We start from the raw sequence: 288,358 nt of genomic DNA, 5'->3' as shown, positions 1-288,358 counted from the left end.
GCCAGAAATTGTTGAATTTCAAACATGTGAAGGGCATATATAAAGCATACACACTCTGTTTCTCCCATCCTTTGCCTAAAGCAGACATTGCTAATTGAACAGCATTTTCTCCACTGATCCAGGATGCAGCCTTAACTGAGCTTCAGGCAGCTGCTACCAATTGGCTGGTGTTGGCATCTACATTGCAAATCTTTCATGTGTAAGTGATAGAAACACCACTTACACTGACTTAAGTATAGAGGGGACTTTACTGGCTCATATAACTAGGAACTCAAATGACATGATTAGTACCTCAAAGAGCACCATCTATGACTCTTCTCTCTGATGGCAAAGATGATTAACAGCTGCTGCAGGCTTTACCAGCTAAGCAACATCACTGGAAACGGTGGGATACATTTTCAGAATTTTCTGACAGCCTCCCTGGCTTTCTGGTTGGCTTGGCTCAGGTCTCATGGGCCTTCTTGGGTCATGTGCCTACAGCTGAACCAATTAAGAGGCCAGGGGTATGTAGCACTCCCATTGGCCACACTTGGGCCACATGGCCAACTAGGATTAGTCCCACTTGAGTCAATGATGAAGCAAGGATGCAGGACGAGTTCCAAAAGAAACTGTGGAGTAAAGATTCCAGAGGAAGGGCAAGGGAGTCTTGGCCACCTAAACAAATTCAAGCTCTAGTGGCTAGCAAAGGGCCACCCCAGTGCTGGAGCCCTCTGATAAGCATGGGTCCCAACACAATGGGGAGCCATAGCAGGGACCCCAGACCTGTTGCATATCAAACGGAATCTGGAAAGCTCTGGTTTTCCTCTGCCATTCCTACTACTTGTACCTCTCCCATTAGAGCATTGGCAGGGCACCTGCCCAGCCTCTATCTCAGAAGCATTCCATGGCCCCGTGTGCTCTTTCCCTGCTCTCACATTTTGAAGGTGAAACCCAGTATTCACCCCAAATTTCTTATTGCTCATCTCTGTCCACTTCACTATTGTATACCAAACCTCATAAATAATAATAATATAAAAAAAATGACTAGTCCTTATAACCAGGGTTCCAATCAGCGGAAGTTCCTGTGTTCTGGAAAAGGGGACATGAGGGTTCAAATGCTGGCTCTGTCATCTACCAAAATTGTAGCCTTGATCAAGTTTTTCTATGCACTGTCTTCTTATTCATAAAATGGGGATGTTAATTAGAGATCATTGTGAAGATGAAGTGAGTATTCATGTATGGAAGTCGCTTGGTAGAGTTGAGAAGACACAGTAAATTATTAATCGGTTATAATTAGAATCATGATAATCCCTATCTCCATTTCCTTGAAGCTCAGAAAAAAAACAATGGGAGAATAAGACTGGGGGTTATGAGAGGTTTTGGGGGAGAAGGTGAAAAACTAAGGCAGGATTATATCAGATTCAGGGCTTACAATACTGAATTAGACATCAAAGCAAAATGTCTTTCTTTAGGTGGAATGAAGAATTCATGAATTTCCGTGATTGTTCCAAGTAGACATATATTGCTTTGTTTGCCCAGAATAGCATTTTCTTCTTTCTCCTGAGAAATGCCCTAAGTCCTACTCTAACCAGGTGCTTTGATTAGGAGCTGCCATATTGGAATATGACTCAGCTTCCCTAACCAGATTGATCTGAATTGGGTATTAGAACCAATCTAGGCCAATAAAATAAGGATTTTGGCAATGAAGAAGAGAGAGAGAGAGAGAGAGAGAGAGAGAGAGAGAGAGAGAGAGAATCTGTTTGCAGAGGTGCATTTGGAGGATAATCCAATGGCCCAGTTCTGTACACAAGGAGAAACAGGAAATGAAGAAAGAGATAGAGACCAAAGGTGGAGAGAAATCTGACAACACTCAAATCATATTTCTCTAGCCTGACTGCTAACACAGCAGGATATGTATGGAATTGATAATGGGGCTGGAGAGAAATAGAGAGACACAGAGAGAGCATTTGCACACATCCAGGATTGTAGCTGACCCACATTAAATAATGTCAATTTAATCCTGAGTGTACAAACAAAATCTTTAAAAATTAAAAGAGAGAAGTTTCCCATGTGAACTCTGCCATTCTTTTCATTTCTTTTTCTGTTCCCTCAATCCTTCTTCCCCTTCACCCTGCGAGTGCTTTTTTAAAGTCTCCAGGCTAGAGTTCCAATATTCCCTTAAGCCATCTCTCTCCTCGCATTGAGCTCAACTTCTGTATAGGAGGAGTTTACAAGGTCATCTTCATGAAAGGTGGGGGCACGGGAGTGAGGGCTGCAAGCGTGTTCCACAGCATGATTAGGAGCTTTATTTGGGGTGTTCTATGTTGGTGTGATTTTCTCCAACTGTGGCCTCTCTCCCTTGGTGTTCCCACTAATGCAAGCTAAGGGGGGAAAGGCTTTACCTCCTTCAGTCTTTTGTGTTTTGCAAATGTGGGCATCTCAGGCTTTGGCTAGATATTAATTGATGTTCCCTGGCCCTTTTAGTAAGGGCGATGGTGAATGCTCATTCCACTCCAGTGTCCCCACCATGAGAGCTACGGTTGGTTGGTTGCCTCAATAGTTATCCTTGAAGCAGGCAAACTTACCAAGGCAAACACTGGCCTGGTTTTCCTAGAGACAAATCCAGTCTCAATATTGGAAAAGTCTGGGGCTGAGGCTGGGGCTCAGTGGTAGTGCACTTGCCTAGCATGTGTTCAAATGGGTTCAATTCTCAGCATCAAATATAATTTTAAAAAATGAAGGTCTATCAACAACTAAAAAAAAATTGGAAGTCTCTTCTTCCATGAGCACAACTGGCATGGGCCCTGGTATATGGAGCTTTAATATTTTCTTCCCTAAAGAGTTGCCAAAATGGCTTTGCTATCAGCCACCCACATGGGTGATATCAGCTTGGATTAGAGTCTTCTTTTTTGGGGGGGGGTTAATGGGGTTTTAACCCAGTGGTGTTTAATCACTGAGCCACATCCCCAGCCCTTTTTAAAATATTTTGTTTACAGACAGGGTCTTGCTAAGTTGCTTTGGGCCTCACTAATTTGCTGGGGCTGGCTTTGAACTCCCGATCCTCCTGCCTCAGCCTCCTGAGCCACTGGGATTACAAGCATGTGCCACTGAGCCCAGCTTAGAATCTTCTTGATTCTAGTTCATTCTGATACAGTAGCTGATTCAAAAGATCTATCTCTCTCTATATATGCATATGTATGTATATGTATACATGTATATTTATTTATTTATCCTTTATGACTCTTCTTATTTATGATGATGTTGGTTAAAAAATCATTAAATAACCATCGTCTCTTTCTCCTATCATCTTCTGCCTTGCCTCTGCTTTTGTTTCCAAACTCATCTTTGTTGTTTGACCTTTCTTTTGTCATTATTTCGTATCTATTATAATTATGAAGTGGAAAATTGGTGTTCGATTCTTGGGAAATTCCCACCAGAGAAGATTAAGAAATTTAAGGTCTGCCCTCGGCATCTCACCATGGAACTTTGGTGCTGTTTGCATCAGTAGAGTTGTAGTCATAAAGGACTAAACAGCCCAGATTAATGCTTCAAACGGCTTCTATGTGGGTGGGCAAGGCAATTAAAAACTAGACATGCTCAAGTCTTTTAGCAGATGTCTAGGTGATAAAAGCGCTGTCAACACATCGAAGCAGAATTCTGCTAGCTTTTGTGGGAACCACACAATTCTGATGTCCGCCAAGGAAATTCTCATCTTCTCATCAAGTCTAATGTCAGACTGGAAAGGGGTATTAGTAGGAGTGGGAGAATAACAAGAGAACAAAGACAGCAGGTGGCTTTGTATTTAAAAGACAGCCAAAGAGATACCCACTTAAATTGGGATTATGCCAACAGAACTTTTTAAACCAAAATTTCTAGATGGAAAATAGAAATGGGTTACTGTAGGATGTCTCCAAAGGCCTTCTTCAAACACTTTGAGGATCCTTCAGAACTCTGTCTGCAGCTTGGACTCATTCATTGTCATTGCCCTTTATGCAATTGAGCCTCTTTTCTGAACAGAGATGCTGCCGTGAGTTTCATGGATACCCTTTTACCTTGCCCAACAGTAGGCATCACGGTCTCCATTAGGCAGATGTTGAGAGTGGGTCTCACCAAAGTTCAGAAGTATGACCAAAATTACCCAGCTTCCAGAGTCAAGATTCCAAAAATCTAGGACTGAGAACCAATTCCAATGCCCTGGAGGTATTTGACATTTCCATTTCCTTTCCATAACTTTGTGTTTGGAGCCTCCAAGCTCTTTTCCTCTAGGTGTTTGTAACATACTTAATAAGTCATCGCGAACAATAGTCACTCCACTGTACCCTAATGTGACCAGTACATATTATGTACATGTATTGAAATATCATGCAGTACTTCACAAATATGTGTGATTTTTACATTAGTAACTTTACAAAAAATATTTAAAGAAATGGAAATGTTAACTGCCCTGACTTGGTCATTATACATTGTGTACATGTTTTTAAATAGCATACTTACTCCTCCAAAAATACATATATACAATTAAAATAATGATTTTTAAAAAACCCTTCGTGCTCCCATCTTACCCACTTGTGGAGGGCCATTGTGCAGACACCAACGTCCTTCCTCAGGGGACTGACTTTTAGTGCTCCTGAATCTTTTAGGCTCTGGGAGCTAGAGAGGAGTTGGAATTCTCATACCCAGATGTGCCACCCTCACCACCAGGCCATGAAGCAGCTCTGCTGGTCCCTAGAGCCACCCTAAAGCATTGCTTTCTGAGGAAGTTTCAATTTCTGATTCTGTCACCTCACCCAGGACCAAGACTGGCCCAAGAGCTGAGCAGAGAACAAACCCTATTCCATGTACTTCCTTTAACTCATCTCTCTACTCCTCTCACCCAACCCCCAGATCCTTCCTTCAATAGGCATCCAAGAAGGACTTCACACATGTCAGCTAATTTAAATGGATAACTTAGGCACCTTGAAATGTCAGTTTATTCTTAACTAAGATACCTCTTAACCCCTTCCATGCACACACAAAGATAAACATTTGTTTCTGTATTTTACCAAATTGTATGTATAGTTTTAGATTCCTTTTCCACTAAACATTGTATTGTGAACATTTCCCATATAATTAAATATTCTGTAAGAACATTTTTTACTAGTTGTATAACTTTTTAATCTCATGGTTAAATTATTATAATTTATTTAGTAATTCCCCATGACAGTATATTTAGTCTTTTCTAATATCTAGTTATTACTCCAATGAACATTCTCTGGATATTTTCCATAGGATGAAATTCTTAGCAAGAACCACTACATGTAAGGATATGACAATTTTAGAGCATTTTAACAAATGTTGTCAAATAGATTTCCAGAATGATTGCACCGATTTGTAACCCAAAAAGAAATAAAGGAGTCCAAGGATTGGAAGTAGAGCTTAGTGTAAAGTAGTTTCCTAGCATTCTTGAGGCCCTGGGTTAATCCCCAGCACTGCAAAGCAAGCAAGCAGAGTCCAGCCTTGACATTGACTTTGAAAAAAATCTTTATCAATTTTATATGCAAAAGTGGTATCTTGATGTTGTTTTCATTTGTGTTGATGAATGAAAATATAATAAGCCCTTTTGTGTTCCCACATGAAAAAGCTATTCTGCAGCTGATGAACATCAACATCACTTTTTCATGTCTCTGTTTTGTGGAAAACCTATATAAATTGAATGGTGCCATTTGTGTATTGTTCTTTACCTCACCCTGTTTTGTAGGGAAGATCTGGGTGGAGCAGCTGGTGACACTACATAGCTGTGTTTCAGGAGATCTGCTCCAGTGGACTCAACAGCCAAATGACAACTCTAACATACCTCCAATTCCTAGGCCAAGGAATCTTCTGTGTAGATTCAGTAGCCAATGAACATTAGCTGATCCTATCCTCTATGACTCTTAATTTCAGAAGATTCATACTGAATGGTGACAGCAACTTGCATTACTCCTGTCTTTATCTCCACTTTTTTCCTGTATCACAGGGAGGACCAGGGTTGAGATATATGGTGAAGAATGAGTTCTCCAATTCCTACCCCCTCACCCAACTCCTTAGAGCAGAGATTCTTCCCAGTAGAGAGTTGAAACAAGTCTCAAACCTAGCAACATTCTGCCCCAGCCTAAAGGCTTGACTTTGACTGAATCAAACAGTAATGGTGCATGTCCTCAGGCATCCTTGAAAATAGTAGACCAATTTGCTAGCAATCTGTGGAGACTAACAACTGGGTGTGATACCATAGGTATAGACCCAGTATAAATTTAATGGGGTGTTCAGGGAAAGAGATAGTCAAATAGAGCCCAGCTAAAACCATAATCACCTCTAGTGATCAAGAAGAAAATGTGCATGCCCAAGGCTATGCTTTTTGAAGAGCAATACCAGGGTCCACACACTAGGGGATGTAGACTTCACTGAACCAATCTAGTTAAGTCACTATACAAATAAGCAATTAATAATCAGCTCTGGGGGAGGGAAGATCAGCATTTGGAGTTGACATGTTTTCTAAAATGTTCAGTTCTAAACAAGTAATTATCAGACATGCAAAGAAACAGAAAACTGTGACCCATATATACACAAGGTGGGAAAATGCAGGCACTAGACATGTCTTTGAGGGGACCCAGATGTTGGACTTAGCAGATAATGATTTCAAGGCAACTATTGAACATATACTCAAAGATCTAAAGAAAATAATGCTTAAAGAATTAAGAAAAGTTATTATTACAATATCTCCTCAAATAGAAAATATCAGCAAGGCTATAGAAATGAATTTTTTAAAAAGGAACCAAATGAAAACTTTAGAGTTAAAAAGTGCAGTGACTTAAATGAAAAATTCAGTAGCAGAGATCAATAATAGATTCAAGATGGCATAAAAATTAATCGGTCAACTTGAATATACATTCAAGTTGAATATGCAACTTGAATATGCAACCTCAAATATTGAAAGAGAAAGACAAAGGGAAAATCTTGAATGCAACAAGAGAGAACAACTCATCACTCCAATAAGACTAACATTAATTTGTAATCAGAAACAACAGAGATCAAAGACAGTAAAATGACATACTCAAAATTCTGAAAGAGAAATCTGTGAATCAAGTACCTTTGAAAAACAAAGGGGAAAAAGCTAAAATAAAAGCATTCCAAGATAAACAAAAGCTGAGAGAAATTGTTGCTTGCAGCCCCTCTTTACAAGAAATACTAAAGGTTCTTCAGGCTGAAAGCAAGTGATATAAGACAATAATTGAAATCCACACAAGGAAAACAAGGAGTCTGGTAAATGTAATTATGTATGTAAATACCTCATTAAAAAAAAACAGTATAATTTATCGTTTCCTCTACTATCCCATAAAGCAATGTTTTACATAATTGCATTGCTGGATCTTTGCATAAAGAAATATAAGCTGGGCATATGCATATAGAGCCATCTACTTGGGAAGTTGAGGCAGGAGGATCAATTGAGTCCATGAATACAAGACCAGCTTGGGTAACATAGCAAGACTCTGTCTCTAAATATATACATATATTGTATATATTATTATGTATGTACTATGCATTTTAAAACATATGCATATTATCTATACATGTGTAGTATGTCATAATACATTAATATATTACACAAGATATATTGTATACTATATATTACACATCATATATATTGTATGATATAGATGTAAATATGCTCATACTCACAATAGCAGTGCACATGAATGGCTTAAACAATCCAGTCGGAAGTCAGAGATAGTCAGAGATATTGCATTTTTAAAAGGATCCACCTATCTGTTCCCTATAGGAGACACACTTTGGATTCAGAGACATCAGTAAAAGAAAGAGATAGAACATGCAAACAGCAATTAAAGCCGACATGGCTAGATAAGTATCAGACAAAATATTTCCTAGGATTAGATAAGGACTATAATGGTAATAGGGAAGATACAACAAATTATGAACACATAGGTACATAATAGCAGAACCCTAAATCCTTGAAGCAACAATTAACAGAACTGAAGAAACAGGACATTCAACAATAATATTTGGAAACCTCAATACCCCATTTGCAATAATGAACAGAACAACTAGGCAGAAGAGCATCGAGGATATAAGACTTGAACAGCACTACAAACATGGGGTCCAACAGACATCTGTAGAACATTCCACCCAGAATATGCATTGTTCTAGGTGGAATGTTCTACAGATGTCTGTTGAAACATTTCCCACGTTAAAGCACATGCTCCCCAATAAGGCAAATTTCATTAGATTTAAAAGAATGAAATCATACAAAGTATGTTCTCAGCCACATTGTCAATCTCATATTCTACCTATTCTCACATTACGCCTTGACCCTCCCAAACATAGACCCTGTCCTCCCCTGGGCATCCTGGGTGGCTTTTCCTACCTTAGTGAATTTGCATATATACTGCTCTGTCTGCTGTGGTGGATCTCCCCTCCTGCTCGGTTTTCCCCCTACCTTTAGCACTTAGGAGGCCACTCAGCCTTCATCTCTTCCCCGAAACCCTAGTTAATTCACAACTCTTTTGTGTTATATCCACACAGTTTACACATTTCTCATTGTATGAATTATGTTGTAACCATCTGTATACCAGTTCTTCCTGGTGGACTGCAGGCTCTTCTAAGACAGGGACCCTTTCTTATTTACTACAGTACTCTAGACATTAAGTATTCATTGAACTGAACCATATGAACAGTATAGCTCTGTTCCTCTTGAACCAGAAAAAGCATCAAAGACAAGGTAAATTAATGCTTTGGTATATACTGGAAAGAGTTAAAGTTGGCATACTATAAAGATACCTTGCACACCCATGTTTATCACAGCCCAGTTCCCAATAGCTAAGTCACAGAATCAGCCAATTTTAGGACAAACAAATGAGGTATATAAACACACAGAGTATTATTCAGTCATTAAGAAAAATGAAATAATGTCATTTGCAGGAAAATGGATGGCACTGGAGATTATCATGTTAAGTGAAATAAGCGAGACTTTAAGATAGCTATTACAGTTTTTCCCTCATATGTGGAATCTAGAGGGGCAGAAGGTGAGGGAAGATGACACCAAAGTAGAAAAGAGACCATTAGAGAAGAGGAAGAGGATGGAGGGGGAGGGCAAAGGAGGGGAGGGGATGAACAACGTGTTATATGCATGTACAGATGTGCCACAGTGTAACCCATTATTCTATATAACTAAAATGCTCCAACAAAAAAGGAGAGAACAGTAGGTTAGCACATTGCAACTATGAGGTTACAAATTGGACACTAACTGGCCATGATTGTCCGCAACTCAATATCCCTGAACATCAGCTTCCTAACCTGGAAATGGGGATGATAATAGCAATCCCCAAAGAGCTGTTGTGAGGACTACACTGTGCATCAGTGTCTTTGACTCAGTAGCATTTGGGGAAAGGAATGAGATGCTTAAATGAGAGGCAAAGTCGACCCACAGAGTCTGCATGCCCACATGGTGTTGTAAAGACCTCCATTAAATGCAGTTGCTCTTTGGAGCCACGAAGGCCAAGGACAATAGAAGCCTGGTAGTAACCAATGCTACATTATGTAGACTGAGATCATATCTATGGCCAGGCATTTCTTGAAGCACCTCCCATATTACTCATCTACCTTCACTGCAAGCCTATAAAGTATATAACCTATTATAATTATCCTATTTTCTGATGAATAAGTAGAAATGAGCCTAACTGTGTGATGCATAAACTGAAACGCAGAGATGGGAAATGGGTTGCTAGGGTAACACTGGAGATGGTGGTAGAGCAGAGCCCAGGCATCATGACTCCAAAGTCTAGGGCCTTAACAATTAAGCCAGTTAAGCAAGTTGAGCAGCTTCTCTGTGTCACAGACTGCACTGGGTGTTTTCCATAGACATATTGGCTCATTCAACACCATTTCTAACATCTTGCTTCAGTACCTTCCTATATGGCAAAGTCTGGAAAGCTATCGCAGTATAAGTTCTATGTGCCAGATGCTCTTGCGTGAGACTTTTATTTAGAATTGAGTTACCAGAATAGAAGAGCAGGGTGCAAGACATCCATTCTGCTGGCACACCTTGGGCAAGAGGTGACGTGGTTCTGGGAGTCAGCAAGTGGCAGCCTCTTGACCCTGTAATTCCCCCATTAGGAGCAGCTCTTTAGTGGTCCAGTTCAGCAATATGGTTTTAGTAGCTGTTCATGGAAGCCCAGCCCAGATTTAATTGGTCAGTTTTCTATTGTTCTTAATAAATTCCTCAGCTAGAACAGACTCTACTGTCTGCCATCAAATATTCATTAATACACATAGGTTCCCTTCTCATGGGTCCAGAGCAATGGAGTTGGCCCACCATAGACTTAATCTCCGAAACTGAGCCCAAATAAGCTCTCTCTCCTCTTAAGTTGTTCTCTTTTGAATATTTTGGTCACAGTAACAAAAAGCTAATACTATCTGTCAACAGTGGAACAGAGGAAGGTGTATGGCACTGGAGTCATACTGCTGGTTTGTCACTGGCTTTATGGTTTCTGAATGAGATGTGCCACTCAGCCTCAATTTCCCCCTCAGTAGAATGAATGGATTGGATGGGCCACATCCACCATTGTTCTAACTTTGAATGAGACTTTGACTATGCTACTTGCCTTGATTATACTTTTGTCTAGAGCAGGAATTTTTAAAAAATTATCCTTTTTTCAAAAGACAGATTACCTGGAACACCAATATATTATACAGAGAGAAAGAGAGCTTCTCTGGTTGGAGGCAGGAGAGGAGATGGGAGCCCAGTCTCCTTGGCTTGCTTGTGTGCTATCCCAATTTCCTGGGGTGGCCCCTAGAGGCTGTCCTGGGACCTTAGGTCCCTGTAAAGCATACTTGGAAAGCAAATGCTTAACCCACAATGGATGCCCCCAAATGTGAGTGCTTGCGTCTCCCCAGGTAACCTCTGGTTTCATTATTTTACTCCTTCTTCCATTGAATCTTACAAAGTACCTATTTAGGAGTAGGAAAGTGTAACAGGCAGGTGGTGCCAGAACCTGGGTGTAAGTCTTGAATCTGCTATTCAATCACCAACAGATTGGATTTTGTGTACGTTCTTTATGTCTATTTCAGTTTTATCCTAGAATACGGGAAAATGATGACACTTCTCACCAGCTTGCTCTACCTGCTTCCTCGTGTTATCTTTCTCCTTAGCTCAGAACACCTCATACTATAGCATCTAATTTATTCACTCATCCTGCTTAGAGTCCGTCTCCTCCATCAGAATGTCAACTGTACCAGAGGAGCTTCTTCTTTGTTCATGGAAATGGTAGCATGAAGGACTCCTTTTTCTTTTTTCCAGTGGGTAGCGGGCACTCAAAGATGTCCTCTCTGAGGCAAAACTGTTTCAGCTGAGCCAGGCACAGAGGTGTGATGCTCCAGGCAGGGGGAGCAGTGTGTGGGCCCTCAAGGAAAGAAAGAAGGTGAAGGGATCTGAAGGAAGACCAATGGGGCTGGCAACCATTCAGGGAAGGAAACAGAGACAGGAAACAGTTGGAGAGCTACAGAACCCCATAATCACCAGAGGGCTGAGTCTGCTCAACAAGGGGTCCAGCGATTTGATTTAAGCAGAGGAGGACATGGTCATGTTCACAAGACCCTCTGGCTGCTGTATGGAGAGCAAGCTGGAAGGGAAGAGGGAAGCAGCTTAGAGGCGGCAGTTCCCAAGCTGTGCCATGCTCCTTCTGTCACCCTTCTCTCTGCCATTTGTTTTTCCACAAGTTTTGAATTGCTTAGGCATAACTTTTTTTCTTAATGTTTACTATTGGAGTTCTAGGGCTTGATCTTGAAACTTCGGGCTTTTCTAACTGCTGAATGCTCATCATGAAGAAAGAAAAATGTTGCCTCCTTCCCTGCAGCAGCAGAAAAGCAGACACTATTCCACATCCTAAAACTGACTTTGAAAATGCTATTGCTAATAAAGTATTTTCTAAGATGCCTAGATTTGGAAGATGGATGCCCTGCCCTATAAGTAAGTTTGACTTTTAGCTTCTAAAATGTTTATATTTCTAATCAACTGTCCTAGTAGATAAGATTTAAAAATGACTGCTTTATTTCTAAAAGCAATAGGGACCTGGGTATGGTGGCACACACCTGTACTCTCAGCAACTTGGGAAGCTGAGGCAGGAGGATGGCAAGTTCAAGGCAATCCTCAGTCATTTAGCAAGATCCTGTCTAAAAAAATCAAAAGGGATGGGGATGTAGCTGAGTGGTAGAGTGCCTCTGAGTTCAGTCTCTAATACCACACACACACACACACACACACACACACACACACACACACACACACGGAGATTTTAAAATAAAAATAAAAAAGAAAAGCAATCGGCACTGAGTTTTTTTTCCTTAAACCTAGAGAAGCATATTAACTCTCCCCTCATTTTTCTTTATAAGAAAAATATATCACTTCTAGTTCTTATTTAAATGGAGTTTGGTACTTTCTATTGTTGAACCAAGGAGATTCCCAGGGCGCTTTTGCAAAAGCAGATGAGGGGTGCTACAGGTTTGGGGGTGGAGAGGATGAGAGAACTGGGAATTGGCTGGAATCAGGACAGATTTTAGAAGCAGAACTGATAGGACTTGGGAAAAAACTGAACTGAGCGTGGGAGGTGAGTGGGCAGTGAGGGATGATTCCCAGGTTCTTTGCATGAACAACATGTAACAATGCCCAGAATGACCCTTTGGAAATTTGTGTATCCCACAATCAGTGATATCAAGACACTCTTTATGCAAAATTTCACTCCTCAGAGGCCTCTGGGTGAAACTTAAAGGTCATTGGCTGAGTCTGCATGGCACTAAAGGAGATGGGGGTGGGTGAGGGTGACACAGCATCTTGGTGACTCAGGAGGTGGATTTTCCTCCACAGATGTCTCTGATGATGGATTGGGACATGAATGGAGGCAGAACTCCCTTCCAGAGGCTCCAAAAATGCTGGAGCTCCAATCAGTTGTCTCCTCTGAATGCTGGGAACTGGAGGTGGCATGAGGGTGGGGGAATATTTCACATGACATGGAAACTGTGACATCAGATTATTTGGGGGAAAAGTAAGAACAGGGCTGAACAGCCTAAGAGAAATGAATTCTCCTTGAAAGACTAAATATACAAACAGATAATGGCCAGACCATATGTAAAAATAGAACTTGGGCTCACAATCTGCAACCACCAGTTCAGGAAGTTATACCACAGCCCCTGTGACAATCAGCCCCGAATAGCTGGGACTTAATAACTGTCAGCTCCTCTAATTTGTGTCTTCCTTCCAAATTAGAACCAACCATGAAAAGCCAAATATGTGCCCCTAATCAAAAGGATGCGCCACTTCTAGTTAGATTGCCCCAAGAGACCTCCATGCCAACCCCATTCAGTCAGGACACACCCAAAGCCTTCCCTTTGGTCCACTAACAAGCTTCCCGACCCCTCTGTCTGCCTTTGAGTCTCTACCAAATGCAGGTAGTGGTAACTGATTCCTTTGCTATTGCAAGCTCTGAGTAAATAGCCTTTATTTGCTTTCATTGTGTGTTCTTCATTTATTCCACACCTGGCCCCATCTGGACCCTCATCAAAACTACCTTGCTGGGTACTTGTGGAAGGCAGATGTTGGCCTTGAGCTCTATTTATCAAGCTGACTCTCCATCAGAGGCTATGTGGCAACATCTGGCAATCAGTAAAAACCTGCTCAGCATAGTACAGAAGGATGACAAATAGCAGGAGGGCTGTCTGCTGGGTCAGGCTCCAAGAAACAGCTGTTTAAAGGTGTGTGTGCACACAAGTGCTTTCCTGAAATCATTTGCTTTCTTTGTGGAAAGCAACCCCATATGGCTATGGGTATACTCCTAGGGTTTGGAGCTATATGCATGGCTGCTTGGTTATGTTCTTCTCAGAGAACATGCAGAGTATGTGCATGGCCATTGGAAAATGAGTCTCAATCTGGCATTATCACTCTGTGGGACTTTGGACCAGTTGTTGGACTTGCTGGGTCTGAATTCTCTCATGCTTCTTTCTATGCTGAAGTGTTGATCTAAGCGTGGTTCTTACTTCAGGTGCATGTGAGGTTCCTGGAGAACATGCTAAGCATTCCGATTTCTGGACTCTACCTCAGAATTAATGAACAGATCTTCTGGCAATGGGCTGGGAATCGGCATGACCGGCTTCCCAGATGACTTGTCTGCCCATTCAATTTTGAGAACTTCAGAGTTACTGCATCTTAGGTACACGAGAGATTATAATAATGACCAAGACCCAAGGCCCCTCCTCACTGATGACTTATGTACCAATACACGCAAGGCAAAACAAGCAGCAAGGCAAAACAAGCAGCAATAAACACAGAAATTGATAACCAAGTGCTGTGGATGAGATGGATTCCAGCCTGGGAACTCTGAAAAGGTGACATTCCAGGAGGAGGTACAATTTCATTAATCATGCAGATTTGAGGAAAGACACAGAGGGGGCATCAAGCACAAAGATACTTTCTCTGTTAGCTTTTGCTGCCTAAAAAAATTATCCCAATACTTTGTGCTTCAAAGACCCACTATTTATTAGGTACCTAAGTCCATGGGCCAATTGGGTGGTTCCATGGATTTGGACCAGGTATGACTACTGATTTCTTTATTTTTCTTCTTCTTCCTTCCTTCTTCCACCTCCTCCTTCTTTTCTCTCCTCTTCTTCCTTTCCCCTCCTCCTCCTCCTCCTCCTTCTCCTCCTTCTCCTCCTTTTTCTTTACTGGGGATTGAACCCAGAGGCTCTCTACCACTGAGCTACACCCTCAGCCCTTTTGATTTCTGAGACAGGGTCTCATTTAGGGCCTTGCTAAGTTGCTATGGTTGGCTTCAAACTTGTGATCCTCCTGCCTTGGGGTCCATTGCTGGGATTATAGGCCTGTGTCTTCATGCCTGGCTGTATGGCTGGTTTCAACCTGACTTACTGAAGCCAGCTGGCAGGTCAGCTGGTGATTGGCTAGTCTAGAATGGCTAGACACCTCATTCACACCTCCAGGGTGGGTGACTTTTAACTGGGGTGATTGGGAATCCAAACCATGTGGTCATCCAGCAGAGTAGCCTGGGCTTCTGCACATGGTGGAAGCAGAGTTCCAAGAGTCAGAGAAGATCTTGCAAGGTTTCTTGATACCTAGGCTTTGAACTGACACATCATCACTTTTCTTGGTCAAAGCAAGTCATGGGCTAGAGCAGATTTTAGGTGTAGACAAATAGCCTCCTTGTCTTGCTGGGTCAAGATGCAAAATATGGTAGCTATCTTGGAAATGTACCACAGACCCTAAAGCAGGAAAATGCTGTGCAGTTTCCGAGAACACAGGAGAACAAGATATTGGTGGCAGCAATGAGAGACCTGAGAGCTATGACTGTGTCCAAAGCCTCACTGTAACTGGCTCTCTCCCTTAACTATTGAACATGCAGAGGGAGGGGGCAGCTCCGTCAGAGGCCTGCTGGGAGAAGGGCATCCTAGAGGGGAGGAATATTTTATCATTGACAAAGTTTAGAATCACCAATGCCGGGGCTCTTTGAAAAACTAGACCAACTTTTAGCCAGTCTTATTTTTTTCATTTTAAATTCCCTACAGAGTTGGTCCTTGTTGCTGGCTCCCAAAGCAGACCCTGTCCACAGAGCCTCCCTTGGTTCACTACTGTCAAAAGCAAGTCCCAGTCCACAGATGGGAGCCCTGCCTGGAGAGCTGATATTAGGGAAGATGAAGGGTTTTTTTGTTTTTGGTTTTTCCCTTCTTTAGTGAAAGAAACATAAATTCAATGCTTTGTCCATAGGTCGCTGATTACAGTTACGTGGACGTGGGCCTGTCCAAAAAGCTCGTCTAGGTGTCAGCTGCTCATGGAAGGAACAGTATTATCTCTTTCATGAATGAGGAACCTGAGGGGCCCAGGGGATTGCCCAAGGGCATCCAGCTAAGGAGAAAGAAACCTGGGGTTTGACTTGGAATAGGTGAATCTGGAGAAAGGGAGGTGTTTCTGTCCCACAGACCATTTGAGGAAATGGGAGCCCCTGTAGATGTGGTTTGTGGTGCTGAGTTGATACTGTGGAAAGCCTGGCCTCAAGTAGCGGAGGCAGATGCACAGTTAACAGCCTGCCCTGGGGAGAGCAGTAGTCCTGGCTTATAGTGTTTGCTGGTTCCTGTGATGTGAATGTTCCCATCGTGGCCCATCTCATACTGTCCACGTGATGCCCCTGAATGAAGCTGAGCCTGCTGCAGCCCACTGGCCGAGGGGTGTGAGTTAAGAAGTGAGCCTGACGCCCCAGCAGGAATGAGGCGATGCTCCTGGCTGACGGTGGCCTCCAGCTGGTTCAGAGTGCCCAGAAGTCTCCAGCAGCCTGCACAGTCCTATGGCTTCTCGGTTACCCCTTTCTGAAGAGTTTGAACCATTGCAGCTAAGAAGCCCTGGCAGGGCATGGGGGAAAGAGGGGAGAGTGTCTCTTCTTATCCTCTACTTCAGAAGGAAAAGCATCCAAGATCCTGAAAAGTCTGAGTTTTAAAAAGAACTGGTTTCAAGATGGTGGAAAGGGAGGCGGGTCTGATGGAGGAGCCTGAGGAGGATGAGTTCCCTGGTTTCTGGGGCCCAGGAGGAGAAGGGGAGAGACAGGCAGCTAGAAGTAAAGGGAACCTCTGTTTTTACTGTGTTTTCTTAGGCTCTGAATGTGTCTGAAACCCTGTCATCACAGGGTCAGTTGCATGAACTGTCTTCTTATTTCCTGTATTTTTGAGGTTCCTGGCATTTCTGGCCTTGTTGACTGAGAGACCCTGCTACTCTAGGGCTACCCAATTCTTTTTAAAAAAATATTTTTTAATTATACACAATACCTTTATTTATTTTTTTTTGTGGTGCTGAGGATCGAACCCAGGGCCTCGCACATGCTATGCGAGCGCTCTACCGCCGAGCCACAACCCTAGCCCCTACTCAATTCTTAAAGCTCTCAGAGTTCCCAGAGTACAGCTTTCGTGTGTAAACCCACCATCCCAGAGCCCTGGATTTATTATTACCCCTGTCCTAATCAACCGAGGAACCAAGTACCAGACAACTAGGGTCAGCTCCGCTGCCCCAAAGCCCACCGGGATGACTGAATCTCTCTAACCCCAAGCTGGTTACCCTCTCACGCCCGGCCTTACCCACAGAGGCCTCAGTGAGGCTCTGGCCCAGAACTTTCCTTCATTATTTGCTTTTGACTCAAGAATCACCTGACTTGAGGGGTAGTTAGGTGGCCCCAGGCCTAAGGAGGGCTGTACAGGACTCTGGTGTAAGAAGTGTGATTCCCCGGGGCTGTGAGGTCCAGGAGTCCCACCACAGTCCCAGGACTGGGCTTGGTCAGGGCCGAGGGGGGACCACAACAGCCCCCTCTCCACACCCTGCTGAAAGTATGTTGGGGTGGGGTAGGGGCCCAACAAATCCCGTCTGACACAGGCTCAGTTGCTCAGCCTCCTCTGATAGCCTTAGTCCTGGTCTGTCTGGGAGCTGTGCTTAGACTAGGATCACTCCAAAGTCCAGGGGGCAGCTTGATCCTCCGGGACCCCCCCGGGCACAGCAGACATGACGGTAGATACTAGAAGGCGTGGTTCCAGTCGTTGACTTCACCATTGAGCCTCAGTGCCCCACACCCCACTCCGTTTTCTCTCAAGGCCTCCTCACACGAGAACATTTTGTTCAATCTACTCCCACGCACTGCTCCCGGTGCAGCGTGTGCCTGCCACTTAGCTCGTCACCAGGTCCCCTCCCTGGCCTTGAGACAGAGGCAGAGTGAATGTTGTGTCAGCATCATGGGGGTGGGGGATGCAGTCCACGGGCCACAGGACCCACGGTGGGCAGGTGTCTGAAAGATGCAGAAAGCTCCTCCCTGTCCTTGCAGCCCTGCCCTGTCCTTAGAGTGGCTGCTCTGGAAAAAGAGAAAGAGGCTGACCTGAAGATCCCTGTTCTGTTCATTTCCTCCTTGTTCCCCAATAATTGACCGGGAGATGAAGATGAGCTCTGCCTCTGAGAAGGAGCCAGATGCTTCCAAAGGATTGTGGCTGCTGCTAACAGTGGGCCTGTTTGTCCTACAAAGCCCCCCGTCCGATTGTCCCCAGTGCAGGTGGCAGCTGGTGTGATGGGACCCTAATTGGAAGAGGATCCTGTGACCTCCAAACCAATTAAATGATTTCTCCAGAGCTGGGAACAGCTGGTGTGGCCCAAGCCTGTGATTGCTCTGGGAAACAGGTGATTTTATTTTATTTTTTTCCTCCCACAGAAGTCATCTTTGCGATCTTAGGAGGTATTGACTGTGGGTGCTGTTCAGGTCCAGAAAATTGGCCTCAGGAGGAGCAAGAAAAGTGGCATTAGCAACTTGGCTTTTTCAACAGCGGCTCTAATGAGGCAGAGCTGGATTGTTGAGTGAATCGTTGCTTCCAACTCTCAGAAAAGTGGTCCACGCTAGAAATAGAAGGTACCTGGGACACATTTCTTTCATGCAGAGGATTGGGGGTGGGGAGAATCATGTTTGAAACCTAAACCATGTCACTGGAACTGCATTGGAAAGCATCCCTTGAGAATATTTTGGGCCATAGAACTGATCCGAATCTTGATTGTAGCCATGATCACACGATTCTATCCATCCGTCAAAACTCACAAAGCTGTAAACATCAAAGGGTCAATTTTACTATCTGTAAATTATTCCTAATTTTAAACACACACAAAACACACATACACAGTGGTCCAGAGCCAGTGAGCCAGTGTCCTCACCCAGACCTGGGCAGACCCCAGTGTGGTCTGAGGTGAACCCTATGTCCCGCCCATACCTCCCAAGATTCCCTCGTGGACTTTTTTAAAAACAGGGAGAAGGAGTTAGAAGCACCAACATAGAACTATGAAAGCTCAGAGAGTGGATGTCCAGGCCACACCCAAAGGATACAGTCAGGATCTTGGGATTTTTAATTGCCTCTGCCCCTTGGTAATAGATTGAGGCTGCTGCCATGAATTTAAGATGCTTAGTCTCTTCCCTCCTTCACCATATGGTCCTTGAGAACAGTGTCACTCTCTCCCCTGCCATATTTACCTTCAACCTTTCGTCTATCCCCACCCTTGCCCACAGAGGCTGGGATTCTCATGGTAACGTTACCAGGACATGTTCAATAGGCTCCTCTCTCTCCCACACAGGGGTCAACCTGGAAGTGTGGCCCTGGGCCTTGACTGCCTCCTGCCACCCCTCCCTCATTCCCTGGGAATGTGTGTGTGTGTGTGTCTACAGAGGAAGGAGCATGGAACTTGGAACTGAGCTCTGCTCCAGCGCCTCCGGTGGGTGAGACTCCTTTTTTTTTTTTTTTTTTTTTTAAAGAGAGAGTGAGAGAGAGAGGGACAGAGAGAGAGAGAGAATTTTAACATTTATTTATTTTTTCTTAGTTCTCGGCGGACACAACATCTTTGTTGGTATGTGGTGCTGCTGAGGATCGAACCCGGGCCGCACGCATGCTAGGCGAGCGCGCTACCGCTTGAGCCACATCCCCAGCCCTGGGTGAGACTCCTTGATGTTGCTGGGTTGGAAGCAAATCACTAAGCCTCTTTGGTTTCTCTTCAGCGGGATGCGGGGAGTTGGATAAGAAACCTCCTAAGGACTCATTGTGGAGCACTTAAGCATTCAAGCCCTACTTAATATGTTTTACTGACAGCTCCCCAGAGGATGGGACCTCATGACTTTCATCTTTTGATTTCCTACAGGAAGCTCTGCGGTGTTCACACATGAATGCCCAATCGCTGTTTGCCAAATGAGTTATTAGTAAATCCATTTCTCACGGGAAAAAGAACCAAGGTATTGTGAGGCTGCTAGGGGTGAGCAGGAATGGGAGGGGGGGCAACGACAGAGGAAGGTGACTATAAAAAGATTGGCAACTGACCCAGAGACGTCCATACCATCATACAACTCTATAAGGACATAAATTACCCCTCTCCTGTGTGTGTGTGCTACAGAAAAAAGCCTGTCTTAGGAAGGTGGGCAGATTACTTGGAGTCACCAAAGGGTACCACTGGTCTTCCCCGCATTTCAGAAGGAGGCCCTACACTCACTCCTGTGGTTTTACGGACATATGCCATATTTTCAAGGCAGTGCAGGTGCCACAAGCTCCTCCAGCAAATGGTCAGCAGCTACACAAACTCCAGGCCCCAAAGAGGCGTGGCTACCTGCCAGTTTCACACCACTGCAGCTCCCACCCCCTCCTAATGCAAGCTTGAAACCTAACCACAGAGGCATGTTTCAGTCCCCAGCCGTCTGCCCACCCTCTCTCTGAGTTATATCTCACTTTTTTCTTGCCTTTCTCTTGCCTTGCTGTAAACCCACTCTCATTGCTGTCCCTGCCTCGCTGAGCAATGGCCCTAGTCTCAGGCATTCCACTCAAGGACCAAGGACCGCTCCGCAGCCGACTTGCAAACTCTGAAAACACTATGCCCCGCTTCCCAGGAAGAAGCAGCGGGTTAACTCAGAGCCCAGCGCAGGCCTCTGGAACAGCAGCCGGCTCCCCTGGACCATTTCTAACATGGCTGCATTTCTAAATGCTTCTGTCCTAATGGAAACTCTGGCTGTGACTATGCCCACTCACAGAAAGACAGACGGTGGCCCTGCCCTCCCCTGCGTTCTGTCCCTGGCACCAACACTGAATTATTCCATTCCCTGTGTAGCATTGATGGGGCCTGAGGTTGTCCCCTCTGGAGGGGAAAATTAGGAGGCACAGCAGAGAGCTATTTTGCAAAGCTTTCCTGGAATTGATTTGGCTAGGGGACATTAATTTTTCAAGTATCCCTTCTTGAACATTGGCAAAGCAGACAGACTGCCAAAAAAAAAAAAAAAAATAGCTAGGATAGGGACACCTTCCTTCTGCCTTTTAGATTCCCCAGGAGGCTGCACATCTCTTAAAGGCATCGTGATTCCCCCTGTGATTCAGGAAGTGAGCTGTACCCGGCACAGCTGCCCATTCTGCACCTGTGTTGGCTCCTTGGACTGCCGTCTGGTCATCGCAGTTCCAGAGGGTGAAAGTTAAAAATCAAGTGTCTCATGCTTTTTCTTTTCTATCTCTCTCTTCTTCCCTCACTCCCTCCCTCTCTTTCTTTCTGAACCAAGGGAGGATTCGCTCCCTTGAATCCTTCTCAAGAATCCAGCCTGCATGATATGGCCATCATCTGTGTGTTTGTGTCTCTTCGTTCACATGACTTTCTTAGCAAAGAATATAAGATTTAGCCAGGTGTAGTGGTGCAGGCCTGTAATCCCAGCGGCTGGGGAAGCTGAGGCAGGAGGATGGCGAGTTCCAAGCCAACCTCAGCAACAGCGAGGCCCTAAGCAACTCAGTGAGACCCTGTCGCTAAATAAAATACAAAATAGGGCTGGGGATGTGGCTCAGTGTCAAGTGCCCCTGAGTTCAATCCCTGGTACCAAAAAAATAAAAATAAAAAAAGAATACAGATTTAGACTTAGGGCTCAGGCGAATCCAGGATGGTTTCACCTGGGCTAACTACATCTATAAAGATCCTATTTTCCAAATAGGGTCCAAGTTGACCTAACTGGGAGTGGGGTCCCATTCCACCTCACACTGTCATCCTGCGATTCACTCACTCCAGGTCTGTGGAGGCTCTTGGCACCACATAGAGGTTATGTTGGAATCACAGGGAGGCACATTGCTTGCCATGAGTGACTCCATCCTGTGAGAACATTTGGTGGGAAGCGGCACAGGGGGAAAGGGTTAGGTCAGGTTAAGGACGTCGCTGCCCACAGCCAAGATTTATCTAAGTTCGGCAAATAGAACATCCCAGAAAGATAGAATACTGCTCCAGAGAGAAAGTTTGTTAGACAGAAAATATTAACATATTGTACTAAACCTTAGGGACGATGATTACCAGTTAGTTATTTTTGTCCTTCCACCCGCCAACAGAAGTTTTTGAATCAAATAACAGAAGTTAGTGAGATAAAATTGGCCACTTTATTGGGAAATTCTGGGCCTTCGACCAAAAGTTTCTACTGTTAATTAGAAACAGACACACCCACAACCTCCCCTGGGTCCAGGATGGAGTTGGATGACGTCAGTGCGGTGGAGAGAAGCTGGTGTAGTGGCGGTGGGGTCTCCTCCATCGTCCTCTGGCCAGCCTCGTGCCTCCTGTCCCACCATATTGTGAGTCTTGGGAAGAACACACTTGTGCAAGCAGCTAAAAAAAACTGATGTTTCATTGATGGGTACCAACGGAAGGTGTAGCAAATCTAAATTGATTTTAGGTAGGTAGGTCCTGACAGGTATATTACGTAAAATGGATAAGAAAAATATGCTAGTTTGAAGTTGTGCAGAAATCTTGTCATGCTGGAGAACTTAATGTGATGGCTTCTTCTGGGTATCTCTAATATGGATCACAGTCCTGGGGTGGGTGCAGGTCAGGGAGCTGCAATCTGTCGTGTGGCCGAGGGAGACAAGACATCAATCCATCAGATCTCCTACACCATCTCCACTGTGTCTTTCAGAGCCGGCTCTTCATCAGGACAGGACAGAGGAATAGATGCTTCATTGAAAACTGACTAGGATGACTCTCTAACCTGATTGTCCCTTGTCACACTGGTTTTTGGAACCAATGATCAGTTTCTTTATAGAATGTCCTGCATTTTGTGAGATTGTTTCTTTATAGCGACAGTGTACTCCTCTTTCATGCAAACTGAAGTTGGGACTCAAGTCTTGATTCGATTCATCTTTTTTGGGGGGAGGGGAAAGAATACAAATTTTTTTAAATGATCTTTTTCTGATAACAAAACTAATTCAAATTCATTGTAGGAAATTTTAAAGCAAGCGTGTGCGCGCGCACGTGCACATACACACTAAGAATAGCCCATAATCCTATGATCCCAAGGAAAACTATATTCAGTGAATTTCTTCCCAGTCTTTTCTTCTCTGCATGTATATAAAGAGAGAATGGCCGAAGAATGAATAAATATTCTTTTTAAGAACAAAATTCTGACTATCATAGTTTCTCTGTGGCATAAGAGTGTGTGTGTTCTATCCATTGTTTGACCAGTTTTCCTACTGTAAGGTGTTTGAGTAATTCCCAATTTTTGCTCTAAAGATACAGATTGTATACAAACACCAATGTATACAATCTGTATCTTTAGAGCAAAACAGACACACCCACAACAATCAAGGTTGTATACATTGATGACAAACATCAATGTATACAACCTTATCTATCTTTTTTACAAATGGAAATACTGGTCCAGTATAACTCATGAGACTTTCGATTCACATTGATAAAATGCCATTATTGTATAAACTGGTGCAGCTACTAGCCATGGACGAGCTCCTTTTACCAAAGCTTCACCATTTTACCAAAACTTCACCAAACCAGGATTTGCTTTAAAAAATTTATAAGAGATGAAAACATAATGGTGTCCAATTTTAGTTTTCATACCTGACTATTTAAGGAATCAGAGCAAACTTCCATATGTTCATTAGATGTGTTTCTTTTTAGTCTAATCTATAGATCTTGTTGATTTGTGGAATCTTAACCATAAAAGAAGAGTAAATCTGTGTAGAGGCATGGCACAGAGAAAGCTCTTGGCATGGTGCTTGGCACAGGTGAGATGCACACTGTCTTTGCAGAGGTTCAATCAGGGGATCTCAGTTCCCTCCAGGACATGTTCCCTCCTGCAATCACAGGGGCTCTGTAATCAACCCCCAGGATGAAGCTTGGCACTCCTCCTGACCTTACCTCCCCACCTCCCACTCCTCTCACTCCAGCTGCTCCTCCTGGGCTCAGACCCATCTGGATTTGCCTCTTGGCTGAATTGCAGATGAGCTGCCCATGTACACTGGCCTGATCTGCAAAGGTGCACCCAGCCCTGCCCTGAAATCACCGTCAGTATTAGATGCCTGGCTGAGACGGCGTCACTTCTGAAAACAGCAGAAGGTGGGAGCTGGGGTGGGAAAGGAGGGAGGTGCTGATCTAAGGCATGAGGACATCCTGGGCAGCCCAGTAATATCCCACCAGGATACTTTTTAAAATTCTGTAATGGGAAGTAGAGAGAAAGTAATTTTCTATTTTAAAAAATAGCATGCCGAGAGAGCATTTTTTCCCCCTCTGTGTTCCCAGAGTGGTTTCTCTACAGCTTTCTTCTGAGGTTTCTACACCGCAGTCACTGCCAACTTGTCTGTCTCCTCCAATCAGACTGTGAGTGCCAGGAAGATGGAGGACACTTTCCCTGTTTATCTTACAGTCTCTGTCGCCCTGTGCAGTATCTGGCACCTAGAAGGTTCTGGAATGAATCACTGACTCTCTTTCTGTAAAAGGCTAGAGTCGTCAGAAGGCTCGAAGGGAAGAGCAAGAAACCCAGACATTACTGACGTCAGGTCCCTTCAGACGTGGATGCGCTGCTCTTGATGGCTGTCCATCTGCAAACAGCCGAGGGAAGTCCAGGGACGCCCCTGTCTCCAGCTGTTCCCAGGTCTTCACCTCCGCATCCCAAGTCACATTCAGCTCATCCTGTCATGGATACAGCACTTCAGCTCGGAGAAAGAGAGGGACAAAGAAAGATGGGAGGGCAGCTAGGGAGGGCCACCGAGCTGCCCTGGTGGCCACCAGGAACAGGGAATTAGATTCAAAGCAAAGAATATGTAGGTGGAGGGGGCTTTGGAGAGGGCTTTGGGCCAGCTTGACAGCCTGATCTAGTTCCTCCCCACCCACCTGCAAGTTTTAAATCATTTAAGCTCTCTTCATAGTAAATGTTCTCCAAAGAAAACAGTCTTGTCAGAAACCCACGGTGGACAAAGAGAGAAATAGAAATCAATCAATTCCCTCTTTATTTTTACTCCTGGCCCCCAAGTTGGAAAAATAATCTCCCCATATCTGGGCTCTTCCCAGGATAGAGTCGGCTGCTAGGAATAGGTTCAGGAACATACCCAACAACCCAGTCCAGACCAGAACAATTCCCTCACCCTAAGAAATCGCCCTGCCTCAGTCGAGCTGTTCCCTCCCCCACCAGACTCAGGCGCCTCTGATCTGCTTTCTGCCATTAGAGTTTCTAGAATATCACATAAATGTACTCACGTAACACATCATCTTTTGTGTTTGATCTCTTTGACTTGGGCATCGTGTTTTGGAGGTTCATCTGTGTTCCATAGATTGCTATCTTTTTCCCTTTTTATTGCCAAGTGGTATTCCATTATGTGCATATGTACAAGTTAAATTTGAATATTTATTTTTAAATTGAAAATAAATTATGTTGTAAAATAAATAATTTCTGTTTAAATTTATTAAAAACATGAAAACTATATATCAATGGGATACCAAGTGATGTTTCAATAATGCATACATTATATAATATTTAAATCAGGGTAAATATCTAACTCTTCAGACATTTATCATTTCTTTTTAGTGAAAAGATTCAAAATCTCTTTATCAAGGGGAGAAGTGCTGGGGAGTGATATCGGACAAATTATGTTGTTATTTTGGGTGCATGCAGGGATATGTAACAAATCCCATCATTATATACAACTATAATGCACCAATAAAAAAATGTGGAAAAAATAAACCTATTAAAATAAAAATAAATCACTTTTTCTAGCTTTTTAAAAAATGTATAGTACACTATTATTCTCTGTAATTTGCAATTTATTGGATAATTCACCAATTGATGGAGACTTGGGCTCTTCCAAGTTGGGGGGGGTGACTATTTCAGATGATTGGCCATTTGTATATCTTCCTCAATGAAATGTCTGTTCAAATATTCTACTTATTTTACTGTTGGATTGTTTTTTTATTATTAAAATATATTATGCTAAATTTTTGCCAACTGAATTTTCCCTATGCCCAGTCTGAGAAATAAATATCTGATTTCTGACTTACCTGCTTTATAGTACTTAAAGAGACAGATTTAATAAGAATAAAATTCAAAATATGTCCCCAGGCAAGTCTCGCTGACCTTCACAAAGTTATCTCCAATTAATTTTATGCATTTAAAAACTACACACACAAAAAGTGTGTGAGTCTGAGCCCTAAACCTGGTCAACATGACTTCTGGTTCCCTTTTTCAAGAACAAACACATAACAATTACCTGTGTAGGAAAAACCCCAGTAGTCACTGACAGCTACTTTTTTCTTATGTCAACAAATCTGACCAACCACTACCAAATCCCTCAGCTTCTTGGCACGCTGATGGGTCAATGCTGCAAGTGAGACAATTCTTAGCTGCAGGAAATTTATACCTTGGCTTACATTCCTGGAGTTTCTGATCCTAACATAGAGTCCTACACATTCCAGAGGACTTTTCTGTACAGGTCATCTCTGCCTCTGTGTTTCATCCAAATCCCTACATGACAGGACGCATAATAAACTTCGTAAGGTTGATAACTTAATAGAAGTTCCCATCCGCAGGCTGCTTACTGTGTGCCTGACCCTGGGGACTTTGAGTTCACTGCCTCACTTTAGTCTTCACATAAACCCTGACCCTGAGAAGGGGCTGCTAATACTGTTCCCACTCACAGGTGTGGAAGCTGAGGGTTAAAGAGAAGTAACTGACCATTCCAAGATCCTGCAGCTGGCCCAGGATCAGAGTTCAACCACCAGACTCCCCCCCTTCCCCCCCCCCCAGAGCTGCTGACCACTCTGGGGCACTATCTCTCATTCTGTGTATCACCATTGCATAATCTATTCAGCCAGACATGGCGGTGCTTACCCGGTAGCCTCTGGTGATGGGCACATGGGTTGGGCTCTCCTCGCTTATTTGCCCTCACTGTATTTGGAGAGATGGAAAAATGACCCTGCATTTCCCAGTCTGCCTGGCTGCAGATCTGGAGGTGACTGAGGCTCTGCGGGTGAGCTGCTTCCATACAGTTTAGAAAAGATCCGTGAGTTAAATTGTGTCCCCTAGAAGGATGTGTTGAAGTTCTAAAGTCAAATGCCCAGGGATGTGACCTTGTTTAGAAATAGGGTTTTTGCAGACATCGTCAAGTTAAAATGAGATCCTAGGGTGGACTTCCCTCTCATATGACTGGTCTCTTTATAGGAAGAGGAAAATGCCAAGGGAAGACACATGGGGACAGTGCCATGTGATGACAGGGGCAGAGTTCAGAGCAATGTGCTGTAAATCAAGGAAGGCCGTGAATTGGTGGCCACCATCATACTAGCAAGAGGCATGGAAGGTTTCTACCCAGAGTCTCTGAGGGTCTCGAGACAGCCCTGTGGTGACCTTGACTTCAGAGGTCTAGCCTCCCAAACTGTGAAGGAATCATCCCCTATTGTTTCAGGTCACCCAGTTGGTGGTACTTTGTTTTTGGAAGGCACAGGAAAGAATCCAGGAGGTGGCATGGGACAGAAAGGGTGACAGTCAAGCTGCAATAGGTTTGAGCAACTGCAGGAGCCAGTTCCAGCTGCTGTCATTACAGCTTCATGGCAACAGTGTCCTGACTCAACCACAGGATCTGGAAACCTCCAATCTAGCACTGGCCCCTGGACTCCACTTCCCCATTGCTTCTAATGTCTTGTGTGCACGCCCACTTCCCTGTATCAGATCCTTTTCGGCTCTGTTTCCTGTACTGAACCCTGATTGACACACACACTCATGCTACTAAATGTCTGGAAGACTTAAAAGAGAAGAGTCTCATACAGAAGTCCAGGTGAGCTGAAATAGAAACGCAGCCGTGGGGCCGAGGATGTCATCCCTGCCTTGACCTGCCGCTCTCCCCTCTCTGATCTCCAGGTGAAGCGTCCTTCCCTCCCTCTGACAGACTGTAGACAGACTGCATTTTTTTTTTCCAGAGCTCATACCCTAATCTTGCCCTCACCTCAGTTTGGTTTGCAACCTGGATCGGCTTGTTCTTCTGTTAACCTTTTCACTCTGGAAACTAGTCGTTCAAAATCCTGCGCTAGCCGGATGCGGTGGTGGCGGCACATCTATAATCCCAGTGGCTCAGGAGGCTGAGGCGGGAGGATTGTGAGTTCAAAGCCAGCCTCAGCAACTTATCGAGGTCCTAAGCAATTTAGCAAGACTTGTCTTAAAATAAAAACTGTTGGGAATGTTGGCTCAGTGGTTAAGCACCCCTGGGTTCCATCCCCAGTATCAAAACCACCACCAACAAATTCTATTCTTTGTGTAGTTTTGAGCTCCATTTGGCCAAAATGGAAGTTCTACATGATCTGAGAGGTAGAAGCAAAGCAGTTGTTGTTGGGCAGAAGTACAAGAAAGGGACTGGGGGCACACTCCTGTCTGCCCCGATGTCCCAGTTTTCCCCACCAGTGCCAGACCCACTGGCCACACTGCCCAGTCATGCTTTACTGTGAACTCCGCTGTGTGGTTCACACTTTACAATGGCAAATCCCTTTTCTCGATGCCCTATTTTTCCTTGTGTCCTAAGACGAAGGGCTCCCTCTGCTTGGAATCCCTGCATCTTTACCTTTTTTGGGGCTTCATACTCTTCCTTCTGGAAACAGGATGCAAGAAGGTAGATTTAGTTCCAGGCCTTCATCTTTCCTCTCTTGGCTTCATGTGGCTAACGTGGCTGTGACCCTTGTCATATTTTGAGGTCAGAAGCTGAGTGACAGAGGACAGGCAGGAATTTAAGGGTCATTGTTGGCAGTAAGATCCACGAGGGGGGAGGCGGGGGGGGGGGAGATCACGGGGCTAATTAATGCAGGTTCTGCATCTCAAGATGCCAAGAAAGCACAAAAAGATTAGAGGGTTGAGACCCCCCACACACACACATACACACTGAGAATCATCTCACCTCCTCATTATCTTTCTTGTGAGTTGCTGTTTTTATCAGGGGATGGAATCAGGAGTCTGATGATGGAAAAGGGCTGAATTAGAAAGGGTTTCTATCCAACGCTATCATTTATAGTCAGGAAAATAACCTCTATGGACTCTTACAAAGGATTTCTTCTTTGAGCTGGACCTGAGTCACGTTGCCTTACCACGAGTGGACATTAGCAGGGAAGAGGCTGGTCATGTTGTCAGGATTCCAGAGCCAAGTCACCCTCTATCTTCATGGCATTGTCCCCAAACCCCTGGGGAGGAAACAGGAATGACAGATGGCCTTGTGACTAGGCCCTGACACATTTTATCGGTCATTTTTCACGCACCTCTTTGGACTCTAAATTGCATGCATTTTAATGGAGTGTGTGACTAAACTGGCCACAACCCCGGGATGAGGACAAACTGTTTTGGCTCACCAAAGAGACAGGGCCTGACTGGAGAAGTCACTTGTCAGGCTTGGGTCATCTGTCCTCAAAGAGATTCCTGGACTATGGAAATCCTTTCTGGATACCAAATTTATTTACCTGTTTGGGAATCCTTGGAAGATACTCGCAATAGCGATGGCCACACATCTGTCTCCACCTGCAGTCTGTCTCCACCATCCCTTCTCACCCTTGGTGTCCATGACACAGGGAAGAACCACGTCTCTCCCAGCTCCAGGAAGGCTTGGGCTTGCTTCGTGCACAATCCACTTGACTGCTGGCATTATCCTCGGGAGACAGAATCTGTAATTATACCAGTCACTCTGCTGGGTAGACCTGGAGTATCCCCATGATTAGTGGAAGAGATTTACTCAAAACACAAGATGGCTCATTTTCTAGTTGGGTGTATAAGCAAAACACTGTAGAATCATAGCCCCCACTCTTCCAGCTGAAATGCCTCGGCAGCCTTCCTTTTATTCCCTGGTAATTGAAAGCAGCAGGGATGTCTCCTTAGAATCCAGCAGCAAATTTAGGATGGTGGAGGGCAGTCCTTAGAGGCCTTTTGGGGGTGGGGGTGGGGTACCGGGGATTGAACTCAAGGGCACTCAACCACTAAGCCACATCCCCAGCTCTATTTTGTATCTTATTTAGAGACAGAATCTCACTGAATTGCTTAGCACCTAACTTTTGCTGAAGCTGGCTTTGAATTTGCAATCCTCCCGCCTCAGCCTCCTGAGCTGCTGGGATTACAGGCACGCACCACCATGCCCAGCCTTCTTTTCCCCTCAAAAATTCTTAAAATATCTAATTTCCAAAGTCATTTTATATGAGTTCAGAATACAAGTTGGAAATTACAGGAAAAAAAAATATGTAAAATAGACTAAAAGTCCTCCATAATCTCATCTGGCCACAGATAACACTTACTGGCATTTTTAAATATCTATTTCCATCTTTTTGCAGTATGTGTGTGTGCACATGTGTATGGATACGTGTGTATATCCTCACCTGTGTATATTCCCACCTGTGATCTGGCTTGCAGTGCCAGCTCCTCCACCAATGAGCTACTAAGTCTTGGTTCTGCTGGTCACAGCCCGTCCAGGCCTGGTACCAAGGCATGCTGTGAGAACCTGCTCTATGCAAAGTGCTGCCCCTAAAATTTTAATGAAAGCATGGGCCTGTTGCCGAGCACCTCAAAATCTATAAGGAGACAAACACCATTTCCTAAAGCATGTCCTCGCTCTCATGGCGGGAAGCCAGGAAATTCATGGAAAGACTTCTACAGTGATTCCTGGAGGCGAGCGTGAGCGCAGGGACCTGCTGTTGAGGTGACCTCCAAGGCTGACCAGCAGCCCAGCTCTCAGTGCCTGAGAAGAGTTGTGGATCTTCTCGGGGTCAACCTGGACAGCTCAGGGCAGTGGTGGCATTTAGAATTAGGTGATAGAAGTACCATGGGTCTGAGCGATCCATCTGTTGCCATGGTACCCAGACAGCAGGAGGGGACCAGCAAGAGACAGCATCCGCTGTGTCTTCTGCCCCTTCGGCAGGAGGCAAATTATCGGGGGAGGGCCAGCCCCAGGTAGGAGTCAGGGCCCAAATCCAACCCAGGGAGACATTCCTGGCCACAGTCAGGTCTCATACTGAGGACTCTGGAAAGCTGAGCTTCATCTGTGTGTGACAAGGATGCTCGGGGCTCACCGTACCACACTGCCAGTCATGGCTGGGCTGCTCTCCTTAGAGCTCACAACAGAGTGAGACAGCTCCCCTCTTTCATCCATGAATCCTACTTACCTCACTGAGGAGCTATGCAGATGACAGGAAGCGGAAACATGGAAATGCTTGGAACAGCTGAAAGTAGTCAGCCAACGAAAAGTGTCTGAAGGGGCACTTGTGTCTGCAAAATGTAGGTCATCTTCGTTAATGCGTGGCTCTTAGAAATTGAACCTGGTCCCTTCCAGGTGGGTGGCTGAGCTGGGTCCTCTGTTGTCAGGGAAGTGCTACTGTCAGGGAAGCATCTGGTGGCCATATGTTCCTGTTAGTAAGGGTCATGACGGTGGCCCCCAGACACTTCTTCCAGGTAGGCCGTAGGCTCACTGTCTCACAGGTACACAGTCTCCACCCTCTAAAACAGGTAAGGAAACGAGACTCAGAGAAGCCAGGCTCCTAGGCCACTTGGTTACTGAGGGGCAAAGTCCAGACTCAAACCCGGAGCCGTCTGACCACAAATGGCTCCCTCAGCTGTGATGCGAGACTGTGTCCAAGTGTGACACACGGAGCTCCCTTCCACCTGGGAACAACCCAAAACTTAAAAATCCCTCAGGCTCATTTGGGTTCCTCTTATTCAGGGAAAAGTGTTCCTGGGCCTGGAGAAGTGGTAACTAGAGAGGTAGAGGGTGGGTTCTGTTTCCATCCATTCTGCAGGTACCTGCAATTCTAGTCCCACTTCAGCCCCACCCATGGCTCCCAGGAGAGCTCTATCCTGGCCCAGAACCTGCCACGCATTCAGTGCTCCACCAGCACACACTGCATAAAGGCTGCAGACCTTCCCATCCAGTGGCCAAGCTGGTTCTCATTCTATGCCCTAAGTCCTTGCTCCACTGAAAGCCATCTACAGCCTGCCTCTGACCCATGGACTCCCTTTGCTTATGATATCCTTCCTACCAGGCACACACCTCTGCACACCCTGTCACCAAGCAGAGCCCAAACTCTTCCTCCTGAACAAAACTTGCCACCGGACTCATCTCTTCCACACGATCCTTGGCACACCTGTCCGGCCCATCCCTCCAGAAGAGCCTCTCTCTTCTCACTCCTCCCCTCCACCCTCCCACTTCCAAGGTCACGGTCAGCATTTCCTCCTTGTAAAGAACCGGGCTTTGGAACTATTGTATTGTCACAGGAAGTGGGAAATTATCGAGACGCTGCATTTTTTGCCACGATGTTTGCAGAATAAAACTAACACTCGGCATATTTTAGTCCTAGCCTCTTTTAAAAATAAGATTATACATTCCAAGACTAATTTTTATATACGCATTAAGAAATTTCTCATGAGCCCGCGTGGGTACCATCCCCGCTTTCCTGTAAGAGCCATAAAGTCCAACTGCCCGTGCTTCAGGCTTACTCCCTGCCGGACACGCAGCCTCATGGAGATATCTCCAAACATACGCCAGGGCCTGTCTCTGTAAAGAGATCTAAGTCAAAGCAATGAGAATAACACCCAGGCTCCCTTCATTCATTCACTCACTCCTTCACCAGACATTTGCTGAGCATCTACTCCTTGCCAGGCACTGTTGTGGGGACTCAGCTCTGAACGGGTGTTCTGTCCAGGGAGCCAGAGAGGAGCAAGCAGGTGAGTGAGCAGACAGCTGGCTCTGGGAGGAAGGAGATGCAGAGAGCAATAGAGTCAGGGACACAGAACCAGGAGCCCCAAGCCCAGTGCTGTGGAGTGAAGAGGTTTTGCTGCGAGACCCTGGACAGAGGTCGGAAGGAGTCAGGAGCCCATGATACGCTCCAATAGAGGGATGCACAGGAGCAGAGGCCCTGGAGTGGGCGTGTGCTCTGAAAGCCAGGCACACTAGAAAGCAGTGAACCAGGCAGAGAGAGAGGCCTTAGCGCAGGCCAGGAGAGCAGCAGACCACCAGAACCTGGCAGAGGACTTGAAGCGTCTTTGGCTTCTGTCCACCTGAGCCACTGGAGGATGATTGCTGTCCCCCCCCCCATACTAGGATTTGAACCCATGGTGGTCATGTTTTAATTTATACTTTTAAAAAATGTCTCTTGCAGCCCAGCGAGGTGGCGCACACCTGTAATCCCAGTAGCTTGGGAGGCTGAGGCAGGAGGATCATGAGGTCAAAGGCAGCCTCAGCAAAAAGTGAGGCACTTAGCAACTCAGTGAGACCCTGTCTCTAAATAAAATGCAAAATAGGGCTAGGAATGTGGCTTAGGGGTTAAGTGCCCCTGAGTTCAATTCCCGGTTTCCCCATCCCAAATTCCTTTTGCTGTTGGGTGGAGAGCAGACTTGGGGGGAGGGGGAAGGGACCTAAATAAAGATAGGAAATCCAGTTTGGAGGCTATTGGTGCAGTGCTACCTGCATTCTAGGGATATCTTGGAGGTCCAGCTGGCAGGATTTCCTGAGAACTTGGATGTGAGGTATCAGAGAAGAAGGGGCCGCACCGGTGACGCAAAAATAATTTTCAAAGTGCCCTGATGCATGCATTTACACTGAAGTCTAGGGTAACCCCTGGGAGGGAAAGGTAGGAAGGGCATCTCTTTATAGATAGGGAAACTGGGGCCCAGGGCGTGAAGGGGCTCATCACACATTGCAGGTTGTAAGAGGTTGCCTAGGGATCAGAATGGAGTTTTCCCAGGGCCAGGTACCTTGCCTCATTGCCTGGCTTTCTGTTTTGAAAGAGCCCCGGAAGCAGGGCTGGGCAGGACAGAGAGGGAGGAGAAGAGGTTTCACAGGGGCCAACAAGTAGGACTGAGCACACCAGGGCAAGTGCTGAGGAGGTCGGGGGGCATGGCTGGAGGTTGTCTCTGCAGCCCCCACCACATTCTGCAAACGTCCTTCCCCATCCATAGAGGGACCACAGATGAGCGCTGTCTATTCCATCATCTCCCCCTGACCCTAGACAGTGAAGTAGATTGTACCTGTGATCACTCCTGACTTCCATTCCAGAAGCTTCTCCATGGTGGCCCAGCAGCACAGTTGTCCATGGAAGTCCTGCTGATCTCGGAACAAACGGGGAAGCCTCGACCTTTGGAGGAAACCCAGGGAGCAAATGGGATGCACTTGATACCTGATGGAGTCCCCTGATGCTGGCCAATGCTAAGAGGTTTCAGACATCTTGCCACCCTGTCATTCCTCAGGCAGAATTCTGCCCGGAAACAGAATCCAGCCCTTAGGGTTCAGAGACTTCAGTGATGGGGCTGTTTAGAGAGTGTGGGCAGGTCAAGGAAACTCAGAGTTCACCCACAGTCAGGGCTACTGCCACTTCTGGTCCTGAAGACTCCAGAGAAGAAAAGATATTCTCAAAGACTCGAGAAAACTGGCACCATGAGGAGGCAGCCACTGGACAGGAGCTGAGATCATGGGGCCACCACCGTGGTCCGAGTCACGACCCAACAGAGAAGACCTCTCGGTCTTCTGTCTCCTCCTCTGTGCCAGTGCCTCCCGTTGGCCGACTCTCAGAATCCAGAGGCAAAGGGACCCCGGGCATTGCTGTCCTCAGGCCTCCTGGTGCCCATGCAGAGCAGAGAACAGAGGAGGGGAGAGGTGGAGACGGCATGACCAGCACACCCAGAGATGCCGTCGCCCTGGGAGAGACATGTACTTAAAACCACGTCGATTTTTCATTCCTGCTTCCCATAGACCTGTGCTTAAGTTGCAGCTGGAGAAAATCAACTTCTCTGCAAAGAACATCCTGGTAAGAATGATGATTAGGTACTAAAAACCAGACACTGTGAGATCCAGATTCTGGAGGGCTTTCCAAAACAGAATTAAGCTGTCATTGGGCTTCAGATGTTGGTGATCTTCCAGGAGGCACAGGCACAAAAGCTGCCAGACTCTTGAAGTCATTCCTAGCTCCAATATTAGCATAGATGGGTCAGTGTTTTCCAAAATGGCCTGTATTATTTCTACATTTCTATAATGGAAATCGATGCCATTTTCCAGCAAGTCATCTACTAGAGTATAAACTGAGACTGCTCTGCAAATCTTTTCAGGGAAGGCACATCTTGATAATTGGGATGGAGTAGATGGGTCTTCAAGTCCCTATAAATTCCAAATCGTTAAGATGTTTTAAGACCAAAAGGAGCTGACACCGTGGCACAAGGCTGTAATCCCAGCGACTTGGGTGGCTGAGGCAGGAGGATCACAAGTTCAAAGCCAGCCTCAGCAAAAGCGAGGCACTAAGCAACTCAATGAGACTCTGTCTCCAAATAAAATGCAAAAATGGGGATGTGACTCAGGGTTGAGTGCCCCTGAGTTCAATGCCTGGTAGCCCCTCAAAACCAAACAAACAAAAGGAGCTGGCACCATGGCCACATACCAGTGACTCAGGAGGCTGAGGCAGGAGGATCACAAGTCCAAGGCCAGCCTCAGCAATTTAGTGAGACTCTGTCTCAAAATAAAAATAAATAAATAAATAAATGAAAGAACTGGGGATGTAGTTCAGTGGTAAAGCACCTCTGGAAGAAAAAGAAGGAGGAGGAGGAGGAGGAGGAGGAGGAGGAGGTGGAGGAGGAGGAGGTGGAGGAGGAAGAGGTGAAGGAGGAGGAGGTGGAGGAGGAGGAGGTGGAGGAGGAGGAGGAAGAGGGAGAGAAGGGAGAGAGAGAGAGAAAAAAAAACCACCAAAAGGAATTTATTGCATGCTATGAATACATTGTCTTATTAGTTTAAAATGTAATTTTTAAGCATAATCCTTTTTTAATTCCTTTTTTCCCCCCAAATAAAATCTAGGTTCCCACAAGAGACCAGCTGGCCTTTGGATTTGAGCAGAATTTGCAACCGATTATAAAGTCAAAGATCAATGTCTAACAAAGATCAAGTCAGCCTGGAAATCTTGTCTTTTTGTGAGCCGCGTAGGCAGCTTTCCTGATAACGTGCCCTTGCTCTCTGCTGGCATTTTGAAGGTGTTCTGCATCTGAAAAGCGCCTGCAATCTGATTTTCCTCTCAAGGCTCAGGCAGGGTGCAGGAGCACTTTCCATCCGACCTTTCTAGCATGGTTCACCAACTCTGGACTCACTGCGCAGATCCAGAGCAAGACGGGTTCCAGTGCTTCCAGAGGTGCATCATCTTTAGCTTTCCATCACCTCTGCCTTCTCCCTATTTCTACAGCACAGTATTTCTATCTTCTCACTCGTTTTTCAAGTTTCCCCTGTGACAAGCATTGTTTTAAGAAAAATAAAGTTTTTCTTTTTTTTATTTGTTCATTTTAGTTATACATGACAGTAGAGTGTGTTTTGACATATCATACCTACATGGAGTACAACTTCCCATTCTTGTGGTTGTACATCATGTGGAGTTACACTGGTCATGTGTTCATATATGAACACAGGAAAGTTATGTCCAATTCATTCTACTGTCTTTCCTATTTCCATCCCCCCTTCCTCCCATTACCCCCCTGTCCAATATGATGAACCTCCACTCCCCACCTTCCCCACCCCCCACCCAAGCCTATTGTGAGTCAACATCTGCACATCAGAGAGAACATTCAGGCTTTGGTTTTTTTTGGGATTGGCTTATTTCACTTAGCATGATAGTCTCCAGTTCCATCCATTTACCTGCAAATACCATACTCTTCTTTATGGATGAGTAATATCCCGTTGTGTATATACCACATTTCCTTTATCCATTCATCTATTGAAGAGCACCTAGGTTGGTTCCATAGTTAGCTACTGTAAATTGAGCTGCTGTGAACACTGATATGGCCGAGTCATAGGATGCTCTTTTTAAGTCCTTTGGGCATACCACGAGGAGTGGGATAACTGGGTCAAATGATGTTTCCATTTGAAGTTTTCTAAGGAATCTCCACACTGCTTTCCAGAGTGGTTGCACCGATTTGCAGTCCCACCAGCAATGTATGAGTATACCTTTCTCCCCACATCCTCGCCAACATTGATTATTACTTGATAATTGCCATTCTTACTGAAGTGAGATGAAAATCTCGGTGTAGTTTTAATTTGAATAAGATTTTTAATTATAAGAGTTTGCACTCCAGTTCCTTCTAAGAAGGGAGGATTTGGGGTTGACGGATCAGCTGGGCACAAGGAGGAAACGGCCCTTCTCCCTAGTGCTATTCAGTTGGTGGCAAGTCCCAGGACTTACAAAAAAGACAGGAAAGATGGACCTAGGACCAGCATCTCAGAGCACTCACTTTTTACCAAAACACTCAGCCGGACCCCCTTTCCAGGCCACCTATGCTTCTTCAGGTTCCCTGGCAGCACCACTACTGGTTAGCCCCAGGCCCTTGGATCTACTGACCCCAACTCTAGAATCAAGAGCCCAGCACTTCCCATGAAAGCCATGTGATGATATAAAAAAAAACATACTTTCCTAATAGCAAATGTCTGAAATCTTCCTAGGGAAGCCAGCCTCTAAAAAATACCCAGATGAACTTCGAGAGGGCAGAGGGGAGAGGCTCCAGGAGAAGAACCAAAGGGGATGGATGGTTGAAGGAAGGAGAGGAGAAAGGAGGCCAAGGCAGAGGGAAGACCTGGGGAGAGAGAAACCAGACAGCCATTGAGAGGTGAGTCCCAGGCACCAGGCTAAAGAGAATTTCTAAGAGCAAGATGCCCAGTGGCAACTATGAGTGTGAAACCCTTCTACACATCCCACCCTTCTCCCAACACACACACACACACACACACACACACACACACGGATACAATACATTCACTCATGCCTTGAGCTCTTTTTTGGTGAATGGTCTCAGTCTCCTACCTGGGGTGAGATGCAGAGGCAGATCAAGATTTCACGGAACCTAAAGCTCATGCATTGGTGAGATCTCCATCAAAGAAAAAGAATATAAAGATGTCAAACTTGGGCACAGCTTACAAAAACAATATGACCCACAGGAGCGCTTTGCCAAGGCCTCCCATCCGTGAGTGGCCCTGGAGTGACAGCCTCATTATCTTCCCATAAATCTTCCTCTGAACCAATATGACCAGGGGAAAGCCAGGCCCCACCTGGAAATTCTCAGGAATCTCAGAAGGGGGCTTTGGGCTGTCATGCTCCGCGTGCACTGGGGGAGTTCAAGCCAAGCTGACCTGGACCGTCTGGCCTGGCTGGGTACAAGTGACAGCTGGCTCATCATCATTTTCCCAATCTCAACAGCAAAGGATTATCTCCGAGGAAAGACCCAGGAGAAGGAGAAGCTAAGCAGCTGTTGCCATGCTGGGAGGGTAACTCTGAGAATTCATGTTTACAGAGGGGCTGACAGAAAGATGACCGGAGGCCTGCAGGGTGACATCGGCCTGTTTTTTAGCAGCTCTTACTGTCTTATTGGAAAATTGCTATGGAGAGATCCCCTGCCCTCTCCTCCCTCCAGCACACATGGTCAGATCTTTGCTCCACTCTGATTACCCTCGTTTTGGAGTTCAGGAAAAAAGCTAATCAGAGGGCTAACATGGCACAAGCTTTCTTCAAGTGCCATTTAGACTCCAGCCGGTTGAAGGGAATCATCGGGTGTGTGATATTAAGGAAGCATTTCCAAGTAATTAAGGCGGGAAGGTGCGGGCTCAGTATCCAGGAATGGGAGAGTGGCTGGGGGTGGTCTGCAGAAAGGGGGACACAGCTCATCTTGATCAGATCCCTCTGCACACCAACTAACCAGGACAGCCAGCTTCTTTCATTCTGACCACATGTCCAGCAGTGTTTCCTACAATTCTTGAGAATACCCACCATCTGAGATGGGTGTATTAGTTCCCCACTGCTGCTGTAACAAAACTATCACAGATTTAGTGGCTTAAAACAACACAAATTATTTTTCTTAACATCCTGGATATCAGAAGGGAACACGAGTCTCTCTGGGCTTAAAGCATCAGCAGGGCTGTGTCCCCTCTGGAGGCTCCAAGGGAGAATTTGTTTTCTCGCCCTTTCCAGCTTCCAGAAGCCAACCGCATTCCTCTGGAAAGCCATCCTGCAAGTGGGCGACATCATGTTCCTGTGGCACGTGGTCTCCTGCCTTCCTCTTCCATGTTTAGGGGCCCTTGTGATTAGGTTCATCCCCCTCGAATCATCTGGAATAATCTCTTTGAAGTCAGCTGATTCGCGACCTTGGCTCCTCTTTGCCCTAGAGTCTCACATACTCACATGTTCGGGGGATTCGGGGACTAGGATGTGGACACTTTTAGGGCTGTTATTCTGCTTGTTATGATACCGGCAGTGGGTTGCTGTCTCATCTTCCTGGAAGGTAGAGTTAAACTAGCCTCTCCTGGGACACTTGTTGGCCCCTTGACCTAGAAAGCAAGGAGAAGCCTTGATTGACTGTCCCTGCAGAGCCACTCCAGAGGACAGGGTGGGGTTCCCCAAAGGAGAGCCCAATAAAGGATAATGGGAATGGATGCCAGCAACATCACCCCTGCACATCTTACACAGCCTCCCCAATCCAGGCCCCTCCTCCAAAACATTGGCATTCCCAGATTCCTTCTATTTTTAGTGCAGAATTCAATTCTTAACTATTGCCATGAATTGATGTAATTAAGAAAAAATAAAACAAGAAAAAGGAAGGCTTCATGCTCCTTGTGCTTATGAGAGGGAAATATTTTATTTATGTTTCATTACAGAGCCCACCAAGTTTGGTCCAGATGGAACTTTTTTTTTTTTTAAATATTTTTTAGTTGCCAATGGACCTTTATTTAATTTATTTATATGCAGTGCTGAGGATTGAACCCAATGCCTCACAAATGCTTGGCAAAAGCTCTACCCCTGAGCCACAACCCCAGCCCCCAGATGGGACTCTTAACATAGCAGCCTCTTGTGGAGTCAATCTGGAGAAAAAGGAACTAGAATGTGCTTGGCTGTGACAAAGGTCAATCTGGCTTAGCTCCATACTTTATGATCTGAGAGGTTAAGTGACCTACTCAAGGTCATGCAGCAATGCAGAGGCAATACCAGTACCAACTCCTTCCAGTGAACAACCTTGCTCTGTAGGGTTGCAAGTGCCTTATAGAGAGTAGGGCCTTCCCTTATATGTCAGGTACAGCTTTGCCCCCATCATGGAGGAGGTTGCAGATGGCAGCAATATGGAGCGTGCAATATGAAAGCCAGCACTTGGGCCCATGGAGCTGGGTTAACCGCGTGTGGGGTTTGCACACAGGCAAGCTAGAGCCAAGCTGGGGGGTCCCAAGTCAGACCCACTGTCTTCAGAGTCAGTGTCTCTTATGGTTTAAAAAAGGAGAGAAAGAGATAGAAAAGAGGAACCCCTCCAGACTCTAATCTTACTAAACAAGGCAAATCCTTTGTTGTTATAGAATCAAACCCAAATCTGTCTTACAAAAGACCAAAGGAAGAGACAAAGTTCGGTACATTCTTTTTTCCTTAAACACTTGAAAGGGAAAGGATTTCATTCTTTAGCAGGAGAAATAAGTAAAATAAGTATCCCTCTAACATCAAGAATTCAGAAGCATGGCTTGTCCCCATGTACCCAGAACCAGAGGGCAGGTGGGCGTGTTTCAGGGTGTGGTTGACAGGTCATTTGGGCAGAGTCCCTGAGCCCCACCTACAACCCTTGAGCTTAACTGTCTTGCTCCAAAGTAGAGGGACTCTAAACCTGATCTCTAGGCTGTTCTTTCTTTCCCAGGTCACAGAGTCCACCAAATGTCACAGACTGGGGCTTATACCTAAGACTGGCTACTTAAGGCACCATGTCCATCAACTGATAATAATGGGTTAGAGACAGTGCTGAGACTCCAATGGGACCAACCAGTGTCCTTTCCTGGAATTGCAAGGGCTTTGGGAGAAAGATGGACCCCCTCACGGTGGTTTCAATACAAGCCCACAAATCCTTTGTGACACTCCACCCTTAGAACGATAGCCTGTGTAGCCCACCGTGCTCTTCTTGAATCTGGGCGGAATTGTAACTGCTTGGACGGCAGAATATGATGGAAGTCAAATCATTTGACATTTGAGGCTCCAGTCTTAAAGATCTTGTGGCCTCTACTTTGCTGAAACACTCGCTCTCAGAGCCCTAAAGCCCTGAACCACAGGCTGAAGGAGGGAGGGAAAGAGACCTTCAGTCATTTGTCATGCTGTTCATGGTGACAGACATAGAGTGAATAAGCACTTAGGTGAAACCAGCCCTCGGCTACTTGAGTCTTCCCAACTGTCGGCTCTTAAGGGCATGTCCGCCCCCAGCCCCTACAGGAATATTTTGAAGCCCTGGTGCCCGTGTGATCAGTGTGACTGGTATGATCCTGTTTGAAGATGCAGCCTTAAGAACATAAGGGTTAGATTAGGTCATAAGAGTAGGGCCCTCATTTCCTATTGGTATGCAATTCAGACCACAGCATTTGTTATGCAGTAATAGGACAAGAACACTCCCTTCCAGAACGTGGGTACTGAGGACCATTAGGGACCTTGAGTTGCCAAATATGCTATCAACGAAGAAGTGGAAAGTAAGAAAGAGCCAGCCTAGGAAATAAGCTGGCAGGGAGATAGTGAGAGAGAAGAGGAAAGATCCAATCCTATTGGAAGGTACCATTCAAACCTTTGGATCAAGCTGGACCAAATCTCCCCCTCGACTCTTCAGTTACAGGAGTCTATAAATTCCTTTATTTGGGGAAAAAAATGTTGTTGTTGTAGATGGACAGAATGCCTTTATTTTATTTGTTTATTTTGTGTGGTGCTAAGGATCAAACCCAGTGCCTGACACATGCTAGGTAAGTGCTCTGCCACAGTTACAGCCCCAACCTAAAAAAATTAAGCCAGTGTGATTGGTTTATGTCCCCTGGGATTGTGACTAGGACAAAGAGATAAGAAGGATAAAAAGGAGCAGTGAAGAAATGGAAGATGGGGCTGGGAAATGGCCCAGGGGTAGAGCCATTGCCTAGCCTTTGTAAGGCCCTGAGTTCAATCCCCAGCACTGAAAAAAAAGAAAGAAATGGAAAATGGGGAAACAGAACAGACATATCCCATTTTCCACATAAATGTAAATGCTATGTATAGCAGACACTGTTGGTTGCCTACTTAACACCCATCTCCATCCTTCTCCTTCCTTAACAGAACCTTAGGATTTTGCAGGAGCCACCTTTGCCAATGATTCAGAGGAAGGTGATTTCATTGAATTCAGAGTGGTTCCAAGCTAATCAAATTGTCTCATACCCCTTGCCAGTGATTGGCTTGGGAGGAAGTCTGCCTCCAGTAGATGTGAGGGGCAATCTCTGGGAGGAGCCATTGCAAAAAGCTTCCTTCTTTCCACAAGGAGATTTCCAGGTGAGTTGGGCCTCTCCACATCTGAACAATACTGATCGGAATGTAAAATCCAGTGTATTAGTCAGCTTTTTGTCCCTGTGACAAAATATCCCAAAATAGGATACGTGTGAAGAAAAAAGGTCTATTTAACTCAGTTTGGGAGGCTCAAAGGCATGTGCCTTCATTGACTCAGCTCTGGTGAGGACCTCATGAAAAATGGTGGCAGCAACGTCTCAGTTTGAACATGTCGCGTGTTCAATCGTCACTGTGGCTCATGGACAGTGCAGGTCTGCAGACTCAAATTTGGAACCTCTGATCTTTTTTTCCAACTTTATGACATTGAGAAAATGATTTTTCTGTTCTGAGCCTCGCTGTCTCCATCTATGCAATGCTGTTCACAATAGCCCACCTCACGACAAGTGTTTTACTTACTTAGTTTCTTTCTAATCCAAACTGGGTTCTTGTTCCCTCTCACAGTCATGAGAACAATAAAAAAAAAAAAAAAAAAAAAAAAAAAAAAAAAAAAAAACAAGGACCAATTATGCAGTGAAAGAATGTTTATTGTTTGGCTTGAGAATAAGGAAAAGCCCAGAGAAATAACTCGAAAATTAGCTTCTTACCTGAACAAAGGATGAAGGTTCTTTTAAGAGTAAACAGGAAGAAATCTTAAGAGTAGTTTTGATTTGCATTTCTCTAATTACTAGAGATATTGAACATTTTTTCATATATTTGTGGATCAAATATATATCTCCTGAGAAATGTTTGTTCTGCTCCTTAGCCCATTTATTGATTGGATTGTTTGTGTTTTGGTGTTAAGTTTTTTGAGTTCTCTATATATCCTGGAGATGAAGATTTCATCTCACACCAGTCAGAGTGGCAGTTATCAAAATCACAGACAACAATAAATGTTGGCGAAGATGTGGGGGAAAAGGCACACTCATTCATTCCTGGTGGGACCACAAATTGGTGCAACCACTCTGGAAAGCAGTATGGAAATTCCTTAGAAAACTTGGAATGGAACCACCATTTGACTCAGCTATCCCACTCCTGGTCTGTATCCTAAGGACTTAAAATCAGCATACCAGAGTAATGCAGCCACATCAATGTTTATAGCAGCTCAATTCACAACAGCTAAACTGTGGAAGCAACCTAAATGCCCTTCAATAGATGAATGGATAAAGAAACTGGTATATGTACACAATGAAATATCACTCAGCATTAAAAGAGAATAAAATTATGACTTTTGCAGGTAAATGGATGGAGTTGGTGAATATCATGCTAAATGAAGTAAGCCAATCCCAAAGCTGAATGTTCTCTCTGATAAGTGGATGCTGATCCATAAGGCAGGGGGAAAAAATGGAAGAACTTTTATGGGGCAAAGGGGAGGGAAGGATAGTGAGGGGAGAATGGCAGTAGGAAAGATGGTGGAATGAGATGGACATATTACCCTAGGTACATGTATGACTGCACAAATGGTGCAACACTACATTGTATACAACCATAGAAAAGTAAAATTGTGCTGCAATTGTGTACAATGAATCAAAATGCATTATGCTGTCATATATACCTAATTAAAAGAAATATATAAAAAAAAAGAGTAAGGTGAGGCCCGGCGCTGTGGCAAAGTGGTACAAAATAGTGCTGGAGATGTGGCTCAGTAGTCGAGTACCCCTGAGTTCAGTCTCCAGTACCCCTCACACCCCCCCCCCCCAAAGAAAGAGTAAGGGGAGAAAAATCTATTGCCAAAGATACTTTCTCTGATTTAAAAAAAAAAAAAGAATAAGGGGAGAAAGTAGAGGATGTTGTTAGTTAGAGAGCAGGACTATCCATGACTTCTTGGGGAAGAGTTTGTCTCTCCTGGAACTGAGGGCTTGCTTTTATCCCATCCTTGCATGGGTTAGTTTCAGTCTAGGTCAGAAGTGGATCAGATTTAGAAAGCACTGGCAGGTGGGAATTTTATTAGGGTCATATATTACAATGAGATGACAATTAGTCTGGGGTGAGTAGCAGGACCACACTATGGCCTTTATGACTAGAACCCATTCCACCTGGTTCCATTTGGCAGCCACTGAGTTCCCAGATGTTGCATGGCTGGCTAGGTGGGTATCAAGTCTGGAACAGAGCATTAGTTAGCAGAAAGAATTGTTTCTCAGGGTTTGAGAGAGTGTTTGTCCAATGACAAGTGTCTAGCATGTTACTTGGAATCTAAGGGGACCCACAGGTGCTATTGGACTGGCTTGTACAACAGTGTGTGGAAGGCAATTCATACAGGATCACAAGAACCCATTGTCAAATATTCAGGAAATTTTGCAAATTGGTGCTAAAGTATTGGTCCCTTGAAATCCGCCATCTCGGGAGTACATTTACACCATGGAAATTGGCAAACACATCAGGCTCCATCACTCCAGAAAGAGGATTGTCAAGCCTTCATGTGCACACCACTGAACTTGGGGACGTATGTGTGTGTGTGTGTGTGTGTGTGTGTGTGTGTGTGTGTGTGTGTGTCTGGAGGGGAAAGTGTGGGCAAGAGGCTGCTTTCCTGGCTGACTTTCCCTCACCAGGCCTCCTTGTCTCCTTGAAGTATGCCGTTTAGTAATAGCCCCTTCCCATTACTCTCACCCACTTCCAGAGGCCCCAGAAGTAAAGGCAGGCCTAGGGGCTCCTCCACAAGCCCTGTCATCTGGCTTCCTGAATTTCCAGGGATTTCTTGAAGACATATCCCAAATCATTTGCATGGAAAGAAAAACCAACCCATCTGGGCGACTCTGGAAACATTGCTGAGAACTGCAGGTGTCAAAGGATTGGGGGCTGGAAATTTCCAGGCCTCCTCTTCTTTTCTTTCACTGTTGACAGCATTGAGTGTATATCTTGCTCTTAAAACTAGTCCTGCCCACTGGGCCAGTCTGGAGATGGAGACTCTCAGATTCCAGCCCAGCCCAGCCGAGGATTGTCCCTTCCTTCTCCACCCTGCCCTGCTCCTGACCTACTCTCTATGCATCCTGTTTCCTCTGGGCTCCAAGGTGTTTTTTTCCACCCCAAAGATATTGTCTTGATTATTCTTACCCATAAGAACTCATAAAGGAACCCCCACCTCCTACCTAACTTCTCAGGAACTCTGGCTCTGATGTTGGCCATTGACTGATGGGACAGGGAGACCTCAAAGAAGCTGAAGAGCTTTTCCTAAAGGGCTTTGAAGTATGTTATATATGCCATCATTGATTTTAAAAATGCCCAAACTAGAGCTGATCATATTCTGGTTTGTCTTCAGACCAAATAAATCTTTCACCTTTTAACAAATTAGAGCTTGTTAGAATGCGGAAAACTACTCCATGCCAAACTCAGAAACTTGCAGAGAGGACAGACTGTTCTGGTCAATTTGCTCCACACCCTGAATTCTCTTCCATTCCAGACCCATATGTCTCTGGGTGTCTCTCCCTTGCCCAGTTCCTTAAGGATCATGATTAGCATCTGAGCAAAGTCCTGAGAATGACATTCTTTTCTGGGGGGTGGAGGGGGAAACCGGAGTTGAACTCAGGCGCACTTGACCACTGAGCCACATCCCCAGCCCTATTTTGAATTTTATTTAGAGACAGGGTCTCACTGAGTTCTTAGTGCCTTGCTTTTGCTGAGGCTGGCTTTGAACTTACAATCCTCCTTCCTTAACCTCCTGAGCTGCTGGGATTACCGTTGTGTGTGACCGCATCTGGCTGAGAATGACATTCTATCAGTGCTTCTATCCCCTTTAGGACCATTCTGACAATGACTTCTGATGTGGAAATGATGTTTTAAATGTAAACTTCTTAATTATGAAAATAGTTTCACTGAAAAAAAATTTTAAATGGAGAAAAGGGGAAAAAAATCCACTCATAATTCTTCCACCCTAACACAACTCCTGCCATTGTACTAGGATCTTCTTTTGCATTCTCTATGAATACATTTTTTCCCCTAATGTCCTGATGTTTGCTTTGGCCTACTTTTCCCAAATAGCAGAGACTAAGACAATGATTTTTTGTGCAGGAATTTTCATCAGAAATATGATTCCAGCCAGGTGTAGTGGCGCACGCCTATAATCCCAGCAGCTCAGGAGGCTGAGACAGGAGGATCACACGTTCAAAGCTAGCTTCAGCAAAAGTGAGGCCCTAAGCAACTCAGGGAGACCCTGTCTGTAAATAAAATACAAAATAAGGCTGGGGATGTGGCTCAGTGGATGAATCCCCACTACCAAAAAAAGAAAAAAAAAAAAAAGAAAGAAAAGAAATGTGATTCCAGGGAGCAAGAATGAGACATGAGGAAACAAAGAGCACAAAGATGTATGATGGAGCAGACTGAAGCTGAATGACACCAGGTACTGGCTCTGGAACCATCTGGGGAGCCATATGAAGATCTCCAAGGGAGGAGAGAGAAAGTGGCATTTTCCCCCATTGGCTGTCAATCCCCATCACTCAAAGGCTTGCCCTGTAGAGTGTTAATTCCCCACTCACTGGGTTTCCCTTCCGTGGTGCTGAGGGGGTTCCTCTAGGCCACAGGCAATGGTAGCAATAGAGAAGCCCCTGGGGCAAGAGGCAAGGGGCATGGGGTGTAGATCAGGCTACCCCTGGGGAAAGGTGATTGGAGTTGAGGCAGTTTCAGTTTCCCTGGTAGTGACTAAGGGACAGATGGAGCCAGGAGGACCTGAAGAGCTGTCCAACACAGTCATCATGATGCACGTGTACTTTTATCCCTGCTTTTCCCACTGAAAATTATATATTGTACATATGGATCAATAGTTCTCATGATTTTTAAATTATGAATTATGGTTGCTTAGTAATTTTCTAATTAAGTGGAGAGAAGATTTTGTGTGTGTGTGTGTGTGTGTGTGTGTGTGTGTGTGTGTGTGTGTGTGGTATCCAGGGTCTTGCATATACTAGGCAAGTGCTCTGCCCCTAAGCTGCATCGCCAGCCCTATACAAAATTTTATTTTGAGACAGGGTCTTACTAAGTTGCCTAGGCTGGCCTTGAGTTTCTGATCCTTCTCCTCAGCTTCCCAAGTAGCTGGGATTACGGGCATGCACCATCACACCTGAATAAGAAGCACATTTTGTATATACCTGATTTCTGAACATTGTGAGCTTTCCCTGCCAAACCAATAATAAGTAGGTTCTCTGAAGTGACCTCTGAAGGGTCACTTTATACCATTGTGATTTAGAAGAAAGTGCTATTCCTCACCCCAAGTGGGCTGTGGGAGGACATTGATTGCTTTACTAAACACATCTGCTTCTATTTCGAATACCTGTGGAACACACTGATTGGAAATTAAAAGAAATAATGATTTCAGGGTTCTAAATATCAATCCCTTTTCCTTCTCCCCACTGGCACTATTTTGTAGGATCGTTTCAAATCCTACAAAGATAAAGATAGGTTTAAAGGGCTGGGGCTGTAGCTCAGTGATAAAGCACTTGATTCGCATGTGTGAGGTGCTGGGTTTGATCCTCAGCACGACATAAAAATAAATAAAGATACTTTGTGTCATTCTACAACTAAATAAATATGTTTTTAAAAAGGTATAAGATTCCAATTCTCTCTCTCTACTCATCCATTCAACAAATATTTATGAAGTACCTGTCTATGTTAAGTATGACAGCAGAGTCTAGGCACCCGGAGATAAAGGACCATCTCTGTCTTCAGGGGATACAGGCATAGTAAACAACTAAATATGGTCATGACAAACCTATGATAGGAAACGTGGGGCACAGGAAGGGAAAAGGAGGTCTGACATTCATTCATTCATTGTATTATTTATTGCTGCACAAATTACCCCAATACTTAGCCGCCTAAAACAACAAGTGTTATCTCACACAATGTTAGCAGGTCAGGAATTTGGGAGCGGTTTGGCTAGGTCGGTTCCGGATCTGGGTTTCTCATGCAATTGAGACAAGATGCCAGCCAGAATGCAGAATGCTTGCCTGGGACTCCAGGATCTGCATAAAAATGGCTCCTTTCAGTGACTGTCAGCAGGAGGGTTCCATTTCTCACCAAAATAAATAAGGAGAAGGGACAGTTCCTCTCTACAGTAAAACTCCAGCTAATAAATATATAAGTAATGATGGCTTCAAGAAATCAGCATCAGGCAAACAGCACAGTAGTAACTGATCAGAAATCATCACCAATGGATGTGAATCCATGGGTGTCCTTGTGATATGGCAGCTACCTGTCCCAGAGCTGGTGATTCCAGAAAATGAAGCTGAAGTCACAATGCTTTGTATGACCTAGCCTCAGAGTACACACGCTATCACTTCCACCATATCGTATTAGTTTCACAAGACAATTCAATAGAGGGAGCAACTCCCCAGCATGTGAGGCAGGAACTGGAGATCACTGCGGCCGTCTTGGAGGCTGACTACTACCCTGAGTAATGAGCTTGCCTAGAGCCTGGCACTCTGCTTAGGACCAGAAATACCAACACAGTTGTTAGTAATTGAGTTCAGGGAACAAGTCTTTGTTTAAGTCTTTATCTCCAGTGTCTGGAACACAGAAAGTCTCCATAGATGCTTATTGATTTGTCAAATGCAAGCAAAATGTAGCATGTAGGTTCGAATCACAATTCTTCTTCCCCACCTGGGTGCTTTCGCAATAAACTTTTTTTCTAACCCCAAAGTCAGTTTCTGTTGCTTACAACCAAGACTCTACTTTGTGTACAACCTGAGAAATGAAAAATTGTGCTCCATTTGTGTGCTATGAACTGAAATGCATTCTGCTGTCAGGTACAAAAAATTAGAGCAAATTTTTAAAAGGGCTTTGACAAAAAATTATTCATTTCAAATGAAAAACACGTAACCAAGCAGACCTCACCTTAAGCAAGGTATCAAAGATAACATCACCAGGAGTCAAACATATCGAGATCAGGTATCCCTGATGTAATTCACAGTTCGACTTCTGTTGTATCCCTTTCCAAAAAGCATTACCTCAACCTAATCATGAGAAAATCTCAGATAAACCCAGACTGAAGAGAATTCTACCCAGTACCTGAACAGGACTTGTCAGAGTGGCACAGTCATAAAAGACTAGCAAGATTGAAGAGGTATCTTAGATGAAAGGAGACTCAGGAAACAAGACAGTGACATGCAATGTGAGATCCGGAATTGGACCCTGAGCGAGGTAAAGGACACAAGTGGAAAATCCCCACCAGCAAGATGGGGATTAATAAAACCATGAACACGCCCTGCAGCCTTCGGTGCATCCACCCCACACCCTCAGCACCCCCTCCACCACTATGTGCTGGGGAGGGTGGTGTGGCCAGTGCTGATCAGCCAGAGCACTGAAAGAATCTCAGGGGAGTGTGTCAGGGAGAAAAAGCGAAGCTAGTAAACAGGAGTTAAGCTGGTAAATTCAGAATGTATGCAGGTCAGGCTGAGTTTGCAGAAAGTAGGAGGGAGAATGGAGAGGAGGAGGCAGATGTTATCAGAAGGGAGAAAACCTCCAGAAAATGTCAGATTTTTACATTCTTGCTACCAGAAAGGAGGGCAGCAGAACCCAGTGGGTGTTTCACCAAACAGGGTTAAGGTTTCAGTCAAGGATGGACTTCCTGCCTCCTCTCTGGGTTGCCCTGACAACCTCCTCCTTCTGGTATTGACATTATAGTGAGAGAAGGAAAATCAAGCAAATGAAGAAATCAGTAATTAGAGGTGGAACCAGCTGTGGTCTGGCTCTTTTCATCTTGGAGGAGGGTGTGGGGAGGAGTTGGGAGCAGCAGGGGGCTCTGGGCCTGGTGTTGCAGAGTCCTGAGGCCTGGAGGTACAGAACGGGTTTTCAGGACAATTGGTGAACTTGAATTTGCTTGCTAGGGATATCTGAGGCCTCTCTTCAAATTCCTGGGTGCAGTCAGTGGTGTCAATTAAATCTCAGTGGCTCTATATCCTCATTGTCTCACCTGCTGTCTTTGAAGTAGTCCAAGATGCTCAGAGAGAAACCCCAGAATCCCAGGTTCATGAAGTGGGGGCTGCTCATTCTTCTGGGTGGACTCAGCTTGGGGCTTCCCTCTCTCCTTTTCCACCACCCAGAAGGAGGGGATAGGAATAGCAGAGAGAGTCAGCAATAGTTACTACTCTTTTTTTTTTTCCCCCTGCAGATGGGGAAACTGAAACTGAGATGTTAAGTAACTCCCTAAAGTGACAAAACCAAGAGTTGGTCAGGATTCAAAGCTAAGTCTGAGCAATTCAAACAATTTACTTGGTAATGACCTCCCTCTGTAAAATAGAGCAGCGGTTCTCAAAATGTAGCTTGCATTAGAATCCCCTGGAAGAATTTTTGATTTGGTAGCTATAGGGTTTGGTTAGAGAATTTGCATTTCTAACAAGTTTCCAGATGTGAAGCCATATAAATCTTTGGACCGCTAGTATGTTCTTTGTAAAACAAGATATAGTTTAGGCTAACTGGACCCAAAATGAGGATCCCTACATTTTTTTTTCAGAGATACCTTAGCCACAAGACAGGGATGAAGAGTTTGAGGGAAGTTGGATGTGGTGGCACACACTTGTAACTCCAGCAACTTGGGAGACTGAGACAGGATTATCACAAAGTTTGAAATCAGCCTCAGCCACTGAGCGAGACCCTATCTCAAAATAAAAAAATAAAAAGGATTGGGGATATAGCTCAAAGTGTCCCTGGGTTCAATCCCCAACAAGATAAAAAATAAATAAAGTTTGAGTGAGTTCCAGACCCTGTTCCTGACTCCTGACTTCAGGCAAAGTAAATCCTTTGGATCTCTTCATATGTTAGGATTCCATGTGAGATTTTATTGGGAAAGAAGTTTCTGCTATAAAACATAAAACCAAGAATTATAAACAACTGAACTAAAAGATGTTAGAATACTGTTTGTTTCTGTTATTATCTCTTTATCTATTAAAACTATTTTAATGTAGCTCATGCTTTTGTGAGTGAGGAATTTGGGCAGGGCTCCACTAGACAGGTCTGTGACTCATGGTGCCCAGGAAGGTTTTCAGTGTGGTCCTCAGCAGGTGCCTGGGCTGGTCTGGGGGGGGGGGTCTGAGATGGCTTTGGGGCGGGGGTCATGTTTGGATCCTTGCTGGGGTGGTTGGATGACTGGGATCAGCAGTGACAGTTAACTGGAGCATCTGTAGGTGGCCTCTTCAGCACAGTGGTCTTCGGGGTTATTAGAATGCAGGGTGGTTCCAGTCCAGAGTAAGTGTTCCAAGAGACAGAGAGTAGAAAGCCCCGGTCTCTTAAGGCCCAGGTCCAGCGTCACCTTGCTGTCTTCTATTTGTCAACATGGTCAACAGAGCTCTCCTCCCAGGCTTTTTTTTTTTTTTTTTTTTGTATCCAGGATTGAACACAGGGGTGCTTACCACTGAGCCACATCCCCAGCCCTATTTTGTATTTTATTTAGAGACAGAGTCTTGCTGAGTTGCTCAGTGCCTCGCCATTGCTGAGGCTGGCTTTAAACTTGTGATCCCACTGCCTCAGCCTCCTGAACCACTGGGATTACAAACATGTGCCACCCCACTCACTTCCTCCCAGATTTAAGGGGAGAGGAGATGATGGTGGAAGGTGTGTTGTGTCCATTTTTTAACTGCACCCGGGAAGCCACATCCACACCCAACCTTATTTAGATGATGAGATTTGCTCCTCTAGCCTGATACGGGAGAGGGATGAGCCTTTTGGGAGTGAGTGTATTTTGCATGTGAGGAAAATATAAATAACTGAGGTTGGAGGATGGGTTGCAATATGTCATAGAACCTATGAAGTCCCGTCTCCTTGCCAGAGGAAGCCCAGCCAGTTCCAGGAAGAAGCCCATGGAAAGAAACTAGGCCAGCTGAGATCCAGCCCTCAGCCAGCTCAGACTGGCTGGGCATCACAGTGAGCCCACTTAGAAGGTTTGGCTCCTCCTGCCCCAGTTGGACTCCCTTGCTAATACCACGTGGAGGAACATGACATGACATGAGGCACTGTGATGGTTAATTTTAAGCGTTAACTTTGGGTCCTGGTGTCTAGATATTTGGTCAAACATTATTCTACTGTGTGCATGTACAAACAGGTAACAGCAAATCTCACCATTATGTACAATGATAATGCACCAATAAAAAATATGGAAAAATTATTTTAGCTATTTCTTGTGAAGGCACTTTAGATGAGGTTAACATTTAAATCAGTGGACTTTCAGAAAAGCAGATTACCCTCTGTAATGTTGGGGATGGGCCTCATCCAATTAGTTGAAGTTCTTAAGAGAAAAAGACTGGCGGGGGAACAAAGGTAACAAGTGTAGAAGAAGGGTGAATGGACATGATCAATGCACAATATATGCATGTATGGAAATATCATAGTAAATTCCCTTAATCTGCACAGTTCATATGTGTCAGCAATTCATAATAGCTAAGCCATGGAGCCAATCTAGGTACCCTTTGACAGATGAATGAATACAGAAAATGTAGTATGTATATACAATGGAGTATTACTCAACCATTAAGAAGAATGACTTTATGACATTTGCCAGTAAATGGATGAATCTGGAGACTATGTGAAAAAAGCCAATCCCCCAAATCCAAAGGTTGAATGTTTTCACTGATATATGGAAGTTAATCCACAATAAGTGTGTGTGTGTGTGTGTGTGTGTGTGTGTGTGTGCGTCGAGGGGAGAATAAAAGATCAACAGATTAGACAAAAGGGAATAGAGGGATGGTGGAGGGATGGAAAAATAAAAAATAATGGAATAAATCTGACATGATCTTTCTAGGTACATGTATGAGAACACCTCAGTGAGTCCCACCATCATGTACATCCGCAAGAATGGCGTCGTAATTAGAATAAGATATATTCCATGCTTGTATAATTATATCAAAATGGACTCTACTGTCATGTCTAACTAAATAGAACCAGTTAAAAAATTGAGTTGATAATTTAGAAAATGGAAAAAGCCCAACCTCCCTGAGCAAGAGGGAAATCCGCCCGCAGACTGCTTTTGAAATTGAACTTCAACTTTTCCCTGGATCTCCAGCCTACTCGCTTGTCCTGCAAATTTTGGACTCCACAGACATGTGAGCCAATCCCTTAAAATCTCTATCTCGAGTCCTGATTAATACTGGAAGCTAGGCAACACCCCTAGGGTAAACTCTACAGAATGCTAGTTTCCAATGAATGATAATAAGTCCTCAGCTATTAAAAAAAAAAAAAAAAAAAGGAAGGCTGGGGATGTAGCTCAGTGCTAGAGCACTTGCCTAGCCTGTGTGAGGCCCTGGGTTCCACCTCCAGCACCTTAAAAAAAAAAAAATAGGGCAAGATATTAGTGTATAGCAGTACAATCTATCACAGTAATATAGTCCCCCTCAATAATTGTACAAGATAAAAACCCAATTCCATGGCCAGTCGTGTTTGGGATGCCCTTCGTTAAATGCTGTGTGAAAGCTCTCTGTGAGGCCAAGTTTCCGTCATTTGGTCATGGATGTCTTTCTGTATAGCACATCTGGCACCTCAAGGAAGGCAGGGCCAGGCTTATTTTCAGCTTCATGACACTGAATATTCTGTTGGGAAAGCGGTCACCTTGGTTCATGGCCCCTTTTCTGCAGGTCTCTTTTCTAGGTCTCTTTGGGAAGCGGCTGCATGGCTTTGGCTTGGTTTATCAGAGCAGCCCTGAGGCCCCAGGGAAGTCTTCCCGGGCTGGGAACAGGACAGCCTTCCCCAGCTCCTGAGGCTTGGCCCTTCTGCAGGGGAGTTCAGACCCCTTGGTTATTCTAGAGCAAAACCAATGAATTATTTACAAGCTGTCTTCTGGCAGAGAGTGTTAATGAGATGCTGGTGCATACATTAGTGTAATTTCAATGCAATTCCTGGAGACTTCTGCTCATGGAGACTCTTGGTGGGGCAAGGGGCCTGAAGATGTCTCAGCCAGCTCTTCATGACTAGAGAAGCCAGAGGACTCCACAGACTTCACTACCCATCTTTTTTTTTCCCTTAATCCTTATCATTTGCTCAATATTGTAGATACTATGAAATGAAGTAAAACTTCAACATCCAGTATTTTTGCTTAAATGTAAATGTACTATTATTTGACTTTTAAGGTTACAATAGAAGTATTTTGTGAAAGTACAACTAATCATGCTTCCTTTTTTATAATAATATTTCCTATTATTTTATAATAATATTAAATTTGACAACGCATTTTTATGAATTGGTATAATATCACAAAAATATAATATTGAATGAAACTCTTAATTTTATATGTTTATTTTATGGAGATGGTGCTTAGAACAATACAAGATGTTGGGACGGATTGCATTGAAGAGATGATCTGCAACTAGCACAATTCAGTCCAAAATCTTGGTTATTTTGATTGGGATTAGTCGTGGTCTTCAGATCTGTTGAGCAGAGTCAATATGGGAACAAGACCCAGGTAAAAAAAAATGGAAAACACTCTTAAAAAAAAAAAAATCCCTTCCACCAGGCACTTTGGCAGTCTCCATTCCATGAACAGTCGCCTAATGTCAGACTAAATTAAAAAGATTTATTCAAATAGGATCAACAGGATCAACCTCTACTTGGGAAAATTTTTGTCAGCATTTTTTCTTTTCTTTTTACTGTTTGGGCTTAGAAGTGATTCACTTACATTTGGTTTCTCTCCCTCCCTCCCTTCCTCTTTTCCTTTTCCCTTTTTAAAATTTCATTATTCAAGCTCCCCATTCATTCAGATGGGTCTTCCCCCCCCCAACACTTCACAGAATAAGGAAGCACTGGGAAGGAAATTAGTGCGAATGTACCTTGGCTTGACTTCTGCATTGCTTTGATTTTGCTGCTGACTCTGCCAGCTCCATCGCACCAGCAATATCTGTTAGCTCTTTGCTGCTGACAGCATTGCTCCTGGGTCATAGGCATGAATATAGACATTTGAGAAGCAGAAGTTGAACGGAGACAAGGACCCTGCCCCAGCCCATGCTTTGTAGAAGAGTGAGGACTGACCAAGGAGAAGGGTGTTGAATGGGCTTCTCTCTGCAACTTGTCATCCCGAATGATCTGGCACCTTTGCTCGAAGTACACATTGCAGGCCTTGCCTGCCTCACTCACACAGAAGGGGCAGCCCCACATGGAATACCAGGGCTGGCCATATTGTGCCAGGCACTGCACCGACTGCTCCATATATGTTCTCTTGGTCTCCACCTGATGAGGATGGAAAGAAAAAACTGCTCACTATCTCTCAGTGCAACCCAAGACCTGGCCTGTGATGGGGGCACTATAATGAAGGCTGTTAACATCCTTCTCCTCCTTCTGGGAACAGAGTGGACCAGATTTAAATGGCTACATACCAGTCCCATTGATGATGGACAGCATCACGGTGGTCATCTGCTGTTCTCAACCCCTTGTGGGCTCTAGAATGGCATTTCCCTTCCCTGGACTGAGGGCCAGGAGAGTCAAAGCTCATTTCCTGCCCCGTGTCATGGAACTGTCTCTTCCTCAACTATGCCCGTCTTTTCCTTCTAGTTCTTCTCCTCCTTCCATTCTTTTTTTTTTAGTTGTTTTTTTTTTTTAGTTGTCATTGGATCTTTATTTATTATATGTGGTGCTAAGGATCGAACCCTGTGCCTCTCACATGCTAGGCAAGTGCTCTTCCACTGAGCCGCGACCTCAGCCCCCCATTCTTTCTCCTCTTCTATTTCTTCCTCCTTTTCTTGTCTTCCTCCTCCACCTTCTCTTTTTTAATTTTTTCTTCTCCTTCTTTGACCAGGCATTGGACTAAGCTCAAGTTCTCTTTTCTCCTTCCCTTCCTTCCCTCCTTGTTTCTTGGGCTCCAGGTAAAGAATTGAGATGCTAATGATGGTGACAGTGATTTTGTACCTGTTCTTGTTCCAGTCACTTCTTCTCCTTGATTCTTATCTCTCCATCCCCTGTGAAAAGGAGATCACTCAGCTTATTGAAGGGCAATCAATATTAGGAAGAGAAAAGCTGGTTTGTCTTATAGATTTAGAAACTATGTCAGGGGAACAGGGAGGACAAAAGGGTTAAAAAAAAAAAGAAACTATGGGATATGAGAAGGAAGAGAAGAGACTAGAAAGAAGGGACTTCAGTGATCCTTAGATATGAATTCTGAAGGGTAATTAGTTAGAGGCAAGAAAAAGTACAGCCATATTTGATACTGTCCTCTCTACCTGAGATGTTTATCATCAGCCACTGGGAAGCCACAGACAGGTAAGGGACACACCAGAGCCCTTCCAGTCACTGAAAATTATCATGGGGAATTGCGTTACTGTTATTATTAATTGATATCAACTGGCCAGATCCCAAACATCTGGCACTGGTTACATTCTTTGCACACCCAATCTCTACACCCCACAAATTAAGCAGAGTAGGAAACTGAGACCTGTGAGCTCTGTATTTGTCATTTGGGACGGACCATTGGAAGTAACCAGATCTTTGGAAGTAACTTTGTTGACCTCTGTGTATGAAATTATTGCTGATTGAGGATCAGAGGAGTGTGATAATGGATTGCATTAATTTATAGACTACTTGGAAGACAAGATACATGCACACAAATTCAAAGGCTAATTAGCTCTACAAGAATACAAGAGGTGCCAAAAGGTGGTATGACTGAATGCCAAATCATTAGTGGAAATATAAGAGCTACAAGATCTTAGGAAAATTTATTCGTTAAAATTGAAGATATCACCGAAGAATGGGGAATATATATTTAATATCCTTGGGGGAAAAAAAGTGTGTCAACTATAGCCCCTTCTGAGACTAACAATAATGAATTCTGAATATCTTTAGGTCAAATGTAACTCAGTATTGTTTTATAAATTTGGTATATCTTCAAATAGGATTATCTTTTTCTAGAAGCAATCACAAGGCCTAAGGAGATTTGCGGCAATGGAAAGGATTTTCTCCTCCCCTGTAATAAACAGATTATAAGCTTAATCCCAAAGTCTGTTTCTGTGTCCAAGAATAATTGTGATGTGAGTCACTCAGTGAGTTTTTTTCCTATACACTCAAAAACTATAAAGCATTTTGGGGAAAATAACCAAAAGTTTTAAAAGTTAATGAAAGAGGTAACTTTCAGTAGTGGGTCCTTTCTTTAGTATCAGGCTCTCAGTAAAACACGATTTGATTTCTGTACCCTCAAGGTCCAGAGGCTTTGTAACAAATTTCCGAAGGGCACTCATTCCCATTTTCTTAATTACTGACCTCTGGGACTTTAGATTTATAAAAGTCACCGTGAGTCTTTGGACCCATAGATGCCCGTCTTAACCTTCAGGTCTGTAAGAACCAAGGTGAAGAACACAGTTCATCCAAGCCCTGAGTTTACTTCCTAAGAAGCAAAGGTAATAGCTAGTAGGAAACTGGTTTTTTTCAGTCAGTGCTTAACAGTGATGGTTTGAAGAAGCTGAGGCTTGACTTGAAGAGAACCAGGACAGATGATCTTTGGAACAAGAAAGAAAGTGTCCCTTTCATCTTTGCCTTTGCCTGTGCAGGGGGCAGGCTGGCCAGGTGGGATGATGGCCAGTTGACAGGTGTGTTGCTTTCTTTTTCAGCACATATGTCACTCGTCTTTAACAAGCAGTTATGTGCAGCAGCAGGAAGGGAGGCAGCCTGGTGCTAGTGGTTAGAGCAGAGGCTCTGGAGCCACACTGCCAGAGTTCAAATCCCAGTTCTAGCACTTAGTAGCTGTGTGCCCTTGAACAATCTTTTAAATCTCCATGTCCCAGCCAACTGTCTCCACCCAGAGTATGAGCTATTGATGACACGATGTGTCCTTAGAAGGACGGAGTCTCTTAGTTGCTACATATCATCAGTAGTCTCTTGTGGTTCATTGTCGTCACGATCTATAAAGTCACCACAACTCTGAATTAGCAGACTCTCAGCCACTTTTCCTAGGGATACACAAGGCTAGGGTCCCATGAGCCTCTGCTCATAACGTTTTTGTCAATCAATCAGTTCATAACCTTCTTTTCTGCATGTTTCTGTCTCAGAACACCTTTTTAGTATGTGCTGTTGATTTGTTCACGGTTGGCAACAGCTCTGTACATTTAGGTTCCTTCTCATGTTGCAGAACACCAGACTGCACTTTGGCGCTAAGCTTGGGAACTATTTTAAATGGCAAAAATCACTGACAGATACTGCAAAGATGTGAAAACCATGACACTGAATATACCACAGAAAGGACACTTTACAGTATAAGAGCTGAAATGAAGAAGAAGTAGAGCGTCACCTTGTTCAGCTTCTGCTGAGAATATACACATCGGGGAACTCTTCTTTCATTTCTTTGTTCATGTCAGGAAATCACCCCGAGAACACCATGAATACTATCAATTTGGGGGTCATGCATCATTTTAGCAACTGGAGAAATTTTCAAAGACATCATCGTTGACTAATGAGAATCAATGGTACTTCTATTTTAAAAGATTGCATTTAAAAGACAGGTACCGAACACTAGTGAATGGTGAAGAGAGAGTCTGTTGCGACAGTCCAGGTCAAGGTGGGGGACAAAAGCCAGAATTGGAAGATTGTTATAGGTGCAGAAGGCAGTGGAGGAATACAGAAGATATTTGAGGGAATAGTTAACACAACTTGGAGACCAGTTCTGCATGGAAACTGGAGAAACGCAGAGACTTTGTTAGTTGGGTACATGGGTATAGAGGTATATTTTTTTATTGCGATAAACCGAAAACTCAAGTGAAGTGGCTTGGACAATTAAGAGATCGCATCAGCTCCTCTGCCTGGGAAATCAAGGGGCAATTTGGATCTCAGGCAGGGCTTGATCCAGCATACCCTTTGACGGTGCCAAGTCCCAACTCCTCTCTCAGCTTCTTTTTTCCAACTTTAGCAGTCTCCCCATTGTGGCTCTGGAATGGTAGCTTCTGGGAGTTTTATTCCCACACAACAGGAGAGAGAATCCAGAATCTACTATTCCCAGCAGAGGTCCTGTACTGTACTTGGATTGCTCTGGCTTTGGTCACTGTGACTAGTTGAACTGTTGCCATGTTCAGGGGTCGGAATGAGCTCATTGATTGAAGCCAGACCTTAGACCTGGAGGTAGAGGTCAAGTCCACAGATTAAATGACTCAGAGTTGGGTAAAGGAAAGTTCAGGAGCAGCAATCAAGAAAAATGGAAGAATAGATGATAAGCCTATCTCCACCTTGAGTCATTTGATTATTATAGATATGGCATTTTAATAGAAAAAAAACTTCTGCTCATTTAGTAGCATGAATTTTGGGGGCTTGGCTTCATCTCTTCAAAATGAAAGACTGAAAATTGTTCCCAGAAGATCTGAATCAATGTCTGCAGTGTGACAGCTCAGGTAGGGATTTCTAGCCAAGCATGCCAGGGATCTGTTTTTGGAATGGTCGCAAAAGCATGGAAATTAATATCCAGTTGGGATTTATTTACGACTCTGGCATTTCTAGGTTGTTTCTAGTGAGTTCGCCTTGCCTAGTGAGGTAAGAAGGGAGGAATGATCTTGCTTTTACACTCAAGGTAAGAATTGTCAAGGTGACAGAGACTCCCACTCCTGAAGATGTTTGTCACAGGTTTTATACTATAAGAGTGCAGAGAAGAAGCAGGAAAGAAAGGAAAATGAACAGAGAGGAGAGAAGTGACACTTGTACCACTTCAAATGACACTCCTGATGTTAAGGGAGGCCAAACAGAACTCAACAAATTGGCCATTAAAATTTTTATAGTACTACCTGTTGAGAGCTGTCCGTGGGCTGTGTTGCATTGTAGCCTAGAGAGGGGATAAGGCTGGCACTGAGAACTTCCTGTGGCACCCCCACATGGATAGATTGCCCGATGCAGGTGAACTTCCCCCTCACACTCTGCCAAAGATCCCACACAGCACCTGAGATGGGTGTGAGCTACCGAGATGCCAAGCAACCTGCTGACAGCAAGACATCACAAGCAAGACTCTACCCTTGAAACCTTATCCCTGCCTTTGATGTACCTCCTTAAATAAGCCACTGGGGCCATCGTTCCTTTGTCTAGTTTCAGCAACCATGTGGATTAGATCTATCAGGGGCTCTGCTTTATGAAAATATATTTGTGACTATTTGTGTTTTGTTCTTCATTAATTATTTGAGACATTAAGTTTCCAGGTGGCTCACACCCTCCTCGGCAGGAAGAAGAACCCTCCAATGAGACACGGGCCAACACCCAAATTCTTCCAGAATGTCTAACCTTTCGCATGTTCCAATAGGAAGAGGGTGAAAAGGTGGCAGGGTAGGGGAACAGATAACCTGAGAAGATGTTTGGAGGGAAACAGCGTGTGTGTGTGTGTGTGTGTGTGTGTGTGTGTGTGTGTGTGTGTGAGAGAGAGAGAGAGAGAGAAGAGAGAGAGAGAGAGAGAGAGAGAGAGAGAGAGAGAGAGAGAGAGAGAGAGAGAGGGAGAGGGAGAAACTTGAAGGATCAGGTCCCATAATAAGGAAGACACAGAGATGGGGAGAAAGGCAAGGCACCCAGGCAGTGAGGAGAAGTAGGGAGGCAAAGACCCGAGCTTGAGTCTCCCTGAGGTCAGGGAGCCTGACCTTGTTGGTGTCCACCCACTTCCCTATCTGGGGCATGGCTGGAATGAAAACCAAGGCAGAGGAGGCAACCAGAGAAGGACGACAGGAAAGTGGAGGGGGACACACAAGGATGGGAGGACTGGTTCCTGTTGAAGATGAAGAGCCCGAGAAGAAACAGGAGTAAACGTGTTGGAAGGTTTTCCAAATGTCCACTGCTATAGAAGCCTCTTACACTATGGAAAGAAAGGCAATGCTATTATTTTTGAGAAAGGGCTGAGCCTAGAGTTAAAATAATAATAATAATAAACACTTTTTTTCTTTTAATCATGAAAGCATCTCTGTTGCCAAAATCTTCAATGTCTTAATACAGAGAATAAAATAGTAAGTTCATGAGCTTCCGGTTCCTTCGAAATGCACAGACAAAGATGCAACCTTCACTCTGGTGGTAGCACTGCTAAAATGAAAACTCAGGAGAGACACTCTATAAAATACCTGACCAGTCCTCCTTAGAAGTGTCCAGGTCATGAAGGGCAAGTGAAGATGGAGGAGCTGTCCCAGACCAGAGGTGACAAAGGACAGGTAAGAACCAATGAAAGGTGGCCCCTGGACTGGATCCTGGACCAGATGATAGAAGGAAACAGTGTACTTGTCTTTTTCGGAGAAACCAATTATCTCGAAATGTAGCAGCTTACAGACTCTACATATGTATCACGTCTCACGGTTTCTGGGAATGGCTGAGCTGGTAGTTCTGCCTAGGGTCCTTCATCAAGTTTTGGTCAAACTGTCAGCTGGGGTTGCTTGCAGTGTTTGAACACTGAATGTGATTGGAGGGTTCCTCACCTTACAGCTCTCTCCATAGGGTAACTCCTGGCAAGGCCGTGGACCCATGTAAATGATGCAAGATGGGGAAGGGGGAATGCAAGATGGAAGCTGTAATACCTTTTTTATAATCTACTCTAGAAAATAACATTCCATTACTTTTGCTTGGTTCTATCGTCATACCGACAGCCTACAGTACAATGTAGGAAGGATTGATACAGGTATTTGGACACCAGTAGGTGAGGCTCATTGGAGGTTATCTTGGACGTGGGAAACCACATACACACAAAAACTACTTAAAACTTACTTATTTATACTGGGGATCGAACCCAGGGGTACTTGATCACTTCGTTTTTAAAAATCTTTTGGGACAGGGCCTGGCATGGTGGCGCACACCTGTAATCCCAGCAGCTTGGGAGGCTGAGGCAGGAGGATCACAAGTTCAAAGCCAGTCTCAGCAATAGTGAGGTGCTAAGCAACTCAGGGAGACCTTGTCTCTAAATAAAATACAAAACAGGGCTGGAGATGTGGCTCAGTGGTTGAGTGCCCCTGAGTTCAATCCCTTGTAGCAAAAAAAAAGAAAAGAAAAGAAAAGAAAAGAAAAGAAAGAAAGAAAGAAAGAAAGAAAGAAAGAAAGAAAGAAAGAAAGAAAGAAAGAAAGAAAGAAAGAAAGAAAGAAAGAAAGAATTGGGACAGGGTCTTGCTAAATTGCTGAGGATATCTCCAAACTGGTGACCCTCCTGCCTCAGCCTCCTGAGTACCAGAATTACAGGTGTGAATGCACCACCACATCTGGCCAGATTGTCAATTTCAAAGTTACTTTCCTTCTAAGGCAGGGACAGAGAAAAAGAACACTAGGAAAATAACTCATCAGTTAACATCAGGTTATTTCAGGTTGTTTCTTTTGTGTGAGGATTAAAGCACAGGGAACTTGATTATCATTCCAATTTGGGCCTGTTTGGGAAATTTGTCTGTTACTTCTCTAATCCTGATTTCTCAGAAGGTCAGATAAATAGCTTAGTTTCAGTTTAGTGATGTGGAACTTTAGTGTGACTCCACTTCGATTTTAAGCCTGCTCTGTTGGGGCCTCGTGTAGGAGTTTTGTCCAAACAATAGCCTCTTGTGACTCATATTTAACAACAGGAACACACTCCCTATGGAAGCTGCAGAAGATCTGTTTTCTTTTCTTTTCTTTCTTTTTTTCTTTTTTTGTTTGGCCAGACTGGGGATTGAATCTAGGGTCTTGTACATGATAGTTATGTGCTCCCACTGAGCTACACCCCCAGTTCTTCTTAAAATTTATTTTGAGACAGAGTCTCACTAAATTGCTGAGGTTGGCCTGGATCTTGTGATCTTCCTCCCTCAGCCTCTGGAATAGCTGGGATTATAGGACGGGGCCACCATACCCAGTTTCTTTTGTTTTTAAAATTGTGATAAACTACATAAACATGTGATTTACTTTCTTAACCCTTTTTAAGATTTCAGTTCAGTGACATTAATTGTATTCGAATTATTATAGAAATATCACCACTATCCATTCCTAGAACTTCATGCCTTCCCCGACTGAAATTCGGTACCTGTTAAAAACAAACAAAAAAGCCGCCCAGTCATTCCCAGTTCTTCCACCCTCTAGCAACTTCCATTCTAATTTAAGATCTACAAACTTGACTGCTCTAAGTACCTTATATGAGAGGAATCTTAGAATACTTTTCCTTGGGTGCCTTAGCATTAGATTCATCCATGCTGTGGCAACATGTCAGAATTTCTTCCCTTTTTAAGGCTGAATCATAGTCCATTCTATGTATATACCACATTTTGTTTATCTGTTCATCGGCTGATGGACACATGGGGTTGCTTGCACCTTTTGACTCTTGTGAATAGTGCTACTAGGACCACAGTGTACAAGCATCTTTTTGCAATCCTGCTTTCAATTCTTTTACATGGAAAGCAGAGCTGCTGGACTGTATGGGAGAATCTGTGTGCTTGCCTTTTTCATCTTTTAGAGCAATACTCCTTGTCTTCCCTGGCTCATGCTCTCTTCCTTCATCTTCTAAGCCAGCAACATAGTGTCTGGTGTCAGTGGTCACATTGCCTCTTCTTCTGTCTCAAATTTCCCTCTGGCTACCTTTTATAAGAACATTTTGGCCAGATGTGGTGGTGCACAAATGTAATCCCAGCAAACTGGGAGGCTGAGGCAGAAGGATTACAAATTCAAAGCCAGCCTCAGCAATTTAGCAAGGCCCTAAGCAATTTTGCAAGATCCTGTCTCAATGGGGCTGGGGATGTGGCTCAAGCGGTAGCGCACTCGCCTGGCATGCATGCGGCCCAGGTTCGATCCTCAGCACCACATACCAACAAAAGATGTTGTATCCGCTGAAAACTGAAAAATAAATATTGAAGAATTCTCTCTCTCATTCTCTCTCACTCTTTCTTTAAAAAAAATAAAATAAATAAATAGTTTGTTTAAAAAAAAAAAAAAGATCCTGTCTCAAAATAAAATAAAAGAAAAGGGCTGAGGTTGCAGCTTGGTGGTTAAACATTTATGGGTTTAATCCCAGTAAACCCCTCTTCACAACCCCCCCCCTAAAAAAAAAGTGCTTGTTGAGCTGGGGAAGTATTTCAGTGGTAGAACATGTGCCTAACATTTTCATGGCTCTGGGTTCTATCTCCCAGTACCAGGAAAGAAAAAAAAAAAAAAAAAAGACACTTGTGATTGCATTCAGGGCTACCAGTACAATCTCCACCTAAAGATCTCTAATTTAATCACATGTACAAAAACTTTTGGGGGGCATATAAGGTAACATTCACAGGTTCTAAGGAATAGAACCTGGGTTTCTTTGGGGATCATTCTCTTTTAGTAGCCCCATATAAGCTACTAAAAGAGTAAAAGAAATACAGATACCATAAAGGAAAGGCCCATTCAATCCCATTGTCCCTAGAAATTATCACAGGAAAAAAAAAAGTAGTTTGAGACATTTATTTTTTTCTGTATTTCCTTCCATACTTATTTCATATTGTTAAAAAGGTATGACCTTCTATATAATCCAGCAACCTGTCTCTTTCATTTAATAATGTATCCTTGCAGCAAGCTCCTTAACAGTGAAAGAATTTACTTCAATGCTACTGTGTTGTTTGATGTAAAAACAGCAACTTTTCTATAAGGCAAATGACTTTTAGAAAAATTCCACTTGAAATAATCTTCTAGAAATGTCAATGTTAACTTTAATCCATAAGAAGAAAATGCTTTTGAACCAGAATAAGGGTAGAGATTGTGTTTTGGGTACAATAGAGATAGGGGCAACTCTAGTTAAGTATGGATGCATGCCTTATGTGTGGCAGGTTAATATGCCAGTCAATTCCATAGTATCAGCTTAAATTAAGTATCCCATGTTATAGGATAGAGAGATCAACAGACCTGGATTGGAATCCTGGCTCTGCCATTAACTAGATATATGACCTTAGGCAAGTTGTGTCTGATCTTTGGGTCTTAGAATCATCATCTTTGAAGTAAGAGGATTGGACTAGAAATTCTACTTATAATCTCTAATTCTTCTATTTGGTCAGAGCACAATTCTGGTAGGCACCATGACCTTGAGCAAGACAGCTCCTCTGGGCCTCAGTTTATACATCCTTAAAATGAGCAGGTTGGACTCCAATTTTCTTGGGCAGGTTTTTCAATATCTTTTCTAATTTTTACATTCTAGAACAGGAACCCTCAAACTTGAATGTGACTGAAATCACTTGTGGATCTTGTTAAATACAGACTTTGATGGTCTGGGGTACAGGCTGACAGCCCAATTTTTAGTAAGTACCCAGGTGAGGCTGCTGCCAATCTGGAGCCCACTTTTGGAGTAATAAAGTATATAGGTGTTGAACTGTCAGGAAACTTGATAAGCCTGGAAAGGGGCAAAAGAAATGACTGTGTATCCCTTGGCTGGAGTATAGGTTGAAGTCTTTGACTACAAAAAGAAACTGTATCTTTTCCTTGACTTCCTTGCTGAGGGCCATTGCCAAGTAGGAATGACACATCGAAATCCTTGCCAGCGTACCCCATGTTAAATGGACTTGCCTTGGATATTTGCTGTGACCTTGCATGCGTGTTTGAGAAAGGTGACCCTGCTCAATGACCAGGGTGGATCCAGGATTAGGGTGTATTCCTGCAGGTTTGAGGAAGTATCCCGGTCCTTGGGTTTAGGGCGTTCCGGTTTAAGACAATAGGATTATTCCTGCTGGGAGTAGGGCGTGCCTGCTGCCTGAGTTCCCGCTGAGTTGCTGAGTTCTCCTGGAGAGAAAGTATTTAGGATGTGAATTGTGCGGGAGATTTTAGATTGCCGCTGAACCTGTGTGGAGGCGGTGTGAGATCGGGAATAAAGAATTGCTGTTTGAACCTACAAAGCTGTGTGGTGGCTCGTGATCTTGTGCCAAGCCGAGACATTGGCATTTGGCACTTCCTAATGACTATTCTTCATCTTAAGAATAGAAGCAAAGATATAGAATATAGATAATAATGAGCCCATAGGGGTGGCACACTCCTGTAATCCAGCAGCTCTGGAGGCCTAGTCAGGAGGATCTTGAGTTCAAAGCCAGCCTCAGCAAAAGTGAAGTGTGTACAATGAATCAAAATGCATTCTACTGTCATATGTACCTAATTAAAAGGAAAAAAAAATAGAGTAAGGTGAGGTTGGGCATGGTGGCAGAGCAGCTTTGGAGACTCAGGCAGGAAGATTGCAAGTTCAAAGCCAGCCTCAGCAATAGCTTGGCCCTAAGCAACTCAGTGAGACCCTGTCTCTAAATAGAATACAAAAATAGGGCTGGGGATGTGGCTCAGTGGTTGAGTGCCCCTGAATTCAATCCCCAGTATAATAATAATAATAATAATAATAATAATAATAATATATTAATGGGATGAATTTTGGCTGATAAAGGTACAAATGATTTCAGAAAAAGATGGTTCTGGAACATTATTTTTTTTCTTGAACTACAGGATATCAACCATTTTGCATGATTAGCAACTTAATTTCAGTATCCCTGATTGCCATTGTGTATGTGTGTGTGTGTGTGTGTGTGTGTGTGTGTGTGTGTGTGTGTGTGTATTCGGTTTCCAAATTCTCCTTTCAACAGATTTTTTCCTTTTTGAAAAGTATACTTTCACAGCATTGGTTCTTGGCAATTCATCACTCGTTGATTTATTACAAGCAAGAAATATTTGCTGGTGTGCATGCAGTAGCTTGGTGGGTTTGGATACAATAATTTCTCCAGAGGAAGATGGTTGGTCAGGTATCCTGCTTTCACACCTCCCCTCCCATTTACTGGGTGAGAAAAGTATTTTGCCCCTAATCTGGTTTTGGCCAGCAATTCCCCTCCCAGGATTAGAAGATCAGAGAATACTGAAGAAGAAGATGCCTCTGGGATCAGGAGGTGGAGACCTGCCCAAGTCCAGTAGACGGTTGTTGCTAAACTAGAGTTTTAACCCAGGTCTCCAGATTATCCCAGCGCTTTTCGCCACCTGCTGCTTTGTTTATCCTGGTGTCACTAACCTAAGGATTCTCACGCCATCTGCAGCATTGCCCCCCTGGAACTGGGGATTGAACCCAATAGCACTCTCTCATTGAGTCCTCTAGCATTCTACACCCCAGTCCTTTTTATTTTTTTTGAGACAGGGTCTCATTAAACTGCCCAAACAGGTTTGGAACTTGGTGATCTTCCTGGTTCCGCCTCGCGAATAGCTGGGATTACTAGTAAACACCACCGGCCCCGGCTACAGTGTAATAATTTGACCCACAAACAAGCGGCACAGCCGGTGGGCGGGGCAACCGCCAGACGCCCCGCCCGCATGCTGCTGGGAGCCGCCCACAGGCCAAGCTCCTTGTCCCAGGCCCCGCCCGCCTGTCCGTGTCTGCGACGGCCGCGACCGATAAAGTTGTTGTTCTGCCAAGATGGCGGCGCCCATGGTGACTGACGGGGCCGTGTATGTCTAAAGGTTTGAGAAACGAGGCATAGAGGAGCTGCAGGCCAGAGCCTGTGAGCAGGTAAATCCCTGCCGGAGCTCAGCGGGACGAGAGACAGGCCCGATTGATATTCTCATCCCGGATCGGGAGATTGCGTTTTGCTGGGGCAAGAAGGAAAGGTGGGGGCTGGGTTACTTGGTCCTGAAACCTTGCCATTTCCGAACTGGAAAAGTCTTTGAGATCCTAGTCTTCTGACGCTTTAAGCCTTGGATCCCGTTGCTCTGGACCCCTTCCCAGAGAAAACGCACATCTTCACATGGTTATATACTCGAAATTCCTCTCTCTGCAGCTTCTCTACCTTGGTTCATTCCTGGCTCTTTACCTCTGGACCGGATTGGGGCTTGGATCCAGTCAAAGATAATTCATTGCATCTTTGGGGCTCACAGGCCATTGCCACAGCATGTTAGAACCTGAAGCTCCTTAAAAATCATCTGGGTCCACATCTTTAGCTTACAGAGAGGGAAGATGAAGTTCGAGATAGGAAACAAGTTGCCTGAAGTCACAAAGGGAACTAGCTGCAAAACACAAGCGTGTCTTTTTAAAACTTAGTTTCATTAAGAGGAATTTTCCCAGAGACTTGCTTGCACTTTATTTTGGGTGTAAAGAAATGCCTTCCTGTAATTCTCCCATGTGGCTGTTTCTTTTTGTCTTCTACTCTTCTAGGTTTCTCTGTCTGTGTGATCATTATTTTGGGTACAGTTCTCAGATCCCTTCTATTCTCAGAAACTTCAACCTCAAGCTCCAAGTAAGATGAGGTCAGGACTGAGAAGGATGGAGTAGCAGGAATTGTTACTTTGAAAGGAGGGAGAAGACAAGATCACAAACAAGTGAAGGAACTGGATGAGCTAGAGTTAAGGAAGATAAAAGCCAATTTGAACATAAGCATAGAACATGAGCTACACCTTTCACATTCATTGTATCCACATAGTTCTCTGAATCAATTGTGGCTCCTTGATATCAGGAAGAGGCAGTACCCATTAGGCCTTCCATGGAGAGATATTTGGAATGACCTAGAACAGAGCCTGGGAAGTAAAGGAAGGGAATAAGGCAGAGACCCAGGAAGTTCTGTAAAAATCAGAGCCATGAGTACAGACTGGTTCCTGGTGAGTCCTGGTAGTGTGTAATAATCTGAGAATGGTTTGGGGACCTCTAAGATAAAGGGTGTGACTTTATTTTTGCATGCTGGGGATGGAAGCCAGAGCCAGGCACATGCTAGGCAAACACCATAACACTGAGCTACTTCCCCAGCCCCAAAACTGAAACAGTATTTCCTGTGCATCTTTGTTCTTTAGTGCTGGGTATTGACCCCAGGGCCTCACAAATGCTGAGGGGGGTGCTCTACCACTGAACCATACCCCTATCCCTTGGACTTTTATTCCTAAAAGTGTGTGTGTGTGTGTGTGTGTGTGTGTGTGTGTGTGTGTGTGTGTGGTGAGGTATCAAATTCAGGACCTTGGGCATGCTCAGCAGTTGTTCTACTACTGAGCTATACCTCCAGCCCATACCTTTGCCCTTTTTTAACATTAGGTTTTGAGTGTTTCTCTTCTCATGTGAACTTTTTCTAGTGTTTTTAAGATAATCTTGTATGATTGTAGTTTTGGTCTTTCAGAATTGTTTGCCCTCTAGTAATTTTGTTCAGATTTTTTTATTTTTTTTTTTGGTACTAGGAATTAAATCCAGGAGTGCTCTGCCTCTAAGCTATACTCCCAACCCTTTTTATTTTTCACTTTCAGACTAAATCTCACTAAGTTGTCCAGCCTGGCCTCCAACTTGAGATCCTCCTGCCTTAATCTCCTGAGCTGCTGGGATGACAGGTGTGCACCACTGTGCCTGGCTCATGACATTTTGATATACAGACATTATTACATTTTTAGAGCTATGTTTATTAATATTTTCCTTTGTGAAATTTTCCATTGTTTTTATGATCAGGATAGAACATTGTGTGCCTTGTAAAAGTTTATTAAATACTCATCTGTTTTTAATTTGTTTTATGTTTAAGAAAAACATTCTTTATCTGGGATTTACCCCAGTGTATGATTTGAGGTGGCGCTCCAGTTCGAAGGTTGCCCCCATTCATTGAATAACCTGTCATTTTCTAATCAGTTTGTGCTTTTTTCTTTATAAACTTCAAATTCATTTATATACCCAGTTATGTTTCAGGATTCTTTAGTCCATTGATTTATGCCAAGGAGAGGTTATTAGGGAGCCGGTATTATATAAAATTTATTCTTATGTAGACAGGGAGTTGTACTCTGTATTGCTTATGATTTGTTGTATAGAATAAGTAAGTTCTAGAGACAGGATTAGAATTTTGAGTGAAGGAATGCCCTTCATGTTACTCCTATTGGTGATCTGTCTATTCTCATATTTCATTCATCACAATGGCTAACCAGCAATGAAACCAAAACCTTGTCAGATTGCAGTTCAGTTTGTGTTTTTATGATTTTGTTACTTTTCATTCTTTCTGTTTGTGAGGACAGCCCAGAACACTCTCCTTACATAAAAGACAGGTATCTATGTGCCTTCTGTTAAACAGACATTGTTTGACTTACGGAAGTATGGAAATGCTGACTTAGCAAAAAAACCATAAACTCTATGATGCCTCTAGATAATTCTAATTATATAGAAACCTAAACCCTAAAAATAAAATGTAACAGATGTCATTATACAAAGTCTATGTACATTAGGTTGGTTATATAGAATTGCTAATATTTAGCCAGTTTCATGTGGTTCACCCTAATGCCTATAGTCCCATCTACATATTGTAATATAGTCAAACCCAGTTGATAGGGAGAATTTTTTTCAGTCTGTCTCTGATTTCATCCCTAAAAAAGCAAGAGGTGTTAAATGCAGTGAGAATTGGTATGTCAAGAGCTTTGGCAGATAAACTGGTAAAGTGCCAACACTGCGATGCCATTTTATGTGAGTGTGAATCCCACTTTTATAAACCTTTAATGACCCTCCTGGCAACATTTGTGATCCAGTATCTTTGTGGAACAGGCCAAACTCTAGTAGCTATGGAAAGAATTTTGAAAGAATCAGAATTAACATCAGTTTGGAGTACCAACTTTGTTTTTCTTTTGTTAAGACCTATTTTCGTCTGTTGTTTTCCCCCGCCCTCACCCTAGCAGCTCTCCAAGGCTATTATGCAAGAAGGCAGAAAGTGTAGGGTATTTACTTGTCCATCTTAAATATTCGATGAAATTGTACCTCAACCCTTTAAACAGCAGTAAAAACAGAAAGAAACTTCTTCAATGAGGTCATTTCCAGAATTTGCTTGTGGAGGAAACCAGTGACACACTAAAGTTAAATTTTGAATTACAAACATATTCTGGTGGGTCCAATATATGGGTTGTATTCTAAAATGTTACATAGTACTCCCCACTGCGACATGTTATGTTTATTTGTTGGTTTCTCTTCCAGTATATAATTGCCCTGAAAGAAAAGACTTCATTTGCTTTTGTTTTTTTTTTTTTGCCATGCTGAGGGTTGAACCTAAGTCCTCCTGCAAGCTAAGCACATGCTCTGCCACTGAGCTACACCCGCAGCCTGGGACTATTTTTTTGTTGTTGAAGTTGTTCCCAGCTGTATCCATTAGGTCCATAGGCACTGAATAAATAAATATTTGGTAAATGAATGAAGAATCAAATGAATAAATAATTTTCTAAATAATGAGGATTCCTGGTAATAAAGTCTATTTAACTTAGAATATGTATGAAGGGGCTGGGGTTGTGGCTCAGTGGTAGAGTGCTTGCCTTGCATGTGCGGGACCCTGGGTTTGATCCTCATCACCATATAAAAAAATAAATAAATTAAATAAAGGTATTGTGTCCAACTATAACTAAAAAAAAAAAAAAGAAGAATATGTATGAAAAAATGCTATAATAGCTTAGAATCTCTGCTTCTAGATTTGTGTTCAGATCTCTTCTGCTCTTTGAGCCTTGGGCCAAGGCAAATGTGCTTAGAGTTCTGCTGAGGCCAGGAGAGAAGGCAAGTGAAGCCTGCTGGACAGATCTTGGGCTGGCAGAGAGGGAAGGGAGGGAGGAGGCATCATTGCCTTCCTGTAATCTGTGAGGTTGTGCAGGAGCTGGCCCAGGCAGCAGGCTCCCTTTGTTCCTATAGGTTATTTGTGTCTTTGGTGTTTGGGGGCATGAATCACTTTTATATTTTCCATTCAGGAATCTGTATGAGCTGAATTGAACTTCTAAAATATTCTTTTCGGGAAAAAACAAATGAAGAAGAAGAGGAGAAAGCAAGTGAGCAGGCAGGAAACACAGGGCTGTGCTGATAGGAAAGAAGATCCTTTGGGAAGGTTCTAGGCAGCTTGTGAGCTTGTCTTCTGTCCTCTTTTTCAGTGCCTTCCTGTGTTCTGAAGAATGGCTCCTGCTTGGCAGAGACTGGGTTTATATGCTTCTCTTCTGAGAAGGCAGCTAAAGGGTGGGCCAGACATCATCAAATGGGAAAGACGAGTAATTCCAGAATGTACCAGAAGTATTTACAGTGCCACTGGGAAATGGACGAAAGAGTATACATTGCAGACAAGAAAGGATGTTGAGGAATGGTGGCATCAACGAATAAAAGAACAGGCCTCCAAAATTTCAGAAGCTGATGTGAGTACTGGGCTGGGGGCGTAAAGCAGAGGGCGTAGGGACTTGGATTCTATGGTCAGACTGCCTGGCTTCTGTGTTCTTATCTAAAACAAGCAGCAGTGTTCACCTGCTTACTGGGTGGAATGTGAGGAATAAATGAGATGAACCAAGGATAACGCTTAGAAGAGTTCCCAGCGTGTGCATGTGTACGGGGCAATATTGTCCATAAGGCGCATGGCAGAAAGCACCACACCAGGCATTCAGGAGTAGCATTTGTCAGGGGAAACTCATCAAAACAAGAGCATCAACAGGCTTGGGGTCCTTCGTGGTTCTTTGTGGGCAGCACACAGAGATCTAGCAGCCAGGTGTAAGGCTCCAGAAGAGGAGCCTGGACCCCTCAAATGAGCACGTGTTGAACAGGATCTGCCCCTCCCCTGGCATGACCTTGGCCTCCAATCCTGTTCTCTCACTTCATCATGGTTTGGGTGGGGAGGGTCCCAGCCTTCTTCCTATGTGATCTGGAAGGCAAGTGAAGGCTGCTGGACAGATCTTTGGCTGGCAGAGAGAGAAGGGAGGGAGGAGGCACCATTGCCTTCCTGTAATCTGTGAGGGATTACAGGCATGTGCCATCTTGCAGAAGTGGTCAAAGAGTTAGTGGACCCTTGGCTTCTGGTCCACATGTACCAACTTGATACTGTGCCAGAATTGGTTGTGTTAAGTACTTGGCAATGGCTGATTTCCATGGAAAGCTCTTTGCTCCTCCTCTGGGAGGCCAGCCCATTGGGAAGGAGTCTTAGACATATTGATCCTTCTTGATATTAGTCAGAATGACAAATGGGAGATAATGATTTGTTACATGATATATTTAAGGGTTTATTATTATTATTATTTAGTTGTAGATGGACACAATATGTTTATTTATTTATTTTTAAGTGGTGCTGAGGATCACACCCAGTCCCTCATATAAGTGAGGCAAGTGCTCTACCACTAAGCTACAACCCCAATCTGATCAGAGAAATGCACTGTAAGAGTTTTACTCTTAAATTCTGACTGTCCCTTTGTATTATTAATAGTCAAATAGTCCTGCTGTGTTGAATTAGTGATTAGGCCCCAGGCAAGCAGTTGAATGTGGCTATGCCAGGCACACTCCATGAACTTGGCTTTCCCACCACCTGGTTCCCACCCCATCACACTCCTCCTTGTGAGATGGATGCTTAAGAAAAATGGACTCGAGGAGGGGAGCTACTGTGTTCACCTGATAGATGATTTTGGCACTGGGTAGGAAGAAAATCTAAAATCAAGAGAGGTGTAGCATATAACAAAATGAAATGATAAAAAGATAGGCTTGAATTTAATGCATTATTTTACAGTAAAAGCTTGACTTTTACCTCATTAGGAAGTGAAAAGCTTTTGGGTCAACATGACCAGACTAACATAACTAAGTGTGTTTTAGACTCTAGGGATCAGTTTAGTTCTAAACAAGTAAAGTAAGATTTACTTTTTTTTTTTCCCGTTTCAGTTTAGATTATAATTTAGTGACTTCTAAACATTTTGAAGTTGTAGCTTACTGCCTTTGTGACGTCTCATTCATCTTAAGCATCTAATTTTAAAAAAATATTAAATGGAAGAAAATAAACTATGGTTTGATAATGTGGGAAATGGCCTAAGGGATATTGTGTGGGACCCTGTGGGTACCATGTCAGGAAGAGGGAAGTAGAGAGCGCACCCAGTGAGGACCTGAGGGGTTGTCACACTGCACATCCCAAGAAGTAATTTCTTATGATCTAGGGCTATCATTTTACCTCCTTGATTCTCAAGCTCTTTGCATTGTTTATCTCACAGAATTGTTTTGAAAATGAAATGAGAAAATGTGTCTGACCACATTTTACAAACTGAAGTGTTATATAAATAAAAGATACAAGTCGATAAAAGAACATGTAGTTTATCTTTATCAGGAGCTGAGACTCTGACTGGATGCTGGGGGATTTTTGAAGCATTTATATATTTATATAAAGCATTTATATATATTTATATATATATATATATATATATATATATATATATATATATATATATATTTATATAAGCATTCAGTCTCCTTGTGGTATTGGGTACATTTGAAATCCACCCCAGTGAGTCAGATGTCTTATCATCTCATCCTAATCACCATTTAAAAAAGAATTGCCATTTGATGAGCTCTTTACCATGTGCCAGGTGCCATCTTTCCATCAATTATTTCATTTTAATCCTGGAACAACCCTGAGCGTAGGTATTATTCTTCTCATTTGGAGAGTAAGAGCCAAAGCTCAGTTGTCATTTGCCAAGATGCACAGCTAGCCTATGGCAGGGCCAGGATTCCAACCCAGGCCTGTTGTATTCCTGAGTTTGTGCTTTTACTTAGAACTTTCTTTCTTTTTCTTTTTTCTTTTTGGTACCAGAGATTGAACCCAGGGGTGCTTAACCACTGAGCCACATCCCCAGCCTTTTTTTATATTTTATTTTGAGACAAGGTCTCATTGAGTTGCTTAAGGCCTCACTAAGTTGCTGAGGCTGGCTTTGAACTTGTGATCCTCCTGCCTCAGCCTCCCATGCCACTGGGATTACAAGCATGTGCTACCGCACCCAGCTGCTTGGAACTTTCTTTTGCCTCTTTTTTGATTAACAGGTAACAAACTGAGCCCAGAAAGGCACGGGAATTTGTCTAAGGCCTTACAGCTGGTAGCTAAGCTAGGATAACAGCTAGGGCCCTGCACTCCTGTGGGGTGCTCCTTTGATTCTGCCACCCTCTAGTCTTAGCTATAGCTTCAGAGCATGAGCCACACAGAGGCAGACGTCATCTTTTGAAGTCAGAAGCTGACAAAAATAATAGGACCCAGTTATAAAAATCCTCCTCTCCCCAGTGCTTATAATCTTAATTTCTCTTAAAGGCTTAAATTTTTAGACTTTTATATAATTTTGAAAATTTCCCTTTCAATCAGATTTCTGCTTAATCATAACAAAGCCCCATAACTTCTCCTTTCCACCCCCAGATGATAGAACTCATTTCATTGTCATAGAGGAAAATGACTTAATTCAAATAGAAAAGCAAAAGGCAGAGAGACAGGCAGTAGGCTGAATACATTTATTGCAATAAACAAAAATATTCGTGAATATTAAAGACTTGCTAGCAGTCCTTCTCTGTACATCTTTTATAAGTTTGGAGTTTGACTTAGTTTGATTTTGCTACTAATTAAATCTTCATTGAACAAACAGGAGATGCTAGAGAAGAAGATGTATATGGAAAATGTTTGAGGCAAGATTGTTAAATAAGGGTAATGTAACAAAGTAAATATTAGTATAATAAAATAAGGTAATTATAAATAAGGAAAATGTTTTAGGAAAAACTAGAAATAGCATATGTCAACAAATAACATTCTATTTCTTTCATTTCCAAAGAACTCTAACAAGGTATTTTCCCATATCCCTAAAAATTGAAAGACAATAGGCCTCATCCATTGCAGGAAAGAATAAGATTTTAAGCCAGGTGTGGTGGCGCATACCTGTAATCCCAGTGGCTGAGGAGGCTGAGGCAGGAAGATTATGAGTTTAAAGCCAGCCTCAACAAAAGTGAGGCACTAAGCAACTCAATGAGACCCTGTCCCTAAATAAAAATACAAAATAGGGCTGGGGATGTGGTTCAGGGGTCGAGTGTTCCTGAGTTCAATCTCCAGTACCAAAAAAAAAAAAAAAAGATTTTGAAAAAATGAAGAGTTTTTTTGCTCTGATTTTTGCATTAAGTTAAAGAATGAGTTGTTGCCTCTCCCTTGAGGGACTTGTTTATAAGCTGAGAGGATTTTCTGTCACCTGTTATGTTTGCCTGGTGCTGTGGATAGAAACCTGGGGCTCTGTGTGATAGGCACACGCTCCACCCCTGAGCCACATCCCCAGCCCCACTCCCCTTCTTAATACCTGAATTTCCACTGACCCCTGAATCTCAGCTCTCACACTCCTGAGTTTTTTGTAATCAAAGGGCATGACCTGTATCCTGCTTTCCACCCCGTTTGGTTGTCATTTCAGCAGTTTTAGATGATTTTCTAGATTTTCCAGATGCCTTATTTGTTCTCTTCCTCCTCTTCCTCCAGGCAGTATTCCTTACCTTGGTAACTTCTAAAGGATAGTCAGTGCAAGGAGATGTTCCATTTTAGTTGTTTTTTTCCACATATTAGCACTTCTGTTAAAGTTTTTTGCCTTCTTTGTTGAAGGAAGTCAAAGAACTTGGCAAGAACTGGGTGCTGTGGTGCATACCTGCAATCCTAGCTGATCCCAGTCTCTAGGGAGGCTGAGGCAGGAGGATCCCAAATTTGAGGGCAGCCTCAGTAATTTAGTGAAACCCTGTTTGTTTTAGTTAGCTTTTTTGTTGCTGTGACTAAGAGACCTGACAAAAACAATGTAGAGGAGGGAAAGTTATTTGGGACTCGTGGTTTCAGAGGTTCTGGCCACTGGTGGCTGACTCCATAGCTCTGTGCCTGAGTTGAGGCATGGAAGAGAAAAGCAGTTCAGGACATGGCAACAAGGAAACAGAGAGCTCTTGCTCACCAGGAACAAAATGTAAACCCCAAAGTCACACCTGCAGTGACCTACCTCCCCTAGCCACACCCTCTCTGCCTGCAGTTATCTCTTAGTGGATTAATCCAGTGATTAAGTTAAGGCTCTCACCACCCAATCACTTCACTTCTGAAAATTCTTGCATTGTCTCACACAATGAGCTTTTAGGGGACATCTCATATCTAAACCATAAAATGCCTTAAATAAACTGGACTGGGGATGTAGCTCAGGGGTGAATTGCCCTTGGATTTTATCTCCAGAACTGCAAAAAATGGAGAAAGGGCCGAGGATGAAGCTGGAGGGTAGCATGCCCCTGGGTTCAATCTCCAGTGCCACCAAAAATAGAAAAAAAAGGAAAGACAAGAACTTGGCAAGAGCCTGATTTCTTGTGTCTTCTACTCACCTGAGTACAGTTGGCTCTGTCCGTTGTCAGTTATGCGTGAAGCTTGGCAAACAATATTTTAAAACCATTCTCCTATACCTGTACACAAGAAAGGTTATGAATATTCTGTTTTTCCTTTGTTTCTATTACTTTGGGGAAAACAAAGCCTCAAAGAGGTCTTGCAATCCTTTAAGAAGAGACTAAGGACCAAAAGGGAGACCTAGAAGGCAGAGAGAAACCCAACAGAGGTGGCAGCAGATGGCCCCCTTCAGTGACCAACAGAAGCAGTTCCTGTTGCTTTTCCTTTTGTCTGGGGACCTCCCACCCCAACACACACTCTGGGAGGGTTTAAGGAAAGCCTCCCATTACCCAGACAGGATTTGTAAAGTTTTTCTGGGGGAAAATGCCCTTTGGTAAAAAGTGTTCCCACAGAGACCAACAAAACATTTATCCAATGGTTATTAAACTCCTGTTGGGAGGCTGAAGAGGTGGAGAAAGATGATTAAAGCAGTCCTTGGGCTGGGGTGGAACTCAGTGGTGGAGCACTTGCCTAGTATGCACAGGGCCCCAGTTTCCATCCAGAGCACACACAGACACAAACAAACAAAAATGAAACCACAGTACTTGCCCTTGAACAACAGGTTCCCCTAAGAAGAATTAATTCAGTGACTCCCACCTTTCCCTTGGAGCGTTTTTTCCTCATGTGTACAGATCCTTGACAACATTTACCATTTTACCAATGCAATAGCCCAGGTACCAAAAGTCAGTGACCCAGTAAAAACCACCTGCTCTGTCTTCACTCTGTTCAAGCCAATGTACAGATTTCCTGTGTTTCTCATGATCTTGGTGCTTTGGAAGCTGGAGAGTTCCATAATTCTGTCTGTCATCCCTGGAAAATAGCAACCTTTAGCCTTTGTTGGTTAAGATTTTTCTCATGACTTTCTACTTCAATTTTTTCTATTGAAAGATAAGCTCACAATACAGTGGGGAAATTCAGGATCCAAACTGGTATTCGAGATCCTGCTCTTAATGTTGAATGCAGCCAAAGGGAATTTAGGAAGGGGCTCCATTTTTAGAGATGTCTCATCTGTGTAATTCACCTATTGTTTCCTTGAATCATATGGATATATGGATATATATGTTAGAGCTTCATTTGGAAAAACAGTTCTTTATGACCTAGATAGAAGCTGTCTTTAAAAAAAAAAAAAGAAGCTTTTAGAAGAGAAAAAACAAAATTAAAAATATATACAGGTAATTAGTACTTTGAGGTTGTTCAGTGTTATTTTGGACATTTTTTAGCTTAAACCAGGGCTTTGAATTTGGGTTTTTAATGTTTTTGTCAATTTACATAACGAGAAGAGTTATTCAAAGGAAATTTTTAAATGTTAAATTGTTACCTTGAATAAAGTGCCAAAGTATTATTGCATGCAGAGTTCCCAGAAAATTCTTAATAAATACTCATTGTCCTCCTTTGTTATTCTTTCCTAGAAATCAAAGCCCAAGTTTTATGTGCTTTCCATGTTCCCTTATCCTTCTGGCAAGCTGCATATGGGCCACGTGCGTGTCTACACTATCAGTGACACCATCGCACGGTTCCAGAAGATGAGAGGAATGCAGGTAAGGAAAGATGCCTGCTGAGACAGCCTTCTTCTGCCCACTCAGGACAAGAGTGTAGTGGCATGTGCTCAAGATAAATGATGACAGGTAACTTTAGTTATGGTTAGAATGACTTTGAGGATTGAATTGAAAAGCTTGGTGTTTCCTTTTATGCATAGAAGACATTATAATCAAGCACCTACATTAATTGGGAAGACAGCCATGAATTGCATGCTGCGCTAAGGGTGCAGATACAAATGTGGGTAACCCTCATGTCTTCCCAGAAGGAGTCACCCCATCCATAAATAATCATTATATAGGGGAATGAAACCCACAATAGAAAAATGAATCAAATCCTGTGTGTAGTCAGTTTTCTAGCACTTTGACAAATATCTGAGATCATCAACTTATAGAGAAGAAAAGGTTTATTTTGGTCGTGACTTTAGAGTTTCGTTCTCACCATCAGGTGGACCCACTGCTTTTAGACCTCTGCTGCAGATGGCAAATGGTGGGCAGCACATGGCACAGCATGGTTCATCTCATGGGCCAGGAAGTGAAACATAGGAAGGAAAGGGTCTGGGTCTCACTATCCCCTTTAAGGGAACACCCTCAGCCCCTGAAGACCTCTCATTAGGCCCTACCTCTTAAAGGTTCCATCAGCTCCCAATACCACTAATATATGGGCCTTTGGGTGACATTTAAGATGCAAACTAGAGCATGCCACGAGAGAGATTTTTCCCTTTATGTTAGATGTTTTTACATTCTCTAATGAGCAAGCATTTATTTTATAATGGGAAAAAATAAAATTTTATAAGAAAATATATTTGGAAAATATTATTTGGGGAATTGGGAAAGCTCTGATAAAGAGGGAACTTCTGACATGAATCTTAAAGGGCAAGGTGAAATTTATCAGGAGAGAGGAGGACAAACTCTTCTGTGGCTGATGTAGGTCGGTCCTATTTACCCCACTGCCAACTAGCCTAGAACCTGCTCTTTACTCTTCAGCAAGACATCAACTATAAGATAGGGTGATAGTAACCAAATTATCTTTTAACCACCTATGGAAAGAGGCAAGATGGAGGAGGAACTGAGAGCTTGGACCATTGAAATAGACTCCCAGGATTCAAATGCCAGTGCAAACTTTGACTAGTTAATTAACCTCTTCAAGACCTAGTTTTCTCTTATCTTTAAAATGAGGATAAAATTGTACCTGCCCTATTGGCCATGACTAGGGACCACAGTATGTTACCAATAAATATTGGCAGTTGCCATCTGTGGGCAGGATCCTACTCACATCAGATCCTGAAAGCTGGTAGTATACATCCCTATTCGATTTTGTTTTTAGTCATCTGGGTAGTTTGAAATCCACTATGGTGGGAGTATTTACACCTTGGAAATCAGCAAACCTACAAATGAGTGCTTTTCCCCCTGAAAGCCAGTTGTTCAACATTTACTGGCTCTCCACTAGTGTTTGCTGTTATTAACTTGTCAGGGTCTGTACAGGTGTTATCTGCCACCTCCCAGTTTTTTTATAAAGCTTTTTTTCTTTAGAGAGGTAAGTGCATCTTATGTCATAATTAGTTTGAAGGTTTTTGCTGAACTAAAATTGACAGCAAGAAGTATTCCTTAAAAATGAGGTCAAGTTGTGATGTGTCTGTCGAGGAGTTAATAGCTATATACTGCCAAACTTAGAGATTTGCATTCTGTCTCAGATGGTCAAAAGATTTATGGTTATATCACATGTTATTTTTCCCTCATATTGCTTGCCATTATTTCTGTGGTTTGTTAGAAAGAGATAGGTCAGAATGAATTGGCTTTTTTACTAAAATAAAATTTCTTTTCTTCCTTCCTTCCTTCCTTCCTTCCTTCCTTCCTTCCTTCCTTCCTTCCTTCCTTCCTTCCTTCCTTCCTTCCTTTTTTATTTCCTTCCTTCCCTCCCTCCCTCCCTTTGTTCCTTTCTTTCTTCCATCCTTCCTTGACTGGAGATGGAACCTAGGGCCTTGCAGATGCTAGGCAAATATGCTATTGCTAAGCCACACCCCTAGTCCCTTAAAATTCAGTTCCTTAACTAACAGTGATCCTTCAACTAGATTTGTCTTGCTGTTATTGTTATTATTACTTATGCCAACTTATTTTGAACAATTAGTGAGTGCAGGCAAATTGTTGAAGGTTAAATATTTACAGCAAAGCATAAGCATTGATGATAGGGTACGGGGAAGGTTAAGGGTTTATATGTGGGATTCTAATTCCTTTGAATGAGATGAGATGCTGCAGAAGAAGCTCATGGCAGAGCCCTAGGCCCAGAGGAGCTGGATCCTTCCAGGCAGCTCAGACTCAAAAGACAAGTGTTAAATGGTGTCTTCCTGCCATCACTGAAGTTCACAGTCATGTCCAGGAATTGGACATGGTTTGAATGGTGTTGTACCACTTTCTAGCTGTGTGGTCCTGTTTAGTCATTTAGTATTTCTGAATCCCACTTTGCACATTTTAAAAATAGGGATGGACCAGGGCTGTAGCTCAGTAGTAGAGTGCTGTCTAGCATGTGCAAGGCGCTTGATCCCAGCATGAAAAAAAAAAAGAAAAAGAAAAAAGAAAGAAAGAGAAGAAGAAAGGAATGAAAAGGAAAGAAGAAAATAATGATAACAATAATTCCTCCCTCTAGGGTTGTTGGAAGGGTTAAATGAGATGGTGCACGTATGGTGCTTCTATCTAGCACATAATCCTTTATCAAGTGATAGCTGTAATTATTATTTATACTGATCTAATTTACTCTGAGCTGCTCAGGAAAGTGATTCACTACCATTTAATAAATGAATCCCCGCTCTCTTCTGCGTGGTGTCTGCTGCACAAAGCTGCCCTCTGAGAAGCAGCTTGACTGCATATTCTTGTCTACAGTTCATAGTGTCTGTGCTCAGCCTGGATCTGGGTCTTATTCTTGAAGTCACTATTTGTTATTTGATTTAAGGTATCTTAGGCTATGTGATCAGCAGACTCCTAGGTTTTTTGTTTTCGGTTCATCGATTTAGTTGTTCTGTTTTAAGATGACAAGCTGTCCTTTGGAGATGTCCTTTTAAGTTACATTGCAATTAATTTCTTGCTAATTTTCATACTTCATGTTAAGTCAGAGCATTCCATATGTAACCAGCAAACTTGGTCAGGCTGTTTTTACGTGATGTGGAAAAGGGGGGGGGGGAGAAAAAAGGAAAAAAAAAAAAACCCCACCTTAGTTTAACTGTCAACCATATGAAAGAAGACTTATTGAACTTCCCTGACATTTTCAAATCCTACCCAGTGTCTGGACAAGTCCTTGAGATCACTTGGACTTGAACTCAAGTTGAGCTTAATGATCCTCACTCTAAAGAGGGCAGGAATATCTAATCTGGGACTGCCAAACAAGATCTGAATTGTGTATTGATTAATTCATCAATAAATGGTCAATGAACACCAGTTTTATTCTAAACCCTTGATTTTCTACTCTATTAAATAGAAACACTGGAATTTTAGGTTGAAAATCAGGCAGTAGGCCTATGAAAAATTTAGCCAACTCTGACCTATTAATTTGTTAGTTTGTTGGCTTGCTTTGTTCTTGAATGAAGATGTGTGAAGTACTTCTAAGACACACCAAGAACAGCATTATGGGAAGTATAATGTGGAGTACCTCATGTAGTGCAGATGTGTCCCCTGTCCTCATCTTCCTCAGCCTCGGTGCTATGCCATCAGTGGCACGTTTCTTCCTTGAACCATTCTGTTCTCTTGGCATCAGACTCTACTCTCTGAGTTTTCCTCTTGTATCTTGGCTTCTTCCTCCCAACTTTCTCCACAATTTCCCCATTTCATTCCATCTTTGCATACTTACAGTCAGGTTCAGGAAGTTCTCTTTTATTACTAACTTGCTAAGAATTTTTATCATGAATGTTGATTTTCGTCCAATGCCCTTTCTTATCCATTAATGTGGTATATTATCTTAATTTACTTTTAACAATAGTAAAACATTCTTGAGGAACATTACCTTTTTTCCATGATTTAAAGATGTTTAGGGGCTGGAGTTGTGGCTCAGCAGTAGAGTACTAGCCTAGCACACATGAGGCCCTGGGTTCGATCCTCAGCACCACATAAATATAAACAAATGAAATGGAGATATTGTGTCCAACTACAACTAAAAATAAATAAATAAATATTTTAAAAGATGTTTATATTGTTATATTCAATTTGCTAATTTCCTGTGTACATGAGAAATATTGATCTGACATTTTCTTGGGAATTAAGATTATGCTGGCTTCATAAAACAAGCTATGGAATTTTCCCCTCTTTCTAGGCAACATAGAGGGGAGTCCTGGGATTAAGCCCACAGCCATATGCGTACTAGGTAGACATTGTATCACTGACCCACAACCCGAGCCCTTTTTATTTTATTTTGAGACAGAGTGTTGGTATGTCACCCAAGCTGGCTTTAAACTTTGAGATTCTCCTGCCTCAGCCTACTGAGCAGCTGGGGTTACAGGCATGCATCACTTTGACCTACAAAGTATTCCCTTCTTCCTATTTTCTGAAAGTGGTATATGTTGTTATTATTTCTTTCTTAATTGTTTGTTAGCATTCATGAGTGATGCTGTCTGGGCCTAGAGTTTTCTTTGGGGCAAGTTTTAAAATTACAAATTCTATTTCTCTAATAGGACTATTTAGATTGTCTATTTCTTTCTATGTCAGTATTAAGATTCTGTGTTTTTCAAGGAATTTGGCCACCCTGCCTCAGATTCTGTTCTGGAGCACTTCGTCTTTTTTTCTCTACTCACTTTCCCAGGTAGTCTCATCTGTTCCTTTTATTTCAATGTGATACTTCTAAAACTATGGACATTTCCAACATAGAAGTATTCAGGTCCACAGATACTCAAACCTACCATCCTGATGTAACACGTAGTACCATTTAAATCCTGTTAACCTCAATACTTTAAAAAAAGGTATTCAGCTGTTCCTCTCAACAGTCACATTCCCATCCTTCACTGCTAAGTAACCACTCTCCCAAGGCTTTGACTTTATATTTTCATGTGTTCACTCTATATATTGTTTAAGGATACACACACATACCACACACACATTTACATGTAGTTTTGTATTTTTAATTTAATATAGAAGGTATCTGATTAGTATTTACATACATTTCTACTCACTAGTTCCAGATTTATCCTTTCTGTGGCTCTAGAGTTAGTTCATCCATTTTGGGTGCTATTTGACAATATTTAATTAACCATTTTCACATTTTCACAGATGTTCAGTGAACACCCTTGTGCTGGACCTGTCAGCCTGTGGAAGTGGCCTGGCTAGGTAGAGTGTGAACAGCCTCAGCATTACTCCATCCCACCCAATTGCTTTCCAAAGTCTTGGTGATTTATACGTCCATTAGCAAAGAGTGATATATATATTTTTTACTGTTATATATCCTTGACAACAAATAGTAGTGTTGACTTTTTAATCTCTGCTATTAGTATATAGGAATTAGCATCCAACTGTGTTTGTTTGTTTTTTTGGTGCTGGGGATTGAACCCAGAATGCCCACGGAACTATACCCCCAGTTTTCACTTGTGCTTTTAGTTTATACTTTCCTGATTACTGTCTGTGGGAGACTGAGATGTTTTTCTTGTTTATTGTCTATGTAAGCTTCCTCTTCCCTGATTGGCTTGCTCACTTTATTTCTAAATTCCTCTTGCATTGTGTGTCTTCTTTCTATTGCTCTATAGGAGTTTTTATATAGTCTGGATTATTGATTCCTTGTTAGCTGAATGTAGTATCAATATCTTCTTTCAGTCTGTGGTTTGTCTTTGCATTTTGTGAGGCTGGCCAGACTATGGATCATAGTTTAGCTTTGAGAATGGGCAAGAATGATGACTCAAAGTTCAAGGTAGCTTTTTCTGTGGTTTCTTCCCATAGCAACTAATAGATTGTACAAGGAGAAGAATGAGATCAGAGTGTAATTAACTACCCTCGCCCCTAGTGACCTCCTGTGCCTTCACAAACATGCCTGAAAGCTGGGATCATCTCAGTTCCCCCAGTGAGAGATGAGTCCCCCATCCTGCCACACCACCCAAGAGTGAAAGAGAACTAGGGTGTGACTCAGAGCTGTTGGGTCCCAGTGGTCCCGCACTCAAGCATGCTGTCATGCCTCATTAAAAGGCAACTCTGTCACTTGAGAAGCTATGTTACTTGGGCTCAGATTTCAGCCTTTGGCATTTTTACCGTGCCAACAATGGAGCAGTCTTTCTTGTCTCTGCCAGTAACCAGGAAGCACCCGTGCCACTCTCCCTAATTGCATCCTTCCTCTCTAATACCCATAAACTATGTCCTGCATGCTTCATATAAATGTTTTTAACAGAATCCAAAGTTGTTCACTGCTTCAGTTTTCTTTTTGCAATGATCCTACCTGACCTCCCAGGCCTTCTGAATCCACAACCCTTAACTAAGTACAAACTCGTCTCAAAATAGAGGAATGTCCTTGTTCTCACTTCTGTGGTTTTTACCTGTGTTTCTCCTTCTTGGAGTACCTCTCACTGTCCTCTGTAAGCAAGCCTCATCATTCTTCAAGGTCCCTTAAATTTATACTTCTACCATCAATTTATACCTCAATTCTCCAGCTCACATTTATCAAGAAGTACACTTACAGTCAGAACTGAAAACTCACTTTAGCTAAGTCCCTGTGTTCTCCATGTGTTGTTTTTATCTGTCCAATAATATATTGTAAGCTTCACAGGGGCAGGAAAGGTCTCTCTAACTCTTTTTGTGTTTAATGCACATCAAGTGTTAATGGTCACGGGGACCATCATTTTTGGTATATCTGCACCCTATGGGGTCCTTTGTTGCTGTGGAGTTCACAGTTTGGTAAGCCTCAACCATTTTTGAGTTGATGGAGTCCCTGGATATTCTTTAAAGCATAAAACTCCTTTCTTTAAGTCTAGAATAAGTTCTAGAATAAGTGTTTATTACTCAAATATAATTTTTTTTTTCAAATTTAAAAACTCTCAAATGCCCATGACAAAGTCTTTGGGCTCATGTATGGCAAATAATGAATGAAAAGTTAAAACTCTGTGGGGTGCAGTGGCACACACCTGCTGGAGAGGCTGAGGGAGGAGGGTCACAAGTTTGAGGCCAGTAAAAACCTGTTTTAAAATTAAACAAAAAAATAAAAAGGGCGAGGGATGTAGCTCAGTGGTGAAGTGCTTGCTTAGCATGTACGGGGCCCTGGAGTTGGAGCCTGTAAAATTTGAAACATTGCCCAGAACACAAAGTTGCTGCTGCCAGTTTGGGCATAGAGGCATTTATGCTTGGTCAGCTTTTCTATGTCCAGCAAGTGGTTCTTAAACATTAAGTTCTTAAACATAATGTTTCCCTGAGGAGTTTGCTGGAAAGGCAGGCATGGGGCCCAGGAATCTGCAGTTTAAATGATCCATCAGGTAATTATGACACAAGTCCTCCTCCAGGTTTGGCACTGAAATGAATAGGATGGAGTACTCTGCAGGGCAAAAAGTGGATGTAGTTCTCTAGGTTCAAACATAGCTCACAGCCAGGCATGGTGGCACACTCCTGTAATCCCAGTGGCTCAGGAGGCTGAGGTAGGAGGATTGCAAGTTCAAAGCCAGCTTCAGCAACATAGTGAGGCCCTAAGCAACTTAGTGAGACCCTACCTCTAAATAAGATATAAAAAAGGGCTGGGGATGTGGCTCCGTGGTTAAGCCCCTCCGAGTTTAATCCCTAGTACTTAAAAAAAAAAAAAAAAAAAAAAAAAAAAAACCACAGCTCACATGGAAGTGAGAAGAAAGCTAAAGGTCATAAGCAGCTAGCTGAACCTGATGGGAACATGGATGAGATGTGGACTGTGTAAACTGAGTGGCACAAGTCAATCAGGAATCAGCAGTGACAACACCTGCCTTACCCATCTCACAGATTTGTTGCAAGATTTGTGTTAGACAATCGATGAGAAAACCCTTTAGAAGCTATAGTGCACTTTTTGAGGATAACCCAATTAATAATAGCCATTAAAGGGCGTCCTGAGCTCTGCATGTTTGAACATGGCCATTTGAAGCCAGAGGTAAATCTCTCAGTAATCAGCAAAGGCTGCAGTGCCAATCGGTTGCTTCTCAAACTCATAGAACGTCTGATGACATATTTAAAGCTCAGCTCCATATGGTGATTTTGTTGTGTTTTCATATGTTGTATGCACAGATGGTTAGAAAATAAAATTGCCCGCCTCCCACCTCGGCTGGTCTCCCCAGCACCTTCTGGTCCAGAATCCTGGGTGATGAAAGCATCAAAGTGCCAAGTCCCCCTCACAGAGTTGGGCTTGGACTAATTAGTCTTAGGCAAAAAGCCACCAGGCATTGTCCAAATAGTTTTCTGCTTGGGCCTTTTTGCTATTCACTGTGGAGGAGGAGGAAAATTGAGGCTATGAGTCTGGCAGCTGCATAACCATAATGTAATTACCCACAAATATCAGGAAGCGAGGGGAGTTCTTAGCGAGTGAACGGTAGTGTACATCTCCTCGGCCTTTCGGTTGCCAGTCAGTGAACAGGTGTTTATGAAGTGCCCAGAGAGTGCAGCGTATGGCATTTAGTTTTCAAATTTTCAAATCTCTGTAGCATCAGAAAGTAGATAGTAGATTTCCAGGGCTTATCCTTGCAGATGTAATTTCAAGGGGAGGCTGAATTGCCAGTCCAGGCCCTTGATTGGAAACTGACTGATTCATCTGCCCGTCACGTCCTTCCACATTCCCGGAGGAGGTCTGCTGCTTTGAGTTTGGGTACCATCATTTGTTTTGTTTTTTATTCTGAAATATTCATTTGATTTTTATATCCAATCTGTAATAATGCTGGGTTATTGTACTTGCTAACAAAATTAAATGTTCTGTTTCTTATTTCTTGGAAATAGTGTTGAACCTACTCCAAAGACACCACGGTACTCTGAGAATAGCCATTTTTGAGAAGCAGTAACCATGGTTGCTCTTAGTCTGAAGCTGCACCGATTTCAGATGTAAAGTTTTGTCTTATGATGAGAGGGAGAGAGCTGGCTATTTCTAGGGAACTGGCTGGTCCTTGGTAGTGACATTGCGCTACCTCTGTCCACTGGGCAATTTCTTTCCCATCGGCCTCCACACTCTTTCGCTCTCTCTGCTCTTGCTTGCTTCCTGTGTTGGAGGAACAACTGTCCATTTGCCTGTTTATTTATTTTTTCTTCTTAAAGTATTTTTAAATTGTACGTAAAATTCTGTAGTGCCCCTGTTAAAAAAGAAACCCAACATAGATAAAGCTTGGCCTCCTTTGACCACCCTCCCACTTTGAGGAGACTCCTCCAGCCAATGACCCTGACATTTTCCACAGCATGTCCTGCCAGAGTCTTTTCTGTACTCTTTCATATGGAACCTGCTCTCTCCTCTATCCCCCTCTTCTAGTCTGCTTGTCCTCTAACCACCTGCCAACCCCGAGACACCTGGGCTCAGCTGTAGGAAGCCAGGCAGTCTTGCCCGGATGGCTGTTAGCCAGCTCCCAGGCCTCTCCAGGGCTGGACCCTGAGCTCTGCCCTAGCCTCTCCAGGGTTCTACCACCATTTGCCTCCATCCTTGATTTCTGGCCTGCGTCTTAACTTCCCTGACTCCTCTGAGATCTTACGTCATGGTAGGGTTGTGGTTCTAATAGTGTTCCCACACTGTCCTTGGCCAGTTTGCTGTCAGAGCCATTCCTTGCTTTGATTTCTGTGGCAGAAGGCTGACCCCTCTGGTTCTGTTTCCCAAGCTGTGATGTCCATTGGCCTCTATCTGGTTTTGAACAATAGGAAATCTGGGTGAGATTGGAGGGCAGGAGGAAGGGAGAATCCAGGGAATTTCTGGCCCTCTCTCCCTGCCCTGGTTCCATCTCTCCCACTAATCCAGTCCTGTCCAGGAGTATGTTCAAGCTGCTGAGCTGATGTCACCCTTTGGGCTCTGCTGAGTGCTTCTCCCTTTGTCTCAGTGCAGACATTGTAGTGGTATCTTGTTCTTCTGACTTTCTGGGTGGTCAGAAAGTCTTGGCTTCTCACTCAGTTTAACATACTTTAAGTATTTATTATAAGAACTTGGTGGAATTGATGGTTTTTCAGACTTTGGAAGTTTATTGTATGGATTTTTTGTTCAGCTATTGGGACTTCTTAATTCAGTCTCTGAATATTTTTGCATTTATTATTTTAAAATTATCATTCTAGTCATCTGCCGCTCTCTGCAATGTCATGTTCCCGTTGTTCCAAATTGATATGATGTATGTCTCAAAGTATGTCTTCAATAGATGTAAAAAAGAAATGAATATCTGGAAAAATATTCTGCAGCTGCAGAAAGTACTCATACCAAGAATAAGTTAACTCCTAGGAAACTGAGACCACTCAGGTGAGCCCTAGTATATAAATCCAGATGCCAGTTTTTGTGTGTGTGTGTGTGTGGGAGTGGGGTGGGGTAAATTGCCTAGTTAGAACATGTAAGTTAGAGGTACAGTTAATTCTTTAAAAAATATATTATATATTTTTTAGTTGATGGACCTTTTATTTATTATTTATATGCGGTGACTGAGAATTGAACCCAGTGCTTCACATATGCTAGACAAGTGCTCTACTACTGAGCCACAGCCCCAGCCCCCTGCAGTTACTTTTTTAACTATGGAAGAATTAAAACAAGTTAGGGTGATAGAAAGAATTATGAATTTTAAAACCAAAAGGAGGGTTTAATGTTTTGATTTTTCTTTTTCTTTTTTTTTTTTTTTTTTGCGGCTGGGAATCGAACCCAGGGCCTTGTGCACTTGTGCATGCAAGCAAGCACTCTACCAACTGAGCTATATCCTCAGCCTGAGGGTTTAAAGTTCTAGTGAATGATTTGGATAGTCTTGGTATAGAGAAACGAAGGACAAGAAACTGAAGAAACTACAGTTTTTTGTTTTTTTTTTCCATGCAGGGCTGGGGATCAGGTCATGGTCTCTGCATGCTAAGAACATGCTCTACCACTGAACTACTTCCCCAGCCCAGAAGCAGCATCTGATGCCTAGAATGGGGTAATTAGTCTGAATAACATTTAAGAGACCAAGACATGAATGAGGCTGGCAAAGGAAGCATCTGTCACATTGTCTCTCACGTAAAAGAACCATAACAATTTTACCAGAAAATAGAATCTGCTGTCTAAGAGACAGAAGCAGGTTTGAGTATGTTGTAATCCTGCTGCAGGTCCTCGCTTTATCCCCCACCCCAACAGGAGTGAATCATTTTATAGCATAAGAGTGAGCTCTGCACCTGCTTATGGGGCTCTGGGAAGCCCAGGATATAAAATCAAGGGGACCTTTCCCAGATCACTGGATCTGACCTGTGGTGGACAGAACTTGCCACTTGACTTCATGATGCAGAAGGTCTTTCTCACTCTGTCTTCTCTTCTTCTGCCTAGTGTGAATTTTTTTTTAAAAATTTCTATAAGAATCTGAAATATTAAGAAACTTTGAAGATTTTTCTAACTTTATATTCATAGACAGCTTGGAAAACATGTGAACTAAGAATATCTTTTCATGTTCATTCCATCTGAAAACAGAAATAGAAGTGAATAAGTATATTACGTAAATCCAGACGGGTTTTTTGTGACAGTCTCTGTATTGACTTTATTTAAAAATATGGATGGCGCCTAACAGAATGTTAATAGGCAGAAACATTGAATCCGTGCCATTTTGGCAGTTCTGACAAAGACACCAAGTGGTAATTAAGTTTTCCCCTTTCTGTGGAACAGTTACACAACAGTTACATTATTCTGCCAGTGAAGCAGTCCTAAGAGACTCTCAACGCAGCTGGAAGCAGAACTCAGGTGTTGTCCGTGGAAGTATTATAGAACTTTCAAGTAATCCAGAACATGTCCCCCAGCATTGGATTTTTTCTTTCTTCTGAAACTTTAAAAGAAAAAGAGAAAGAAGTGCAAAACTGAATTGCGATCACAGGAGAGTGTTTGTCATCTATGGATCAAGCAGTATTCAAGGGAAAGCTGTGTCCCAAAGGGTACTTGTCTTAGGATTCTTGGCTGCCAGGGACTGTAACCCAATTCAGATCCTCTTAAGCAGAAAGGGAAGTTTTGATTGTTTGGTTTTACAGATCCTGATGTAACTCACAGGATCCAAGGAAATGCTGCAGGAACAGGCCCACCAGGATTGGGACCAGTTCCTTGAATCCAGCTGCAATCCAACTCTCCTAGTTCCTTCTGTTTTATTTTCTCAGACATCTCCATGAGGTGAGGCAGAGTCACCTGGAGCTCTTGGGGAGCCACGTGGACTAAGGAGAAAAGAGAGTCTCCTCTTGTCCCAGCACTCAGCCTGGCTTCAGACCAGCCTGGAATAGGAAGGATTCAGGCATATGCTTCCCCTGTAGCCAGAGGAAGGGTCTTTATGATTGGCGGTCCAGGCCAGAACCCTATGAGATTGGAAAAACAGTTTCCAGATGAAGAGATGCTGTTTGGAAGGATGAAACCCCGGGTCTGTCACATTTCACAAGAGAAAAATAGACCTCAGGTTCTCAGCTGAAGTGGGGTGTGTCCAATTAGGTTGCTAAAACTGCATGGATCTGTTCAGGGATTGGTAGAACTTTAAATAAAAAGACATATATACATATTTTCAGATTTTATAAAGAAATCCACAATATAATGTTAAATGAAAAAACGCAGGTCATAAAGTGATATATTATAAATAGGTTCTATTTCCATAGACATAAACAAGTTCCTATACATGTCTTCATGTTTGTATCTGTGTTTGAGGGTGGAGGCTTTGAAGAATACAAAGGCTGGGGTTATTGGTTATATTAAGGAGCTGGGAATGGGCAGAGTAGTGGGTGAGGGTCAGCTTGGCCTTAATTTGTCATTGTGTTGTGTTGTTCTACTTGTTAAAAGCAGTTTGTTCACGCTAAGTGAATAAGCCAGTCCCCCAAAACCAAAAGCTGAATGTTCTGTCTGATATGCAGATGGTGACTCACAATAGGGGTGGAGGGAGGAGTGGAGGTTCACTGGGGTGGACAGGGAGGAATCTGGGAAAGGTGGGGGGGGATGGGAAAGACAGTAGAATGAATCAGACATAACTTTCCTGTGTTTATATATGAATATACAACCAATGAAACTCCACATCGTGTATAACCACAAAAATGAGAAGTAATACTGCATATAATATGTCAAAATTCATTCTACTGTCATGTGTAACCCAAAAGAACAAATTAAAATCTTTTTTAAAGAAAGCAGGAAATACAGATGCAGGAACTGAAGATAGTAGCTTAGGAGTCATCTCAGGGAAGTCCAGGGCTTCCCTGATGGCTCAAACTGGGACATACAGCATAGAACCTGGCAAACCAGGCTGCCCTGGAGCAAGAACAAGCATGAGAGATCCACAGCATGTTTGTTTACTGAGCCTGTGTCCCTTTCAGAGAGCAGGTCTGGGTGAGAGACCAGTCTCCCACCACCTCCAATATGGTGACATCTACTTCAGGGCAGTGTCCTTGCCCAGGGCCATCAGACAGGCTCCTCCCTGACCAATTCACAGATGGCTGCCTTCTGCTGATGGACTGCTCTGCTCCAACCAGCTGCGACAAGAACAGCTGGGCTGCTTTCCATCGAAGCACCTGGTGTGAACCATTAACTATGTGGGAAAGAAGAACTGTTCTGTCCCTTTCTCTGAAAGGAGGGCCAAGGACCTCTCCCTTTGAGCCTGTGTGGTCTGCTCTGTTTGGGTAAAAATTTCTGATGCCTGGCACTAACCTTCTGCTGAGGCTCCCTGTAAGCAACCCACCCTTAGGGAAGTACATGGGTGTATCTCACATGAATATATGTGAAGTAGAATTTTAAGTGAGTCTTATTTCTTATGTTGTATGTCTTTAGTTGAAAATGTCCCATCCTGATGTAGGGGTAGGTGATGAGGTGGTGCCAGCAAGTGCCTCTGAATATTCATTATCCCAGGAAGTGGGAGCATGAGCTCAGGTCCTCTGCATGGTTACACACTCCCCTGCTGGCGGCAGTGGACAGCCAGTCAGATGGCCCACTGGAAGGGGCTGCTTTCTAGAAATCCTGGAAACTGGTGTGGAGAGAAGCTGTGTCTGTGGCATTGTGGCTGGATCACCTTCAGAGACTAGTGGGGACTGATGGGGCAGAGACCTGGCTGTCTGAGGCCATCCTTGGTGTCTGTAAACAGTGTTTCACGTCATTGTTTCTATATGCAGCATGTTAAGTTAGGTTTAGAGAATTTGCTATTGAAGCTGCCAACTACACTCTAGCTGATCATCCATTTGGAGAAAGGAGTTTCTTAGTGGCCTATCCTGGCTCAAAGTGGTTGCTCCTCAGTCTTGCTGGGCCACAGTTGCTTACACTTCAAATAAGGGGGTAAAATAGAGGATGTGTCTCAAAAGCATCTTTAAGCTCCAAGATCTTGAGATTTTGCTCTTAAGAGAATGGAAATATCTTATAGGAAGTGGTTTGAAGGCAGTAATCTTTAGGAATAGAAGTAATAATGGTCAACACTACACACAGCACTTTACTTACTACCTGGCAGGCACTATTCTCCGTGCTTCTCCTATATTAACTCATTTAATCCTCACGATGATCTGATGAAGTTACCAATTTATCCCCATTTATAGAAGACAGACTGAGGAAAGATGAGGAAACTACATGTAGACCATTCCTTATGCCCAAGGCATAGCTGGTAGTTTGCAATTAATTTAAAATATATAGGACATTTTACAAATTAGTATAAATTCTGCATAGGGCTTGCTCAAAAGATCTGCTTAGATACAGTCTCAGTGGTTACTATGTGGAGACCTACTGTCTGCTGCTATGTGTTCCCACATCCCTAGTAGTTGTGTATTCCCTTCCTTACTGTAGGAAGAAAGGGATGGATTTCAGGAAGAAATGGGGAGGGGGCCTTTCAAAAGAGTGTGTTGGTTCAGGTAGGGGAAAAAGAGGGAGAGGAAGAGAGAGGAACAACAGAACTCGCGGACCTGGAGTGAGCTCAGGTAAGGTGTTGAGTGACACTCAAAAGATGGGAATGGGTGCTGGACTCAGGTGAGTTCAGAAGAAAGACAGTGGCCTGGGCCTCTCTAGATGGACCTGCTTAGGTGAAGGTAGAGCTGGATCTCTGGTTATCAGTCATGGTGCACATTCAGTGCAGCTCTGTCCAACAGGACTTTCTGTGGCGATGGCATATTGTATATCTCCACCATCTGATTATGTAGCCATTGGCCATTGTGGCTATTGCATATGTGGAAAGTGGCTAATGAGCCTGAAGAACCAACTTTAAAATTTTATTTTGATTAAGCTTGAATGTATAGCCACATATATGGCTACCATATTGGACAACACAGCCCCTTAACTGGAAAATTCTGACATGAATGAGTATTTTGAAAGCCTATAAATTTTATGTGCACATATTTTTGAAATTGAAGAAAGCTTTTTGCAATTTCAGAAAAACAGTTTGGGTTCATTACAGACTACAAACAGGAAAAAGTAAAAAGTACTTATGAGAATAACTAACGACTCAAGAGATGACTGCCATTGGCGCTTTGGCGTATAACCTTAATTCTCTTCCATGCGAACATCACAGGCAGCCTGCTGGCTCTCAGACACATAGTTAGAAATCACCCAGAAGGAATCAAGAATGTTAGCAGGAGGGGATGCTGTTTGTTGCCCAGAAGAGAATACCCACATAGCTCTTAGTGATTTGCCGTGGCTTATGTTTGTCTTCTCGGTGCTAGGTCATCAACCCCATGGGATGGGATGCATTTGGATTGCCTGCTGAAAATGCTGCCATAGAGAGGAATTTGCACCCAGAAAGTTGGACCCAAAGGTATGTGTTGACAGGCATATTCAAACACTTGTATACAAAAACCTGAAACATTTTTTTTTTAGGCTATGCATGAAAAATAAAGCAAGCAAACAAAACACTTCAGCCTGCCAAGAAATAAACAGGATTGTCTGTATTGTGTTTGTCTTCTAACACACTGTGTTCTCATCTAAGAAATATCAGAGAAGGAGGGGTATTTTCATGAAGATGCTCTTTTGATGTTTGTTATTTACCAAGTTACTCTTTCTTTGAGCGTTTGCTTTTGGGAGAAAAAAGGACAGTTACATTTGTTAAATTTCTCTAATGCTTCTTGTCTTGTTGATCATAGTTTGACCTGTATTCAAACACTACATTGTAATTTCTCTAAACATTCATTTTGTCTTCATCATTGACAAGCAAAGGGAATTTAGTCAATATGGAAATACATGGCACTTGATGCTGGGTGTAACTTTCTCCCAAGCGCCACCCCCCCACCCCCCACCTGCCATCTTCCATGTACAGTGGACCAACAGTGTCCATCCCTCTTCTTCCTGGTAAAGTTTGAGCTCCTCACAAACACAGCCAAATCTTCTGGGCCTACAGCATCAGCCCCTTTTACAAAGACTTGAGACCTTTTTCTCCTCACTCCTCAGAGATGTAAAAGGGCACTTCCTGGGTTTGTCCCCAGTGTCTTTCACCTCCCTCCGCTTTCCCTTGTTCTAGAAAGGCTACTTTCTAGAACTATTGGACTTCTACTGTTATATCTACTTTTCTTTTCTTCTTCTTAACCTCTAGTTTCTATTCTTCCACTTATGGTGAATTCTAGATTAATAGGAGTAATTAAAAAAGGAGATGATATTTTAAATAAAATGATCAAATATACTTCAAATTTGATGTAAGCTATAGTAGGGGTTGGGAAACTATGACCTATGGGCCAAATCCACCCCTACTTCTTTATATAAATAAAGTTTTATTGGAACACAGTTATGTGCATTTATTTATATATTGCCCCTCGCTGCTTGCATGATACAATGGTGGAGTTGAGTAGTTGTGTCAGAGACTATGTGACTTACAAATCTAAAAACATTCCTCTAGCCTGTTACAGAAAGTTTGGTGCCCCTTTAGTATAGTAGTTAGCACCTAGATGTGAATCCTGCCTTTCCTTCTTGCTAGCTGTTTATTCTGAGCACATTTCTTAACTTTTCTGTGCCTTTGTTTACCTAGCTATAAAACTAGGATAGTCATAATTCCTACCTCATGTGACTAGATAAAGATTAGCACTTTTCTACAAAGTGTTTGGCTCATAAATAAGCTATTATTAGCTAATCAGAGATGACATAGAAGACTTTTCATGGTTTTTCATATTTTCAAGTCTGCTTGAATTGAAAGAGGCAGCACTGAAATGTGTTAGTCCTTTTAAAAAATGATGCATTTCCTTATTCCATATTATAAATCAATTAACTCAGTTTCCTCCCTACTTCATAGATATTGAACAGTTTTAGTTTTCATTTTTTGATTGACAAAGTACTCTTATGATTTTCTTTGAATTCCCGCAATTTGTACATTTAGATTTTTAATTTTCTTATAGTTCTTGGGATTGAACCCAGGGCCTCGTACATGCTAGACAAACATTCTATCGCAAGCCATATCCCCAGCTACCTGCCACATTCACACACTTTTTTTTTTTTTTTTTTTTTTTAATTTTGAGACAAGCTCTTCACTAAATTGCCCATGCTGGCCTCAAACTTGCAGTCCTCCTGTATTGGCCTTCTGAGTTGCTGGGATTATAGGCATCCACCACTATACCCAGCTCTAATTACTTTAAGACTTGTAATTGTTTGACTTAAATCTGTGCTAAATTCAGGCATGTGGATAGGCCAGGAGTTGTTGTCTATCTGATTGGCCCAGGAAGGAGCATCTCCCAATTTCTATTGATTGCGTATGTCTCCAAATAATGAGTCTCTTCTAATCCAAGAAGATAGTAACTCTCAAAAAAGAAAAAAAAAAAGTATTTTCTAATACATTGGTATTTTCACTGATTCTTAGTGGTTATTTTATTTCTTTTTTGCCAGAGCAAAATAACACTTAGAGCCCCTCCATGTTCTCAAAGAATAGTTTCTTTATGGTTTTAACCCCTCTCAAAATCAAACTTGCTTTCCTTTGTTTCACAGTAATATTAAACACATGAGGAAACAGCTGGACCAACTGGGCCTGTGTTTCAGCTGGGACAGGGTAAGTCAGCCCTTCCTCTTGGGAGGTCAATATTCTCAGGAAGGGTCTGATTGAGGGGACTCTTGTTTGGATTGGGAGAAGAGAAGGGAGGGAGGTGGGGAGCTGGAGGGAAGGACTAGCTCTCCACAAATACCAAAGTATCCTGAGTGGATAATTTGTCTGCAAACAAGTGATTTTCTTTGGGATTAAGCTAAGAGAATTAACTTCTTATTTAACTATGTTTATTTTGTGTGTGTGGCAAAAGCTTTGAACAAGGATTTCTTTTGCTCTCTGCAATGGTTTAAAAAGTCTGTTAGAATCTATATAAAAGTGATTAAATACCAGCCCACTGGTCCTTTAGGTAATTAGTGTTGTTGATTGACCATTTAGTTACATTTTTGTACCAAGTTCATAATTGAGGCTCATAACAGCCTATAATGATTCAGTCACATATTACCTTTTTGGTGTATAACAGTTTTAAACTGTTATGCCCCCGCAAACAGTGGAAAATTCCAGACCCAGGAGGAATTCATGGAAGATTGTGAAGTGTCTTTCAAAGCTCTGGTCAGAGACTACTTCTTAGACACGAAGGAGTACCTGTTAGATATGGTGGACTGCTGCTTGTCCCCTCCACTAAGGGCCCCTTCCATGCCATGATACCTCTCAGCATCTCCCGTACTCCACAGAATATTGGGGTTTCATTGCTTGTCCCATTAAGTTTATAGCCCTTTACTCAAGGGAGCCCTGAAATAAACCTAGGTGAGGTCTCTTCCTCCCCCAACAATTTCTTAAATGATTAAAATTTAATGAGTACAGTGAAAAAGCCTTGAATTTTTTTTCATCACTCCTTTAGATTAAGGAGGGTTCAAATCAATTTCTAATTGCACCTCGGATGCCCTTTCTATCACTGAGTTGCAAGACCATCAGTGTTTCATTTGACAGAGGTGTTAAAAAGGCCTGGTGTCTGGGCCAGGCTGTCCTAAGGTGTTAGTGGAAAATCATTGATAGAGAATGAAATACAATCTCATGCAGAGAGAGCTGAGTCATGTCCAGAACATGTTACATGTTAATATTCCTTAAGGGAAAAGGTAGATTCTCTAGCCCCCTAGAATGATAACTGACCTAGTCCTATACAGGAGAGTCAAACATAAATGACTTGAAAATTTTTTCCTGATTATCATAGAATATTATACAGAAAAGTATAAAGAACATAGTATAGCTAAGTTAATATCCTGGTATGGTTCCTTGTGTTCTTTTATTCTGCAATTATAAACATTTATATGATTTACTTTTATAAAATTTAATTTGGTGTGTGTGTGTGTGTGTGGTACTGAGGGTTGAACCCAGGGCCTCGTGTACACTGTTCAAGTAGTTCATAACTGAGCTATGCCCTTTCTTATATAATGCATATTTTAAAATCTTGCTTATATTTTACCTAGTATTCATGAATATTTCACATTTTGTTAAATATTCTTTGAAAAAGCTATTTTTGCAGCTATGGATTTTTCCTTTTTATGAATATAACTTTTAAAATCTATCCCTTATTCATATGCATTTAGATAGATTCTAATATTTCTGCTATAAATACAGGTTCTCAGTCCCTCTTTGGCAAATCTGAAGTCCAGAAAGCTCTGAAAAAATGAAAGTATTTTTGTAACATATTGGACTGCAACACCTGACCTGAATTGATATTTCCCTTAAAATTAATATTCAAAGATTTTAAAGTAGGAATAGTAAAGTTATCAGCTATTATCCCAGACCTAGTTAGGTAATTGTACTGTTATTTTTGTTTTAATATCCAAAAAAGGTCTTAATTCTAAAACACATTGGGCAGCAGGGGTTTCACATAAAGGATTTTGAACTTCTGGTGCTATGGCCAAACATCACTGCTCTCTACTGCTGTCCCCGATGGTTGCTGTGCCAAATGCCATGTAGGTTATGATTATCTCAAGGCTCTAAAAGCAGATACTTTTACTGATGTCATTTTATGGCTGGTCACCCAGTTGGCAGGCTGGGGTAATCCACTGACCACACTATGGCTGCTCTGCACATTCTCCACACTTGAAGCAGAAATCTAAAATCTCAAAAAACAAAAACAAGAATAGGCTTAAGACTGGTAGTACTTAGTGCCAAATTATCCTCCATAAAGGTTGTATAGGCTTACACTCCCAAGATACTGTGCAGTGTTTCATTGTTTCATTTGTATTTCTTTTATTATTTGTGATAGGAGGGGTGGTTTTTTTTGTTGTTGTTGTTTGTTTGTTTGTTTGTTTTGGTGGTGCTGGGGATTGAACCCAGGGCCTTGTACATGCAAGGGAAGCACTCTACCAACTGAGCTATACCCTCAGCCCTTGATAGGAAATTTTTTTCACGTGTTTAATGAATGTTTGAATTTAGGGTGTATGTGAATGATCTAATCAAATCTTTTGCCCATATAGGTAGAGGATATTTGTCCTTTTCTTCCTTCTTTCCTTTTTTTGTTTTGGTATTGGGGATCTAACCCAGGGCTGTTTTACCACTGAGCTGCATCCCCAGCCCTTTTTTATTTTTTTATTTTGAGATGGAGTCTTGCTAAGTTGCTTAGGGCCTTGTTAAATTGCTGAGGCTGGCCTAGAACTTGTGATCCTCCTGTCTCAGTCTCCTAAGCCACTGGGATTACAGGTGTGCTCACTCCACCTGGCTTATATTTCCTTTTCTTAATGATTTTTATTTTGTTACAAATACTACTTTTTCTATATTATCAATTGTTTCTGAGTTAGGGTTTTATGAGTCATTTTTGTATTTTCCAATAATCCTTTTTCTCCTCATTGACTAAAAGGCTACCTTTATTGTAGAATAGAGTCTTTTATACTATCATTAAACACTAAGTTCTATTTCTATTTATTTGATCTACTTGTTATGTCTTTATGAAACTACTTTTTGACTATAATTGCTTTATAACTCATTTTAATACCTGACAACAGAAGTTTCTTCATTGTATATTAACAGTGCCATTTCTATTTTTTTGTGTTTCTGTTTCCCTGATATGTTTACCCATTTTAAAAAATAAAATAAACAATTTGGGCTTTATTTATTGATTTCTTTTGGTATATCAATTGGTAGATGTAATTAATCTAAAAATCTAAAATACAAGCAAAATACATGGAGAAATCTCTTGACTTATCTGGAATCTTTGTGTCTAATAGTAAAGTGAAAATTATTTTCATAACATACTTATTTTCCAACTAGACTTTTTAAAACATAGCTTTAAGTGTTCTTCTTTTGTCATAGTATTTGAAATTTGGATTTTTTTCCTCTAGAGATTTAAAAAATATTAATTCTATTTTGTACTCTGCTAAGAGATAATTTTAAGGGTTTTTGTTTTGTTCTTAAACAACACATCCTTGGTATCAACATAAAAAATAAAGCAGTATATTTTTCTTGGTCCCCTTGTAACATAAAGAAAGTAGTGGGCTGGGGATGTGGCTCAAGTGGTAGCGCGCTCTCCTGGCATTCATGTGGCCCGGGTTCGATCCTCAGCACCACATACAAACAAAGATGTTGTGTCTGTCGAGAACTAGAAAATAAATATTTTAAAAAAAAAGAAAGTAGTAACACTTCCACTTTCTTAATCTATTCTAAGGGTTTGTTTTTGTTTGTTTTTATATTCTGAGATCCTAGGCCTAATGTACTGTTGTGTTACAATTTTTCAGATCATGTCTATTTCTTCAAACATTATATTTAATATTTGCTTCCAGTTTTATAATCATATCCATAACAATTAGTTAAATTTAATGATCTTAAATTCAGTGCTTATCAGTAGACCTTTTACAACTGTCCTTTAAAAACTGTTTTTTGCATCTTGTTTTAAGTCTTCCTTCGGATCCTCTAACATCACTCACTGTTTTCATAACCTAGAATGACTCTGCTGAATATGAATAGCAATATTTTGGTTTTATCTTTTTATATTTTTTCTTTCACATTTTGTGGTGGATCTCAGTCAATTTTCTTCTTTTTTTAATACTTACAGGCTCACAGGAAGTTGTCAGGATCATAACAGAAATCATTTGGCAAAATATAATATTGAAATCAGGAAATTGATACCAGCATAATACTAGTAACGAGAGCACAAATCTTATTCAGATTTCTTCGGTTTTTACTTGTGGTCACTTGTGTGTTCATATTTATGATAGTAATAGTAGTTGTTTTATGCAATTTAATCACATGTAGAGATTTACGTAGCCACCACTACCTGACCCATTGTCTTTTGATGGAGAAGTCTAAGGCCAGCCAGAATTGTGTCTGTGTGTATAGTAAGTACTCTTTCTACTCCATGTTGATGCTTGTTGGGTTCTTTCTTTCTCTGCCTTGGCCATTTGACATTCTCATCAGAATGTATCTCAGAGTCAGTCCTTTGGCTTTAATTTGCTTAGGGCTTGGTCTATGACTTGTGATCCATAGTTGAGGGTGGGATCTTTCCTGTGGGGCTTGCATGGAATCCTCTGCAGAGTGCTGACCATACCTGTGCACTCACTGACCTTCATGAGTTTGATTTCCCAGGTCTGTCATGATTTTGGTCATACACTAAGATTTTGGTCATCTTTTTTTTTCTCTGCCTTCTAGAAGAACTACTCATGTTTGGTTTCACTGGTTCTGTTTATGTAGAATCAATGTTGTTTAGCATAGCTTTTAGTAGAAATATTAATTTTGCTGTTATATTTTTAGATTTATTAGAATTTTTCCTTATCTTGTTCAATTCCCATTTTCTTTCTCAGGAAAAGAAGTGGTGCTTTTTCTAGATCAGCTCCTGCTGCTGCTTCCCCCTCTCCTCCTCCTCTTTCTCCCCTCTTCATCTCCACCTCTTCACCTTCTCTCCTCCTTCTTCTTCTCCTCTTCCTTCTCCTCTTCCTCCTCCTCCTTCTTCTCCTCCTCCTACTCCTTCTTCTTCTCCTTCTCCTCTTAGTCATCTGTTAAGACCCTTTATCTTCAAAAGTATTCTTCAACACAAGGAAATGCTCTTGAAAATGTGTTTTGGCTTCTTATAATAAGTCTTGTTTTACAGTTTGGAATGCTATGTTCTCCTCATTTGTTCCAGAATCTTGTAGACACTTTGTGGACTGCTCCCTTCCCCCATTCCCAAGTAAGGTGGACTAGTATACCAATTCAGAGATCCCTTCAGCCCCAGGGGAGGGGAGGGGAAGCGCTGTTGTACTCTCTGCATCATTCCCTTAGGTCTGGGTTTGGAGAACCTACTGCTCTGGTGCATCTTTCTCTTAGGTCTGACCTTTGCTCAGTTGGTGTCATGGATGTACTCTGAACATGAGTGCTCAAAGTGCTGCTGAACCACCATGCCAGAGGGGTCCAATTTATAGACTTTGCCTCTGCCCAGAGCCCTATGGCCTCCTCTGCCTTCCCCTTTGAGAGCCCTGCTTCTCAAGAATCAGCCAGTTCCTAAGAAGGGGATATGCTTTTGGCTTGTGGCATTTTTCTTCTGGACCTATTTGCTATAATTCCTTGGCATTTCTGGCATGTTGATGAACCTTCTGTTGTTCCCAGCATTGGCATAGCCCTGTTGAACACCCTCACCTCCATCTTTATATTCTGTTAGTCATTTTAATGAGAGTAATGGAAGCAAGTTTAGATGTGTGTGTTCATGATGCCCTCTTGCCCAAAAGTCCATAAGCATTTTTTGATTAAACCTTTGCATCTGCTTGGTGCATACAAAGCATCAAAGTGAGGAGAGAGAGGAAACTGTTTATTGAATTGTTGAGGCAAATCTGTCCCCTTCACAAACAATATTCCTAAAGTCTCATTAAAAAATAAAAATAAAAAGATCATTCAGCAGATGGCTAGCCAACAATTAAAAGAATTTTTTAAATAGAGTGGCTCAGAAATGTTATCTTCCTCCTCCAGACAGAAAGCCATCTTTAAACCCAACTCGTGACAGCCTTCTTCCTGCCTCTCCTTGGGCGAGGAGTCCCATAGAGTGGTCCTGCTCTTGAAATGCATCCTTACATAAAAAGCTTAATTCTCTGGATTGAAAAACATGTATGCATTCCTGGAATAAATGCATTTCTGGTGAGCCAGAATGGTAATCAGACATCCTCTCTTAGCATGATACTGTGTATCACTTTCTCAGATGTTAGTCCCCAAACAGCTTGTATCATACTGAGGAGAAGGAAAGTAACAAATTGGAAGCTGAATGTGAATAGTTGAACATGTACTGAGAGAAGAGTAAAGAAATGAAATTTCAAACTGTGCATTAAGAGAGAAAGGTGGGGTGGAGAGTAGGATGTTTGTGGAACACTCAGTCCCTTTTGGGACTAGTCAGCAGCCTTCCTGAGAAGGTATGAATTGCATTTGTGTTAGTCAGCTTTACATTACTGAAATACCTGAGACAATCAACTTACAAAGAGAAAAGGTTTATTTTGGTTCACAGTTTTGGAGGTTCTAGTTCATGATTTGATGGGCCCAATAGCATTGGGCCTGTGGCAAGTCAGCATGTCATGGTAGGAAGCATGTGGCATGGCAAAGCTGTTTATCTCATGGCCAGGAACAAAGAGAAAAGAAAAAGCAACCAGGGACCCACAATCCTCTTTGAGGACACCCTCTTCCATAACCTAAAACCTCCCACTAGACCCTATCTTCTAAAGGTTCACCCACCTCCAAATAGTGCCAAACTGGAGATGAACACCTGGTCTTTAATATATGGGCTTTGGGGGACATTTAAGATCCAAACTGTAGCAGCTTTCTATATTTTAAGGTTCAATTATAACTGGGTGATAATGAACTGACCCACAGGGATGGTTTTGTGAGTTCTATTTCATGTTACAGAGTTAGCCTCTAAGTCATTTGATGAGGCCCTTTGAAGCCAATGTGGCTCTGACTTTGATCTCTGCCACCTCCCTAGTGTCCTGGTGCCTGAGGTGGTTCTGGTGATGATTCTTGATTGGAATAGACTCGGGCCTGGTTTTCATCAGGAATCATCTGAACAGTCATTTTAGGAACAGTCCCTAGGAGTTCCCTTCAAAATCAGACAAGTATAAAAAGAAAAAGAAAGAAAAAAAGCACAAACCAAATAAGATTCAAAGTATTGACTGGAACTTTCCAGAGGAGAGCCTTGTTGTTTGTTTATGGTGCTTACTGAGCAATCTCCAAACAACCATACTTCATTGAAAATTAAAGCAAAGAGGGAATATTCCAGGACTGAGCATAAATGATGTTTGGATTAACTCAACTCTTCTGGTTTTCTGTCAATGACGTAATCAAAAGTTGACTATTTTCTGAGTTTATTGCAGAGATCTTTCGTTTTTATTTGCACTCATTTTTATTGTGTTTGTGTCTGATTTCTTTCTCCTATTCTGTCTCAGTCTTCTGTAATTCTTGTGCCCAGCAATAAGGTTGACTGCTTTGCCTATTTCTAGGCCAGGCGAGCCAGAATTGCTGCCCCCTAAGACTATTATCCATTAAAACAAACTGAAGTGTGACCTTGTACTCTCCCCACGAGCTAAGAGGGACTTGTCTGCAGAACTATGGGAGAGGTCACATGTGAAGGGAAGCCAGGGATGGCAGAGCCACATGAGTGCTGTACTCTACCCGCATTTCTCATGAGAATAGGGCTTTGGGTGACTTTGACCTCTTTCAGGTTTTGACTATCAGTACCTTAAAGCCTGCATAAAGTAGGGTGGCTTCTTAAGGTCATGGCATCCGTAGCACATGTATCTTCATTTCTGTTTCTCTCTGTTCATGATACAATTCCATCTGTAAAAAAATTTAGTATATGTTGCTAAAAATGCAAAGTCTCTTATCTGTCTTACTTGCTCATTTTCTTGTAATCACAACTTGAATATCACAGCATAGAACAGTTAACAGTACCTTAGGTCATGGAATACCAGTTTGCACATTTCTGTAGTTATGTTAGATATCTTTTTTTTTCCTACTGTGAACTCATTTGCTTGAGTCTGCAAGTCTTTGTTTGAGCCTTTCTTCCCCACCCACATGTTGTTATGATGGTGGAGGAGCATACCCTTTTTCCATCCCCAAAACAGTCTCTTTGCATCATCCATACCTGAGTTTATTTTCAAAGACAGCCAATTTATATAATTGCAAAGTGAAAATTATTATTGTTCTCGGAGTGCTTTGCCACTTCATGTAGAGGACTGTCTGATAGGAAGGACTCGACTCTAAGAAATAATGAGGCCTCCAGAAGAATAGGGAGATATATATTTTTAAAATTTTTTAAAAAATCTTTAAAGAATAGCTTAAAACAAAAAGAACTTGGGAGCCAAGCCGGTGAGCACCTGAAAACATGGTCGAGAAGCTTCCATTGTGAGAGCCCTGAGCTGGTTGCCTTGACAACTGGTAACAGGCAGTGGGAGTGCTTTACTCTCGTAGTCCCCTTTCAAGTCCTCACAGAGGTGAAGCAGTTTGTCTGGCAGATCTCTGGCTCTGGATTACTGGTTCTCCCTCAGAGTCATTTACCAGAAGATTTCCCTTTGGTTGGGACCGGATGTTGGGAGGGGACAGTGTTATCTTTATTATAGCTGAAATGACTTGGCTGGTTTTCTCTGGGCACTTACCTGTTTATTTACAGGAAGGTCCATGCTGCTGCAGAATGGTTGGTGTTCCGATCTGTGCCATCATCCTGAGGTCAGGACCTTGTCTCCTCATTAATAAGTGGCACCCACCCAGTTGACCTTTGTGATCAGGCCAGCTCAGTGCTTGCCAGTCTGAAACATGGAAGGTGAGTTTTTCTTCGCCTCTGCCAAGGTAGTAGTTTTCTTGGACTTTTTGACCCTACCTAAAGAAAGAGGTCTCCTGAGGATGCTCAGTAAATGTGGCTATTTAAGGAAATTCTTTGTTTTGTCCACAGTCCCGGATGGTAGTCATGAGCCCATGCAGGCTGTCCCTATCAAAGGGGACATCTGACTAATGGAAGAAAACTTCCCCATTTAATGCTTGATACTTGTTTTCAGGAGGCAAGACCTATGCCTATCTTGAAGGCCTGGGTTTTGGTGATGGATCGTGCCTTTAACACATGGTCAGCATGATCTATTTCCCCTCTGAGCCATGGCTTCTTTCCAGGAGAATGCTTCTTGTTATTGGGAGACATTAGATTACTCTTTAAATGCCTTTGAAAAATAAGGGCACAAATCTCTCTTCCTACGGCTGAATTAGCCTGCAGATTAGTTTTGCACATCAGCCAGCTACAAGCTCTGATAGAATGCATGAGTGTGAATGGATGGTATAGTGAGCTTTAGGTATGGTGGAAGCAATATTTAAAAGGTCTGGAAGATGAAGTCGTTATTTCATGAAAATAACAAAGATGATTTTTTTAGTGTACTTAGACCAGAATGAGCACCAGAATCACCAGGAGAACTTGTTTAAAACTTAGATTTCTAGGCTCCACCCCCCCAGAATTTCAGTGATTTTGTTTCTCTAGAAAGAAGAAACATAAGAAAGAGTAAATATAAACAAATAATAAAATCAAAACTTAAAAAATAAGCCTGGCACAGTGGCTTATGCCTGTACATAGTCCCAGCTACTCTGGAAGCTGATGTAGGAGAGTCCCTTGAGCCTAGGAGTTTAAGGACAGCCTGGTCAACACAATGAGACCCATCTCCAGAAAAAGGAGGGCCAAGAGGCAGATAAATATTAGACAGTATTTTTCTAAATACAGGGATTATTTTTATTTATATTTATTTTTATCACTTCCTTTCACTATAAAATATAGACTAGAGCATAAACCATGTACATATAGCTTAATACATTGTCACATCGAAATAAGCAAGGCACAGTGGTGCATACCCATAATCCCAGCATTTTGAGAGGCTGAGGAAGGAGGATAGTGAGTTCAAAGCCAGCCTCAGCAACTTAGTTAGGCCCTAAGCAATTTAGCAAGATCCAGTCTCAAAATAAAATATAAAGAAGGACTAAGAATTTGGGGCTCAGTGGGTAAGTACCCCTGGATTCAATCCCTGCCACCAGAGGGGGAAAAAAAGAAAGAAAACATCACCAGCTCCCAGAAGCTCAAAATATGCCCCCCGCCCTTTTATACTCCATCTCTCCTCACTGCAGGTGACCTCTGTTTTGACATTCATGATCATTACTGATAGTACTATATTTAGTTTTACCACCTACATATGTGTTTCTTTTAATTTTTTTTCCAGATGATTTTTTGTTGTGGTAATATGCACATAACATAAACTTGACCATCTTAACCAGTTCAGTGGTATCAAGTACATTCATATTCTTGCTCAGGTCTCTTTACCTGTATCTCTAGAACTCTTTATTTACATCTGTGTTTTGTTTGATTTTTTTTTAACAGATGTTAACAAAAGTTACAGAAATTGAATTACTTGGTATGTGTTCTTTGATGTCTACCTTCTTTACGACAGTTTTTCTTCAGTTTTTTATTATAAAAATAAAATTTTTTCAAACATTCAGAAAGGTTGAAGAAATAGTACAACCACCATATGCTTTCTGCCTAGATTCAATAACTGTTGCCATATTTGCTTTTGTATAAATTCATTTTATTTTTTTCTCTGAATTATTCAAGTGTGACTTGTAGACCTCATGGCACGTTACCCTGTGTACTTAGCATTCCTGTCTCCTATTAACCACAGTGCTGTTTAGACAACCCAGAAAATTAACAGTAACTCCATAATATCTAATCTCCAGTCTATATGTGAATTCTCACTTGTCCCAGGAAAGTCTTTTATTGCTGGTTTTAATCTAGACAAGTCCCCTGCATTTGTTAACCATTGTCACCACAGCAAAGTACCATAAGGCTCGCCTCTTAAAACAGTGTAAACTTATTATCTCACAGCTTCTGTAGGTCAGAAATCTGGGTGAACTCATTGGCGACATCTGCCAGGGTCTTACAAAGCCACATTCCAGGTGTAGACAGAGCTATGTTCCTTACTGGATACTCTGGGGGGAAATCCACTTCCAAACTCATTTGGGATATTGACTGAATTCATCTCTTCAGCATTTGTAGGGTGGCTCCCTGTATCCCTGCCACTGTTGACCAGGGCTGGTCCTCGCTCCTGGAGGCTGCCTACATTCCTCCTCCAGCTTTCCACAGGGCCCTCTAATAATACATTCATTCCCATTTATACTATAAATCTTTCTGACTCCAGTTAAAGAAAGATACCAATTTTTATAGGCACATTTGATTATTATGTGCTCACCTGAATAATTGAGTATACGCTCTATTTTAATTATAGCTGTAAAAACCTTTTTGCCATTTTATAATGGCATGAAAGCTATACACATTCATTTGAAATGGTACTTTGAATTTTGAAATTTGGTCTCTTCCCAGGTTAGCAATATGTACTATGATACTCTCTGTAGATGCTGGGTAGCTACAGCAAGCAAAAGTTCCCAGTCAGCTGTGATCACAAGAGAAAGAGCTGATATGTGCAGTTTTGCTAAGCTGTGCTCTTTGGTAGTTTAGATGTATGTATTTGCATTTGATTTTTTTTTTTTTTTAAGGCAGGGCCTTGCTAAATTGCCCAGGCTGGCCTTGGGCTTGTGATCCTCCTGCCTTACCCTCCTGAGGTATGTGCCACCAGCTGGCACCACTGCCTCTCTTAAAGAATTATTCCATCCATCGCTTTCTTTTTATGTTTAAAAGTAAGTTTTAGGGGGCTGGGGTTGTGGCTCAGTGGTAGAGTGCTTGCCTAGCATGTGTGAGGCACTGGGTTTGATCCTCAGCACCACATAAAAAATAAAATAAATAAAGATATTGTGTCCATCTTTTAAAAAAATCTTAAAAAAAAGTAAGTTTTAAAAGTGGCTGATCATCTCCTGGCTCCTTTAGCTTTAAAATAGTAGTTAGAGGCCATTTCTAAATCCCACCCATCTTCACCCAGAAACTAGCATTGCTTTGCTAACAGTGATGACTCCATCAACCACTAGGGCCAAGGCAGTGGCTGCAATGCTACAATGAGGCTTTACCTACATGAGTTCCTGAATTTATGAGGCAGACAGCAGCTGTTGCCCAATGTGCCACCTTCTTCCCTAAACCACCTCAAGCTGCAACCACAACTTCCATGGTTCCTCGTTATTTCTTTTCTCCTGCGTTTGCATTTTTGAATTATCATATTTTCATCTTTGGGTAGATTTATTAGGACATATCTCATTGTAAATCAAGGAGTATCTGTATATGTAGAACTCCCAAAACTCAACAAGAAAAACCTAAACAACCTTTTTCAAAAATGAGTCAAGAACTTAGATGCTACTCCAAAGATAAGATGTTCAGCATCACTGATCATTAAGAAACTGCAAATCAAAACCACAGTGAGATACTACCTCACTCCCATTAGGATGGCTACTATCAAAAATGAAACAAAACAGAAAATAACAAGTGTTGATGGGGACATGGAAATATTGGGATCCTTGTGCATTGTTGGTAGAATGTAAAATGATCCAGCTTCTGATGAAAACAGTACAGCAGATCCTTCAAAAGTTAAAAATAGGATTACCAACAACTATCAGCAATTCCACTTCTGGGTATATCTCCCCAAAATTGAAATCAGGGTCTCAAAAAGATGTGTACACTAATGCTCTGTTGCATTATTCACAATAGCTAAAATGAGAGGTAACCCAAGTATCCATCAGTGGACGAATGGCTAAACAAAATGGCATATACACATACAGTGAAGTATCATTCAGTTTTTTAAAAAAAGGGGTATTGGCATAGTGGTATATCATAGATTAAAATTGTAGACATTATGCTAAATGAAATAAGCCAGTCGCAGGAAGACAAATTGTATGGTTCCATTCACATGACGAACCTAGAGTGATCATATTCATCGAAACTGAAGGAAGAATGATGGTTCCCAGGAACTAGGGAGAGAGGGAATTGGGACTTACAGTTTAATAGGCATGAAGTTTTAGTTTGCAAGATGGAAAGAATTCTGGAGATGGATGGTGGTGACAGTTGCACAATAATAAGAATGCACTCAATTCCACTGAACTGTATATTTTAAAATGGTTAAGATAGTGAATTTTTAAGTCATGTACATTTTACCACAACTTAAAAATATTGGTAGGGGGGACACTTTGGGCTGTGAAAATAAAAGCTGGAAAGCTGTTCCCTATGCAGAAAGGATAAAAATTGCTCAAGGACATAATATTTCAAAGTCCAACAATAAGCTACTAACTCCATAAGATTGTTTAAGGTGCTCCAACTCAGCCCCCTTTCTCTTCTTCATATTCTTGTTGTCCTCCCTCTCCCCTCATTCCTCCATTTTGCCTACTTTGACTTCTATACTTTCTCTCAAAGAAATAGTCATTTGTATATGTTCATTTTTCTATCCACTTTTCTGTTTTAATTTCATAACCAGAAATCTTGCTAACCCCTTACTAATTCCAATGTCTTTTGCAGATTCTTGACAGTTTTCTGAGTCCATTAATACAGATTTCTCTTCATTTTTTTAGGTCCTAAATTTTTGTTACCAATGTTTGAAAAAAAATTCAGTCTTTTTTTATTACATGATTTCAGTTTGGATAAATACTTTTCATCAAGTTGAGATAGTTCCCTCTGTCTGATTTTCTGAGTTTTTATCATGAACGGGTGTTGAATTTTTGTCAGATGCTTCTTCTGCATCAAATGAATTGATTTTTCTTTAGCCTCCTGAGATGATAGATTGATTTTGAATACTGATTTAACCTTTCATCTTTAGTATAAGCCCCACTTGGCCAGGGTATATAAATACTACAGTTTGCTCAATTCTATTCACTAATATTTTGTTGAGAATTTTGCGTCTGTATTCACAAAAGTATTGGTCTATAGTTTTTGGTTCTTGGGATGTCTGTCTGGTTTTGATATTAGGGTAATACTGGCTTCAGAACAACTTGGGAGGTGTTCCGACTTCTATTTTCCAGAAGAGAATATAAAGATTAAGAGTTAATTCTTTAAACATTGGGCAAAATTCTCCAGTGAAATCGTCTGGTCCCAGGAATTTGTTTTTCTAGAGGTTCTTAATTATGACTTCAATTTCCTTAGTAGCTATAGGCTATTCCAATTATTTGTTTCATATTGGGTGAACTGTGGTATTCTATGCTCCTTGAGGAATTGGTCTATTTCATCTTAGATGTCAGATTCATGAAGGTAGAGTTGCTAATGGTATTCTATTTTCTTTTGATGTCTATGGAGTCTAGTTGTCTTATTCCTGATATTAGTAATTTGTTGCTTCTGGTTTTTCTTTGTTAATTTTATTGATCCCTTCAAAGAATAAATCTTCTTGTTTGATCAATTTTCCTATTGTTTTTCTAATTTCAATTTCATTGATAACCACTTTCTTTATATTTTCTCCCTTGTTTACTTTGAATCGATTTTGTTCTTAATTCGGTCACTGATTTGAGACTTCTAACATAAGCACTGCTTTAGCTGTGTCCCAGAGAATTTTACCTCTTTTATTTTAATTCTCATTTCATTAACTATGTTCTGAAAATTTCTTCCAAAACTTCCTCTTTGACTCATGGATTCTTCTGATATGTGTTTAGTTCCCAAATATTTGGTATTAGGGTAATACCAAATATTACCTGATCTTAATTTCTCGCTTGATTCCACTATGAGAATCAGAGAATATAATGTGTATGATTTCAAGGTGTTTTTTGAGTTTGCTTTTTTTTTGCACAGGGATTGAACCTAGAGGCACTTAACTACTGAGTCATATCCCCAGCCCTTTTTATTTTTAGATTTTTTTTTTAGAAACAGGTCTTGCTAAGTTGCTCAGTGCCTTGCTAAGTTGCTGAGTCTGGCTTTGAACTTCGATCCTCCTGCTTCAGCCTCCTTCACTGCACCACCACAACTGGCTATGACTTCCATTCTTGAGGTTTGTTTTATGGCCAGGGATATGATTTGTCGTGGTACCTTGCCGAAGTCTGGCTTGGCACAAATCAGGAGCCACTTGTCAAAAAGAAACTAACTTTATTTTTAGAACTACAAACGCCAAACAAAACAGCTCCAGGGAAAAACCCTCAGAGCCCAACTGCCACCACCGGCTTCCACAAGCCTCTCCTCACACCAACCTCATCACCTCCCACAATCCTCCTGCTCTTGAGGCCGATTGGCTGGGTTGCGTGGGCAGAGCCAAAGAAGTCACCCAATGAGCAGCTCCGTGGAGGAGCCAATCAGCTAGATGTTGCTGGGGCCGCTGTGAGCCAATCATCAGCTGGCAGTCTGAAGGGCAGGGAAACAGCCCAATGAACATCACCGCAGAGGAGCCAATCAGCTAGATGTTGCTGGGGCCACTGTGAGCCAATCATCAGCCGGCAACTGGAAGTTTGCTGGCAGCTGGATCATCAGCCGGCAGCTGGAAGTTTGCTGGGGCCCCTTTGGCTGTGGCTCTCAACATCACCTGACTTGAGAACAATGTGTATCCTGCTATTGCTGGGTGTCTTGTTCTCTAAATGATCAGTTAGTTCTTATTGGGTGATAATGAACTCTTCTGTTTCCTGTCTAGTTAGGTTCTACTGATTGTCGAGAGAGAACTGGTGAAGTCTTAACTGTAACTGTGGACTTGTTCACTTCTCCTCTCAGTTTTATCACTTCTTGCTTCACATAGGATTGCTCTGTCTTCTTGCTGATTAATCTTTTCATCATGGCATGATGCCCTTCTGTTACTGGTTTTGCTTTGAAGTCTGTTTACCATATTTTACTGTGAAGTGCATTTTTCTTTGAAACATACATGCAGCATGCTTTATGATATGCTAATATAACCCCTCCCCTTAGTCTACTTTATCGTATATCAATATAAACACTCTTTGATTTGATTAGTTTTTGCCTGGCTTTCTTTTTTCAACCTTTTAGTTTCAGTCTGCCTATATCATTATATTTGAAGTGGATTTCTCATAAACAGAATATCCTAGCATGCACAAGGCCCTGAATTCAGTCCTCAGCCCTGGGGAGAAAAAGAAAGGAAGAAAAAAGTCCAAAAAAAGAAATAAAATATGCAGAATATGAGCAAGGCTTTTTTTTTTTAATCCATTCTGCCACTCTGTCTTTTAATGGGTATATGTAGACCATTTATATTCATTGTAATTAAGTCTAGGTTGGTACAGTGCTTGCCTCCAATGCACAAGGCCCTGGGTTCAATCCCCAGCACCATAAAAAAACAAAACAAACAAACAAACAACTCGGAAATAATGGCTGAAATATTCTCAATGTGGCACAAAAACATAAAGGGACAGATTCAAGAAGCCAAGTGAATCCTAAACCAGATAAGTCTAGCTTAAGTCTAGCATTTAATTTATTTTCTAGGTGTTTTTTGTTGTTGTTGTTGTTTTTATTTTTCTGTCTTTCTATGATTATTTGAATTTCTTTTCTAGAGTTTTATCCTGGCTTAGCTGTAGTGCTTTGTGTATCTCATTGTATCAGCTTTTTAGTGACTGCTTAGGTATTGCATGTATTTACGGTATCACAGTCTACTGGTAGGACCACTTTACTACTTCAAATGAAATGTAGAAACTTTGCTTTCCTTTACATATCCTTCCTTAATCTTCCCCTTGGGTATTATAATTATTTTAAATGTATGTTTAGAATCACCTGCAGCAGCATTATAATCTTTGCTTTGGCCATCAAATATAGTTGAGAAAACTCAAGAGAAACAAATTTTATTTATATACCCACATTATAGCTTCTCTTCTTCTTCATTTCCAGTGTTCTTAGGTTCCTTCTTTTATAACATTCTAAATAGAGGACTTTCTTTAGCCGTTCTTTTAGGGTAGGTCTGCTCATGGCAGAGTCTGTTTTTCTTTGTTTTAAAATATCTTGATTTCTCCTTCATTCCTGAAGAATATTTTCATGGAGTACAATTCTGGATGGACAGTTCTTTTCTTTCAGCACTTGAGAAATAGTGTGCCACTTCTTTCTGGCCTCTGTGGTTTCTGATGACCAATCTGTCTTTTGAATTGTTTTCTCCCTAAAGGTGATACATTATTTATGTCTGGCTGCTTTGAAGGTATTTTTTTCTTTGTCTTAATTTTCAGAAGTTTGATTATGGTGTGTTTTGGAGTGGGTTTCTTTAGGTTTATCTGGTTTAGGATTCACTTGGCTTCTTGAATTTGTCACTTTATGTTATTGTGCCACATTGAGAATATTTCAGCCATAATTTCCTTTCTTGTTTCTTTTTCTTTTGTGTGTGTGTGTGTGTGTGTGTGTGTGTGTGTGTGTGTGTGTGTGTTGCTGAAGCCAGGGCCTTGTGCATGTGAGGCAAGAATTCTACCAACTAAGCTGTATCCTCAGCTATTGTTTCTTGAGTCGTTTCAGCTTTACTCTTTTATCCTCACCTTAAGAGACTCTGGTGACATCCTTGTTAGATCTTTTGTTGTAGTCCCACATGTCCCTGAGCTTCTTTTAATTTTTTTCCCCAGTCTTTTTTCTCTCTGATGTTCAGATTGGGTAAATTTTATTGATCTGTCTTGGAGTCCACTGATTCTTTCCTTCATCCCTTCCATTCTGCAGGTGAGACCATCTGTGTTTGTCAGCTTCCCATTCCCAAATACCTGAGATAAGCAACTTAAATAGAGAAAAGGTTTATTTTGGCTCTGGGGAACAAGTCTTCAACACGTGGGTCTGCGGGGGACATTTCTAAACCCAAACTATAATATTCTGCTCTGGCCCCCAAAGGTTCATGTCCATCTCACAATGCAGAAAAATACATCTAGCCCATCCCCAAGAGTTATCAAAGTCTCAACTTTCTCAGCATTGCTTGAAAGTCCAAATCCAAAGTTTCCTATGAGATTCAAGGCAAACTCTTATGAGCCCCTGTGAGAAATTAAAAACATAACTTATATACTTCTAAGATATAATGGCACAAGATAAACATTCCCATTCCAAAAGAGAGGATTAAGGCAATAGAAAGGAAGAATCAGACCAAGGCAGATATGAAAACCAGCAGGGCAAACCCTAAACTCTATAGCTCCTTAGCCAACACCTGGGGCACACTATGGCAGGAAGTGGGTTTCCAGGGGCTTGGGCAGCCCATCCCTATGGCTCTGCTGGTTGCAGCCCACATGGTCTCTCTCTTGGGCAGGTTTTGATGCTGCCTTCAGCTTCCCTCAGCAAGCAGTCCACATTCCTAGGGTCTCTTCCTTCCTGGGGTCTCTATTGCAGCTTAAGCTTCACTCTTAACATTCTACACATCGCCCTGTTGGGAGCTGCTTGCAGGGATGCTGATGGCTGCCATAGACTGCCTGGCCTCCCAGGCTTTCCTCTGAAATCTTGGTGGAAGCCTCTTGCATTCTGCATGCCTGCAAAACCAGCATCACGTGGCTGACACTGGGGTCTGCTACCGTTGCCAAATGTTCCTGGTCCCACTCAAACCACAGCTGCAGCAGCCCCTCTATGCTTGAGTAGCTGAAGAAGGGAAGAAGTATCCCAGGTGTTTTGGGGCATATGGGGCATTCCCAGGAATCCCTTCTCAAATGACCTGGAAAGTCTTTGAAACAAATTTGGTTTTCCACCTTTGAACCTGCAGTGGGTGTGGTCTTGCTGATCCCTGAGAAGACCTAGAGGGATTTTTCCTGCCCCTGTTGTTCCTTAAACATCCTTGTTCCTAAGCCTCATTTTTAAAAAAAAATTTTTTTTTTAAAGAGAGAGAGAGAGAGAGAGGGAGAGAGAGAGAATTTTAATATTTATTTTTTATTTTTCGGCAGACACAACATCTTTGTTTGTATGTGGTGCTGAGGATCGAACCTGGGCCGCACGCATGCCAGGCGAGCACGCTACCGCTTGAGCCACATCCCCAGCCCCCCCCAAAATTTTTAAAGCCTTATTATTGTTAAGCTTCATTAAGGCATCTCCTGTGAATATATAAATCTCGTGCCCCTCCCCCATGCCCCGTTCTTTCTTTTCTTTTTTTTGCACTCATTGGTGCTTCTAGAGTATTGGCTTCATTAGCTATAATTCTGGGATTTATGGGGCATTAAAAAAATTTATGGAATTCAACACTGTCATTCCCTGGATTCTAAGATCTCTAACCATTCTTCCTTCTCTTTACCTTTTAGGGTGTTATGTTTATTCATACTTAGTGTATGTGTACACACACACACACATATACACACGCACCATACATGTGTATATTCGTGCACACACGCTCACAAGCATGTGTAGATACTACGCATAGCTAATAACTCTGGACAAATATAGCCTAGAGTTTTTGATTGTATTTGGTAGCAAGAACAGTGAAAAATACAGCTATTCCATCTTCCCAGAAGCAGAAGAAGGAATGGGCAGTTCTACCACTCCCTACCACCTCCTGGGAGATTCTGATCTAGGCTTCCCCACTCCTGGCTTGTCCCTTAAAAATCACTGGGCTAGCAAAATGATTTTCTAAGTTTCTGGTTTTATTTTTTGGTCTGCATCTCATGAAATCTTTAAGCCATAGCCTGTTTCTACTGCTCATTGCTTAATGGAGCTTGCAGACAGCCGAACAGCTCCTTTTGGGTTCTGCTGTCACTGTTTGCTTCCATGGGATTGATGGATTGGTATTTCCTCTTCCTCTGAATCCATGTCCATATCTAACAAGTAGTCCTCATATTACTCCGGAAACCTAGAGGACAGGCCTCATGAAAACATCTTTCAGATGATTCTGTCCTGTCAATGCTGAAATTTTTAAGGATGTTGCAGATTACAACTAATGCTCTTATCCTTCTAGAAAAATGGAGCAATTATAAAGAGCTCATGTTGCTTGGGCAGCTGAAATACTGGCATCTGCCCAACTAGACCGATAATAAATTACAACTCAAACCAATTAATCTCATCTGTAGCTTAATGGAAGGGTGTTTTGTTCCCAAATGTCTAGTTAGAAAAGCTGTCTGTATTGTTAAGCTTCCTTGATGAGATTCTTGTCAGCTGGCAAAGAACAATTACCAAGAAATTCAACAAATTGCTGCTTGTCTGACTATGGATATTCCATAGAATCTCATGTAGTGTGCATGGGATCACTTTCAGGTCACCATAAAAATGATCATATTCAAAATATTGATCAAAAAAATACCAGAAAAAAAGGGTTCTCTGATCAAGCCACTTTCAGTAAGAAAGACAGTATCTTTAAACTACAAAGATCATGATTGCCCTGCCATTAACACTCGTTTAAATTGGCCTCAAGTGCCTGTGGAACACGAACCTTTCAAATTACGTAAGAATTTCGCTTGTAGCCCCAGATTTGAAAAGCAAGACCTTTAAGAATAAAATGCAGACTCTATAAAAGCACAGTGTCTAGCACTTGTCATTTGCACTTTTCTTTAAATGCTCATTTTCAGTCTAAAGTTGGTCCTGAGTAGAGGAACATAATGGCATAAAAATCAGCTCCTAGACAAATGTTAGGTTCAGGATTAATTAATTACCCTGATCTTACCACTTGTTCCCTCGGTTCTGCAAAGAGGGGAACAAGGAAGGTAAGAGAGGCCAGAGGCAGAACCTTGGCGAAAATGGAACCTGAAAAAAGAGAAAAAGGAGAAGAGGCCAGACAGTGAGGCTGAGAGCGCCTGGCCGCGGGACACCCGGGGATTCATAGTTCAGAAAGGAGGAGGGGGTGGCCAGGTGTTCTAGGCTGGGGACCCTGGCTGTAAATGACAAGGAAAGATACAAATGAGACAGAATGCCACAGAACCTGGAGAAGTGGGAGGGTCCAGGGCCCAGAGTGCTGGTGGGGTGCAGGTGTGCAGTAGATTGCTTGTCTTTTCCCTCAGAAAGAAATGGGAAGGAATGGGATGGGTGGGGGATGAAAATGCTGAGGGACTTTGCTGGAGAGTGGTGAGACTGCAAAGGCCTACTGTGGGTGGCTGATCTGCTCAGTAATGGAGGAAGCTCATCTTCATGTGCCTAGTTGAAATTCAATTAGTCTGTGGAAGGATTCTGAGCGAATGAACATGCAAAGCCTTGAGTTGGGTAGAAAATCTCTTTCAGTTCTCTGCATCACCATTTTCTGGGCAGCAGATCCTTGGTGGTGTTCTCTCATTGGTGTCCGAAGTGGGGGAGGACATAAAATGCTACACCAGTATGACACCAAGGCATTGAGACCTGCTCTAACTGCACCCTCCTTCTGAAAGGCCATCGTTTTTGGTGGTGTGGAAATTGTTAACGGAGATAAATGTGGTTCTCTCATTTTCCTTTGGAGTTTTGAAGGTTTTTGTTTTGTTTTGTTGTTTTGTTTGCAGAACTAGAGATTGAAGCCAGGGGCACTCTACCACTGAGCCACATCCCTAGCCCTTTATATTTTGCATTTTGAAACAGGGTCTTTTTATGTTGCTGAGGCTGGCCTTGAACTTGTGGTCCTCATGCCTCGGCCTCTTGAGCTTCTGGGATTATAGGCCTGCACCACAGTGCTGGGCTCAAGTTTTAGATATTCTGCACCCAGGTTTCCTCAAGCACTGTGACTGAGTGTAAATTGAGATGGCATTTCTTATGTGAACCTATATTTGACAGTCTTCAGTGTTCCAAGAACAATGGCACTTTTGTTTAGAAAGCCTATTATAGTTAAGAAATATAAATCCTGAAATCCTGTCTCTAGGATTTCATTTTACTTTTTAAAATGTGGTGACTCTTGCTCACCTAAATTAACCTTAATTAATTAATTAAAAATTTTTTGCTTTAATGAACATCTACTATGCACCTAAAGGGGCTACCAGTGTTGGAAAGGCGGGCCAACCCTCTTCAGATCCCTTGATCCTTACAGCAGTTATAGTATCTTGGTTTTCAAATGAGGAAAGAGAGGCCCAGAGAGACAAGTCATTTTTTGGAATAGTGGGTGAGTCCCTGGCAGAGCCAGTGTGCAGGCCCAGCCCTTCACCTGCCCATTGGAGCTGACAGCCTGTTTGAGAAGGTGAACAAGATTTGGGGGCTTAAATGACACAGCCAAATGGTCTGTTTTAGGTCCTAAATGAGGAAAAGATAGTTGGCATTTAAGACCCAGCTCAGTTGGGCAGGAACCTGGAGTACCAGGTCTCCTGTCATGTTTTTGTACCCTGGGCAGCAAATTGATTCTGCCCCACATATTCTCTTATCCTTCCCAGGATTTTGTCTAGTTATTGGCCCCTCTTACTAATGTATCAGTATATTGATTCAAGCTAAATTGTAACTTAAATTTAGTAGCTTAAAATAATAAGCATTTATTATGTCACAGTCTCTGCAGACTGTGAATGCAGCGAGGCCTACCCGGGGCCTCCAGCACAGGTCCCTCACAGGGCTGCTGTCAAGGCTGAGGCTGAGGACTTGTAGGAAAGCTTGGCTTGGGTAGGATCTGCCTCCAGGCTTGTTGCATGGTTTTCAGCAGCTGACTGAGAGCTGGCTCCTTGCTGGCCTGTTGGCTGGAGGCCTCTCTTAGTTCCTTGCCACATAAGCATCTCCCTAGGGCAGCTCATGACAGCTAACTTTCTTCAGAATAAGAGAAAAAGAGAAAGGCCCAGATAGAAACCTCAGGAGGGGCTCATTCCGATTGGAAGCCAGGGCTGTGGGAGCTGTCTACTCTCACTCTCTAGGTCCCTCTTCTGCCTGAGGATCATTTAGGAGCATATGAGTGAGGAACTAACCATCTTCTCACTTCCTCTTCTCTGGAAGCCCCAGGCCAGGCTTCTCTTCCAGGAAGAGAAATGAGTTGTCAGAAGGTACAGCCTTTTAAATAGCTAGTCACTGAGTACAGGTAGTTGCCTAGTAAAATTTGTGTATCTGTTGCCATGAAGGTGGGCTTAAAGTGGTTTTTCTTATTTGTATACTTGGTTTTCTTATTATATCCATTTTCTGAAAACAGGGTAGGACCTAAGAGAATCTGAGTTAGGATGGGGCTGAGCCGCACAGGGAGGGTGTGGATCAAGGGCAGGCTCATAGAGAGACCCTTAGCACAGAGTCCCGGGACACTGGTGGAAATGCCACAGGGATTGAACAGTGCCCTTAGCTCCTGTTGAGCTGGACTCTGCTTTCAGAATCCTTCCTCTTCAGAATTGAAGAACCGGGGACGGGATAAAAGCCAAGCTCATCACCACATGTCTCCTTTTGATCTGTTGCAATAGAGAACAAATGACAAAAATGCACATTACCAAAGATCACTTTTTAAGAAAAGTCTGTGAGTATCTTTCTCCTGTTTCCAAGATTCATTGTTTTGATGGCAGGAGGCTCACAGGGAGGAGAGGGGGAGGCAGTCTTCTCACTGGGAACAGTGATGCACGGTGGCTGCTCAGCTTTCTAACTGTGCTTATTTTCCTGTGTATAGGGCCACCAAATGACTGGCTTGATAAACATGTTGCGTCAGGTTTTTGTTTGTTCTTTTAGATCCCTGATTGTGAGGTGGCGATACCGTCCTAATGCATGATGGCCTTGAGTGGTTTGGGCTGTTCTGTGATCTGGGACCAATCACTATCAAAGATACAAGTGGACCAGGAAACAAGGACCCAACTAAATCTTGCAAGAGCATAAGAGGGTGGGGGCAGAAGTGATCTCGCAGCCTACATGCAGTGGGTCACCATCAGAGCTGCCTGGGAGCAGCCTGGGCCACGTGCTTTGGTCTTTGCTCATAAACACCATCTCTTTTTTACTGAGGAAGCCAGTGCCCGGTAAGGGGTAGTAAGCTGTTTTTCTCCCTCTTGCCTGGCCCCAGGAGCCTCACGGTTATATCAACCCTCCTTTGGGTGGTGTGGGGCCGCACCAGCCTCACCCTGTCATAACACATTCTGACTCATGTCAAGAGGATGGCACCCCTTAGTCCCTCCCACGTGCCCAGCCTGGGCTTTATATCCGTTATTGCATTCTATACCACCTCTGTTTCCTAGACCGTGTGGCATGGCCACTAAGCTAGTGATAATGCAAAGACTTGAACCCAGGTCACGTGACTCCAGAGTGGATGTCTTTCCCCAGGATCATGTTCTTCCAGATACTTCCAGGTTGAAGAGATCCCACCTGGGTACTCAGACAGTGGCCTGGAGAGATTCCTCCTCACAGAGCAAGTGTTGTTTTTATCAGGGATGGAAGTAGGCTCTGTGGCTGAGCCTTCCTGGACTTTGTCATTGTCACATCACTGTGCCACAGGAACTACTGGCCAGGCTGGCTTAGTTATTAAATTATGGGAACAGTGATGCATGGTGGCTGCTCAGCTTTCTAACTGTGCTTATTTTCCAGTGCACAGGGCCACCAAATGACTGGCTTGATAAACATGGTACATCGGGTTTTTTCTTTGTTCTCTTCAATCTCTGATAGGTGACCTAAATATTTGGGCCACTGAGGTGTGGGCAGCCAGGTAGGTGTCTGTTCAAAGAGCATTCATTGAGCCTCTCTGTTCTGAGAGAGCTCACTTTCTGTGTTGGGCTCTGTATTTGCCTATAAATATGCAAAATATTTTTAATGCTAAAACCAGATATCGTAGGATGTAAAATTGCAGTGTGGAGGAATCATTTTAGTTGAGATCCCAGATGCGTAAATTGAGTCTCTTGGCAGCTAGATTGCACTTTCTAGAGCTCAGGAGGATATAAAGTTGACACCTTGATAGAAATCTATGTGGAGTGTGGCTGAATCGCAATTGCTTTTAGAGCCATAGGTTTGAATTACCTGACTTTTCATATTAAAAACAATGGTACCTTTTCATAGATGTGGGCTTATTTGAAAGCAGGAAAAAGGCAAGTTCAGGAATGGAAAGAGGTTTTGGAACACAGTGAACAGCCCTGGTCTTTTTTTGTAGCCTCACCAAGAAATCTTACCAAGTTGGTGTCATCTCACAGCTTGTAGACAGAAGTGGGCAATAGGGAGCCCCCACCCCAGACACAGAACTCCCCCTTGGGGATGCAGACAGGGTTGGGTTTGAACATATGGGTATGGTGCCGGATTGTGTTTTTTTCTTTAATTTCTAGTTATAGATGAACACAATAATCTTTATTTTCTTTACTTATTTTTATATGGTGCTGAGGATCAAGCCCAATGCCTCACATGTATGAAGCAAGCGTTCTGCCACTGAGCCACAACCCCAGCCCGGTGCTGGATTTTTATGGATGATCTTTTTCTTCTTTTTTTTCTGGTTAAATGGATGATCTTTAAACAGTTCAACAACTGTTTCATGGGAGGGATAAAGTGTCGTATCAAGAGAAACCATATGCCTCTCTCACTTCAAAATAGAAAATTTATTACATGAATCTATTATGTGAAACTTTCCAAGTCAGACCACTACTTGGAGGCATATTAAATGATTTAAAATCTAGATGGTAAAATCAGTCGCTCATTCTCAGCGAACAGCATTATGCATGCATAATAGAGCTTCAGAATTGTATCCATCTGCATCTCCAGCCCTGACTGTCTGTCTCTGCTTGGTGTGTGACTCGGAGGAGGGCTGGTGGTGGCATCGTGCAGCATTTCCCTGTGCATTACAAGTCGTGCTCAAAGAAATAGGACCACATCTAATGGAGAGGCGTACTAAGTTAACCGACTCCATATTTCCACTTTGCCCAATGATACTTTATTCTTTGATCACTTTTTTATGAAATGCCCACCAGAGAGTTGCCTGGTTAATTTCCCTTTAATCTGCCTGTGGTTTCAGAATCAAATGGAAATAGTTTAAACCCTTAGATCAAGATTTCTCCACTGTGGCACTATTAACATTGCAGCTGGTTAATTTTTTTGTTCTGGAAATTGTCTTGTGCATTACAGATTTTTTTATAGCATCTCTGGTTTCTACCCACTACATGATGGATAGCACATGTATGTACACACACACATGCACGCGAGCGTGCGCGCGCACACACACACACACACACACAAAATTGTGACAAAGAAATGTTCCCTGGGAAGGACTGTGAACATCTCTGTGGGCACTAAAACCCTCAGTAGACTCTTGTCTATGGAACTGGGTTTGAATAAGTAGTTCCTAGTGAAAATATGAAGAGGCTCTCAATTTCTAGCCAGTTGGGTAAAATAAAATCTTTTAAGCAATTTAATTCAGAAGGATGTCTTCAAGATAAAGTGTTAGAAGTCTAGAAATAACTTTTTGTTTTGTTTTAATGAGCATTTAAGAGAAAGTTCCAGAAGGGCTGTATAACTCAGAAACTGTGTCTCTGAGCAGTGTCTATCCCTGACCATGTCCCCAGCCTTCCTAATTATACAACAGCCTGATTCATATAATGTAATACCTGGAAAATAATGAATCTACAGGAGCCACCAGGCCCCAGTTACATGTAGAAACACAAAATTTGTTTTGAAATAAGGACTATGTAAAAGTGGGCAAATATGCCTCTTGAATTTTGTGATTGTTTTCCAAATGAGCTTATATTCATGGTCCCCAGTGTATGTTTATGCTGACAGAACTGTAATATCTTTTCCTACAGTATAATTCACCTTTTAATTGCATGGGTGGGGTGGACAAGGGATGTACAAAAGATTTAAAGTTGTTTGTCACCATTGAACATGACTTAGGAAAGGGAGGAGGCGTGTCCACAACATCTCTCCTTCATGAACAAATGACTGTGTCCCTTACTTTATGAATTAGAGGAAATACTATAGGCTGATAGCTATTTTTGCAATTTAATTGTTTTCAAAACCAAATAGCAAGGGTGAAGCATACATTGCAGGGGAATGCTTACAAAGGCCTTTACATGATGTTTTTTTCCACATTGACAGGAAATAACTACATGTTCTCCAGAGTACTACAAGTGGACTCAGTACCTGTTTATTAAACTCTATGAAGCTGGACTGGCTTATCAAAAGGAGGTAAGTTAAAGTTAGCTGCAGTTGGAAAATTTTACAATTGTTCTCCTTATCCTTGAAATACATCATTTTTATGTAAGAAAAGAATAAACCTTGTTTGCACAGTAGCAGTGAAAATGGATACTACTTCAAGTTCATGGGATCAATTGCAGCAGACCCAGAAAGTGACTGCTGCCTCGCCCAGTTTAGTGCCTCCAACACCGGGTCTGGATGTCTTTCACCCTTGACTTTCTAACACATGACACAGTGTCTGGTACTTGTGATGAGATCAAAGAGAGAGAGAGCATAGGAGGAAATGCAGGCTTCTTAGTTCTGTTTCCTCTCCTAGCTTTTGTGACCAGTTGGGCAACAGAATCTCCAGGAAACATGGTTTCCCATCTGTTCAATGGGAGTGCTAATTTTCTTGGGAAAATTAGAGGTACTCTTTATTTTATTTGCAGTGCTGGGATAGAACCCAGGGCCTCATGCATGCTGAGTAAGTGCTCTAACTCTGAGCTATAGCCCTAGCCCTAGAGGCACTATTTACTGAACAACTGCCAGGCTGGAGGTGTAGCTGAGTGGTAAAGCACATGCTTAGCATGCATGAGGCCCTGGGTTCAATTACCAGCACCACCTGCTAGACAGAAATCCCAGTACTTACACGGAAATGGACATACATGTTATGGCAGGGAGCTTGATAAGTAGATAAAGCTTGGAATGGTGGGAAACAAGACAAGAGTATCATAGAGGCTTGGAACTGCACTCTCATGTTTTTGATAGCCACTAGCTGCTTATGGTTGTTAAATTTAAATTTAAATTAACTAAAATTAAATAAAGTTTAAAAGCCAAGTTTTTAGACACACTAGCCAAATTCCAAGTGCTCAATGCCCTCATTGCTGGTTGGTAGTGTTGGGCAGTGCAGATGTAGAACATTCCCATCCTCACAGACCATCCCATCAGACAGCACTGGTCTAGAAGGTTGAGAAGTAACAAGTAGGAAATCTACTCTGCCTTTATGCTTGGCACATTCTCCTTTGATCAGGGGGATTTGATGGCACCAAATCATGATTTCTTTCTGTGAGTCCCACTGCATTGCTTGTCTTACAGTGAATAATATGTACATAATTATTATGTGCTAAGATTTTAAATTTAATTTTTTGAGAGTGAAAGGAATAGGATTTATTTAAGTGAGAAGAAAAGAAACTGTGTGCTTACCAGGTGAGGGGGACCTGATAGCAGGTTTTCCCAGATTTTAAAATTTTTGGAATCAATATGGGGATAGACACAGAATTTCAAAATAAAACAAAAATGTCCTAAGCCTTGACAATATAAAAATAATTACAGAAATCTAAGGGAAAGGAGAGGGGTTAGGAATAGGAAAGACAGTAGAATGAATCGGACACATAACTTTCCTAATTGTATATTCATATATTCATATGCAACACATAACTGGTTATATATTCATATGTGAATATACAACCAGTGTAACTCCACATCATGTACAGCCACAAAATGGGAATTTATATTCTATGTATGTAGGATTGTCAAAATACACTCTACAGTCATGTATATCTAAAAAGAACAGGGAAAAATAAATAAATAAATAAAACTTTCAAACTCCTTTAAAAAAAAAATGACAAAAATCAAGAGGTAAAATGGGGAGAGAGAAGTAGAAGAAAGAATGATGACAGGAAAGACTAAACAATTCTATGAAGAGTGTGAACAGTTGTGTGTGACATCAATAAGATTATCTAGTGTTTCCTATCCTTAGTTGTCTGGGTGCCGCTTATTATTTATATGCATGGAATATAAAATGATGTGACATATTAATATAATAGCATCAACATTTCTCACAGGGAGCCCTATATGTATGTTTAATATTCCTGTACGAGACAGTTTATTTTTGTGTCTATTACATATATAAGTTGAATTTTGAATTTATTGCATATTTATTATAATTTCCCTTTTCAGGACACTTGCTTCTCTCTGTCTCTACACTCAGGCTTTGTGCATGCTACCTCAATTCTACAGCCCTCAAACCCCAATAGGAAACTGAACCTCATCACTGTTGGATTAGATCCAAAGCCAGCCACATTCAGCATCTTAGGAGCTGAGAAACTTTTCTAAAGATGTAAGAGGTTATGGGAGGATCCCATTACGCATGCACAGCCTTCTGGCTGGCTCCAGAACATCTCTCTTGTTTTCCAAATCAGTGTGACTAATGCTCCTTCCACCTCCCCCAATTGGGGTGCCCTGGGGAACATAACAGTTGCATTCGGCTCACCTGGGTAATGAAGGACAGTCTCCCCATCCCAAGAGCCTTCACTTTATCACATCTGCATGTAGGTAATGTGTTTATAGGTTCCAGGGATTAGAACGTGGACATCCTTGGGAGGTTGTTATTCTGCTCACCACAGCACTTTCTCCCTATTTCGTAGAGTTGTTATTGAGGACTAAACAAGTGAATGCTCTTGAAGAACCCAGAATGGTGCCTGGAACAGACTAGGTACTCAGGAAATGCCCCACCTGAGCATACCGTTGGAGTTATGATATAGAGTGCTTATGGTGTTTAAATTGGAAAAACAGGAAACAAACAAACCAACCTAAAGTTACCTGGCTAATTCTGAGGCAGCCTATAATTTAGATTATTTTATTTTTATTTTTTTAATTTAAACCATTTATTTATTCTGATTTATTATACATGATGGCAGAATAAAATTCCATTTTTTAAAAAAAATGATGTTTTTGTTATCAATTGCTGATTTAAATTGGTTTTGGAGCATTGATTTTTTTTTTTTTTTTTTTTTTTTTTAGTCATAGATGAACACAGTATCTTTATTTTATTTATTTATTTTTTGTATGTGGTGCCAAGGATCGAACCCAGTGCTTCACATATGCGAGGCAAGTGCTCTACCACTGAGCCACAGCCCCAGCCCCTGGAGTGCTGATTTTTTAAATTTATTTTTAAATTTTAATTTGTTATATATGACAGTAGAATGCATTACAATTCATACTACACATATAGAGCACAATGTTTCATATCTCTGTTTGAACACAAAGTACAGTCACACCATTTGTGTCTTCGTACATGTACTTAGGGTAATGATGTCCATCTCATTCCACTGTCTTTCCTGCCCCCACTCCCCCTCCCTTCCCCTCTTTCCCTTCCCTTCCCTCCCCTTTGCTGTATCTAGAGTACATCTAATCCTCCCATGCCCCACTTAACCCCATTATGAATTAGCATCCTTAAATCAGAGAACACATTCGACATTTGGCTTTTTGGGATTGGCCAACTTCACTTAACATTATATTCTCCAACTTCATCCATTTATCTGCAAATGCCATGATTTTATTCTCTTTTAATGCTGAGTAATATTCCATTGTGTATATATACCACATTTTCTTTATCCATTCATGTAGGTTGGTTCCACAGTTTAGCTATTGTGAGTTGTGCTGCTATAAATGGAGCACTGATTTTTTAAGTCACCATTAAAGTATCATGATCTTAAGGGAAAAAAAATAATAAAAAGAATGTAAAAAATGTACCTTTGGTGCATTGTTCAAAGATCAGTCCTGATTCAAGATATTTTTATCAGGTAGATCCCCTTTTATTGGATAACTATCTTCAAATTGACTTTAAAACATAAAATATTGGGCTGGGGTTGTGGCTCAGTGGTAGAGTGCTTGCCTAGCATGTGTGAGGCACTGGGTTTGATTCTCAGCCCCACATATAAATAAATGAATAAGATAAAGGTCATCAACATCTTAAAAAAAAGTATTAAAGAAAAAAAACATAAAATATTTGCCATGAGCATTCTCAGTTTGTGGTTTATTCCTAACTATAAACTTTTGAAATTAATTTTAGAAAGTTAATTGATTTTAGAAGGTACCTGATATACTTTATAAAGTATACCATCTATCAGGTAATATGTTATATATATATCATATTCAACCAAAAGTAAATCAAATATTAGTACTTTTCCTTTAACAACATTGTCATAACTTTTTATTTTTTAATAAAAGATAGCTTCAGCCTTTAAATTTGCTTCTCACATAGCATTTAGGGTAGGGATTAGATTAGCATTACTGAATGTACTGGGAGGTAGTAAGTGTTTTGTTCCAAATCGGCATTGTTCATGGAATACTCAGTTCTACTGCAAGAGGAATCTACTCTTGTTCTCACAAAACAAAAACATTTTCAGTAATAGATATGAATGTAAAGACCTTCTTACTTGACGCAACATTAATTGCACCTCTGGTTTAAAAAAAATGGTTTTATTCTGTGGATATTGTTGTTAGACAAAGAAGGATGCTTGCATGTTATGTGTGGACATCCTAGGAGATTGTAGAGAATCCCTTGATGGGGGTTTGTGTTTGACTGTCTCTGTGTTTTCAGTAGCAGCTGGCTAGTGCTAACTCACCCCACTAAGCTAGGTCTGCAGCATGGCTCCAGCTTCAGGAAGTGCCCTGAAAGATCACTATGCAAACACATCCTCTTCCACTGTACACCTTGGCTTAAGGAGGTGGCGACAGTAACAGATGAATGGTAACCTTGGGGACCTCGCCTGAATTCAATCCAAATTCAGGCCCATTTTGGATGGAATGGAGCAGGATGGATTTTGAGAGCAAGGTCCTTGAATGAGTTCAACATGATGTTACTTAGTGAAGCATGCTTTTATCAAGAGGAAGCATATTGATCTAAATCTATTTGCTAAAATATATACTTTACCAGACTTCTGGAACCTGAAACTGTTTGACAGTAGATTCAGAAAAGATCTCAGATAGGGAAAAAGCAGAGTTTGAGGAAAAAGAAGCGAGGAGAACAGTGATGAGTAGCCAAGGGCCTGGGAGTGATGTGTTCATTGCCAGGGACCAAAGCATGCTGGTGTTTATGTGTGCTGGGAGGCACTGGCACCTTGTGCAAAGGCTTAGGTCCAGGGAGGCCAGGACCCTCAGCAAGATGAGAAACAGCAAGGGTTGGAACAGGAGATCTAACAGTGGCCACAGGCACCACAGTTACTGTACAGTGAAATAAGGATGATACTGCCCAGGTAGTTCCCAAAGGAGTCCCCAGCAGCAGAGGACAGAGGGAAGAGACAAAAGTGATAGGACGGAGCTGGCACATGCCTGTAATCTCAGCAATTTAGGAAGCTGAGGCAGGAAGATTACAAGTTCAAGGTCAACCTGAGCAACTTAGCAAGGCCCTGTCTCAATATAAAAGAAAAGAGGCTGGGGGTGAGGGGTGACTCAGTGGTTGAGCACTTGCCTAGCATGTGCAAAGCCCTAGATTCCATCCTGAAGACCACAAAACAAGTTTTTAAATAATGGATGTGGGACATCACTGCAAATTTGAACTCTTGTGAACATGGCTTTTTCACATTTGCAATGGTGTGCATTTCTGAAATGCTTTCAAAAAGCTTCTGCTAACATATTAATCTAGTGTTCAGTCCTTGACTAACTGGGAAATTTTCTTATTTGGAATGACTCTTTCTGTGACATTGCCGGGTAACTGTTAAGAGGGAGGCAGTGGGTAAACCTACTCAGAGTTCAAGTGTGGTTTCTTTTTGGTTTTGTTTTGTTTTCTTATTTTTTTTTTTTCAGTATGCTTTCAGGTGTTTTAATGACGTCCATCTTGATGAAGATTGATTTCAAAATGCAGATATAAAAACAGTATTTTACAAATAAGACTAGTTATCAACCACGGAATATAGAATTGGCTCCAGTAGGTGACAGACAACATAGATGTCAACCAGGGAAACATGTCATTAGTAAAATTGTATACAAATTAGATCCTATTTGCCAAGACTGTACTTGCTTAAAAATCAGGGTGTCCATCACAGTAAATATTCAAAACTGAAACTCTAGGCAAAGGGAAGTCCTGGCTTCAAGGGAAACAGTCGGAGGAGAGGAGACCTGGGGAAAGGGATTTGGGAAATGACTTCTGGGCTTCTCAGGCTGCACCCACTGTGCTTCCTGGACCCTGGGGGCCCAGGATTTTGACCAGCCCTACTTCAAGTCTCAGCCTGCCTCTGCAGCTGTGAGTTGAGGTGGACCGAAGCCTGTGGCTTCCTGTAGCCTCCAGCCTCTGCATCTTTCATCTGAGACTGTTTTCTATGGCATTTTACCTCCTCCCTGGAGTCTTTTATTGGGGAAAAAACATTGCTTTTGTGTCATGCTTTGATTTGTCTTTCATCAACACCCAGGGTTTATCATAACGTGTAAACCTCTTAGGAGCCCCTCTTTCTCCTTGCGCTTAGTTACCTACAGCCTGAGAGATGCCAGGCCGTGTGGGAAATGTCCATAAGGAAATAAAGTCCTATTTGTTTTTGCAAATCTGCAGTACCAAGCATTTGCTTCTCCTGTATCCTCTGAGGTTTGCAGAGAGCAGGAGGCAGAGGTGGAGGTAAATAGTGCTTTCCCCCCTCTTTTATATATTATACAATTTTAGCTGTGTGTGGGTTTGGTATTTTTTGTGTGTTTGAGTGGAGGTTTGTTCCTTGAATAACTTAAGTTAATACTTGCCCCTCCCAATGCTTTTTGCTTTTTTTTTTTTTTTTTTTTTTTTTTTAATGGTGCTGGGGCTTGAACTCAGCGCCTCATGCATGCTAGGCAAGCTGGTGAGCTACATTCCTAACCTTGGGCCTTTCTTTTCTACCTAAGTAGAACCTTTTTCTCCAACTCCTTGATATAGGCAGTGATAGATAAAGAAGTCATCTTTGGTTTATTAACCTAGAATTTTTAGGTCTAAGGTACTTTGTCCTATGTTTTATCTCTGTTTATTTATCAATTCAAGGCTTAGAGGGGCTGTATTGAAGGAAATAAATTATTCAATGCATGTCTTTCCTACCCCAACTCTAGACTTCACAACCTTAAATTTTTCAGTGGATGCACTACTTTCAGTTGTAAAATCACATCCTGTAAATCACAACCCAGAGATAGGTGAGACTCCCTAGATTTTCTGTAATTGTTGGTTAGCTATGTCTCTGAATCAGCCAGTTCCCAGCAGGAAATAGAGGGTGCACCCAAAAGGAGTCATTGAAGAAAATGTAATAAAGGGACTATTTGTACCAACTTCAGGGAGATTCAGAGATTCTGGAAAACAACTGTCAGCAGCAACAGAAGGAAGTCTGTACCACCCACTGCTAGGCTCAGGGACAGTGTCAGGGAACAGTTACAGGAACCTGGCAGAGCAGGAGAAGCAGCAGCAGGAAAGGCCTGCCCAAAGGGGCTGTGGCCTTTGGTAGCAGGAAGCAGCCACTGCTAGCCCACAGCCCCACCAGGAAGAAGCCAGGGCACCTTTCATGGGTCAAACCCAGACAGAGGGAAGTATCTAAGTTAACCTGTGTTAACTGTTCAAAGAACAGGATGAAAAGAGGGCCTGGAGGGGCAGATGGATAAGAGTTAGCACCTTCTCTTATTAGAATGACTTTTCTTTCCCCCCTTACAGTACTAGAAATTGAACCCCTGGGTGCTCTACCACTAAGACCACTGAGCTACATCCTCAGCTTTTTTATTTTTTATTTTGAGACAGGGTCTTGCTAAGTTGGTGAGGTTGGCCTCCCTTATAATCTTTCTGCCTCAACCTCCCAATTTACTGGGGTTTGAGGTATGAACCACCATGCCTCCACAGAATTATTTATTTAAAAAATAAATTTGTGGGAGGATGGTGCTGAGGATTGAACCCAAGGCTTTGTGCACACCAAGCACATGGTATATCCAAAAAAAAAAAACAACAACAACAACAAAAAAAAACATTTAAAACAACTTGTATCAGGTCAGGGTAACTTAATGCCCAACCACATCTTTCAGTGCTCATCATCTTCTTGGACCCAGTGACACCTGAATGTCATAAAGCAATGGATGTAGATGACAGAGGTATTTATTTTAAATAGAGATAGAAACAAACTAGAACTCTGTGAGGGAATTTTCATAAAATTTAAGATTGCATATTCTATTGGCCAAATGAATCCATGGAGCCAAAATTCCAGAGTAGTTATCTTGTGGGAGACAGATGTTGATTGATAGAAAGCCTAAGAGTTTCCTGTGGTTTGAGTGAGGGTTATGAGTGTCAACCTGTGCAAAAATTCTTCAGTTATACACTTAAGAATTTTTCATTTTATGTATGTTATGCCTCAATTTAAATAAACATAAAAAAATTAAAATTTAAAAAATTACTAAAATAGTTTAGTTTCTAGACTCCTGAGTTTTGCCCCTCTCTGTCACTCACTGAGTGGGTTGGGTAAGTTAACTTCTGTAGTCCTCAAAGTCCTTATCTGCAATATGAGGGTAAGAATATACTTATCTTAGAGGGTGGTTGTGAGAATTAAAGACTCATAATAGTCACCCACTCAGCACAGCAACTGGTACATGGTAATCTCTCAGTCAAAATTAACAATTTTATTAAAATTAATACAGGTATTTCCTCTACAATAATCCCAGTTTGCTAAATGCAAAGTAGGTTCCATTTTTTTTCTTTTTTCTCTGTTTACTAAAATATCTAAACCCTTCTAATTCATTCTTTCTTTCAATAAGATACAACAGGTCTGAAGGCACAGCTTACTGGTAGAGTGCTTGCTTAGTATTCTTAAGGCCTAACCTCCATCCCTATCCCTGCAAAATAATAATGATAATGATGATGGAAGAAGAAGACATCAAAGTTGAGTTAGACACATGCTTAAAGGTTTCCTTCCCAGCCCTTTCTAATGAGAAGTAAGAACAGAGGCCTCCACCTCTTCTTTTGACAGCTTGCTAGTGGTTTCCTGGCCAAGCAGGCCTTCTGGGAGATGCCTTTAGGCCTCAGAGCAAAGCTGCTACATTCACAGGTTTCTTTACATGTTAGAAAACACCTTGAAATGATCCTAGTAACAGCTGTCACCAGAGTACATCATTTTGTCTCTTGAATTTTCCAGGCCTTGGTTAACTGGGACCCAGTGGATGAGACAGTGCTTGCCAACGAGCAAGTGGATGAACATGGCTGTTCATGGCGCTCTGGAGCAAAGGTGGAACAGAAGTACCTCAAACAGTGGTTTATTAAAACAACTGCTTATGCAAAGGTGAGTGTCCTTGGTCCTGCCTGGTGAGTTGGCAGTTACATCAAGGTCTTCTGAGTGTTGGGAAGCCCACAGGGAAGGTGCTATAAGAGGAGCCACCAGAGCTGTGGTAGACAGATGGGAAGCAGACAAACCTCAGCTTCACCCACTCAGAGGGTGATGGGTTTGGGTCACAATTTTAAAGTTAAGAATGGCATACTGTTGTGCATTATTTGCTGATCTTGAACTCACTGCCACAGAGGTTAAAAAAAAAATCTGTTAATTACATCAGCAATTATATAAAAGATGAATTGTATATTTTAAAAAGTAAAAAGTGTCTTTCTCTGTCTGGTTCTGATAAGACCTACAGAAGGAGAGAATGATATTTCAGAGGGTCCAGCAAAGATCCTCTGGAAGGACTGAAGACATGGCTGTCTCCCTTTGAGAAGCCAGAGTGAGGAGGAAGAAACTGAAGACCAAAGTTCTGGTGCCAACTCTTCCTATGTCCCTGGTTGACAGTGTAAACTGGCCCTTGGCCTTGGTTTTCTCATCAGTAAAATAAGGGTTTGGGGCCAGCTGGCTTTGAAGGTGCCTTCTGGCTTCTTCTATGTTCATAGATTCAAGGCAGAGCCAACAATTGTAAGCAGGGACTTGGTTATTAAATCACAGTCACCTGAGCAAAATGATCAGTTCCATATGTACTGGAATCACTCTGGGGGCATCCTGTGAGCTCATGCAGATTCCAAGGTAGTCACCACAGCAGCCCATGGTTGCTCTGCCAGAGACACGGTGTTAGTCTGAAGTAGACTTTAGGTCAGATCCAATTCTGCAGTCTCATGAGCAAGGAAAGCACAAAGCTCTGAATAACTTCTGATCACTGCAAAACTGCTCAATTAAAACTGCAGTCCACCTCACAATACCCTTGCCATATGGAAGTGTGACCTCCAGTTTTCACACTCAAAGACACATCTTAAATGAGGCTCTTTTTCCATTATAATTTATTCAGAATGCAGCAAAGACTAGCATATGGACCCAGGAAAGTGCTCATTAGAACTTGTTAGCACAGTGCCCTGCTCCTTTTGAGCACAGTAATATTGGAGAGTGATTGAGAAGAACAAAGCTGGGATGTTGCTTTCTGTATCATCCCAGGCAGGGTGCGCCCCTGTCTGCTGGCAGTTGGGGTCTGCTGCATTACTGAGAGGATGCCAGGTCATCTCCTGGACCTGTCAGATGATTTTGTAATAGGCATTATTGGAAAGGCCACCTGATTAGCTCTTTTGTTTTGACCTCTGCCTCTAGTTGGAAATGTAATAACCTAACTGAGAGGCATTATTCTTTAAATTGTCAGCTGTGAATTTTCAGCTGTTCAGCAGAAATGGTTAGTTTCCATGGTGACTTGCCTGGTTCTTACTGAACTCCTGTGCAGATTTATTGAAAAAGCTGTCTTTGGAGGTCAGTGCTGAAAATCAGGAGAAGAGCGAGCACAGGGCTCCAAAAGGCCTAACAGAAAACAATTGCTATGGGGCTGAGAGCAGAACAGAGACACCAGAGGGCTGCACAGTACTGGAACACCATGGAGTGATGGCCTAGCCAGTGATATAATTGAGACCCCACAAAGGTCATGTATTAGAAATATAAATGACACCTTAACATTGTAGACAAAATCAAAACAGACTTGCCTTAATAAAAAATAAAAGCAAAGCTGAGAGGTTCAAAAGAAATTTCTGTAACAAAAATCAAATCTTTAAAGGGGGACAATATAATTCAGACTGCCTACAAGGTTTCATCAGCAAAGTTCAACATGAAACAAAAAATTACCAGACTTGCTGAGAAGCAATAAATATTGATCCCATAATCAAGGAAAAAACTTAGCCCAATAGAAATAGACCCTGAGATAACCCAGATATTGGAATTAGAAGATTAAGCCAAAAGCATCTGTTATATAAATGGCCTGAGACTTAAAGGATAAGATGGTCTTAATGAGCGGGAAGATGGGGACTCTCAGAAGAGAGTGGAAACTATTTTTAAAAATGAACCAATTGGAAATCTAGAGCAGAAAAGCACAGTATCTGAAATAAACAATTCACTGTTGGGGCTGCAGAGGGATAAATAAGAACTAAGTAGACCATAAAGCTGGAGGAGCACCCCCCCCCCATATAGGAAAAAGCATGTGTAGTGTCTCTAAAACAGAAATAGAGGAGATGGCTTTGAGAAGTTGAAAGGGCTCTACAGCTTCCAGAGAGCCAGGTGGGGAGAGGTGCAGAGGGGTCAGATCAGGCCTTTTCAGTCTTGAGGAGTTTGGTCTTTACCATGGGGAGTGTATGTAATCATTAAAAGAGTCTGAGGAAGAGTAGGACATGGTTAGACTTATGTTTTTGTATGATCACTGTGGAAAGTGCAAGGTGCAGAGAGAGCAATTAGAGTGCTGTTATAATGGTCCGGGCATGCACAACTTAGACTCAGGTAGGAGCCCTAGAGAAAAGTGAGCAGCTTAGGAAAATATTCAGGAGGCAGAATCCATGGAATTTGGTGATATAGTGGATGATAGGTCAGCAATGGCAGCCATCAAAGAAGACCCTGGCTTGAACAGTTGGTGGATGGTTAATGCTACTCACTGGAGGTAGGGACTCCTCCTTACCCTTTTGAGTTTAAGATGACTGTCAGACATTTGAGAAGAGATATAAAATTAATAGGTCCTTGGAAAATTAAATATGTCCAAAATTAATAAAATTAATAGGTCCAAAATTTCAAAAAAAATATCAAATGAGGGAGGACATCTGCTCTAACACATAGTATATGGATTGAAGGTGTAACTCAATGGTAGAGCTCTTGCCTACCATTCACAAGGCTCTGAGTTCTATCCCAAGCAGGACAACAAAATTAAAATTAAATAAGTAAATAAATGAAATGAAACAGCTTAGAATTAACAAAGAGGTGCTACTATATAAACAAGGATGAGATGTTGAATTGGTTGCAGTGCTTTTGGCTGCAAGTAACTGAAAACCCAAGTCATGATGGCTTACATGGGTAAGTTGCTTTTTGCACTTAGCAAGTGTCAGTTGCTGGGACTGAGCTAGGATAGGGCTTTGACTTTCATCTCAGTGTTTCTCTTGTCCTTTTCCTTCCTGCTTGTGATCTTATGGTTGCATGGTGACTGCTGCACTTCTAGATGTCACATCTCCATTCAAAACAGAAGGAGAAAAGGAGCAATGCAAGTGAATTCTTCTTGTCTGGAAAGAAAGAACTTTTGCCAAAACTCCCAACTGATGATCCATTAGCCCCAATTGTGTCATATGGCCGCCCTCAGCTTCAAAGGAGAATAGGAAAGTAGGCTTGTTTTTTTTTAGCTTCTGTGGTTGAGGTGAAGGGGTAGGGGAATGATGGGCAGTGGGTGCTGGGATAGCCAGGGAATTGTGCCCACCACAGTTGTATCTACACCTGGTTTTCGAGCTCTGAGGGCTGCCTCTGTGATGTATGGCTTGTGATCGTCTTGGTAGCACAGCTGTGTTAAGGAGCCCGCCTTCCCTTCCCTTCCCTTACAGAGAAGTCTGAAATTAATAAAAATGCTTTATTAGGGCTGCTCTGAGATACATATATGATTTTTCTCCTCTTACCCCCTCCCACTCTCCTGGATTGTTTGCTATGTGAGAATGAACTTGATTTTGGCCTCCATTCTGTGCAAAAGCAGCTTGCAGTAGGAGGCTCTGGAGCAGGTGAATTAATCTTGGCAGAGCTGTGTGGGCGGCAGCTGGTGGGCGGCAGCACTGAGGTTTGTCAGGGGAGGGTGGATCGGAGCCTTCCATCCAGAGGGGAAAAGGGATTCCTACAGCAGGGTGACAAACGGCCAGAGAGACTGAGAGGGCTGTCATTTGAACTCCATAAGAACCTGGGGTTTGGTTTCCACTGGTGCCTCCTCTGCCCTCTGCTGGCTACACCACAGGCCTGCACCCTGGGCACCATGAAGAAGGACACAGCCAAACCTGGTGCCAGCTTAGTCTCCACCCCAAATTGGTAGTTATGTTTTCCAAATTTTCAGGAATTACTTGGAAACTGTGGTAACATGGATGAAGTCTGTGTTCACCTTTCGTTCCCTCTCTGGTCACCCTCTCTGAGCTCAGGTCTTTATTGACACCATCTTACTTGAACCTGTACAGTCATGCTTAGAGGTTTGTCCTGCTGTTAATTACAGCTCTGGGATTCAAATCAGAGTGACCAGCCTCTTCCCTGGTGATCTCTACTGTCTCTATGCATTTAGAAACTCATGGTGTTGCTACATAACAGAGATGATAGAGGCCATTAGCGATCCTCTCCCTAAGTGCAGGCCTTCCTACCCACCTCTGGAATGTCCCCTCAAAGCCCATCCCATCTGCTGAGGTTGCTATTAGATCCGCTCTCTCAGACTATTTTGTTTCCCTTTCTGTCCTTGCTTTCAGTCCACACCTCACTTTCTCCCTGTCAGGGAAGTAAAGAAAGACAGCTGTGTGTGCTGCACCCTCTCTGGAGCCTTCGAGAAGGAGAGAGAACTTCTACAGGGAGCTCAGTCTCCAGAGCAGCACATACTCTGTGAACAGGAAGGTTCTCTCATTTTGTTTTGTTTCCAAAAGGGAAGGAATAACTGCAAAGGGAAAAATGGAACAGATAAATCAATGGTTTACTTCTCAGGGTATACTGTCAATAAAATAAATAGTAAAGTTATGTAGAACTTAACATTAGGGCTTGCTTTAAACCCTAAGTAGCCTTTCTGAGCTGTTAGCCAGGTCCTTTGATGCATGGAGACCTCCTTCCTTCCTGAGGTGTAGCTTGTATCCAGGGGAACAATGAGATGGATTTACCACCTCAAACTCTGAGGGATCTCGGAGTTTCCAGGGAGGGCTGGCAACTGTTGCCAGTGAGCCTCTTGAGTTTGGAGAGTCATTTTAATTTTAAAGGTAGAAGAAACTTGAGTCCCCACACTTCTTTAATCCGTTTCCTTATCTGAAAACAATAGGAGACAAACAGAAAACCCTCATTACTGCTGCTTAAAATTACAGAATCCATATGTCGTCTAAAAACAAATTTTAAAGGATTGGGGCTGGGGGTGGCACTCAGTGGTTGAGCGCATGCCTAGCATGTGCGAGGCACTGGTTTCCATCCGTGGCACTGCAAAAAATCAAAATCAAAAACTAAAAGGATAAGGTATTACTTTATTTTAAGCAACCTACATCCTGCCCTCCTCCCTCGGGGTGACTGCTGCATCCTTGCAAGGAGTGTGCCCACATTTTTGAAGACGACTGACCCAGCCCAAGCCTCATCATATAATTGAGGCATCCATGCCCAGGACAGAGCCAGGACCCAGCTGGGTCTCCTCAGTCCCAGTTCTGCATCCTTCCCACCTACTCCTGAGGACTGGCTTCTCAGCAAACAAGCATTTTTGAGAACGTGTGCAGACAGTAGCCGGTGCATTGTGGGAGGGCGGTCATTAGCAAGTTAGGCAACACAGCAGGCCTGGGAGAGGGCACCAGTGGCCTGTTCCAGTGGTCAGGTAATGGCAAGTACAGTGATGAGAGGTTTTCTGGTTTGTTCTTATTGGCCTCTCAGAGCTAGAGCTGTGTCATGCTTTGCTCCGTCATTCTCTGTTGAGCGCCCTGTCCTGACCCCAGGGCCTTCTGGGCCCAGCTACTTGGAGAACAGAGCGACTCATCCAGTGGCTGCTGCTCCCTCATCAGAAGCAAATAGTCATTAACAGACATACTCATAGCCACACTTTTTTTTTTTTTTCAAAATAAGTGTCATAGAAAGGGACAATTCTCCACGGTATCATTCTGTTCCACTCTATATTTTGCATACTATTTCAGGATGGCTGACTTTTAAGTATCAAAAAGGCTTAAAATACAGAATTATTCCTTTTTGGAGCTGTAATAAGCTGAGAACTTGGGTGAAGTGAACTCTAGCAGTTTTAAGAGCATTTTAACATGATCTTCACTGTTAAAAACGTGTACACAAGCACACACATAGGGGAAAAAAAAAGTCATCTCACTGGACAGATAGGTGGCTGTGTTGTTATGGCAGTTCAGCCTCTTGTCATCCACATTCTAAGAGTGTGGTGGTGACAGTCAGAACCTGTAGTCACCACGTCCTGGAAGTTAGTGGAATTTAAAAGGTTCTGTTGCTGAAAAGATGGGGTGACCAGAGTCAGTGGCAGAAAGAAAAGAAAGACTGGCAAGTTGGCCTGAGTTAATGCATGGGTGTGTGGATAAGAGAAGATGGACCAATTGGCTGCTCCCATGGCTTCCTGGGTCTCTTTATTTCTTCCTCTACCACAGAAGACACGTGGGGCTCACATTATGGCCCCTTATAATCATCCTCAGCAAGGGTGGTCCTTCTTTACAGCATCCCTGTTACATTGTTACGTGTGTTCAGTTCTCTTTATTGGAAGCTTGTGTGTGTGTGTGTGTGTGTGTGTGTGTGTAGGATTGAACCCAGGCCCCCAGGCATGCTAGACAAATGCTCTATCACTGAGCTATACCCCCTGCCTTGGAAGCACTTGGTCTGTCCCTCCCATTCACATAGCTCTGAGACATGCACTTGTTGGTGAGGAACTGGTTGGTCCCTCCTTTCCTCTTGCCCCTGCAGTCCCTGGATCCACACCTGGCTGGCAAGTCATATATTAGCTGCAAAATACGTTGCTCAGAACTGATTCTTTCCATGCTGGATAAACAGCACCTTTACTAGAATTGAAACTTTTAGCATATAACTCAATACAATAGTATAGTTGTTTGAATAACTGTTCTGTGTTGAGATGCCACAATAAGTGGATATTGCTAAAAAATGAATATCCTATTTTAGATAGAGGTTAAAGGAGAGCTGTCATAGGAAGGTATTTTTTATATTTACTTGTTGTGCCTTTTCTAAATTTAAACATTAGACATCATGCCAAATGCAGGTTTTTTGTTTTGTTTTGTTTTGTTTTGTTACTAGGTATTGAACCTAAGGGCCCTCAATGACTGAGTCACTTCCCCAGCCCTTTTTTTTGAGACAGGATCTCACTAAGTTGCCGAGACTGGCTTCAAATTTTCGATCCTCCTGCCTCAGCCTCCTGAGTCACTGGGATTATAGGTGTGGTGGCTGGCTTCCAAATGAATTTTTTATAACAAATAAATCCTCATGCATAATTTCATGCCAAAATCAAAGCAGGAGAGAAAGACTAGGTATGAGTGAAAGTTTATTCCTCTAGAATATATTCCCAAGGGGCTGGATGTTCCAACTCCTTATTGCCTTCACAATTGGTTTTCCTTACTTAGACCTGAAGCACACACAGTGTCTTTAAAGTGATTGGATGGAAATGATTCCAAAAGGAGAATAAAGAAATACTGGCAACAAGAGTATGTTTTAGAAAAAGACATACAAAGTATAATTCAAAAGGAATTGCTAATCAAATCATACTGATTCAGAAGTATGCAAGCTTTTTCAAAACATCCATTTTAGCTGCAAGTTGACATCAGACCTTCTCATTTCCATTGCGTCTCAAACTGTGTCAGCTCTCGGGGTTCTTGTTTCTCAGTTGTTCCCTTAGTAGCTAATACAGCTTCTTGTTTTAAAAAGATCTGTTCTTCTCTATTTTTACAGGACTCCTAAAAATTGTTCATTTTTTAAAACCACTTCTAGAATTCTTACCGTGGTCAGGTTGCATCTTGGTCAATTCCTCAGTTCATGTACTTCCTCTTTGGGGAAGTATGGATTTATCCCTAACTTTACTTTCCCTTCTTTGAAGAGAGAGCCAGAATAGCAATATTATATTCAATCCTCTTTTTATCCCCAGCTTTTTAGTTTTAGAGTTTCTCTTTCTTAGTTCTGATTATATTTTGTTACTCAGACTGTTTGACTGGATGTTGCTTCAGCCTGTCTCACTGGTTCATGTTCTTAAATGCTGGCTCATTCTCAGACTCAGTAAGCCAGTAGGATTTCTATAAGTTGGAGTTGGCCAGGATGGGGAGGAGGGACACTGCCAACTGTTTGCCAAGTGTGAAGACATGAATCCAGACCAGTACCACCTACCTCATTCAAGTGTGCACCTAGCAACCAGTAGCACCTGTCTTTTCAGATCATCCTAGTGAAAATGTCTACATAGTCTCTTTGCAAACCCAAAATACTTCTATATGTGTTAAATAAGAACCATGGGAAACTCCCCAGTGTTGCTTCAGATAAGTTTTTTTAAATGTTTTATTTGGTCTTTTTAGTCATATGTGACAGTAGAGTATGTTTTAACATATTGTACATACATGGAGTATAACTTCCTCTTCTTGTGGTTGTACATGATGTGGAGTTACACTGGTCATGTATTCATATATGAACACAGGAAAGTTATGTCCGATTCATTCTACTGTCTTTCCTATTTCCATCCCTCTCTCCCTTCCCTTCATTCCCCTTTGTCTAATCCAGTGAACTTCTACTCTTCCCTCCCTCCACCCTTATTTTGAGTTAACATCCATATATCAGAGAGAACATTCAGCCATTGGTTTGGGGGGATTGGCTTATTTCATTTAGCATGATAGTCTCCAGTTTCATCCACTTACTGGCAAATGCCATAATTTCATTCTTCTTTATGGCTGAGTAATATTTCATGTAATATTTTACATGTTCTTGCAGATAAGTTTTAAATATAGTAATTTCTATTCTATATTTAATTCTTAAAATAGTATTCCCACTTTTGCATCTGGAAGAAGTTGTCTTTTGTTTAATTTACATAAATAGAGACTCCTGAAAACTGAGTACAGTAGTCTCAGAATAATAAGAACATCTGGATTATTTGTCATGTTGGATCTGCTGCTTGTCGGTTGAGTTAGATGACTTCTTAGAACCCCATGGTTTTCATTGATTAAAAGAGGGAAGTTCAGTGAGGTAATGGTTTCCAGATTGTGCCCAAGCCCTGGGAATCAATGGGGGAAATTAAAGAGAGAGATGCTGCTTTTTTCAACTCTGACACATCGGGTTTCTCAGATTTTATTGAACAGGGATTTCGTAGCACTTTTTAAAAACGAGTCTATAAACCTGCTGTTTCCCCCAGGTATTTGGATTCTGTGAGCCAGTAGGATTTCTTTAAGTTGGGGTTGGCCAGGATGGGGAGGAGGGACATTGCTAACTGTTTGCCAAGTATAAGGACATGAAATGAGACTAGTACCAACCACTGTCTCTATAATTGCAACATCCAAAAAAATCATCATTAAACAAAACAAGCTCTTTAGGTTGAGCATTACAAATCCTCTGTAACTATCCGCATCATTCCTATTCTGGTGGAGCCCAGGCTAGGCCAGCCCTGGGATGAAGGAGAGCTAGTTGGGAGCCGGTGGGCAAGGTGCTACCTAAAGCCCTGTTTCATCAAAAAGCAACCATGAATAATGTGTTTATTAGGCAAGTGGGATAAAAAGAGCTTGCTGGGGGGTTCAAGATGTTGGTTTCATTTGGCCAATTCTGAAGATTTCTTTTGGTTTTAAAAAATATTCATAGGTTTGTTAGTTTTAAGCAGGCATCTTTCCAGAATTAGCATATGAAAACATTCATATTTCATTCTACTTGAATCTTTTGTGCTCATCCAGATCTGAATATTTTAAGCAAAGCACCTCCAATAGAAGTTTTCCAGCCTCAACAATTCAATCAAGAAGAAAAAACACAGTGAGGGTTTCTATAGAAGTGGTTCAATAATGCAGGGAAAGAGTAGGATGTCAGAACTGAACCCAGTCAACTCCAAATTTTCTTTTTTTTTTAATATTTATTTCTTAGCTTTAGGAATACACAATATCTTTATTTTATTTTTATGTGGTGCTGAGGATTGAACCCAGTGCCTCACACACATGCCAGACGAGTGCACTACTACTTGAGCCATATCCCCAGCCCCAACTACAAATTTTTTATGGCAGAGAAAGATAGAGCAGGAGATGGAGCCAATCTTGCAGATCCTGATCTTATTTTAGTTCCAGACCATGGGCGAGAGTACCCTAAACACATTTGTCAAAGAGATGAATTATGATCTTTCTTTGTTAATTTTCCTTTTGACATGAAACTCTGGCTTCCTCCAAATAGAGAAAATGGTCAAACCCATCTCAAGCAATTGAGTCAAGATGGGTACATCTTTTTCTCACCTTCGCTGGCCTCTTCCAACAGCAAGCAACCGAGAAGAAGCTAAATCCTGAACCTCCTCTATGACCTACCTTAAAAAACCCAGATCATTTGCTTTCTCTTAAACAAGTTCTGTGCTTTTATTTCTCTCTCCTCTTTTCATTCCCACAGGCCATGCAGGACGCGTTGGCAGACCTTCCAGAATGGTATGGGATAAAAGGCATGCAGGCCCACTGGATTGGGGACTGTGTGGGCTGCCATCTGGACTTTGCACTAAAGGTGATCAAACAATAGCAACTCCAGTAATTCATGCTCACAAATCTCCTTCTGCATTTTAGTGCTCATTGAGTAAACCAACTACTTGGAATTCTGAGCAGGACTGTCCAGTAGAAAGACACTGCAAGCCACATGCATAATTTTTAAATTTTCTAGTAACCACATTTTTCAAAAGCACAAAGAAACAGGTCACATTAATTTTTATAACATTGTATTTAACCCATTTTACCCCAAATACTAACATTTCAAGATGGGATTGGAAGAAATTTATTAAAGAAATATTTTAAATTCATATTTTAGTGCAGTCTTCAGAACCCACCATATTCTCTGCATACAGTGCATATTTGCCACATTTTAAGCCATTGCTGCCACACTGGACAGGATACATAGTCTTTTGGAGTCCACGAGCCCCCTGAAATTATGCGCATTAAACAAAATGAGCTCTTTAGGTTGAGTATCAACCTAAAGAGCATTTCCCTGAGCAGTGGGTCTGTTGCACTCGTATTCTCAGAGGGGTTCATGTTACAAAGCAGGTTGAGAAGCAGGGGAATGACTAATCGGAACTTCCTTCCTAACCTAGACAGATCTCAAGCTGCTCAGGGTTATGTTCAAAACAGGCAGCCTATGGAAACATTGCTGAGAGGTCACAACTTGGTCTCTATCAAAACCTTTGGGAGGAAGAAGCAGCAGCCAAGAGACAAAGTTGACACAGCTTTCTAGACACTTCTACACTGACAACCATATCTTTTTTGTTGGTGGGGGGTGGTACTGAGGATGGAACCCAGGCCCTTGCTCATGCCAGGTAAGCGCTTTACCACTGAACTATGTCCCCAGTCACTGATAACATACGTGCTATCTGCTGAGTACCTGCTGCTTACTGCTGAACTCATAGTTCTCTATTCAGTCCCCTCACAAAAATGATCCAGCTCACTTCAAACACATACAGGGGAGGGAGCACAGGAGGCTTCCTGTAAGAAACGACAGCTTTGGAAACCTTTCAGTAGCAAATCCTGAGCTGAGTTTTTCCTTTTACTGCTTTCCCAAGAAAATAGCAATAGTTCTCGAATTCAGTCCAGCATGACTTTTGCTTAGACTTGCAGAACCTTCTCTTTTGGGTTCCTGTGCATTAGCCTGGGTCTGGCTCCCAGGTCAAGGGTCTTTGCTTCTCAATCAAGATGAAGGACGTGGATCTCAGAGCCCCTTGGCTGCTGTAGCATGGGCTGTTTTCTGCACACCTTCCCTTGTCCAACATTTAATTATGCAGATGATTCTATCTCCATTCTGGACCCACCTGAAAATAGGATGGGACACTCTAGAGAGGAAACATTCTCAGACCTACAGGGCAGGCCATTGTGGCTGTGTTTCTGCCTCCGTAGGTGACCCCCATTGGTCCTCGAGCCATATTTTGGACCATCTTTAGTTCATCACTAATCCCCATCAATACATGAAGTACCACCTGTCCTCTGTGTCCTCCATAGTCTGTACATAATGGACACTCAATTTGTGCCTAAAAATGCCACTTTGAAAGGCATTTTAACCAGCTAGGGATATTCAGCTCTGTACACAGATCAGGCTTTTCTTTCTCTCTTCAAAGCAGTAATAACCTCAGTTAAAACCTCAGTAATAACCTGTTTTTCTGGTTTGAAAAATAAAGATGCCTTTATTTATTTATTTTTAATATTCCCTGAAGTCCTTAAGGAAAATAAAGCTCCATTCCCAGGACAGAAACAATATAACACTGACAGTGATGTTTTTTATTTGTTGCACAAAGGAGCCAAGAAAACTAGGAAAGTACCTTTCTGAGCATGCCCAGATCGCCTTCAATTTGGGATCCCCAACATGCCTGGTACGGGGAATGGAGGTGGGAGCTCTGACAGAGGTGCTGCAGTTCTCCTCCCTCTCTTCTCAGCCCCTGCCAGGCACCATCTCATTCCCCCACATGCCTGGCCCTGTGGTCAGAAGCTGTCACCACTGTTTACAAATGAGGGAAGGGCCAGGGGATGTGACTGAGGAGCCACATAGCCCTGAGGAAGGGAGGAGAAATTAAGACCTATTTCATCTTGCCAGGTTGATGGACAAGACACAGGAGAAAAGCTGACTGCGTACACGGCCACCCCTGAGGCCATTTATGGCACTTCCCACGTGGCCATCTCTCCTAGCCACAGACTCTTAAACGGCCACAGCTCTTTGAAGGAAGCCCTTCAGAAGGCTCTCATCCCTGGAGAAGGTGAGTTGGTGCCCCTAAGCAGAGGTGCTTGCTGCCTTTCAGCTGGACCCCCCTTCACAGGTCAAGGTCTTCTCACATGTGGCGCCTCGTGCTCTTTGTTCTTCACCTTGGCCTTACTTCTTTTTTTTTTTTTTTTTAAATATTCTATTAGTTGTTGATGAACCTTTATTTATTTATATGTGGTGCTGAGAATCAAACCCAGTGCCTCACACATGCTAGGCAAGTGCTCTACCACTGAGCCACAACCTCATCCCCTTGGCCTTACTTCTTAATTTTTTATTTTAAAACAGGAGGACAAAGAACTCTGGAAACATTTGAGTCGTTTACCCCTGGTTTTGCTGTGGGTTACTAGTTTGTCTGCGCCTGGAGCTTGTAACTGAAAGCTCAGCTCTTTCTCTTTCAGTATAATCTCTATTTAAACCTCTTTTCTAATTGGAGTAAAATCTTCTCCTTAATTTATAATTCCACCTGCAAATAAAACTATACCAAAAGGGACTAGAGGGAAGCCAGTGAGAGTGAGAGAGAACTTTTCCAACAGCTTAGCTTTATTATTTTAAAGAATTCAAGTGGTCTTCTGCACAGATGAACAGTCCTGCTCAGGACAGGTGTCTAACAGATCTGCTTGTGAGTGGGTCGGGCTGACCTGGAGTTGGCGTGTCACCTTATTCATTAATGAAGATTTCAGGAGTGTTTACGCTTCAGTCAAGATTCTGTGGTTTCGAGCAACAGAATCCATCTGTGACTTGTCCATAGGAAAGAAGGGAAATAGTGGAAAGCTGTGGGAAATTTTTGTCTAGAGGAACAGCTAAAGAGCTGATCTAAAAGACTTGGACCAGGCAGCCACTGCAGGGGACAGAGGATAACAACAGGAGCTAATAAACTGTTCCTCAAGTGCTTCTGCCAGAATCTCTTCTGATTCCACTGCCAGTGTTTGGAGCACTTGGTGCAAGATTCCTAATGCAGGAGCCAGACAGGAGGCCATGCACCTGTAAGGTAGCTATTCAGGAGGCTGAGGCAGGAGGATCACTGGAGCCCAGGAGCTTGAGACCAGCCTAGGCAACATAGAGGGAAGGAGAGGGGAGTAGAGGAGAGGAGAAGATTTCTATTAGAGGGAAAGGTGTCTAATTGGTGTAGTGGGCTGCCTGGCTTTTTCTTTGGCCAATGCAAGGGTGGGCACCTTCCTTGATTGAACCAGTGAGGGAGAGTAGCTCTCTAAAGACAAAGTCAGGATGCTCTTCCAAGAGGAAGGAAACGTGAGGATATGGAGTGAAAGGAAGTCTTTTCTCAATGAGAAGTAGGTCTTTGGAGTAATTTAAATATTTCTACCGAAACTTCATCCCTATTCTCTTTCATAGAATATAAACTTCAGCCCAGAGTATCTAATCTGAGTGATTGGAGGTTGAATAATAAGTATGATTTGACTAAGAATACTGTTTTGATAGAGATGTAAACTTGACATTTTTTAAATAAACAGAAGGAAATGTTTCCTAGTATCAGGTTGGAGAGACAGTGTCACCATAGATGACCTCTGCTTCAGACTTCTGATTGCTTACTGAGAACATTAAAGCCAGCATTCAAATCAGTGAGTGCTTCCTAAGAGCCTGCTGTGAGCCCACCCCTTAGAGGAGCCCCTCTCAGTTCTAACGGAGAGTGTTTCTGGGGGACAGCAGAGAAGATAGCCGAATGGATGCCATAGTCTTTCATGACACAGGTGGCTTGCTGCAGCTGGTCCCACCTCTTTTTCCCTCCTCTATGTGGAAGGAGAGAAGACTTTTGAGTTAAAACTTCAGTATATGCTTATAAGCTCACTATAGCTCGCTCTCTCTCAGGTTTATTTTCTCTACTTACTGAAAAGAAAAATTGGATTCTTTTCAACTGTTTAGTTTAAATGGAAAACTCATAGATAGTTTCTACCCTCCTAAGCAATTCGAGCTTCCTTGAGGGCTATGATGGTTGAATAATATCCAGAATTGAAAAACAAAACTATAAATGTCTAGTCCTTACATTTTTTCTTATGGTTCATTTGGGGATGCAAATTAAAATGAGGTAATTTTAATAGGAGATTAATGGGCTAATAAATTATAGAAGATGGAGTTCCTGAGATGAAAGACATTATAAATTAAAAACATTTCCATATGTAAAAACATTGAGGAATCACTTTAATATATGCACAGAACAGTGTTTTCATGACCACTTGGGCATTGGCACATCTGACTGGCCTGGCTGTTCCATTTTGGTAAATTTAGTGCCAAGTGTAGTGTCTCATTTGGCATGGCTCATAAGCTGATTTTTCCCTATTTTTAATTGTCTCTGAAATCATTCCAAATAGAACATTATACTTGGCACTAAATCTTTCCAGTTCTAATTTTCAGAGTGGAAATATTCTTTTTGCAGATGTCAATTTATTCAGAGTCTCTAGATTAATTTGTACAGCAAGACCCTGGATTTTGTCATGTGACTCTCTAGTCACCTAAAGCCAGTGTGGAGCATCTAATATAATGTAGTTTTCCCAAAAGGTAAATTAAATGACCCTAGGAATAAGGACTTAGCCTCCTCTGGCCTTTAGGATTACTTTTTAATCATGAATGTTGTATCACTGCAGTCACTTAGTATTACTGGTTGGCTTGTTTTTTCCTTGAATGTCAGGTTTTAAGGGTGATTAGTGTTAAAGCAGTGACCACTGAGGGACATAGCAGCACACAGTTGTTTTGAACTTATCACCGCAGGAGTTTAAATTCTCAAATATCAGTTCCTGCTGTTGTTGGATGGGTTTCTACATATTATCTCTTGGTTTGCACCAAGATGAACAAATATGGGTCCCAGATCAATCCTTATGACCTAAGGAGGGTCACATAACATAACATGTGAGTTTAGCGTTCTCACAGAGCAAGTGATGGGGCCCTCAGGCATGGTGGTCTTGGAGGGTCTTTGGGAAGAGAAGGAGCCCTGAGGGGCTGTGAGGAAGAGGGTGACACTCGTGGACATGGTGATGCTAAAGTGGCAGGGTGGAAGCAGGCAGACCAGCTTATCCCATTAGTGATGGGAAGTCAGAAGGGAAAGGAGGGACCAGCTCTGAGAAGTGTTTGGAAGGCAGCAAGGGTGGAGCATCCTGGGAAATTCCCTGATTGCCGGCCTGGCTGATGGGTTGTCAAATGTTGACTAAATGTATAGTTTTCTGCTTAGCAAATTTGGCACAGATTCCTTTAAGAGAGGAATTACATACCCTGTTTCCCTAGAGTTCTTAGAATTTAGTTTATTTCTACAGTCACTGACATTGCCTCCTTCTTGGTGGACCACCTCTGACTTGAGTCTTAAGATGTCAACTCTGACTGTGTAGTCACCAGAAAAAACATCAATAAGGAATTGTCATCAGAGCTCTAGAAGCTGTTCTGTCTTCTCCAGTAATCATTTCTGTCCAGACCCTGGGGCTCTGGGAGTCACACATTTCAGCTCTGACTCACAGACTGTCTACATGGTGCTTTTTGTTTTGTTTTGTTTTCCTCCAAAGGGTAAATGAGGTCTCCCTAAAGGGTAACTCAGAACCATGCTGTTATCAACATATTGGAGAGCAAGAACCTCCCTAGGAAGCCCCTAGAACATTAAATAATTCATTGTTCACTATCATTTGCCCTGTCTCCATAATCTCAGCCTGGGGGGTGGCACAAAGGGATGAGAAACAGATCCATATTCTCAGGGCAATAGTTTTGTTTGGGTTTTTGTTGTTGTTGTTGTTGTTGTTTTAGTTGTCAATGGACCTGTATTTCATTTATTGATATGTGATGCTAAGGATCGAACCCAGTGCCTCTCACATGCTAGGCAAGCGTTCTACCGCTGAGTCACAACTCCAGCCCCAGTGGTTTGGTTTTTATCCACTTTTTCTGGCATATTCTTTCAGCACATGTTAATAGATGTTCTATAGAGGGGAAGTTTCTGTGCTCCAGAAATCTGGAATAAACCAAAATATTCAGGTCTCTTTGCTCCTGACTTGAAACCTTTGCTATGCTGTTATGCACTGTGAATGTCCAAGGGAGGAGGTCTTCTGTGACACTTGTCACCTTCACTGAGCCACAGAGCCCCATTGCCACAGAGCATCCCTGAGAAGTGGTTGCATGAACACTGCTCTGGTGAACACCAGATGAAAATCATGTGTCTGTTTTCTCCCAAGGGCAGGAGAAACCTGCCTTCTTCACAGAGGGCACCCTGAGAGCAGAGGGCACCTCTGGGCCTGGAATGTTTCCTTTGTGATTTCTAAAACATTCAACTGTTTTCTCACTGCTCTGTGAGATGGTTCTTTGGGTTCCTCCATGACTCTCTTAAATTCCTGGCTCATGTTACCAGCACAAGATTTAGGAGAAATGTGGAGAACACAAGACCTAGTCAGGAATTTCAGATTTTAGTTTCTTTTATACGAAATAAATTTTGACAGGTACAGAATGCAAGTTGATATTGTACATTCAGTGCAAACCTATTTAAATATTTAGGTTTAAAGACCAATTTTTCCCCTAATTGAAAAACTAGCATAACTAAACTTTAATATGGAATGGAAAAATCCAACCCTTTAATGCAATTCTCTACGTTTTTTAGCATATTAAAAATTTCCTGGGCTGGGGATGTGGCTCAAGCGTTAGCGTGCTCTCCTGGCATGCTCAAGGCTCTGAGTTCAATCCTCAGCACCACATAAAAATAAAATAAAGATGTTGTGTCCACCGGAAACTAAAAAATAAAGTAAAATAAAATTTCCCTTATAACAAGCTTATTTAAATAAAATTAACAAACATGCAAGTCATCCACTCGCTATTCAGTTGATATAATTCAGTAGTTTTTAGAATAGGCACAGAGTTGTGCAACCATCACCACAATCAATTTTAGAACAGTTTCATCATCCTCAGAAGAAATCCCATATCCTTTTAGCAGTCACACACCCTCATTCCTTCCTAATCTCAGCCCTAGGCTTTCTGTCTCCATTTATTTGCCTATTTGGGACATTTCATGTAAGTGGAATCATATGACATTTCTCCTTTATGTCTGACTTCTTTTCATTTATCATAATGTTTTTAGGGTTCTTCCATGTGTAGAATGTGCTTTATTCTTTCTTTCTTTATTGGTTGGCGGGTGTTCACTGGGGATTTTAACCCAGGGGGTGCTTTAGCACTGAGCCACATCCCCAGCCATTTTTTTTTTTTTTTGAGACAGGGTATCACTAAGTTGCTTAGGGCCTCGCTAAGTTACTGAGGCTGGTCTCAAATTTGCAATCCTCCTGCATCAGCCTCCCCAATTGCTGGGATTACAGGCATGTGCCACCACACCAGGCTCATTCTTTTTCTTATTTCCAATATGGATACTGCAGCATATGGCTATACCTCATTTTATTTAATCACCCATTAATTGATGGACATTTGGGTTATTTCCACTTTTTTATTATTATGAATAATACTTCTGTGAACAGTCATACAGATTTTTGTGTGGGCACGTATTTTTATTTCCTTGAGTATATACCTGGGAGTGGAATTGCGGGGTCATTTAGGAACTATTTGAGGAACTCCAAGACTGTTTCCAAAGCAGCTTCAGACACCAGCTGTGTGTGAGCATTCCAGTTCCCCCATACCCTTGCCAACATTTGCTGTCATCTGTGTTTTTGATTATGATCATCCTAGTAGGTGTCAAATGCTGTCTCATTGTGGTTTGGGTTTGCATTTCCTTGATGGCTAGTATCATCAGGAATCTTTTCATTTATTAATTGGCCATTTATATGTCCTCTTTAAAGAAATGTCTTTTCAGATTTGACACCTTTCAATAATTCTTTACATATTCTAGACATAGTCCCTTATCAGATATGTAACTTTCAAAAATGTTCTCCAGTAATAGAGTTGTCATTTCATTTTCTTGATGGTGCCCTTGGAAGCACAAAAGTTTAATGAAATCCAATTTATATATTTTTTTCTCTTATTGATTTTTTTGCTTTGGATTTTAAAGCTAAAAATGATTTTACACATATGCTTTCTTTGAAGAATTGTAGTTTTACTTACTTACTTTATTTATTTGTTTGTTTATTATTTATTTATTTTTGGTGGTGCTGGAGATTGAAGCCAGGGCCTTGTTGTGCCTGCGAGGCGAGCACGCTACCAACTCAGCTATATCCCCAGCCTGATGAATTGTAATTTTTGATCTTACATTAGGTCTTTAATCCCAATGGCATGAGGTTGGGGTCCGGCTTAATGCTTTTGTGTGTAGTCATCTTACTTTTTATATTCCCACACATATCTTAGAAATCAGACTGCTTCCCCCTCTTTATTTTCTGGTCTTCACTTAGTATTCTATCAGAAACTGTTTCTTTGGTTTTATGTAGGCTTCACAATTATTTTTTAATCCATATATAATACCTGTTAATCCATGTAACATAATATTCTAAATCTTCCCTATTAAACCTTTGACTTTTTTTAATGTTTGGGACTATCATGAAGATAGCTATTGTGATCATTTGTGTCCTCATAGCTCTTTGCTTTTGTAGAATTTTCCTTAAGAATGGGATTTTTTGTTATTATCCAAAGTTATAAACATTTGTCTAGTTCTCTTCACATGCATGTACTGGTTTCTAAAAGGCTTTATCAGTTTGTAATGTTGAATCTAGAGAAATAGGAACTTCAACTTTACAGATGGGTGCTACCCTTTTAAAAGTTTTTGCTCATTTCTCAGATATAAAATGACAATATTTCAAATTACTTTAATTTTCATCTCTTTTTTAGAAAAATAGTGTTTTTTAAATCCAAGTGATATAAACTGAGCAAGCACAGTGGTGCGTGCCTATAATTTCATTGACTCAGGAGACTAAGGCAGGAAAATGGCAAGTTTGAGACCAGCCTCAACAACTTAGGAAGACCCTGTCTTAAAAAGGGTTGGAGAAATAACTCAGTGTAAAGCACCCCAGGCTTCAAACCCCAGGAACCCCCACCCCCCAAAATTCCAAGTACTATGTATATAAATTATAACCATAGCAATAATAGTCAACTCCTCATGAGTTGACTCCTCAGCCACTTCTAATGATTTTAGGTGTATGTTACTCAGGATGTAAGTTTAGTGACTACGACATAGTCCTGGAGAAACAGGAGTTTCTTTCTTGCTCACATGAAGCTGGAGTGAGTTTGACAAGTCCACTGGGTGAGGTGATCAGCCCAGAGCTCTTTCTATCATCTTCTCTGCCCTTCAAGGGTTTTCCAAGCTGCTCTACACCTCCTTGTTCCAGGAAGTAAGCAGGGACCTAACTTGAGGAAAAGAAGGACATGCCCCTTTCCTTTGACGGCATGACCCAGAAGTTACTTCTGCACATACCCAAATGGCCACAGCTCATTGCAAAAGAGGTGGACCACTGCAGCCATTGCTGTGCAGCCTCAAGTCCAACTGTATATTCTATTGCTGACCCAGAAGAGGAGGCAGATACAGGTAGACTGTGTCCCACACTCTTCCCTGCATCGGTCTCCATATCTGAATAACACACTTCTCCTGCTGTATATCTCTGCACCAATTCTAGGTGTTACTTAGGTACTTTTACTCTTACCCCCCAGCTTCCTAATAACATTTTATCATAATGGCACAAGTTGCCAATATACATCTCATCTTTGAGAAGGGATGACAGGTAATCAGAAATAGGAGTCTCCACTTTGAGAAATGAGTCAGTACTGACCAGCAGGTGCCTCACCCCCATCTCATCTTTACCATCACTACTGGGACCTCCTCTTCGGAACCGGTTTAGGTCACATGTCACTATGTCCACTATACCCCATGCTTCCTGACATGCAAAGTGAAAGAATTAAAAGTGGTCTTGATGCCTACAGAATCTATCTTTACCTCTTTCAAATATAAATCCTTATTCCTGGACTGGTGGGGTGTTTTTGTTTGTTTGTTTGTTTTGCGGGGAGGGTGCGGTGGGATACTGGGGATTAAAGCCAGAAACTATCACTGAGCTACATCCCCAGTCGTTTTTATTTTTCATTTTGAGCATGGTCTGGGTAAAGTTGCCAAGGCTAGTCTCAATCTTGCAATCCTCCTGCCTCAGCCTCCCAACTCACTGGGATTGCACCTAGTTTTTGGCTTACTTTAGTTTGGAGGTTTATATCTTTGAATTACATGAAGTCTTAAAAGTGAAAGTCGCAGTATCCATCAATTATAACTGCTGCTAATTGGTTATGTTGTTAAATAAACTCAGCTGAATCCATCCATTATTTGTTTACCATTTCTCATTTCTTCTTCCTTTGGGACTTTATTCAGGTCTTTATGCTTCTAAACCTACACATCGTCAGTAAAGACGTAAGCTTATATGGCTTGTCTCCCTGTTGTGGGAGTTGTAATAAGCTTCATTTAAAATGATACAAGGTTTGAATAAATCTAAATTAAGTGTTCTATTAGACTACATAAATCATTCACAACTGAGCCAACTATATTATGATTGCATTTTCCTTCTTTCTGTTTTTCCTGATATTCATAATGTCCCTTTTTTTTTCCCCCATTTGCTTTGTGGTTTTTGAATTTCTGGCCGAGTCTTCCTGACACCACTTAAACTCCTCTCAATACAGTTTTCTATGTAATACAACCTTCCGTATAACTTATTGATTCCCTTGTCTTCCTGAAGATGTGTCCCAGGGCTCTGTGTCCTGCTTAGACCTAACCTGGTCCCTCTCCAGGCCACTACCATACTTCTGTCCTTCTAAGCCCTTCCCTCTGTCTTCATGCTATGAACGTCTCTGTTTCTTGGGTCCTTTGTCTGCTCTTTTTCTTCATCCTCCGTGTCTTCTAAGAAAAGAGTACTGGCAAGGACCTATTTTGCCTTAGCATTTCTGGAAGCCTCTCCCCCTTTCTTCTCAGCCATTCTCTCTACCTTATTCATGACCATCTTCATGGGTTATCGTCTGGGGTTTTAGGTGTCTCCTGCTTTCATTAGAGATAGATTTTGTGTTTATTCTGTACGTTGGAGGTAGTTTTTCAGAGGGAAAAGACAGGAGTGAGAACATCTTTACTCCACCATCTGGAAACCAGATGCTGTCGCTGCTTTCCTTAGGAGCAGGAGGAACATTTCTCATGAGCCTGTTTAATCTTTTGGTTTTCCACTCATGTGAAGTATCTATGAATACTCTTCAAAGGACACGTTCTTTAACAATTAGTACCAAGCACAGAAGAGCTCTTGCTTGCTTCTCTCACATGCCTCCTCTGAGATTCAGGTGGTTGGTGTCACAGTTGACTAGCGCACAGTGTTCTCATTTTCAGATTGCCTCACGACCGTCACAGCTGTCAACATGCTCACCCAGCAGGAGGTCCCTGTCGTGATTGCGGCCCGAGCTAACTTTGAAGGCTCTCTGGATTCAAAAATAGGTAAGCAGCTATTAAAATGTCATCATAATAATATATTTCACAGGTTTAAGATCAAGGTACTTGCCTATTGCTGTTACTTGAAAGAGCTGTCAAGTCCAAGACTCTTCATAAAATGAGTACTTTTTCTTTTTTTCCTGCTTTTTTTTTGGCAGTGCTAGAACTGAAGCCAGGGCCTCTTGCATGCTAGGCATATACATGTATATGTGTGCTCAACCATGAGCTACATCCCCAGCCCCTTACTTTTTCATTTAATCATTCCTTATTTAAGAAACTATATTTTAAAAACATAAGTATATCACAACTGGCCAGTTGCTATTGAAATAATAAAAAATGTCTGGCCCATGGATCAAGAGTTAGTTGGTGAGACTTAGGCATATGATGCAAGGAACAATACAACTCAGATGGAAATCCAATTCAAAACTGGTAGAATCATCAGCAGGTGATGAGATGGGGCTTCCGAGCACACATGATCAACGTGGGCTTGGCTTTTGGTGAAGGCTTTGTGGAGGAGGTGAACTTGAGCTATTCAAGAAAGAATTGTGAAACAGCAGCAAAATTGGAGGCATATTTAGAACTGTAAATTGGATGTCCTTGGCAGCCTTACTCATTCGTGAGTGTTCTAAACTATCACCATGTAACAGGAAGTCTGGGAATGAGCAAAGGACAGGAATCTAAAGACAGCTCTGTCCAAAATCATCTTTCTTTAGGGCAGGCTGCGCATCTCTCTTCCACAGTAGATTCCAGCCAGTCTCCAAAATGCCAAAACCTTCAGAGACAGTTATTTCCCTCTGTTTTCCTAGCAGAAGAAATAGTGTTTCTTATTAAAATCACATTTCCCCCCTATAATGCCCAGGTGGGTTTTTGATGAAGTGGTTTGAAGGGATATCAAAGCAGAAAAGCAATACTAAGCCATCCGGGTCATCCTCTTCTGACCACTTGAGCCTAGAAAGTGTGCGTTGGTCAAGGAAATACCTCCATTACCTGAAGCATTTTATAATCTAAAAATTCATAATATGACCAGCCAGGACAAATATTAAAGGAAGCTCTTGTGAATATGACTATTTGGCATTTTCTTGTTTGTTTGTTGGGTATTTTGAGTTAGATCACTTGATACAATGTGGGGAGCTCTAAAGAAAAAAAAATAGATTTTTTTTTTTTGGTGTGCATGGAAAATTGTTTTTCCTTTTGTCCTGATTTCCCACAGTTACATAATTATCATTTTCTAAATTATTGCTTCTTGCCCTCTAAGAAAGACAGAAGCAAAAATAAATAAGAGATAAGTGATATTTTTGCCATCTCACCTGCACTGTTGCAAGCAATTCACATTCTTCTGAGTTTCATAGAATCAACACCGGGTCCCAGATCATTCTTTATATGGCCAAATAAGTTTTGTGGTCACAGTGTCTCCTTTCTTTTTTTTTTTTTTTCTTTTTTTTTATTATTAGTTGTTCAAAACATTACAAAGCTTTTGACATATCGTATTTCATACATTTGATTCAAGTGGATTATGAACTCCCATTTTTACCCCGTATACAGATTGCAGAATCACATCGGTTACACATCCACGTTTTTACATACTGTCATACTAGTGTCTGTTGTATTCTGCTCCCCTTCCTATCCCCTTCCTATCCCCCACAGTGTCTCTGTCTCCTTTCGAATATCAATCCTTCTAACTCCTACTCGTACACATTAGAATGTAGTAAATGACTTGTTTCCTTCCTTGACCATGAATACTTTAATTTATTTATACTGGGGGTTGAACCCAGAGGTTGTCTGCCAGTGAGCTACATCCCCAGCCCTTTTTTTGTTTTGAAACTGGATATTGCTAAGTTGCCAAGGCTGGTTTCAAATTTTCAATCCTCCTGCCTCACCCTCCAAGGTAGCTGGAATGACAGAAATACACCACCACATCGGGCCCATGAACACTTTTTGATAATATTTATTGCTTACCATTTATTTTAGCCCTTCAGGTCACCCAACATTATTCACTTTCTTAGGTGCTTTCTGTCATAATCCCATCTGGAACAACACAGAATTTTCCATCCTATCACAGAGCCTTCTATGATTCCAAGGAGAATCATGAAAAAAAATCATTCCTTCCAACTTGTCTCCCAATCATTAAATCACCCTTCTAGGACAATGTTCTGTAGAAGATGTTCCAAGATCTTACTCAGCCTTCTGCTCATTACCCTCACTTTTCAACATAAAATATTGAATCCACAAATATGGCAGCAGTTTCAACAGATAGCTCTATAGCAGGGGTTCTCAACCAGGGGCTCTGCCATCAGGAGACCTTTGGTACTTTGGTAGACTGTCCCAACTACCAGTGCTACTAGTAAGAGCCAGGGAAGCTGCTCATCATCCCAGAATGGACAGAACAGCCCCCACATCAGAGAGTCCATAATGCCAGCAGTACAGAGGTTGAGCAAATCTATGCCTGCACAATCAATAACTGGGAAAACCTGTTCAGCAAAGCAGCAGGCCTTGGCCCCTCTGCTGAGTGAATTCTTTATGCTCAACTTGTTTCCTCAAGGATGTATGTGGGTGAAAAAAATGCATTCAGAATATACTATTGCCTTCAGGAGCAAAACACAGCTTTCAGCTTCCTGAGTGAATTTTTGTGGGGTTCTAGGAAATGCTGAAGAAGTCAGCTGTACTTACCAACAAAAAACTCAGTATCCTTTGTCACTGAGGGAATTTGAAGAAAAGGTTTCCCTAAATGCTCATGTCATGTTTCATTGACCAAAAATAATAATAATAATAATGTATATTTTAAGATGTACATTATTTTTTAAAAAGAAACTAAGCCAAGGAAAATAAAACCAACATGGTAAACTGATCGTATTAGGGTATTAGAGTGTGTTCCATTCTCCCAGTGAATCTGATGCAATTTTACGACTTCTAAATTAAATGAGATCGTCTCCTTTAAGAAGCTAAATCCAGGTGTTGAAGCCATCAATTATTTTGTGATTTGGGTGCTTGCAAAAAAGGTGTTCTGTTTCTCCCCCTCTGAATAGGAATTCCCAGCACCAGCTTGGAGGACACCAGCTTAGCCCAAGCCCTAGGCCTGGCCTACTCTGCAGTCATTGAAACTTTGCCAGATGGCACAGAGAGACTGAGCAACTCTGCTGAGGTTGGTGCCCCATGGCATGTACCTGTGGACCTTCTTCTAAAATCCTGACCTTGATATGAGTTCCGTGAGACATTTTTTCTTCAGATGCAAATTATAATCTGCCCTTTCAATTATCCTTGCAACTAACTAACAGTCTTACACCCTTATTTCTCTATGAAAACAAAACACTTATTCTTCATCAAGATGTAGAAGTTTATAAGCTCTGAATCCAACCCAACCCTAGAATAGTGTGCCATCATGGGAATCTAGTTCTTGAAAGAGGTGACTAAACTTGATTCTTCTTCCTGAAGAACATTTCTATTGTCTCCAGGTTATTAACTTTGTTTCCAGCCAAAGTTTAACTCATTTATAAAAATGAACAGAGAAAAGTTGAGAATCACAGTCATTTGGTCAAGGTTATCTCTTGCCAATGTTAGACAGCAGCACTTGAAGATGGTACATCTGGCAGGATTTGAGTCCAGCCTTTGTGCCAAATCAAACCAGAAAATGATGGAAGAAGTAGGGTGAGGGATGGGGGAGTAGGAAATGGCTTAGAACAGCACTATTATGGTTTGGATATGAGGAGTCCCCTGAAAGCTCCTATGTTAATACAGGAAATTCAGAGGTGAAATGATTAGGTTATGGGAGCAGTAACCAAATCGATCCATCCTAATTTAAGTGGGTTGACTAGGTAGTAACTTCAGACAGGTGGGACGTGGCTAGAAGAGGTAGGTCACTGGTAGTGTACCCTGGAAAGGTTCATCTTGTCCTCAGCCCCTTCCTCTCCCTCTCTCTACTTCCTGGCTGCTGTGAATGAAGCAGCACTCACCATGAGCTGGGTCTCTGGAGCCATGAGCCCAAATGAACTTTCCCTCCTCTATTAATTATTTTGGTCATAGCATGAAAAGCTGCTTAACACAAATAGTGAGTCTCAGCATCACCTGCTGGCCTTGTTAAAATGCAGGTTGCCTGGTCCCACCCATCCAGGAACTTGCATTTCCAGGCATTCTGCAGGTGCTGCTGCTGCTGGTGGTCCAGGGACTATATTTTTAAAATTACCAGCTTGGAACTTTGTTACTCAATGTCTGGTCCCTGGCCCAGTATCATTGGCATTACTTGTTAGAAATGTGGATACTGGGACCCCACCCTAGTCAAGTAAGACCTTTGTGTGATTTTTATGCACACTAAAGTTACAAGTACTGACTTAGAGCACTCTGCATTAAACTAGACTGCACACTAGAGACACCTGAAATACTTAGGTCTAAAATACTTAGGTCCCACCCCAGAGATTCTGATGTAATGACTATTGATGATGAGGGTGTGAATTGGACATCAAGAGTGTTCAGAGATCCCCAAGTGATTCTTCTGTGAGGCAGAATCTGGGAACTACTGGCCTAACAGTGATTCCACATCTGGTCATGTCTCTGAATCACTGGGGAGGTGCTTACTGGCCCCACCCAGGGTGATCCTGATCCAATTAGACCTAAAGATTCAGCTTTTACAGGTTTGGGACCATTGTCTATCGGATGTTTTATTTCTCTATAAATAAGAGAATTGTGACCAGGTTTTTCTTTTTCCTTTATAAGGAGTGACAGCATTTTCTGACCTCATATTTGTATCTTCACTTCATAAATTGCATCTCCAGACATGACTCACACTCTAAGATCGTGAACCTTTATTTAGACCTTATTGAGCAGGCCCCCAGGAGGTGGAACAGAGCCAGCTAAGGAGTTGTAAGAGACCTGGGTTAACGCTCTACGTTAGCGCACGAGAGAGGATATCCATGGCCAAAATGGGGCTTCACTGCCCAGAGAAATATCCACTCCTTAATATAGACTCTGAGTGTTAGTTATACTCCTTGGCTTCTTTCACATAGCTTCAGATGGCCTGTTGAATCCTCTCCTGGCTCTAGGCTAAATAGCTGGGATAGAGGAATTTCTCCAATGAATAGAAAGAGAATGGATGGTCAAAAGCCATTTCCTCCTCGACCTTCTGGATCATAAAGATAGTGGTGTGTGGAGAGATAGACGTTCAAGAAAGCTTTTAAAAGTGTATCATAACTATGTGGTAACAGGAGGATGGAGCTTAGTTAGGGACTGTCCCCAGGCACAGGTACTTTAGACAATACATCAGACTGCTAAAGAAAAGCACTGCTCTTGGTCAACATGGCTGTATTTTCTTACTCTGTGTCTCATGACTATGAGCTCCTTGAGAACATAGACAGACTATTTATCTTTGTGCCAAGGCCTAGCATAAGCCCAACACATAGTAGGTACACATTATGCCTTCACTGAACCAATTCCAGGGCAACAGTCTGGTTGTTCACAAATCCCACTGGCTCATTTTGTAAAATTAATTTGGCTCTCTGAAAAGGACCAGTAAAAAGAGAATTTCTCTTTTGTACTATTCCTGTTCAGCCCTGCTCTCTGTGAAATGGGAGCATTTAAATATTAAAGGTGTGGTCTGTGTCTTTAAGGCATGGTATGGATTGTCTTTATAATTCCTTCTCTGGATATCTTTTCCTCTAACAGGGGATGGGTCATTAAAAATACATATCATGCAATTCTTCACTGGCAGCAAAATGCTGATATTTGATTATCCCTATAGGTATCACAGGGTTCTAGAATAAGGAGAGCCACAGAACCAGGGCTAACTTACCAACTGGATATAGACAAGATACATAGTGCCCATGCCCATAGTACTTTTAGAAGGTTTTTAAGTTCTTTTAAAATTTAAAGAGAAAAAAAATGAACTTTTTAGTGTCAAAAATTATACTTGTCTTTATATCAAAACAGTCATAAAATATAATTTTTGATATTATCTTAAGGAGGAAGGGACCCACAAGGCAAAAGCACTTGGAGCTCAAGAGAGTCCAAATGCGACCCTGCATAGAACCGATCCCTTGGGAGAGCCACACGTAAACACAGCAGTATGGGGTGGCAGTGTGGGGGTGGTACCTTGTCTTACGCAGAGAAGATCAGCCATTTCTCCTTTGCCTCTCAGTTCACAGGTATGACCCGGCAGGATGCCTTCCTAGCCCTGACTCAGAAAGCCCGAGGGAAGAGAGTGGGTGGAGATGTGACAAGTGACAAACTGAAAGACTGGCTGATCTCACGGCAGCGGTACTGGGGCACGCCAATCCCCATTGTCCACTGTGCAGCCTGTGGCCCAGTGCCTGTGCCCCTGGAGGACTTGCCCGTGACCTTGCCCAACATCACATCTTTCACCGGCAAAGGAGGCTCCCCACTGGCTGCAGCTTCGGAGTGGGTGAACTGCTCCTGCCCACGGTAAGGAGCCACTTCCTGCAGCGACAACTGAGCCTGTGACCCCAGCACCCTGCAAATGCCTCAGACCCCCTTCCTCTCTCCTGGTGCTAACTCAGCTCTCTTTTCCCATGACTTCCACTGCCTGGAAGGACCCTTGGGACCCTTGAGAGAAGGGTCTGGAATCTGGCTCAGTCACTGTGACGGGTGCCTTCCCCTCTCCTCTGAGTTTTTTTTGTTGTTGTTTTGGGGGGGTTACTGGGGACTGAACTCAGAGGCGCTCGACCACTGAGCCACATCCCCAGTCCTATTTTGCATTTTATTTAGAGACAGGGTCTCACTGAGTTGCTTAGTGCCTTACTTTTGCTGGGGCTGGCTTAGAACTCATGATCCTCCTGCCTCAGCCTCCTGAGCTGCTGGGATTACAGGCATGCACCACCACACCCGGCTCCTCTGAGCCTCTGGAAGCAGCCATGACATTTCAGATCTTTTCTAGAAACATCTGATCCAGGGAGTGGAAAAGCACAAGTTTTCATCACATTTATAAAAAGACCACTGTCTTCCATTTCATATTCCTGAGAGCTTGCTAGAGACGAGAAGATGTGTTCTCTCGTGTCTGTGGTTTCCTTTCAGTGCTGTGACAGTGGAGATCTTATCAGCAGTGGTAGAGCAGGGGCGAAGCCACCAGTGTTCTCTAAGGCCCTGAAGCAGCTCTGATTTCCCCTCTCCATTTCTGGAAGTGGATTGTTGTTCTGTCAGTTCACTGGGATATCTCAGTGTGATTTTGATGGTGCCGAATCAGCCGATTAAACAAATAAGTCACAGACATCAAGCTCCAGTATTTTCCTCTTCCTTCTGTGGAGAAACCATTTTTCTTTGCTCCTAGATTGTGATGGGGAGGTTTTAAAATAGTTTAGTCTTCTGCCAGAGGAGTGCTGAGTTCCTGGTGGCAATCAGGTGGCCACATGGTGCAGGTGAAAGGCTCAGGCTGAGGAATTAGTCAGTAATGGATTCAAGTCCTGGCTCTGTGTCTGAACTTGCTGTTTGGCCTCAGGAAAGTCACCTGACTTGCCACAGCTTCAGTTCCCTCCTCAGGAATTAGAGTAACCTCCTCCAAGGGCCATTCTGAGGACCAGAATGAACACAGGTGAGGCTACACAGAGGCACCTAGCGGGCGTTTTGTAGGTGAAGCCTGACAGTTGTCCTCTGGGGCTTCACCCAGGTGGTTCTGAAATTTGAAATGGAGCTGGTAGGGAGGAACATAAGAAGCCACAGGCCACCTTAGGGTAGAAATGTAGACTCCAAGCCAGGTGCGCGTCACATATCTGTAATCCCAGCGGCTCAGGAGGCTGAGGAAGGAAGGTTGTGAGTTCAGAGCCAGCCTCAGAAAGTTAGTGAGGCCCTAAGCAACTTAGTGAGACCCTTTCTCAAAAATAAAATGTAAAAAGAGCTGGGGGGGACTGGAATTGTGGCCCAGTGGTAGAATGTTTGCCTGGAGTGTGTGAGGCCCTGGGTTCAATCCTCAGCACCACATATAAATAAATAAAAGCTCCATTGACAACTAAAAAAAAGAAAAAGAAAAGGGCTGGGTTTTGGTTCAGTGGTTAAGCACCCCAGGGTTCAATCTGGTACCAAAAACAAATATGGACTCCAGAAGGAAAATAGCACACCCTCTTTGTTGATAAGCAGTGACCATGGGCTTCCCTGCCAGAGCCCTCAAGTCCCCTCTTGTGCTTGGCTTGACCAACAGCACCTCCTCTCAGTTTCCTAGAGGGAGTGGCTTCTGGAACCTGGCTCTCTTTTTAGTCCCACAGTCTTGGAACCTTAAATTAAGTAGTGTAGCATATGGTCCTCGTAGGCCTTGGTGCTCCCCAGGCCCCTCCATTCCTAGGACAGGGGCTGCGAACCCTTCACACTCCAAGGATCTCACTTCGTTCTCTGTCTCCAACGCCAGGGCTCTCTTCAGCTTACAGTAAGGAACCCACAGTAGGCAGTGGTATCCTTACAAATGTGTAGCAGCCAGCTCACTGCCAGGGGCTTCTGATTTAAGGTGTTTGCCAATTTCTGTGATATCATACTCCCACCAGAGCTAATTTCAAGTGACCAACTCAAAGTCACTTGTCACGGAGCTGAGAAGATATGCTGGTAATTGATTCCCACAAGCTGGTACCACTGGGCTCCAGCCAGCACTGCCCTTGGGCTTTCCAAGGTAATATATCTCCTCAGATTATCCAGGTGGATTTCTGCTTCTTTCACCCTGGAGCAGAAATAGAAAAAAAAATCTCAAGTTTATTTTTCAGCACATCTCACTTCTTTTGGTTTTCAATTTCTCTTCGTGCATTGATTTGCTTCAGAACCATCATAAAGTAAGTGGTGGCTGAAGGCAGTCTTGACATGCCTGAAATAGAAGGTAATGCACAAAAGAGACAATCCCATCTTGTCCTTTCAAGTGATGAGATTTTATACTGGGTTAAATTCAAGAGGAGTGAAGAATAAGGCTTTTAATTGTGGAAGATTGAAATTTTTATTCTATAAATTCCTTCAAAACATCATGTACTGTACAATCCAAAAAGAGAACCTTCTCTGAATTGTCTTTTTTATGATGTAGCATTATTCTTATGACATTTTATATTCATACTCATTGTCATGACTTTCTCAAATGCTAGTAGAAGACTGCATTAAAATTTAAAAAGAAATCAACCGATGAACTTCATTTATTTCTTAGATGCCAGGGGGCAGCCAAAAGAGAGACAGACACCATGGATACCTTTGTTGACTCTGCTTGGTACTACTTCCGATACACAGACCCTCAGAATGCTCACAGGTAATGCCCCTGCTCTGGTCAACCTGGGTCCTCTAGTAAGAAATGGTCCTCCAAGATGAGGTTAGCTGCGTGAGAGGTTTGCTGGGGGAGATGCCTGTGCAGGCCAGAAGGGAGAGGAGCAGGGTAAGCAAGGAGAGCCCTTAGCTGCCATGCGGGTGACAGGTGCCAAGGAGGAGCAGAAGGAGAGATAAGGGGAAGACCACAGTGCAGCCTTGAGAGCATCAAAGCTGCTGGGAAGTTCATCTCGGAGTCCCAGGCAGGCAGAAGTGGTTTTGCCCTAGTGCCTCCCTCTTGCCCTTGGGAGCAGCTGGGAGAGCAAGGGTGGGCATGAACACCAGAGTGACTGAAGGTTCTGCAGCCAATGCTGTTGGTCAGCTGTGCTCCTAAAAGCAGGCTCTCTTGGACTGGGAGATGCTGCTCAGCGGTTGAGCACTTGCTTGGCATGTATGAGGCCCTGAGTTCCATTGCTAGTATCAAAACTCAAACAGTCTCTCTTAGAGTGTGTTGAACTATTAAATAAGATTTTACACAGCCAAGTAAATCCCAAATACAAGACAAATAAAAGTCCAAAAACGAAAGGTAGCGCTCTCATAATGCTTGCCTTGCAGGACACTGCATTTCTATGATGGTAAGAGTGCTGTGCTATGTATTTAACTAGAAATAATGATGTGACTATATAGGGAGGGTGGGGTGAGGAGTGTGAAAGAGCTAGGCAACATCTCCTGTTATCACATATAGTCACTAGATAATTCCCCAAGTTGGCAAATCAGTGAAAAGTATAAACATGGTTTTTTTAAAAAATAAATGCCAGAAGAAACAGCTAAGAATTAAAAGCAGCTAAGGGACATACCTGGGTGGGGACATTGGGACTGGACACCACTGTTCTTCTTGATTAACCTTTCAATACTATATGATTCTTCAGTTATATTTATGTTTCTTTGCCAAAAGAAAGGGAGGGAGGGAGGGAGGGAAGAAGGAAGGAAGAAAAGAAAAAAGCGAAAATAAAAAAAAAATATGAAGGGAAAGAGCATTTGGTAACTAGGCAAAAAAAAAAAAAGAATGTGAGCTGAACTATTCCAGAGCTCAGGAAAAAACGCAAATACTCTGCTTAAAAGGACCTTGCCAGATTGCTCTGGTCCATGGTAGAAATATTCTGGAACCCTAAGCTCTACATATAAAAATGCCCCCTTATTGGTTGTAAAATACTATATTTCTGGAGAGATGGATGCTCCTGTCCTCCCCCACCATCATCCTGACCTGCAGAATTATGATTCTGTCATTTGAGTTCATTTCAGAAATGAGTAGGATCCAAAGTCAATAATCCCCCGCGAAGGTAGAAAGGTCACAGTGACTCCTGAGGCTGTGAGTCACCAGGGTGGCCCCATCTAACCCACAGAAGGGCTCCTCTTCTAGGCCTTCCCCCTGGAAGGCATCTCATTTGGTAACATCTGGCTCAGAATGCAAGGAGGCAGGCTCTTCCTCTTCCCACCTTTACAGATGGCAGAGACTAAATTATAAGAGGGATCCTAGACTGGTACCTGGCCTTCATCCTGGGCCTTCAGAGCCCCTCTTTGGTGAAGAGCGCAGTGGACCTCATTTCCCCCCCTGCTGTTGCTTTCTGCAGCCTCTGGCTTGAGCTCCCACTGGGATGGCTTCCTGGGTGGATCATAAATCCTCTCTACAGCTATTTTTGTCATTTCACACCTTAATTCTTCCCAAACTAGTTTTTGAACTAAATACCATCCTTCGCTTTCCCTTCTTTCCCCTCACCTGGATCAGCAGTTGGATTTCTGTAGGGAATCATTTTTCACAAAGGAAAAAATTATGTATTATTTTTTTTTAATTTACCAAATGCTGGCACAGTATCGGGAGGTGAGAGACTAACCTACACTAAGATGCAAACGTGCACTGGTTGGCCAGACTTCCACCTGCCTGAGCTGGAGCTACCACCTCCCTGCAGAGAAAGTACCTAGAGATGAGGGGAGAGAATTCACAAATATTTGAAACCATGGCGCACACATCTTCAAAAGGCAAAGGGCCACTTGATTGGCTGACCTCAAGAGAGGGGCCAGTGCCTCTCTTTCCCAAGGATCCCTGCAGAACAGAGGGAAATGGAATTTCTCGTCTCCCCATGTACACCAGGGCCAAGAGTCTGAGGAAGCCTGTCTTTCAGTGTCTGTGCTGTAATGGCACATGGTAGGTGAGAGTGTTATTGAGCTATTGACTACTTATCCTAAGTAGTCTTCATTGCATTCAGTAAGCCATGCACAGGCTCTTTCTGACTATTTTAAAGCTACTTTTAAAAATAAGGTTGAATTTCTGTTTTAAAATGAACATTTAGTAGCTGCATGTCAGTCTGCATTGTAATTGCCACATTGCCCTCTATTGGTAAGAACTCAGAAATCTCCATTGTCTAATCATAAAACTGAAATAAATCTAGATATTTAAACATGCATTGTACTGAGATGCCTTTTTTTGCTGATATGTTTTTCTCTTATTCTCATTTTGTATGAAAATTGCATTTTTAAAATATTTGTCACTAATGTCTTCCATAGCTGTTATTGTAAATTTTCTAAGTTAGCACTGATCTGATTTTTCCTCCCTTTATTACATAAGCTTTTCTCTTATTCTTAAAAGAAAATCTCTGTTTTTCCCTGCCGTGATTCATTTCAGGGCATATGCAAATTACGATGTTCTGTTTAATTTGTGCAGTGTGGTGAGCAGGTTTTTTAAATGCCCATTTCTCTTTCTTCCAGCCCTTTTAGCACAACACTAGCCGATTACTGGATGCCTGTGGATCTGTACATTGGAGGGAAGGAACATGCCGTCATGCACTTGTTCTACGCAAGATTCCTCAGTCATTTTTGTCATGATCAAAAAATGGTCAAACACAGGTAAGCATTTATACTCATTCTACAAAGAGCAACTTGAAGCAGTTGTCTGAAGCAAGGTCAATGTATGTGGCAGAAAAATATTGTTTTTCAAGTGTACTCCAGAGGCCATTTAGCCTTAACAGTTTGAAGTGCGATTATACATATTGCTTAAGAGTTCCGGTGTGTGCACTGAGTGCTCACATGAATCTAGCCTTCAGTGCGTCTCTGCTTAAGTGAGTTAGGTAATTTGAGATTTTTACTTGTGAGGCAGAGAGAAATGGGCCAGATGGTCCATGGCCTTTTCTAGCATCTCATATGAGGTCATGTTTATCATCTGAGGCCTCTGTACAAGCTCTGTTTCTAAGCTTGGCTGAATCCTGCCTTAATATTGCCACGCTGATAAGTGTATTATTGGAGTGGAAAATAGAGAATCACATTGTAAACCACTGATAAATCCTTTCCCATTGGCCTATAAACTTCTTCATATTCACAAGACATCAGTGTGTACTTTTTCGCCATGAAGTACATCATATGTGTATAGTATATCATATAATTGAAAAAATTATATTAACATCCATGTCCCATGGCTCTGTGTAAGAAGTAGAATCTAACCTGGGCACTCCTTTCCAGTCCCATTAGCGCTCTTCCCACACCCACCACTCTTCCTCCAGGTAACACCCTGCATTTTTTATTTATTTTCTTGATTTTTCTTTGTAAACTTATCCCTACTATATATATAAACAACAGATACTGTTTGGTTTTTCCACATTTGAACTGTGTAGAATCGTATTTCACACATTCTGTATTGCTTTCCTGGCCCAACATTTTTTGAGAGTTGGTGTTGTTCTTTTTGGTTTGGTTTGGTTTTTTTCAGAGTACTGGGATTGAACCCGGGGCTTCAAGCATGCTAGATGAGCACTGAGCTACATCCCCAGCCCTTCTGATTTTGAGACAGATTTGCACTAGTTGCCCGGGTGGGCCTTAAACTTGTGATCCTCAAACTTGTGATCCTCCTGCCTTAGCCTCCCTAGTTGGTGATTTTCATCAGAACAATAATCAGACTCTCTCCCTTGCTGCTAGTAGTGGGAATCCTGGAACATCCTTTAGCATATTTTTTACTTACAGAAAAGAAAGGTGGTGGAGGGATGGTGTCCTAGTATCTCCCATTCTAGATTACCCATGATGACAATTTTTAAAAATTATCCATGCCTAAGATGAAAAGTTTTGCCTGCATAGGAACTGAACTTGGTGTCTCCCTCCCTGCAGGCCACTCTTTACCCTTTTCTTCAACTTTTAAATTTATTTGATTTTATGCAGAAAAATATTTTCCTTATTTCCACCTGTATGCTTTCATTGATACACTCATTTTAAATGTTACATATATCACACATAGGTTTTTGCCTTTTTAATTTAACAATATAGCTTGGTAGTCTTTCCAAATCAGCAGATACGGATCTCCCATTCTTTTAAATTTATGCATAGTATGCCACAATTTATTTAGATAGTCCTCTACTTTTCTATTATTTTTATAAAAAAAAAAAAAGTGACTTTTTTTTTCTGTAGTACTAGGAATTGAACCCAGGGGTGCTATACCACTAAGCTACATCCACAACCCTTTTAATGCTTTATTTTAAGACAGGGTCTCACTAGGTTACCCAGGTTACCTTCAAACTTTTGATCCTCCTACCTCAGCCTCCCAGGTACTTGGGATTATAGATATGTACCACCATGTCCAGCCTGTGACTCTCTCTAGCTATATTCTTAGCAAGAATTGAGGAGCCTATCTGTTGGGTCAAGTCCAAACACTGGGGTATCTTAGATGAAAGCATACATGTTCTTTATTTTTTGTTGGATTAAAAAAAATATATGTTGCTATTAAAACCTCTGAGCCAGGCACAGTGGCACACGTGTGCAACCCTGATGACCCTGGAGGCTGAGGAGGGAGAATCACAAGTTCAAGGCCAGCCTCATTAACTTAGATCCTCAACAACTGAGCAAGACCCTGTCTCAAAATAAAAAATAGAAGGTGCTAGATGTATAGCTCAGTGATAAAACGCCCCTGGGTTCAATCCCCAGTACTAAAAATAAATAAATAAATTTTTTAGAAAAAATAAAACCTCTGTAATACAGATAGAACTTCAAATTGATTATAGAGAAGTATGTTGAAAGCTCCCTCCCCACTCACTGACTCTGCACTGCACACATGGATTAAGAGAAGTCATCTGTTCAGAAAACTAATTTAGGATATAAATTAAATGCTTAAACTAATTTTCTTCTCATTAGTCCCAGAGACCTCCATGTATAAAAATAAACTGATTTGCATCAGAAGGACACTAAACACATTAACAGCCCTGATCCTCAGGTAAACAAATTAGTTAAAATGTTTGCATTTAGGTTATAAAACCTGCCAGTTGTGCTTGGCATTTCTTTCATATGAAAGTGAATTTACCTAAGTAAACATCACCCTTGAAGATGAGAATGGTGTCCTGGTCCTGTCACAGTCTCATGGACATTAAACATTCATAGGATATGTTTGTTTAAATAAATTTTAGTTTAATGCCTTGATGTAAACAGTTAAAGTTATTGTTCTTCAATAGAAATGGCCTCCACAAGATAACAAGAATTGGATAGAGGTTCAGTTTGTTTGTTTGATGTTTGTTTTAGTACTGAGGATTGAACCCAGAGGTGCTATACCACTGAGCTAAATCCCCAGCCCTTTTTATTTTTTATTTTGAAACAGAATCTTGCTAATTGCCAAGGCTAGCCTTGAACTCGCAATCCTCCTGCCTTGGCCTCCCAAATTGCTGGGATTACCAGTGTGCCTGGCAATAGAGGTTCTGTTTAAAGACAAAATACAACACAAGAAATATTTCATTCATGCATAGGTCTAGAAACAGAGACCATATGTAAGTGATTTATGGCTCCTTAACTATAAGGCATATTTCTGCTAGTTTCTGAATAATTATTTGTGGAAATAATCAACCAGTTATTTAGTGGTTAGCTATCCTAAGATATAGCACACACAAGGTCTGAATTTCTTATGTCTTTTTTTTTAATATGTCAAAGAGCTTTTTTTATATTTTTACTATTGGATTATACATAATAGTGGGGTTCATTGTGGCATTCATACATGCACATAATTTGCTCCAGTTCATTCCCCAGTACTTCTCTTTTCCCTCCCTTCCTTCCTTACCTCTTTCTTTTCCTCTCCTTCTCTGGTCTTCCTTCTGTTTATTTGCATACTCTTTGTATATGTGTGTGTTTGGTTGGTACTGGGGATTGAACTGAGGCACACTCAACCACTGAGCCACATCCCCAGGAATTTTTGTATTTTATTTAGAGACAGGGTCTTACCGAGGTGCTTAGAGCCTAGCTAAAGTGATGAGTCTGGCTTTGAACTTGAGATACTCCTGCCTCAGCCTCCTGAGCTGCTGGGATTATAGGCATACACCACTGAGCCCGGCTTATTTGCATATTCTTTTCATTGCTGCATTGTAATTATACATAAAGATGGAATTAATTGTGATATATTTATGCATGCATATAGCATAATTTGGTCAATTTTATTTCCGTTTTCCCCTTTCCTCCATTCCTCCCTTCCTCCCTCCCCCTGGACCCTCTAAACCCTACTGATTTCTCCTTTTATTCATGAGTTTTAAAACCATAGTTGAGGAGGGAAAAAGCTTTGCTGCACTCAGATCTAATTCTGAAATACAGTTTCAGGTGTGGCTTTGTTTCTATCCAGATGGTTTTCTAATCTGAAAAGCTTCCGGGTACACCTAGAATTTGCTTTACCATCAGCTTTAAGGGACAGCTATATGATGTAAATAGAAATAGAGCTCTTCAGGTATTTGGGTTTTTAAGAATTCTTTTCTAGATGGTAAGATTCTGTTCCCTGTTCCCCTCCCTCAAGAGACTGGCTTTCAGTTCTCAAAAGGCCAATCTTTTGGAAGAAGGAACAGAAGGTTACCTTAACCTTTGCTCTGCCCTCCTGTGAGCATCTTCCTATTGAATCACATAGGGCAATGGCAGCCTCTGAAAACCATCCTGAGCATTACTTCTTTGTCAGAGGTGTTGGTAAACCAGTGGGTCGCAAGTGAGAGGAAAATCAGTACTTTCTGCTCAGAGTAATTCAGAATTATTCAATTTGAATTTTTTGGTACTGTCCCAGGGACACTTTACCACTGAGCTATACTCCCAGCCATTTTAATTTTTTATTTTGAGACAGGCTCTCAAGAGACCCTGAGGCTAGCCTTAAACTTGGCAATCCTCCTACCTCAGCCTCCCAAATTGCTAGGATTACAGGTATGGCCATTCCTGGCTCCAATTAGAATTTCTAAGAACCTCTAAACAACTTTATCAAGCTAGGCTGGAGGGAACATGGAGGCCTGTCAACCACATGTATGTTTGTGAAACCCATAAAAGTCAGAATTTTTAAGTTTATTTCTGTGATCCTTTTGGTTAGCATTGTCATTTCAGTAGCGACTTGAAACTATAGCTATTTCACTTCAATTTTACATTTCTCAGCCCGGGGCCTTTATCTCAAGTAGTTACTCTGGACCAGTAACCAGAGATCTCTGTTCATGCTAAGCATGCCACTAATTAGCTACGTTGACAAGATATCTGACTCGTTTGAGTCTCAGTGGCCTCATCTATTAGGAATTCAGTCATTTCTGAGCCCCCTTTTCTCTCTCTGATTCTAAGTATACATTTCGTTTCCTTTTTTTTTTTTTTTTTTTTTTTTTTTTGGTACTGAGGATTTAAACCAGGAGCACTTTAGCACTGAGCCATGTCCCCAGCCCACCTGCATCCCACACTTTTATTTTTGAGACTGGGTCTTACTAAGTAGCTTAGGGCCTCGAACTTACAATCCTCCTGTCTCCACCTTGTGAGCTGCTAGGATTATAGTCATGTGCACCACACCCAGCTAATTATAAATTTTTTCACATACAAATAGCAAATGTTTGCACACATCAAATATTCCTTCTTATTTCTAAAGAGCCCTGGACATTTCACCTCTTAGTTATACACTTAGATTTGCAGCTGGAACTTCAGAATGTCTCCTACTACTCATATGAGGCTGGTCTCTGTGCCACCCCACAAGATGGTAGGCAGGTATAGGTACCTTGGTGGTGTATGTGGAATACCATGAATAATTAACCTGGAATTAACATCAACAGGAAATTCACAAAAGGAGATATACAGATGGTCAATAATCATTGTATAAAATGTTTCCCTCACTTGCAATCAAAGAAATCCAAACTAGTTAGCAGTGAGATGCCATTTTCCATGGAGCAAAGAGGCTAGAACTAGAGCAATACTCTCCCAATATATAAAGTGAAAACCTTAAAGATATTCTTTTTTTTTTTTTTTTTTGGTACTATGGACTGAACCCAGGGGCACTTAACCACCGAGCCACATCTCCAGACCTTTTTATATTTTATCTAGAGATAGGATCTTGCTGAATTGCTCAGTGCCTTACTATATTGCTGAGGCTTGCTTTGAACTCAAGATCCTCCTACCTCAGCCTCCTGAACTTCTGGGATTATAGGCATATGCCACCATACCCGGCAATAAGATATTCATTTTAAACACACTAATTGCACTTCTAGAACTCTAGCCCAAGGAAATAATCAGAAATGCAAACTTGTGCACCAAAATGTCCATGAACATGTTGTTTCAAGTAGCTAAAAATGTGAATACAGCCTCAGTGCCCCAGAATGCAGAGACGGGATACATTGACAATAGCCCACCTATGTGGAGGACTCTTATTCAACTCTTCAGAATTAAATTATAAAGAATGTTTAAAAGCATGAAGGAATGTATCTGAAGCACAGAGAAGTGAAAAGAGCAAGATACAAAATTGTAGATAGCAATGTGTTCATCTGCCTTTCTATACACATGCATAGTGACACACATCTGTTCACTTAACACAAGAGAAAAGGTTAGAAAGAATTATGGCAATGCTGGTCATCTATGAGCAATGAACTTCTTAATGATTTTATTATTTTTTAATGCACTTCTGATTATTCTCAGATTTTTTTACAATGATTTAGTAACTTTAGGATTTTTCACAAGCAGTCATTTGCAGATTGTGTTCTGCAGAAGGGAAATGAGGGAGCCTGGGGGTTCTATTCCGGGCATGGGGCAGGCATGGGCTCTTGGCTTCCTTCACCTGGGCTAGTAGCACTGGGATGAGAGCCCCAGGGAGGGGCACAGGTCAGCAGGAGCCCTTGTCACAGCTCCTCTCACAGACCCCCCTTTCCTATCCTCCTGTACAAGACAGCTGCAAACGTGGACTCTTGCCTGTTCTTTCGTTGTTCTTCAATGCCACCCAGAGAGACACCGAATTCCCTGACCTAAAATTCTCCTTGCAACTTGCTGCCAATAGAGTGGTGGCCAGCAGAAACTGCTCCATGGGGAATAGCTGCTGGTGTTCCCTTTCTCTGTCACACCAGAACCAGGGCTTGAACAAAAGGAGCAGGCAGAAGAGAGAGATGCTTTGCTGGGGTCTCAGCCTATTAATACGGCCTCCTTCTCTGCTCCTGGCTTCTCTGCAGTGATATTTTAAGAATGAGCATGGCTAACTTAGAAACAGGCCTCACTTGTGGACATAATGGCCCTAGGCACCAAGCAAGGGAGAAGAGGAAAGACTGTGACTTGGACTGGCGCCGGTCTGTGGCCCTCTGCTTTATCCTTACTAGATCTACATAAGTAGCTGCCGGGCCGGGTCAGGAGAGTGGGCAACAGGGTGCCCAGGGCTTCATAAGTGGGCAAATATCATCTCAGAGACTAGTTGGGGCTCTGCCATGTCCTGAGATTGTTTGAGCCACATCTTAATTGGAACATTCCTTGCAGATGATGATTTATACCAGCACTTAAGTAGCCTGGCAATCCATGCTGGGAATTTCCTTGTTTGTTCTAATAATGAGCAGCCCTCCCTCTCAGCTGCTCTCCTTCCTTCCTTCCTCTCCTCCTTCCTTCCTGTCTCATGAGACAAAGGTGGCTCTGCAGGTATCGATTATAATTTCTGAATTCGCGGAGTCCCAGCTAAGCTGGAAATACTGACGATTCCATCCCTCCTTCTCGTTTGGTTGCACCGTGGGCTCAAACATCATCTCCCTCCAGGGTGGGCTTGAGGGAGTAAGAAGAACACTGACTCCAAAAAATCCTGGGCCTTCAGGGCAGAAGTCCTGCTTAACCCCCCTGCCTTTGATGATCCTGGAGTCAGAAGCAGTTTGTCGGTGGTTTCAAGTTGCAGATTTTTCACTCTCTCATAAAGGTCCCTGCTGTGCAGTCTTTAAAATGAATGAATAACTCAACTGCTTATGTAAGTTTGTTCCTAGGTGCCATCTGTTGAGTGAGTAGATGAATGAACAAATGGGAAATACTACTGGTTGTGAATTTGATCATGAATACAGTGCGGTGTGAGTGAGCTCTACTCCAGCAGGGCTGGGTTCCAAGTTCAGCAGTGCCCCTCATTCCCCTGCACCTCACACCCCCATGTTGAACCTAGCACCTCCATGTCCCACCTTGTGCCTCCATGTCACACCTAGCACCCCATGTCACACTTAGCACCCCGTTGTCACACCCAGCGCCTCCATGTAGCACCTAGCACCTCCATGTCGCACCTTGTGCCTCCATGTACCTTCATGGAGATTCCCTTTCTCCTCCTTCTCTCAAGAGAATGATGGACAGGTCAGCCACATACAATAAAATTTAAAAGCCACCCAATACAGTTCCAGGTATCACACTGGACACATATACCAGAAAAGAGCAACTAATTCTAAGCAGGAAGTTCCAAGACACCTTACCAGTAGAGGTAGCATTGGAGCGGATCCTGGAAGATGGAGTTGAACTTGACAGATGGGTGGTATGGATAGCAGTTTGGGGAATAGTGTGAGTAAGGATGTGGACACACCGGACAGAGGGAAATAGCAGAGGATGTGAAAAGGAAGGGGAAGGAGTCCTTAATGACCAAGCTGAAGAATTTGGACTTGATTTGGAGGTACTCTTCAAACATGACTAGACTTTCTTTTTCTCCCTCACATTTTTGAGAATGGCCAGGCATTGGAAACCCCAAATCAGTGACAGCAAATAGACTTCCTCCCCGAGGACCAGGGTTGCTTTCTTACCATTTTGTCCCTAAAGCCAGTTCCTTCAGTATCAGGCACATAGCAAGGACTCAGTAAGTACTTATAGAATAACTAAGTAACACACTTCACATAATAACTCTGTGCTTTCTGGTAATGTGGTACTGAGTTCCAAGACCCCACTGGCGTGGGCCAGGAAGTGCCAAGATCAGTGATGTCTGGATGGTCACAGGCGAGGGCACTGAGGCAGTCATGTGAGTTTGCCATCCCTGCCCAGAAGATCCATCTGAGATGGCTTTGCCCTACTGTACCCGGGAGGAGCTACAGCGTGCAGATGGGCTCCAGTGTGGCCACCTCTTAGAAATGAAGATGCATGCATTTAACCAGGACTGGGTTCTGGTGCACTGCTGTTTTATGAGGTGACACCTGCAAGTTCCAGGGAAAGCATGCCACGGTGACATACCAGAGACCCCTCATTCAGCAATGGTTGGAAGTGGTTCTGATGCAGGCAAAACTAGACCATGGTGTTAGCAATCCGGCTCACAGTGCCCAGGGTGAGGAGGTAGCACCTAGGGTGGGGGATTCGGGAGGTTGAGCTCAACCTGATTGATGTGGGTTCTGATTACACAGCTCTGTTTAGTTTGTGAAAGCTCACCTAATTATATATCCCAAGGACTCACGCTTTTCAATATGTGTGCCGTCTTTCATTTAGCAGTTTACTTTAAAAGAGAGAGAGGAGTGGCTCAGTGGTAGAGCACTTGTCTAGTATGTGTGAGGCCTGGGATTCAGTCCCCTGCAGAGCAATAAATAAATGAGAGGGAGAGAGACTGTGGGGATGAGGGAATTTAAAAGATAAGTCAGGAGGAGTGTAGTTTTAGGGCAGAATCCCAGCTGCCCTAAGATTGGGATGATTCTGGCCCATTGCAATTCTACACATTCCCAGAAGGTGGCAGTGGTGGGCCATCTGACAAAATGCAAAAAAAAAAAAAAAAAAAAAACGGATTCTGTGTTTCCTCCTCCCCTTGAGTCTTAATGCTGCTGATTTTAATCATTCTACTCATCTTTATCTTTGAGTCCAGATTCTTCCTTCCTTCTGTCTCAAAGATATTTTTTTGCTTTGTTTTTGAGGCTCTTTGGGTTATTTTGCTGGGGACTGAACCCAGGGAGGTACGTACATATGCTAAGCATGTGGCCTGCCACGAGCTACAGCTCCAGTGCTCACACTGAGAAGAGGGTGGGGAAGCACCTTAAATCCTGAAGAGACAGTAGCGCCTAACACGGTAACAGCAAATTGAGCCTGCTGGTACCAAGTGCATCAGGAAAGGTCACTGTTTCTTTTCTGTTTGGCATGTAAAGTCATCTGAGACAAAAATTCCAATCTAAAAAATTAACAAAATTATGTGCCCCCATGTGCACAAATCAGCCCCCGTTGAGCCCAGCAAGGCGCCCTGAGTGTTAGAGGACAGCGCTGCATCTTGTAGAATACTTTAATTTGTTTTGTGTATATACCCAGCCTTGTCCCTCACCTGTTTGATCTCAAGTAGCCACACAATGTTGTCTTTTGCTGAAATCTGATGTGTTATTTATGAAATGAGGTGAAAAATTCAGGTGCATGTCAATTTAGCTGGAATGACTTCAGGAACTAAGAAAGATCCCACACCCAGGCTGTTCCTCTTCCATCCCACCATCCATTTACCTGTCCTTTTATTCATAAAACCATTTGATATTTTTAAACAAGGCTTCCCTGGGTTGGGCTCAGTGCCAGGGTTGGGAATGGAAGGAGGAATAAGAGAGGGGTCCTTGCCTTGGTAAGCGTAGAGCTGGGATGCGCTGGTCTTTTCATGGAATCACAAAACATCCTGGCCACATGCCTCCCTGGCTGCTGAGGACACAAAGGAGGGCCCAGAACTGTGAGAAGGGGACTATGTATAGGGGATAGGGACAGCCAGCCAGGAAAGGGAATGCCTGAGTGCAGAGATGTCTAAGAATGAATCTAGGCTTCTTGAGCCCGAGCTGGAAGGCATTCCTGCAGAGGGACAGAGTGCTGAGGAGCATGGCATGTTCCAGCAGCCACCTCCATGTGGCCTCTGAATAGCAAGTGCATACGTGGCAGAGAAGACAGTCAATAGGGGCTGGAGGGATGGTAGAGAGAAGCCCACATTTGGTCTGTTGCTATAGTTTTCTGAGCTCCTTATGTGGTTTTATTGACTGGCTTGCTTTCCTGAATCAAAGAGGAGCTGGAAAAATATAGACCTGAGTCCTCGTGTGTCAAAAGTCTGGGGGACTTGAAAGGCCTGAGGACACAAAGTTTCTTATGATGTCTGGGCCAGCCTTCCTTCCTCAAAAATAGCTCAAACATAGCAGCATGGCCCTTCCTTCGTTGTGCTTCTGTGCTAAAAAGCAGTTTAAGAACCAAGTACCTTTGATTCATAAATCCTTCTATGTAAAGGAATCATAATTTTGGGGAATCTTGCTAGGGACATGAACTGTGACACAAGATGACATCACTCTCCTGCCAATTGTGACCTTGCCAGAAGAATATATTAGAGGAAGTGGGAGTCACAGAAGTTTAAAGACTCAAAAATTTATTTTAGGCCAGGCATAGTGGCATACGCCTGTAATCTCAGTGGTTTGGGAGGCTGAGGCAGGAGGATCCCGAGTTCAAAGCCAGCCTCAGCAAAAGAGAGGCACTAAGCAACTCAGTGAGACCCTGCCTCTAAATAAAATACAAAATAGGGCTGGGGGTGTGGATCAGTAGTCGAGTGCCCCAGAGTTCAGTCCATGGTACCCATCCCCCACCATTTTTTGGAGCTGAAAAAATGGTGTGATTACTTTTATGTGCACATGTGGAATGTCTTCCAGATTAATGCATAGCATGCTCAATGATCCTTTGACATTGAATAATGCAACCATATACTGGATAAGGTCTCCATTGTATTACGTTTCCATTTGAGTGTTAAGTGTGTTGGATCTTTCCAACCTTGCAAAATGTACCCACCTCCTGCCACCACCATTAATGACAAACATACATTTACACACATGCTCATAACAAGATTGTTAAATGCAAAACAGGAATTCTTTTCTTCTACTGACACTGCATTTCTTTTCCAGTCTCTCAGTTGCCTTCTCTATCCTCCTGAATCTACTGGAGAATTTCCTTCAAATCACCTCTTTCCATCCACACAACTGTTCAGTACACAAATCAGGCAGAACCTTATCAGTATCAGTGTCCATCTGAATCAGATATTCTTGCATGGAAAATTAGGAGCCTATTAACAAAGCCAGCTCCTGCTACCCACAGCACTAATGTTCGGGTGTGTCCTGTGGGGCCTTTTCAAGGTCACTGTTTTGGGACCTGTAAATAGAAGATCCACCCTACCACCACGTAAGTGAACTTGAAGTGCCTCAGGGTTTCTATGTTTGGAAGGCATGTCATGCTGCTGCTGATGTTCATGGAGATCACAAGGCCTTCACTTTGTGAACAGTCCTCACCCTTCCCTGAACAAAACAAGCTTGTGTACATGTGAGCATTCGCAATAGCTGTTGCTGAAACATGTCAGAACTAAATCAGGCAGGTTCATAAGAATAAGCCATTTCAAATTTAAAATAATTTCAGCCTGAAGGTTAATCTCAACTTGTCCTCTTAAGAGAAGTTTCTGGGGCTGGGGATGTGGCTCAAGTGGTAGCACGCTCGCCTGGCATGCGTGCGGCCCGGGTTCGATCCTCAGCACCACATACCAACAAAGATGTTGTGTCCACCAAGAACTAAAAAATAAATATTAAAAAAAAATAAAATTATCTCTCTCTCTCCTCTCTCACTCTCTCTTTAAAAAAAAAAAAAAGAGAAGTTTCTGTTTCACTCTTCAGTCAGTAAGAGTGTGATTAAAACTACTTTTTAGTTGGACACAGTGGCACATGTCTATAATCCTGGTGGCTCAGGAGGCCAAGGCAGGATGATCACAAGTTTGGGGCTAGCCTCAGCAACTTAATGAGACCTTGACTCAAATTAAGAAATAAAAAGAACTGGGGATGTATCTCAGTGGTAGAGAGCCCCTAGATTCAATTCCCAGTGTGCCACACACACAAACACACACACACACACACACACACACAAATTAAAAACACCTTTCTAAAAACAGACACTATAAGTAAATTATAATTCATCTAGATTGTAGAACACTTGGTAGCTATTTTTAAAATGAGATGGATCTATATAGACTATTATGGAAAAATTGTTTCATACCATTATGTAAAAATACCACAAAGTAGTACATTTGGCATGATCCCACCTATTTCAATCAAGAAAAATCTTTAAAGCCATATGCAGGTATCTATACATTCATGTACATAAACATGTTGAAAAAGTCTCCAGACTTCCAGGGATATAAACAAACACCTCCTCAAAGGGGTGTAGACCCAGCAAGGATTTGAACAGAAAGGATATGTTTGTGTTTAGCTTGTATGATTTAAAATGTTTTTAGAGAAAGTAGGCAGGCCCTGTATATCAAATTAAGGAACAAAGCAAGGAACCCTCGTCCTCCGGGCCCTCCCTTTGTGGAGCTGGGCCTGCAGCTGATATTTGTGCAGTTCTTAAACGTACAAGTTTTTTCATGCATTGTTCCATTCCCTCATCCCAGAAACACTTGAAGGCAGGCTTTCCTTTCCCATTTACAGATGAGCAGCCGGACTCTCAGAGCAAATAAGTGACTTGCCTGAGAAGCAGAATGAGATTCAAACCCAGGCCTTTCAAATCTGAGGCTCTTTCTACTTTTGGTAGTAGCAAGTAGGACTGTTGCAGGTGTGGTGGTGCACGCCTGTAATCCCAGCAGCTGAGGAAGCTAAGGCAGGAGGATCACGAGTTGAAAGCCAGCCTCAGCTACTTAGTGAGGCCCTACAACTTAGTGAGACCCTGTCTCAAAAGAAAAAAAAGCTGGGGATGTGGCTCAGTGGTTAAGTTCCCTGGGTTCAATCTCTGGTTACCAAAAAAGAAAAATATTATGTCAGTCTTTATTTATTTTTTTTTAAGAGAGAGTGAGAGAGGAGAGAGAGAGAGAGAATTTTTAATATTTATTTTTTAGTTCTCGGCGGACACAACATCTTTGTTGGTATGTGGTGCTGAGGATCGAACCCGGGCCGCACGCATGCCAGGCGAGCGCGCTACCGCTTGAGCCACATCTCCAGCCCTAGGTCAGTCTTTAAAGAGAGCCAATCTGACTTAGTGTCATCGCGTTTGTTCAAGCTGGTCTGCAGGTTGGTCGGCAGACTTGTTTTCACGAAGGGCGGTTCTTTCCACTCTTCAGCAAGGGTGGCATGTGTTGCTGATTTCTAGATGCTTCCTATCCCACCCCTTCTTCTTTTTTCCTTTTCTTTCCACAGGGAGCCTTTTCATAAGCTGCTGGCCCAGGGCCTCATCAAGGGGCAGACATTCCGCCTAGCATCTGGACAGTATCTGCGGAGAGAGGAGGTAGACCTCACAGGTAAGCCCTGTCCCATCTGGTCCAGACTATTGCAGAGAGCCAAGGCCAGACTGGGAGCTGTTCAGCTTGTAGGCATCTGCCCCTGGCCCTGGCTGGGTGGGAAATGCAGGAGATCTGTTGGCCCCCTGTTCTCTGCAGCTCAGCTGGTCCAGGACTGGGCCCTCTGCAGGCTGCTCTAGCCCACGGGTCACTTCAGCTCCGGGCAGGATTCTCCTTCCTAGGTAACCCAGCATCCACTTGGGCATCGCCGGGTTGACAGCTCGTCTCAGGGCCGGAGCCCCAGGCCCAGAAGACATTCTTCTATGACTGAGGCTCTCCCAGCATCTCCCCATCAGGCCTAGCGGTGTGTGTGAGAGCCTTGGGGCCTCCACCCTGCCTACTCTGTCTGCAGCCTCTCAGCCCCTCGCACTTCTCACTAGACCCCTTTTCCCAGCTGCCCGAAGCCCTTTCCCTCCACTTGTGTCTTCAGCCTCCTCAAAGGCATCTCCTCCTAGCAGATCTTTAGGTGGCATCATAAGGATATGTCACGTGCACCCAACACACAAGTGTCATGAACGACATGTTAGGAAATCGGGGGAGGGGTGTACATAGAGGGAGCTATTAAAACCCCCAGCCCTTGGCCACTCAATTCAGAAAGCCAGCACTTAATGGATCAGATCAGGTTAGGATGCGGTGAACTTGTTGTAAGCCCCTGGAGAAGGGATCAAAAGGACACAGGACAAGACTCAGCCTTTCTTTCTTTCTTTCTTTCTTTCTTTCTTTTTTTATTTTTTTACTTTTTAGTTGTAAGTGAACATAATATCTCTATCTTATTTATTTATGTGGTGCTGAGAATCGAACCCAGGGCCTCTCATGGGCAAGGCAAGCGCTCTACCGCTAAAGGCTCAGCCTCTTTCTGAGGAACTGGAGCTGAGAGACCCAGAAACTGTTTTGATGCTGGGCACTGGAACCATCAGGTACTAAGGAGTTAGGACAAGAATCGCCACTGTGGCCAAGGTCACTTTGTAAACTGACCCATCCGGACTTAGATGGTACAGAGTCCCCCAAGCCAAACACTAAAGAGACGGTTTAGCTGGAAGTAGTTGATAGAATTACCTAATCAAAGTAGAAATGTGTCAGGGTTTGGAATGGTTGGTGCAGTCCATGGGAAGCTGGAGAAACAAACAGTCAGTGTCTTTTCAGCACAGACCATAGTCATATAAATTTTAGCTGTTAGTAAAGTGCTCTCTGTGTTATGGGCAAGGCTGCCCACATAGAGCTGTACAGTTTGTGCACTGCACAAAGGCACCTGGCCAAGGGAATCAACAGGGCCTGATATCCAGACACTGCCAAACCATACCTTTGGGGCCTCATCTACTGAAAGAGAGCATCCCTCATGTGTATGCTTGTGGGACTTCTAGTGGAGATTAAACCCAGGTCCTCGTACATGCTAGGTGAGTGCTCTACCCCTGAGCCACATCCCCAGCTCTTTTTAGTTATATTTTGAGACAGGGTCTCCCTGAGCTGTCCAGGCTGGCATCAAACTTGCAATCTTCCTGCCTCAGCCTCCTGAGTCACGGGATTACAGGCGTGTGCCACTACACCCAACTAAGGGAACACCATTTTCTATCTTCTCTACTTCTCTACCCAGAAAGATATATTTTCCTAATTTGCACAACAGTGCTAAAAAAGCTAGTCCTAGCTCAGGGTGGGGTAGAGGAGGGAGTGGTTCCCTGAGCCTCACCACAGCCTGGAGGAAATGTGCTCCAGGACTTCAGGCTCCCTTTGCCCTGATGTCCTGGGGCCAATCAGAGATGTGAACATCCTTTCCCTCCCCAGGGACTTGCCAACTGGGCGAGAAAGCTTCAGTCAGCAAGGACAGGTTTCTTCGTCTTAACAGACGGACTATCAGGGCATGTCGAGTTGGCTTTTAGGTGTATACATCAGTCCCTTGGGAGTTTGGTTGCTGTTGGAGTTAGGGACAGAACTCACCTAAAAGTGGGCTTAACACAGGGATGGGAGACAGGGAATCTGCAGCCTGTCCACAGCACACAGGAGGGCCCCAGACGCTTTTTCTCCATCTCTTCCCAAGCCTGCTGCCCTCCTCCTGCTGCTCTCTGTTCTTCTTTCTCTCCTCTGCCAGACTTGGACTGTACTTTGCCCTGGGTCAGTTCACAAAGTGACCTTGGGTAGCCACAGCGGCAAGTCTTGCCCTAACTCCTTAGTACCTGATGGTTCCAGTGCCCAACATCAAAACAGTTTCTGGGTCTCTCAGCTCCAGTTCCTCAGAAAGAGGCTGAGCCTTGTCCTGTATCCTTTCAGTCCCTTCCCCAGGGGCGTACAACAAGGTCACCACATCCCAACATGGGCCTCTTCTTTTGGCCGCATCTGGACAGTGGTGTGTGGGTAAGGGAGAAGACACTTCCCAAGGAGGGGTGTCATCATACCACAAAGGGACCACCACAGTGAGTCGCCCCATATGCCCAGATTGCACAAAATCAAGTTTGTTTGGGTTTTTTTCTTTTTCTTTTTGGTACTGAGTATTGAACCTAGGGGCGCTTCACCACTGAGCAACATCCCCAGCTCTTTTTATATTTTGAGACAGGATCTCACTGAGTTGCTCAGGGCCTTGCTAAGTTGCCGAGGCTGACTTTGAACTCATGATCCTCCTGCCTCAGCCTCCTGATCTGCTAGGATTACAGGTGTCCACCACCATGCCCAGCCAAGATCATGCTTTGATGACTATGGGATAAATAGAGGTAGCAGATCTCAGAGTGAAGTGACCACTTAGAGGACTCTGCTTTTCTAAGACCCAGAATCCATAGAGGAATACAGCAGCTTGTGCAAGTTTCTGTTTTGTTTTGTTTCTGGTGCTGGGGGTGGAGCCCAGGGCCTTGTGCGTGCAAGGCAAGCTCTCTACCACAAAGCCACACCCCTAGCCCTTCTTATTCTTTTTTTACTTTCCTATTTTTTTTTAAATAATTTACGCACAAAGGGGATATTGTTTTATTCTGCCGGAAAAGCTGGCACAAGCCATCATATCTGTGTTTTTATTTATGAAAGGAAGGTTTGTGTTTTTATTTTAAAAACAACAGCACATATTTCATAACACGTAGAGGGAGAGAAAGAGGCGCGTTTACTGAAGGAGCGCCATTCTTGCTCCCTAGGATTTCTGATGAGCCCTGTGTTTGTGGGAGCCGTTTGGATCACATAGCATTCTGTGTGTTCTTTTGGCCTCTAGGTTCTGCTCCTGTTCATGCAGAAACGAAGGAGAAGCTGGAGGTGTCGTGGGAGAAGATGAGTAAGTCCAAGCACAACGGGGTGGAGCCCGAAGAGGTCGTCTCTCAGTATGGCATTGACACCATTCGGCTCTACATCCTTTTTGCCGCCCCTCCAGAGAAGGATATCTTGTGGGATGTGAAGAGTAAGTCCCCTTCCCCTTCCTGGCCTGCCACTTGTGATCTGCCCTGGACTGCAGGAATTGGGGGAAGGAAATGACTTCGCTGCAGGCGGTGGTGGAGAATTCTAGGACTCGGTTCCATAGAGTAGGAAGCTGTTAGCCCAGCCTCCTGTGGCCCCCTCAGGCCAGTGTTCTCCAGTGTAAGCGAGCCTCAGGATCATTTGGGGAACTTGCTACAAATGCAGGTTCCCAGGCCTCACTCCAGACCTGCACAGCCTCCATGGTGAGGCCCAGGAATATGCCTTGCAGGGGACTCTGTGGTGATTCTGTAACTTCTACAAGACCACCCCTGGAGAGTGGTTGCCTCAGACACAGATGCCTTCAGAGCTGCTCCTAGGCCTGCTCTGGTACTGAGGCCTATCTCTGAATCTGCTCTGAAGGGTTATTTTCTTTAAAAAAAAAAAAAAACCTGGGTGAGGGCAGTCCTCCCTTACCAATGCAGAAAACCTCAAGTGGGGACCTAGGTGGGATGTTACCTGTGGTCTCCCAGCAACCCCAGTACCTCCATCTCCCCTTTAGATGTTTCTTTCTGTAGTGGTTCAGATTTAAGAGGATGTGAAGTAACCTAATCTTGAGCACTTGGCCATCAACTTGTCCTTACTGTGATCTGCCCCAAGTGTGTTTGTGGGAGAAGGAAAGGAAGTGCCTGGGACCTTGACCTTATGTAGAGCAAGTGTGTTATTTAAGGAATTCCCAGTTCTTTCAACACACCTGTCCGGTGGGAGTGTGGTCCAGTGGTGATGGATGCTAGTCCTCTCATATATTGCATCAAAACCACAGGGGACTTGGAAAGCAGAGATAGAAGACACAGGTCTGGCTCCCCGCCTTCAGCCATGGGACAGGTTCTAGGAACCTATTTCAATAAGCTTTCCAGAAAGCTCATCTGTGCACCCAGGCTTGAGAACACCTGGCCAAACAGTACAGAAACCTGGACTGGCCTTTGTTTGACCAGTTGTGTGACCAAGGACCACCAGGTAAACCATTTGACTTCACCAGGCCACATTAACAGATTTGTCGAATGTGGCCAGTTGGGGCAGCACAGTCCTGTAATCTCAGGGGCTTAGGCAACTAAGGCAGGAGGATTATAGCAATTTAGCAATTTACCATGTCTCAAAATTTTAAAAATTTAAAAAAGAACGCTCAATGGTAGAGCGTTTCCGGGTTAAATCCCCAGTACCACACACAGAAAGATCTGGTGAACGTGTTTGAACTATGTAACGTATATGTATCTGGCAAGGACGGGGATCATGTTAGAGTTCTTCCCTCTACAGCAGCGTTGTTCCCAAGTGTCGGCTGCAGGCCATGCCACCATGTATCCCTGCCCAAGCACACTGTTGGCTCCTCAGCAAGCTCACTTAATCAAGGAAGCAGTGTGCTGATGCCCATCCTCACTGATCTGGGACCAGGACAGTTGGCAGGCAAAATTTTGAGTAGCTCTGCTGTCCTGTACTTGGAATATCCAGGAGCTGAGAGATGCCCAAATCATTCCTGGTCTGACTTCCCAGACGCTGGAGACGTGGGCACAGGGAAGCATCTCATCAATTCACAGGTGCATTTCTTGGCTCACTTATCATCAAATCGACCCTTCTTACAAGTGCTCTCTTTCTCTGTCTCCTTTACTGCCACTAAATCCAGCCGACGCTCTCCCTGGAGTGCTGAGATGGCAGCAGCGTCTGTGGTCCTTGGCAACCCGATTTATCGAGGCCAGGGCTTCTGGGAAGGATCCCCAACCCCAGCTTCTGAGCAGTGCAGAGAAAGCCGAGGCCAGGAAGCTCTGGGAGTACAAGAACTCCGTCATCTCTCAGGTCAGAAACTGCTGTGGACAGTGACTGATTCTGTCACTGGGCTCTCTGTGGGAGACGTGACCCCCTGCCTTGGGCTGAGCCATCCTGGGGCTTCTTCCTGCTTTGTTCCTACTTGTTCCTCCTTCTGTGGATATTTCACAAAAACTGGGCAGCGGAACAGACATTCTACTGGAAAGAGATGGCCTCAGGAAATGGCTCTCTAATGCTGTGTCACGGAGTCCACCAGATCTCAGGGAGTTGCCTGCTTCCCCGTGTGTTCACATCTGACACTTCAGCTGGAGGAGCTCATCCAGGACCTCACTGATGACTTGTTGCTTGTGGTGTATTAACAGAAACAGAATTCTTTTTGTTGTTGTTGTTGATGGACCTTTATTTTATTTATTTGGTTGGTTTTTATTTTTTTTTTTTAATTATATGTGGGACTGAGAATCGAACCCAGTGCTTCACCACTGAGCCACAGCCCAACCCTGGCAACAGAATTCTTAATAGATGTCTCTTACCCCAAATTCTTAGGCTTTTTTTTTTTTTTTCCTGTAAGATGTGCTGATTCAGGCCTGGGGGTGTAGCCCAGTGATTTGAGTGCTCATCAAATGTGTGCCAGACCCTGGGTTCAGTCCCCAGCACTGATCAAAAAAAAAAAAAAAGTTGTGTTGATTCAAACTTTGTAAGTTCAGCCATGGTCACTCATCTGGACTCGGGTTCAGATGACAGATGCCTTGGTGCCACAGCAGGGTTTTTCTCTGTGGTTTGTGTAACCTGAAGTGGCGCTGGGTTTAGCATGGTCTCTGAGGACACTTCTTCTGCCTTATCTCCACCCTCTGTCCCTCTCTGTGTGCAGGAGTAGAACTCACTGAATTGACCATAATGACCTGAGTGAGACCCAAGCAATTGTTTTCATAGCACATATTTTCTTTCTGGATCTGGCAGATTCTTCTCTTCTGTCAGATAATAGACTTGGGTTCTTGAAATCTTAAAGATGTGCTATTTTTCTATATTTTTGCCCATGGTCAGAATTGAAACAAACATGAAAAAGCTGACAAATCACATTAGTGTTTTTATGTTTTCTCTACATTTCAAAATGTAAAACTAACCTTGTCCTGAACACCAAGAATCTTCTTGTGAATTTAACCAAGGAGGGTGGGGTAGAGGGCTTGCTTAACATTCATGAGGCACTGGGTTCCATCCCCAGCACCACATAAAAAAACTAAATAAACAGCCAGGCATGGTGAGACACGCCTGTAATCCTAGCAGCTTGGGAGGCTGAGACAGGAGGATTGTGAGTTCAAAGCCAGCCTCAGCAAAAGCGAGATGTTAAGCAACTCAAGTGGTCAACACTGAGGTCAGTGCTAAGCAACTCAACAGATTCAATGAGACCCAGTTTCTAAATAAAATACAAAAATAGGGCTGGGGATGTGGCTCAGGGGTTGAGTGCTCCTGAGTTTAATCCTTGGTACTTCCCCCCCTCAAAAAAAAACTAAATTAAATAAACAGAATTTATCCCAGGAGAAGTGACATCCCTGACCTGTCTCTGTTTACTGTTGTTTTGATGCTTGCTCATTAGTGATCCTGCCTCCTATTGAATAAACAACTAGCAATGTTTTGTAAGCACCTATGATGGGAACCCAAACTGTCTCAGATATATGGACAGTCTTACATAGTAAAAAAAGTCTTCAATAGTGGAAACAGCACTGTCTTTAAAATATATTTGTGCTGATGAAACATAGTGATGATTTGAGATGGTAAATACATTTATAAATGTCTTTGCAGTCATTTAATTTCACTTTTTTGATAATTTGAGTTTATCTGGAAAGTTTAAAGGAATTTTTTGAGAAAAGTGAATTAATTATTAAACTTTTACCAATAGGTGACCGCCCATTTCACAGAGGACTTCTCACTGAACTCTGCAATCTCTCAGCTGATGGGACTCAGCAGTGCCCTCTTGGTAAGTGCCCTCCAGGCAAGTGATATAGCTCAGTGGTAAAGCACTTGTCTAGAATGCATAAGGTCCTGGATTCAATCTCCATTACCACACAAAAAAAAGGGGGGGGAGGTTTTTTGGGTTTTTTTCTCCATAGTCACAACCTTTTCTTATTGCTAGAATTTTTTTTAGACGATCGCATGATGCAAACCCATTTTTCCCCAGGAGTTTGCAGATAAAGACATGGAGGGTCTGGAATTGTGGCTCAGAAGTAGAGCACTTACCAGCTTGCATAAGGCTCTGGGTTCATCCCCAGCAGGCACACACACACAAAGAAGGAAGGGAGGGAGGGAGGGAGGGAGGGAGGAAGGAAGGAAGGAAGGAAGGAAGGAAGGAAGGAAGGAAGGAAGGAAGGAAGGAAGGAAGGAAGGAAGGAAGTTAGATGACATGCTCAGATCAGGCTTAGGACTCTCTCCTCTCATCTGGCTCTTCATTCCTCCAGTACCTGAATAAATTGTGATACTTTCCTAACACTGTTATATTTTATATTTACTTAATTTATTTTTTTATTTTTTATTGGTTTTACTTTTTAAATACATGACAGCAGAATGCATCACAATTCTTATTACACATATAGAACAATTTTTCATATCTCTGTATATAAAGTATGTTCACACCAATTCATGTCTTCATACATGTACTTTGGATAATGTCCTATATTTACTTAATTTAGATGGATCAGAATTATTCTCATTGAAAACAAAAACCAATCTTTCAAGTACCATTCATCTTCTTGCTACATAAGACTCCCATTTTTCTTGCCAGCAGAAGAACTTGTCAGCATATGAGGTTAGCTATTAGACAACAAAAAGTGTGCATTAAAACTGTTAGCAGCAGGCAGGTCTGTAATCCCCACCACTCTTAGTGAGAAAAAAAGGGGCTGGGGGTGTAACTCAGTAATAGAGTGCACATGGGTTCAATAAAAATAAAATTAAAAAGTAGGACTCATAAGCTATATTCTTCTAGGTCCAGAGATACCAAAAATTTTATACATGATTTTCTTTTTTTAAAAATGAGGGTATGCTGGGCATGGTGGTGTGCACTTGTAGTCTACCTATTTGGGAGGCTGAGGCAGGAGGATCCCTTGAGCCCAAAGAGTTCAAGGCCAGTCTGGGCAACACTGTGAGATACTGTCTCAAAAATGAATAAGAAATAGAGGATGTATACATGATCTTTGTAAAACCACTTAAAAAGTTTGAACATGACTTCATGAGTAAAGGCATAGAAAATTCGGCCAGAGGGCTGGGGATTTGGCTCATGCGATAGCGCGCTCGCCTGGCATGCGTGCGGCCCGGGTTCGATCCTCAGCACCACATACCAACAAAGATGTTGTGTCTGCCGAGAACTAAAAAATAAATATTAAAAATTCTCTCTCTCTGTCTCTCTCTCTCTCTCCTCTCTCACTCTCTCTTTAAAAAAAAAAAAAGAAAAAAAAGAAAATTCGGCCAGAGAGGCTATGGACAGAAAAAGCTGCAAGGGGGCAGATATTTCATTTTTAATTCAATTTTCTATAATATTTGCCTCATTTTTTTTCCTGACTAAATAACAACACATAGCCCAGAACACTTGAGAAACACAAAACCACTCACAATGGTACCACCCAGAAAAAATATTTTATGCCACTCTCCAAAAATATGAAACTTTATGTGTCTGTGCACTCAAATGCAAATCATGTTCATGACTGAGATTTTTAATCAAATGGGCACTTTTTTTTTTTTTCTGCAGTGCTGGGTCTGGAATTCAAAGCCTTGAGCATGGTAGGCTAGCTCTCCACCACTGAGCTACATGCCCAGCCCATAAAGACCCTTTCAAATCATGTTTTTACTTAGGCCTATTTCATGAACAGTTTCTGATATTAACTATTCTTGGATGAAATCATGTTAATGATGGGGGCATATTTCCTTCTTATTGATATGACATAAGTCATTTTACTGTTTACCCCATGGGAGAACATTTGGAGTTCCAAATCCTGTAATTAGAAATCATCATCAGGGGACACCTGGGTTGAAGGGTATACACAGGCACAGACTAAGGCCCTCATAGCTGGAGTATCCTGGTTATAAACTGGCTATATCCCCAGCCCTTTTTTATTTTTTGTTTTGAAAAAGGTTCTCATTAGGTTGCCCAGACTGGCCTCAAACTTGCAATCCTCCTGCTTCAGCCTCCCAACCTCTGGGGTTACAGGCATAGCCACCATACCCTGCTGGATCCTACTTTCAAGTTTTACAAACATACCATTAAACCAAAGTCACATTTGTCCTGGGGAGTTTTGAACTTGTACTGATTGCCACAACCTGGCCAGGCTGGTTTCTAGCATGGCTTCCCCAGGGCCATGAGAACTGCCCATCTCCTCAAATCCTTCTGGCAACATTCTTTATTGAACCACCTCAGAACAGCCTCTCTCCCTGGGCCACTCCTTGACGACACACCCAACTCACACCTGGCTATGTGGACCAGCCTGCTCCCTCCCACCCCCACGGAACCCTGTGACATCCCTGAGTCATTTGTCAGTTTCCTCCTTGAAAGCAGAGTCTGCCCTCTGGTCCTCTCATCCTGAAAGCCTGCCTGGAGTCATCCTCTGTGAGCAGAGAGGCTCTGACTAGGGTAGCTGATAAGCCTTGGGGAGGAATGAATGCTTACTGTACCTGGCACAGCTGTGTAAGGGAAGGGGTCTCTGAGAACCCTGGGAGGTGGAGAGGACCCCTGCCCTGGGGGGTCGGGGAATCTCTGAGTAGGTCTTGTGCCTTCGTCTGGGCCTGCAGTGCACAGGAAACCCGCAGAGAGGTTGGGAGTTTGACTAACTGCCTGCCCAGAGGCAGGTAGCCCTCCCTCTCTCTGATGCTCAGCTTATTCACCTGTCTAACAGGGTAAGAATACTGCTCTTGAAGGGTGTTGTGAGAACTAGGTGAGATCCCGTCACACCAAGGGCATGGTCAATGCTCAGAAGAGCAGTGTATTTGATGTTGCTGCTCCTGTGCTATTTATTCTGCTGATTAAGTGGAGGAATCCTTTGTCCTGAGCAAAATTGGGCAGTGAGGAGGATTTCTTCCTATCTCTGTCTCTGAACTTCAGATTAGTTAATGGCTTTTCTTAGTCATACTTATTTCAGACACCTCGGTCTTCTTACGCTGTTCTTTTTTCCTTATTAGCAAGCCTCTCAGAGAGTCGTTCTTCACAGCTCCGAATTTGAGGACGCTCTGTGTGCCCTGCTGGTGATGGCTGCTCCGATGGCCCCTCACATAACCTCGGAGCTTTGGGCAGGTAGGTGGGAGAGTCCTGTTTGACTGGTTGCTACTACCCCAGGGTGCCCCCCTCTTCCTGGAACATTATTCAGGGCTCTGATGTTCTTAGCCATGGGGCCCAATATGTGGCAGGTACACTCAGCACTCTCTCTGTCTTGTACTTTGTTGATGTGTTCACCCCTGCCAAAGAGAAAGACGCTTCCACTTTGGGATAATGGGCTCAGACTAATGCGAGTATTGATGTCACCACAGAACATTCTTTCTAATGACTCAGCCCCCGAGTGTCCACACACCATGACCTTGTATATTCTTTTAAGATGGAAGCAAATGTTTGGTCCTACTTTACAGTTGGAGAAAGGGCATCTGGAATTAAACTACTGGTCTAATATGTTGTTTATACCAAGATTCAGTTCTCCACTCCAGATGGTTACTACTAAACCAGGCACCAAAGCAGGTCCGACTGTTCAGTCCCTAGAATGCTTTCCACATCAGTAGAGTGTTGGCCCAGGGAGAATCAGGAACTTCATATAAATCCTCAAATTGGGATTGGGCCAAACACATAGGGATAGGCAAAGAGATATGTATTCAAGCCACCAAAGGTCATGTGTGGACGTCTTCAGATATTTCTAGAAATAGTCCATTGGTAATGCATTTGACTTAGCAGTTCATTTACCAAAAAAAGACTTCTCATAATTAAATTTATTGACATGACTTTCTAGCATGTGTGAGACTCTGGGTTCTATCTCCAGCTCTGCAATCAATCAATTTTAAAAATTACTAATTTAATGACACAGAAAAAAAAAATGCATATTGACCAGTGAGGAAACCAAGAGTCACATTTGGTATCTGAAACCACTTCAAAATGGTCAAATGCAGTGATTCTCCTTGATCTGTGGTTTCACTGTCCAAGGTTTCAGTTATCATGTCAACTGAGGTTCCAAAATATTAAGTGAATCTGGTGTGATGGCACACGCTACTCCTTCATCCCAGCTACTCCCAGCCTGAGGCAGGAGGATCATAAATTCAAGGCCAACTTGGACACAACATGAGATCCCATCTCAAAGTAAAATTGAAGAAAAGGACTTAGGATATAGCTTAGTATGCAAGACTCTGGGTTCAATCCCCAGTGCAGTTTCACAAAACAAACAAAACCAGAAAATATTAAATGGAAAATTCCAGAAATGAGTAACTCATAGCTTTTAAATCTCACATCATCCCACTCCATGCCACCTGGGTTTTGCTTTTTCTCACTTCATCATGGTTTCAGTGTGACCTTGCTGATGTTGGTGTCTGTGAGATCATCTGTGTCTAACAAAAGAATAATGTAGCCCAGCTGTGAGCACCAGGCAAACTTGTAATGACTCTGAGGCCAGCTGTGATTGCCAGGCCAGTTCTCAGATGCCAAGGACTGAAAATAAAAATTCCCTTCCTTTTACCTTCTAGATAGACGCAACCCCCATCATATCCTAATATTGGGCAGTGGTTATAGCCATGTACCTAATTTAGTTTGGCTTAGTTTTCTCGTGTATCGTTTATAAAATAAAATTTATGTAATGTGAAATTCACCCATTTATTATATATGGCTGATGATGTAAGTACATCTGTACTCTTGTGTTAGCCTCACCATAGTCTAGCATTAGAACACGTCCATTTCCCAAAAAGGTCCTTCCCAATGTCAGTCCCATGCTCTCTTCCACCCGCAGCATGACTGTTGTGCTCTCTGTCTCTAGAGTGTACCTTTTCCAGAAATATCCTATAAGTGAAATCATACAATATGTAATCCTTTCTGTCTCACTTCTTTAGTATAAGATTCATCCATGTTGCGTTTATAATACTTGGTTTCTTTTTCTCTTTTTGATGATTTTGTTTTTATTTTTCTTGTTTTTATCTAGATGTCATATTATAATTGCTTTCATCACTTAAGTATTCCGTGAGGATACTTATTTCTGAGTCACTAAATATTTTTCTATTGGCAGGTGTGGTAGTGCACATCTGTAATCCCAGCAGCTCAGGAGGCTGAGGCAGGAGGATCGCAAGTTCAAAGCCAGCCTCAGCAACTTAGTGAGGCCCTAACAATTCAATAAGACCCTGTCTCTAAATAAAAATATACAAAAGGGTTGAAGATGTGGCTCAGTGGTTAAGAGCCCCTGGGTTCAATCCCCAGTACCAAAAAAAAAAAATTCCACAACATCCATTTTTTAAGTTTTTGTTTTTGCAGAACCAGGGATTGATGTGAATTATGCCCAATTGATTGTCTAATATGAAGATATCCTGGGATAAATTCATCTTGACCTTGATGTAGTAGACTTTTAATATACTGTTAACATTCAGTTTGAAGGAAAAATCTATTTGCTGGTGTTTTATTTAGAATATTACAATTATTTTCCTAAGACCAGTTTTCTCAGCATGCTCTGTCAAGTTGGGGAGTGAGATTTTTGCTACTGACTTCGTGGAGTGGACTGGTGCCTCTGTGGTCTCACTAAGTTGCCATGACTGGCCTTGAACTTGTGATCCTTCTGCCTCAGCCTCCTGCATCACTGGGCTTATAGGCATGCCACGTTTTTTAAAATAATTTATTAATTAAGTTATTTTTTGGCACTGAGGATCAAACCCAGGGCCTAGCACATGCTAGGCAAGCGCAGTACCACTGAGCCACACCCCCTCCCTCTCTCCTGTACATTTGCACAGGCCCACTCCTTGCAGCATAGATAGAACCTCTGTGGGAGATGGTGGTAGGCCCTGCCAGGCTCTCGCCATATGGTTACATTTTGTAGTCTTATTATTTCCTTAAACAGGAGACATGGGTCTTTCACTTAGTCTCTGTGATCTAAAATGGCACACTTCTTCTTTCTTAACTTTTAATTTGTAGTAAACTCCCTACTATCATCTAGCATGCACATGTCTTTCTCTTTCATCTTCTTTCTCCCACACTATCTGCTGCTGCCTTCATTTCAGTTCTTTCCAGAAGGACTCATGTAAGTAGGATTTCAGAGGCTTCCTCCTACTGCCCTCCATCTCTGCATCTGGAATGGGGACAGGGGGACAAGGATCTACTCTGTTGAGGTCCCTGTCCAGTCTGTCCTTCATTTCTGTGACAAATCTCTGGCATGACATATGCTAAAATGAGGTGACAGAAACTAGCCCGTTTTATACTTTGCTCCATGGTTTTTCATGACCATGTGGTCATGGTTTTTCATGACACGTGACCCCATTGTGGGTTTTTCGAGCTATTTGACCCTGAAAAGTGGATCAGATTAAAACTTACTTGTTCTACAGTGTTCCATTCAGTTATTTTACAAAAACTTACTGAGCACACACTGTATGCCAGGTTCTGATGTGAGAATTGTGGGAAAGCTGGGGCAGGCAGTTGGAGAGTGGGCACTGCAGTCTGTTCATTCAGTGGAGATCTTTCTTAAAGCTTTACAAATCCATAATGGTTTATTTTTCTGAATTCAATAAAAGCAGCATTTAACTTTTGCCTCCCACTCTTCCCAGTATGAGTGCCATCCTTTCTAAATGAGCAGCTGTGGATGCCACCAGCTGAGTGAGGAGTCCCATGCACCTGGCATGTCACCCTGGTTATTAACTCATAGGTGTAGTCAGGTGCCCTCAAGAAAGAATGGGGACATGATCCCTTCTTGCCTCTCCCAGCAGATGATCAAGGACAGGTAGCAAGATGCTGATGGTCCACAGCGAGCAGAAGCACTGTATCGTCAGGACATTGTTATCATCATCCCTCCCTCTTAGGCATTTTCATTCTAAAGCTCTGGACAGTTTTTAGGCACCTTTCACTTATTCCAAGAGACTCACCTTTCATGTAGCTTCTGGTTGATTCTTGCATCTTAGAAAGATAACCTCACAAGGACTATAAAGAGAATGTGGTAAATCAGTGAGGCATATTCCAACTTTCTAGAGTCCCAGATGAAGCTAATTTTCCCAGGAGAGATTCTCCCTGCAGAGGAGCAGAAGTGAGATCTGTCTTCCAGGGCAGACTTGAAGCCTGTTGGCACAGTGGCCATCACTGCCTGGATGGAAGGAGTATGTTGGAGAAGCCCACAGTGCTTGGAGCCTCACAGTTCTTTGTCAGTCGCTAAAGGGTAAATGGGCACTTTGAGTAAGAAACAGAATCAGCAGCTTGGCAGTTTGCAAACTGGAACAGGATGAGGAAATCTTTCTTTTTCTTACTTCCTGAAGCCTGAAGCCTTGGGAAGCTAAAGACACCACATCTGAATTTGCAAACTTATCTTTTGTTTATGACTGTAGAATTATCCTATCCGGATGAGGGTGTTAGCTGCTTGCTTGGAAAAATTTTGAGTATTCAGAGTCACTGGTTCTGTTTCAGGTGGAGGGCTGCTCAAGACTTCCTCCATTTGTGGACAGTAAGGAGCAGAAAATTGGGGATTGGAGGTAGGGCTCAGTAGTAGAGTACATGCTTGTCTTGTGCAAGGCCTGGGCATTGATTCTCACCAAGAGAAGAGGAGGAGAAGGAGGAAGAGAAAGGGAGGGGCGGGGGAGAGAGGAAGGAGATGAAGAGAAGAAGCTATAATCTAGTAGTAGACGAAGAAGCTATAATTCTAGTAGCTATAATCCTAGCTACTAGAAGTCTGAGGCAGGAGGATGGTGAGTTTGAGCTAGCCTTGGCAACATAACAAGACTCCATCTCAAAAAAGAAAGCAAAAAATCAGAGACTGTTGGTCAGACTCTTGTTGAAAATGCAGTTTCATCATTGTCAAAAATGAACCATCTGGCTGGGTACGATGGCACACGCCTATAATCCCAGCAACCCGGGAGGCTGAGACTGGATGATCACAAGTTCAAAGCCAGTCTCAGCAACAGTGAGGCACTAAGCAACTCAGTGAGATCCTATCTCTAAATAAAAGACAAAATAGGGCTGGGTATGTGGCTCAGTGGTCAAGTCCTCCTGGGTTCAATCCCCAGTACCAAAAAAAAAAACAAAAAAGATCTATCTGACAGGAACAACTTGGATGAGTCTTAGGGAAATATGCTGAGTGAAAAAATCCAGGCTCAAACGTTTTTGTATTGTTATGATTCCATTTATATAACATTCCTGAAATTTCAAAAATTATAATGGGCTGGGGATGTAGCTCAGTGGTAGAGCACTTGCCTACCTGGGTTCCATCCTCAGCACTGCAAAAAAAGAGAATTATAGAGATGGAAAACATAAGGTGGTAGTGAGGGGTCAGGCTGAGACTGGGTGATCACAAGTTCAAAGCCAGTCTCAGCCAACAGTGAGGCACTAAGCAACAGTGAGTGAAGGAGGCAGTGGCTGCGGAAGGGTAGCACAAGGGTACTTCCTTGCAGTGCTGGAACAGTCCTAGGTCTTGACTGGTGGTGAGCATGTGAAGCCACATATGGTTTCACTAAGCTACACACGCACGCATGCACGCACATGCATGCGCACACGCACAAAGAATTAATTCTTATAACTCTAATAAAATCTGAACAAACTCTGTGGATTAATTATACCAGCTTCCTGGTTTTGATATTGTGCTGTAACTATGCCAGATGGGGAGGATGGATGGAGGGCACAAGGTGCCTCCTTAACATTTCTTTGCAACTTCTGGTAAATCTATAATTATTTCACTATTTATAATTTTTTATAAAGTTGCTGCTGTTTTTAATTGCCTCTGTAAACTCACAAGTCCTGAGTGTTGAGATTCTAGTTCTGAAACATAGTGGGTCATAAGAGAAGAAGAAAGGGAGAAAGGAATTTATTTCTAGTTGCAGGTTTTGATTCACATGCTTGCACACACACACATCACACATCTGGCCAGATGTCGCCATTCATCCCACTGCATCCAAGACAACCTCATCTCCTGCAGCCCTGCAGTAGGGCCATATGAATTTCCAACAGGAGCACTGAGACAGGGACAGGCCTATCTTGGTGCCTAAAGAGCACCACTGCCTGTGTCCCTGAGCTTTTATACCGTCTGCTTCTAACGTGCCCAGAACCAGCTGCAGGAAACAAGTTCAACTTACTGGGGAGGAGGTGTCTCAGAGCTCATGCCCTGAGGATGGGGGAAGAGGGGACTCTGCAGAGCACTGGTTGTTCATCTCATGATCATGTGACCGGGAGCTGCAGCTCCCTGAGACTACATGCCACATTGCTAGCCCAGAGAAGATCAAAATTCAAAATGTGGTTTCTGATGGATGTACATGGCTTTCATACCACTAGAAGATTGAGCCACTGTAAGCCAGAGGCCATGATGTTTAAAATGTGGTGATAGAGGGGCTGGAGTTGTAGCTCAGTGATAGAGTGCTTGTCTAGCATGTGTGAGGCACTGGGTTTAATTCTCAGCATTGCATATAAATAAAATAATAGTCCATCAACAACTAAAACATAAAAAAAGTATTTTAAAATATGGTGATTGGGCTGGGATTGTGGCTCAGCAGTGGAGCGCTCGCCTAGCAAGTGCGGGACACTGGGTTCATTCCTCATCACCACATAAAAAGAAATAAAATAAAGGTACTGTGTCCCACTACAACTAAAAAAAAAATATTTAATGAAAATGAAAATGTGGTGATAGAACATTTCTGTTTTTCTGGCCCTTTTGGAACTCTACAGTGATTGTTCTTTCTTGACGTTTGCTGCAGTGTGTAACATACATGATCTCAAAGATGTCCTTCAGTACTTTACTGTCAAGACAGGGAGGGAGGCCCTGGAAGGAGCTCTTCCTCTTGAAGCATCAGTTTACCTGCACAAATCCACTTTTCTTCATAACATAATTTGAGATAACATTTTTTGCAACTTTTTATCAAAATGGCTGTGAGGCCTGAGGGGTGCAGCTCATAGTAGAGCACTTGCCTAGCACGTGTGAGGCCCTGGGTTCCATCCCTAGCATCTCAGAAAAAGAAGATATTGGCTGTGAAATCTTATAGCTATAGTGTTTTGTTATATTCATTAATTCCAACAAAATTATCAACATACCAATCATGTAGACATCTGTGTACGTGAGAGAGAGAGAGAGAAGGCTTAAGAGATTATTTCAAGGGAGAAAATAAATCTGTTGATACTCTGATGGTTTGGGCAGTGGTTGTTTGTTTGTTTTGTTTGGGTGTTTGTGTTTGCTGTGTGGATGATGTTATTTCAAAATCATGTCAATGAAACCATTTTTCTGGCAAAAGGCTAAAGTAGAGTAGCCTCACTTCCTGTGCCTTATTTGGGAATTATTGTCAAGGCTAATGGGGGAGACCCCAGGGTGACCAGACGCCACAGAGCCCTTAGATCCCCCCTTCCAGTGTATATGAGGACAGGGGCCAGGGAGATGGGGGTGGAGGCAGACCCCAAGATGGTTATCAGGAGAGGACTGCCACCCCCACAGGAGCCATGACATGACACACACCCACCAGCGCTCACATTGGGGTGCCAAGGCAGCATGGTGACCTCACCAGCTCTCAGAAAGGGAAAGGCTGAGTGTCTCTGTTATTCCACAGGAAGCTCAGCTCTCTCCAAGGAGGGGAAGGAAGAGGGTGGGATGTGGGCCACAGGGGCCCTGCATGGTGGCCTTGCATTGCCAGGGCCATGCCATTTCCCAGCCTGTGTGCTTTCCCCATGTGCTTCTGAAAGGCCAACCTTCTACCTCATCTGTCACTTGGTTATCTGCCATGTAACCAAGCCCTTGTGTTTGCCATGCAAATGTCAGGTATTTTTACTTCCCTAAAAAGAGCAGGGAGGCAAGAACACCGTGATAAACCAGGATCCTGAGTTTCTATTCCCTGCTCCACAGGATGGCCCCACTCCCATCTATATGGAAATGCTGGCAGGGGCCCAGGCAGCTATAAATAAGCATCCTGGTTGCTCCAGGAAGACTGGGCTTCCTCATTTTTTTCAAATGGAATTTATAACAGCTTCAGCCCAGAACATTTGTGTCCAAGGTCCTTTTATCTCACAGGCATCCTGTACAACTTCCATACAGAGGTTCTGGAAATCTTCCCACTGCAGCTGGGTCACGGGACAGGCCCCACTGGGCCAGCTCACTAAAATAAAGAAATGATTATCTGCCTCCTGTGACCTCTGTCTCATATTTAGATAGGAGTTTTAATAGAATCCCCTCTGAGGAACAAGCAGGAATCTCTTTTCTGTTTTTGCCAAAAGGCACGTCTGTTAGACATGGACTAGGTTCATTAAGAAGCGCAAAAGCTTCAGGCCACAGGAGCCAGCTGGGCATCAGGAGTATGTCATGTGTCTCTTAAGACACTTGATCCTCAGCCCGAGCCTTCGCTTCCCTGCCATTGACCCATTAGCCAGCAACACAGGCTCACAATGAAGTGTCTGATGGTGAGACATTAAAAGCTGCAACAAATAAGTCTCTGATAGTAGCACAGAAATCAAGACGGAGGTCACTAGACTAGAATGGCCAGCTTTCCTCCTGATCTGTCACTTTGGTTATGCCACGTAAAGAAGCTTTTGTATTTGCCATGCAAATGTCAGGTATTTTGGACCAGCACTATGCTGCTAGTCCAGGGACCCAAGGCTGGCCTGGGAACTGTCAGCTCCATTCTGTGACAAGATGAGGAGCTTGGGCCAGGATGTAAACCACCCACCACGGAGCACAGAGTTGAGGTGGGCTGGCTCTCTATGAGGAGGGGTGTGTGTATACATGTATACAAAATAAAACATTTTATATGTATTCTTTGTGTCTTTTCATAGAGATATAAACACACACACACACACACACATATATATATATATAATTTTTTTAACATAATATAACTTTCTCAATTACAGAAGCAGTATGTTAATTTACATTCTGGCTCAAGTTCTTTACCTCACTGCACACATGCACATTGAATAGCTCTGAAACAATCCCCCTGGTATAATATATTTGCACCAATATAAGGATACAAACAATAAGGAAGGGAAAATTTGTTCAGCCAATTGGGTTGACTGGGTTTTTTTAATGATTTGTTGCCACTATAAACAAAATTAATTACTAATAAATTCAAATGGTAACTTGGGAAGAAAATGAAACCTTTTAGAGAGACCAGAAGAAAATCTTTACTTCATCTTATAGTATGGAAAAACTTTGTGTGTGTGTGTGTGTGTGTGTGTGTGTGTGTGTGTGTGTGTGTGTTTATTTTTGGTACCAGGGATTGAACTCAGGGGCACTCAACCACTGAGCCATATCCCAGCCCTATTTTGTATCTTATTTAGAGACAGGGTCTCACTGAGTTGCTTAGTGCCTCTCTTTTGCTGAGGCAGGCTTTGAACTCAGAATCCTCCTGTCCCAGCCTTCCAAGCCACTGGGATTACAGGTGTGCACCACTGTGCCCAGCTTAAAAACTTTATTTTAAAACATTTTTCCAAATTATAAAAGGGCTGAGGATGTGACTTAGTGGTAGAGCACTTGCCTGGGACCTACTCCTTTAACAAGGTCCCACCTCCTCCCACCTCCCATTAATGCCATCAAAATTGTTAATCCACTGATGAGGTCAGAGCCCTGGTGATCCAAACCCACCTTTGAACATCACTGTACTGGGAACCAAGCCTTCCACACACAAGTTTTTAGCAGACGCTTCCTGTCCTAGCCATAACAGAGGCCCAGAGGAAGTTTAGCCAGGAGGTTAGGCTTTTTCTGAGAGGGTCATGTGTCCATGTTCCCTGCATCTGGCTCTAGCGATTATGTGTGAGGGGCTAGGTGGAAAGCCTCTCACACTGCAAGTATTTATGGGCATTACAGAAATTAAAGGCCACTCAGTACTCAAGCTGGCTCCAAAGCATTCCTTCCCCATGAGAGCTGCAGAGAAATAACCCAGGAAAATTAGCAGCCTCTTTTTCCCAGATACTCTCTCTAGAGCAGCATGTCCCTTCATCATTACAGCTCTGGGTGCTGTTTGCAAAGAGTTGCCTATAAACCCAAGATTATGAACCAGGCCAAGGTAAGTGGGAGACGTGGCAGGTTGCAGAGCCATGGCGTGGCCTTCCATACCCTCCTCCAACAGCTCCAAGCTGTGTCCAGGCCACAGCCTTCCATCCTGCTCTCATCAACCTCCCCTGTGTGCAGAGTGGCCGATCCTTCTATGTCTTGCATTGCAGGTCTGGCACTGGTGCCCAAGAAGCTCTGTGCCCGCTATGCCTGGGACACTGCCGTGCTGCTTCAGGCCTGGCCCACGGTGGACCCACAATTCCATCAGAAGCCTGACGTGGTGCAGATGGCGGTTCTGGTAAGTGTCTCTCCAGCCCCCAGCCAACCTGACCAGGCACAGCGCAGAGGGCTTCTTGCCTTTGCTGGTGCCCTTGGTTTTCTGCATCACCACGTAACAGAACCGTGTGAGTATTGTACTCTGGTGGCCATCAAGGGACTAGAAGGGCAGAAATCAACCTGTCCTGCTTTACAGGTTCCATTTGTCTTTTCCAACTGAGGACTATGCTCATTTAGCTGAGCTTGAGTGTGGGTTTTGGTTGGGATGGTCCAAGGCACAGAGAGGGTGACGGTGAGGTCACTGGCAATGCACAAAGACTTTGCACCATAAAATCCACTTTAGAAAAACTTCATGAAGTCCATTATCTTTTTCTTTCATCCTTTTTTATTTATTTTTTTTTATTTTTTGGTAAATTGGAACAGCATACATACATGAGTAGTTTATTGTTTAAACCCTTTATGTCAGAAATGACTCCCTTAGTCTCTTTATAATGTTTGTATATTTGATTATTTAATATGAGACACATTTATAGGGAATGTCTCTTCTGTATGCTGATATGGTTGAAGAGGGAAAGAGGCCAAGGGTGGACTTTTTACATCACTGCCTCTGAGTCCCTCGTGGGCCAGGTAATTTACAGCCAAAATGTAATGTGACTCATGTCACCCTATAAGCATTACCATTCTCTTTGCAGTTGAAGAAACAAGCTCAGAGAAGTGGCCAGGTATATTCATTTACTCTTCAATAATTACCATGTACCTACTGTGTGCCAGGCATAGTGCTAGGTTGTGGGGAATCAAATAAGATAGGCATAGTGCCAAAGGACAGAGGTCTAGGGCACGTGAGTTTTCACACACACAGAGTTCCTACCCTCATGGAGCTTAAAACCCACTAAGATAGAAAAGAATAAAAGGGAAAGAAGCCAAGCATAGTGGCACACACCTATAATCCCAGCAACTCATGAGTCTGATACAAGAGAATCACAAGTTCAAGGCCAGCAACTTAGTGAGATCCTGCCTCAAATATGATTTATATTTTACAATTTTAAATTTAAATGTTATTTTTTCAAAGAGTTGGGGGTGTAGCTTTGTGGTAGAGTGCTTGCCTAGCATGTTCAAGGCCCTGGGTTCAATCCCCAGCATCTCACACACACACACATACACACACACACTAACACACACAAGGAAAGAGAAAAATAATAAGATGAAAGCATGTTGTACAAGGTGCCACAGTCAAACCCGCCCAGGGGTGGAGGGAGAGCATGCCCATAGAGGCTCTGCCAGCCAGGCCCCAGCCCTTCTGCACCTGTGCAAACCTGGACCCAGTAAAAAGGTCATCATTTGGAAAGGCAGTGTTTGGCCCTAGAGTTGGGTTCTTGACAGCAGCTCAGGTCCCCACCACCTCCTCTGGAACTTAGGTCCCTGCCTCACCCACCTCCCTTCTGTCCCACCACAAGGCAAAAAATGTGGGGCTGCCTTAGAGGCTTCTTCTAAAACATCCTGTGGTACAGAGAGGAGGACTCCTCCTCCTCCTCCTCCTCTTCCTCCTCCTCCTCCTCCTCCTCCTCCTAGAATTGACTCCAGGAGCACTTTTCCACTGAGCTACCTGGCTAGTCCTTTTATTTTTTTTATTTTGAGACAGGGTCTTGCTAAGTTGCTAAAGCTCTTGCTAAATTACTAAGGCTGACCTTGAACTTCCAATCCTGCCTCAGCCTCCCAAGCTGCTGGAATTACAGGCGCCACCACACCCGGCTCAGGCTCAGAGAGGACATTTCTTTAACTTGAGTAATGTTTATGAGAAATTAGTAACTCACATACCCTTGAGAACTTGGCCTCACACAGCTGAGAAGCAACAGCTTACAATTTCCGTTGGTGGAAATGTATTTCTACTTTAAATTATCACAAAATTTCTGTTTAAAATATCACCAAATTGAGTTGTGATCATTAATAAAATAATTTTAGAAGATCATTGGACTGTAAACCCCAAATTAAAAATGCCTGAAGGCTCCCTGCATGCACCAGTTTGAGAAGGTAGGGTGGGGCAGCACTCCGACACAGGACGTCTGGGGAGGTCTCTTCTGACTCTATGGAGAGATTTCAGGGTTGGTGCCTCATCTTGAAAGAGAAGCTGCAAGCACCGTTCAGTGCAATGTAGTCTAGCTGAACCCCGTGTGTTCTCTGTACCCAAGACATGCTGGACTCTGCCAAGTACCCCGGGAGCAGAGAAAAGGGCCTTCTCTTTGAGCATAGCTCCAAGAGACAGAGGTCTAGGGCACCTGAGTTGTCACACACACACAGTTCATGCAGCAGCAAGGTTAAGATGTAAGAGTTTGGGATTTGGAATGTGCTGTGTGAGGGTCTCAGACACTCACCAAGCCTCAGTTTCCTTCATTATAAAATAGAGACAAGCCCGTGCCAGCCTTACCCGGTTGTTGAGAAAAGTAGGTAGGATAATGACCAAAGTACTTCCCCTGCTTTTGTACATGCCAACGATGAGACCCACTAACTTGAAACCAGTGCAAACGAAGGGCCAGGTATGGCCTAGAACTTTCCAGATAGAAACTCATTTACTCCATACAGTGGCCCTGGGGGCGGGCCTGGACTCATCCCCTTTTACAGGTGAGGAAACAGTGGCAGAACAGGGCTTAATAACTCGCTGAAGGTCCTGCAGCTAGTCCAGAATTCGCTCAGTAAGTGGTGACTGCTGCCAGCTCCGCATTGCTGTTTCTGGCTGTTGGGAGATTAGAAGAGGTGTCACGAGGAGAAGAAGCTGGGTCTTGGCTTTGAAAGAGGAACAGCATGTCCCCAGTGGAGACAGAGATGTCAGAACATCAGGAGCCGTAGGGGCAGGGGGCCGGGAAAAGTCCCCAGGGACCCTGGACTGTGAGCCATGGAGCAGCTAGGGCAAAGGGCACAGGAAGGATGGCTGAAGGCTGGGAGAGTCCCTGCCTCAGAGGCCAGCCTTTATCCAGAGAGGCCTGGGGGCTGGGTGGGAGGGGGCTGGGCAGGAGAGAGAGGGTTCAGCAGATCATCCACTTTCCAGTACTTGCGGTGGGACCTCGGACAAATGACTTCTCCTCACCTACCTCTGCTTCCTCGCCTGAAAAATGGGGTGGGATAGTCGCGCATCTCCCCACAGGCTCATACAAGTAAATCGTATGGCATGTGCCTGGCACGCAGGCAGAGCTAAGGGGATGGCCCATTCCAGCCCAGATTTGGACTTAAACCTGATCTGCAGTGACCTGGTAATACTTCCCTCTGGATATGAGCCAAGCATATGTTTTGGGGGGTTTTGTTTATTTGGTTGGTTGGTTGGTTTTGGTTTTGTTTTGGTACAAGGGGATTGAACTCAGGGGTGCTTACCACTGGGCCACTTTCACAGCCTCTTTTATTTTTTATTTATAGTCAGGGTCTCACTAAGTTGCTTTGAACCTGCGATCCTCCCACCTCAGCCTCCTGAGTCACTGGGATTATAGACTTGCAGCACTGCACCCAGCCTAAGTTTTTAACATCCCACAACAACTGTGTTTGGGGCAGTGCTCAGGAAACTCAAGGTGGTAGTCACCTACAGGCAGCACTGGGGTCTCAGTGTCTGTCTGTCTGTCTGTCTCTCCCAGGTGCCCTCCTCCTTCCACCCCAAGGCAGGTGCCAGCTTCCCTTTCTCCTTCCTGTGGTGGCAATCCCCTAGCAGGCAGTGCGGATTGGGACATCCCCAGAGCAGGCTGTCCTCATGGTTCGTCTCTGGCTATTTTTCTTCTCAGATCAACAACAAAGCCTGTGGCAAGATCCCTGTGCCCCAGCAAGTTGCCCAGGACCAGGATAAAGTCCACGAACTTGTTCTCCAGAGTGAACTGGGAGCCAGGCTCTTGCAGGGGAGAAACATCAAAAAGGCCTTCCTTTCCCCCAGGACTGCCCTCATCAACTTCCTGGTGCAAGAGTGACACCTGGGGCCTCAGAGGAGCCTCCTTCCAGGCCTGGGTTGGGATACTGACCTTCATACTATGACAGGCTGGGGTCAATAGGGTGCCTGTGCAGGGGGCAGGGTGAGCGTAGGCAAAGGAGAAATCACAGGGAGGAAGAGGGACCATGTAGCTGTCTCTTGCCCTCCTGCACCCCCATGTCAGGGTTGAGGAAGCCATGCGACCCCATGTGAAGCCACCAGAGATGCCACGGGCTGGGAGCAGGAAGGAGAAGAGAAGCAAATGAGGACCGTGACTCTGGAACAACCCAGGGGCTTCTGGATCCTGAGATGGCATCGAGTAGATGCTTCTTGAGAGCCAAAGGTGGACCTGAAGAACCCCACAGATCCAGGAGCCATGTGCCAGACACTCTGAAGCAGGAACTCTGGAGAGTGGTGGATGGTCTCCTGGCCTTCAGACTAGGCCAACAAGCATTCAGGTTATCCACAATATCGGGCGTGTGGGGTTGGACCCTGGGTCCTTTTGGAGTGGCTCTGAATGGAAGACCAGCAGTGCTGGTGCCTCTGCACGTGTCTCCACCACGCCTCAGCTCTGCCACATAGGCCTCTTCCTCCCCCACCCCAGCTGGACGTGGCTGCTGGGCCTGTCCTGATACTGAAGCACCAGCGCTCAGGCAGAGCACCACTCCCGAGGATGATGAAGGAGCAGTGCGTCAGAACCAGCCCTCAGTGTGTGGAAATTACCGCCCAGGGAAGCAGGTCCACTCTGGCTGCTGGCTGCCGACATTAGAGCCCACCACAGCCCCCCAGGGCAAAGGCCCTAAGGGCTCATGTGGATCCCAGATGGCGATGCCACCATGGTGGACAGACTCAGAGGAAGAGCATGTGTAGCTGTGGCTGCTCAGTGTCGCCTCCTGTGTCTAGGCCGCTGCCATCTGGCAGTGAGGAGGTGGCCAGGAATGGCCCAGTGTGTGGGTCCAATCCTGGTTCTATATGAAGTAAACATTGATGGGCTATTATCAGAACTTTCCTAGCCATTGATTTAATGGAGGAAGAATGGAAAGAATCTAGCCATTTCATGATGCTGAAAATCTGTATTTGTTATTCAGTGCGATTATTTTGCAGCAGCTTCTGATGTGGTTCCCTGCAGTTCATTGGTTGAGAGATGACTTTTTTTTTTCTTTTTTTTTTTTTTACTGTAATAAAATGTTTACCACTTCAGGACATATCTGTGATCTTGGAATAGCCGCCATATTCCAAGTCTTGGCATTAATCAGGAACAGACTGAGGTCTGCCATCATCATTAGAAGCTTGGCTGTGTGCCTGGCCCACATGGAATGCTGTGGAGATGCATGTGGTCCTTTCTCTCTGGAACTGACTGCAAGGCAGATAACACTCATTCAGGCACATTAGCACAGCTTGAAGTCACAGGTCCTCAAATTTTCTATTATGCCAGTTCCCGTGTCCAGAAATTCCAATTTAATTTGTCTGGGGTGTAGCTTGGCCATCAAGGTTCTTTTAAAAGTCTCCAAGTGGGGCTGAGGGTGAAGCCTAATATGCTTAATATGCATAAGCCTTGGGTTTGATCCATAGCACTGCAAAGAAAGAGAGAAAGAAAAGAAAAAGAAGGAAAAACTCTACAAGTAATACTAAAATTTGAGAACCACTGGATTAACTGATGCATTTGAGCCATAATTTTTATTTACTCTTTCCTCTCCCTAATCTTCAGCTTAGGGATGGGGCCATAGCTCAGTGGTAGAGCACTTGCCTAGCATGTGTGAGGCCTTGGGTTTTAGTCCCCAGAATCAAAAACAAAAACAAATGTCTATTTTCTGACCTTTAGCTTACCCAGATAAAATTTGGCCCAGAACCATGATGAAGTAGAGTTGAAAAAGAGGGAAGCCAGAGACCAGAACTCTAGAGTGGGTGTTTAAAATGTTCCCAGAGCTGACCTTGAATGTGCATAATCCCATTGCATGTCAGAGCAAAGGTGGATTAAATATAAGCAAACAAGGAATTTGGTATAAGAAGGGGGAAGTGTTTTTGCTTGATTTTCTTGTTTTTTCCTAGGGTAAGCTAAGTAGTATTGAATGAGAACAGGGTAAGAAGCCCTTTATTTGCACATTATTGAGCCACAGCAGTGGACCAAAAAAGTCTCATGGCTTCTGGACTGACCCATTGGCTGTGCCAGCGTGGCCTGGGAGAACCTTCTCTCCAAGAGGATAAAATTGTTGAAAAGGAGAGCTCACTGGTACTTACTAAGAGATACTAAATATCATGGAACAATTGGACTGAAAGCTGTGTCCCTGCGGGCGGGTAGGTGGGGAGGGGAATGATCTCAGTCCTTTATTGGCTGCTTCGATGAGGTCAGAAACAACTGGACAAGTTCACATGCATTATCTCATTCAATTCCCATGAAAACCCTAAAGAGAAGGAATGATTCTGTCATGAAGAATCCCAGGCTCTGAAGATCAACAAATTGCTCAGTTTTCACAGCTTACAATTAGAAGAGCCAGGATCCAGACCCACATCTTCTGACTCCACTTAGGCTACCCTACCATGTCTATCGCCATGTCCCTCACCTGATTGCCTATCTTGCTTGATGTCTGACAATCAGGTGAAATGTTAACCAAAACTATTAGCATTTTGAGCAGAGGCAGGCTAGGGCTCCCCTCCTGTAAATCTAGGAAATCACAAAATCAGTGTCTTGTCTACAGAGGTGGGTGGTGGGTAAGAGGCCAAGAGCCTGGGTGTCACAATATGCGAGGGAATCAGGATCACTCCATGTGGATTGGGCTGGCAACAGAAAAACCACACAAACACAGAAAATACCTTTTTCTGAGTTTAGGACAGCCCTGCAGCCTCACAAATCAAGCTCCCACACTGGAAGGCAAGGAGAGCAAGGGAGGCAAGAGAGCAAGCACACCTGAAAACCCCCTATTTATTGGGGTGAAGCTATTCACAGAATATCCCAACCAAATAAGGCAAGGAATTGGATTTTGGAGGGTGGAGTCTTACTTGGTGATGTCTTGTGGTCAGCAGTTTGGCTGACATCTTGGAAAGTCACACCTATCTCAGGTGCTGTGTGGGATCACAGGCAGAGCAAGAGAGATGGCACACATGCATCACACAGCCCAATCAGACAGTGACGTCAATCCAGTCCCCTCATATGCTCAAATGCGCATAGCTCACACACAGCCCATGGGTGACTCGAAACACTTGTGATTGGGGTGAAGCCCTTTAAAGACCCAGGCTCACGTGCAGATGTCTAGGTTATCTCTGTTGGGAAAAAGGATGAAGAAAGTAGTGCCCCACGGCAGATGCTGCTATAGTAGGAGTCTGCCAAAGAAATAAATTCCAAAGACTAAAACAGTGAGTAAGCTGGGAAACAGCATAGGCCTTCTGCATCCCAGTAGGAAACTGGTCCAAAAAAGATAGGGCACATCCAATCAAAGACAGGCAGCAGCCAGGGGTGGTGACACATGCCTCTAATCCCAGCCACTCAGGAGGCTAAACATGAGGACCCCAAATGCCTGGGCAAACTAGCAAGGCCCTAAGCAATTTAGCAAGACCCTGTCTCAAAATAAAAAAATAAAAAGGGCTGGGGACATAACTCAGTGGTAGAATACCCTGGGGTTCAGTCCCCAGTACCAAAAGGAATAATGAAAAGAAAGACTAGGCAGCCAGCAAAAGATGGCTTTTAAAAACATAAACCAGCTGAGTGTGGTGGTGCATTCCTATAATTCCAGCCTCTTGGGAGGCTGAGGCAGGAGGATCCCAAGTTCAAAGCCAGCCTCAGCAAAAGTGAGATGCTAAACACAAAATAAATAAAATACAAAATAGGGCTGGGGATGTGGCTCAGTGACCAAGTGCCCTGAGTTCAATCCCCAGTACCTACCCCTGCTAAAAAAAAAAAAAAAAAAAACATGTAGCATAGACATTTTTTTCATGAATAAAAGCAAGATACATACACAATGTGATCCCAACCATAATTCTTTTTAAATTATTTTTTAGTTGTAATTGGACACAATATTTATTTATTTTTATGTGGTGCTGAGGATTAAACCAAGGGCCTCGCATGTGCTAGGCAAGTCCTCTACCACTGAGCCACAACCCCAGTGCCCCCATGAGCCATAACCCCAGCCCCCCAACTATAATTTTTAAAACTCGTAACTCTTATAAACAAAAATGAGAAGAGGAAATTTGCCCAGAGATCATTGAATGGGAGTTCTACATATTATTTTTTTTCTCTTCTGTTTACTTTTTGACATTTTTAATTTTTATTGGCCATAAAGAATTTCAATAATGGGGGAAATATCAAAATGTACAACTTTATAAAGATCCACATGAACTAAGAACCTGTTCCCCTTGATATTTTTTTTTCTCCCAGTTGGGATATCTAGCTTCCCTTGAGGATGTGCCCTCTTAGGAACCAAAAATCCCCGTGAAGCTGCCCTCTGCACAGTCACTGGTTCTGGGTAGAGGGGAGGCTCCTCCGGACTTAGCCTTTGGATCTTGCAAACCACCCCGCTCAGGGATCACTGCTGACGGAGAAGGTCATGAATAAGACCAAAGCAGAAGCCATAAACATCCTGTTTTGCAAACTGGCTCCAAAAGGCCTGTAACCATCTCAGAAAGTGAAGAATTACTGTGACCCCAATCTGCACATTCCACTTAGAGCACACCCTCGCTGTACTGTAGGAAAACCCTGGCGCTGCCCCTTGGCACTGAGGTGTACTCAGGTAAATGTTCTTGAAGGATGAGATCTGCCACACCCTACAGTTCAAGGAAAGAAAAAGAGTTTGCACCTCCCTTTCTTCCCATGAGAAGAGCAAGGGAAAAACAGCGGGTCAGTGTGCTGGGCCCCTGCCTGATGCTCAGAGGGTAGGCTGCCAAAGGCTCTGGTCCAAGCTCATGAGTTTGGAGAATGGAATCTGGGGTGAGCAACAATGAGCAAGTGGGGATTCCCCTAGGGCAGGTAGTGGGTGGGGACATCCAAGGAAAGGCCAGTCCTGTGGGCAGAGACCTTAGATCCAAGGGTGGGGCCACTGACGACCCAGAAGAGCTGACTTCAGTTAAGGCCTCCATCATCTTCACCAAGCTAGGCTTCCCACAGGACTGAGGGAGGGAGGGAGGGAGGGAGAGAGATCAGGAGGCTCCGGGATGAGGCCCTGGAGGGGAGGTGGTAGCCAGGCCAGCAGAACCCAACCCGTATGACTCATCTCCCTGTGCCTTAAGCCCTATGCTTGAATTCCAGTTCCCCCATTCGACCTCTGGAAAAGATGTCTGTGCCAGACCCTAGTGTGTCAGGGCGGCGGTATGCGATTCCCCCCAACCGGACACCAGCAGCAGCAATGCTACCTTTCCTTTTAATGAGAAGTAAGTATGTGCTCAGCCCGGCTTTACTATCGTTCAACTCCAGGGCAGCAAAAGCCCCAGCTTACCAATCCCAAAGAAAGAACTTGTAGGACTCAAGAGACAGGGTTTGGACATTTTCTTACTTGCTCTTTGTGGGGGAGCAGGCTGGGGTACAATGGAGGGCCACACCACACCTACCAGCTGGAGAACATAGGGAGAGGTCTTGTGCCCACTGCACAGGTGGGTTGCTTCAGATATTTTAAGTACATTCTTATACTCTACATCCAAGGTGACTCTGCTTTCATATCCACCTAAAAATTGGAAACAAGGGAAGTGGCCTGCTTCTAGATCCTTCACTGTCACCTTCTTGGGAGTCCCTCTCATCTCACTGCGCTGAACAAGCTTTCCTAGGCTCTGACTAGTGTTCACCCCAACTGTCCACCCCTTCAGTTCTTTAGAGGCCCCTTAACGTCCCCCTCCATCTCATGCCTCCTGTCTTCCACAAAACCCTCGGGTCAGGGCTCCAGAAGCACATCGCATACACATCCCACAGCAGCAGAACAAAAAGCAAGAGCCTATCAGCAAGCACGCCAGGCTCAGTAAGACGATGTAGAAGGCCCGGCGCCACGCGGAAGGAATGGACGTCAGCCAACTAGAGAACGGATCCACAGAGAGGTCCTCAATCGCATTCATCTGTTTAGACACTTGGGTTAAAGCCAAAGTGATATTGTTCTCATTATCGGGTATGTACACACAACATTCTGTCCCCAAGATGGCACATACCCCACCTTGGGCAGCCATGAGCATATCTAGCGCCATCCTATTTTGTAACACCACCTTTCTTATCTGAGTGGTTTCCTGGGTTAACAAGGTAATGGCGTGTTTGGTCTGGTTGAGAGCTTGAGCTGTGTGGGAGGCTAAGGCGGAGACCTGATTTTCCACGTCGATCACCGCAGCTTGCGGGGAGAAAACAGCGAGTGTGTAGAACCATGAGGAGGCCCGGCGCTGTCTGGTGTGGCGAGCCTTCACGCTCTCCCAGTTACTAGGCATCTGGGGTAAAAGAGGCCTAACTCGGGCCGGGATGTAAGGCCAGCCCCATGTACATCGTCCTGTCCAGTGGTAAGGTAGGTAAGGCCATCCATTGGACCCACATATCCACAGTGCACCCCACGGCAGGGGGAAGGCCCCATAAGTGACATTGGGTGTTGAGGACAGGATATCTGTTGAGTTGACTGTGTTCTTACACAGAGGGTCAGGCATGAAACCCACTGTCCTGTTGGCATGACCAGATTGGGTGACACAAAGGGAAGCCATCGTTTTAACTGTGACATGAACTGCTACCTCCCATGAAAGCCCATTCCATACGTAAGTGTACCCAGGGACTCGGGAAGCATTCAATGTCTCTATAATTAAAGCAAAAACCTTTTGTGTCGTGTAATTATACGATGGCCATTTTGGCGGGTGAGTGTTTTCACTCCAATTCTGTGTCAACCAAGTCCATTCGATCTCATTTGCAGGTTGGGCGACCCAGGGAAGTCCTTGGGCTGCAGTCACAGGGAGTTCTGAGCAGATCCAGCAGTCAGTCTGGTTGGCATGACGCGCAACCTCCGTTGCCCAGTCCAGAAATAGGTTACTTGTTGCCAACCTATGGAGAACATGACAGATGTTTAATAGGCACCAAGAACAGCAGATCAGCTCCATGAGGCCACTGTACCATCTTGTGTTAGTAAAGCAGCCTGCACAGTAGGCATGCCTGGGCAAGTGTACCAGACCAATCTTCAGGGAGACAAAAAGAATAAGTCCCTTCTGGAATACATAACTGTCATAAACTAGCCTGGTGCAGTGGCAAACACCTATAATCCCAGAGACTCAGGAGGCTGAGGCAGGAGAATCACAAGTTCAAGGCCAGCCTCAGCAACTTATGTATACCCTGACTCCAAAAAACAACAAAAACCACAACAACAATAAAAGGGACTGGGGATGGAGCTCAGTGGTAAAGCATCTCTAGATTCAATCCCCAGTACCAAAAAATAAAATCATTGCCATAAACAAATACGGGGTGTTCCTCACCCTTGGTGCATCACCTGTACTTTAGGGGCCACGTTCCCAACACAGTAGGCTTTACTTGTAAATTTGGACATTCCGCCATCCCCAAGAAGTCAATAAGGCAAACCACCAGGAGCTTGCTCCATGGCCAGACAGTGCTTCTGGGATCTGATGTGAAGTCTTGAGGAAGTAGCAACAGTAACTTGTTGCCCATGCCTTAGGCTGGTTTAAGAAAATGCTCAGTGGAAGTGTTCTTTATCTGTCACCTTAATGCTGGCAGCCATGGGCATGTCAGTGTAGAAAGGACTGCAGGCTGCTGATGTCCGGGTTTTCATTCAGTATCCTCAGTGCCTCAGGCAGAGGAGCAGCCAGCCCTGCATGGTACCTCTGAGACCTTAGGCTGGTCCAGCAAACCATTCATTCTTTCAATTAATCCAGCTCCTATTGGATTGTACGGCCAGTGGAAAATCCAGGATACATCCTGGTCTTGGGCCCACAGTTGTGAAATGGGTTCCTTGGTCACTCTCAGTGACCACATGTGACAGTTGGATTAGCCCCTGAATAGTGGGCTTTGATTGGCTCTCTTGCTGGGGAAGGCCTTCCATAAGCCTGTAATGGTGTCCACACAAGTAAGCACATTTGGCCCCTTCCAAGAATGGGAGAGGACCCATTCTTCAGTGCCGTCTATCTTCCAGCACTGAAGACAAACATCACCTCCTTTAACAAGCTCTGCGGTGGCATCCAGTCATCATGGTAGCACTGAGAACAGTTCTGACATGCAACAACATCAGAAAAGGGCAGATCTGGGGACATAGCTCGGTGGTAAAGCACTTGCCAAGGATGTGTGTGGGCCCTGGGCTCCATCCCCAGCACCACCACACACACAAGAAAGAAAACTATGGGCAGCCCCCACTGGGTCAGATGCCCACATAATCTTTTGGCCTGTATGCTTTAAACTAGAATGTAGTCAAGTGGCCGTTTTCTCTGCTAGCACTTCCTCCTGCCATCTTATCCTCTCCAGTTAGTCCGCCTTGTCATTGCCTAGAAACTGGAGATGGCCGCGAGCAGTCACATGGTACACTGTGACAACTTTGGTTTGGTCACAATGCCAGATGTCTTCCAGTACTATTTTCCCCAAAAAAGTCCTGCCATGAATCATCTGCTCTTGTTGCCACTGAGGCAGCACATTCTTAGTCCCCTGAATATGGCTCAGCAGTTAGTGCAGATTCTTAATGCCCACTTTCATGAGTGATAACCACCCATATCCATGGGCTGCTGTGTCCTTGTCCTTTGCTGATCCACAAAGCCTCAGTCACTGGGTGGCATGGCTCTCCACACTGGGGGTTTTCCTTTTGACAATCTGTTAGTGTGCCAGGCTGACTCTGGTGTTGGAGGTTGGCCTTCTGGTGCACGGAGGAGGAAAAGCTGTGTCTCTGGTATTTCATCCTTTTCTGCTACGTACATGACCTGTCCCAGTAACATATGTGACCTGTCTTAGTAACTGTTGAAGTTGTGAGCCGAGAGGCAAGGTGTTGTCCATTCCTCACTGTCCAAGGTACTCACCCCACTTCACAATAGTCACCATCTGAGCCACCCCTGATGGTGGGGTCTTAGGCATTGCTATAGCCATCCACTGCTGGATGGGTGGTCATGACCTTGACTGGAATGTCCCTGGTGGTGGCTCCGTGGCTGGAAGAGCAGCATAAGTGGCACACAGTTGTTTTTCCAACAAGCTGTAACATTCCTCTGTCTCCTTTTATAACTGACCAAAATCCAATGGAAGGGTCTTATGTCCCTTCATCCACTGTCATAAGCCTTATCCAAAGCCATCTGGAGTGACATGGAGGGTATATCAGCAGACTTCAATGTGCTGGTGTTCCAAGGGCTTGTGCCTGTTTATTTGGCCTGATTAAATATCTCAGTATGGCGGTCAGTTCAGCCCCCACTGTGTCCTATGTGGATTATACAGGGGTCCTAATAGCCAGATGAGGGAGGAAATCCCCATAGTAACCCAGGAGTCCCACAAACTCTTGTGGTTGCATCACTGTGTTGGGAAGTGGGGACACCTGAACATTCTCATGGCCTTTGTCTTACCCGATCAGACAACACCCAAGGATTTCTCTGGTCAGCCAGAGCCCTGCACTTCGGAGTTCACAGCCCATCCTCTCTGCAGCAAATGAGTTAAAGGCGTGGGCACAGCCTCAGTGAATGCTGAAAAAGATTCCAAAGTGAGAAGTAGATCATCAATATCATGAAACATTTTTCCCAGCAGAGGTGGGAGGGTATTTCCACATGTTGCATTATCACACTGTGACACACGGTGGGGCTGTGGGGATATCCTTGAGGTAACACCATCAATGTCCATTGTCAGCTTCCCACATGAAGGCAAATGGGTCTTGACTCTCAGGGGCTGCCTCTATGCTAAAGAGGGCACTAGCAAGGTCCAGCCCAGGGATGTGTTCCCAGCAGACTGCCAAGGTCTTCTAGCATGGAGGCTGTTTGGGAATAGCTGCATGGAGTGGAGGGATCACCTCATTTAATTCCCTGTAATCTATTGTCACATGCCCAATTCCATCCAGTTTACTAACAGGCCACATAGGAAAGTTAAGAGGACTGTGTGTTGAGCGAACTATGTTTACTTTAGCCAATTCATATGTGGCTTCCATTATCTCTCGTAGCCACCAGGGAGCTGATATTGTTTGGTGGCAACTGTCCACCTGGGCTCAGGCAAAACAACCAGGGGGTGTTTATCATGCCCCTTACTATTGGCCTTATAACTGGCACATGCTCCTGGAAACACAAATGGACTCCCTTACTGTAGTGTGTAGACAGCGACTCCAGAATGTAATGTACTCCACAGCTGTTATGTACTCAGAAATGGGAGCTATGAACACCAGGTAAGGGATAGAAGGCAGCGTCCAAGCTGTAGTGTGAACATCTCAACTAGAACTCTCACTGTTTTTCCTCCACGTCCATCAACAGCAGTTCACCTGCCTGAGATTGGCCAGGATTGCTACATGTCAACGTACACTCACTTCCTGTGTCCACCAATGCCGTCACTCAGAATGTTTTTTGAAAACCATGTATTGCCAATTCTATATATCTTCTGGTCAGACCCCTGAACCTTGACCTCACCCCTAGTCTTCCCACACCCAAAGGACCCAAATACTCCTCGGGGAGAGCTGACGACCCTGCTTTTATTATAGCTCCTAATGCAAGGAGCTTGTCATTGTCTCCTTTTGGAGGAGGGGTCTGTTCTACCTTTATCCCTTTCCTTATGGAGAGGTAATGGCTGAAACCTCCTGTCCTTTGGCAATTGCTTCCATACCTGCACCAGGTGTCATTCACTTGTTTATCTGTTTTCCTTTCAACCACTCCTATTGCTATTAAGTTCACCCAGGTCCGTCTATAGGAGACTCAAAAAGGCCCTTCTTTCCTGCCCCAGTCTTTCTGTCTCTCCTAGATCAGTTATGCTGCTGGCTGGAGGGGCTTCCCTACTAATGGGGATAATATTTATACCATGGCATCAATATTATGATGGATAGAGGGGCCACGGTCAACACTGCATCCCTCAATCAGTGAAAGTCATGCCGTTTGGATCTGGGATAGGCTGCACAAAAATACCAAGGTTTGACAGCAGAGGAGGTAGAGAGGGAAGATGGGAGGGGAGGGGAGGGGAGGGGGGATAGTAGGGGATAGGAAAGGTAGCAGAATACAACAGTCACTAATAAGCCATCATGTAAAAATTTGAGTATGTAACAGATGTGATTCTGCAATCTGTATTTGGGGTAAAAATGGGAGTTCAAAACCCAATTGAGTCAAATGTATGAAAGATGATATATCATGAGCTCTGTAATGTTTTGAACAATCAATAAAAAAAAAATACCATGGTTTGCCCCCAGCTCTCACAGTAGGCTTTCCACAGAGGCCCAGGTGCCTCTGGGCATGGGAATATTGCAAGTGGCCAGAAGCAGCCGAGCTAGTAATGATCTTACACTTTCTTAAATGACTGGAGTAAGGATGCTATGGAAAACAGGACAGGCAGTTACTGAAGCCATTTTAGAATCTATACCATTTATCCCATCTGCTCCAAGGTCCCACAGTGGAGCAATTATGTAGGTAGCTTTCTTTTGTTTTCTGCCTGAACTTGGACTCCAGTTGACCTCCAGGAACAACAAGCCTTCCAAGGCACTGACAGGGGTTTTACCCCATAACCATATACAAGGCCTTGCTGGATACCACACACGAGAAGAACCCAATTCCAACCCACTCCACCTTCCACCAGCTTCCCAAAGGCCTTTATGTAAGCCAGTCCTTGTACCTCCTGGATTTTCTAAGACAGTTCTGATTTCTAACTTTCTCTCCAATTGTCTCCTAAGTTCTCTAGAACTTGCCCAAACCACACTTCCCGATCAGTGTCTGGGAAAGTTGGTCACTACAGGTGCACATGGGGTTGAGCACATCCCAGGGCTCTGAGGCACCCGCTTGGGGCATGTGCCTGGGAAGAGGGCTGGGCTCCCTCTGAACCTAGGACTGACCACTTCAACAGTTCTGGCAGACAGAGCTTCCTTTGGGCACCATCACTGGGATCTAGAAGTCAGGAAAACAACTTTGCTTAACTTCACATACCACCAGGAAAAGCTCATGGAAGAGAGAATTCAGGAGAGCAGTGCTGGGCCTGCCATCTTGATGAGAGCTCCACAGCCTCCCAGTAGCCCATCCAGACTCTTCCAGATCATCCTTCCCATAATAATGGGAGGACTTCATCTGGGACTCACAATATTTGGTCCACCCCAGGCCCCATCCAAAGGCGTACTCACCCTCATCTGTTGCTACTGCAATGTCATGGCCTGCCCTCAGAACCAGGTGTCACCAGGGTCCTGGGCCAGAGGGCTGACCCTGGGGATCCAACAAATCAGGTCCAGCCACTCACCCCCCAAAACAGAAGAGCTGACAGTGAAAAGCAGGAAAGGAACTTCCAGAAATGTAGCTCCACCAGGAGACAAGGGCACCCACCTCCTGAGCCCTGCCTTTGAGTGGCTGACCAGTGACATTAAGCTTTTATAGAAAAGGGAATGAGGGCAAGGGTTGGGGGCTTACATAGCTGGGGGCTTCTCACAGCTGCCGAAGCAGGTGATCCTGATCAGGTGTGGGCTGTCCACCATTCTCTCAGGATTGGTCAGGAGGAGTGTTGTCACCAATGGGAAAGTTGCCATTGCCTAGGGGGTAGCTTCCACTCATCACAAGACCTTTATGATCAGCCTGTTATTCCCAGAATCCAAGGTGACTTGGAGCAAAGGAGATGGACGCAACCTGGAGGCAGAGATGCCAAGTCCTGAATCCTGCCTCAGCCACCCATAGGACATCTGCAGGCCACAGTGAAGAGTCTAAGTCCTTGTTACAGGAGGAAAACAGGATTCCAGGGGAGGGATTCCCCTTCCTCAGGTTCTGTGGGGTCAACAGGAAGCAAGTCACCCAAAGAGTGATGGCCTTCATCAGGGTACGGATAAGTCCTCTCCACTAGAAACAGGGCCAGAGGGGCTTTGTCAGTGGGACACTCGCTGTGGGTGGGAAGGAGTATATAAAAGCAGAGCACTCAGAAGAGGGCGTGTCAACAAAATGCCACCAAGTATCACCATCATTAGTTATCAACTAATGCAGCTGTCCATTCACACCTTAGTTTCTGGGAAGTTTCTGTCAATGTTTAATTAACTAATTTAGTCATCGTCAATCACTCTAAGTCAAACGTCTTGGGTGTGAGGGAAGGAGCAGACCTTAGTCTTCTGTTATTTCACTATTACCCGTGACACCTTGCTTGTGCACTAATATCCAGTGATGTGCCCATATCTTGTTTGCCTACCAATCATCTTCAGCAATAAAAATGTTGTCATTATCTGCTAACTGGGCTATAACAGGTACACTCCCACATCTCAGTGATCTAACACAGCCGACTTCAATTCTCATTCTGGTAAGTCTAATCCTCTAGAGAACGAAGGAGAAGGTTCTGTTTTGTTCAGTTCTGGTGTGGCTGGGGACCTGGGATCGTGGAGGCTCCTCTGTCTTAATTTAGGGCTTCCATTGCCTAGACAGCAAAGGCCACTTGCAGAAAAGGGGAGAGAGGGGTGTAGAGTGGAAAGGAGAATGTGTGGGCCAGATCTGGAAGTGCATCTAGCACTCTGCCCACTTCCTCTTGGCCAGAATTCAGCCTCGGGGGTTGGAGGTCAGCTGATTGCACGGAGCTGGGCAGCCACTTCCCAGCAACAGCTGTGCACCTAGCAAGGGGAACCCCAGTCCTTAGTGGGCAGGTAGCCACCTCTGTCGCATGGATGGTTTTGTTTTCAAAGTTTTGCCTCTGTTCTTTTCTGTTTTCTCCAAAATATCTCCAGGGTCTGCTAACACCCTATTTTATAGACACCTCCTGAGTGACAGCTGTTTGCCTTCTAAATCTGTGAATGCTGCTAACCGTGAGTCCAAAATAGCTGTGTGACCACAGGCTCTTCTTGGCCGGCCAAACCAGGATGCCTGCCCTGCCCTCTGTCCAGACTCAGGTCCTCACCCCACGGAGTTCGAGTCACAGACATATTCGGTGCCTTTTCATGAAATGTCACCCTTGATCTCAGGGTTTGCCGATTGGTCCCCCAAATCTCCCCACTCTTCTCCTATGAGTCTCACACAGTGGCTGGAGGAGAGGCTGTGGAGCGTTCTGCGGGCTTGCTGGCGGGTTAGGCACCTCCTCTAAGGCAGAGAAGAGCGGGCTTCCCAGATGCCCTGGGAGCCCTGGGAATTCCTCACATCCCAGCTCACAGGGACAGGGCTGTTCACTCCGGGTGGAAATGTGACACCTCCCTGAATGCTGCAGTGTTCTGGTCCTGGAGACTCACACCCCAACATGCACACACCACACACACACACACACACACCACACACACACACACCACACATACACACCACACACCCACACACACACCACCACACAAACACACCTCACTACATCAACACACCCCAACATGCACACACCCCACACACCACACCATACACACATACCCCACACCACATACACACACCCCACCACATCAACACACACCCCAACATGCACACACCCCACACCACATACCCCACCATACCCCAACACACCCACCACACCCCACCCCATCCAACATACACACCACACCACAGACACATCACATCTACCAAATATGCATCACACACGCTACACACATAGCACAACATACACCATACCACATGTACACACCTCACACACAGCCCACACTTCACATGCCACACATATCACTCCACAAAGACACACAGAATACACATACTGCAGCACACACCATATACATACTATACCACACATAAACACATGGCATGTACATGCCATACCACACACCCACCATACTTCACATACACCACTGACACCATACCTCATATACTCACCACACACATCACACCACGTACACACACGCTATACACACCACACATACACAAGCCACACACACCACATACGAGACACTACACATATACAAACCACAACACATACACATGCCACACACACACCAAACCACATGTACATGTACACACATTCCCCACCCACACACTTTGCACATGCCACAACACACATACACACACCACACACATGCCATACACACCATACTTACGCACAACACACAAATAATTACAACACATAAACACATGCCACACACGCCACACCCCTCAACGGAGGACCTGTTTTGGGGGAAGCTGTGTGGTAACAGGAAGGGACGTGCCTCACCCCACGTGACTCTGGAGAGGTGCTGGGAGGGCAATTTAGTTTTGAGAATTACTCAGTCACAGCCATCAGGCAAATGCCCAGGCCCGAGGCCAAGGTGAATGGCCAAACAGGAAGGCCCCATCCTCGCTCAACTGGGCCACACGTCCTGAGGCCCCCAGGACAGGCCCAGGCTCCTCCGCAGCACAGTGCTGATAACAAGCTCTGCTCGTGGCGCCTGCAGATCATGGAGCATCACCTCTGTGCCCGATGGGGCTGGGGACTGAGCTGTGGAGAGAGGAAAGGCAGATAGGGACATTGCCAGGGGAGGAGAGGAGGACTGTGCGCTCCAGCATGTCCTAGGCAGCCCAACAGGGGCCCCAGTGGAAAAGTCGCCCAGTGCCTTTGAGCCCACACCTGATCCTGCTTTGAGTTGAGACCTCAGGACCTCAGGGTAGGGCCAACCTTGGAGTACAGTCAGCTTAGCCAAAGCAGGTCAGCCAGAGTGCATCTGGCCCAGGGGCAGAACGTGGTGAGAAGGCAGGAGGGGAAAGGTCCCCGCTGTGCCTCTCCTTGCATCCAGGGCAAGGACCATGGGACTTGGGCTGCAGAGGCCCTTACAGGTCTCCAAGCCCAGGGATGCTCAGCAGCCCGATCCATCCCTCCATCAGCAAATCTGCTACCTCAAGAGGAAGAAAGCACCTTTCAGAGATGGTTGAAGGATGTTTTACAGGCTCTCATGACAGTAGGTGTCGCCCAGGGAGGGTGAAGTTCTCCAGCAACTACTCAGTGTATTTGCAGGGCCAACCTGTCCTCCCCGCAGCCAAGTCACTAATGTTACCAATTCTAAGATGCACAGGTCGCTGCAGTCTGGCATCTCTGAGATCAAGATGTGTTCTGGTTGTGGTGGTGGTAGTTTTGGTGGTGCTGGGAACTCCACCCAGAACCTCCCAAATGCTGGGCCAGCGTTCTACCACTAAGCTACATGCCCAGCCCTTTTTATTTTTTATTTTGAAACAGGGTCTCACTGAATTGCTGAGGCTGACCTTGAACTTTCGATCTTCCTGCCTCAGCCTCCATAGTTGCTGGGATTATAGGTGTGCACCATCACACCTGGCAAAAGGTATTCTTTAAATTTGTTTGAGGTACTTGGGATGGAACCCAGCACCTCACATAAGCTGGGCAAGCACTCTACCATTGAGCTACATTCCAGCCCACAAACACATTTCTATTTTTTCAGTACTGGGGATTGAACCCAGGGGCACTGGGGGATCAATGGGTTCATTCCTCAGCCCCTAAGCAAAATTGTCTCTGTAGTGCTTCTGATTTTAGCTGCTCAGGATGGGATAAAAGACTGACCTTCAAAACTGGTCCAAAGTCTGGAAGTGCTTCCAAGGGTCATGAAATGGGTCCAGGGTGGAGGTGTCTATTAGTGGTCGAGATTGCCCGGCATGCACAGGGCCCTTCGTACAATGGGCTAGGGGTGGGTGGATGGGGCGCAGGGGGTGGGTGGGGTGAAGCTTGGCAGTGCTGGACAAATTCTGATTCTGACCCTAAGTGGACTCTCTAAACTTGATCAAGTGGTTAAAGGCCGAGAATGAGATTTTAATTGCTTTAATTATAAAGTGGACCAGCTGGTGGGTGGGGCTGGTGTCCTGGGAGGAAAACTGCCGAAAATAGTTGGAGGATATTTCGAAAATTGAAAACTGCTGAGCAGAGCCCAATGACAGCCTGGGGGATTTCTCCACAGGGGACAAAAGCCTAACAATTGAATGGTTTCCTGCCAAGCCCCGGAGTTAGGGCTTCAGTTCTGGCTCCTCTTGCTCAAGCTGCACAGGATGGTTGATTGTGGAGGCCTGCTGGGGGCGTCCTGAAGCAGGATGGCCTGCAGCCACATAGTCCCACGTGTTTTAAAGACAGGGCTGACCTCTAGGCTAGAAGCCTGCCAGGGAGGGGGCTTTAAGCCAAAGGCCACATGGAAAGAGCTGTCGGGGAGGGAGGGAGCCTTCAGGAAACACTGGGGGTTATTTTAAGATTGGAAAAGAGGAACACTGAGAGGCACAGTGAGCCTCAGTCCTCCAGGCTCAGCAGTCCCTGGCCTTCACTTGGATTTTTTTTTCCTAAGGCAGGAATGGAAGAAAGGGCACTGAGCTTCCTTCTTGACCAAAATGCTGAAGCCAGAGCCCAAAAAGGAAAGGGGTCAGGGCAACCCAATGTTTCAGCCAGATAGAGCCTATTGGCTAAGGTTGTGGCCCAGAACGGCTTTCCTTAGCCAGAACCCAAAAACCACCCGAATGGTGGAACAATGTAGAGATTGGAAAACTGTGGCCTGAGGGTCACATCTGCTCCACTCCCTGTTCCTGTCAGTAGTTTTATTGGATCACTGCTGTGCTCCATCATTTCGAAGGGAAGGAAGAGTTGATGCGTTGTGACAGAGATTCTGTCCTCTACAAAATATGTAGACTATGTGGTCTTGTACAGAGAAGGTTTGAGGGTGTTGGGGTGAAGGGAACCTCCCTTCAGCCCTCTGAATTCCTGAGTGCTCAAGCTGACATGCTCCTTAATTAAGTCACCACTCAGTGTAACCTACAGCCCAGTCCCCTCCTTTGTCCAGTGGCTCAATCTCAGTAGGAGAACAGGTGGATGAGTTTCCCCATGCTGGGGCTTCCCAGGCAGTGAGTGCCTAATGCCCCAGGGGTCTTTAGAAGCTTGTGTGCCCTCTTCACAGGGAAAGGGCAGTGGAGGAAGGTGGGTAATGTAGGCGAGATGAATGGTGATTGCACAGAAGGACCCGGCCAGACGCAAACTTCAAGGATCAGCCAAAAGCCTTTATTCAGGAATGGGGTCATGCCTCTGATGGACTCACTTTCCTGGTGGAAAATGAGCCACTGGACAAAGGAGAGGGATTGGGCTTATATAGATTACACTGAGTGGTGACTTAATTAATGAGCGTGTCAGCTTGAGCACTCAGGAATTTGGGATCTGCTTTACAAATTAATGAATGTGTCAGTTTGGGCATTCAGGAATTTGGGATCTGTTTTACGGGGCGAAATGGGATGGGGTCTGGGGTCAGTGGTCAGTATCTGGGATTTATCTTACTGGACCAGATGGAGGGCCTGGGGTCAGTGGTTGGTATCTGGGAAAGGATGTGTTTAGGGAAAGATCAACCAAGAGGCTTTGGCCTCTTCCCAGAGACTGTCATTCCAGACTTGATGGATATCTCCTCCCCAGGGCCTGTCTTGTCACTGGGAAAGAATGTATTGGGAATGCTCAATGCTATCAGTGTATGGCTTTCCTTTGCACTCCCTTTCCTAAGATCTCACTATTTGGAGGTTTGTCATTTTCCATATCTAATAAATGGGCCCGAAGAACAGAGAGCAGCCTGGGGCAGAATTCACCTGGGTTCCCTGCCTGTGCTTCAGAAGGGAGAGGAACAAGGAAAGGCCAGAGACCTGGGTTCTTCTTTATTCCCAAAGCACCTAGCATTGCCTGAGCACTACACTGTGGAGTATTGTTTTCTGAGACCCAATGGGGGTTGAAAACTTGGGTGAGGTGTCATATCGGGTGCTGGACAAAGCTTTAGCTTCTCCAAACCTGTTTCCTTGTCTGTCTTACTTGGTTATGAGTATTAAGTGGGTAATATGCTGATGGTATATTTTTTATTTTTTTTGGTACTAGGGATTTAATTCAGAGGTGCTTTATCACTAAGCCACATCCCCAGCCCCTTTTTATTTTATTTTTTTATTTTTTTTATTTTTTATTTTTTTAAAGAGGGAGAGGGAGAGAGAGAGAGAGAGAGAGAGAGAGAGAGAGAGAGAGAGAGAGAGAGAGAGAATATTTCAGTTTTTGGTGGACACAACATCTTTGTATGTGGTGCTGAGGATCGAACCCAGGCTGCACGCATGCCAGGCGAGCACGCTACCGCTTGAGCCACATCCCCAGCCCCCCCTTTTTATTTTTTTGATACAGGGTCTCACTAAATTGCTGAGGGCCTCTCTAGGTTACTGAGGTTGGCCTTGAACTTGCAATCCTTCTGCCTCAGCCTCCTGAGTTGCTGGGTTTACAGGTATAAACCACTGCACCCAGCTAACAGTAGCATTTTTTTTTTTTTTTTTTTTTTTGTATCAGGGGTTGAACTCAGGGGCACTTAACCACTGAGCCACTTCCCCCTATTTTATATTTTATTTAGAGACAGGGTCTCACTGAGTTCCTTAGCACCTCATTTTTGGTGAGGCTGGCTTTGAACTTGCGATCCTCCTGCCTCAGCCTCCTGAGTTGCTGGGATTGCAGGTGTGCACCACCGTGCCTGGCTAATGATAGCATTTTTAATGGTTATTTCAGACATTGTAACATGCAACATTAATTCACAATATGTTCCTCTAGTTAATGTTATACCATTTCACAAACACAATGTAAAAATTAAACCATCCTTACAAAGAATCCCCTCCTGTCCTTTGACCTATTGGCAAATACTATGTATGTTATAAAACCCACATAAATTGCTTGCTATTTTTACTTTAAACACCTGAGAGTCTTTAAAGAAAAATTTAAAGGAAAACTATAGCCTTTCATATTTACCCAAATGCCTACATTTCTGCTGTTCTTTATTCTGCCTGCAGATCTGGCTTTTAGTTGGATATAATTTCCCTTAGCTTATAGCTTACAGTTTAATATTTCTTAAAATGGGTCTTCTGAAACTAAGTTATCTCAGGTTTTGTTTTTCAGTTTTTTTTTCCTGTGTTTTCACTGGTTACAGACTTTGTGGCTGGCGATGTTTCCTTTTGGTATTTTAGATGCTACCGTTGGTTTCTGTATTATTATTGTTTCAAATGAAAATCGGCCTTCATTTATTTTTTCTGTTCCATTGAAGATAGTGTCTTTTTTTACCTTGGCAACTTTAAAAATGTTCTCTTTAGGGGCTGGGGATATGGCTCAAGCAGTAGCACGCTTGCCTGGCATGCGTGGGCACTGGGTTCAATCCTCAGCACCACATAAAGATTAAAAAAATAAAGATGTTGTGTCCACCAAAAACTAAAAAATAAATATTTAAAAAATTCTTTCAAAAAAAAAGTTATTTTTAACTCTGAATTTTAGTAGTTTGATTAGAATATATCTTGATGTAGGTTTTTTTTTCTTTATACTGCTTGGAGTTCTTCAAATTTATGAATTTATGGGTTGATATCTTTCACCGATCTTAGAAAATTCTGTTTTTCAATTTTCCGATATTTCTTCTGCTCAGGTGTAGTGATGCACACTTATAATCCCAATGACCCCGGAGGTTGAGACAGGAGAATCACAAATGTGATGGCAGCCTCAACAACTTAGCGAGACCTGAGGCAAATATCTTAAAATAAAAAATAAAAAAAGGACTGAGATGTGGCTTAGAGGTAAAAGTACTCCTCTGTCCAATCCCCAGCACAAGGGAAAAAAATGTTTTCTTCTGCCCCATTTTAACCTCCCCCTCTTTCCTGTATATCACTTTTATTTATATTAGACTGTTTAATAGTATCTCACAGTCCTCTGACACTGCTCTGCTCTTTTTATTCTTTTTCTGTTTTTTTTTTTTTTAAATAGATTCACATGCAGTTGTAAGAAATAATACAGAGCACCAGGTGGGGTGGTGCACATCTGTAATCCCAGAAACTCAGGAGGCCAAGGCAGGAGGATCACAAGTTCAAACTCAGTCTGGGCAACTTAGCAAGACCATGTCTCAAAATAAAATATGAAAAAGGGCTGGGGATGTAGCTCAGTGGTTCAATGCCCAGCACAGAAAAAAAGAAAAGAAATAAAGAAAGAAAAAATAATAATACAGGGCCATCCTGTTCCTGCTTTACCTCGTTTCCCCCAGTGATAACATGTTGCAGCATAGTATCACAACCAGGATATGGACATTGATACAATCCACCACTCTCATTCAGATTTCCTAGTTTCACTAGTGTTGATCCGTGGGGTGGGAGTGGGGAGTGTGTGCATGTGTGTGCAGTGTGATCACAGTGCAGGTACCAGCACATCCAGACAGGGTGGTTCCATTCCTCTGAGGGTTCCTCACTGGACCCACCTGCACCTCCCTGCTGACACCCACCCCATCCCTAGCACCCAGCAACCATTGATCTGTCCATCTCTATAATTTTATCATTTCAAAAATGTTACATGGATGGAATCACATAGTATACATCCTTTAAAATCTGGCTTTTTGGATTCAGCAGAATTCCCTAAGATTAACAGTCTCGAGGTGTTGCATTGATTGATAGCTGATTCCATTTATTCCTGAGTAGTATTCCACAGTATGAATGTTCTATTGTGTGTTTGACTACTTATCCACCGAAGGACATCTCAGTTATTTCCAGGTTTTGGCTCTTGCCAATAAAAGCTGCTATGAACATTTGTGCACAGGTTTTATACGAATACAAGTTTTCATTTCTCTGGGATAAATGCCCAAGAGTATAAATCCTGGGTTGCAGAATAATGGTGTTTTTACTGGTATTTTTGTTTGTTTGCCCCAGGCTTAAGTCCCAGTATTAATAAATAAGTGAAAAAATAACTCTAACAATAAATATCTGCTCTTTAAAAAAATTTTTTTATTTTGCTAGTGATGGAACCAGGTTCTTACATATGCTAAGCATGCTCTCTACCACGGAGCCACACCTACCGTCCTTCAGCAAATATTTGTTGAAGGAACAAACAAGTTTCTGGAAAAGGAACATATTAACAGAGGTGTGGCGGGTAAGCATGGAAATTAGAACAGGGTTTGGCACTAGGTCTGCAGTCAGAGCAGAGAGGGTCCTGGGCAGAGTGACTCTGTCCAGGAGACAGCAATGTGATCAAAGGCCTGGGAACCAACACTGAGTGCTCCGCAGATTTTCCCCCTCTTTTTTAATGTGCCATTCTGGGAGTCAGACGCAGGGCCTCAGGTACACGAGACAATGACTACAGTCCTTTTTTATTTTGAGATAGGGTCTCACTGAGTTCGCCTCTAATTTACCATCCCCCTACCTCAGCCCCTGATTACAGGTTTGCGCCACTGTGCCCAGCGTTGCTGTACAGTTCCTAAGGGTAGTTGGTGTGGAGAGGAAGAGCCATATTTGGAGCATTTTGTACATTTCTACATGAAATTAGAAAGTCCCTTGTGCACCAAGAAAAGGAGATTCACATGTCACCCTCTCATCACAGAGGCCTGGAGAGCTTCACCCACTTGTGAACTTGCCTCTGCTCGTCTGGAGGTTTCAAGGGCAGGTGGCACGTCATGTGTTATGGTGTTACTGGGGTCCCAGGCCGGAGGGCTGACCCTGCGATCCAACAAATCAGGTCCAGCCACTCGCTCCCGAAACAGACAGAAGAGCTGACAGTGCAGAGCAGGAAAGGCATTTCCACCAATGCAGGGCCACCAGGGGGCAAGGGCACCCACCTCCGGAACCCTGTCTTTGAGTGGCTGACAGTGACATTAAGCTTTTATAGAAAAGGGAATGAGGGCAAGCGTTGGGGGTTTGCATAGCTGGGGGCTTCTCACAGCTGCCGAAGCCAGTGATCCTGATCAGGTGTGGGCTGTCCACCATTCTCTCAGGATTGATTGGTCAGGAGGGATCTTGTCACCAATGGGAAAGTTGCCATTGCCTAGGGAGTAGCTTCCACTCATCACAAGACCTTTATGATCAGGCCTGTTATTCCCGGAATCCAAGGTGACTTGGAGCAAAGGAGATGGTCGCAACCTGGGAGGCAGAGATGCCAAGTCCTGAATCCTGCCTCTGCCACCCATCGGACATCTGCAGGCCACAGTGAAGAGCCTAAGTCCTGTTACAACAGTGGTGCTCCCAGCACTCGGCGCAGCCAGCGTGGAGTAGCGCTGAATAAATACATTTGGAATGAATGAAGTGTCCTAACACTGTCTCCCCAGCTCTGCTTCACTGGGGGTTCTGAACACTCAGGAAGGAGCTGGTGGAAAGGGAACTAAATGACTGGTATGGGCCACTTTGCCCCTGCAGTGGGGTCTTACCTTAGTTTCCTGGAGCTGTCAGTGACAGAGCGCCACCAATGGGGCAGTTTAAATGAAACACACCTCTCACAGTGCTGGAGGCTGAGTCCACCCTAGGAAGACACCTCACAAACGGAGATCTTCTCTCTAAATGTCAACTCCCCTGACAAAAAGGCAGCTTCTTCAAGCCTCTGCGTCTGCAGCTTCTCAAAGTGGCCAGCTCAACCTGAATATGGTGGCACATGCCTATAATCCCAGCAACTTGGAAGGTTGAGGCAGGAGGGTCTTAAAGTCAAGGCCAGCCTCAGCAACTTAATGATAACCTGTCACAAAATTAAAAAAAAAAAAAGAAAGAAAAGAAAATAGTAAGGACTGGGGATACAGCTCAATGGTAAAGTACCCCTGAGTTCAATCCATAGTTGTTGTTTTTTTGTAAAGGACCAGCTCTAAATAACCAACAGGCCAAGGAGGTCTGTGTTTTGGAGTGGCATGTTCTGTTCTCCTCTAGGCACATTTTGGAATGATGTGTCCTAAGCCCAGAACATTGAACCCTTCCCTGGGTATCTGTGTCTCTCCTCTGAGAATAACAACACCAGTCACACTGGATCCAGGGCTCACCCTGCTTCTGCATGACCTCTGTGGGACCAGCATATGCCACCCACCCCAAAAACCTTCCTCTTTGGCAGGAGGGTTATTTTGAGAAACAGCCTATACAAGAGAAGCCCTGAAGACAGAGCATGGATTTTCCACTTGTGAGGGAAATCTATATCTATAAAGGAAATTTCCATTTGTAAGAGCATTGCCCCAGCTACTCCAGAAAGAAGAACAGTTCTCTATTCAGGAGAGCTTTTTGTTTTGCAGTGCTGGGGTGGAACAAGGGCCTGCCACAGGCATTCTACCACTGAGCTGCACCCCTGGCTCCCGAGGGTTACTCACCAATGGAGAAGGGCATTGACTCAAAGCTGCACAGCAAGCCTTTCCATTGCTGATCATACCTTTCTCAGCCATCATCCTTTAACTAACCTCTTCCTCACAAAAGCCCCAACCCATTTTTCTTTTATGCCTCCCTTCTTTTTTTTCTTTTTCTTTTCTTTCTTTTTTTTTCTTTCTTTTTTTTTTTTTTTTTGGTACCAAGGATTGAACTCAGGGGCACTCAACTACTGAGCCACATCCCCAGCATTTTTTATATTTTATTTAAAGACAGGGTCTCACTAAGTTGCGTAGCACCACCAAACTTTGGCTGGGGCTGGCTTTGAACCCGGGATCCTCCTGCCTCAGTCTCCTGATCCGCAGAGATTACAGGTGTGTGCCACCGCACCCGGCATACATGCCTTCCTTCTAAATACCCCTTTGAGTGACTCATCTCTGAATTTCTCCCATGGATATATGAGACATGCATGCTAGTAAATTTATTTGCTTTTTTTGTTCATCTACAAACAGTTCAAGACTCAACTGAGAACCTTGAAGGATAGAAGCAAAAGATGTTTTCCCCCTGATCCCCTACAACTCATCTTAACTAATTACATTTACAACAATCCTATTTCCAAGCAAGGTCACATTCTGAGGTTTGAGAAAGTACATGAACTTGGAAGGGATGCTATTCAACCCAGTCAGCTGCTCTTTTCTGATTTCTGTGACTTCCCCATACTGGAGTTCTAATCACTCCACTCTAATCTAATCAGAGAAAGGATCTGATAAATTTTCCTTGCTGTATGTAAAATTTTCTTGTATGTAAATAGCGACAGGACTTCACAACCCATTTAGAAAAGCTCACCCTCCCTTCTTGTCCTCTCCTTCTTCTCCCCTGCTTTATTCTCATGAATCCTGCATCCCTAGGGAAGGTCACATTCCCCCCAAATAATAGGAAGAGAGACAGCTGACCACATTCTAATGTGCTTTATGTTTTTCAGGGTGAGGTTGCATGTAGCCTCATAGTTGAATGGGAATTGACAGGTCCTGGAGACACCCACCATAGGGACACTCAGTTACTTGAGTGGGTGTGCACTAAGACAGTTCCCAACTCAGGCTTGGGGGTCTCAAGCAGAGCACAAAGACCTGGAGTGCGATGTGCACCTCTCTAGAGGGAATCTGTGTCTCTTTAGAAGGGGACAAGGTGATGATCTCAATCATGGGCAAAAACTGGAATAAGATGTGCCTTTCAGGCAACAGGTAACTGGGGCAGTTTGCTCCCCTCTCCTGCACGTTTCGAAAGCTGCAGGTATGTTAGTTCAGGTGCTCTGAGAAACAGACACCAAGATAAGATGTTGCCAGTCCTCTCCCCATCCTGTCGTCAGCTCGGGCCCTACCCAACTAGCTTGGTCAGTTCTCACGTAGGGGGAGGCTGTGGGAGAGAGGCAAACATCTCTACCAGGCCTTCTGCCCTGCCTGAAGTAGAGGTCCCCCAGGGCAGCCAAAGGCTGTCCACTATCACCAGGGGCTGGATGGGACTCAGGAAATCAAACCATGAAATCATTTTAACACACACAAAAATATTCATTTATTTAGACAAAGGGGGAAAATGACTCCAACCAACCTCAGACGTGGTGGGTGTCCTGTGGATGTCTGCTGTGTCTTGTGGTCCATCCACAGCTGTCAGAAAGCAGAGAGTGAACCATTCCCATATTTTTGTTTTGTTTTCTTTTTAAATGGACCCCAAGGATTGTATTTTGCAAGTGAATAAGACGTCATGTCCGCAGCCATGCTGGGGTCTGCACTTTTACAGGAGAGCTGAGGGGCGGAGGGGACTGACCTGGCCTCCTGACCCTCTTCACTGTACCCCTGAGACAGTGGGATTTAGGTTGAAAAGCCATTTTCCCAGGAAGATAGGATTTTTGAAGACTGAAATCTGCCATTGGGTCTCCAGGCCCAAGCACTGGCTGCTCCCCAGGGAGGGAGGGTTGCTGCACTTGGGGACTCTCCGCCTTCTGCCTGAACCTCACTGTCTTCAGCTCCCTGATGGTTGGCCATGGTTTTGGCCTCAGGGTTGTGTTTTTATCTCCTAAAGTCAGGGACTTAAAGAAGGTGTGTGTGTGTGGGGGGGGAGAGCTATGAACAGATGTGAAGGCAGGAGAGAGAGCTAGGCAGGCCTCTGCTCCTCCTGGGCACAGGGCTCACAGACTCTCAGCAGAGGTCACTTCTCTGCAGGTGGCAGATGGGGAAACTGCATCAGGCCCTGAGCTGCAGCTCACAGTTTCTCTAGGAGCTGCCAGGGATTTCTTGAGGCCACCTGAAATCCTAAGAAGCCTCCTTTTACATTCATGCCCCAATCATGAGAATTCCTGAAAATGTCACAGGGGTTTTTTTTTAAATTTTTGATGTTGCTTTACAAGCGTAGCAGGAATGTTCCCCAAGTCCTTGGACCTTCTGGAGTCACCCCTTTCTTTATTATTCAAGTGAATAGACACAGCCACAAATCCCATTGAACTGGGGCAAGTCAGGCTCCTTTCCCATGGCCCTTTCAAAGTCACTAATGACACTCAGGTTGCAAAGCGATGACACTTTTTAGTCCTCATCTTAACTCCACAGACAGGCTTTGCTCTTCTCCTCCGGACTACTCCCCTCTCCATAGCCACCCTGATCTCTTCCTGCTTGGGTGCCTAAGTTGAAGCTCTACCTTACCCTAATCATGTTTATCCTTGAGGACAGGATGTCTGAAGGTCAGAAGCGCCTCTTCTGCCTCTTCCAGTGGACTGACTGAAACTGGTTGGATCTAAGGTGGCTACCAGAGTGACCCCCAGGCAAACGCTAATTTCATCTGCATACTGAATGACACCGCCCCACCACCCCAGGTGTCATGATGGTTGACAATTGCCATGAGGACAGCTGGAAAGAACCATAAAAGAAGCAAAAAGAGGTAGTACCTGAATCCCTTGCAAAATCCCCATCAATTCAGAGAAAAGACATGAACATTCCTCCTTGTTTCTTAGCCTATCCCTCCCCTCATTTTTTACCCTGTGTCTATCACCTGCATGCCAATAGGTGGAAAGGTTGATTGTCCAGTCTACTCTAATGTCACGAGAAAGCTATGCCTTTAACGTACACTTGCCAGCCAGGCACGTGTAATCCCACTGGCTCGAGAGGCTGAGGCAGGAAGATCCCTAGATCAAAGCTGCCTCAGCACAAGCGAGGTGCTAAGCTACTCAGTGAGACCCTGTCTCTAAATAAAATACAAAATAGGTTCAGGATGTGGCTCAGTGAACGAGTTCAATCCCTGGTACCCAAACAAAAACAAAAAACAAACTCATAGACTGGACAGTTTTTTTTTTTTTTAATCTTCTACAATATTGGAATTCCTTGAGTAATGAAAAAATTCACAAGCTACATCACTTTCACCAACTTTAATTCACGGAGTACTCATGATCCATTTGGTAGTTATGAGCAATTCTAATATTTTGTTTTTTTCTTTTCTTTTTGTCAGTACTGGAATTAAACTCATGGATGCTCTACCACTGAGCTACAATCCCAAACCTTTTTATTTTTATTTTTTTATTTTGAGACACAGTCCCATTAAATTGCTGAGGCTAGCCTCAAACTTGTGATCCTCCTGAATAGCTAATTACAGGCATGTTCCACCATGACTGGCTCCATTCCAATCTTAATTACTAATATCTAGCAACACTTTAAACAATGTTATATAGGTTACAAAATGACGAAGAAAGGGTTAAGGCAGCGATAGGGTTTCAAGGGGCTATGCCAAAAACCAAAGGTAGAAATAAGAAGAATGCAAAAGACTCATTGCAGGTGGTCAGATGAGACCACCCTAACCAGCTGAAGAACTTGCCCAGGGCACAAGGCTGTTCAGGGTGAAGAATTTGTTCAAGGTACAGGGTATGGCAAGGTTACCATGGCTGAAGCAGGAGGCTGGAAGTTCAAAGTCAACGTGGGCAATTTAGCGAAACCTTTTCTCAAAAGGGCTAAGGATGTAGCTCAGCGGTAGAGTACTCCTGAGTAAAATTCCCATTACCCAAAACATAAACAAAAAAACAAGTTATCAAATGATTCTGCCTCTGCACTTGTACTAAAAATAGAGTAGCTCTTGGCAAACTGCACCTTCTTAAATGGAGTAACTCAGGGTTAGGCACTGCTGTTCTGTACAATGTGCAACAACTCAGAGCAGGGCACAGCCTGCTCTCCACACCCAGTTCTATTCTTGGCCAAGAGTAAAATTCTCCTTTTCTGCTCAATTGGCCCTCAGTCCTATTGGAACCACAATTCAGAGAGGGGAAAAAGGACCAGTTTGGCTCTTCCCTCTGTGAACTCTGGGGCTTGGTCCTGGGCTTTGTTTTCTGATGGCACCCTGTGCCCAGGGGGCTCTTACTCAGGCCCCATGACTCAAAACTCCAGTGGCTCCAAATTTCAGGTCCAGGCAGCCCTCCCCTCCAACCACTCAGCTGGCTTTTCACCTTCCTCCTGTTGTTGTATTTTTTTCCCCCTTAAACCCTACTTCTCCCCAAATCTGCCCTGTTTCAAGAAATGGCCCACCACCTATTTCCCAAGACTCCCAGTGGCTCAAACAGAAAAATTAAGAATTCTCCCTGAACCTCCCCATCTCCTGTCCTGCATCTCCACCTAGTCTCTGCCTGCCCCACCCGGAGATTCTCTCTCCACTGCTTTCTGGCTCCAGTGTCTCCTTGATCTCATCCCATCCTCTGGCCTGGGCTACAACAGGCTTCTCCACTTCTCAATCATTTCCTAGGGTGGTGTAATAGGAAATAGAAGTTTGGTCTGGATCCTGGGTTCCTGGCACAGAGCTCCTCAAATCCCTGGAATGTCCTGATGGGCATATCCTCTGTTGCTCATTAACCAGCCCCTTGGACACATTGGACACCAAGTTGGTGTCAGTATATGCTAATGAGATGATTCCTGGAGAAAAGAGGCCTCAGGAGTTTCAGGGTGGGGGAAGGGAGGGGGAACACCAGAAAGACCATCGATGCCTGGAGTGCTGGAACTTTCAGCCCAACTAGGAGGGGAGAAGGTAAGGGTGGTGGATATTGTTCAATGACCAATGTCCCTATCTATCATGCCTATGTGATGAAGCCTCCATAAAAAAAAAAAAAATCTTACATATGGGAATGTGAGAGCTTCCATGTTGGTAACCAGGTCCATGTGCTGGAGGGTGGTGTGACACGGGAGCTTCTGCTGACACAGCCCATACCTTGTGCTGTGTGACTCTTCCATGAAGCTGTTCCTGAGCTGTATCCTTTATAATAAGCTGGTAAACAGAGGCAAGGTGTTTCCGTGAGCTGTGTCAGCCATTCTAACCAACTATTGAATCTGAGGAGGGGGTGTGGGAACCCCCAAATTGGTAGCCAAGTCAGACATATGTGTGGCTTACCTGTGGACCCAGATTCGTGGCTGGCTTCTGAAGTGGGGACAGTTTTGTAGGACTGACCTCTATTCTGTGGGATCTGAGCTAACCCTGGATTGTATCAGAATTGAAATGTTGGACACCAAATTGGTATCAAAAAAAAAAGACCTTCCTTTTGTGAGAAACACACTCACCTATCCAAACCCAAAGAATGGACTAAGAGACACAAAGGACAGCAAAAAGCAAAGTTTACTTTAATGCTGGTCTTGCAAGATCGGGTGCCTGGTGGTCAGAGTCACACAGATTGGGTACAACTAGCATTCTGTCCTAGAGAGCATAAGATTGCACCCCCCACCCCCCGTTTCTCATTGGCTAAGTACTACGGGGTGCACAATCTTCCTGGACATTACCTAGGTCTTATTGCCTCTTACTGGGTTATTTAAAGAAATATACCTTTAGTTGTCCCACCTCCCTTTATTCTCTTGAGGTGGGACAGTCCCCTTGGATTGAGTGCCTTTGGGCAGTATAGTTTTTCTGTTGGTCAGGTGGAGGGAGGGTTCCTTCTCACCTCTTCTTTGTCGAGAGGCTGTGACTTTTTACACTCTGGTGTGAACTTTCCATTCTGCTCTCCCCAACAGTTGCCTTTCTCACATCCCAAGTCATTTTACATTCAGTATCTGAACACGGACCACCACAGGACTTCCTGTTTCTCATGCTTTTCCTTGGCAGCCGACTCCACTCAAAAGACCATTCTCAACCTGGCAGCCGTGGTCCTCTTTTCAGAGCTTAGCTCAGGTCATGCCATCTCCCCTTACCCACCTCCAAGAGCAAACCCACTAACAGGCAGGGAGACCCCCCCTGCTCCAGCAGGTGTACCCCAGCCCTCCCCTGCTCACAACTGGGGCTGTCCTCCCCTCTGCAGGAATGTTCCTGCTGGTGCCTGCCCAGTGCCTTACACCTCTTGACCTTCAGATCCCCTCAATGTCACCTCCCTGATAGACTCCCTGAAAGTCCCTAGGGTTCGGGCTGGGGATGTGGCTCAAGCGGTAGCGCACTCGCCTGGCATGCGTGCAGCCCGGGTTCGATCCTCAGCACCACATACCAACAAAGATGTTGTGTTTGCCGAGAACTAAAGAATAAATATTAAAAAAAAAAAAAGTCCCTAGGGTTCAATTTTTTTTTTTTGCATAGAGGTATCTTTACTTCGAAAAATCATTATCTCTGTAATAGAGAAGAGGAGGTGGAATTTATTGTGCCCAGGGCAATGAGAGAAGAGGGTGAGAGGTCCAAAAGTGGAAGAGGGAGACAGAGGGTAGAAGACTGAAATGGCCTAAAGTGATTCCTTCTTGAAATCTTGCAAAACCTTCAATGAAATTTAATAAGCTAACAAATTTTTCAAAATTTAAATTTAATTTGTTTTTAATTGTGGTAAAATATATACCCCCCATTTTTTTTTTTTTTTTTTTTTTTTGGATACTGGAGATTGAGCCTGTGGTCCTATTTTATGGAGACCTGTTAGCTCTGTCTTTTCTAAATTTCCTTCTTCTGGACCACAGGCAGCATGAGTGGGCTGGGGGAAGCTGACTGTTCATAACCAAAAGGCTGATTGTTTTCATCGGCCAAAGTGTCATCTGCTCTGGAGCCTCACTGTGACATGAAGGCCTGGCTGAGTGATTGACACTTGTTCTCTTGTGGCTTCACACGTCCCTTAGCACCTTACTGGGTGGAGCCCAACATCACAGAACATATGCTTCTCCTCTCAAAAGCTATTCCTGTGAGCTGAGGAGGGTGATGGGAAATCTTCTTCCTCTTCCAGAGCACATTTTACAAGTCATGGCATTGGATTTGACTTTTCTTTGCCAGGGCCATGCGGCTGCTTTAGACTTCCTATGTATTTGTCAAGCTTTCCCAGTATTTGTCAATGAAAATTATATTATTTGTGGCATTAGAAAAACATGTTTTTAGTCAAGCATGGAGGCACACACCTATTGTCCCAGCTATGCAGCCGGCTGAGGCAGGAGGGTCTCTTCAGCCCAAAAGTTCAGAGCCAACCTGGACAACATGATGAAACTTCATCTCAAAAGGAAAGGAGGAGTGTGTTACTACACACACACATACACACACACACACATCTTCATATTGAAATATGAACTATATTTTCATATTCAAACATGCTCTGTAAATTCAAAGCCCCATGGATCACACAAAATTCATTTGCTTAACAAAAACCAGGTGTCTCATTGACCTATAGCTGCTGATACCCCTCCTCACAAATTAGACCTGGAGAATTCTAGGCACAGCAGCATTTCTAGGGGAGCACAGCAGAGTGCTAGGGCTGGGCTGGCTGGGCTGGGTGAGCCCAGGTCCCACCGCTCATCCCCCTAGTCCTCCCTCCAGCTCCTCCCAGCCTTCCAGCATTTCCCCCTGGGGTTCAGCTGGACAAAACAATACCTATTCTTTTAGGCTCCTCTTTTCTAGACTCCAGGTGAACCAAGAGAGGTCCTGGCTGCTTTGACTTTTTGAAGCTCCTAGTATATTTGAAAATAAGAAAAATCAAAATGTCACTGGAGGAGTTCCCAGAGAGAGGGATTTTGACTCAGGACTGCTTGCTGTTAAGCCTCATTTTTTATAGATGGTTCATCAATTCATTGTTTTGGTTTTAAGCCTTCTTTTTCTTTCTTTCTTTTTTATTTTATTTATTTATTTATGGTGCTGGGTTGGAATCCATGGATGCTTTTCCACTGAGCTATACCCCAAATATCCCATCTTTTTTGTGACAGAGTCTCATAATTGCTCAGGTTGACCTCAAACTTGTGATCCTCCTGTCTCAGCCTCCTAACTGAGTAGTATTATAGGTGTGCATCACCTATATGGTGGAGTGTAACCATATAATCAATTTGGAACCCTGGTTGGCAGAATCTGCTACTTTTTTTAAAAGTTGTTAATAGACTTATTTTTATTTATCTATATGCAATGCTTAGAGTCGAACCTAGTGCCTCACACATGCCAGGCAAGCGCTCTACCACTGAGCTACACCCCAGCCAGGATCTAGGACATGAACCTTCCCATACCCTGTTAACCAGCAATCTCATTCTCACCTGTGTGCCCCAAAGAAAGGCCCACTTTGGTTCATCACTGACGTCTACCTACAGCTGTCACAGCAGCGCTATGCAAAATGTTCCCAAAGAGGGAACTAACTACCCAAGTGCCTGCTGTAACGGGATGGGTGAGGGTGGCCTACCCATGCCATGCAGTCATATAGCGTGGAAAATGGACACGCTGCGAGGGTGGGCAACGCAGATGAAGATCACAAACACGTTGAGTAAAAGAAGCCAGACCAAAAACGGCTCATAGGGTGTGGTTCATGTGAAAAGCAGGAATAGGCAACATTAATCTGTGCTTTTAGGAGACAGGATAGTGGTTACCCTTGGGAAGGTGGTGAGGCCACAGGGGCCCTGTTGATCCAGGTCTAGGATGCACAGGGGCGTTCAGTTGATCGGATTCCACCAGGTAATACCCTTCTACCATACTATCAGAATCTTTTCAAAAGGCTTTGGAGTGGGGCTCAGTGGTAGAGTGCTTACCTAGTACATGTCAAGTCCTTCTTTGGGGTTCAACCCCCAGCACATAGTGGGGAAGAAAAGAAAAAAAGAACATGTGGCTATTACCTTCAACCTGCACTCAGAGGAAGTCTTTTTTTTTTTTTTTTTTTTTTTGGTATTGGGGATTGATCCAGGAGCCACATCCCCAGCCCTTATTATTTTTTCTTTTGAGACAGGGTCTCACTAAGATGCTGAGGGCCTCCACTAAATTGCTGAGGCTGGCTTTGAACTTGCAACCCTCCTGCCTCAGCTTTCCAAGTTGCTAGGAGTACAGGCATACACCATCACACCTGACCAGGAGATCAATTTCTGATGGAAAATTGATGGATTCGCAAATTTAGGTATAGACAGGACCTCAGATATCACTCAGGGCAGAAAGCAAACATTCATGGATTAAATCCCAACTGCTTACCAGCTGAATGCCCTTAGGCAGTTTACTTAACCTCTTTTCTTCATTTTTTTTAAATGGAAGTAATAGTGGGGTTTATCATGGAGAACTGCTGTGAGAATGAAATGAGATAGGTATGGCAAACTCTTAACCAGTTCTTGGTAAATGTAAGCTCTTAATAGTATTATTATTGTCCAGGACTATAGTTATTCATTCACACAACAATAGTTAATTGAGCATGTTGTAAGAAAGCAGGATGAGCTCAGCAAAGTGGTCCATGCCTATAATCCCAGCGGCTCAGGAGTCTGAGGCAGGAGGGTCGCGAATTCAAAGCCAGCCTCAGCAACAGCGAGGTGCCAAGCAACTCAATGAGACCCTGTCTCCAAATAAAATACAAAATAGGGCTGGGGATATGGCTCAGTGGGTGAGTACCTCTGAGTTCAATCCCCAGGACCCTGCCTCCCAAAATAAGATTAAACCAGAGATTGTGGCTGATTCAGAAAATCAGCACTGTAGTTCACCGTGTCTGAAGAGTCTTTCACAGCTTTCTAAGCAGATGGCTCTGGGAGGGGCTGTTTAGGGCTGTGGGGAGTCATGTGGGGCCCATGGCCAGGCACAGGCCTCCAGCTGGGTTGCCTGTGCAGCTGAAGGGCTGGTTGTAGGTGGGGATTAGGGAAGAAAGAACAAGTGCCAGCAGCCTGGCAGAGGCCACACACACAGTGCAAGGTCATGGTCCCAAGATCTGGCCTGACCCAGGCAACTTTCCAGGCCAGAAAATCATGAAACAAAGGCTCATTACAAACACTAGGAAAGGGCCTTCACTGCAGCTGCTTCTCTCCATTTATGGGGCAATTCCACATTGATGCTTAGGGCCGGAGAAGCCCAAGGTTCAGGAAACGGATTTGGAGGAGCCTGGGCTCCTGGCCTGTTCTGGCATCAGTGGATGGAAAGAGCCCCAAAGAACTTTAGTTCTTAATTCTTCATCCATCTCTTCAGTTGAAATATAAAGATTCTTTTCAGATCTGTCCCTGAAGTGGCCCTCCAACTTTGGGACACACACAGCATTGTGTGCCTGGACATTTCCTATAGCCAAGCAAAAGCTACAGAAAGGCCCCTTTCAGTTTACTGCAAAATAAGCAGGGTTCTGTCTCAAGCCAGGGGCCCTCTGTCCCATGAGCCCCTTAACAATTCACAGACTGCGTGAGCAGTGCTCTGCCTACAGTCTATTGGACTAGGGTTTCTCAAATGCCCTTTGGCCAATGTTTTTTTTTTTTTTTAATTTATACACACCTATACAAAAAATATGTATATGTGCAAGTGTACAGGGTTTTTTTCTTTCTTCTTTTTTCTTTCCCGCATTGCGGTACTAGAGATTAAACCCAGGAGTGCTTAGCCACTGAACCACATCCCCAACCCTTTTTGTTTTTTGAGACAAGTTATGGCTAAATTGTTGAAGCTGGCCTTGAACTTGTGATCCTCCTGCCTTAATCTCCCAAATTTCAGGGATTTCAGGCATACATCACAACACCAGGCATAGATTTTTTTTTTTTTTTTTTTTTAGTACCAGGGATTGAACCCAGATGCGCTTAACCATAAAGCCACATCCCCAGCCCTCTCCCCTTCCCCTTTTGAGATAGGGTCTTGCTAAGTTGCTGAGGCTGGCTTTGAATTTCAGGCACAGATACTATTAAATCAAATATCTTTTACAAATTCAAATGCACATATACATATATCCATGTGCAGCCCTATTCTTGACTAAGATAAGTATAATTAATATTCATCAAATATGATTTGTATCAAGTAATTGACTACAAGATAATAAAAAAAAAATCTTCAGAAGGTGTGTAGAGAGCAGAATGTGGTGGCACATGCCTGTAATCCCAGCAGTTCTGTAGGCTGAGGCAGGAGGATTGAGAATTCAAAGCCAGCCTCAGCAAAACCGAGGCGCTAAGCAACTCAAATAGAAAATAGGGCTTGGGATGTGGCTCAGTTGTTGAGTGCTCCTGAATTCTCTCCCTGGTACTCCTCTCTCCCCTCAAAAAAGGTGTGCAGAGACGGAAGAAGTCACAAGAGTAATAATACCACCTTCCTTGCTTCTCCAGGCCTAAGCCTAGTAATTTCTTCTACCTGTAGATGGCAGCACTTGAGCTCCCTTTCCTGCTGTGATTGGGCTGGTTTGGGGACTTTGCCCCCAGGCACTTTTCTAGATTGCTAGGATACAGCAATGAACAGTCGAAATCCACAGCCACGTGAGTTTGCGTTCCAGTGAGGCGACTCACAAACAAGCCATGAAGCAGGTGTTCCCTGTGTGTCAGGTAGGGACAGGCAGGAGAGAGGTGCCGGAAGGGTTTCCCTAGGAAGTAGCCATTAAGTAGGGAACTGGGAACTGTAAGGGAGGGGATCATGGATATCTGGGGGAGCAGATTTTAGGCAAAGGAAACGGCAACTTCTTTGCCCATTGTTTGGCAAGAGCCAGTCCTGGTTAGACCCAGCACTCTTCCTACTGCACACCCAGGTCTGCGCAGCTGAGACTTGGCTAGAAAAAAAAAAAACATGCCCTGTGCTGCTGGCCCTGTGGAAGCTCACACCCAGATTCTCAGGGTGGAGCTGGGGAGCTAAGTGGAGCCTTTGGCTTGCTGGGGTCATTCACGCCTCCCTTTCCCCTAGATGGCCAGTGACCAGCAGCAGCTTCACCGGCTTCATGCTCAGCCAACCTCCTCACCTCCTATTTCACTGGCAAAATTCTAACCTTCAGAAGGCTCCCTTGCTAAGATCCCAATACCTTATGTACTTACCTATTTGAGTCTGTCAAATCCTTCCCCTCTGTTACCATGGGTGAGGGGAGATGTGTACTGGAGTCCAGCTCCTCTACCACTCTGGAACGTTATTCCAGAAACTCTCCCTCCCTTTGGCATTGGTCATGCTCTTCCCCCAGCCCCACCACGTCAGGCCAATCCCATCAACCTTGAACATGCTCTTCCATCTCCCATATTTTATGTTTTTTATTTTTATTTATTTATTTATTTTAACTATTTTGGTGCTGGGAACGGAACCCAGGGCCTCACACATGCTGGGCAAGTGCTCTACCACTGAGCCACACTCCCAGCCCATCAGGTGTCCCTTTCTCAGCAAGACCTCCCCCGACCTTTGTATTTAACACTGTGCCCCGCCTCATGTCCTCTTCCTGGCTTCATCTGTCTCCCCAGTGCTCCTTCCTTTCCGACATCCTCTGTAAGGTCCTACCTACTTTGTTTATTGTCTATCCTTCCTATGTGTACATACAGAAATGTATGTCCAAAGAGGACAGAAGTTTCTTCTACTTTGTGCATAGCACCTGGAGAAGGGCCCAGGCCATCACAAGTGCTTGGTAAGGTAATGTGTGCTCAGTGCAAGAAGGAATGTGCGGTGAGGACAAGGAACAGCTAAGTCACCGTGGCTGGAGCAGAGCAAACAGGGGAGTATTGGGAAATTAGGCAAAGAGGCCAGATTACAGATCTTACTCTCAGTGTGGTTCAGGACACTGCTGAAGAGTTTGGAGGTGGGAGGGACAGGATCCGATGGATGTCACTGAGATGCAGGTCTAGTTGAAAGTTTCACATAATGAGTGTGACCATGTGACAGACAGTTTTTTTTTTTAAACCTCTGTTAACTTTTGAAATTCGACTGCAGGACTAAAGGAAAGCTGTGTGTTGATAGTGGCACCTGTGATATAGGCAGGGTCAGAAGGGAATGACCTCTACCTTGGAAAGGAGCCATGTTTTACTGGTTGCTATGGACTAAATGTGTTTGCCCCATCCTAATTCATATGTTGACAGCCTACTCCTGTGGGTGATGAGGTCCTGAGAGTGCAGCTCCATGGATAGAATTAGTACCCTCATGAAAGAAGTCCTGACACCTGCCACTGTCCGAGGACAGAGCAAGAAGGTACCATCTATGAACCAGAGAGAAGCTCACGCCAGAAACCATCTTTGTTGGAGCCTTTGTCTTGGACTTCCCAGCCTCCAGTACTATGAACAATAAATTTCTGTTGTTTTTAAGCCAATCAGCCTATGGTACTCTATGATGGCAGCCTGAATGGACTAAGATATGGATAAAAACACAACCCTAAACGTTTCTCCTTCAACAAACAAATTTAAAGTTCATTTGTAAACACTTAGAACTCTCCATGCTCTGTTGACCTACTAATAAAAATATTCAGTTCAAGTTGTTTGCTTTTTAAACAACTGGTGTGTAGGTATGTACACAATTTTTTAAAGATATGACTCAAGAGGCGTTTCCAAGCACATGATACTGGTCTACGTTAAATAACTGTGGCTGGTTTCTAAGTGTTGTGTGCAGAATTTGAAAGATCTGTCTTGAGTATAAACAGTAATACTAAAACATTTGTGGTCTCCAGGCCATTTCAGTTATTTATTTCAGTTATTTATTTATTTATTGCAGTACTGGGGATGGAAACCAGAGACACTTACCACTAAGCTACATCTCCAGCCCTTTTAAAAATTATTTGAGACAGGGTCTCATTAAGTTGCTGAGGCTGGCCTCAAACTTGTGATCCTCCTGCCTCAGCATCCAAAGTCAACACCCATGGGTTACTATCTTATAAGCTTTTTTTTTTTTTTTTTTTTTCCAGGACTGGGGATTGAACCTAGGGCCTCACAACATGGTAGGGAAGTGCTCTACCACTGAGTCACACCCCAGCCCTAGAAGATTCTTTCAAGATAAAAATGCCTAATTCTAGCTGGGTAATGTGGTGCATGCCTATAATCCCAGCGACTCAGAAGACTGAGACAGGAGGATTAAGTTTAAGGCCAGCCTCAGCAATTCAGCAGACCCTCAGCAACTTAATGAGATTCTGTTTCAAAATAAAAATTTGCCAAAGGATCAGGGCTGTGGAACAGTGGTAAAGTGCGCTTGGGTTCAAGTCTAGTACAAATAAAACAAAGCAAAACTCTCCTAATTCTAGTTTAATATTTCATAGCAGTGCTTCTCAAACTTTATTGTGTACCCCACCCCCATCTTGTTAAAATGCAGATTCTGGTTCAGTAAATTGGGGCTGGGCCTGAGACTGGATTTTCAACAAGCTCCTGGGGTATTCAGACTCTACTTTTAGGTGAACCACACTTTGGATTTATGGAATTTAAAGCACTCTCATGCAAGTCATCTTATTGGTCATTGTCACCACCCTACAGACAGGATTCGCTAATACACATAGTCAACCAAGCACTGAGCATACAGATATGGTCTTTTGAACAAAATATTTATTTTTTAGTTGTAGGTGGACACAGTACCTTTATTTTATTTTTATGTGGTGCTGAGGACTGAACCCCAGGCCTTGCACATGCTAGGCAAATGCTCTACTGCTGAGCCACAAACCCAGCCCCCAGATATAGTCTTATGGGGTGGAAAACCAAACACTAAACAAAAAAGGCATGTAGACAGATAAATAAGTAATTATAGTTGACCCTCTTCGACACATATGGAGATACAACCAATAGAAGGAACAGCAACAAAAAGTTGTACATGTACTGAACATGTATGAACTTTATTTTTGCATCATTAATTCCTAAAAATAAAACCTAATGTCTATTCACATAACATTTACATTGGATTAGGCTTCATAGGTAATCTAGAGATGAGTTAAAAGTGTATGGGAGGGTGTGCCTAGGTTTATATGCAAATGATGCTATTTTATGTAAAGGACTTGAGCATCATTTATATCCACTGAAGGCAATGTCTGGAACCAAATCCCCAGTAGACACTAAGGGATGAGATGACTGTATGTAAGTGACTAGCCCTGAGCAGGAGATAAAGAGAAGGCTGAAAAAGAACAGCAGGAGGTTTTTTAAGTTCAGAGGCAGAGGGGCAAGGCTCTGGACAGACACCAGGCTGCTTCTGGAACCAAAGCGCAGGGAGGGAAGACCCCCAAATCAGGTTAGGGGAGGCAGGGCTGGTCAGGTGTAGAAGGCCCCGGTAGAGGGATGATTTCAATCTAAGTCCAGGGTATGCGTTGATGCTTTAAGTAGGGACCTGACAGGTCTGGTCTTTGCCTTAGGCTCGCTCTGCTATGTGGGAAATGAAACCTCTCCAGGGTCACATCAGAGTCGTATAGGGTGTGTCGGGACAAGCTGGGACTTGACAAGAAATCAAGACTGGTGGCCCTGGAGTCGCATGGACACACTTGGGAACCAGGAGTCTCCGTATCAATAAGGTACCCACAAGGGCACCTGTTTTTATCGCCGAACGTAGGACATCAAAGGCGCGCTCGCTCCAGGGCTCAACACGTGACTTTCCTTTTACTTCTTTTCAGAGGACCTGTACTTCCACCTTCGCTTTGCTGGTCACGCTGACATCTTGGCCATCTCTCTCCCTCTCTGCCACAGTCTGGATGACACCAGCCACAGGAGACAGCGCGGATTTCCCTCAAATCGGGCGGCAGGCAGGCACAGCCCAGGAATCCGAGGCACGGGAGGGCGAGGAGCGCGCGCGCTCTAGAAACTCTGAGCAAACTTGAAGCCACGGGTCTTCTGCCACCGCAGGCTGCCCAGGCCGCGGGGGCGTTTCCTCGCTTAGGACCCCGCCCCGCGCTGCCAGGGGCGGGGCCCGCGGAGTGCCCGGGACAGGAAGAGGGCGGGGGGATCCGATCCGTCCGGGACTCGCCGCGGGGCTGAAGGGGCGGAGGGGAACTCCCGCGCAATCCCCGGGCGAGAGCGCGGGGCGCACCTCGGGGTTCCCTGGCCCGTCCGGGGGCGGAGGCTCGGCCAGGCTGCCGACACAGGCCTGCCCCGGGGGCCCGCCCGCGCCGTCCCCGCCCCTCGGCAGCCACCGCCGCCGCCTCCGCCTCCCGGCCGCCCGGGACGCGCCCGGCGGGTTTGCGAGCGGCGGGCACGGCTCCCTGTCCGGCGCACTCACTTCCGCGTCCCGCCGCCCGGGCCGAGCACCCAGCCGCCGCCATCGCACACCCGGCCGCTCCGGGACCCAGCTGCCGAGACTCCCGCCGCGGGGAGACCGCCCGCGCCCCCGCCCCGCGTCGTAGGACCCCGGCTCTGGCCCCAGGAAGCCCCGGAGGACCGAGCGCGCGCCTGCGCCTACGGCCGCCACGCTTTGCTCGGCGGGATCCGGCTGGCAGCCTCCGCACGGTGCTGGCCGACCCGGCCCTAGCCCAGCGGCTGCCCGGTGCATTTCCAAGTTCGGTTGCCTAAGGTGGATGGGATGGGATGTGCCTTTTCTTTCTCACTCTCTCTTTTTTCTTCTTGCCTGTTTCATTTTCTTCTTTGATTTGAAAAAAGAGAAAAGAACTCCGCAGAGCAGGCCAGGGACAGCTGAGTTCCAACTGCCCCCACGTGGACGCTCTCTAGGGGAAAAGAAGTTGGAAGGAAACTTGGTCCTGCTGGTCCGGAGGCCTCAACTTGGACTGGACTCGAAGCTCTAGAGTCATGACCCTCACATCGGACAGGTGGAAGTCTTTACCTGTCCTGGGCTGGACTTGAGCTCCGGCCCTTAACCAGCACTCTCTCAGAACCCCCATCGCCACCACACTCACACCTGGCATTTAGGCTACGCCTGGACACTGGTCAGCAACATGGATAAGTATGACGATCTGGGCCTGGAGGCCAGTAAATTCATCGAGGACCTGAACATGTATGAAGCCTCCAAGGATGGGCTTTTCCGCGTGGACAAAGGTGCAAGCAACAACCCTGAGTTTGAGGAGACACGCAGGGTGTTTGCTACCAAGATGGCCAAAATCCACCTTCAGCAGCAGCAGCAGCTCCTTCAGGAAGAGACCCTTCCCAGGGGGAGCAGAGGCCCTGTCAATGGTGGGGGCAGGCTGGGCCCACAGGCCCCCAGGGAAGCTGGTGTGGGCAGCAAGCTGACTGTGGATGGTGCTGCCAAGCCCCCTCTTGCTGCCTCCACAGTGGCGCCTGGGGTAACCACCACCACTTCCACTGGGCAGCCCATATACCCACCCCAGGAGCAGAGGGCCAGACCACATATCCATGGCATAAGGCCTGGTAGCCAGGACTGTGGTTCCAGGGAGGGTCCACTGTGTTCCGAGAGGTCTGCTTTCCACCGTCCCTGCGAGGATCCTTCCTGCCTCACTCATGGAGACTATTATGATAACCTCTCTGTGGCAAGCCCACCGTGGGAGGACAAACCAGGAGTGTCCTCCAGCATCGGCCTGGATGTAGGGAGAATGTGGCCTGATTCCTCAGGGAGTGACTCCTCATTGCCCAGAACCTGTGGGGACCATCACCTGTACCAGCCACAGCTCTCCCTGAGCTCCAGCAAGTCTTTTGAGAGTGGCCTTGGTGGCCAGGATGGTGGTGTCGCTGGCTGTAGTAGTGAGAAGCCAGCAGGACTTTGGTCTACTGCCTCCTCCCAGAGGGTGAGCCCTGGCCTTCCTTCCCCAAGTTTGGAGAATGGGGCTCCAGTTCAGCCCAGGAACCCTTCTATTTCAGCATCCCTGGCCTCCAACTGTCCCACTCAAGGAACTCTTTCAAGGACAAACTTAGGGCTGGGTTGTGAGATTCCAGTTTTGTCCAAACCCACCGTGGACCCTCAACCCTGGTTTCAGGATGGACCCAAATCTTATCTTTCAAATTCTGCCCCATTATCATCAGCAGCTGGCAAGGACAGTTCACAGCTAGGTAAGGTCCCTGGGTTGGGACCGAAGTTGGGATGTGCAGACCTTGGCACTGGGCCCAAGCCCAGTACCACCAATCTTGTCCATCCAGTGATGTCCACTCCGCCTGAGTTATCTTGTAAAGAGGGTCCTCCCAGCTGGTCTCCTGACAGTAGCCTAGGACCTGTGCTCCCAGAGAGCCCCAACTCATCCAGGGTGAGGCTGCCCTGCCAAACTCTCATCCCAGGCCCTGAACTTGGACCCTCTGCTGCAGAATTGAAATTAGAAGCCCTCACCCAGCGTCTGGAGCGAGAGATGGATGCTCACCCAAAGGCTGATTACTTTGGTGAGTGAGAACCTGCTGGAGCTGCCCATGGTCGGGTGATGGGTCTCTACCAGGGATGCTGTAGCTGTCTTGAGACGTCTGTGTTTTTAATTTTTTTTTTTTTTTTACTTCCTCTTTAAACTGCTTGTCTAGTTCAGAAACTTGAAAGCATCCTTGGGCAGAAGTAGATCTTGCAGTTGGGAGTTACTCATGTGTGAAGGGTAAAGCAGGGTGGGACTATCTTAAAAAAAGAACAGAAATGCTGTGACTTTGGATTTCAAGGGTTTTGGGGTGTGACCTTAGAGACTTTTACAGTGACAGGCTTGTAAGATGGGAGTAGCTTCTCAGGGACGGACACTTCTGAGCAGTTGGTCTGTAGCTCTCAACCGCTGTGTGTGTGGGTGTGTCTTGTGGTTCCCGTGTATAACTGAAGCAGGTGAATCACTGCTATTGAAGGCTGTTCTAAGGACAGTGGGTCTCTTTTCTTCTTTTCTTGCAGTTCTGGGGATTGGACCCAGGGGCACTTTGCCACTGAGCTACACCTCCAGCTCTTTTTATATTTTTATTTTGAGACAGGGTCTCACTACGTTGCTGAGGCTGGCTTCAAACTTACGATCCTCCTGCCTCAGCCTCCTGAGTAGCCAGGATTATAGATTTGCGCTATTGCACCTGGCTAAGGCAGTGATTCTTGAAGTGTATTCCCTGGACCAGCCACACCCTGGTTAGAAATGGAAGCTCTGAGCTCTACCCCCAGACCTACTAAATCAAAAATTCTGAGATAGAATGTAGCAAGGAGCGTGGACTCCACCAGCCAGGTGATCCTGATGTGAAGGGAGATTTGAGCCTTGCTGGACTAGGAGCTTCTTAACTCAGCCCACACCCAGTAACAGCCAGCAGCCAGGTGGCACCCACAGCTGTGTCTTGAAGTAGGAAGGGAGATGCTCCTTGCTGGTTTTACATAAATGTGCAGATTTTGTTTTATTCTTTTTTTTAAGCCACAAAATCTGGATGACTACTGGATTCAACTTTTTTTTCCCTCTGCACAGGTTTTGGAGGGGATAAGAAGGTGGCTATATCCTGCTGATGAGTGATGATTTGCTTATTTCACAGAACTATCTAGAAAAACAGCCTATTCTGTCCGAGACCTGTTATTTTCCACTTTTGAACTCTGGATAATTGGGCTCTGATTCTCCCATAGCCTCAGTCCTACAGCTCTGTGGAGGGAAGGGGCAGGGAAGGCCCTGGGTGGGGAAGATGGCTGGCTTACTGCTCCTAACCTATGCTTGCTGTCTCCCCTGAAGTCCTTGGAGAGGGTGCTAAGTGGAGGGCCAGTGGATAGCTCTGCAACCTATGGTAGTGTTTTTGCCCCTCATGAGAACTTCTGGGAGCTAGCTTTCCCCCTGCACTCAGCAGTTGGAGGTCAAGGTTACTGTTTGTTGATTTATTTTTTAAAGCATGTAGCACGTTCTACTGTGAACTGTCCTTTCCTTGCAGAGTCTGACCTTGCGGATAATATTTAGTTGGAGATGTCATGGGTCTTTTATTTTTAAAAAACTTTTAATTAAAAATATATATTTTTTTTCTTTTTTCCATGAAACTGGGTATTGAGCCCAGGAGCTTTCTGCCTCTGAGCTTTTAAAGGTTCATCTTGAGACAAGGCTCTTGCTCTGTTACCCAAGCTGGCCTCAAACTTGGGATCCTCCTGCCTCTGCCTTCTGAGTAGTGGGGATTAGCTAGAATTATGTGCGTGTACCACTATGCCTGGTTCCGTGGGTCTCTTAATTTTGATTTTAATTTGTTTAGTTTTTAATTTCAAGCTAATAACAAAAAACAGTTTTATTTATTCAGGGATGCAAGTTTGCGCTCTGGGTCAGGGCAGTGATTAGTAACCAACACTGTTAATTCATTCAGTATCTATACTCTGAGCCTGTATCCTGAGCCAGCTGTATTCTAGGCGTTGGGGATACAAAAGGAACAATACTGACAGAAACCTCTTCCTCCCTGGACAGACAGTGCAGCAGAACAGGCAGGAAATGAGCAAAGCAAATGAGCAAGAGAGAAATGGGATTTTCACCTTGAAGTGAAAATGTACATCTTTCTCTCTGCCTGACCACTGTTAATGCTGCTTGGAAGATGTTGGGTTCCTATTCAGCTGGCTCTTGGGAGGTGCTACCTGCAGGTGCAGGTGGCTTCTGTTTGCACAGCTGTTCTTGCTGCAGAGGGATGCCGGGTGGGCATGTGTTTTGTTATGCCCCTTCCTGCTCTTCTGGTTTTGGGTCCTCTCCTCATTTACTAAGGAAAAAGGACACAAATAACCACCTGCTGGGCTGGATTTCTGGGGAAACTGATTCTTAGAGTTTAGTGTGCAGGGGGCTTATTCACAGGTGCTATTGGGGTTCCCACCTGTGGATGGGAGGGGAAGGAAGCTGCAGGGAAGAGCTTAGCTACAGTGACCCCTCCAGGAGCTGGGGGTTGGAAGAACCCTTCAGTCCCATCCTGAGTTGGGCTGAGATGACCTGGCCTTCACACTCTCCATGCTCAGCCATTGGATGTGGGCCACCCTGGGGAGATGGTGACTGTGGGCAAAGTAGCTCTGTGTAGCTAGGACAGTCCTTGCAGGGGACTGCCAGCGGCACAGCAGTAGCTGGACCACTCTGCTCTTTCAGTGAAGCGTCCTCCACATTCCCTGCTCTTGGGGCAGGTGACCATGGGCACTGTGGGTCTAATAATTGCTACTATCTGTTGAGTGCCTATGATGTGCCAGGCATTGGGTTAAAGCTTAGGGGGTATTATTGTCATTTAACCTTCACACAGGTATGACACAGGCTCCATTGCTCTTTGTTTATAACTGAGTCCAGAGAGGTTAAGTGACATGCTCAAGACCACACATGTGTGGGTGAGGCACTTCTACCCTCCTTGGGGCTTTTCCTTCCACTCTGGTGACTCACTTAGTGGAACTAGGTGGTCATGCGTGTCAAGTTGGGTGCCTTGTCTTTGCCTCTCCAGATGCCTCCAAGTGCACCGGGGGCATCTGTGTACTCCCTGCCCTTCCCAGACCTCCGTCCCCTACAGTCAGGACTCCAGACTGATGTGTCTTTTGGACCCGCAGCCCCGTGCTCTTCCTCCCTGTTGTGGGTAGGCCTGAGGATCGTTCAGTGCAGAAGCCACTCCAGGATAGAGCCACACACTGCCCAGTGGGGAGAAGGCTCTGCCACCTCTGTTAGGCACCAGAGGGTCAGAAAGGCAGGAATACCGAGGTTTCAGGGTTTCCTTTCTTCTAAAAGTGGATGGATGGCCTTCTCTCCACCCATAAGGAGAGGGAAGAGACTGGTTTTGTTTTTAGTTTATATTTTTTTGTGGTGCTGGGGATCAAACGCAGGGCCTTATGTATGCTAGGTACAACATTCTACCAGCCAGCTACATCCCCAGCCCCAGTTAAAACAATAATAATAATAATAATTAATTAGTACTAGGGATTGAACCCAGGGATGCTTTACCACTCAGCTATATTCCAGCCCTTTTTATTTTGTAAGACAGGGTCTCCCTAAGTTGCTGAGGGTCTTGCTAAGTTGTTGAGGCTGACCTCTAATTTGTGATCCTCCTGCCTGAGCTTCCTGAGCGTATGGAATGACAGGCGTGTGCCACCACGCTTGGCTCTCTTTAGTTTTTCTGATGTTGGTGGACATGCCTGCTGCAATATTTAAACCCAGAAAGGCAGAGCCCACCCTCAGCCTAGGTGCCTGGAAACAGTTGTGATTTCTCCTGGGAATGGCTGTGCCCTTGCCAGGGCCCCAGGGAGCCTGTCCTGCCTGATGTCACTTTACTGGTCATGCAGGTGAAATGAGCTGTCCAGACAAGGAGCACCAGGAGGTCATCCCATCTGCCCCTTCTCATCTGAGTCTCCTGTCTCAGTGACCTTTTAAGCACCTCTTATCTGACTTTATTAGTGATAGATGTGTGACAAAAGGGGCTGAATTCTAGCCTATGGAAATGGGGAGCATTTTTCATAAAAAAGGAAATAACACGGGCCAATCCTGTTATAGAGCAGCATCTCCAGAATTCCAGGACAGGGGTCTGTCAGCGCATCCCAGAGAACCCATCTACTCCCAGCCCCCCCAGTACCAGACATTGCATTAAATCCAAGGCAAGTACTAAAGTAGCAGGTGGTAGGAGCTCATCAGCTACTCTGAGTGTGCTTTCCTAGGAACTGGCAATGCCTTTGGAGATTTTCTGCCATGCTTTGGAGTCTAGGCTTCCACTGGACATGAAAGTTAATTTCTGATCCTCTGGGTAATTTTTGTAAATGACATCCAGGATTCCAGTTCTGCCTGTCTACCCCTGCGGGTGTACACCCTGGGTTATGGGGATGCCCAGACCTTGAAAAATTGCTCATGTGTTTTTATTTATTTTTTTTAAGTGGATTAGGCAGTCTGCCCCTCAAGGTTAGGAAGGCAATGACTTTTTATCGATGCATATAGTGTAGGCATTCAGTAGGTGCTCACAAAGTGAACACCAGCACCCAGATCAAGACAGAACAGGACCATCACTCAGGAAGCCCCTGGGGCGTTCACTGTCACTGCCACCCTCTAAGGATCACTGCAGCCCTGACTTCTCACAATAAAAATGAGTTTTCGAGCAAGCGTGGGGTTTGAAGTAACGTATCATGGCGTGTCTGAGGATGAGTGGAGATGGTAAGGTTGGGACACCATGTTGGCCCACACTTTAGCTCTGTCCCTGTGTGCCAGCTCTCTCTCTAGCATCTCTCTTCAGAGTTGCTGGGGGCAGGGAAGTGGGGGAGATGGAAATGATGCAGCCCCCCTCCCAGACTTCACCTGGAGTGCTGCATCTCGTTATTGAGTCCACAGACACATGTCCCTGTCACGCCCTTCTTGCTGGCCTGGGTGTGTGTGGAAGGGTACATGGGGATCACAGGCACTGGGATTCAGTCCACATCTCTCTCACGTGGGCTCCCAGGCTGTGCCCACTCTGGCCTTGCCCACTCTGCCCCTGTTGCACAATCTCCCTGCTGTTCCCTGAGTGAGTTCCTTGCCCACACAGGACCCTGCCTTTGCTGCTCCGGTGGACATCCTTCTGGCTAGCGCAGTGCCACCCCTGCTTCTGGTGCCCTCCAGGTGGGTGGGCCTGCTGGAGTTGCCATGTGCTGACATGGGTTCCCACAGTATCTGCCTGTCCCATCACGCCTGCTCTCTGGGTCCTCCCCTCCTTGGGATGGCATGTGTCTGCTCTTTTCCTTTGTGACCAGGAATGTCTTGTTTTTTTTCCATCTAGTCTTCCTGCTTTTCCCATTAGCAATTAGAACATGAAGTGGGTCTTTTGGCATGGCCATTCTTGCCAGAACTCTTTAAAAAGGTTATGTTTTTTTACATTTGTTGATTTATGACTTTCCCCCTCGAGATAGGACTGTGGAAGAAGTTGTGTGGATGCATCTGAGAGCCAGGAAGCCAGGCATGTGGGCCTGATCCTCCCAGCAGCTTAGGGAGACTGTTGGGCAGGGTCCCTACCTCTGCTGAGCCAGGATGACCTCTAAGGGGCCTGCCTAGCCAAGGGTCCTGTGACCGTGGCACTGGGTGTAAGTTCATGCCTGGAGCTAACCAAGTAATAAGGGACTAGATGGCATCGTTCAACATCGTTTGGAGTTATGGTTACATTTCTTATTGCAAATAGTAGTCAATTTTTACTTCAGATATTCTGGAAAACATATGGTTAAAAGAAAAAGTATGAATCACTCCTGTGTCCAGCACCTTAGAAAACATAATCAGTGTTAAGATTTTCTGCAGAAAATTTTCAGTACAAAATCACGGCAGAGCCCGTTGGTGAGGCAGAGTGTATCACACACACTGTGGTTTTGGATCTCTGGCCAAAGGTAGACTCATTTATGGAGCTAGAGGCCAATTTGCTCTTGAGTGTCTAATTAAAGTGCGATTAGAAAGGACTGAGGGTTTCCTTTAAGAAACAGCCTGACACAACGAGCCACTGGTACTAAAATGATCCCCAACCCTATGGGCCACTGAGGCTCTCGTTCTAACTCACTGGGTGTCCTCAGTGTGGGGACCTGAGAGCACTCGTGGTGCTCATTGTTCGTGGTCACCTCTGTGGACTCCTGTGGTACCCTGGGCAATGCTGGGTCTCAGGTTTGGCCAGCTGACACAGCACAGTGACTTGGGGCCCAGTCTTGTCTGGGTTAGTCTTTCCCTTCCGTGTCCCAGTGCCCCATATCATGTGAGCTCATTGGATTTCTGTTGTGGAATGGAAAGACTTAGGGTGGGAAGGGATTTTTAGCTGGGGTTAGGGCTCTGAATAGTTGGGCTAAAATTTCATTGAGAAATTGCTTTGCTAAGCATCCCACGTATGGTAGCTTCCAACAACGTCCCACACAGAGTAGCTTCCTTAACCCCCATTTTACAGGTGGGAGACTGAGGTACCCCGAAGTTAAGTGACCTGCTTAATCCATTTACTAAGTAGTTGTGCTACACCTGTGCTGCCTGCCAGCTTCTGGAAGCAGGAGCCTGAGCCCACCTGAGTGCCTCCCTTCGGGGCAGCATTGGGGCCATGAGGATGTGGTGGCTTGGTGGCCAGGCACCTGAATTCTCATGTTCCACTGAGTTAGTGAGTTAGGACAAGCAGGCCATGCCCTTGGGGGTGCTTGTGTGAAACTCAAGACATGCTTCAGGCATGGAAGAGGCACTTCTATTGGGGACAGCTGGGGTACTTCGTCCTGAGGATTAGTAGCAACCCCAGGCTGTGTGCAGATATCCTAGAACCAAACTTGGATAAGACTATGCTTAGAGTGCATCTGGCAAACGGAGCAGAAATCTTACCCTGAAACAAAACAGGTTACCAAAATTTCCAAGGCAGGCTAGTGCTTGCCAGCAAATATTTTTATCGACTCCATTTTTTGTTTATTTTCCCCCTCATGGGGAAACCAGCTGAACACAGGGTCTCGGGGTCATGCTGGAAGGTGGGGGACTTTCTGCTTGAGTGTTTCAGAGGGAGGACTTTAGGACCCGTAGCCAGGTTATTTTTAAAGTTTTGGGAGCTGCGAGTATAGACTTTGCCAAGTTCCTTCCTTTTCCTTCTTGTTCTGTGACTTGTCTCTGAATGTCCCAGGAGAGTGAGGATGGGTTACTCCCGGTTACTGGAAGCTGGCTGGGAACATATCCCTCCCCCCTCCCCCACCCCCCCCAAACTTGTATTTGTAACATATAGAAGGTTCTGGAAGCTTGCCATGATGTTGTCTGTCATTCAAGAGGAGGGAATTTGGGCTTAGCATGAGTCTATCCTGCAGCCATTCTGGGAGTGGTAATGATGGAGGTCTTAGAGGATCTAGTGGACGGGGCACCTCTCCTGGCCTGCAAGGCAAACACATCGTGGCAGACCCAGGGCTGAACACGTGAAGGTTGATTTCTCAACAGCATTTCAGTTGATAAGTCAATAGCAGATTTACTTTTTGTTGCCTGAAGCCTGTTCTGACACCAACTGCAGCTTCCTTGTTCTCCTGGACCTCCCTCCTGTCAGCTGAGCTGGTGGATTTCCTTCCAGCAGGGTGGAACCAAGTTTGCTCACATGATGGTCAGGGCTGGCTCGGGGGTTTTGCATCTGCTCAGATATTGCCTGTTCCTCTCCTTCCACCTCGGTTTGCATTGCTTCTTGATGATGCAGTCATCAGGTTTTGGTTTTAGAGAGAGATGGATTCCAGGGCAGCCAGCTGCTCGCTGTGGCCAGACTCTGGGGCATATGCTGACAGTTGTCCTTTACGTTAACCGTGTAGGCAGCAGGGCCTGATCGTGCCACCTTCTGACAGTGCTAGCTTGGACACCTGGCTTCACCTTTCTGTTCTCAGTTTCCTCATCTTCTGGAACTGAATGTCCTGAGCTTATTATAATGGGGTTTCCTTTCCTGTGCTGTGAGCTTCGGATTTGGGCTGTTGACTGGAGGAAGATCCCTCTCCTCCCTGTCCCTGAGAGTGACAGTGGTTCTGGGAAGAGCCTGCTTCAGATATTCTGTGTGTGTGTGTTTGTGTGCGTGCGTAAGAGAGTGAGACGTGTGTACGTGCGTGCATGCTCAGGGACACAGGTTGAACTTGGATGCTTTCCCTCATTTGCTTGCGGAGAAGCCAGCTGGAGTAGAGCAGCCAGGGACAGGGGGGTGTGGAAAACTCGTGGGCAATGACAAGTTTGCTTAGAGCAAGTGAGGTCACACAGTGTGCTGGGGTGCCCTGCCCAGGCTTACTCCACACGTACTTATTTTGGCCTGCTGGGGGCCAGGCTCTATGTTGGCACAGAGCCCAGTGGAGGGGCTGGTCGAGTAACGTGAGGCTCCTTTCCTGCAGCACCGGGAGCCACCCCTTGCATTCTCTAGTTTCTTACAGTGTCCTTTTAGTGGCTGACTTCACACAGGGGGGGAACTTGTCCCCTCGTGATCTGAAGGGACTTACCAAGAATCCCACAGTGGTATTGGGTGACAGCAGTGGTGGTGAGGAGCAGCTCTGGGGCTTCCATCTCTCCCGGACAGTATTCTTTTCACTATATTCGGGCCATCTTGGAATTCTCATAACTGGGTCCAGGCCAGGTTCTGAAGCTACATGTATAGAAAGGCGGCTGGGACAAAAATTCATATGAGCTGAGCACGGTGATGCATGTCTGCAACCCAGTGACTTGGGAAGCTGAGTCAGGAGGATCACAAGTTCAAGGCTAGCCTGGACAACTTAGCAAGACCCTGTCTCAAAATAAAAAGGGCTGGTGATGTGTCTCAGTGGTAGAATGCTTGCCTAGCATGCATGAGGTCCTGGGTTTCAGCCCCAGCACATATACACACACACACACACACACACAAAAAAAAAAAAAGTTATACTGGGCTGGGGCTGTAGCTCAGGTACGGGGTTCAATTCTCAGCACCACATAAAAATAAATAAATAAAATAAAGGTATGCTGTCCATCACTACAAAATAATAATAATAATAAAAAGTTATACCAAGTGATTTCCAAAGGCTGTCCTGTCAGGGGGATGGGTCAGGGAATGGAACAACTGGATACTGGATAGAGAGGTGAGGAAGTCAGGCACAGTCACAGAGGGGGTAGCTTCTGCTTGATCCCACTGAGAGATCTTCAGAGTTCCAAGGACCAAGTTCACCAAGTCCTGGGCAGGTTGGACAGGAGCAGGGGATGGGCTGGCAGGCATGCATGATCTTTTCCAGGGAGATACTCATTTTGTACTAAACCAGGCTTGAGGAACTGTTTGTGGGGAGCAAAGCCTCCAGAGCATGTGGGCTTTGCATCTATCCACCCTACCTCGTCCCTAGCTGTGGGGCACTGGGCAGGTTATTCAGCTTTCCTGGCCTCAGTTTCTCCTGATGTACATGTGCTTATGGTGAAGACTGAATTAGCTAGTATGTGTGTAACCTGTCCATTATGCAAGACTGACCACTTGCAGCTATCACACACTTCAGAGCGTGGCTCATTCTAGATGACCGAGGTGCATTAATAGGAGAAAGAGATGGCTCCTGAACTGAATGGACTATAAGTGTGATAGACACTCTGGATTTTGAATACTCGGTTTGGAAAACAGAATCTAAAATAGCTCATTAATATTTTGAAGTTGATTCTGTGTTTGATGAGACTATTTTGAAGATCTTCTTGATCTAAAACCACACTGGCTTGCATTGCTTTTCTGGAAGCACTTAGGACAGGGTATGTGTGGTATGCAGTGGTCACTTGCTCTTAAGCTGCTATTGTATCAAAGCATCTTTTACTTCGTCTCAGCTGAAGCCTTCAGAACCATAAATGCTTAAACAGAAAGATGGTGATTTGTTCAAGGGAGGTGGATTTCACAATTGCCATCCACCAAATGAGCCCAGCTAGTCCTTGTGCCTGAGGCAAGGGGTGGCACGAGACTCACAGGCAGCCATAGAGTGTGTGTGTTCCCTGGAAGAAGAAGGTCCTGGGGGCCTGAAGCTGCTGTCTCTTCAGGGCATGACGCGGCCGTGATCAGTGATCATCGCTGAGCCTGTTTTCTGGTACCCTGAGCTTAGCAAGTACATGCAGAGCCTCCCCAAACCACCCCTCCCCTCGAGGTAGTTGGAGGAGATGTGGAAGATGACATTTCCCACCCAGAAGGGAGTGAGGAAGGTTGGGATTTGGCTCATGTAGGGCTGCGGCTGACATTCTGTCTGTGCCCTGCCCCTCTGTCAGGCTCCGGAGCCCTTGCCTGGGTGTGAGCCTCCCTAGAGGCATGTGGGGGAGGATGGCAGGTGGCCAAGTTGGGGTGCAGGATGGGAGGTGGCTTTCCAGGCAGTTTCCAAAGGCCTGTTTGTCTGGAGCTTGGCCTGATGGAGCTGAGGCTTTGCTCTCAGGTGGCAGGGGCTTAAACACAGAGGCCCTTTGTTGGCCTGCCAGAGGTCAATTTTAGAAGCTGTGAATAGACTCGAGCTGGCAGCCCCCTCCTTTGCCCTTGGCCCGTGGCTGCCAACTCTCTGGGTTACCCACGCCTGGTGATGGGCTAGTGGCATGTGGCAAGAGGTGGCTTTGCCCAAGTTGACAGCCAGGGAGCAAAGGAAGTAAAGGTGGGGGCAGGAAGAATGGAGATGATGCTGAGCAAACCCATTTGTTTGCGGAGGGTGGAGTGGGCGGGGCACTTTCATCTCTTCCCTGAATGCTCAAGGGTAGGCTGGTGCCACCGGTTCTTGTCTTCTCTGACACAGCCGTGGAGGTCACTTAGGGTCACTTCTGCTGTGCTCTGAGCAGGCACAAGCCCTCCTACACACCCACTTCTTGATGGGAGGAGTGTCTAGGAATTTGTAGCTGTGTTTAAAAAATGCTACATTTACATGCAGTGGAGTGTGTAGGCTGGTGAGTTTTGACACCCATGTAGCTCAGAACAGTTCCATCCCCAGAAAGTTCCCTCTTGCCACTTCCAGTTAGAGCCCATTCTCAGGCAACCGCTATTCTGACTTTTCCATCATTTTTAGTTTTCCCTCTTTTAAAAACATAAATGAGTTCGTGTAGATTCGCGTGCAGTTCCTCCTCCTCATGCACGGATTCTGCATGGGGGTTCCAGCAGAGGAGCACGTCTGCTTGTGTACTGTCCTCCTCTATCAGGAAGGTTGTCCTCTTTGACCAAATGCAAAGCTCTGGAAGAAATGCACATGGAGCCATGAGGGAGGAAGGAGACTCACCTGCCTAGCTAGCCACTTCAGCAGGGCCATTGACCCTGGCCATCAATGGGATGGCCATCAATGGGATGACAGATTGGCCTCACACCCACAGATCCTGAATTTGCATATTTATTTACTTGCTAAGATTTAGCGAGAATCATTACTCAGCATTTTTGGGATCATTCTTGGTTGTGCAGAGAGTGGTGAAAAATTTGAATCCCCAACACCTGCCTTCCCAGCTACAGCTGAGCTTGCCTTCCCACTTCAGGTCTCAGAGAGTAAACAGGTGCCCTTTCATGGTTGATGTAGTGCCATGTTTTTTTTTTTTTTTTTTTTTTTTTTTAATTGCATCTTTGTGCTTTCTGTTGTGATCTCACAGTTTAAAGCGGCCCCCAAGCGTGGTGCTGAGGTACTGGCTAGCCTTCCTAAGTGCAAGCAGGCTGCAGCGCCCCCTAGGAGAAAGCAGGGGTGTCAAAGCTCAGGTTCCTGATTGAGTCATGGTGCTGTTGGCCGGGGGTTCAGTATTGAGTCAGCAGTGTATAAAACAAGGTGTCTTTAAACAGAAACACACATGCACATTTGTTTACTGATTGGTTGATGGAAATCTCGTGGCCAGAGGTTCTCAGGAACACGCACTTTTGTTTGTGCTAGGAGTGATGGTGCCAGATTCTCTGGTTTAGTGTTCTTGGCAATTTTATGGAACGTGATCACTGCAGGTAGCAAGAACAAGCTGTAGTACTCCTTAGCTTGGCTTCTTTTGCTCAGATGCTATCTGTGAAATTAATTATGGACATATTACTGTTTTTTCATTTTCCAATTGAACTTTTTTTTTTCTCCTTTCTTTGAGTTTTTTGGCTAGTATGAATGAATCTGCTATGATCCTTTGTGTACAGTCTTTGATTGGATTGCCAAAAAAATTTTCCAAAGTGGCTGTGCCATGTAATGTTCCCACCAGCAATGTGTGAGTGAGTTCCTCCTTGGATTTGAGCTGTTTGGGATTTTTTTTTTTTTTTTTTTTTTGGTGGTACTGGGATTGAACTCAAGGCCTCACACATGCTAGGAAGTGTTCTGCCATTCAGCTACATCCCGGCTCTTTTTATTTTTATTTTGAGAAGTGATCTTGCTAAGTTGCTGAGGCTAGTTGCAAACTTGGAATCCTCCTGTCTCAGCCTCCTGAGTAGTGGGAATATAGATGTGTATCACCATGCCTGGCAAGACAGACTTTAAAAACAAACAAACAAACAAAAAACCACATAGATATTTAGCTCTGTCTTTATTTATGCAATGCTGGGGATGGAACCCAGGGCTTTGCACATGCTAAGCAAGAGCTCTATAACTGAAGTATACCCCTAACCCCTCGATAATACAATTTTAAAGAATCTCAGGGAATTAAAATTAACTTTGTTGTAGGATTGGAGATTTTAGTGCAAGTTATGATGTCTAGTAGAGGGTATAGGAGAAGTTGGAACTTTCTTTCCTCTCAGGATCCTGGCTGGGCCTGAGAATTAAGTTGGCATAAGAGAAACAAAAGAAAAGCTTGTAAGTTTAATATAAATTTTTACATGACACTTCATAAAAAAATAAAGATCCAAAGAAGGAAGAAAGTTATGTGCTTTCGTATCAGGTTGAACAAAGAGAGACAGTGGTAGGAAAGTAATTCGATTGTATGTGGGGGCTCAAGGAAGATAGGGATTATTTTAACAAGGTCTATTTGTACAGAATTCTCTCAGCTGTTACTAACCACTGAACAGTGTCCCTTTTTTCCTGGTACAGGGAGGGTGTGTTTTACATGGGAGTTATTAATCTCTTGTGGTTTTGTCTATTGGGGGTTCTGAGGATGAACCCCGGGCCTCAGGCATGTTAGGCAAGTGCTGTACCACTCAGCCACATCCCCAGCCCTTGCCTGGGAGTCTTTTATCTCCTTTTTAAGGAAGAAAAGGGAAAGATGAGAGTGGCCTTCTGTTGATTCCAAGTGCCATTAGTTCCAGGTAACCCTCTCTAAGTGGCCCACTGTGGGGTAGCCACCCTTCCAGGGCTTTCCAGTGTTCAGAGAAGCCAGTGAGTGAAGCAGTTTCTCTTTTAGCCATTTGTTGAAAATGCCCCTTGCTTTGGGTCTCTTGAAATTCTGGGAGACTGTCACCCTGGCTGGTGTCCTTATTTCTTGCAGGGTCAGCCCAGACTCATCTTAGGCAAGTAACTGTGAAATCAGAATTTAGACCCCGAGATCCCTCCCCTTCCAACAGGAGTCTTTTGCCTTCACCTTGCTGACAATCCCAGCTCCTTCCCCTGGTCACTTAACTCTTGAGAGGTAGCCTGACAAGTGTCTGTCAGTTCTTGATGTGGAAAGCTCCTCTGCTGATCAGCCAGCAGTCTTCCTAAAGGTCTGACCCAGCCAGCAGTGTGATCTGTCCCATTAAGACAAAAACCAGGTTCTTCCCACCTCCGTCTCCAGCCCCTGGGGCTCTCTCCTCTCTGTGCACAGCCATGGGTACTCATGGCTGGGAGCCCGTCTCTATTCTGTTTCCTTTCTCCCTACAGGACCTTATTCAGGCCCCTCCCTGGAAGGAAGGTCTTGATCTTGGAGATGCCCAGGGGAGTCACACCTGTGTGTGCACTGCCAGCGTCCTTGCTTACTGGTGGATTTTAAACCCAGTAGTGTCAGAAAGTAGTGTTTTTATCTTTTCCAAGAAAAGGGCCTTGGCAGTTTGCCCTGTGTTATACTCTCAAGTCAGGTACAAAACCCATGTTAAAAGTTTCTGTTTTGTGACATGAATCCAGCCCAGCTGCCCCCACCCCCTTCTCACCATGCAAGATTTCCCATGTTTGTTAAGGGTGGAAGTGAGCACTTGGCAAGGGGCACAGATGTTCTAAGGAGAAAATTGTGTGTGGGGGGGTGTGCACTCTTTGGCCACTAAGTGGGGAGACTCTCCCTAGCCTGCTGGGAGGCTGGATTGCCTCCATCTCTGGGGGAAGAGGAGGACCTGGAGGAGAGAGGGGCTATCTGTCTGCAGACTTGGGAGAGAGCAGAAACTCAGCTTAGGTTTTCAACAACTTTTCCCTTTGTCTTCTTTTCTTTCTCTGTCTACTCCCCACCCCACCCCTAGTTTGGTAACTATGTATTTAAAGCAGCTCTAAATTCAGCCTGGGAGCAATGGTAGAGCTCAGTAATAGAGCGCTTGCCTAGCAAGTAGGAAGCTCTGGGTTCTGTCCCCAGGGGCACAGAAAATAAAATAAAATCAGCCTTGTGTTAGTTCTGAGGAAAATTCAGGCTTCTGTGTTTTTTTCTAAAAAGAGAAAAAAGAATTTTCAGTTTGATTCCTTTCCATGTGGTCCGCCTTGGCTGGCGCAGGGGCTCCTCACTGCCCGTGGTCACTGCCGTAGCCTTTCTGTGTCACAGCAGCCGTCTCTGACTCAGCTGTGCACAGTGCCCCGCTGCCCACTGTCGTGCGTGTTTTCTGTGGTTGGAGGACATGGCAGGCAGGGAGATGGGAGCCCAGAGCCGTGTGACTCATTCATTCCTCCTCTCACTCATTCAGCTCATGTTCATTGAGCTGGGTTAAGATGGGGCAGCATCCTCCAGGGCTTTGCTGGCCTGTGGGGGACAGGGATAATAGGGAGGGGAGCAGGGGCCTGGGAACAGAGGCCTCAGCTCTGATCCTGGGGGTCCCCCAGGGAGCGCAGGAGGTTCTGTGAAGTCCTGGAATGTAGAGTCTGTGGGGACAGCGATTGATATCTTTTCCTTAACTACTGTCCTTAGGCTTGGAAGGAAACGAGGGAAGAGGACATCTCTCCTGGAATGGGAGTGAGGAAACAAACTTTCCCTGGATGCCTCCCGGTGCCAGGAGCTTACATGATCTCTCCCTAGCCTCAAAGCTCCCTCAGGAAGTGTGTGCCATTGTGCCCCACTTGGCAGATGAGAAAACTGTGAGATGGGGTTGGAGCTCAGGATTTACACCAAAGCCACTGCAGGTCCTCAGCAGGAGAGAGGCTATGGACTGGGCAAAGAAGCACTTGCCACTGGGAAGCACCTAGAAGGTTGGTGACCTGCAGTCTCAGGGAAAGGCCCACTTGGGAGATGGTGCTACTTGGTGCTTATTCATGGGTGCTGATTTTTTAAAAAAATGTTTATCCTATATTTTTAGTTGTTGATGGACCTTTATTTTATTTATTTATTTATATGCAGTGCTGAGAATCGAATCCAGTGCCTCACATATGCTAGGCAAGCACTCTATCACTGAGCCACAGCCCCATGGGTGCTGATTTTGAGGAAGAATCCTCAGAATGAGGAAGAACCATTGCATCATATCATACCATTGGTGTTTTCCTCCCTCCCTCCTTCTCTCCCTCCCTCCCTTCCTTCCTTCCTTCCTTGTGCTGGGGATGAAATCCTGGGCCTCATGGGCCAAGTGTACTCTGTACCACTGAGCTACACCCTTATCCCCTGAATTTTCTTTCTGTGTGTGATACTAAACTAAAAATGGTTTTCAACAGCACTCCCTAGAATAGGATAGTGAGGCAGTCTTTTAGAAGATTCATTTAAACTGATTACCAGTTGTGTGCCTGAGTAATGCTAGCTCTTCTTTATGCTTGAGCATAGATAGCCAGATTTAACAAATAAAAAGATAGTACATCCATTTGAATTTAACTTTTGCAGTACTGGGAGTTGGACCCAGGGATGCTCTACCACTGAGCCACATCCCCAGCCCTTTTTATTTTTTATTTTGAGACAGGGTTTTGCTAAGTTGATAATAAGCACCTCACTAAATTGCTGAGGCTGGCCTCAAACTTGCAACCCTCCTGCCTCAGGAGTCTCTGGAATTACAGGTGTGCACCACCGCACCTGATTCTCGTGGTTCTTAGTGTATTCAGAGAGTTGTGCATCAGCATTTCCACTGTCTAACTTTGGAACATTTCATCACTCCAGAAAGACCCTGCACCCACTAGCAATCACTCTTGTTTCCCACTTCCCAGGCTCTGGGCAACCATTTATCTATTTATTTTTGTCAGCATCTTTGTCTCCCCCCACCCAAAACTTCTGTTACATTAACTGGGTCACATGATGTAATTTTCAAAAAAATGCTTTTTATACATTGTACCAAAGTATCCATTAGAAAAGTTGTTCAGGGGCTGGGGTGGTGGCTCAGTGGTAGAGTGCTCGCCTAGCACATGCGAGGCCCTGGGTTCCATCCTCATCACTATATATAAATAAATAAATAAAATAAAGGTATTGTGACCAACTACAACTAAAAAATAAATTTAAAAAAATACTTTAAAAAATTCCATCTTTTGGTTCCACTAAGAGTAACAAGAGTGTCCTTTTCTCTCTACCCTCAGCAAAGCTGTTATCATTATTTTCTTTCTTAACCAGTTGGGTAAGTGATAAATGGCATCACCTCCTTGCACTGAACTCCTAGTAGTGCCAAACACTTTGCATGCAGAATGGTCGTTCCTATTTTAGATGAGAGTTGAAAAGGCTCACTATGGAGTAGAGAGAGACTGGAAGCGAAGGAGGCTGGAGAGAAGGGTGTGCGCAGAACAGGGGGGGGTGCCCTGGTGGCTGGCTGTGGGAGGGTTTGTGTAGGAGGTTGGGGCAGGGGTGCGAGGCTTTCTCCTGATATCTTCAACTCCTTCCTTTGGAGAGTGGAGGGCAGGGGATTGTTCAGGCCAGAGAGTGGTAGAACCCTTGGGCTAAAGAGCACCTGCAAATGGTCTGGCCGGCAATCTCAGCACAGTCTGATTGGGACATCACCTTAGAAGCTTCCTTTCCCAATGCAATGAAATGAAGCCATTGTTGGGTTTGAGGCTTTGTGTGTTTTAATGGCAGCTTCTGAATGAAGAAAGTAGGCTGGTGCAATGCCTCTCTGTAGCCCAGAATGGCTCTTAAGTACTTCCTTTGTGGCTTGGTGATAGCCTCATGCATTTGACTGGGGAACTGGGGAGCATGTGGAGAGAAGCAGAGGCAGGAGATCCCAGGGTGCCAGGGGATGCAGTGCCATGTGTTGTATTGTCTGGGTCTAAGGTTCTCAACTGTGTTCCCACATTAGGATCAGCTGGGGAGCTCACTCTGTCCAGGAGCTCAACCTGGAGGTCATGTTGGGCGACCCCACCTCGACTCTGCCTAGCAGACTTCAGAAGTAGCCATCTGCTCAGTGCATCAGAGGCTCAGCACTAGCTGTCTCTGGGGATGTGTTGTGAACTTACGGGGTGCCTGGGGAGGACTCTGTTTCATTCTTTTTTGGATGGGGGATGGTGTTGAACCCAGGGGTACTCGATGACCGAGCTGTAGCCCCAGCCCTTGTTATTTTGGTAAGTTGCCCAGCCTGATCTTGAGCTTGCAGTTCTCCTGCCTCAGCCTCCTGAATCAGTGGAATTACAGGTGTGCACCAGTGCCCACTTTTTACTGGGGTCATTGGTTCAGCCTTGCCCCAAGGACTTGGCCCCTCTTCCCAAACTGCTGATGTCCAGAGCTGTCGGGGTGCAGGACTACAGCCTTTGACTGAGAAAGAGCCTTGTACAACTTGTGCCCCAAATAGCCTTGCAGAGAGGCTCCTGGCAGATCTGCCATCTTCGAGTTCCCGTCCCCGAACCTTGTCTGAACACAGGGGGTGGTTCATGGCTACATGATCCCACGTGATGTCCAGTGTTGGGGAGCACCTTCCTCACTGAGAGGTGCCAGGGTACGAAGAACCACTCTCACTGGCTGGCACTATGGTGCCTTTTTATTTAAAACCTTTTCATCATGACAAGAGATGCTGACCAGGTCACCATCCAGGTTGGCTGTGGTTTCAGTTGAAGGAGGGCCTCTGGCCTCCAGGGTCCTCGGGCTGGCTGCGGGCAGGAGGGAAACAGGAAATCTGCTCTGGCTAAATGTGAAGGCTGCTCTGCTGGTCAGACAGCAAATTAGGTTTTTTTGGCTTTGGGTGTGTGGGAGATAACTCAGTACCAGTTTGGGGTAGCTTGTTTCATGAGGAATGCCGCCCAGGCCAGTGCACTTTGTTCCATTATGCTGTGGTACTTGTTCTGAGTTCATCTCCCTGGAATTGCTGCAGGGCCCGGCTGTTCCAGGAGGCAGAGCGGGCTCTGTCCCATCCTAGACCAAGTTGCTTCCCTTCCGTCTGTTATATATTTTGAGATTCCACTACTTTTTTTTTTTGAGAAAAGTTTTTATCCATTAAAACAGTTTGAAAACCACTTCTGTGCACAGAGAGGCTGTCTGTTTTACAGGTCACCTATGCCATTGGTCTAGAACCAAAATAATGATGTCAACAGTCTGGCCACAGTAGTGATAAAAAGTCAAATGCCCTTCATGAGAGAACTTTTTGTTCACTTGTGGTGAGTAGAAAGTCCTTAGCAGAAGGCCTGTTGCATTGCTTTGACCCCTTAAAGGTCATTACATTATAATAAGTGATGGTGTTGGTGTTTTTTTTGTAATGGATACCCAGTTTTTCTTTTCTGTCAAGTGGAAGACTATAAAAAAACTCTGAACAATTGCCTGGGGTCCTGGCCCACCCAGTGGCCTCAGTCAACAGGGGAGGGGCAAACTGAGAGTGACTAGGATCCCTGCCTTCTGGGAGGTTCTACTTGGGAGTGGCCACAGCAGATCTGGGCATCCTCATCAGTGACTATCTTGGAGCCCCAGAAGGAGGGGAAGCTTTGGCCCTGAAAAACCTTGCAGCCCCTTGTAAGTCCTGCCTGCTCTCCATGGCATGCAGTGTCTTTTCTGTCCCCTCCTTTCCACCCGACACTAGATAGAACTTCTTCCCTTTACCTCCAGTGTCTCAGGGTCATTGCCGTCATATCAACTGCCCCAGAGTTGTGCACATATCCCTGGCTTTCCTAGCTATGTGGCTCTTCCCTCAACCTCGATCATCCACCCCCCACCCCCCAGCCCCTGACTTTTGGCAATTTCTTCAATTTTTTCCCACTAGTACTGGAGGTTGAAACCAGGAGCATTCTATTATTGAGTTATGTCCCAACCCTTTTAATTTTGAGATGGGGCTTTGCTGAGTTGATCATGGCCTTGAACATGCGATCCTCCTGCTTCAGCCTCCTGAGTAGCTGAGGTTACAGGGGCACGCCACTGTGTCTGGCTTTTGAATACATTTGGTGCTTACCTGGCATCTACTGTGTGTGGGACACTTACTTTTCTTCTCTTTATCGGGACACTAAAATATAAGAACAAACCCCTGCCCTTAGCAAGTTTTTTTAAAAAATATTTTTTAGTTTTGAATAGATTTTATTTTAGTTATTTGTATGTGGTGCTGAGAATCGAACCCTGTACCTCACGCATGCTAGGCAAGCATTCTACCACTGGGCTACAAACTTAGCCCTCTTAGCAAGGTTTTGTTTTTGCTTTGTTTTGTTTTTGATAGGTGGCAGAGGACAAGATACCACTAGCCCTCCCTGCAGAAAACTATGAGCTACAAAAGATAGGCGGTGTAGTGCTTGAACAGTCCTTGGTGGCTCTTTGTCTCCTGTTGTACATCTTTCACAAAAGGAAGCTGTCCCTAGTCCTCGTCCTTTCTGTGGGAAAGAATTCTGTACAGCTGCTTCAGATGACTATTCGGCAGCTTCTTATAAAACTAAACATATTTTTTACCATGTGATCCAGCAATCACGCCCCTTGGCATTTGGTCAAATGGGCTGAAAACCTCCATTCACACAGAAACATGCATGTCCATGTTTATAGCAACCTTATTCATAATTGCCCAAACTTAGAAGCAACCAAGATGCCCTCCAGTAGGCAAATGGATAAAGAAATGGGTCCATCCAGATGGTGGTATATCATTCAGCCTTAAAAAAATGACCTACCAAGCCATGAAAAGGCAGAGAGGAACATCAAGTGCAGTTAGTAAGCCAAAGAAGCCAATCTGAAAAGGCTATGTATTATAGATCCCAACCTTCTAAAAATGGCAAAATTGTGGAGACAGTGCCAAGGTTATTGATTGCCAGGGGTTACGGGAAAGGGAGGGATGATTGGCAGAGCACAGAGGGTATTTTAGACAGTGAACTACCCTATATATGATGCTATAATGGTGGATACATGCCATTACATTACGTATTTATCTTAGTCCATAGAACATAGGACACGGAGAGCCCCTCCCAGCGTAAACTGTGAACTCCAAGTGATAGTGACGTGCCCGTGTGAGCTCATAGTTGTTAACAGAGGCTCTACTTTGGAGTCGGGGGTGGGGGGGGTGGGGGGATGTTGGTGACAGGGGAGGCTGTGCGTGTATCAGGGCAGGGAGAATATGGAAAATCTATATTTTGTGCTCAGTTTTACTATTATCTGCTCGTAAATTCAATTTAAAAAATGCAGAAAGGGAAGAAACCAAAATGCTAAATGTCATATTAAAAAAAGTCCCCACCCCATCTATTGATTTAGTAATGGTCTTTCACAACCCCACCCAGTTCCCCAGCTCCTCAGGTGGTCCCAGGAAGCAGAGGCCTTGCAAACACAAACCTTTTCTTCTGGGGCCCCTCTGTGCCCTGAACTCCCAGAGCCGTCTCTCTGTGGGGAGAAGGTGGGCTACCTTCATCTCGAAGCTGCACCCAAGAAGGGGCTCTGCTCCTGCTGGCGAGCTGGCCTGTGGATTTGTTGGTGCCCCAGAATCTGAGGACACTAAGTTTGAGGATGAGCAGAGTGTGTTTGTCCTTCCTTCCTCTTAACTCTCTTAGCCCTTATAAGTGTTAAGGGGGACTGGGAAGGTCACGGATGAAGAGTGAGCCTGACCTTGGGCTTTCTGCTTCATCTTTGAACTTTGTTTTCTTCATCTGCAAAGTGATGATTTATCCGCGGCAGGACTGTTGTTCAATGAAGAAGCTGTGTTGTCTAGCACAGTGTTTGGCATGTAGGATGTTTAATAAATGCACACTCCACAGATGAAAGGATGGGGACTGGGTTAACCCCTCGCCCAAAGCAACTCCAAGTAGAAAGAACAAATAAAATTCAGGCACAAGGATAAAATAGAGTGTCAAGACACAACATCAGGGAAGGAAGGACAGGAACTTTCCAGAGCTGAGGCCCTGCCGTCACCTTGAGGGGACTTCCAGGCTTTGGCACTGGGAGAGGGGAGGCAGAGCTGGCAGATCCCCCTGGTAGAAATGGAGCTGAGAGTCTAGGAAGACTAAGGTGGAGTTTGTAGGAGTTTGTAGCAAGAGCCATTAAAGCACTTATATCCAGAATATATAAGGAATGCTCAAAGCTCAAAAACAAGAACAAAAGGCGCAAAGGATTTTTTTTTTTTTTTTGTGTGTGTGTGTGTGTGTGTGGTACTGGGGATCAAACCCAGTGGTGCTTTTCCCCTGAGCTGCATCTCAAGCCCTTTTTATTTTATAAGTAGCCTGGGCTGGCTTCAATTTGTGATCCTCCCGCCTCAGCCTCCCAAGTTGCTGGGGTTACAGGTGTGCGCCACTATGCTTGGCAAAAGATTTGAACGGATACTTCACTAAAGATATAGGAGGGCCAGGCTGAGGCAGGAGGAGAACAAGTTCAAAGCCAGCTTCAGCATTTGGTGAGACCCTGTGTAGAAAAGGGCTGTGGTTATGGCTCAGTAGTAGAGGACCTCTGGTTCAATCCCCAGTACTACACACGGACATGTGCATACACACAGAGAATAGGAAGATGAAGGCAAATAAGCACTTGAAGATGCTCATGCACAACAGTTACTAGAGAAACGCCAATTAAAACCTCACTGAGAACCCACTATGTACCTATTATAATAGATAAAAACTGTCTACACCAGGAGTTGGAAGGATGTGGAGAAATTGCAACACTAATAAACTGCCAGTGGGAATGTAAAATGGTTGAACCTTTTCAGAAAACAGTTGGGTAGTTTCTTAGGAAGTTAGCTATATACCAGCCATAAGACCCGGCCATTCTTAGCTCTAGAGAAAAGGAAATAATCTGTCTGCTTTAATCAGCTTTTTTTACTGCTGTGACTAAAAGACCTGACTAGCACAATAGTAGAGAAGGAAAGTTTACGTGAGGGCTCATGGTTTCAGACGTGTTAGTCCATAGAAGGCTGGCTCTATTCCTCCGGGCTCGAGGGAAGGCAGGACATCATGGTGGAAGAGTGTGGCAGAGCGAAGCAGCTCACATGACGAACAGGAATCAGAAAGACACCACTTGCCAGATACAAATATATTCCCCAAAGCCACGCCTCTAATGCCCACCTCCTCCAGCCACACCCTACCAGCCTTTGGTTACCTCTCAGTTATCCCAATCTCAGGGGATTAATTCACTGATTGGGTTAAGATTCTCACAACCCAATTATTTTTCCTCTGAACTTTCTTCCATTGTCTCACATGTGAGCTTTTGGGGGACACCTCACATCCAAACCATAACAATGTCCATGCAAACATTTGAATGCAGATATTGATAGCGGCTTTATTTGTAATAGCCCCAAACTAGAAGCATCTTGTGTGCGCATCAACATGTGAATGGATAAACGAAATGTGCTGTGTCCTTATAATTCAATACTGTGTGGCAATAAGAAGGAATAAACTATTGATACACAAAAGAACTTGGATATATCTCAAAATAATTATGCCAAGCGAAAGAAACCAGATGAAGAGGAGTACATGTTCCAGATTCCACTTACAGGAACTCTCGACAACACAAAGTAATCTGTGATGACAGAGGGGAGCAGCGGTGGCCCGGGGACAGGAGAGGAAGGAGCTTGGGCTTGCAAAAGGCCCACAGAGCTGTGGACTCGGTGCTGGGTGTGTTTACTATCCTCATTGTAGGGTGGTGATTTCACAGGTGCATGCAAATGTCAAAACTTATCAGATCTCATCCTTTAAATGTGTGCAGTTTATTGTGTGACACTTAAACCTCATTAAAGCGGTTTTTTAAAAAAAGATCACTCTAGCTGTAGTTTAGAGAATGGATTCTAGGGCAGAAAGTCAAATTGCAGGGGAAAATGTCCTCTTCCTCACTCCTCTTGACGGGGTGGTTTTTTCTTTCTTCTTTTTTCTTTTTTTGATGGTTGCAGGGATCAAACCCAGTGGAGCTACCTCCACCCCACCCAGGACTTCTTTTTATTGTTTTTTTGAGACCAAGTCTCACTAAGTTGCCTAGTTGGGGCTTGAACTTGAGATCCTCCAGCCCCAACCTCCAAACTGCTGGGGTTACAGGTGTGCACCACCCCGGCTTCCCCCTTATTCCCCTCACTTTCCTCCTGGCTTTTGAGTCTGGATTATTCCAGTAATAGGTGATGGCGCTTTCTTACTCCCCTCTGCTGAGCATGTCTATAAATCCGATAGCCTAAAGGCCCTGGGAAAGCAGGGGGAAGCTAGTGGCTTGCTTTTTTTCTTCTTGTGGAACCCCAGCCTTTTCTCAGCCTGGGCCACTTAGGCTCAGTGCAGGATTCAGGTGAGGATGGGCAACCCACCTGTCAGCCACGGCAGAGGCCAGTTTCCCCAAATCGAGCTCAAGTGCAGTCTCATCCTATTGATAGTGTTTGCAGAGAGCCGGGCCACAAGAGATGAAGGAGTGTTTGTGGGTGGATCGATGCTGTCCCGACTGGAGGAGCAGTTGGAAGGCACTCAGCATTGTCCTTGGCAGGAGGGCAGAAGGGACTGTGAGCCACGCATCCTCATGGGAGAGGCCTTACTGTTGAGGTCCTAGGCACACGGCGTGTGTGGGGAAGCAAGGCAGAATGGAGGGCAGGCCAGGTGGCAGGAGGAGATCCAGGGCAGGGGGGCCTTGGGTTTGAGCCCCCGAACATGCTGTGTGTTAGAGGGTGGAGGAAGGTGCTCCCTCATTATGTGAGGGGCCCTGTGTGTGTGACATGAATTGAAAACTCAGAGATTAAAAACTCCCAGTCCAGGCTCTAGCCCTCGGTCAGTGTCTTCTTTCCTAGAATGTGACACTTGCATTTCTTGTTTTTTTTCCCTATCTTTTCTATCTACAAAGGATTTTTCTATCCATTTACTACACGCAACATAGATGAAATATTTTCCTACTGACGTGACTTTGTCTGGGATTGTCCTTACTCTGTGACCGACGGTTTGGACACAAGTGGCTTCCTTCCTTGCTTTGTATCTGTGCTCAGTGGTCAGAGTGGTGCGAAAGGATGCCAGCAGCCCCAGGGATGAAGCTCCAGCACAGAGAACCGGAGGGAGCAGGTCCCGGGCTCAGAGAAAGGGGAACTGGAAGAGAGCGTTGGTGGACAGGGTACCGAGAGAGGAGGAAGTGATAAAGTAGCAGGAAGTCTTGGGAGGTTGTCACAATGTCCACTTGAAGGTGCTATTCATTGCACTGTTTGCTGTATGAGCGATGGGGGAGAGGGTGTTGGGTTAAACCCTGACAAGCCGAATTCCCTTCTGCCTGGGCCCGCAGGGTTACACCGACTCATGAGGTGGATCTCGCATCTCCTTCTCTGCAGGCAGTCTCAGGCTGCTCCTGATCATCCTGTGCAGGGGCGGAAAGGGGCAGTTATATCAATATGGGAACCTTTGAAAGTTCTGGGCAAGGTTGTGGGTTGACCCGGCGAGGTGTTCTGAACATGAACATGACAGTGTGGAGGACAGCGTGAGGCCTGAAGTCCAGCCTGGTGGTGGTTTTCTGCAATTGAAAGGCCTGACCTTCAGAAGGGCGAGAGGGTGATGGAAGTACATTTCTAGTGACGGGCTGATTGCTGGGGGGAGGGGTGGCATCTCGCTTTACTCATTGGCTGTTTTACGACTTGGTTTTCACTGGTGTGTTCTTGCCTTGCAGGAGCCTGTGTGAAATGCAGCAAAGGAGTATTTGGGGCTGGCCAGGCCTGCCAGGCTATGGGGAACCTCTACCATGACGCCTGCTTCACCTGTGCGGCTTGCAGTAAGTGTGGGTTGTGTGGTGGAAGAAGAGGATTGAGGAGACCGAGGAGGGGGGGAGAGGGAAGAGCATGGGCCTCATGCATGCTCTGCAAGCACTCCACTACTGAGCCACATCTCTAGCCAGAAGTGTCCTTTAAGCTAGATTCTTACCACCAGCACGAGGGTGTTCAGCATAAGGTGATGCATCAGAATGCACTCAAGGTCGCCTGTGACTTTGGCGACAAGTTGCATGGATCCCTGACAACGGGGAGAGGCCTCAGAAGAATGAAGGGAGGGGAATGTTGGGGTTCCCCAAGTCTACCCTGTTGTCAGTTATCTCCCCCGCTGTATGGACCACTCAACTAGAAGGTTGTTCATCCGTCACTTAACTCTATGTGAGGCAGGCCACTTTATAACTCTTTGACTTAGAAGCTGCTGTATGAATGTGAGGTGTGTGTATGTGTTTGTGTTTATGTCATTGTGTGTGTGCATGCATGCCTGTGTACTGGATGCTCGTTAGCACTGTCTCTAGGGGTCTGCTGGTGGTGATGCACATGGCTCGTTCTTAGCAGTGCAGACTGTGTGTGGTGGTGGTGCAGTTGACCAAGGTTACCTTGTGGAGCTTGACCAGGTGTCTTTTTGCATACTTCAGGGCGTGCATTAAGATTACAGTGGGAAATCAGGAGATGGATCCTTTGGGTCCTTTAATGGCAGCTGCCCCAATGAAAGAGTCCATCATGCAGGATGGGTGCCAAGTCTGACCAAAGCGTGAATTGTGCTTATTTTCTGATTTCTTCCAAAGATTAATTTTTGAGGAGCATTTTTGGAAAATGTCCCACTGATGTTTTCCAGTTCTGTACCAAGATTATCAGCTCTCGGTGAAAAGGAATCATTACACAGAATGTCAAGGATGAAGGGGTCTTTGTTACTGTCTGGCTGGTGAAGCTCCATCTTGGCAGCTCATTAGAATTACCTGGGAGATTTAAAAACCAGTGAGCTCCACCGGGACCAGCAGAATCAGAAGGGGTGGAACTCCTAGAGGGGGTCAAGGATATTTTTTCAAAGCTCCTCAGGTGCCTCCCGTGGGTGGTTTGGACTGAGGGCACTGATTTAGTGTCTGGCACCTCATTTCCAAACCTCCTGGCAGGGGAAGGGAGGAACCTGCTTGTGGCTGGCTTGTGGCTGGTTTGTGGCATGACCCGATTCCCAGGGCAGAGCTGCCCAGTGTATGGACCTGACTCCCGACCTGCTGGGCCCTGAAGGTCCAGGCAGAAGCTTGAGTTCTCTCCTTGCACTTGAGTCCTCACTCCAGTTCCCCCTTTAAAACACATGCCTTAAAGTTCAGTTCACGTGTGGGTCATTGTTCACTTTGTAGGGAAAAGCTGGAAGAGATTTTGACCTGGAAATCTGTGTGTCCTCAGTGGAAACACCCAGGAGTTGTGTGGTCTTCGATTGTCTTGGTCTTTGAGCTCCATGACACTGTTACCAGGGGACTGCTGGTGGTGATGCACACGGCTTGTTCACAGCAGTGCAGACTGTGCGTGGTGGTGATGCAGTTGATCATGGTTGCTTTGTGGAGCTTGACCAGTTTTACATCTAATAGGCAAATTGATTTCTGCCTTCCGATGGCCTGTACATGTGGCTCTTTGCATTCTCCCAGTTGGCCATGTGAGTTGACATGAGTTCAGTAAAAATCTTTGACTTGTGTTTGTGATTTATCTGAATGGGAGTTGCAATCAGATAGTCCTTTAAAAATTATCTCTGGCCAGGTGCCGTGGTGCATGCCTGTAATCCCAGCAGCTCAGGAGGTGAGACAGAGGATTGCAGGTTCAAGGCCAGCCTCAGCAAATTAGCAAGGCTCTAAGCAATTTAGCAAGACCCTGTCTCAAAAAGGGCTGAGGCTGTGACTTGGTGGTTAAGCGCCTCCGGGTTTAATCCCCTGTATCTTCCCCCCAAATTATCTTTGACCTTTGATTACCACAGGTATTTATCAATATTTGCTCTGTTTACCAAAAGAAAGCAAATAAATATGAAACAGAGATTGTTTTTCACCTTAAACAGTTACTATTTGAACTAGGGAAGCCTTTGGGGAGAAAAGCTTATGGATGAGTGTCTCGGTGTTCTGGGCTGCTGTAATGTCACAGCACCTTGGACTGAGTGACTTACAAACAGACATTAATTTATCATGGTAATAGAGGCGGGGAAGTCCATTATTGAGGTGCCAGCTGATTTGGTGTCTGGGAAGGATGTCTCTTTCTGGTTCCTAGATGGTCATCTCTGGGTGCTTTTAAAAGGGGGGCTGAGCTTTCTGGGGCCTCTCAGAAGGGCACAAGATCCATTCATGAGGGCTTTACCTCCCAAAGGCCCTACCTCCGTACCCACTGTGTTGGAGGTTGGGCTTTCAACAAAGAGATTTTAAGGGGACACCATTGTAGGTGAATCAGCTGGTTCCACCTGTGGCTGCTGGAATAGCGCTCTATTCCTTCATAGAATAGGTTTACATCGTTTCCAGTTGTGGCCAGCGCAGACACTTAATGACAGAGCTGATGTGGGTTTTCTTGATATGTTGGTAGTCTAGTCCCTGGCCCCTCACTTCCTGCTTCCTATCACCTTCAAACTGGATTTCTCTTTCCCACTTCCACACCTGTGGCCACATTGTTCCCTGCAGTCTCTTCTTCTCACTCATTTTGTGCATTTAAAATCTGTCCAGCCTGAAGACCCCACTCAGGTACCTCCTCTCGCAGGAAGGAACCTTGGCTTCTGAATCTGGCACATTTTCCTTGCTTGTTCGTGACGTCATGCTCTGGTGCCAGCACACCAGCCCTAGAACAGAGCTGTTGAAGGAACTGTGCTTGTGCGCAGGCTCAGCAGGGTGCTGTGTGCCATGGGGCAGACACTCCTTCTGTCACCCGCGTCTCTCCATTGTGCGGAGCAGTTGGCATATTGGAGAGCCAGGCATGTGTCGAAGCAGCTTCTTTTGGGCACTAGAAGTCATTTGTCTTTGTTCAGTTGACTTATTGCTGCCCTTTAACTTGGCTTTCAGCAGGGGGAGGAGGCGCCCGGTGCTGTGTTCCAGCTCTGCAGGTCCTCGAGTGTGTCTCAGTGAGCTTCAGCACCATGGAGACGGCACACTGAGGGGCCAGGGAGGGTCCAGTTTACCCCTTTCTTAGAAGAGAAAATGGCGGCAGAGAATGGAGAGACGTTTTTTAAAGAGCCAGGAATGGTGGTGCATGCCTGTAATCCCAGCCACTCATGAAGTTCAAGGCCCAGCCTCACAAGTTCAAGGCCAGCCTCAGCAATTTAGCAAGATCCAGTCTCAAAAATGACCCGAGGTGTGGCTCAGGGGTAAAGCACTCCTGGGTTCAGTTCTCAGTTCAAAGAAAAAAAGAGAGACCTTTTCAAGGTCCAAAACCTGGCAGCTGAACTAGCACCAGCAACCAGGGCTCCTGCCTCTAGGTTTGACTTATATGTTCCCATTTCTCTGACTCATGCAAAATAAGATGTTTTCTTTGTTCTTTTTCATGTTCTGATATTAGAGCCTGATTAGTGTATTTCAGAATATATGTGTATGTGCTTTTTTGGTTTGTTTTTTTGGGTGCTGGGGATCAAACCCAGGGCCTTGTGCATACTGGGCAACTGCTCTACCACTGAGCTACATCCCTAGCCCCCTATACATTTTCTATTTTTTCATTTTGTTTTTCATTTTTAAACTAGAAAATAATCTAGCTTAAAACCTCATATAGGTCTGGAGGTGTAGCTTAGTGGTAGAGTGTATCCTTAGCAAAATGAAGCCCTTGATTAATTCCTTGGCCACACCTCACAAAGAAAACCAAACAATGCTCCGTACTAAGAAAAACTCTACTACCTACATGGTATTTATCCTTAAATTTTTTATTTTCCCTATAGTGCTGGGAATTGAACCCAGGACCTCATGCATGGTAGGCAAACTGTTGTTGAGCCTCTCTTTATGGTATTTAAATCTAGATTATGGCTATATGTGTATATCTGTAGATCTGCACACACATTTCTTGGATTTTATTGATTCGCATTTAAAATATAATGTTGAGGGCTGGGGATGTAGCTCAAGCAGTAGCACGCTCGCCTGGCATGCGTGCGGCCCGGGTTCGATCCTCAGCACCACATACAAACAAAGATGTTGTGTCCGCCGAAAACTAAAAAATAAATATTAAAATTCTCTCTCTCTCAAAAAAAAAATACAATGTTGACATACAGTCAAGCTCACACACATTTATAAAGCCGGGCCAACATCTCACTGGTTTGACTGGTGAAGATATAGCAAGGTTCTTAGAGGTTCAAACAGTTTATTACTTAGGTACTGCTATGGTTGGGGTGTTTGTCCCCTCCAAAACTCACCTTGAAACTTAATCTCTGAAGTCATGTGTTGTTGGGATGCAACCAGCATTCGATGAGGTCAATGAGGGTGACGTTCCATGATTGCATTAGTGGCTCTGCATTAGTGGAGGAGACCTGAGCTGATACATGCTTGTTCCATCTCACCAAGAGATGCCCTGTGCTGCCTGGTACTGTGCCAAGCCCTCATCACCAAAAAGGACCTCATCCGATATGGACCTTCGCCCCCAGACCTCCAGAACTGTGAGCTGAATAAGCCTGTATTCTTATAAACTACCAGTCTGTGCTTTTCAGTTATAGCAATAGAAAATGGACCAAGACACATACACAACACAAAGAATAGGCCAAAGATACCAGTATCCTGGGTCCTTGTCCCAGACACTGAAGGAACGATACAAACCAGAGAGGTTGGATGACTGTGGCGCAAGTTATGGGATGTTGAGAAACATTGAAGGATGTAGTGAAGTACTCCCAGAGCCCGCAGCTCTGTCCTGCATGGAGGGCAGAAAGCCCCCTCCCTCACGAGACAGAGGCTAGTGGAAGGCTCCTGCTCGCGTCTTCCTGGGGCCTGCAAGGCTCTGTGGAGTTCTGCCAGGAGTCAGCAAGCCTTTGCCTATAGGCGGATAGGTACAGATTCTCCTGGGCACCAAGGTGGGTTTACTGAACAGATAGACATGTACATTTCCCCATCCTCTGATGAGAGGCGGAGGTGTTTAGTTCACTTTGAGTTGTGCAAACCACATGAAAACCGCAAAGGAAAAAATTTTTTAAGATAGACCCAACACCTTTATTTATGTATTTATTTTTTAATGTGGTGCCGAGGTATGAACCCAGAGCCTCACACATGCTAGGCAAGTGCTCTACCGCTGAGCCACAACCCCAGCCCACAGAGGAAAATTTAAAGACAGAAACCCTCATGGTAGCATTGTAGAAGAGCAGCCTTGCCTTCAGTTTTCTCTACCCATTTTTGTCCAAATGTATCCACACTTTATTTTAGAGTTGTGATGATAGTATAGAAACATTGTATCCTTTCTGACTTAGCCTTAATTTCATAGTAATATGTCACCAGTACATGGTCGAACACTGAGCTGTACAGGGCGTCATGGCCTTGAGCCTGTTTCAGGTTTTCATGTAATCACACATAGTGAGTGTCTCTGTGCATCCACCCGCTCCCTGAATTGTCTGCTCGGTTTTCCAGAATACTCACTCAGGGAGCAATGTGTGGGTGTCTCTGTGGTTTGCTAAAGTTTTCTTCTTTCTTAGGTTTTGGGCCTCGAGTGTGGTTTCCATGGCAATGTGTGCTGAGGTCTCCCTTCTCCCCACTCAGGCCACGCCCACCTGACGTGGCCCTGGCTCCTGGCTGGTTGCTCTCCAGAGGCCATGGGCACACCCTGGAGGGGGGGGTCCAGTGGCCACGCAGGCATGTGTGTGGAGTGGCCTGTCTGGAGGAGAAGCTGGCGCCTGTCTAGCTCTGGAGAGGTGGAATGAGAAGGAAGAGTGTGCCGACTTGAGGGGTCAAGTGGAGTTCTCCTGGGCACCTTCTAGAACAGACTCTTAGGGAGAAAGGAGAGGCCCTGCATTCTCACCCCAGGCAGTCTTGGTCCCCCCCAATAAGATTTTGTTTATTTTGTAACAACCAAATTCCATCCCAGGGCCGAGGTTAAACCTGTTGGCCACGTTGCATTCACAGTTGCTATAAATTTTCAGCTGTAAGAACTGGAAAATGTCAGAGCCCTCAGCCCACATACTCTCCCTCCAGGAGCCCATGGAACTTGGGGTGTTCGGGTCTTAGGGATAGGAGTTTGGGAGGCAGCTGGTCTCAAGGCTCCAAGGAAGAGGAGAGCCACAGAGGCCTGGACCAGGTCCCCTCAGGGGACAGTGCTGGGGTGCAAAGCAAGGTTGATTTCAGTGGAGGAGGCTCGTGTTTATATTCCTGGGCGAGGGGATACGCTGTGATCTGCCGGCCGTACCAACCTGAGAATTCATGCCATTCCTTATCTCGCCTTCCGAAAACCCAGTGCCATGCCCCCTAAAGATGGTGACCGACTCTAGTCCTGGAATCCATTACTCATACTGCATCAGGGGGAAGTCTGTCCGAGTTGGGCAAAGGCTGTGTAGAACGCTCACAGAACATCATGTTGTTAGCTGAGGTAAACAGGACAGTAGAACTCAGCCTACCCCTGGGTCAGAGGTTTTTGTGAATGAATACACGCCTTGACCCCCAGGTAAGTTCACCTCTGAATTACAGGAAGGCTCTTGTCAGCTATTTTGTTTTTCTTACCAAGTCTCAATACCACCTCGGAAACCCTCCACCTGTTCCGTTGACTCCGTAAGTGACCCCGGCAGCCTCGCCTCTGGAAATGCTCACACCTCTGACTTGGTTGAGCTTCACCCAGCTGATCACCCGCAGCGGTCATCATTATGTGTCTGTACCCTCCAGCTTGCTGTGGGCCCAGGGCCACATAAGCCCTCCACCCACAGCTGCTCGCTGAGTGAGTCCTTGTCACAATCCGGTCAGATGAGCATCATTTTTACCCTCCTTTTACAGTCAAGCATTTAGTGGGTTGGAGAGTCAATCTGCTTGTTGTTGGTTACACTGCTCTTAAGTAGTGTGGTTGGCACTTGAACCCAAGACTACGCGGATCCAAAGCCCTCACTCAAGACCACTCTCCTAAAGTGATCTTTGCTTAGAAAGAGAAGGAACCTGGCGCTGGGCATGGGCTCCTCCTGGACTTCTCCAGTTTGCCTCAGGGCTGTGTGACAATAAAGACTGAGGTACTCAGCTACCCTCGGGTTTTGAGGGCAGGAGATTGCTCGGGACTTGGAATAGGGTGGGTGGTATCAGTTCTGGGGTGCCCCAGAGGAGAGAATGAGCTGAGGGCTCTGATCAGAGGTCTCTCTCTCTTTTAAGGCCTTTGATTCTGAATTTCTGAGCCATTCAATTGCCCCAGTGTTTCTCATCACATTCCCCATTTCTGTAGGAGCCGAGTGAGTCAGCTGGGTCTAAGGGAGAAACTGAAGATCAGGAATGTGAGAAAGGAAGAGTGGGTAGACACTGAAGGAAGTCAGTGGGCGAGAAGAGGTCAGGGAACAACTCAAATAGACCGGAGCCGGCCAGAGGGCTGCGTGGGTCAGGAGTGTGCAGAGGAGTGACTCTGACTCGGTGGGTTTTCAGAGGTGCCTTGGGTTCATCTCAAGGGTGCCCTGGAATGGAGGCCAGACTTGATTTGCCAGGCCAGACTTTGTGGCCCCGTCAAAGGTCATGAAGTCCCAGAGAGCAGGACAATATCAGCATCTTCCTGGGTATCCCATGAACAGCCTGCGGGATCTGAACTGTACTTCAAAGTGTCACTGGGGTGTGACCTACACCTCGATTGCCACGCCCACATTCTGAGCCTTTACTGTGAATCAGTCACGGCCATAAGGAGCCTGTGACCATGCAGATTCTTGGCTCTACCTGCAGAGAGAGAGAGAGAGGACTGCCCACATGTGGGGCATGCGTCCCAGGGTCAACACCAAGGCTGGGAACTTGTCCTGGCTCTGCGGCTGTCCTGCTTACCTGCCCCTCTGCTTTCCTCTGGACTTTTTTCCTCTGGCCTCTCAGCTCTAGACTTGTACTGTCCATGACAGCAGCCCCTGGCCACGGGTGACTTGGGAGCATTTGAAATGTGGCTAATGTGACTGAGGAACTGAATTCTTCATTTTATTTCATTTTAAATGAATTGTTTTAAATGGTCACATGTAGATGTTGGACTGTACATATAAATAATCTAATTCCCAAATCTTTTCTAATCAGAGTTTACTTATTAGTAAGAAATGATCAGTAGAATTTATCATTTTTTTTTCATTTTAAATATCACACGTTCAATATAATGATATAAAAAATGCCACATGGGAGAAGAAAATAGTTTGTAACTCAGTATCAAAAGGAAACAAAAATAAATGTATGCTGTACTTACATAGGCATCTTTGTTTTTTCGTGTTTTTTTTTTGTTTGTTTGTTTTTTGGTACTGGGGATTGAACTTAAGTAGTGTGTTGTTGGAGTGACAACCACACTACTTAAGAGCAGTGTAACCGGGCTGGGGATGTGGCTCAAGCGGTAGCGCGCTGGCCTGGCATGCGTGCGGCCCGGGTTCGATCCTCAGCACCACATATCAACAAAGATGTTGTGTCTCGCCGAGAACTAAAAAATAAATATTAAAAAAATTCTCTCTCTCTCTCTCCTCTCTCACTCTCTCTCTTTTTTTTTTTTTTTTAAAAAAGAGCAGTGTAACCAACAACAAGCAGGGGCACTCAGCCACTGAGCCACATCCCCAGCCGCATTTTGTATTTTATTTAGAGACAGGGTCTCACTGAGTTGCTTAGTATCTTGCTGAGGCTGGCTTTGAACTTGTGATCCTCCTCCCTCAGTCTCCCAAGCTGCCTCTGCACCCAGCTGAAAAATTTTTTGATGTTATTTTTTTCAAAGTTTTCTGCTACACCCTTCTTCCCCTCTGCTTCAGGGACTCCAGGGATCCCTATATTAAGCATCTTGAAATTGTCCCATAGCTTACTTATGTGTAATTTGCCATTAACTCATCCAATTTTTTTTTCAAGTCTGATATTTTAGTTCTTACCTCTTAAGAGTTCAGTTGGGGTTTTAAAAATATCTTCCAGGGTGCTATTTAACATTTGGACATGTGGAATACAGTAATAATAGTGTAACAGTAGCCATCATTTTCCCTTTTCTGTTTATGGTAATATCTGTGCCAGGTCTGTTCTCTTCACTATGGTCATGTTTTCCCTGCCTCTCTCTCTGCCTGGTGACCTTTGATTGGATGGTAGACATTGAACGTTTTTTTTTAATTGAATCCCGGATATTTTGTGTTCTTTAAATCTTCTGAGCTGTGTTGTTCCAGGATGCAGTTAAGTTGTTTGGAAATGGTCTTTCCAGTCTTGCTTTTATGGTTTGTTAGGTGAGTTCGGAGCAGAGCTCAGGCTAGGGCTCACGGTTCCTCACTTCTGGCGCTGGTGGGAATTGGCACTGCCAATTGGCACTGTCTTGTGAGTAAACATCAGGCATTGTTCTTGCTCATCCTTCAGATGCCTGTCCCTGACCTTGATTAGTTCCCTCACATGCATGAGCCAGTCAGCACACTGCTGAACGCTCAAAGAAGAACCTTGGCACATCTCTGGGTTTTTAATCTCTGCCATGTTCTCCTCCCTGATCTAGATGATAATGGGCTAGAATAGTAGGAATGAAAAGCAAAAAGAATGATTCTGTGAAACTGTTAAAACAGATCAGTTAACCAACCTACCAATCAAGCAACCTGGGAGTGGCAAGTGAGAAGAGAATTGGAGCATGAAGCAGGGCTACTCAAAGTGTGCTCCTCAGACCAGCCCATAGGGGAGGAGCACAGAGGTGGAGGGTATTTAGGAAGTTTTATAACAATTTGTCATGGTGACTTTGTGTCGATAATAACTATAATTGAGGCTTGGATTTTATGTTTCATTTTTCTATATTACTGCATTTTATAAGAAAATAAAATCTGACAGGGGGGAAATTAAAATAAAACAACCTCCAAACCAGGCCCTTTACCACAAATAAACCGAGAAGGAAGTAGTGACGTGGAGGGTTTGGACAAAGAGGGAGATGACAGTGGTTGTGATTTTTAGCTCATGTAGCTTACATATGAGGAAACTGAGGGTCATTAAAGGGACCCTGGCAATAGTAACTTAAGACAGATACTTAATAGGAGCTGGTTCTCTGCTGGGTTCCCGACTGTGATTCCCAGTTCTGCCCTGGCCCTACTCTATACCTTCTGCCAAGGAACCTGAAGGGGTTAGGTGACAGGCCGAGGTCGTCTTCTGGGAAGAGGTATGTTTGGACCCCAAGCCTGAGTACATTTCCACTTTCCACCTTTCTGCCATGTTCCCTGGCTTACCAAGACAGGTGAGCCTGCATAATCCAAGTTGGATGTCCATTTCATTTGAGCTAAAGCAAGTCAGTTGGTTTCTTTCTGTTGCTTTATTATTAGCAATGCCTTTTAAGAGTTAACCTCCCCTGGAAATAGCTGTTTGAAGGAGTAGATGGGGTAGAATTTTGTGCTATAATGCAAATATTCTAGAGCTATCTGGACCCAAGCGGCCATCTAATACTTGAAATGTACTAGTTTAAGAACTGGAACTGAACTTTTAATCCAGCTTATATGCAAATAGCTTTGTGTGACTGGCAGCCACTGTAAGTAACAGGTAGAGGTTATTAATTGTGACAGGACAATAAAAATACAATGTAGATGATGATGTTGTGCTACTTTTTTTACTTCCTTTTCTCAGGAAGTTCGATCATGATTGGGAAAACCCTGCATTTTTACTTGTTGGAGAGGTGATTTGGGAACTGAAATTTGCGGTGAAGTTACAACTCATTTCTCTTTCTCAAAGGAAGGGGAAATAGTGGGTATTACTGTACGTCCAGTTTTACTTGTCACAGTAAATGGCTGGCCTCTCTGTGCCACCCTCGCTGTGTCCCTCATTAATCCACAGTGACTTTATCAGATGCTTTTTTTTTTTTCCTTTTTGACTGAAGGTTCCCTGAAGGCAAATATAAAATATTCATTCGCTGCATCCATGGAAAGTGTCTTTTGTAGTTGATTCTGTGTGCGCTTATCAGTTAATATTTCATAAACCATGTTATAATAGGAAAAGGACAATCAGGAATCAGGGTGACTCTGAAACTAGAATTTTAAAAATCTAACTCTGACAGTTCTACCCTAACATTTTTTTTGTTGTTGTTGGAGGCTAATTATCTAGGCCATAGTCTAGGTCTTAGAACTTTGATTTGACCAAGATGAATTGTATCAAGTGGAAATGCTGGTTCAGAGACAGGCCTGAGGGGTAGTCTAACTCAGTGGTCCCCAGGGTGGACAGTACTGGACTTTGCCCTGCAATGACTTGGGTTGGAATGTCAACATTTTTCAGTTTTAGCTATGTGGGTAAGTTCAGCTGACCTCTTTTAGTTTCCTTGTTGGCAAAATGAAGATTCACTAAAGCGCCAGCATAATACAGTCAGTGAGGTTCAGATGCTAAAATGCAGAGGCACAATATCAGAAGATTGATGAGCTGGCCTCATCCCGCCTCCTCTGCCAGCCAGGAGTTCTCAGTGGGTTTTGTGCAGCCCCAGTCCGTCCTGGTTCAGGCTGTGATTTGGTGCCACCGAGTGGTGGTTAGGTGCTATAACGTAGATGTTAGCGAGGATCTTCTGGATCCTGTCCTTGATGGAACTTTCAGTCAAGTGGCAGCAGTGCCAGGGATTTCTAGGCTAGTTGGTGTCTGTTTCATTGGCGAGATCTGGAGTGATTTAGCATGGATTTAGTTCATGTCTTATCTCCCTCCCTTCTTCCCTCCCTCCCTTCCTTCCTTCATGATAGTGGGGATAAACCCAGGGATGGTCAACTGCTGAGCCACATCTCCAGCACTGTGTTTTTCTTTCATTCTTCTCAAGGCCAGGTTGCTTGCTGTTCCCTGCCTGGCCTCACCCTTCAGTGTGCCTTTTCTCCAAAAAATATACAGATTTTAGTCTGTTTACAGGTGGAAGATGGGAGCCAGTCACCAATCAGATTATATCCAAATGTGTGTCCTCACAAGGAATTTTTACACACTTGTACATGGGACTTAAGTGTGATATGATGTAAGTAAAGGGGTCAGTACATAAAAACTCCTTAAATAATGAAAATTCTCTTCTCCATCCTCTGGTAGGAAGAGAGAAGTGGGATTCTGCATATAGGTGTGTGTTTAGAGAGCATTACGTCGTGGTGGATGGCCCCGTGGTGTACTTTATCAAGCGTGGGCTTCAGTCCCAGACCTGAGTTCCCAGCCTGCCCACGCCGCACTTGGGTGAACCTCGATTTCCTTACTTATGAAACAAAGACATTTAACACTTAAGTGTCCTGTTGTGGGTCGGGGGTGTAGCTCGGTAGTAGAATGCTTGCCCAGCAGGTGTGAGGCCCTGGGTTGGATCCTGAATAAACAAACATATTTTTGTGAGGAGAAAAGGAAACCCTAAAAGTTGGGAGTGATTTTCGGGAGTGATTTCGAAGCATAGCCGGACTTTGTATCCTTGTCCTGCTCCATGATACCAACACCATGGCATATCTTATTTCTGCCGCACACTTTGGTGTTCATTTTTTTTTTAAGGCCACTGGTTTAAATCTAAGTAAATATTTAAATATTTATCCATATTTCTTATTCCTTTCCAAAGTTGAGTCCCAGATAGCCCCACTGAGTCAGGGATAAACGTTTTAGAGTTTTTCCTTCCAAGGAGAGTTAATCACCTTATGCTCTCATTAGTCGTTTAGAAGAATATGCAGTGATGGCAATCCCCAGCACTTAAAGTTGATCTAGTAGGTAAAAAAGCCCGATAGTCCGTATGTGAGCACGCTGGAGGACTCAGTGCTTTGCATGTTGAATAATTTCTTTGGTGATTTTTGTAGTAGAGGCCATCTTCCCCCCTATTAAAACAAAAAATGGTTTCCTGCTCAGATTTCTTAGCACTTCCTAGTCCCCATTCCTGGAAGCAGTCGGCTCCTCTCACATTGGATGAGGAGGCTCAGCCCGCTCTGGGAAGTCCAGTGTGAGTTCCTGGTGCCCTCCTTGCTCCCTCTAGTGGTCCCATCTGAAACTGCAGCCCCACTGCCTCCGCTCTTCAGGACAAGATTCATCTCTGTGGGAAGTCTTGGACTTTAATTGCAATCAACAATGTGTGACCTGTTTTTTCTTCTGGTTGTGAAGCTTTCAAACTTTCTGATTATGTAGTCTTTTTCTGTCCTTGTCACTTTGCTCTTGGGAATGGATTGAGGGCAGGAGATTAGCTCTTACCCAATTATCTTTTTTTTTGGGGGGGGGAGGGTACTGGATTGAACCTAGGGACACTTACCCCTGAACTATATCCCTAGCCCTTTTTATTTTTTTATTCAGAGACAGGGTCATTGTCTCTGAGCCCTATCCCACCCCGTATTTCATTCAGTTTTCAGTCTTTTTAAATCATGCAGAAAGCTGAAGATTTCCTTCCAGTTATTGGTCTTCATACCTCCTTTGTGGTTTGTCTTTCCCCATTCTTTGCCCGTTTTTCATATAGTACTATTTATTGAGTTATTTGCATATTAAGGTGAAATCCTTTTCTGTCATGTAGTGTAGATGTTTTCTTTCGCTGGATATCATCTTTGATTGTAGTGTTTTATCTACAGGGTGTATGTGTGTGCATGCACATGTGCATGTGTGTGTGTTTAGAACTACAGGAAAGTATGGTGGGAAATAACCCTTATTTACCTATCACCCGGATCACACAGACACTTATACACTGTCATTTTGGTTCTGTATATTTTTATAAAGGATGTAAAGTGTTATAGATGATGAAAATCCTCTTGGTAGCCCTTCCCACCCCATCCCTTGCTTCCCCCGGGGCCAGCTGCTGTAATGGATTGAGCGTGGCTCCTTCCAGTCCCAGTGTCCCTACTGTTCCACATGCACAACTGCCAGTAAAACACATCTAGTGCTAGTTCACGTGTGTGTGCTTGAGCTTACAGATGTACTGTCATATTGATGTATGTTTGGAAAATTTGCCTTATTCGTAATTTTTGTTCAATTAATAATGATACGTATAGATCTAGCTCCTTCACATTGACTGCTGAGTAGTATCATATCCATTGAATATAATTTCAAATTCTTTCTCAGTTTGTTTATCAATTCTTCTATTTTGGGAAACACGGAAGACACTTCTCTTTTTTCTGTAAGCAACTTTGCATGAACATCTGCACGTACGCCTCTTTTTGCGCATGTGGGGATCTTCTCAAGGGCAATGGACTATAGGTTATAGGAATTTTTAGCTCTTGACAAATTGTTCTCAGGGTTGTCCCAATAGACCTTTGCACTAGCATCACCATGATGTGTTGTTGGATTTAGTCATTTTTGTGAATCTGTGGGAGTGAGATAGAATCTGTGGCCTTAATTTGCATTATCCTGATTGCTGGTCGGATTGAACATCTTTTTATTATATTGTGGATATTAGGTTTTTATTCATAACCTTGCCTGTTACCCAAGGTTTAACAGGTTTTCTTTTCTATACTCTTTCTTTTTCTTTTGCTCATTTTTCTCATTTTATTTTTTCTTATTGATTTGTTAGCCTTCTTAGTATGGTATATATAAAGAATGTTTATCATATGAAGACATAAAGAATCATTCTTTACATGATATAAGTGTATGTGTATATATATATACTATAGGTAGAAAATAATTATATATATGTGTGTGTGTATATAGATAGATAGATAGATAGATAGATAGATAGATAGATAGATAGATGTATAGATGTATATGTATATAATTATTTCCCTTCTGGACTGGGGATTCAATTCCAGGACACTTTATCACTGGCTACATCCCTAGTCCTTTTTGTTTTTTGAGACAGGGCCTCTCTCCATTGCTGAGGCTGGCCTCAAACTTGCTTATTCTCCTGCCTCAGCTTCCTGAGTCACTGGGATTACAGGTGTGCATCATATAGCGCCTGGCTATGTTTTAGATATCAATACCATCTTGGATATAGTGTAGTCATCTTCTGATCCGTGTCTGGCCTTTCCAGTGCAATGCTTACTGCACTCTTGAGATCTTTGCCAAACCCTTCTAGTGTGGAGCTGGCTGGAAATCAGTGATACCCTCAAGGAATGCAGCCTCTACTTAAGAGTATTAAAAGTTCTCTGGAACCAGTAGCAGGGTTGGGAAGCATTGAGGCAACCCTAGATCTGACAACAAATAGCACAGCTCAGAAAGTCTGTAGACCGAGGAAGGGCAGGGCCTTCTGGAGAGGAGATGTACAGGGCCACAATCCATCCGGAGGTGTTTGATTTTGTAGTGAAGTTTATTTCCTCTGTTATGGCTTTTCCTCTGTGTGAATGTTCTCAGGGTCCTTCCTGAGCTCCACCAAGCCTCTGTCTACATCCCTTCTTCATGTGCCCTGTGCGGCTGTGCCTGCTCTGGACAGCAGGAGGCAAGGGCAGTTTGTCCAGGGCTTTTTCTGAGTCTCATTGCTGATAATATTTGGACATTGGAGATTTTGTTTTCATGTTGTAGCTTGATTTTATTCAGTGCTGAGAATTCACTCAGCTTCAGTACTGGAAATGCACCCAGATCTGCCAGCACAGCTGAGGAGTCATCTGGGGTCTCCATAAAGGCCCTGTGTGCCTGCAGTACCATTGTGTTTTTTGGTACCAGGGATTGAACTCAGGGGTGCTTAACCACTAAGCCACATCCGCAGCCCTTTTTTTTTTTTATGTTTTATTTTGAGACAGAGTCTCACTGAGTTTCTTAGTGCCTTGCTAAATTGCTGAGGCTGGCTTTGAACTTGGGGTCCTCCTGTTGTGGCCTCCTGAGTTGCTGTGATTATAGGCATGTGCCACTGTGCCCAGCTCCATTGTGTTTTCTTACATACCACTAAAGGGGTAATTAAAGTATGTTTTTCTTGTCAGTTTTTTAGCCTCATGGAAACCAAAGTCACGTCTAAGGAGTCAGGATGCTTTTGAATTTTTCCCACTCCCACCCACCAGATTTAGATCAAGAGAAAACAAACAAACAAAAAAATCCTTCCAACAGTGTATGTTTTCTACAACTCAGAAGAAATAAAGTTAACCAATTTGTAGAATTCCCTGGTAGGTTGTCACAAGAATCCCCCGGAGAACATGTCAAAGTGGCTGTCATAAATATTGGCGTGCTGGCTGCCGTGGTGGTGCATAGCTGTAATCCCAGCAGCTCAGGAGGCTGAGGCAGGAGGACCACAAGTTCAAAGCCAGCCTCAGCAACTTAGAGAGGTGCTAAGCAACTCGGTGAGACCCTGTCTGTAAATAAAATATATTTTTAAAGGCTAGGCATGTAGCTCAGTGGTTAAACACTCCTGGGTTCAGTCCTCGGTACCAAAAAAAAAAAAAAGCCAGTGGGAAACTGCAGCTTCGTAAGACACTGTTGCCGGCACCCCGTTCCAGTGTGTGCCTCTGTCCTCCTGTTGCTTGGGGTTTCTGACTCCTTTCTAAGCAGAGCAGAGGTCCAGAAGTTGGCCATAGGGTGATTCCCTCAGCTCTCAGGGCTTCATACCAAACGGCAGTTTCCAGGGGACCCTTCCTTTGGTCTCAGCCTGCCCATGGCTGAGAATCATGGCATCTTTTAGTAACTGGAAACTTATTGGCAGTTGGCATTTCCTTTTTTTTTTTTTTTTTGGTACGTGTGTTTATTTCTGTTAAAAAAAAAAAA

The 288,358-nt window shown here is 44.1% G+C and overlaps 2 protein-coding genes, 2 long non-coding RNA genes and 1 other non-coding gene across 32 annotated transcripts in view; 4 read left to right on the top strand and 1 right to left on the bottom strand.

Moving 5' to 3' along the window:
• Positions 1 to 21,932: 21,932 nt before the first annotated feature.
• On the bottom strand, positions 21,933 to 38,002 carry LOC110599451 (uncharacterized). Of its 25 annotated transcripts, none has more exons than XR_013434293.1 (9): positions 37,861 to 38,001; positions 37,616 to 37,679; positions 37,225 to 37,388; positions 33,822 to 35,360; positions 30,965 to 31,295; positions 29,279 to 29,479; positions 28,869 to 29,005; positions 28,726 to 28,781; positions 21,933 to 28,532 (listed from the first exon to the last, which is right to left on the bottom strand). It is a non-coding gene; the product is annotated as an uncharacterized LOC110599451 (long non-coding RNA). The 25 variants fall into 25 exon arrangements; XR_013434302.1 differs by having other exon boundaries at positions 21,933 to 27,919; positions 28,396 to 28,532; positions 37,616 to 37,999; XR_013434304.1 differs by having other exon boundaries at positions 21,933 to 24,487; positions 28,396 to 28,532; positions 37,616 to 37,999.
• A 29,254-nt stretch (positions 38,003 to 67,256) lies between these two features.
• Positions 67,257 to 205,605, top strand: Lars2 (leucyl-tRNA synthetase 2, mitochondrial). 4 transcript variants are annotated; one of them, XM_013364100.4, is made up of 22 exons: positions 67,269 to 67,406; positions 69,119 to 69,199; positions 71,741 to 71,995; positions 78,429 to 78,557; positions 94,287 to 94,378; positions 96,526 to 96,586; positions 123,150 to 123,239; positions 132,125 to 132,268; positions 142,508 to 142,615; positions 144,680 to 144,839; positions 154,095 to 154,199; positions 157,217 to 157,332; positions 160,315 to 160,598; positions 163,300 to 163,398; positions 166,155 to 166,292; positions 179,741 to 179,841; positions 183,062 to 183,244; positions 184,916 to 185,085; positions 186,950 to 187,027; positions 190,213 to 190,324; positions 200,363 to 200,490; positions 204,227 to 205,605. In XM_013364100.4, exons 3-22 carry the CDS (start codon positions 71,762 to 71,764, stop codon positions 204,404 to 204,406), a joined length of 2,712 nt encoding a protein of 903 aa, XP_013219554.2. In that variant the 5' UTR covers positions 67,269 to 67,406; positions 69,119 to 69,199; positions 71,741 to 71,761; the 3' UTR covers positions 204,407 to 205,605. The 4 variants fall into 4 exon arrangements, with proteins under 4 accessions (XP_005337955.2, XP_013219554.2, XP_040146000.2 ...); XM_005337898.5 differs by lacking the exon at positions 69,119 to 69,199 and having other exon boundaries at positions 67,257 to 67,406; XM_040290066.2 differs by lacking the exon at positions 69,119 to 69,199 and having other exon boundaries at positions 67,297 to 67,504.
• Positions 123,780 to 123,851, top strand: Trnaa-agc (transfer RNA alanine (anticodon AGC)). The gene has a single exon. It is a non-coding gene; the product is annotated as a tRNA-Ala (tRNA).
• Positions 205,606 to 237,538: 31,933 nt separating the features above from the next.
• LOC144375021 (uncharacterized) lies at positions 237,539 to 241,840 on the top strand. Its single transcript, XR_013434286.1, has 2 exons — positions 237,539 to 240,113; positions 241,614 to 241,840. It is a non-coding gene; the product is annotated as an uncharacterized LOC144375021 (long non-coding RNA).
• Positions 241,841 to 244,132: 2,292 nt separating this feature from the next.
• Positions 244,133 to 288,358, top strand: part of Limd1 (LIM domain containing 1) — a 55,929-nt gene continuing 11,703 nt past the window's right edge. Inside the window, exons 1-2 of the mRNA XM_005337897.5 lie at positions 244,133 to 246,764; positions 271,637 to 271,738. Coding sequence (XP_005337954.2) covers positions 245,378 to 246,764; positions 271,637 to 271,738 — 1,489 coding nt within the window. The 5' untranslated portion in view covers positions 244,133 to 245,377. The remainder of the gene's footprint in view (positions 246,765 to 271,636; positions 271,739 to 288,358) is intronic.

Source organism: Ictidomys tridecemlineatus, chromosome 2 (genome assembly GCF_052094955.1).
Source record: "Ictidomys tridecemlineatus isolate mIctTri1 chromosome 2, mIctTri1.hap1, whole genome shotgun sequence".
NCBI classification, from domain to species: domain Eukaryota; kingdom Metazoa; phylum Chordata; class Mammalia; order Rodentia; family Sciuridae; genus Ictidomys; species Ictidomys tridecemlineatus.
Note: the sequence above shows the minus strand (reverse complement) of the source record. Positions and strands in the feature narration are given on the sequence as shown.

Bases quoted from the DNA above. Each gene is read 5' to 3' on its own strand.
- Lars2 (XM_005337898.5), top strand. From the start codon at position 71,762: ATGGCTCCTGCTTGGCAGAGACTGGGTTTATATGCTTCTCTTCTGAGA. The intron at 123,240-132,124 runs GTAAGTTAAAGT...TGAATTTTCCAG, and splicing joins GACTGGCTTATCAAAAGGAG to GCCTTGGTTAACTGGGACCC. The intron at 160,599-163,299 runs GTAAGGAGCCAC...TTTATTTCTTAG, and splicing joins GTGAACTGCTCCTGCCCACG to ATGCCAGGGGGCAGCCAAAA.